Source organism: Miniopterus natalensis, chromosome 18, assembly GCF_054644295.1.
Source record: "Miniopterus natalensis isolate mMinNat1 chromosome 18, mMinNat1.hap1, whole genome shotgun sequence".
Classification (NCBI taxonomy): domain Eukaryota; kingdom Metazoa; phylum Chordata; class Mammalia; order Chiroptera; family Miniopteridae; genus Miniopterus; species Miniopterus natalensis.
The window spans coordinates 23,274,041-23,530,878 of NC_142098.1; the positions used below are offsets into that span (position 1 = coordinate 23,274,041).

General features: G+C 43.4%; 4 protein-coding genes across 7 annotated transcripts; 3 read left to right on the forward strand and 1 right to left on the reverse strand.

Moving 5' to 3' along the window:
- Positions 1–208: 208 nt before the first annotated feature.
- On the reverse strand, positions 209–88,951 carry ZNRF1 (zinc and ring finger 1). Of its 4 annotated transcripts, none has more exons than XM_087827357.1 (5): positions 88,092–88,951; positions 15,124–15,219; positions 6,350–6,455; positions 4,593–4,684; positions 209–1,853 (listed from the first exon to the last, which is right to left on the reverse strand). In XM_087827357.1, the coding sequence occupies exons 1-4, from the start codon at positions 88,513–88,515 to the stop codon at positions 4,627–4,629; spliced, it is 684 nt and encodes a 227-aa protein (XP_087683483.1). In that variant the 5' UTR covers positions 88,516–88,951; the 3' UTR covers positions 209–1,853; positions 4,593–4,626. The 4 variants fall into 4 exon arrangements, with proteins under 4 accessions (XP_087683483.1, XP_016052048.1, XP_016052056.1 ...); XM_016196562.2 differs by lacking the exon at positions 209–1,853 and adding an exon at positions 2,408–3,396 and having other exon boundaries at positions 88,092–88,948; XM_016196570.2 differs by lacking the exon at positions 209–1,853 and adding an exon at positions 3,407–3,902.
- A 9,189-nt stretch (positions 88,952–98,140) lies between these two features.
- WDR59 (WD repeat domain 59) lies at positions 98,141–154,944 on the forward strand. The gene is made up of 26 exons (XM_016196545.2): positions 98,141–98,222; positions 101,673–101,722; positions 106,742–106,877; positions 107,924–108,009; positions 109,088–109,168; positions 112,023–112,060; positions 114,633–114,721; positions 116,845–116,961; positions 120,427–120,504; positions 121,654–121,810; positions 124,038–124,117; positions 125,396–125,528; positions 125,661–125,785; positions 127,324–127,488; positions 129,439–129,534; positions 129,682–129,838; positions 130,313–130,382; positions 133,983–134,136; positions 143,048–143,181; positions 144,322–144,403; positions 147,457–147,569; positions 148,848–148,998; positions 149,095–149,167; positions 150,363–150,489; positions 150,645–150,787; positions 154,424–154,944. Exons 1-26 carry the CDS (start codon positions 98,169–98,171, stop codon positions 154,657–154,659), a joined length of 2,925 nt encoding a protein of 974 aa, XP_016052031.2. The 5' UTR covers positions 98,141–98,168; the 3' UTR covers positions 154,660–154,944.
- Positions 154,945–187,986: 33,042 nt separating this feature from the next.
- Positions 187,987–226,981, forward strand: FA2H (fatty acid 2-hydroxylase). The gene is made up of 7 exons (XM_087827137.1): positions 187,987–188,256; positions 211,863–211,955; positions 219,517–219,659; positions 220,265–220,371; positions 223,665–223,837; positions 225,243–225,495; positions 226,694–226,981. Exons 1-7 carry the CDS (start codon positions 187,987–187,989, stop codon positions 226,771–226,773), a joined length of 1,119 nt encoding a protein of 372 aa, XP_087683263.1. The 3' UTR covers positions 226,774–226,981.
- Positions 226,982–235,364: 8,383 nt separating this feature from the next.
- Positions 235,365–252,853, forward strand: MLKL (mixed lineage kinase domain like pseudokinase). Its single transcript, XM_087827135.1, has 11 exons — positions 235,365–235,622; positions 237,322–237,787; positions 241,719–241,817; positions 242,679–242,862; positions 245,484–245,581; positions 246,648–246,783; positions 248,159–248,240; positions 250,338–250,489; positions 250,698–250,747; positions 251,006–251,146; positions 252,058–252,853. The coding sequence occupies exons 2-11, from the start codon at positions 237,334–237,336 to the stop codon at positions 252,099–252,101; spliced, it is 1,440 nt and encodes a 479-aa protein (XP_087683261.1). The 5' UTR covers positions 235,365–235,622; positions 237,322–237,333; the 3' UTR covers positions 252,102–252,853.
- Positions 252,854–256,838: the final 3,985 nt, after the last annotated feature.

The window sequence follows — 256,838 nt, forward strand, 5'->3', positions numbered from 1 at the left end:
GGTCCCAGGAGCCTATTGTATGGGCCCAACTCCCTCATCCGCTGGCTCCTTAGGAAACAGGCTTGGCCAGCCACATAGGGGCACCCTCCTCCTCACTTCACGCTCTCTCTCAAGCCATCAGAGTTCCTTCCCTGCCTTCACCCCTCAACCCCCCTTACCTCTTCCCCTCAGCTGTTCAGGCCCTGGGCAGAGGCGGCTGTCTGTGACTCCTTGGTTCCAGGAACCCTTCCTCTGTGTTAACACTGGGTTGAGCCTGGACTTTGCTCCTCTGACTTTTCTGTCCCCTGGCTGCCTTGGATGGGAGCAGTAGCTGTGCCAAGGGGCGGTGTGGGGCAAGTCTCATTGGCTCCCTCCCCAAACCACCCCATACAGGTCAGCCTCATGAATTCCACAGAGGGATGGCTCACTAGACCCCACCTCCCAGGGCGCGTTCAGTAGGAGCAGGTTTCTCCCCTACAGGACAGGGCTTGTCTCTAATATGCCTCCCACTGCCTGGCAACTAGTAGGTGCTCAGCAAATAGCTATTTCCCCACAATTTTTTATTAGGAAAAATTCCAAACATACAGAAGAGTTGAAAGAACAAGTGTACTGTTCACTGACACATCAGTCACTGAAGATTCAAAGCCGAATATTTTTGTCTTATTTGCTGTATTTTGGAGAAACCGATTTGGAATTTGCGTATTTCTTATCATCACTCACCTACATAATTCACCACCTGTCTCCTAAGAATAAAGACATTCTCCTAAAAACCTCAACAACATTAAATGCTACTAGACGATTTTATACTTGGGAGGTACTCCTGTCCAGACAGTCCCCCAGAGTAAGTGGAACATACTTCCCAGCTCCTGCCCATCCCCTCCCCTCTGAGAGCTTGTCTGGATGAAAGATGACAGATACCAGGTTCCACCTGGGAAGCCCAGACACCCGTCCTACCCCCACCCAGGAGCTGGCAATCCAGGTGTGAATTCAAAGGACACAGTAGTCAGCAGAGGGCTGAAGTGTGCCAGGTGGGAGTGAAAGTTGCTGGGAGTTGGGAGGGGGGTTAGCATCAGTTCCAGGAGCCTGAATAGCACCTGGTGTGGGTTCCAGCCCTACCCCACCTGGCTCATGACCACTCAGCTCACCCAGGATGCTGCCAAGGCCACCAGGCCTAAACAACTGAGGTGGGCATACAGTCCTCTGCCTGCAGGCCCAGGGGTCAGGCAAGGAGATCTCCTTCAAGGCCAGCTTTGCTGGAGGAATTAAATATAGAACAGGGAGACACAGTTGCCAGGCAGAGCAGGCAGTGCTGTGAATAGAACAATGCTCTTTGCAGTGATGAAGCTACGAGAGAGCCTGCTATGCATGTGCCAGGGGCTTCTGGGCAGACTCTGACCTTCATGGTGACCTTTGAGTTGCATGACTTTGCCCCACTCCACATGCGAGAAAACTGAAGTTTAGACGAATGAAGTCACTTCCCCAAAATCATTCTGCCAAGTGGAGCCACATGCAGATAATTTCGAGCCCACGTTCTGGCTACCATGGTGATCGCTGGTCCTGGGGTCTCTGCTTCAGGATGGTCTGACTCCAAGGCCCAGGCTGACCCACATACTCTTCAAGTATTTCTCTGAACATACTGAGTGTGCCTCTACCTTAGCTCACGTGTGCCCACGGGCTTGCAACACCCTTGCAGAGTAGGTGCTTCAGGAAGCGTCTGACAGAAGGCGGCTACAGAGCCAGGGCCTGGCGGGGTTGGAGCCCAAGAGGGACAGCACACGGAGGCCTGAGAAGGGCAGAGAAGGTGTGGAGTCATCTCCCTCCAGAGCTGTCCTTCGCAGGCTCTACAGGAGGCTCTGGTATGCTGCTCTGGGAGCCTGTCTGGCACAGGGAAAGAGGTCAGGTGTGCAGTGCTACCCACTGCCCTGAGCTTCCCGCCCAGCCTGAGTCGTGCCAACTCTTGTGAACCCTGAGTGGCTCTGAGCTGGCTTAGCCTCAAACAGGGCCTGTCTCTGGGCCTCAATGAAGCATGCCCATGAGTCAGCACTGAGATATGGACTGAGCAACAGGCAGGCAGGACATAGGGTGAGGAGCAGGGGGCGGAGCGCTGGGCCAGCACCTGAAAGACTCCACATCCTTGCAGCTTCCAGTGGCTGCGAGATCTTTGCCCCTGCAGATCTTGCAGAAGAGTTTTGTCACAACCGCTCCAAAGGTGATGGCAGATTGATTCCATGATGCTTGAGAGGGTTAGTGGACCTGTAGGTCTGGGGTCTGACCTGCCATGCTCCCTCTACCCAGGCATGACCGCTCTGAGAACCCCATCACACTTGCAGTCCCAAGTAGTACCATGAAGGAAGGCTAAGGACGTAGGGGGAGTGAGAGACAGGGTGTACAACGCTTATTTCCTGACTGTGTTACAGCACCATTAAAATAAAGTCACACAATGCATCTTTTATTAGACATTATTTTAATACCATATCAAAACATCTTGACTAATGAAGAAAGCTTTCCCCCAACTTTGAACATTTTTTAAAACATTTTATAAGGGTTTTATTTTTTTGTATTTTAATATATAAATACAGAAACCTATCTTGCATGGGCTGATGCCATGTGTGAACATCGATGGCTAAAATGTTCTCAAACAGAGTGCCTGAAAACGGGTAGCTGTACATATTCCTTTAATAAGTCTTTTGTTTAAGTTTTCTGGAAAAAAATCCACAAGGGTCTAAGAAGAATGTTCAGGCATTTTTGCAGGACACTTGTGATTGTTAAATCCTCTGAACTGACCAGAACCAGGAGGGAAGGAGGGAGACGAATTGGGAATGGAGGGGAAGAAGATCTTCCATGGGTTGTTGGTTTTGGCAATAAAGTCAAGATCTCAGGGTCCCAAGGGGAGAAAAGTGCAAAACTAAGCCAGGAAAATGGACAAAGAAAACCAAGGCAGAGTGGTTGGTGATGGAGAGGGCCGAACTGATGGGGCGCCGGGCATAGGAGGACTGTGCTCCCACGCCATCAGAACACGAACCTGGCTCTGTTCGTTTCTGTCACTGAGTGGGTTCTAGCTGGGCAGCAGACAGCGATCTGTAAACATCACGGGCGAAAACACCAGTCGACACTAGACTTTTTTTTATGATTTTTTTTTTTTTTTTTGTAAACACTTTAGAGACAGACCCACAATGCCTTTCAAAGGTGAAAAAGAAAATGCCCTTTCCCTCCTGGGATGAGGGGTGAGGGAAAGGAGGGCGGTTGATTCTTTCTTCTCTCAAACTCGTGGCTCATCCAATTTGGTGTTCTCAGGGAGAAAGGGAGAACCATTCTCTGGAAGTCAGTGCGGAGGGGGTGCCCTGTTCCCACTGGTGTCCCCAGCTCAGCTCTGCCCCAGTGTCCGAAGCCTCCTCTCAGGAACAGGGCTGGCTGTCCCTGTGTGGACCACAATACGTAAGTCGTGCTCCTGTCGGGCTGTAGCTAGCCACACGTATCCGGCTGAGGCCCAGCTGGGCGCCTGTGGTTCCAGTTCGGGCCCGAGAAGGCAAACATCATGCCGGGAATTTGGACTCACTCCAGCGCCAGGCTCCACTCCCTCTGCCTCACTCTCACCCTCACTGTTTCTTCTCCCCATGTCCTCAGTTCTTGAGGTGAAGGTAAAAAGAGCAAATGTCCCTGATTTGTCTGCCATCATCAGCTGTTTTGGAAGTTTACTTGGAATAAATAAAACAAACCTAACAAGAACAGAAAAAAACAAAAAAACAAGAGAGAGAGAACAGAGACCCCAAAACCTTTGGATGTGAGAGGAGGTGGAGTCAGGGTTTTGGTTTCCCTAGGGGTTTTGTCTGTTTCCCAGGAAAAAGGAAGTGCGAGCCCAGAACTTGGAAGGGACAGGTAAGATGGGGGACAGGAGAGGATGATCAGCAGTAAGGCAGGGTGCCCTGGGGAAGAAATGGAGAGGTCAGGCCGAAAGTTCTATTGAGGGATGTGTGAGCACATTTTGGGGAGGAAGACAGTTGGCTGGCCTGCTGTGGAACCAAGGACCTGTGCTGTGGGGTGGGCGGCTGGATCTGGCCTGGGGGGGTCTCAGCTCCATCCAGCAGCAGGTGTGAGGGAGGTGGCCTGAGGCAGGGAGGCCCAGCAGTGGAATGATTGCTGCTGAGTACTGCAGGAGACAATGGACCACCCCACAGGCTGTCTAGTTTAATAAGTGTGACGTCCACATGGGGACGAGGAGTGAGGACCTGCCCTAGCTGCTCAGCAAGCACAAGGCAGGTGCAAGCCCAGAGTCCTGAGCTTGTACGGCTCCTCCCACCTGGCACATTCCAAGGGGCTCTTCCTGAACCTTCTTCAGGGAGATTCACTCTAAAAGTCTGGAATAAACTGGTCTTTCCCCAAAGAATCAACTGTACTGAGCATGTTTTTCTTCAAAACCATGCAAGTTTGCATCTTTTTAGCCTTCCCAGAATACCCCCTCACCCCCCACCATACCACTACTAACTGATAAGGTGCTCCCTTCTCCCTCTGCTCCCCTCCTGGGGGTGTGTAAAGGCAACTCAGCTCCCACCGACAGGCCCCAGAGTGACCTGATCCCAAGCCTTGAGCCCAGAGCACCCCCAACCACCGCTCACCTTTGAGAGGAGTCAGCAAGAGAGCCCAGCAGGGTCAGTCCGCAGGGTGTTCTGGACAAGATCTGTTCACTTCAAACCACGAGTCTATGCAGCTGAGGCAGGAGGCGGCAAGGGGAGACATGTTACCGCTGACCAGGCTGCTCCTTAGGGGGCTCACTCCAAGGGTCAGGTTTCTGAGCAGGGGTTTCCTAAATCTCTTCTGCGAGGACCCCAGGGGAAAACAAGTGTGTCCCCAGATACCCACTTTCTGAAGCAAGGAGGAGGCAGAACACCAAAACTGATCTTGGTTCAGCCTGGGTGGCCAACCTGGCATGGTGCGTACAGGATTGGGGTGGATCTGGATGCTGGAAGGGTGGTATGTGGCCTTGAGAAGGATTAAGACCGTACTTGCATGGAGCCTAGGACGGTGGCAACAGCTACTATGAGTAGGGGTAGAGTGCAGGGCAGCTAGCCAGCTTTCCCTCAGGCTTGAAGGACAGGAAGTGGGAACCAAGACACAGAAGGCTGGCCATTACTCTGAGCTCTCAAAGAGCTCTCCCCTGGGTCAAAGGAGCAGCTTTGACGCTCCCTCCCGAGGGGGTGTCTTCTCAGGAGACCCCAACCTACCTGGTTGGGTTGGCTGTGGTTAGTTGCCAACATTTAGCCCTTCCCAGAGAAGGACAGCCCTCTGCCTTAGTGACACTGCTAAGGAGAACGAGACAGGAGGCTGACAGTGAAACCCTGGTCTCCAGTGTTCACAGAAAGGACTGTCTGAATCAAAGAGGGAACAGAGATTGCCCCAGGAGAGCTTTCTGATTTGTAAACCAACATCTGGGTATTTTCAAAGACAGAATCCAGACAGGTAATTTGTATAATTCTCCCCAGAGCCAAAGATTTCCTTCTTCTGGTTCTGGTTGGTTCCTGGCCAGGAAACTGGAGCATTCTGTACAGGGCCTGGACCAAGACCCCCTCCTCCAGGCCAACCTTGAGCCTACCCTGCATCAGCCACATCTGTGCCCCGGGCACCACGATTGCCCTGTGGCCAGTGGCCCTGTGAGTCAGGCTTTGGAAAAGCCCATGTGTCAGGAAGAAGCTCTGAGGCTCAAGGAGCCAAGAGCAGGTGGTGGCCCCAGGCAGCACAGAGCGTTCTCCTGTCTTGGGTAGGGAGGTGTCTTCTTTCCAGTTGGAAACAAGAATGAGGCTCATGCTGGAGCCTGAGGACCAATCTCAGCCCTGCTAATTATAGCAGCTTTCAGCACCATGGCCCCAAAGGTAGTGGCTATTCCTGACTGCTTGGCCCTCTGGGGAGAAGGGGGGATGGAGGGGCAGTAAGCACACCCCTCCATGCTGCCTCTCTCGCACAGATGGGGGGCCTCACTCCATGGAGTAGAGGGGCCACAGAGGAACAAAAGGCTTGGGGGAATGGATAAAGAATCAACCTTCCAAAGAAGGGAATCTTTGGCTCTGTGGGATCCTAAGCACCTCCAACCTGTGGAGCTCCACAGGTGTTCCCATTGTCCCCCACCATCCAGGCAGGCTGTCAACCCAGAGCAAAACCTCTGGCAATGTGATTGGCCCTGTACTCAGCTGGCCTCTGCCTCAACCTCATTCACATTGCCCTGCGGGGGGGGGGGGGGGGGGGGGGGGGGGGGGGAATTCTCTGGTAACCAAAGGGAATAGAATGGCTAATGATGCCCTTCTCTCCCCTGCCTGTAGCAGAGGAAGGAGCCCTCTGGGATCTGATATGTGGCTGAGTTGGCCCTGTTGTCCTCTCGTACCTTTTGTGATAAATGCACAGGCAGGGCAGCCTGGCTATCGTGTCCCCCTGAAGCAGCTCCTCCAGGCAGATCACACACTCACCAGCGTCTTTAGTCAGCACGTCATCTGCAAAGGGAAACGGAAGAGTGAGAGAGGGTCAGTCACCAGCAGGCAAGTGGCACAAAGCAGGCATGGATCTAGAACAGGTTGGGACAGCTTGGGTCACCAAACGTGTACAAGGAACTGTGGGGGACACAGAAGCCCAAAATGAACCTGGACCTGAAGGCCCTCTCTGCAGAGATAAGACATGCATATCACATGTTAATTATGTGAAGACAAAATGAAATTAATCACCAAATAAGTGGTCCAGGGTTAGGGTTAGGAGGCTTGGAGAGGGATAGATGTGTAGAAGAAGCAGAATGGGGCAAACTATTTCCCTAAATAGGCTTTTCCCCTAAACATACACATAGACCAAGTGTACTGATTCTGGTTTGAAAAAATATGGGGATGACGAGAGCAGTATAGTAATATGAGGCAAAAATGAACGGAAAAAATAGGTACTTTCACAAATACTTGTACATGCACATCCATAGCAGCACTATTCACCAGAGCCAAAAGGTGGAAACAAATGCCCACCAACTAATGAACAAACAAAATGTGATATATCCATGCAGTGAAATATTACTCAGCCATGAAAAGGAATGAAGAACCAAGGCATGCTACACTGTGGATGACTCAAAAATATTATGCTAAGTGAAAGAAGCCTGACACAAAAAGTCACCTATTATATGATTCCATTACATGAAATGTCCAGAATAGGCAAATTCATAGAGACAAAAAGTAGATCAGGGATCAAGGGCAGGAGGAAATAGGGGAGTGACTGTTTAATAGTAAGGGGTTTTCTTTTTTTCTTTTTCATGGTAAGAACACTTAACATGAGATCTACCTTCCTAACAAAATTTTAAGTGTACAGTAGTCTTAACAACAGGTACAATGAACTTACTCATCTTGCATAACTGAAACTTTATACCCATTGAGTAGCAACTCCCATTTCCCTCTCCCCCCAGGTTCTGGCCACCATCATTCCATTCATTCCCTGGTTCTATGAGGTTGACTATCTTAAATATCACATATAAGTAGAATCATGAGAAGGGTTTTCTTTTGGGGTGATGAAAATGTTTGTAATTAGATAGATATGGTGGCTGTACAACACTGTGAATGTTCTAAATGCTACTAAATTGTAAAATTCAATTTTTTAAAAAAGAAAAAAGCCTCCCACCCCCACACAAAAAAGAATGAATAGAAGGAAGCCCCTGCGCACCATGGGCCCCAACAAAGCCATGACCAGAAAAGCTGAGCAGAGCGGGAAGAGCACCACAGCCAAGTCAGCAGTCCTTTACTCAATTTCTAGGACATTCTGGGCACTGGTGATTCAGTGAATAAGCCACGAACTCAGGATGCAACAAGATCATAGTCTAGCAGGAGAGACCGAACAAGAAAATGGAAATGAACAGAACAGAAATTTCTAGGAAGTCTTATGATGCACCTAGGCCCAGGTATGAGAAGTATGAAAAAATACCTAATTGGTTGGAGTAGGGACTGTTCAGGGAAGGATAGTCCAGGCAAAGGGAACAATATTGGCGCACCTGGGAACTGCAGGTTTGCTATGGCAGGTGCAAGCTCCTGGGGCCATGGCAGGGGTGGAGGGGAGTGAGACCAAACTTGTGTCCTGCTGTGGTACATGGGTTTTATCTGGTTCACTGAGAAGCCCTGGAGGCCAACTCTGATCACATCTGGTGTCCAGAAACTACTGGAGGAGTGACTGAAAGAACCCAGATAGGGAGCCCATACTGGAGGCCAACACAGCAATACAGAGGGGGTGAACTCAAGGCCTGCACTAGCAATGGGGGCAGGAAGGGAGGAACGGTGCGCTCACAAGGGAAGCAAGGAAAATGGCGGACACTTGTCATTAAGAGAGGGAACCCAAGAGGAGGACAGGCATGGGAAGGCATGTTAATGGGAATTTCTAGGAGCCCGGTCAAGTCTACATCTGGGTGGTTTTTTGTTTGTTTGTTTGTTCTTAGTTGATCTTAGAGAGAGGGAGAGAGAAAATAACACACACTGATGTGAGACAGAAACAGAGATCGGTTGCCTCCCATACCCACCCCAACCAGGGATCGAACCCATCACCTCTTGGTGTACGGGACAATGCTCCATACAAGTGATAGAAGAAGTGTGGGTGACAGGTTGTAGATGTGACATAAAGAGACTGTGTGGGGAGAAAGTTTAGACTATAATCCAAAGAAGGCGGAATAGGAATCTAGGTCAACCTTAATACCTGAAAGGACAGTGAAAGAGGTGAAATAAGCAAAGGTTACCCAGAAGTTCTCAAAGCCACAAGGGAAAAACCTCAAGTAGGTTTATAAGCGTGAAAAAAGGAGAGCTTAAAACAGGATCACTTCTCCACTGCTAAGATTTTAATTGTTCGTGAACACCCCATGATATGTACTGAGATTTCGATTTCATGTGTGTGTGTGTGTTCATCTGAGCCTCACAATCTTAGGAGCTAGGCAGGGCACATGGTATTGCTCTCAGTTAACAAAGATACTGAAGCCAGAAGTCAGACATCTTGCCTAAGTCAGAGGGCTCATGAATGGTCGTGCAGGCCTGGGACCCTCTAATTGGTACCCTCCTCCACTGCTATTTCTCTGTGCCCTTTGATTACTTGGGTGGAAAGAGAAACATCTGGGACCCATAAAATGAGGATTCTTCATGGCCTAGAAGGCTAGGGTGACTCAAAGCCTCTTACCAGGAAGCCCAAGGAAAAAACCCAAGATAAAACCAACTCAATACGTCAGTTCCTGTGTACATGAGCTGGGAGAAAAGTCACTCTCAGCTTCTTGGCCACCAGACAATCTGTGGCCATTTTCTCTGTCTGTAAATCCAAAGGCTGCCTGAGGGCTCCTGGGATGGAGTTTGGAACTTGACTGTGTGGGGAAGCAAGCAGTGCTCACACCCAGCACAGTACCCAGGGAGCAGCTTCTCCTCGGTACTATGGAGAAGGGAGGAACATGCCCAAGTGGGCTGAGTAAAGCTTCCTGTCCCAATCCCTGAGGCCCTGGAAATCAGCAGCCCCTAGATGTCTCTGGGAGCCTCGCAGGGAAGAGGAAATGACTGAAGCTGAAGCTTGGCTATCTACTGGTTCCTACAAGACTTCCACACTCTCAGATGGGAGCCTGCTGCCCACTGTGGGAGGACTTCACAGCACAAAGCCAAGAACACTAGGCCTGGCACAAGTTGCAGATGAACTCAAATACCCCTTGGTATCCCCAGGTCCCCAGAGGAGGGGGTTCAACCAATGCTGGTTGATGAGAACACAGGAACAAAGCTGTGCTTTCTACCTTTCTCTTACTGCCTCCCAAGTCCCTTCCAAGCACCCTGATATCCTGTGCAAGGCCAATGTCACTGCTCAACGGGGAGTCTGAAAGTGTGTTTGGCCAGGCTGGGGGTGGTGAAAATGGTGTCAATGCCTGTCCCTCCAATAAGACCAGGAACAAACCACAGCGGTAGGCAAAGTTCTCTAGAGCCAAAACAAGACCCCCAGAACTGCTGGTGGCAAGGAGGGGGTGGGGAAGCCCAAACAGCTCTGGATACATTTCTGCTAGCAGCAAAGAGGGAAGGCTGATGTTCTGCAGTTCACAGAGAGCAGCTGAGTATGGGACTGTGCATAATACGTTTCCACTTGTGCCTGATGGCAAGCAAGGTCCTGGTGGGAAAGGAGGTGGAAGCCAAAGGGAGAACCCCCTGCAAATGATGCAGAGACACAGGCTCCACCCCCTGGCCTCATTTCTAGTCTAGGTGTGGAACAGCCTGGTGTTGCAGCCTCTCAGCACCCACAGAACTGCTGGCCAGTCTCCTGGGGAGACAGGAAGGGGAAGTGCCACCAACGCCAAGACTTGTCAGCTCCATTCCTGAGGAATCTCTGGGCAAAGGGGAGACTTTTAGCAGAGAGAGTTCCCCTACAAGCATCCCCACCCCAACACCTCAGGACTGTGAGGTAGGATCCAATTGTTTTGGAGAGGTGGTCTGCAATGATGATAGCCCAGAGGAGTGAGCCACTAAAGCTCAGGCCAGAGGGCTTGATTTACAGAGGCTCCCCACAGTGACCCCACTCAGTCACCTCCTTCGGCCTCCTTCCCTTCCACACACTCCTCATTTACCCAGCAGCCTGACCTGCCAATCAGCAGCTGCTATAGCATCTAACAACAGCTCCTGGCAGTGCCTCACTGAGCTAAGAAAACCCTCGGCCAGGAACTGGCTCCCCCAGACCCCAAAAAAGGCATTTCCATCCCAAATACAGGGTTTCAGAAGAGACACAGGCTAAATAAGCACCACTTACTCAGGTTTACTGGCTCAGCTAGGGGTAAACTAGCAGCAGGCATTCCTGCTTTTAGGGGAACCAGATTCCCTTTCCTCTAAACCATGTGTGACACCAGCATTTCAAGAACCCTGAAGTTGGGGACAATGACCTTTGGCAGATAGGAGGGGAGGGCAGTCAGGACCCTGAAGAAGCAGGGCATGGGTTCTGCCCACCCAAAGAAAGCTGAAGAGAGCCCTGGCCTGTGTGGCTCGGTTGGTTCAGCATCATCCTGTACACTAGAAGGTTGCTGGTTCGATTCTGGTCAGGGCACATACCCAGGTTGCAGGCTCGATCCCCACTAGGGGGTGAGCAGGAGGCAACTGATTGTTTCTCTTTCACATCGATGTTTCTCCCTCTCTCTCCCTTCCTCTCTAAAATCAAGAAAAACATATTTTAAATAAATAAATAAATAAATAAATAAATAAATAAATAAATAAATAAATAAGGCAAGCAAGCTGAGGAGAATCTTTCTGAAGCTGCTCTGATAACCACTAAGCTCTCTTAATACCACTGGCAAAGGAACTTGCCATACACCAGAATTTTCCAGGGCCAAGAACCCCTGGCTGGTCCTGGAAACAGGGTGTCCTATACTTTCAACGGCAGTCAGTCATCTGTCTTCCCTCCACCCATATACAACTCTCTTTTGTTCATTACAAAATCAGGTCCCCCATCTCGAGGCTAACTCTGCTCGCTGAACAATTTGTTGGTCCAAATTTGAGGGCATATTCTAGAGGGAGAGTTCCCCTAGTCTCGGGACCACACACAGATGTTGGAAAGGGAGAGAAATTAAAAGTCCCATTCGAGCTGACCACATTTACCCACAGAAATGGGTCCCTCCAGCTCCTTCCTATCTCCTAGGAGTCCTGGGTTCGGAGCCTCCCTGGAAGAGGAGAGCGAAGGATGTAACGTTCAGTGCTCTGGGGTTTGGCACCCTCTCTGCCCCTCCAGCAGGGGTTAGTGCCTGCCCCGAGAGCACAGGTTACTGGTCTTCGCATTTCTCTAGAGCACTGGGCAAACCAGTTGAACTAGTCTAGCCTTTACTAAAAGTGTTTTGCTTTTTTTTAAATCTGGCAGGCCGCTACTGGAGGCCTTCCAACCCCCAGCTCAGGCCAACCCTCATAATAAGAAAAATACTATTTTCTATCTGCTTCATTTAGGAGGTTTCTACTATTTTTCCTTTGGTGGTTAACTAAATTTCATCTTATATAACCACTGTAAATTTTCTAAAAAATTCCCCAACTGGTGCCAGCAATTACAAAAAATGTGTGTGTGTTTGTAGATAGAAAACCTCCAGGGCAGTGACCAGGAGTTCCAATGAATCTTCCTAAGAAAACAGCAATCTTTCTCAATGTACTAGGAAAGCCTCGTCTTGCCCCCTTTCCAGAAAGATTCTGAGAGCTCTATACTTCACAGACTCTTTAAGTCTCCTCACATTTTTTTTTTTTAATTAGAAAAGATAAAGTGAAGCCAGGAGGTTGGGATGTTAAGAAATCATGGGTAAGATACGTTACTGGCAAAACCAAAATAAATACCTAGAGGTCCTGACTGGGGGATTTGGCCTATGGGCCCTGAAAGTTGTGTTTTGTCTGAACAAAAACAGGACTTAGACCAGCCCTGAAGACTCCCACTCCATATACAAACCCCAGGTGGCTAACACCTTCTTACCAGGAAGGTCTAGGTATCTTCAGAAAAGAAAAGCAATACAAGGAGTCCAGCCACAAGGCCTCATTTTCACACTAACAGTGCACACAGAGGGGCCAGACCACTGTTTCTGAAGCACCTTCATCACCTTATGACAAATTCCATGGAGAGGACCCATGCAGCATGCCCTCTCTTTGCCTCTGGTGGTAAAGGACTGGCTTTTGCAAAGGAGATCCTTCAGTTTAAGGCCTCTAGTTTAGCCCAGCTGGGTGTGGCTCAGCAATTGAGCATCAATCGATGATCCAGAAGATCGTGGTTCGATTCCCACTCAGGGCACATGCCCAGGTTGTGGGCTTAGCCCCCAGTGCGGGGCGTACAGGAGGCAGCCGATCAATGACTCTCTCATCACTGATGTTTCCATCTCTCTCTCCCTCTCCCTTCTCTCTGAAATCAATAAAGACATATTTTTTTAAAAAAGAATATAAAGCCTCTAGTTTACATGCATGCACTTGCACGTGCAGACACACACACACCCCTGAGGAGGTGGCTTTTTGATTAAAGGAAGAGGGGAAAAACAGGAACAGTATGAGAACAGCCTCGGTGATGTCTCAGGCTGGTCGGCCAACCTCCTCGTCCTCTAAGGGGACTGTGACTCTGAGTGTGGCCTCTGCGGGTGACCTGTGCTTAGACTACTGGGCTGCCAAGCTGCTCTCCTATGGAGGTGAACGGAAAGGAGGAGCCTTCCCTATGGCTGCGGGCAGGGAGGAGATGTTATGGGCAGCACCAGGCACTTCTCCGGGCTAGAGCCTGAGCCCCCCTCCCCATTCTCCAAATGGGGCCAGGGGGTACTCCGCTCTTAGATGGCCCCAAGAGCACTCTGTCTTCCACAGCTGCCTTTGCAAAGTTCTCCCTGATGACACGAAGAGCCCAGTCCTCCCAGGTGAGCCCATTCTAAGGCTGCTTTGTGTTCTTGTGATACAGGCGGTATCTACAGAGATCTCTCCCTAGTAACCCACGGGACAAAAAGCAGTCTTCATGAGGGCTCTGCGCAATGTGGAAAATAAGTGAACACAGTTTCTGAGGCCATGGCTGGGGAGAAGACTTCTCTCCATCCGTGGTCCCAGGCAGAGAGGAGGAACAGAACAAAGCGGAGCTGGAGTCGCCTCCAAGGGATGCTCAATGACCAAGTCTACCGGGAAGCCCAGAGCACATGTGACAACAGATTCAGACCCTGCAGCTGTCAGTTCCCAGGGACAGGGAGAGGGTGTTTGCTGGGGAGAACAGGGGCTTCCTGGATACCAGGAGAATATGAAGGGGAGAGAAACTCAGGGAATACAGACAGGGTCACAACCTTCCCTGTGGCTGGTCCTCCAACCTGAGCAAAGGTTACCAGACTGCAAAGGTTACCAGATGGCATGCACGCATCCAGAGTCTTTTGGCTGAGTAAGTAAACGAGGTGAGAGACTAGGGGGATGTGTTTTCAGGAGAAGTGAGTGGATCAGATTCATTAGGTTCATTTCACAGGAAAAAACTGGAATCAGCATATGGGGGTCTGAGGAGGCAGGAGCCCAAGGAAAGGTCTGTAAAGAGTCTACTCAGGAAACTTTCACCATCAGCATGGGAACAAAGCAATCCAGGCTCTCTGAGATATCACAGAACTCTTTTCCTAAGCACCGCTGTGATTTTAATCCTAGAAGGTGAGCCCAGTGCCTGGGTTGGGGCACGCCCCACTCAGATCCAGTGCCTGTTCTTGTAGAAGACAGTTCTCAGATGAACATGGTTTGAAGACCAGACTAAGCACATAAGAATGGAAACCCAGAGAGGTGCCAGCAGCACAGAGCATGCAGCACTAAGATGAAAAGAAACCCAAGGGTGGTCTCGCCTCTTTCAGGGCTGTTGTAACTTCCTGAGCACTGACTCTATGCTGAAGGGTTTTACATGTAATATTTTACTTTATCCTGATGAAAATCTTATGAACCAGGTACTGATGTCCCCATTTTATGGACCAGAAAACCAAGGCTCTGCTAAACTGAGCAACATGTCTAGGATAATACAGTCAGTAAGTGGTAGAGGCAGGCTTTGAACTCAGATCAGCCAGGCTCCAAATCCTTACCCACAGCATACCAGGCAGATGTTGACACTCACTTTGTCCACTGAGCTGCCATATTAGGGGGATTTGGGTTTCATAAAATCCCTGGCCCAGTTTCCTACGTGTGTATTCACTGCTCAGTTCTGAGGCAGCTTCCATGGCAGGAAGCAGCATGGCTTTAGTGGAGCGACCAGGTGGTAGCTCAGTGTTTTTATTCCCTAAGGGTATCCACATGTTATGCTATCCTGCCGTGAAGTCAGAGCTTAAGCACTCCATGCAAACCACTGGCACAAACTCCCCGTCCTCCAAGGAGAGGTGGCTCACTCTCTGGGCCCTCTGCTGTCAGGTGTGAGAACAGATAGAAACTGTATCACCAACCAGAGGTCCAAGGAACCAAGGGGTCAGAAGAAAGGGCACAGGGACTGAGTGACCCAACAGACTTTCTGGAACCATGGACCTGACCCATGGGCCTTCTTCCCTTGTCCCTTTGCTCTTCCTCCCCGACTGGCACAGCAAGACTTCCTGAACTGGCAGGCTTCCCATCACCACTCAGGAATTCCTGCCAGAAGGTGGGTGGAAATGCTGCCCAGAACCATGTGAGGTTGGGAAGACCCTCACTCAGAGGCTCCTGGCCAAGTCCTTACCATTGTAAGAGAGGCGAGGTTTGCTCAGACACATTATAAAGTGCATTTCCATCTCATCGGAAGCCACAGACTTGGAGCAAATGGGGCACTTGAAACCTGAAAAACAGAAAAACAGGATGAAATGTTTTCTCCAAACCAAATATATCCGTTATAAATGTGGATACTCTTAAATGACATGGCCACGTGGGGCCAGGATGAACATGGAGATTTCAAATCTAGATACATCCTAGACTTGATTTCTCCGTCATTAAACCACCTCAACTTTTGTTATTTTATTACAGCCTCCAACTCCCATTTTTTCACTACCGCTCTCCCAGTCATATGCCTCTCGTTGAAGTTTATCAAAAGTCACTGACAGCTCATTTGAGTTTTACTTTCTTTTAGACCCTTTCCCAAGGTCGTCTAAGGAGCAGTGGGAACAGGCAGATATCAAATCAGGGCAACTAAATAACCTGTCTTTGAACAACAACGTGTTGAACACCCTTCCACCTCACAGCCCTCAAACTACTTGATTGGGTGCCTTGTAGGAGGAATTCCTACTGTCATCAGCATCTCCATCCCTCACTCCGAGCACCTTTGCCTCCCTGTGGCTAGGGCAGCTGTCCTCTGAGTGCGCAAGCAGTGGGATGGCCCTCCAGAGCATTCCCAAATGCCACACGTGCCTTGGCCATATGCCACTGAGAGTAACAGCTGTTTCACAACACCAGGCGAACACAGGGTTCTATTCCCAAGTGTGGGCTGCTTATATACCCAAGGGGTTTCATCAGGATTGTATCAGTATTGGAGATTTCAGTTGAGAATCTTCTGAGCTGAACTCTACTAAGCAAACATAGTCTCTTGAATTATTTATTATTATTATTTAAATATATTTTATTGATTTTAGAGAGAGAGGAAGGGAGAGGGAAAGAAATAGAAACACTGATGACAGAGAAACATTGATTGGCTGCCTCCTGCACACCCTCTACTGGGCATGTGCCCTGACTGGGAATCAAACTGGTGACCTCTTGGTGCATGGGACAATGCTCAAACCAACTGAGCCACACTGGCTGGCTTGATTTATTTTTTATAAAGTATTTTTTTATAGATAAACACAGATCAGCCATTTCCAATTTCCCCCATTTTACTTTTATTGAAATTATTTTCAAATGGATTCTTTTCCATTCTACCCAAAAGATCCAATACTATTAAAAAGTTATTGTTGTGAAGATTTGGCTCTTCTGTTAATTTTCAGTAAAAATGTCCCATGCAGTTTTATTGGATGCTGGTAATATTTATCAGCAACATTTCTTATGAAACAGAAGGCTGGGGCTTGTGCTGACTGTTAGCTGCTCCAAGACAGGAGAATTCCACACCTTCACTACTCTTTCCTCTCTACGTGGCCTCAATCAAGCAACCTTGGATCTGCCCTCATGCCTGTGCTCTGCAAACAAACCTATACTTATATCAAATAACATTCCACAGAATGACCAGCCATTAGAAGATTGTCTCATTTTCTTCAGAGATTGGTTCACTTTATTTTTTCACTCAAAATACCATAGTTTTGCAACAACTTAAGTAACTAAAGGATACTTCTACTTTAAACTTGCTAAGTCAGCGTTCTGTCTGCAGGCTGAGGGCCAGGGCTGTGGGCAGACTAGGATGAATGTGACCATGTCCTGACAAAGTCACTGGGAGGTGTTAAAGTGATTTGTTACTAATAAAAAGCCTTACACCTCACACATTCTTCACTTTCCTGATAACTTAGAACAGATTCATAGTTATCGCCATAGTAGCAGCAGCCAGTTCCTGAATCCCAATGTGATTCCTTGAGTGCAAGAGAGGAGGCCGAGTTACAGCTAAGGTTCAGGGAAGTAGCCACCCAACAAGAAGGTCTACAAAGAAATGTCACTGAACATTTATTTCCTCGGAGAAAACAAGTTGAGACTCCAAGCTTTAGACCGGTCCCTCATTGTACAGATAAAGAGGCCCCAGTGAGACCATCAGGTCAAACTGAGGGAGCAGGGCTGAGACTACCATCAGATTTCTTAGCTCCCAACCTGGGAAAGTTGTTTCCAGGTGTGATACTGTGATTCATAATAAGAAATATATATTTGGTCTTTGTCCCATTTTTGGCACAGTGTTCCTAAACTCCTTGGAATTTCCTAACATCCTAAGCCCAGTAATATTTGTTTTTTTGTCATTTGTTCCTTAAATAGCTCCAGAGCCATAAGGTGAAAGGAGTGTCTATTAGTTGTAACAAGCCCCTTTCAATCACATCAGAGTTTATGTAAATGAGGCAACTTTTGGAATGTCCCTTGGTAAACTAAGGCTAGGGCTGGCTACCAGGGGAACCCACAGATGATCAGAGGGTTGGAACTTTGAGTCCCACCCCACAACCTCTAGGGAGGGGAGAGGGACTAGAGATTGAGTTCAGCCACCAATGGCCAATGATTTAATCAATCATGTCCATGTAATGAAGGCTCCATAAAATCGGAAAGGAAAGGGTTCAGAGAGCTTTCCAGGATGGTGAACATGGAGAGATTTGGGGAGAGGGGTGCCCCTGAAGAGGGCATGAAAGCTCCGGGCCCTTTCCCCATACTTTGTCCTATGTATCTCTTCCACCTGGCTGTTCCTCAGTTGTATCCTTTTAAAATAAATTGGTGGTCTACTAAGGAAATGTTTCTCTGAGTTCTGTAAGCTGCTCTAACAAATTAAATGAAACCAAGAAGGGGATTGTGGGAACCTCTGATTAACAGCCAGTTGGTCAGAAGCACAGATGACAACCTGGACTTGTAATTGGTGTCTGACGTGGGGGAGGAAGTCTTGTGGGACCGAGCCCTTAACCTGTGGGATCTGATACTATCTCCAGATAGGTGGTTTCAGAATTGAGTTAATTGCTAGGTGGTGCTGGGAAAACATACCTCAGGACAGGGTTTTAAGAAAGAAGTGAATTGAGAGGAAGTACCACTGTAGTAGGAAGAGACCTACATTCCAGCAAAAAGCAGGGTTAGTGCCACTTGGATCACTACCTCTGGACTGGGGTGGGGGTGGCGGGTGGGGAGGAAGAGGGTAAGGCTCAAGACATAACTCAAAGTCTGTTACATAAGTGGGAAGTGCCAAGATGACCTAGGTTTTCCAGCCTGAAGATCTTGTCAATAATCTACCGTCATTGGACCTCAGTTTCCTCTTCTGAAAAATAGAGTCATTTACCTTACTTTTGCTAGAAGCAAATGAGATAAGAAACCTGAAAGTGTGCTAAAAAGCAGCTAATCAAATGTATGTGGTATCCCCATCATCACACATGGTAGCAACTTGACAAGAAGGAACAGGAGGGCTGGAAGAAGGACCTGGGGGCCAAGAGATGGGGTGATAGAGCATAGGGTACACAGGCCACCACCATGCACAGTGTGCTAGAGGGTGGCTAGTTTGCTTGTCAGTCCTATCTGTTTTCTTTGAACTTCCAGAGCACTTTGTATGGCACTTTCCTACAGCCTATGTGGAACCAAGGTCCCTGTTTAACCTCTATAGCATCCACTCTTACACATATATAATAGGTCCCATTTACTGAATCATTACTGTGGGCAGCCACTGGGCTTTATATGTCTTCTCGTTTACAGAGTATAAGGTGGATACTAACATTAACTCTATTTTGCAGAAGAGGAAATCAAGGTGAGTCACTTGCCCAAGGTAACCAGCCAGAGAGCCAGAGCTGGCACACAACACCCAGGAAGTCTGACCACCCACAGTGCACCTCACTCACAGAGCTGTGTGACTAGTAGGGCAGAAGTTATACAGCAGAAACAACCTAAATGCTACAGACACAAGTATTACTAAATTTCAAATCTCCCACACTGTCCCAATTTCTCCTGGGTAATTCCATAAACTGAAACAATGAATAAAATTTTGGGGGGAATTCTGTTAATATGGAAAGACAGAGTTGTGCTTTTCCGCTTGGCACATGAGCCTACAGCACTTAAGACACTCAGTTTGCAAATTACCTTTTAAATGGGAATTAAAAGGCAAAAGGTAAGAGAAATAGCAAAATATGGATAACTAAAGGGAAAAAAACTACTGTCTCTTCCACCTTCTTTTCTGAAAGGTCACCAGTGATCAAGATGGATTCTACCACTCTACTGTCACAATCTTTTCTCGTGATTGCTCTGTCACGATTCAGCACCAACAGCCCTACGGAATGATAAATACTGTGATCTTAAACAGCTCTCTAAAGGTTAATATATCTAGGAAATTATGATACCATTTTCAAAAAAAGTCCAAATCAAATTAAAATTAGTCCTGCAAACAAAGGTAAACCAAAGGTCTGCAAAGTCATGCAACCGACTTGATTTTGTTAAATTTCGTAAGAATGTCATCAGCACTCAGGAAGCAGGTATAAGAGATGCCTGATTTTCCCTCATGAGAAAGTGACAGGTGGATTCTCCAGGAGACCCCCTAACTGCATCTGAGACGAGGCCCTGTCGTCACCCTAGAAGCCAGGTGAACAGACAGTAAGTACACCCAGCTGCCTTCCTCTCTTCCATCTAATTGACTTTCAGAGGCAGTGCCCTGTACCTGTTGTATCTTTACTATTTGCCATTGACAAAGTGAAGGGAGTGAACCAAGAGACCAGCTCAAGGTTATACAGTCAGAAGAGGCGAGGACAGTTTGATCAGCCAGAACCCAGCTGCTTCCTGTCTTTCAACAGTGTCCTGTTTAAGTGGGGAAATCCTTAGTAGGACCAGAGACCAGGGAACAGAGCTCCTGAGATGACAAGCCTACACTTGCTACCTAGTGGTCTTGAACCCTTTTTACTGCCAGGTCAAAGGGTAAGCCCGCTAGTAGGGTAGGTAAACCAACAGTGACCCCAGGAACCTGCACACGATTGTGTCCATCAAGCATCTTCCTGGGCTGGATTAACTGGGCCCCTCGAACTTCACCCAGGCCCTTCTATTTGACAGGGCAGCGGCAACTGGCTCAAGTTACAACTCTCCCAATACTCTTCAACATTTATCTTGCAATACAAATTAAAGTCTTTGTGCTCTGGGACCATATACTTCTCATTTTGCAAAAGTGCAACCTTCTCCTTTAAGACCTGATTTCTTGGGACCTGTGCTCTGAACGTTGCCCCAGTTCCTTCCCTGACCCACCCTTCTATGCTGAGGCGCTATTTTAACGCTGCCCCAGTTCTTCGTGTCTCTGGGATCACCTAAACAGAGAAGAATCAAAAGAAGCAACAGGGGAATATAAAGTCATGCCATCCAGGCAGGACCTTCTGTCTCGGGGAGAAGGGGTGATGTGGACTCCTCACCTAGGGGCTCAGAGAGCACTACCCCCAAACAACGTGACCCTAGTGTCCAGTTCCGAGTTTGCAGCCTGGATCTGTCCTCACATCCGGGTGGTGCTTAATGTCTGTAAAATGAGACATGACTAAATGAATTTGATTCAGTGACATTTATTGCCAATGTAGAGCAAGAACTAACACCAAAAGACTTTCTTTTACTGCAGAGATGTGTCCCAAAGAGCAGAAGCTGCAGGTATCACATTCTCCTCCCCCACCTTTCTCTCTCAAAAAAATAACTGGAAACCACTTCAGTCTATGATTTGCTGAGGTGTGGGTTGGTCTCTCCTGGAGAACATTCTGGAGATGAAGGCTCAGGAGTTCTGACTCTTTCAACACTGTTTTCCTGGAGTCGGCCTCCAGACTTTTGCTCTAGGACCTGGGGCTCACCTGTTTCCCAGGAACCAAGAAAATGCTCATAAGCAAACATCAGAAGAGAGCCACATCGACAATTAAAAGCAATTTAATATGTGTGTGTGTGTGTGTGTGTTGTGAATTAACTTTATGTATCAACTTGACTGGGTCATGAGGTGCCTGGGCACATTTATTTGGTTAAACGTTATTTCTGGGTTTGTTTGTGTGGGTGTTTCTTTAAGAGATTAATATTTGAATTGGAAGACTGAGTAAAGCATATCGGGGAGACCACACAATGAGAAGGGCCTCATCCAATCCATTTTAGACTTGAATAGAATAAAAAGGTGGAGAAATGAAGATTTTGGGCTTGCTACCTATTTGAGCTGGGACATTTCTCCTACCCTCAGACTGAGACTTCCACCATCAGTTCTCCTGGTTCTCAAGCCTTCAGACTCAGATTGGAACTAAAGGCAATGGGCTCTCTTGGGTTTTCTGGCAGATTATAAGACTTCTCAGCTTCCTTGATTGCATAAGCCAATTCCTTATAATAAATAATAAATATATCTCTCTCTACACACACACACACACACACACACACTGATTCTGTTTCTCTGGGGAAACCGAATACATCTGTTTATTAAAATGCCAAATAATAAAAATTTAAAAGACAACATCAAAAGTTAGTAAGAATGTGGAGAAACTGGAACTTTCACTTTGCTGGAGGGAGTACAAAATGACACAGTCACTTTGGGAAAAGATGTAGTAGTTCCTTATAAAACGAAACATACACCTAGCCTAACCCCAAGCACTTCCTCATCTAAATATTTATTCCAAAGAAATGAAAACATATGTCTACAAATAGATATGTAAAAGAATGTCCATCACAGCTTTATTCATAACAAGCAAAAACTGGAACAACCCAACTGTCCGTCAACAGAATGGGTAAACAAACTGTGGTGTAACCATGGAATGCAACAGAATACTACTCAGCAATAAAAAGCAGCAAAATACTGATATATGTAACCTCAACATCAATGAATATTAAGAACATGCTGATGAAGGACACAAAAGAGCATCTATTATGATTCCGATTATATGAAGTTCTATAACAGGGAAATCTAATCTAAGGTGGAAAATATCAGAACAGTGGCTGTCTCTACGAGGCAGGAGCTGGGGCAGAGATAGACTACAAAAGGGATGAGAGAAATTTCTGGGGTGATAAAAATGTTCTATATCACAAAGAGGATTTGGGTTCATTTGTCAAAATTCAGTGAACGTACGATCAAGATTTGAGATTTCCATATTTGTAAATTGTACCTCAACCAGAGAAAAAAAAAAAGTGTAAATAAATACTGAACTGTAGTTAATGGCAAACATAATGAAGCACTTAGAGGGAAGAGTACTGATGTCTGCATTAAAAATGAAATGCATCAAAAATAAGATTTATAAGTTAAACTTCTTTCAACTTTTTTGTATGCTTGAAATTTTCATAATAAAACACTGGAAAGTGTCAGGCAGTGAGATTTGTATGTGTGTTAAGATAGCTAGTGGTCGGGGAAGGTCCCTCTGAAGGAGTGACAGGTAAGCAGACACCTTGGTGTGCTAGAACAGCAAGGGCCCAGTCACTAGGCACAGTAAGTAAAATTACTAAGGTAGCGGGCAACAGTGGGCTCTCTGACTCTGTCTATACTCAGATACTTTTCTTTTATTCTGGCAGCTGAACTGAGTTAATTAACACATCCATCACCTCAGTCACCCTTTTTTGGTTAGGGAGTGAGAACACTTAACCTCTCAGTAAATTTCTTTTCTTTTTCAAATATGTTTTTTATTGATTTCAGAGGGAGAGAAAGAGAGAGAGAGAGAGAGGGAGGGAGGGAGGGGAGAGAAACATCAACATTGATTGGCTGCCTCCTGCATGCCACCTGCTGGAGATAGAGCCCACAACCTGGGCATGTGCCCTGACTGGGAATCGAACCTCGATCTTCTCTGTGTCCTAGGTCGATACTCAACCACTGAGCCACGCCTGGCTGTGCCCTAAAACATTTTTCTCTTCATCGTTAAAGTTCAGTAATTTTACCAGAATACGCTTAGATGTGTCTTAGTTATTTCCCCTAGTGGTAAGCCATGAGTGCTATTCACCAAATATTTCCAGCTTTCCTCCTTTTGGCTATGTAATAGAAATGCATTAAAGGTGGGTTTGTAATTTGCATTGGCCAGTGAAATGTGAGCAGAAGCAATATGTGTACTTCCAAGTGGACACTAAGCACTAGTTCATAATTCACAACATTACTTGAACTGCTGCAGTGAGATGAACCCTCTATCATCTTGGGTTCTGAATAACAACAATGAGCAGAGCCCCCCACTCTTGACCTGCATTGGACAGTGCAGCATGGGGGAAAAATAAAATTGTTGAGTTAAACTACTGAACTTATAGGATGGTTTTATTATTGTATTACAACCTAGTTCTACTAGCCTGTCCTGACTGATACACCCTTCCTCTGCCTTTTTCTCCTTCTTGTATTCTTGCCACTTATATGTCAAATGTCTTGGTTCCATCTTCCCAGTTTCTAATCTTCTCCTCTATAATTTTTACCTTAGCATTTTCTCAGGAGCTCAGCCTTTCTGACTCCCTCTGAGCCCTGCCTGTCTGTACCCCTGCTTGGCATTGGAAGAGATCAAAGAGATAAGACATGCATTCCAGCTACTACCTTCCCAGAATCCTCTCTGCCTGGATATTCATATTCTGATCTTTAAATATACTTACTTATTTATATCAGCCACAATCCACATACTTGTCATTTGCAATGCCGATGCATTCTATAGTGCTTAGCTGTTTTCTTCTGTGGATTATAAAGATTCTCTCAGTAGTGATCTCCATTCTCTACTCTCAGCACGGTATATTCCACCCCCAACATATTTTTACTGTTTCTGGATTCCAGACTGACTGGTTTAGAAGAAAGAAAATCATATTAAGAGTCAGAAGCAACAGGATCTCCCAATCACTAGCCAGGTGGCATTGTACAAGCTACTTAGCAATATTTTCATAGTCCCTGCCTACTCCCTACTGTCAGTATTGTTCTAAAGCCCAACTAAAGACAATGTGGGAGTGTTCTGTGAAGAGCAAAGCATGTGAAATGTGGGGTGGCCATTTTACTGGGGTGGCCATGTTACCAGGGTAAGTGCAAGTTTATTTGCATCCAGTACAACTCAAATACACTGGGTTTTGTTGGTAAAATTGTCCATTTGAGGAAATGCACAAATTCTTCAGGCAAATAAGTAAAAAATGAGCTGACCCTACATGACGTATTTTGTGCACTCTACGATGTCAACAATTTTAAGAGGCACCATTATGAACTTCCGAGAGAGAAAAAAGATGTCCTGATATGACATATCCTGGTTTTAGAGTTGTTAAATTATGAAATGTGGCCTTAGAATCAATGAACATATATAAAGTACATATATGGATATTAAAAAATAGAGACTGAGTCCCAATCATGAACAGTCATTTACTAAAAACAAGAACAGGCTCAATGAAGATATCTACAGTGGGAACAAAAGGGAAGAACTGCAGGGGGTATACATGGATGTGGCCTATGACATCCAACCCATCCTGCTGCTACAGCAAGTGGAGGCTGCAATCCTGGCAGGTGGAGCCCAACAACAGCATTCCAGCCAAATGAAAAATGGCAAAACATTTGCCAGGAAGAGAAACTACAGCTATTAAATGGTCCTGTTTCCTCTGACCTTCTAACCCATTTCTTCCAGAGAAAGGACCTGAAAGGACTGTTTAGGAAGGCGATGATGGGAAGGGTGTGTGTGTAGGGATATGATAGTCTGATGACCCAAGCCTGAATAGGTACAAATACGAAAAAAAAGATGAAAGCCTCAGATGTGATTAAGTCCCCAACTACTGGCCAGGAAAGATGAACGTCAAATTATAACCCTGTTACCTAGCTACCATGCTTAGGCAAGTTTAGGGGCATTTGATCATGACTCAAAAAGTATGGATGGAGTCTCCAGAGGAACATCTGGCTTTTACTTTAGAGATGTCTTATTTAAAGGATGGACCATCTGTTCAAAAGGAAGACTGTCTAGCATCCAAATGGTCAAGCCAGAATTTATTTAAACTCTTAGATATTAGGGATTACCTATAAGCTAAACAATAGGTCTGGCCAGGAAATGCCTCGTTACTTGGCTGAATACCATGCTTTCCTCTCAATGGCTGTCCCACATTCCAATATCCAACAAAGTGCACACATATGCCTTTTGGACCCAATACTTATAGCAGCTTCTGGAATGGGCTTTCCGCTATTTGGACAATGCCAAAGAACGCTCTTAGGAAAAGGCAAAATTCCCTAGCTTTTTTTCTTCTCACAAACTCAACAGCAAGCAGTGGGGCCAAGGACCGCCTCCCATAAAAAAGTCAAAAGGACAATAAAATCTGGTTCTTAGGTTAAAAAGGAAGTAATCACCTCCCAGAGGATTTGTGGACTGCCTCCACATTAGCAACAGAAGGAAGCCTCACTTCTTTCAATTCCAGAGGGGCATGCAGTCTGAGCAGGACACCAGCCATGCAGGTCTAGTCTCACCCTACAGGTGCCCTCAGCAGACTTTCCTAGAGAAACAGGACTGCTTGGAACCACCCTGTTGCTGGCCTGTTCCTCCCATGGATATATAATCTTTCCCAAGTCCTAGAATCTTTACTGATATACTTAAAAATTCCAACCTTGTCCTGGCTGGTGTGGCTCATTTAGATGGAGTGTCATCCTGGGCACCAGAAGGTCACAGGTTTGATTCCTGGTCAGGGCACATACCTAGGTTGTGGGTTCAATCCCCGGTCGGGGCATGTACGGAGATTGATGTATCTCTCTCACATCAATGCTTCTCTCTCTTTCTCTCTTAAATCTATTTTAAAAAATTCCAGCCTTTAACTGACTTTGCTTTTTTCATCTTGTGCATGCACTCACACCCGGTGAGTGCTTGGAGGGGGGGTTGGAGGAGAAAAGGAGAGTTAGGGAGGGAAAAGGACAAGAAGGAAAGTTTCCTGTAAAATCTATACAGGACCAACAGTTTACTTCTAAATAAACTTTTTAGGCATTGTCCACCCAGCGTCCATATGGTTGATAGGGATTTTTCATTGACAAGAAGGAAAATACTTGAATATATGGCCAGTTCATGTTCAGCCAGTATCTGACTCATCAGGAAAAGGGACATGACACTCAAATCTAAGTGACTGCTCATATTAAAAAACACCATTTGCCTGGCACTGTGGAACTTGCATCTACTGATGCTGACAGCCCCGGCCTTCATGTCACTGTCACTGGAGGTCTGCAAGAAGCCTCCAACTGCTCAGGATGCACAACACATACTGCTATATTCACGTCATAAAAACTACCAGCTCCGGCTTGGGCCCTGGCATGCAGCAACACGGCAGGCTGAGTTTGGCTATTTGACATAATGAATGAGGGCTGGCTTCTTGCCTGAGCCTAGCCCTGGCCCCCTCTGAGCAGGGCATGCTCTGCTCAGCTGTACCTCCAACACAGAAGTAGGTGGAGGCGAAACTCAGAGACATGGTCCTGTAAGCCACACTGTGCTTTGAAATGGCATCTGAAGAGGAAGAAATTGAATGGGGTCGTTGAGAGCTCAACAGCAGTGGAATGATCAGTTCTATCAAAGGGAACAACTGTCAGTGTGTTGAGAAGGCCTTCATGCTTCAGGACTTGCTTTTCTGATAATCCACAGCTGAGTACCATACAGAAAGAGACAGAAAAACCCCAGAGAGCTATGAGGTACTGACTAATGAGTTTAAAAAGGATTTCCCAGAGACCCTCCAGGCACAAGCTTGAGCAAAAGAAGTCAATAATTCTAAGCTCCCTGAAAGAGTGAATGACCCCTACCAAGACACATAGAGCATGCTACTATACTGGTTTTCTTCATTTCTGGTTCAGATTATTTCGAGTCTGGTAGGCACAAATGGGAGAAAAAGAAGTGAGGAAGCAAGAGGAAGAGACTCTAACCAGGTAGCAGGAACATGGATGGTAATACTTCATAAATCTTTATTCTAGATAATGGTTCCAAGGTTAAGAAACCAGCAATCTCCTAATGATAGATAAGAATCTCCCCTGGCCGGTGTGGCTCAGCGGTTGAGCATCGACCTAGGATCCAGGAGATCGTGGTTCGATTCCTGGTCAGGGGACATGCCCGGGTTTCGGGCTCGATCCCCAATGACTCATCATTGATCTTTCTTTCTCTCTTTCTCTTTTTCTTCTCTCTTCTTTCTCTCTTCTTTCTCTCTTTTTCTCTCTCTCTCTCTCTTTCCCTCCCTCCCTCCCTCCCTCCCTCCCTCCCTCCCTCCCTCCCTCCCTCCCTCACCTAAATCAATAAAGATATATTTAAAAAAAAGAAGAAGAAGAACCTTTAAGGAAAAAAAAAAAAGAAGTAATCTGGCTAGCTGTTGGCTGGCAAGCAAAACTGTGTAATATGATATAACATTAAAATCAAGTGTATAACAGTGGGCAACATGTTAAGCCAGTGATCAGTCTCTGTACTGGACCTCATAAACATAAGTGTGTAAGAAATGGGAAGGCCACATAAACCTGGAATTCCTTCTTCACTTTACTATTTTACCTCGACAACTATTTTTACATAGATTTTGACATTCCCCCATTTCAAGCCAGCACATCAACTTTCCAGAATACTGGCATCAGAAACCTAAATATTCACAAATATTATTTATTGAAATCCATGGATGATAGATAACTTAAAAACAAGCAGCCAAACAGAATGAAACAGCATGAATTTTGATTCAGAATTCAGTATTCAAGTCACAAGATTATATGGTCCAAGGACAAGTCACCTAATCTTCCTGAGCTCTGAGCTCCCATTTTCTGATCTGTAAACCAAGAATAATTTTACCAAACTAGCCACTAAATGAGAACGTGTATCTAAATAGCTACACAAATATGTGGTAGGCAGAATAATGGTATCCTAAAGTTGTCCACATCCTAAGCCCTATAACCTGTGGATGTTAGTTTATATGGCAGAAAAATAAAAAATAAAAAGGCTCTGCAGATGTGACAAATTGAGAATTTTAAAATGGGAGATTATCTAGGTGGACCCAATATAATAACAAGGAAAGATAGAAACAAAGTCAAGGAAGCAAATGTCAGAGAGAGATTTGAAGATGCTACACTGCTGGCTTTGAAGATAGAAGAAGGAGACATGAGCCAAGGAAAGCGGGCAGCCTATAGAAGCTGGAAAAGGCAAGGGAATGGGTTCTCCTCTAGAACCTCCAGAAGAAATGCAGTCCTGCCAACATGTTGATTTTAGCTCAGTCAGACCATTTCGGACTTTTTACTTCCAAAAATGTAATAGAAAAAAACTGTATTGTCAAATTTATGATTAATTTGTTATAGCAGCAATAGGAAAGCAATACAATATGTTATAGAAGACGTGATTATTTTCCTAAAGAACTAAATTTTAAACGAGGGAAGTAGTTGGGGTTCCCTGGCTCTACTAAAAATTACTGAAGCTTGGCATCCTCTCTTGGGACACCAGTGAAAATTGTACAGCTAGTTGCCACACTCAAGTAGGATAAGCAACCTTACAAGTGTCTGTCTGTCCATTTTTATTTTAGCTAATGAATGGTGAAGAAACATGGCAAAACATTAAATATAATTTCTTCCCTCAAGGAACCAATGATCTAGTAGGCTTAAGATAAGAGAGAAGACAAGATCACAGAGCTCTCATTACAGTCACTATTATGATAGCCTTAAGTAACTGTCTAGTGAATGTATCTGACATGCAGCTTCTTTTTAAAAAAATTTTTAAATTGATTTTTTAGAGAGAGAGGAAGGGAGAGGGAGAGAAAAAGAGAAACAATGATGTGATGTGAAAGAACATCTATTGGCTGCCTCCTGCATGCCCCCTACTGGGAATGGAGCCCACAACCTGAGCATGTACCCTGACCACGAATCCAACCAGAAACTTTTTGGTGCACAGGGTGATGCCAACCAACTGAGCCACACTGGCCGGGGCTGACATGCAGCTTTTTAACCTGGACACTGCTGGAATAGATGTCAGAGAATCCACCAATCTCCTGAAATAATACGCCAGGTTCTATGGTAGGTATGTTTTTCTGGAGACAATCCATATATCTAGACTGTCAAAAGGGTTTGGGTTTATAACCCAAAAGTTCAGAAGCATTTGTATAAAGATTAGAAGACTTCTGGTCAAGATGGCGGGGCAGAACACTGCAAGAAGGTGGCTGTCTACAAGCCAAGAGAGCCCTCACCAGGAACTGACACTGCCAGACCTTGATCTGGGACTTCTGGCCTTCAGAACCATGAGAAAATAAATTTCTATTGTTTAAGCCAAAAAAAAAAAAAATTATAGATAGGAGAATAAAGCATGTTATAATTGATGTTTTAAGAACAATCCAAACATTTGAGACTTACTTTTAGTATAGAGAAGAGGGAACTCCAAGGGAAAAAGAACACTAGGCCCTCCAGGGCTCTAACACACCATCAGGGTCATTTAATGTTTGCTAAACCACTCCAGGGGGTCATTTACAACAAGTTCCATTAAACACATTTTCCTCCTCTAATGAGTCAGCATAGGTGCCCTATTCCCTTTATACAACACTCTCAATCCCACCCACACCTTCAGCAACTGTTCCATTTACAATAAAAAGCACCCTGCAAAGAGTTGTCTGCAATGGCCTTCTTCACCTCTTCTTCCATTCCCTCTTGAACTACTCCAATCCCCCAAATTACCCTTTCCAAGGTTATCAATGGCCTCCACATAGTGGTATCCTGAAGTCAATTCTCCAACAGCCAGCAGCATTTGAGAAAGGTGACCTTCCTACTCCTCTACCTGGCCCCCTCTCATTACTGCACTTGCTTTTTGGTCCCCACAATGCCCCTCTCTCTCACATCTGCTAGTTCTCTCTCACTTCCTTAAACAACCTAACTAAAACAGCCACCACTTTCAATCCACCCCCGCCACAGCCCAAGTTATTTTCTTCTCAGCTCTCATCACCACTGCACCTGCTGTCTGTCACCCCTGTTACAATATAAGCTCGTTGAAGGCAGAGCCTTTTTCTTTTACTGCTGTGTCCCCAGAGCATGGCATATGACAGGCTCTTGTAAATATCTGTTGGATGAATAAATTCCACACTTTGTGGAATTGTGTGGAAATGCCCAGCTGTACAACTGAAGAGATAACAAATTAAGGGTCTGTTAGACTGTCATTTGAGTCCATTCCCAGCAGAGGCTACCTTCTACCACTTAAGGCTCCAGCAACAGCCATACAACAGCGAGGGTTAAGTAGGATGGTACAGTGTGTGAGACAGAATGTCAGTTAAAAACCCACTGTGGTCATGCTGCTTCCTGCCGACCCATGGTTCTGATGAGGGGTGCAGATAATAATCACATGTGCACATGAATGTGCAGACTGCAGGCACCCCTGCCACCAGCAATGTGGTGTGTAGCAGATTCGAAGGAACCTGCTTCAGTTAACACCTGGGCAGGCCTTGAAAGTCCTAGGGGCAGGAAAAAAGGTCAGCCCTGCCTCCATGCTCAACTAACAAGAGCAGGCAAGTCAGGGCCTCTCTACCTATCCCTCCCCATCCTGCCCCAATGGAAGTACCTGGAGGTGGTAGAAGAACAGTACTGGGTGACCTGGGCTTCCTACCCCAGGCACGGGCTGCCTAGGGACCCAGTAGCTATTGTCTGGGCAGTGGGAACTTCTGAATGCTTCAGCAGTCTGATAAATATATTTCCTTTATTAAAAAAACTCAAACTCCATCTTCTTATTATGGAAATTTTCAAACAAACTAAAAAGTTTAATGAGCCCCCAGTTATTCATCATCCAGCTTCAACAATGATGAACTTAGTGTTGATTCTGTCTCATTTTCTCCTGGGGTGTCCATGTCTTGGTTTTCCTGGACAATCTTGGTTTAAGCTTGTTGTTCTGGTATAATTAATAGCACCTTCTTTCAGTCTCAAACATGCCTGGGATTGGACCATAAATTATATGGTCACCTGATCTTTACCCTCACCCACTCCCCACTGTGCCTGGATTATTTTTGAAGCAAATTCCAGATATAAATCCATTCATAAATATTTCATGATGTGATACCAAAGATTTTAGTACAGCTCAACACCCTTTAGACACCAACTCATGAAGTTCTGTGTTCCACCCTCCCAACACTCACTTGGAGCTTTCATGTCTTGTAAGTGGGGAGCCAAGGGGGAGGAGTCGGAATGGCCCCCAGGCAGACTCTGTGCTAGCTGCTTGCATGCAGGCCCTCTATACCCACCCTGTGGACCAATGATGTGACCCCAGCTCATGGATGGGTCGACCCCAGCTCATGGATGGGTCTGGCACACATGCAGAGTAGCTCAAGGTGTGATTATGCCAACCTGCCTGACTGCATTGTTCGGTCTCCTTCCACTATACACGCTGCCTCCACACAGGAGGTCTAGAACCAGTCATGGACAACAGGGCACCAGACCAGATTTCTGCAGCTGCAACTCATCTTATATGTGGACATAGAAGGAGCAGTTAGAGTTTGAACAATTCAACTCAAATTTCAAGGAGAATAAAACCCCGACTTCGGCCTCTGCTTGCTGGATGGTACCACTGTGAGATTCCAGAGCCAGGCTAAAAGCTGGGGCAATTTAAACAATCTACCTTTTTTCTAGGAGAAAAAAGGGAGAGAAATGAAAACAATCACTCTTCTGAGTCCTCAGAAGAAATGATTCTAGAAAGTTCACTGGTCTATGATCCAGCAAGCTCACTTCTGGGTATGTTTCCCAGAGAAATTCTCCCACAGGCCAATCAGAAGGCAGCACAGGATCAAGCAGGGAAGCAGTGAGCTGCAGGCAGCCCAGATGATGAGTGGGAAATAGGTACAGACCACGTAGAGTATGTATACTGTGAAGCAGGCTGCAGCAGGCAGCAGCAATAGACTAACCATACACACAGATATGAACACAGTGCCGAGCTAAAAGAATAAAAGGGTCTGTGGCACAAAGCCATTTAGTTAAGTGAAAAATATGCACAAGATTTACTAAAGTCCAAATCCAAAAACAATAATAAAAACTCCACATGTTCACACAGGCAACAATTCATAACACACCAATAAGAGAACACATGTCAAGCACATTCGTGTGGTTGGCTATGGAGAACAGGAATAAAAAGGAACAACATAAGTCAATGTACGAACAAATAAAACCACAAGAACAGCCTTGCGCAGGCCAATGATAAAACGGCACACTTTGAGAATCAGTATTAACTCAACCCTCCACACCAGAGCAAGGTCTGAAAAGAAAAAAGAGAAAAAGCTTACTTTCGGCGCTGGCCAGGTAGCTAAGTTAGAGCATTGTCCCAATACGTCAAGGTTGTGGGTCCAATCCCCAGTCAGGGCCCATACAAGAGTCAGCCAATGAATGCATAAATAAGTGGAACAGCAAATCAATGTCTCTCTCTCAAATCAATAAAAATTAAAATAAGATGATTTAATTTTTTTTAAAGTTTACTTTTAATAAAAGCAAAGCAAATATTTAATCTTGTGAGGCCAGAAACCTAGCCTCAACTTTTTAAATGCTTTCTTTCACCCAACCAGCTAACTGGTTGACAAATGGTCCAGGACTGGGGAGGGAGAGAGTACGGGGACTGAAAGAGGATGCCTCCCTCCTTGCTGTTGACACATGGGAAGGGTATGATGAGTGGCAATATCAGGGCGTCATCACTGGACCAACACAGTCACTGCAACACAGAGGTGAAGGCAGGTGGAGGGGCTCGCATCCACTGGAACACCTTCCTCACAGTATAGGCCTGGAACTACTGATCCTAGAAGCCCCCGTTTCTAGCTGGGTGACTCATGTCACAGCTCTGCTTACACTTCTTACCTACAGGAGGGAGCTTGATGGGACAGTCTAAACCTAAAATTGTTCCTTGCTCTAATACTTGGTGCTTGCCTGTGTGTGTGCGTGTCCTACAATATTGCTAATCCTATGTATCAAACTGTGTTGATGCTCAATTTTGTGCATGTCACTGTCTCTAGTGGGTGGACACTGAAGGCTGAATCTATTTTCTCCATTTTACTGAGGGTTACTAAGTGCCAGGCACTGATCAGCATACAAGGCAGAAAGAGCTCTTTCATGGAGCGTCAACTCTGGTGGGGGATACATACAAGCCCACAGGCACAGCACTACCTCATAAGCACTATTATGATAGGGACAGAACAAGGTGCCAAATGGAACTGGGGGAAGAGTCATCACTGAGATGTTGGGGCTGGGGCTGAGGCAGCAGTGATGTCAGGAGAGGCTTCCTGTAAGAAGGGATGACTATACTGAGGCAAAAGGATAAGCAAAAGCCAGCCAGGCCTCTAAGGTGGAGAGGAAGGAAAGGGAAAAGAGGGTTCCAAGTAGAGGGGACAGCATGTGCAAGGGCTTTGAAGTGAAGAGAGATCGTTCTTTTAAAAAACTAAAAGGAGTATCAGTGTGGCTGCACCAGAACGGTAAACATCTATCACAAGTTGAATGGTGCAGCAGACTGCATTTTCCAAAAAATGGCCTTAGGACTAGTCCCAGTCTCATAGGTCTTTCCAGAACCTTGTGGCTCTTCAAGTGCTTGCCTGTTTTCCCTCCCCTTGAACCTGGGTGGGCTTGAGACTGTTCTGATCTATCAAGTACAGCATCCTCTGAAAAGATACAGCTGCTGCCTAGCTCACTCTCAGGTCCTCGCCCCTGGAACCGAGCAGTGAGGAAGCCCCCAGGTCACATGGAGAAACCACACACGTCAGCATTCTGGCTGATGGCTGTAGATGAGGTCTTGGCCGAGAGTCATACAGGTGAGTGAAAGGCCATCAAAAGACACAGTGCCCAGCCTTCCAGTTTCCAGCTGAGGTCCAAATATCATGAAGCAGAGACGAGCTGCTCTAGTTGTGCCCTATGCAAATACTCGACCCACAGATAATAAACAGTTGTTTTATGCCTCTTAGTTTTGGGGTATTTTGTTTTGCAGCTCTAGTACAAGAACAAATGGCTACATAAAATATAGTGTTTTTACATATTGAAAAACTATTACAGCAAAGTCAAAAGGAAGGTCTACAATTATACCTAACGATATGGACACCTCTCACAACCATACTGTTGAGTAAAGGAAACACACACAGGAGCATATACTATAAGATTCTACCTACCTAAAGTACAAAAATAGACAAGCTATGATGTTACAAGTCAGGACAGCTATTACCTGCTATAGGGGCAGTGACTGGAAAGGGGCATGGGGGCACACTGAGGATCTGGTAGCATCATCCTAGAAACACTGTAAAACTATTCAGAAATTCTGAGATGGGCTACATTTTAGAAATACCACTCTGGGCACAGTGCAGTAAATGGATTGGGGTGGTTTGAAAGCTTGCAGAGCAGTTAGGAGGATGTTGCAACAGGCCAAAGATGGTGTGAATGGGGAGAAGCAGGCCTAAGCCAGGCTACCCCACTGCCCTGCCAACCCCTGGCAAACATAAAAGTCCCCTATCTTACTGGGACCTCTGGACTGGCTGTCCAATGGCCCATCTGACAGACTCAGAATCCAGAAGGGACATCTGGAAGGCCCAGCTCTGAACAATTATTATCTTGATTACTGAGTTTTTTTGACATCCCCTTATACTTTGTGCCCAACCCTGGCAGGAGAGTATATGGATTTAAAGATCTATGAAGTGTTCATTCTCTTGGATTTGTTATCTTAGAGGTCAGAGGAATGGGTGCAGAAGAAGTAAACAATGAGGTTCAAGTTTCTGGCTTCAGAAAGTGGGTAAACAGTGGTTTTTCATGGACATGTGAAGTCCTAGAAGGAGGATGGGTTACAGAAAGCGGGCAGGGGTAAACATAATGGTTCCGTTTTGGACATGTCAAGTGTGAGGAAACTGACAGACAAGCAGATGAAAATATCTGGTGTATCCGGTGTTAAGGAGCTGAGGCCGAGAGGAAAGATCTGCACTGGAGGTAAGAATTAGGCTAGAAATAGGGTGGGTAGGGAGAAATTAATCAAAGAATTTATGTGCATATATGCATAACCCATGGACACAGATAATAGTGTGGTGAAGGCCTGGGGTAGGGGGGTGGGGGGGTAGAAGGGGTCAATGGGGGGAAAAGGGGACATCTGTAATACTTTGAACAATAAAGATAAATTAAAACAAACAAAAGCCATGGAAACAGGTAAGCCCACTCCAGAAGAATACATAAGGATCCAAGTCTGGGCCCAGAGGGGAAAAAACATTTAAGGAACCACGAAACATGGCAGTTACTGATAAGTAAAAGGGAGCAGCTAAGAATAATATTTACTGCACATATCCCTGGGACCCAGAACAAAAAAACAAATGAAGTTCCCAAACTATAGATATCTATTTGCAAAGCAACTTCTTGCCTTCCTTCTTTCCTTTTGTTCTTTTTTTCTTTTCTGTAAAGACAATAGTATAAACTTAACTCAGATCTGAGTTAAGAGCAGCAGAAAGAACCATTTTTCTCACTTTCTTCTGCCCCATTGGTTCTCCTCAGGCATCAGCTTGATTCCATCCATTTGCTGAATGAAACTGGGGAGGAGGAAATAAACCCTCAAGTTTGCGAGTGAGACAGCTCCGGGTCTCTTTTACAGGAGAGGAAAAAGGCTTAGACAAGCAAGGAAACACAGGGCGAAAAGGGAAGTCAAATTTTAAACATGGTTTAAGGAGATTACATTTCATGCCCTAGAGGGAGGGAGGATACTTTGCTGCACAGGCTCCAGAAGCAACCTTGGCCTCACTCAGGGCAGCAGCTGGTGTTGGAGGCGCTCACACAAACGTGGGGCACTCCTCCTACAGCAGTCACACTCTACAACTAGGTCACTGGGGCTTTAACTTTTAACTTTTTGGCCTGATAAATGTTTGAGCTTGGGTTTAATAGGCAAAACCAATCAACTAGACAATCCGTGAAAAAGGAACAGTGGGTATGGATTAGAACCCAACTAGGCCTCCTGAGAAAGGGATTTTTCACGTTGAGTGCAGCTGCTCTGCACACAGACTGAGACCCCCCCTCCCCCCACATCCCCAGGCCTGGTAGTGGTACCTTCTTTCCACTGCTGGGGATGGCATAATACTTGGGCTTTTTCCCAATCACTTCAGCACATTACAAAATGTTCCCCACTTCTGACTGCTATCTTCCTGTAGCTCAAGGCTCTCAAGTGTACTTGAGGAACCCCAGTGCCTGGACCTAAACTTTGAGGCCTTTTTTATATGATACTCCCTCCTCCAGTGTAGAAATAATTTTCTTTTTTGAACATATTTCTAGACTAAAATATTTCTTTTTACAGCTACACTATTTTGAAATCTGCTTTTTTTTTTTCCATTTTAAAATACATTTTCTTTCCATGAAATAATGTAGTATCCCTCATCCCTTTTAAGAAGCACTTATGTAGTATCCTATTGTATGGAGACAGAATTTATTTAGCTAATGTCATACAGATAGACATTTAGGTTGTTTCCAGTTTTTTAATATTAGAAGCTACAATGCATCTTGGCAACACTTGGGCATTGTCCAGTTTCACCTCTAATTTCACAAAGTTATACTGTTTAGTTAAGGTGCAGATACTTTACAATAACTACTACTACAAAAGGGTGCAAGGGAAAAGTAAAAGTCCTATGAAGTACACAGATATCTCCTTTTCTAGATCTACCCTTTCCTGGATTCCAGGTTTTCTTTTTTCTTGGTTTACTTCCTCATTAGGAGTGAACATACCCTCCAGCAGCTTTCTAGAAAAGGGTACATTTTTTGAGACCTTACATTTGAGACCCTGCAAATGACTTTACCCTCACGTGGGGGGCAAGGATGGGGGGGTGGGCTGGATGGATGGTGGTTTCACTGCAACAGTGAGATTCAGGTTGCCCACCCTTTGTTTTTATCCTCTGGTTGCAAGGGCTGGTCTATTCACTTTCTTTTGTCTGTTCCTTTCATCCCCAGGGTCATTCCAGTGTCCTTCCTGCAGACCTTTTCCTCCAGAAGCAACCATTTAAATGTACTTGATATGTATCCTCTGGATTATAGGTGTGCTTGCAAAACACGGATTGTCATTTTGGCTATGTGACCTTTTTGCTCTTTACTGGATCATCCCTGTTGGCAAACAAACATGCTGATATTTCTCCAGTTTTGGGAAAATGCCTTTTCTTGACTCTGCTTTCTGACAGTTGTCTCCCCATTTCTTTGCATCGTTTTGCATCAAAACTCCTCCAAAAGGTTGTCTATACTCACTAATGCCTCTTCCCTTTCACTCTAACCCTTCTTCAACCAGACTTTAGCCTTGACCATTCCATCAAAACTGCTCAGCAAGGGCACCACTGGCCCCCATGCTGCTAAACTGAACAGTCGACTTTTGGTCCTCACCTACCTAACCTCACTCAGGAGCACAGATCAGGTCGTCACTCCCTCCTCTTTGACTTACTTTCTTCACTTGGCTTATATACTGTACTCTTGGTTTTCCTCTTGTGCCACTGGTTGCTCCTCAGTCTCCTTTTCTGTTTCCTCCTCTTCCTCCCAAGCACTCAATAATAGTCTGCGCCTTAAGGCTCAGGCCCAACCCTCTACTATTCTTTCAACATCCTCTCCCTTCTGAGTCTCCAGGCTTTAAATACCACTTATGTGTGTGTCTCTGCCTTATTTGTGCTTTAAAAAGTCCTTTCCTGCTCTTGTGACACAAAGATATTCTGCATTTTTTCCTAGCTGTTTATAACCCCTTATCTGCAAACCTTGGGGCCAGAGGAATTTGGAATTCAGATTGTTCCAGATTTAAGGAAGGTGATGTCATGTAATACCCCTATTAATGTATAGGACAGCACCACATAATTATACACATTAATAGTTTTGAAGTGACCCACCAAAGGAATAATTGATTGGGCAAGAATCATACTGGATAGTAAAACCATTAGATTTTACCATTAGAATGCTAAAATCATTTGGTTTTTGGAGAACTGAATATTTGCAAGTCACCAATGATTCACCCTGTAAGTAACTTGCTAACTACCAAGCGGAACAAAGTACTTTTACAAGGGAAAGATCTGGCAGTCACCACCTTAACCAAATCATCAAACTTAACAGAACAGTGGGAAAACCTTGACATTCATTACATGTCTCCTTACATGACACAATCTGAAGCATGTAGCAACACCTGTATTCCTGCCAAAAATGTTTAAACTGAAACTAATCAAGCCTTTAGACCTAGCTTTCAGTTTCTACAGAAATACAAGAGATAGTATAGATAAACAAGTTAAATGACACCATGAGGAAACAATCAGACAAATCCAGAATGAGGAACATTCTATAAGTCAATTGGTCCTGGTCTTTAAGTCATGTCACATACATGCACTTACACAAACATACATACACAGAGTTCTGGATCAAGAAAAATGAAAGAAACATACCAAGCAAATGCAGTGTATGAACCTTGACTAGATCTTAGTTCAATAAAGCCATCTAAAAGTACATAATTTTGGTCTAAGACCAAGTACTCCTCAAATTAGAAGCATTCTAAGGTCTGAGGAGAGAGGGAACTGGGTTAAGACCAGGCAGAGGATGTAGCAGTTCCCCCCAACATGCCATAGCAAGAGGGGAAACCAATGATTCCCTGTCCCACGTCCTGAGAGAGTTTTGTTTCTACCAGTTAATGGAACTTATTATAGTCTGCCTTGCATAATATTTTTTGTGTGTGTGTTTGCAACTCCCATACTAGATTGTTTCTGAGGACACATCTAATTTTCTCTTCTTTCTAAATGTTGACTTTGCTACTTCAAATGCATTTAAGAATAAAAGTTGTTTTTTAAAATCCAATTAGAATTCTGAATGAGACTGCATTTGTGGCAGACTGTATTTTCCAAAGATAGCTTCACCAATATATGTCTCATCCTACATGCTCTTTTTACAATGTGATATTAACATTCCTCTATCAACAGATGGGGTCTGTGTTCCCCTTCCTTCTACCTAGAGTGACCTTCACACCAGCCTCAACTGATGGTGTGCAAAGGTAACAATCGGTAACTTCCAAAGCTGGTTCCAAAAAGGCAATTTAGCTTTCTATCTGGTTCTCTCTTGGGACAAGGGCCGTGGGAGCCCTGGAACAAGATGTAAGAAGTCCAGCTACAACCTTGAAGGCATCATGCTGAAAAGATCATGCAGAAGCTTGCACATAGGTAGAGATAGCCAAGGAGCCCCAGCCTCCAACTGTTTGAGTCTTCCTAGACCAGGCGCCGGGCATGTGAGTGAAAAAACCTTTGAGATGGTCCCATCCACAGCCCACTGCAACCTCATGAGAGGCCATAAGCCAAAAATGCCTAAGCAAGCTGCTCCCAAATTACTGGCTCACAAAAAAATTGTGAGAGAGAATGATTACTGCTTTTTTAAGCTATTAAGTTTTGGGGTAATTTGTTACTCCACTGTCACTAGAATAGCACTGAATTTATAAATCAATGTGAAAGGAAGATTATCATCTTTATAAGATTACATCTCATGCAAGAACACAGAATGTCTTTCTATTTATTTGGATTTCCCATAGAGGTTCTACATATTTTTGTTTCAGTTAAATACCAGAAACTTTATGGTTTCCTCTGCTATTACTTCTTATATTTCTAGTTGATTACTGCTGGCATAGGGAAATACAAATTGATTTGATAGACTCATCTTGTACCTGATTATATCACGTGACAATAAAAAGTGTTATCTCTTCCCTCACAGTTCTCATATTTAATTTCTTTTTCTTTCCTTAACCTGTTGATCATAACATCTACTACCTAGTTTCTTTGGTTGAATATAATACTATAGGTTTTTATTATTTAACTTGTCAAATTAAAAAAGTTCCTTTTATCATTATTTTACTCAGAATTTAAAACATTAAATGGTACTAAACTTATCAAATTCTTTTACTGTATCAAATGAGATCACATTTTGCCTCCTTTTGGTCTATTAATACAATAGGTTTTCTGATGTTGAACCATCTTTATATTTTGGGGGAAATTAGCACTTGTTTGAGATATTTATGTTCGTGTCCGGCCAGGCTTGGCTCAGCGGTTGAGCATCGACCTAGGATACAGGCGATCGGGGTTCGATTCCCGGTCAGGGCATATGCCCAGGTGTGGGCTCGATCAATGACTCTCTCATCACTGATGTTTCTATCTCTCTCTCTCCCTCTCCTTTCCTCTCTCTGAAATCAATAAAGATGTATTTTAAAAAAAAAAAAAAAAAGATATTTATGTTCTCAATCACTATTGAATTGTCAGCTAATATTTTTATTGGAATCTTGGTAACAGAGGTGCCAGGGAGCTTTTTCATTTATGACCAAATGGTATTAATATGTCTTTTCTGTGTAGTAGTTCAGTTTATTCAAAGAAAGATCCTCCAGTCTTGTCTCTACTCCTGGAATTGAACAGGAAAGGAAGTTTGGAGCCTCGCAGTACAGTCTAGACACCTGTGTGACCCTTCCATGTCTGGTTTGGCACCTAACTCCCACCTTCCCTTCCTCGGTGATTGGCTAAATCCATAAACTCCTGCTCAGTTTCTCTAGAGACAACACAGGGACGCAGCCTATCCCTCACGTAAGATAAAGTGAGCAACGCCCTCTGATCCCCGATGAAAAGCAGCCTCATCAGTCTGAATTAAATGAACCATACATTCCTGCATGACCAGGTCTGAACCAGTACAGTACACCAGCTGCTGGAGTTCCCCATCGCCCTTCACAGGGGCCTCTGAAAGGCACAGGACAGGCACATGTGCCAGGAAGGAAGGACACACAACAAGCCAAGGGTAGGGTCTGGGCAGTTGGTCCTTCTCAAAAGCCCCTTTGGCACTCACCAGCGCAAAACACAGGGGTGCTAAGTACTGCAGGAATCTCCAAGAACAGTCAGAACAAGTCCCAATCCTCTTGCCACAGCAGCTCTGAGTCTGCTGCTCACTGAGCTTTTCCATCCGCCCAGGGTGACAGTGGGAGTGGACAGAGTAGCCTGTATTTCCAGAACCACTCCTATGCACCAGGCATGGGTTCTGGGTGCCTTATTTGCATTGTTGCATTTAATTCCTTGAAATGATGCTGGGCACCGTTATTATTTCTACTTTACAGATGAGGAAATCAAGGCACAGGAAAGTTAAGTTCAGACAGTCATTAGTGACTTGGAGCTGCAATCCCAACCCAGGCAGACTGACCTCAGGACAATATGAAGAACCAGACGGAGAAGAGGGACGGGGAGGGAGGGAGGGAGGAATAAAGCAAGCTGGCCCAAACTGGAACTTGTTCCTCCTTTTCAATTAAGTGCAGAGCAACTGAGTTTTCGTTTAAAATCAGGCCCTTATCTCAAAGGTTAGCTAATGTGAGACTCAAGGTAGAAGAGAAATTTTCCAGGATAATGTTCCTATACTTCTTTGGGTGATCTAGAAATACACAGGAAAAACTATAAGAATAAAAGGACTGGATCCCTGTATTTTAATAAAAATCACAAGCTGGGAGACAACCTCCACTCCTTCTCTAGTTCCACTCGGCATGATAGAGGCAGACACGCAGGGGGGTGACAGCCTACTCAAAAGAAAGCCACTTGCCCCATCTTTACTCCTTTATTACAGAGACTGCTTTGTGCCTGGGTACTCTCCCTCCTCATTCTGATAGGAATGGGTCCTTCCCTTAATCATCTGAGCCGAGATGGGGATACTGACAACGAGCTCATGAGCAATCACTTCTCTGTCAGCAGCAGAACTTCAGAGCTCCCAGTGACTTCACAAACTTCATTGCTGACTCTCACAACCACCAGCACATTACCGTCACTCATTCATCAATTCAAATCCTTTCAAAAATAGACTGAGATCTTTGGGCTAAAATTTAAAACATACAAATGAAATGCTACCATCTATTTTTTTTCCTCCGAAGCTGCACAACATAAACACCTGTCCAAGGCAAATGCTGAACCAGCAAAGGGGAAGGGGGGGGGGGTGTGAGAGATGAAAGGGGAAAGGGTAAAATTAAACCAGGTGGAGTGGCTATCCATACCCACCCCAATCTAGGCCGAAATCTACTCCTGGCCTCTAGGGATGTGAACACCCATCCCTACACCAAGCTGGTGGCATCTTTCCCAACCTCCCTGAAGGCACTCCTTGCATATGATCTAGCTCCAAGTGTCCAGCCTGGGGCCGGTGTGGTGAGGTGGGGTGGAAAAGGGGCTAAGCAGGGAGCTAAAAATATGTGTGTTCTCATCAGGGATCTATCTCTAACCACTGGTGTGACTGGACAAATCTCAGTGTTTCTGAGTCTCTGTTTTTTCACCTCTAAGATTGGTTTAGGCCACTAAGATTCCTTCAAATTCTAAGGCTTACAGATTTAAAATTGGCCATTACTGTGGTATTTCTCCCCTACTGAGGGTCCCCTCCAGTTCAGGGAGGGCCTTGGGTTCTTCTGCCCCTGAAGAAAGGCAGTGCTATTCCCAGGTGAACCAAAGGAATTGGAGACGCCCCCAGTCTTCACAAGTGGCAAATATTCTAAAATATTTTCAGAACTGATGATACTCCTATTGTTTTTTAAAGAGCCTCTATTAGAAAAGGCATGGGAAGGCCTTGGCCAGGTAGCTCTCAGTTGGTTAGAACATCGTCAGGATATGCCAAGGTTGCGTGTTTGATCCCAGGTCAGGGCACATACAAGAATCAACCAATAAATGCATAAATAAGTAGAACAAATTAATCTCTCTCTCTTTTCCTTTCTCTCTCAATTGATAAATAATATTTTTTTAAAAAGAAAACGCATGGGGATACTTGCTATTCATACACTCACTGTTAAACTTCACAAGATTCCTCCTTGTTCCTCCTCTAATGCCTCCCCTTGGACCACTTGTGCAGTATCCTACCCCCAAACCCCACATGAAGCTGCTATTACCTACAGTGGCCTGAAGGAGAGAGACTGAGTTTAAATATTGAGAAGCACAGCAGTAACATTCACCTTGTCACGAGTACCAAGAGGAGACGGATATGGGAACAGCCCAGATCCTGATGATCCTGCTACCCATGTACTGCTCTGATCATAGATGGTAAAGTGAACACAGATGTATGTGGCCAAAGCTACTATGAAAAGGTAAAGACATTCCATATTTGCACCCTTTTTAATTTAGCTCTTTTAATTTACTCTAATAAATAATTCATTTCACTTCAGCAACTCTCAATGCTAGCAAAACATCAAAGCATTGACCTTGAGCCTCTGTAGGCAGAAACATCTCCAGCTTCAGATAAGCCTTCAAATAGTCCGCAAGATGTTCTAGGAAGAGAACTATTTCCCAAGTGACTATGAAAAATGCACGTTCTGAAGAGACCTGGGGTGTCCCTAACCTCCTGGGGTTGGTCCTAGTAGAGCTTCCACAATAGGACAACTACAAGGCATTGCCTTTTTTTTAGATGCTCTTAAACAAATAAGGTTCTAAGCATGTTATTATAAATGAGATATAACAGGTATGTCAAAGCAAGTTCTTTAAACTGTCTTGATTCTTTTGAAGTTGCTGAACAGCCATTTGCTTAGATCCTTCTAAGCAGCCTAACAGCAGGAACTGATACACTGTCAAGTCAAAGTGTAACCTAATTTTAAGTTTCTTTCACAGATTAACTTGAGGGAAATACAATATAAACCAGCCTTTTCCACTGTCTCAGCAGTCAGGAGCTCAGGAACGGGAACCTCTCACAGTATTACTACGCTTGGGCCAATTTTCATTAAAAGGCCTCAGCCAGGTCAGAAGCTGTTACAAAGCTGATTCCTCAGATTGATACTTTAAACCAAGCTGGTGACAAGATGATTAATTCTGCTAAGAAACCTGGTGGAGTGGAAGTTATACTGGAGTACAGGGATCAATTGAGAAGTCTTATTCTTTTCATATCCTCGCTGCTCGGTCACTTCTGACTAAGCCATCACAAAACCTGCCAGAAAGAACATCACAGCTTCATTGCAGGGTTTGACTCCATTGTGTCCCTTGAAGGGAAGTCACCACTGGGCAGCCTTACTGAGATCTCTTGCCTCATTTTCTTGGCCTTGTCCTCATGCAATTAAGAAACTTCAGTACCCTCACAGTATAGAGGAGAAATAAAGAATGATCTTTGAAGTCTTCCCCCAAATCAAGGATGTAGCCAAAATTAAAATCCAGGTTTCTAGACTTTTAATCTCTCCTTTGAGGCTGGTGTGCTTGAGTGGATTTCATGTTCCTGATGCTCAAATGTGTAGATAGGACTTATTTCTCCACTCCTGCCACAGGCAAGGTCGGACCACCCTAATTCAGGAAATAGTCCCATCACCTTGGTTTAGCCATGGCCAGTCCAAGTGTTTCTGTGTTTTCTACAATTGAGAGAGGATCTTTTCTACAATTGAGAGAGATAGCCTGACTGTACCAAATAATCAAACCAGGACGTCTTGTCATATAGCCCAGCCCAAACTCTATCTACTCCTCAGATTCTGTAAGTGCAAAGGAGTGAAGGTAGAAATGAGGGGTAGGGAAGATAAAGGAATATAAACACTGTGATTTCCAAGGGTCCAATGAACAAAGCCAGACTGGAGGAGAGAGGTCAAATCTATCAGCCTAAGACCTTTAGTCCACTTTTTTAATTGATTGATACAACTTCCAATCATTATAAGTAGAGTGAAAAACTCAAACTTTTGCTCCAAATACTTCTCTGCTCGCATCTAGAAATAGAAGGACCAAATAAGACCTAAGAATACACTTTAAGAGATGAGTCTTCTGATGGCAGAAGGTGGGTTCCTAGGCTACCCAAGCCATTTCACCACAAACAAAACGAAAAGACTAGTTTTCTCTGATACCCTCACAATATCAGAGATTTATTAGGCTTGATCTTGATTTATTATGCTGCTCTTTTTTAAATTCCATGGCATCTGATGCCAAGCCTGCAATAGGGAAGGGTAACTAACTGAGTCTATAGTGAGTCCTCTTGTTTAATCTGGACAGTTCTGATAGCAGGCTTTTCCGGTAGCAGGTAGATCTGGGACATTTTGAGAGCTTCCTTCACAGCTCCTAAATGCTATGCAGCTGGAGATCAAGGCCAGCAACTAGTCATTTATATTCAAATATGAAAAGCCTAGCAGGTAGCAGCCCCCGAGATGACGGGAAACAGCTCAGAATCAGAACAAGAAAAAAACCAGTGTGGTTGAAAACTCTCAACTAAGGTGTGCAAGAAGCCCAGTGCATCTTCTGCGTGATGAGACTTTGTTTATTTAAAGGCGAAAAGGAAAGGGGCCATATAGAACAACTCTCCTGGACCCAACCAGCCAAAGCTGCACCCAAAGCAAGTGTTAGTGCTACTAGCTACTGCTATCTAACCTCGTATCAACTTACCAAACTCAATCCAAACACTTCTTTCAAAGCAATGTGATGAGATTTGCTGCTTACTTTCTGCCTCAGTGCACCATGAAGGGCTGGGATCCCCACTGTCCAGCAGGGATCCAATTCCCCTTCAAGTTGTCCTATCTTGAACCATTTCTCTCAATTCTTTTTCAAGGCCTTGGCTACTTTTCTTCCTTTAGGTTTGCTGCCTGTAGTGGTGGTGGGCCAGCAGGTATGGGAAGCTACCCTAGATGTAACTGTTACCGTTACTGAAAAGTCAAAAAAGGAAGAAGCTGAATACCACTGATGAGAAGAGCCCACCTAATAGGACAGTCCCAGGCTCTCCTCAGAGAAAGAGAAGGGGAGGATGAAGTACCAAGAGTCTTCATGGGACACGAGGGGCAGAATACAGGCTGTCCTCTCTCTGCTTCATTTGCTGAGGGATTTACAATGTTCCCTACCCTCTCCACACACAGCTCTCTGCTAAAATGGCAGCTCCCAAGGCAGACAGAACCAACCCCACTGACTTCCTTGCAAAGCAACTACTGCTGACGATCCAGAGGCCAGGGCTGATGAATGCCTTGGTTTCATCCAAGGCATTATGAAGTTTTCATTTTCTCCTATAAAGTTATTTTCAATCCGTATCCTAAGACTTCTCTGCCTTTGGAAGTAGAACTGGGAGGTTCCAAAGTGAGAGAGGCCCAGAGAGAGCACACAGAAGGACAGAAGGAATCTGTTCATTCGGCTGCCCTGAACCAGCCGACCTCTGGCTATGCCGAAGGCTCTGGAGCCTCCGGACTGGAGGAATTTGTCTTCTGCAAGTCCTTCTCAATCCCAGCCCAAATTAAATCTTTTTTTGTTTTAAATTGCCAGGTTTTGATCAAACCTGGTGATTCTTGCTGAGCAAACAAGAAAACAAAACTCCGTGGCCATCTCTCTTTGTACTGGAATAACCTCACTGAAGTCTGTTTAGATCAGAACTCTGTTTGGCATGAATAAGCACAAAACAAGTATCTGAGTTACATGGGAGTCAAAGGAGCAGGGAACTGGAGGAGGGGGCTGAAAGGGTGGTGGTTTCCAAAGACCTGGAGCCAACGTGTTCTGAATGAGGAAAACCCCCAGGAGGTTGGGAACAAATCAGACAGAAAGGATGGTCCAAGGGCATCTGAGAGGATGCTCACTTGCCCTTCAAAGATTCAACACTTTACATACTCAGTGGAGTGTCATTCTAAGAAGCACAGACATGCCTGCTGGGAAATTTTACCTCTGAGCAAATGGAAGGACATCAATTGATCTCAAAGAAATAAACCAGGAGACACTGTCTCACTTGCACTTTGGTGAACTCTAAATATGAAAGACGTCCATGCATTGCAATCCTGTTTACCTTATTTTTCTGGCAATAAAATGGCCAAACCCAGAGAACTCCTGAGTTTTTTGGTTCCTTCTCAAGGGGACTGATTCCCACAATGGGTGGTAGAACCTAGTGGTTTGAGAAGTCTCTTCCATGAGATAATTCCACAATGATTTTTTTCTCCCACACACTACTTACGAATATCTTTAAGTCTTGTATAAGCATACAGTTCCCATTCCTGTTAAAGAGTGCCAATGCCAGATTTATTCTCTCTCTTGTTTTCAAATCCTCACCAGAGGATATGTTTATTGATTTTTAGAGAGAGAGGAAGGGAGAGAGAAAGAAAACATTGATTGGTTGCCTCCCGTATGTGCCCTGACCAATCCCCACAACCTTTTTGGTGTTTGGGACTATGCTCCAACCAACTGAGCCATGCAGGTGGCTGGGGCCAGATTTATTCTTTAACCAAGAAAGGTAAACACCAACATCAGACAGAATCCCATACGTAACTTTCAAACCTGTTCTGGTTATGACCACTAGAACTGTCACTGAAAATGATGAAATCTTCCACCCAATACCCAATTTGCAGGGTCCACAGGCCAACGTGCCTGATGGAAATGTGAAAACAGCCCCTGGGATCTATGGAAGGAGATAGATTCTTTCACAGTCAACTTTCTTAAGCCCTGGTCTCTGAAGAGGAAGATTCCAGCTCATGGAATCCTTACATTTCAAACCATATATATATATGTATATATATGGTTTAGAAGTGGTATATATATATATATATATATATATATATATATATATATATCACTTCTAAAGTGACATGGGGAGAGGGATCTGTAGAAATAACCATCAGCTATTAATAACTAAAATGACTGCTGTCTTCAGAATATTCTCCAAGAGCAAATAGTACCAATTACATATAAATTATAAACTACCAGCTCAGCAAACGAATGGATCTAAACTCTGAACAGCTGAGGGACAGCTTTGGGTCACCAGATAGCAAATGTCATTGTTGAGGAAACACTGGAGCAGAAATATTACTTGTTTTCTTTGAAGCTTATGATGCAAGAGACACTCTCTTGGTCCTTCAAGGATATACCCAGTTAAGACGTGAGGCTTACTGTCGCAGGGAAAGCTCATTTCACTTGGAAAGGCAGCAATTTCCCTCACAAGACTATAGATTTAGGCTGGTTTTTCTCCTGTAAAATCAAAGTCCTTTGTCTTTAAGCTCACTTGAAGAGGTCAACATTCTCATGCCTTTTTCCCTCCAGATGGCAGCTGGTGTGTCTACAATACCTGTGGCTTTGTGGGGAGAGAAAAAGACCTCTCCCCCAGAGTGACCAGTGGTGCTCAACATCAAGCCTGCAGTCTTTACAAGAAGACCCCACTGTCTGAGGACAGAGCATGGCCTGTTCCTGGTCCAACAGCATAGACAGTGCTGGGGACCAAGTTCTTCCCAATAAGAGACACCCAGGACCTTAAACCAGCCTACCCAGTTCTGTAAAAGAAAAGTGAAATTCTCAATCACAGGTGAGGGACTGGAAAAGAGGAGTGTGCATGAAGGGAGGGGTGGTTCTCAATTCCAGTTAACTAGGGCTGCCACTTTATTTAAACCAGAGAAACGGTTCCTTTAGAAAACGCTAAAATGGGAGCAAGGGGAAAAGTCCAAATGAGGTTCCCACACTTCTCAATTCTCTTTCTGCATCAGTGCAGCATGGGACGATGCCTGGCCCTGCTTGTTGGGGAGAGTAGCCCCTGCTCTACAAATGAACATGGACCCACCCACTCTGCCTGTTACAAAGGCCGTCTTTCTGCATTTGCCCTGGGAAGCAGATAAGATCGCAGTAACAGGTTCATCCAGACACCCTGCTCCATTAATTAAGGCTTGAAAACAAGAGAGCTACATAGGAGAACAGGCCAGGAAGAGAGTCAGACCCTCTTGTTTGGACTTGACTGTATGAAAGGCCAGGTGTGAGAGACAAGGAGGGGTTGAGATTGTTCAACTGATGGGATCAGTGAAAACCATCTCCACGGAACAGTCTCACGCTCCACATGAATAGGTAAGGTCAATCCCCCAGTGGAATTAACATCAGGAGAGAAATCACTGTGATACAGTAATGCCATCCCAGAACTCAGATGGAAGAGAGATGGTCAGGGAAGCACAGAGCATTAGTAAAAGTGACTGGTAAATTATTAAATGGCTTCTTAAAGTAAAAAGCAATGGTTGTAGATCCTTAATCAGATATGCTTGACTCAGGGACCAGAGTGAAGACTGAAAACCCAGCATGAGACCTGAGAAGCTCACAATGATCTCCTCTGTGCCTGCTTCGACCTCTGGTCCCCCCGAAACACACACACACACACACACACACACACACACACACACCCACACACCCCCCACACACACACACCCCCCCCCCGTCACTCTTCCCTCTTGCCCAGCCCTGTAGGGAAATCTATCCAGGATCTGAGACTAGAGACTCTGAGCCTGGCTTGACTCTGGACTCACAGAGGTCAACAAGGCAGCAGAACAACCAGGGTATCAGGAAAGCCAAGGGGTATCAACTTCTCCCAGCAAGGCCACCCCATACCATGTCTGGACGTCCAGACCAGACCCCTGATAGTACCCCACTCTCACAACAACAATTGCTGGGTTTTATTTCCCTTCTCCAAACCAGGAGCCACATTTCTGGATCAACATGGTTAGCAAGGCCCTTCATTCTGGAAGACAAAAAGCACATGTAAAAACGCTATGCTGTTGAAAACACACACTGCAGGCCGATCACTTTCTACATATGCTCCTGCCATTTCCACAGGAACCACAAAACCAGAGGAAACTAAGGGGCCTTGCTGGGGGCAGGGAGAGAGCACAGAGCGAACTGTCAACAAGGAGGGAAGAAAGGAAGAGATACAGTTAAATCAACCAAAAGCAAAGTTTTGACCTGGGCTTGGGAAAACAATGGCCACCAAAGAGAATACAAGGGAAGAACTTGGGCCACTAGGATGAGCCAAACAAGACAGTGGACACTACAGCAGATGTGACCTGAACAGGGAACACAGAACCAACAAGATATACCCTAAAGGTTCTTTTGTGAAGTCTAGATTTTCTTGAAAATGTGATGTGTCATATGAAATACAAACTGAAAAGACATAATATAAGCTAATGAGGAAAACTATTTACATGAGCCAAGTCTGCTTATTTAACATGTGAATCATGTTTTGCAGCATGAGGCACACCTACGATGGGAATTACAGCTGCAAAAAGAAAACCTTCAGGCTCGCAAGGAGCGCCTGGGCACTGCAGTTTTCACCTTTCCAGCTGAAGTCCTCAAGTTAGAGAATACAATTCCTTCCTGACCCTCTGTTTCTATCTTATATGTATATATAATTGGTGTTTAATGTTCATTCTAACCACCCACCTCAACTAATTTTATAAGGTAGGGTGGGGAGTGATATAAAATTCCCTAGATTTCCTCTGGGGCCTATAGAGCTTCTGGAAGCCATTCAGCCTACCTAGGGCAGGACTTTAAGAAAGAGTCTATTTCTTCAGAAGGTTCCTCCTTCACTTCCAGTATGGGCGCTTCATGGAGTTAAACCACAAGACGTCTAGCCTTGGGAATACACACATCACATTCCCAATGGCAGCAAACAAAAATGTTTCTTGCATCAGCAGGTTCAGATTCTCCCCATTTTCACATGGGTCACCAGATCTGTTTTAATTCTGTAAGAATGTGCTGCAAAGGAGCAGAATCACAGAGGAGATCATACAGAGATTAAAACTGCATTTGATCAAATGCATCAAAACAATAAGATGGGTTGACGGAGAGACTGCATTGATGAACAGTTTGTGATAAAGCAAATATAGGAAAGTGTTGATTCTAGAGTCTTGGTGGTGGTTACATGGATGTTCACTGCACAATTTTCTCAATTTTACTGTCTCTGGCACACCCGTCTACTTGAGGATGGAGGTGGCTTTGCAAGAGTATAGATGTTACTCACACCCCTGAGGCAGAAAACCTGGCCTCACCTTCAACAAGTCTGCTGGGCTGAAGGAGGCATTTTAAATCACCAAGGGTTCTTTACAAGGGTATGCATCAGAATCAGCCTTGTCAAATTAGGGACCCTTCAGATGGGTACTAGACTTATCAAAGTGATCACTTTGTGAGGTATATAAACGTCTAATCACTATGTTGTACACCTGAAATTAATATAATATTGTATGTCAATTATAATTGAAAAATAAATTTTAAAAAGATTAGGGATCTTTTACAAACAACTCATGTTTGGGCCCCACTATAAGTCTAATGACCCATAATCTAGGTTAGTAGAGTGATGTAATTTTTCTCTTCTTTTTTATCTTTTTTTAAATTAAAAAAACTTTTTATTGATTTTAGAGAGAAGGAGTGGAGAGAGAGAAACATTGATTTATTGTTCCACTTATCTATGCATTTATTGGTTGCTTCTTATGTGCCCTGACAAGGGACCAAATGTGCAACCTTGGCATATTGGGATGATGCTCTAACCAAGTGAGCTACCCTACCAAGGCCTCTTTTTTAATACACTTATTGAGGTGACACTGGTTAACAGGATCATATAGGTTTCAAGTGTACATCTCTACGACACATGATCTGTATATTGCAGATTCTATCTTGATTACAGGTGTGAGTTACACTTGTGTAATGCACTTGTCAAAAGCCAGTGAACATATACTTAAAATGTGTGCACTTCACTGTGTGTAAATTTTACATCAAGAGAAACTGTAAAGAAATATATACACCAGTTAATGGTATTTATATTGAAATATTTAAAGTATACAGATGTCTACAATTTACTTTGAAATGAGTTAGAAAATAACATTGATGAGTGGATGGGTGAATAAATATGTGATGATAAAACAAGTATAGTAAATAAGATGTATTTGGGGAGGGTAGTGGTAGAAGTGGTGGTATAGCTGTCCCAGCAGACAAGTGTTTATAAAAGTTCCTCAGGTGGGTTAAACAAACTGGTCCATCTACACCATGGAATACAAATTAAAAAAAAAAAAAAAGGAATGAACTATAAACATGTATAACTTGGAAAGAGAATTATGCTAAGTGAAAAAAGCCAACCATATGATTCCATTTGTATAGCACTAATAAAATAACAACATTATGGAGAATAGATCAGTGGTTGCTAGTAAAGAGGAAGATGAGTGTGACTATAAAGGGAAACACTAGGGATCTCTGTGGTGATGGACACTCTGCATCTTAATTGCAGTGATGGCTACTCCAGCCTACACACGTGATAAACTGCATAAACTACACATACAAATGGGTGCATGTCAAACCAGTGAAATCTGAATAAGGTCTGTGGATTGTACCAAAGGTACCAATCTCGATTTCCATATTTCGGTCTTGTACCATAGTTATGTTATATGTATCATTGGCGGAATTTGCGTGAAGGTACATGGAATCACTCTCATTTTTACAATCTTCTGTGAATCTATAATTAATTCAAAGTAAAAGGTCAAACACAAGTTCCTCAGATGATGCCAAAACACTTCCCTAGTTAAGAACTACTAATCTAGTCTAACCACTTATTGTAGGGGGGAAACAAAGTCCATAGAGGTTTCCCAATCACAAAAACCTTAATTTTCCAATTCCAAAACTAAAGAAAGTTAATCAAGTACCAAAAATGTTCATTAATATTTCTCAGCCATTTATGCCCAAAGACTTCATCCCTTCCTTCTTTGGAATAGCAATCTTAGCGTTACATGAAATACTAGGCCTCATATCATCCAAATAGGTAATTTCTGGCAGGATTGGGAAGGGTAGATCAAGTGGGCCAAAAGAAAAAAAGCAACAGGTGATTTCTAGAGTTACACTGGGGCAGCCACAAATTTTTGAACTGAAAATTATAGGTAAGCTTTTTAAAAACTGAGTGTTTCATACCCATCATACCCAAGCCTGGGTTTGTCAAAATGGGGTTCTCTCAGCTTTGAGAGCTCCCAAACCATTATTTGCTAGTAAATTTCATAAGCATGAGGGAACATGCTCTAGACACAGCTGTTTCCATCTGTGTTGTTGAAAATAAGATCCTATCTAAAAAAAGAAAATGTTAAAAAGTCATAAATCCCTTCAAACTACAACCTCAGTGGGGAAGTGAAACACTATTCTTTTCATCTTTGAAAATGTAATAACTTTGCTCCAACTTGATCATATTGAAAAGGAAACCATTATGACATATTTCAATGTTGATATACTGATTCCCTGAAGACCTGAAAGATTAAGAAAAACAAGGAACTCAGTGGCTTCTACAACTTCACTTCACTATCCTCCCTACTGCTTTCCACCACTCCATCTCTTCTCTAACCCCCGATCATTAAAAAACACACAATAATTTGTAATATCTTTGTAATCAGGATGACTAACAATTTGGGAAGCTAAGATTCCAAGACTTGTTAAGTTGTATGAAAGATAACTTTAGTCATTTGTTGGAAGTTCACGGAAGGCCAAATCTAAGCCTTGAAAAATTATTTGATGTGCCCAGCCTCAATTCCAAAAATGAAAATCAGGGGAACTTCCAGTTACAGTAACGTGACAGCCTAGATAACCAGAAAACCCTACTGCTACAAACATGTGATACTATTAGAGAACAAAAGAAAGAACTGGAAATCCCCTAGTGCCAGAAACTGAGATAGAACTGGAAAAAAAAAGAAAGTGAGGGTACAGAAAAAGGCTTGTGTGCCTGTGCTATATATAGAGGAAAGAAAAGCTTCTCCTGAGATTTGTAACCATGGGCCTGCACCTCCTATGCCATGCTTGGGATGAGCTTGTAGTCAAAAATTACAAAACACGGGGAAACGATCCACTACAGGCAGGAATCTGAAAACAGTACAGTCTTACCAAATCCTGTAAAATAGGTATATTTAAAGATTAAAGACATATGCCTCGCCAGTGTGGCTCAGTGGTTGAGCGTCAACCCATCAGGTTCAATTCCTGATCAGGGCACATGCCAGGATTGCTGGCTCCATCTTCAGAAAGGGGCATGCAGGAGATAGCCAATTGATGTTTTTCTCTCACTGATGTTTCTGTCTCTCTGTCCCCTTCCCTTCCTCTCTCTCTAAAATCAATAAAAACATTTTTTTTTTTAAAAAGGTTAAAGACATAAAAGGATTCAAAATTCCAAAGAATAAGATACTATGGAAGGAAGGAGAAGAGGGGGAGGGATGGAGGGAAGGAAAGAGGGAAGGAGGAAAGGAAGGGAGGGAGGAAGGAAAAGGTAAACAAGAAAAAGGACATTTCCAGCACAACTGGAAATCTGAATGAGGGCATAACACTACATAATATTAATTGGTAAATGTAATGATGTATACACTTACTTTTGGGGGGGAGGAATTTTGGCAAACTGTTTTTATTTTTTTATTAAAAAATTTTAGCGTTGACATTATTGCTACAACTTACTTTTAAGTGGTTCAAAAAATATGAGAGAGGGAAAGGGAAGTTTGAATATGGCAAGATATTAACTGGATGAATCAAGGTGAGGGGTATGCATAGGTGTTTGTTACCCTCTTCTTTCAGGTTTTCTATAGGATCGAAAATTTTCAAAATAACGAGGAAAAAGACATCTTGTACATTTATAAACATAAAAACCTGCATGTGTATCAAGACAAGTAAATATGGCAGTGAGTGTTTGTGTGTGTGTGTGTGTGTGTGTGTGTGTTAAAAAAGAAGAAATGAAAGAATTGGAAGCACTTAATAATTTAATATGGTATCAATCCAAGTAAATTTTAGCAATAAGGAAGTCTCCAGGACATCATCTGATGAAGTCTGTTGGTTTATTTCAGGGGATCTTGGTTCCACACCACTTAAAGCAGGTAAAACTTACGAATTTGTGTTTGGATCATCCAACACTCAGATTTGGATCACTTAAGGAAATGTAACTGCCAACTTCACCAAAAGACCTAAAAATAATACTTTCACTATATATTCTACAGCCATAAATCCTGAATGCTAAATTAGCATAAGTCTTCTTATATTGTTATCAAAGTAATTTTTAGGACCAAAAAACTATAAAAGGGGATAAAAAATAATTCCTCTATGATTAAAAAGAGCTCATGGGATGGATAAAGCAAAGCAGAACCTAGGAGGAATTTAAAAATGCATGTAATAGAAAAGGCAATTTATACAGACAGGAAGTAGACTGCTTAGCACTGGGAGACTTGGGGGGAAGTGGGAGCTATCTCGAGGTTGTGGAGGTTTTTTTTAGGGTAATGAGAATGTTCTAAATTTGACAGTGGTGATGGCTGTACAACCCTGAATATACTAAAAACAAAACACTGAATTGTGCACTTTAAATGGGTGAATTGTATATGAATCGTATCTCAATAATGTTATGAAAAATGCATGTAAGATAATGAAAAACCATTAGTGTTCAACTCAAAAACCTAGGAAAGAGCCATAGCGCACATACAAAGACTGGAAGGGAGAACAGCTGGGCCAAAAAAGGTTCCTCACAGCAACCAGCAAAATAGGACTGTGGTGATTAGGCAGAAAAAAATGTTAATTAAAAGAATGGTGGCAGAGTAACATGAACTAGAAGCTAAGCTTCTAGGGACAAGGCCCAAAACCACAAAACTGGACTGATCAGGAGCCTTCCTTGAGAAAAATGTCACCATCACACCACCCCTGATGCCATTTACTTGCCAGAACTTGACCCAGTCAACAGGCAGCATCCACCGCTCAAGTTGCTCTTTCCAAATTAGCATTTGGACAGAGCCCAGGTCAACACTCTGGACCCTACAGTGAGGAAGGCCAGGTATTTAAATTTCCTGAGCTCTGACTTGAGAAAGCAGGGCTCATGGGGTTAGAAAGTCTGCAATATTCATTCCTAACAGCAAACTAGGTACAGAAAGGAACTTTCTTAACTCAGTGAAAACTGTCTACAAACCCATGGCAACAATCATTTTCAGTGGTGAGACTAAGAACATTCTCTTTAAAACCCCTCTATGGTCAGGAACAAATCAAGGATGGTTACCATCAATGCTTTAATTCAGTGGTGAGTTAAACAGCTGAGCCAGTATAGTGTTATGAGCTGAACTGTATGCCCCAAAAGTCCTATGTTGAAATCTTAACCCCCAGTAACCCAGAAGGTGACTATATTTGGAGATAGGGTCCCTAAAGAGGTAATTAAAGTTAAATGAGATCATCAGGGTGAGCCCTAATCCAATGATTAGTGTCCCTATAATGGGCTGGATCTGCATTTTAAAAGCATACTTGAATTAAAAACAAAACAAAATAACAAACTGCAAAGAGATATGTTATGTTTTCCTTTTTAACATATACACAAAATCATGGATATTCATGTAAGTAATACAACAAGCACAGATAAATCCACAGGAATGATTTTTAAAAAATGAACATTTCATCTTGATGATAGGCACATATGTTTGCCATATTATTTTCTGTATTGTTCTGTATATTTGAAATACTTCATTTTTTGTAAAAATGAAAACCTCTTTGAGGTCTAGATAAATGCAAACATTAAATTCTAAGGGGCTCAAAATGTTGTTTTTTAATATGTTTTTATCTGATTTTAGAGAGAGAGGAAGGGAGAGGTAAAGAGAGATAGAAACATCAATGAGAGAGAAACATCAACATTGATCAACTGCCTCCTCCCTACTAGGGATGGAGCCTGCAACTCAGGCCTGTGCCCTGACCAGGAACCGGTGACCTCTTGGTTTATGGGTCTCTGCTCAACCACTGAGCCATGCTGACCAGGCTAGATAGTGCCCCTTTTTCATGGCTTTTGTGACCTCCTATAATCTGAAAGGCGTCAGGGATAAATATACCACACTCTCCACCTGGGAATACTCAGTGAGATCATTAAAGAGAAGATTCAGCTGAGTCAAAAGAGCAAAGCAGGCTTACAGACACCAGATGCAATATGTTTCAAGTTCAAAGTCAAGTTAAGACCCTAACAGGATCGCCTGGACAGAGCCAGTGATTGAAAATGTCACGGAATCTTTACTGCCGGGTTAAAAAGCAATCTAAGATTCAGTAAAATTTGCATGGGCCCCACCTATGCTTATTAGCAGTTACCTTCATCCATCTCCTCTCTATTCCTAGGATAATGACTCTAACTTCAATTTCCCATTCTTTTCCTAAGGGGGGAAAAACAACAGTCAATATAATACCTAATAAAAAACCATAATGCAAAAAAAGGGCAGGTAGAGTTCATGCATTTAATTTTAGGTCAGTTACCAGGTTTTTCTTGAGCCCTGGCCAGGGTTATTATTATTATTTTTTAATATGTCTTTATTGATTTCAGAGAGAGGAAGGAAGACGGAGAGAGAGAGAGTTGAAACATCAGTGATGAGAGAGTTGTCACTGATCGGCTCCCTCCTGCATGCCCCCGACTGGGGATCAAGGCCGCAACCTGGGCATGTGCCCTAACCAGGAATCGAACCACAAATTCCTGGATCCTAGGTAGATGCTCAACTGCCGAGTCATGCCTGGCCGGGCAAGGCCAGGGTTATTCTGGTATTGGCATGGGGAATCTGGTTTGCATGGGTGTGGGTTAGATTAAAAACAAACAAAGAACAGGAACACACCCCTAACCTGATCTATGAGGCCACCAGATAAGTAACGCCCATTGATCCAACCAAGACACCTACAGGAGATTTCTGCTAACGACAGGGTTCCACAGTACAGAAAGGGACAGGAGAGGCAGCTAACAGAATCATTATTTCAATCCTCTGCCACCTCCTTTCTGGTGGAAGTATTACACAATGTTGGAGAAAAGAATCCCACTTTCAAGAAGTCCATGGGTGACAGAACCATGCTAAGCTCCCCTTGGGGAATAATATATTAAATAACAGGTGAGGTGCTCAAAATATTATGTTACTCCATTTAAGTACATCACTCTGGTTCATTTGTTATATATACACAACACTTTTCCCCAAGGGAAAAACAGAATGCCCATCAAACAACTTAATTAAAAATATACCCAAGAGTCTTGTAAAATCAGTAGCAGCAAAGTGTGTCAACAGGAAGAGGAGGTCTGAAAGTCAGGCACTCTTTTCTCTCCTATACTCAGCAAGGCTGATAGCTAAACCACTGCAAGAGGTTTGAAAGGATTAAATTCTGAAAGTCATGATTGTGGTTTTAAAATATGAAGCAAAAGTAGCCCTGATTCATAGCAGTTTCCTTGGGAAAACAAGCAGTCCATCCAACCCTAAGATCCTCCTGATCTCTTATATGCTGCCTTCTATAGCTATTTGTGTACTTATACTACATCTCTTTCACCAGACTGTAAGCTCCATGAGGTTAAGAACCATGTTTTATCCATATCTGCACATCTATTAGGACCTAAAATGATACCCTGCATACAGTCAGACACTCAATAAATATTAGTTGGGTTTAAGTGAGTCCAGCACAAAAAGGCCTGGTGAAGTGGAAGGTAAGAACTACACAGTTTGGAAGAAGCCCAATCAAAAGACATGCACATTTAAAACATGAAAAGATGAACAGCCAACCTTTGCAAGAAAGAGATAAAATGTTCCTCTAAGTAAAACTGAGGAAGGGAAGCACCAGAGTTTCCTCTCGCAAGCTTCTGAAAAGATAAAAGCATATCTGGTTTGTGAGTGATAATGTGTTAAAGGCTTAGGCAAGAGCAAGTGAAAAAATCTGATAAAAGCAATCAACCACGAAGCTGCCTCGGTGATGAGGGAACCAGACTTGTCCAGGCTGCTTCAAAACTCACTGGTATAAGGGTGGCTTTAAAATAGGAAGGATCAAAAAGAGAGAGAAGATAAACGCATCATCCTCAACTCATTCTTTACTGCAGATGCTTCTCACTCCTGTTAAGTATTTATGGTGTGCCAACTACCCGGGTGAAGGGAAACAGCCCAGTCCATTGCTGCTCTGGAGCTGGCCTGGGCCTGCTAAAAGCCCAGCTGTTAAAAGCCTAGCTGTTAAAAGCAACATGGCTAACCTGGAGAAATGCCAATACATCAAGTGTCTGTCAGGAACCCTTTATTATAGCCTCTCAAAGAGCAGTGAGTCAGTTCAGTTCCTCTCCGAGAAGTCACAAATACTCCTGATTTAAAAACTTCGGGATTCAAAAAGGGGTAACAGTTTTGTAGAAATCAACAAGCTAATCCTAAAATTTTGAGGGAAATACAAAGGACCTAGTATAGCCAAAACAATTTTGAAAAAGAATCAAGCCCTGGCTGGGTAGCTTAGTTGGTTAGAGCATCGCCCCCACATGCCAACGTTTCAGGTTCGATCCCCGTCAGGGCACATACAAGAAACAACCAATGAATATAATACATAAATAAATGGAACAACAAATCGATGTCTGTCTGTTTCAATTTCTCTCCCTCCCTCCCTCTAAAATCAATCAATAAATAAAAGTTGAAATTAAAAAAAAAGAACCAACACTACCAGATTTCTACACTGAATATAAAGGTATAAGTAAGCAAGATAATGATAAACATATACATTAATGGAACTAAATTGAATCCAGAAATAATCCTTTACATTTATGGCTAGTTGATTTTGCCAAGAAAATTCAGTGGAAAAGGATGGTCTTTTCAACAAATGGAGCTAAGCCAACTAAATGTATATGTGTAAAAAAAATTAAAATAAAAGGAACTTACCTATCTCACACCATACCCCAAAATTAACTCAAAATGAAACACAGACATATGTTAAGAGCTAAAACTATAAAATTTCTAAATAAAAACATAGGAGAAAATCTTTGTGACTTTGGATTGGCATAGATATTTTTGTGTATATTACACCAAAAGCATGATAAAACAAAAACACTGATAAATTGGATTTAATCAAAATTTAAAATGTTTGCTCTTCAAAAGACATCATATAAGAAAATGAAAAGACAAGCCACACATTGGGAGAAAATATTTGCAAATCACATACCTGATAAAAGACTTGGATCCAGAATACATAAGGAACACTTACAACTCAGTAGGATGACAACAAATAAAAAAACAAATGGGCAAAGATTTGAATAGACATTTCACCAAAGATAAGATGTGAATTGCTAATAATAATAAGTACATGAAAAAAGGTTAAACATCAATCATTAGGAAAATGCAAATTAAAATCGCAATGAGATACCACTACATACTTACTAGAATGGCTATAATTAATGAAACTAACAAAGCCAGGTGTTGTGAGGATGACAGAATTGGAACTCTTACACATTACTGAAATATACAATCACTTTGGAAATGCTTATCAATTTCTTAAAAGGTTAAACATGATCTACCATATAGAAACACATATATCCACATAAAAACTTGTACGTGAGAGTTCACAGCAGCATTCATAATTGCCTCAAACTGAAAACAATCCAAATGTCTATCACCTGGTGAATGGATAGAACAAATATGATAAATTCATACAATGAGATATTATTTAGCAAAAAAAGGGAACAAGCTCAACCTGGATGAACCTAAGTGAAGAAAGTCAAATGCAAAGGATTACATATTCTGTATTCACTTGTACGAAATTTCTAGAAAATGCAAATCTAGAGATAGATAAGGGTTGTCTGGGACTGACAGTGGGAACAGGCACTGACATAATGAAACTTTGGGGTGTGTGAAAATGTTATAAAATTGGATTTTAGTGATAGTTGCACAACTCTGTATGTTTACTAAAAATCACTAAATTATACACTTACAACAGATAAAATTTATGGCATGTTAATTATATTTCAGCTTAAAACAACCACCACCAGTCACCCCCATTATCTGGAGGGTCTGTAACTGCAGGTTGCTATACACAGTGAGAATCTTTTGGGGATACTTTCTAGTAGAAATAGTTTTCAGGCAGAAAACTAAGAAATGGATTTCTCTCTGACAGTGTTTTTCCAATTTTAGCACATGTACGAATCACTTGAAAAAACTACTAAAGCACAGACACCCCAGACATCCTCCAACCCCAGATATGAATTCAGTAGGCCTGGGATGGGGTTCATTAATTTGTACTTCTGAAAAGCTCCAGGAACACTCAGCAAAAATGCAGATTCCAAAGTCCCACCAGAGATCTATTACACTGAAACTTTAGGAAAGGAGGACCTGGGAATCTATACTTCATACAGGTACAGGGAGAATCTTATGATCCATCTCATGGTTTAGCACTCCATGAGCTATAATACTCTCGTATACCATTAACTCCAATGATTTTATAAGTAGTTTCAAGAGTAAAATTTGTGTGCTCTTGTACTGACAATGACAAAATAAATGTCCTATATTTTAAATGGTTCAAAGTCAGGAGGTTCTGCTTTAGGCCTTTCCAAGTAAAAGCAAATTTTCAGAGAAGTAAATGATATTTATTCAGGGTATTTTAAATATGCTTTCACATTTTAAAAAATGTTTTCTCCTTTAAAAATGTTTAGGCCACTTTTCAAGTTGAATCTAATTTTAAATCTGTTCAAGTGCAAGATCACGTTTTTCTAAATTCTTAGCAAGATGTGTAATTGTCTGATCTATAGGATCACAATTCTGACAAGGCACTGGATGACACTCAGCAGCAGCACCATTTTTTTTTTTTTTTTATGGAGAGGAAAGGAGAGGGAGAGTGATGGAAACATCAATGATGAGAGAGTCAATGATCGCTGCCTCCTGCACTGCCCCTAATGGGGATTGAGCCCACAAGCCCAGCATGTGCCCTGACCAGAAATTGAACCATGATCTCCTGGATCATAGGTCGATGCTCAACCACTGAGTCACGCCAGCCTGGAAGCAGCACCATTTTTAATGGTTCAATTCAATGATTTCCCATACACCTACTGGAGTCTAATGTTGTGCTATTACAGAAGACACAGTTAGACACACAAGGCCTAGTTCTTACCAGGAATTCACGATACTTTTACCATTATACAAACAATAGTATTCAACATCAGTGTATGCAGGAGTAGGCAGGGAAAATTTTTCTAGAAGCAGGACTGTGTCCTAGAAAAAAATGTAACAGCACTTAAATTATTTTCAATTTCTCTTATCAACAGGGCTCAAAGAAGAGGGAGTGGTCTCCCACACTGGAATGCCATGTTAGATGAGCCAGAAAGAGCCAGACTGAGGACCTCAATGTGAACATGCTTGGAAGAGTGCACATAGGACTTCCCTAAGAGCACCTCAGTTTCACCAGATTCTGACTGAAGTAGCCTGGGGTGGGGCCCAAGCTCTCCAGAGAAAGGATTCTGTGATAGAGTATGTATCTAAAGATAGTTGCAACTATTGTTCAGCCCACAGGCTCCTCTGCAATGGCCCTGCCCCTGCCCTTATCACAGGGCAGCCTGGATTTTTGTTTTGATCCACAGAGTGTGGAGGAAGTGACAGCATGTAACTTCTGAGGCTGGTCCCTGAGAGAATGGCAGCTCTGTTTTTACTGCTTGGAATGCAGATGCCATGTAATGAAAGCTGCAAGAGGAGAGAGAACCACGTGGAGAAGGAGAGGTCCCTGCCTCCTAGCCATGCCCATCAGGTGCCAGATGTGTGAGTGAAGCCATCTCAGATGTTCCACCTCCGATTGCTGACAACAATAACCCCATGAGATGTCCTAGTTGAGGTCACACAGAGAACTGCCCAGCTGAGCCCTGCGTAAATTCTTGAATCATAGAATTATGAGCAAATATATTACTGACTATGGTCTTAAGCCACTAAGTTTTGAAGTAGGTTTTATGACTTAACAACAGACAACAAAAATAGGTTTCAAGTTTGCTCTTGAACATTCTTCTAGGTAAATGATATGCAGATTATAGTCAACATGTATGTACATCGTCTCTACACCTCAAGCATGGGAGGAGCCTGAAATTTAACTACCAGAAGGAAGAAAGTAAGTGTTCACAAGCCAGACTAAATCCACTTCCTTATTATAGGCTTTTCCAGATCTGCTGGCAAATGTTTTGTTGCTTTCCAAATTTTATATAAATATAAAGCAAGTTATATGCCCGGCCGGTGTGGCTCAGTGGTTGACTGTCAACCCATGCACCAAGAGGTCGCTGGTTTGAATCCTGGACAGGGCACATGCCCAGGCTGCAGGCTCGATTCTAGGTAAGGGATGTACAGAAGGCAGTTGATTGATGTTTCTCTCTCTTCCTTCTCCCTCTCCCTTCCTCTCTCTCTAAAAATCAATAAAAACATATATTTAAAAAAATGTTTTTAAAAAACAAGTTATATGAATGTTTTATGTCTTCTAAAGGCCAAATGAGGCACAGGACTTCCGTTATACACCAACCTATCACTGTGGTTCCACCCTTTAGTTTGCTGAAACAGGAGGAGCAAAAGATTCTGAAGATGTAGGTTTCAATAGTATCATCCATTCTGCTCTTCCTTCTATAAAGCAGCACTTCTTATCAATTTTATAATAGGAACAAGAGTTTAAACTCGATCACATCTAAAATGCCACCCGTCACAAAACCTGCAAAAGACGATGCTGGAGTCAAGCAGATTGAAATTCTGTCTCTGTCATTTCCCATCTAATAGATGGGAAACCTGGCACTGAACAAGCATTCAAGAAATGTCAAGTTCATGTTTCCTGTCTCTTCCCTCCCAAATCAATGCAACTGAACCTATAAAGTATTGCATAGCCCAAGGACTTTCTTCAATGTACTCTAGGCAAACACCATGAAGAAACTGAATTACATATAGCTGTTCATAGTGCTCAGGGGAATTAAACGTACACCTATATCACCCAGGTGCACTGGACAAACATACTCATCCAAGTACCACACAGGTATCAACATCCCTTTTAAGTGTTTAAAATTTCAACATCTGGGAGAGAAAATGAATAAAGTTGCTCCTATATTTCTGGACAGGTTGTCTAAAGATCTTTGAATGAGACAGCAAATAACTTCGCTGCCAGAGAACAAGCTGTGCTAATCTAGAGATGGATTCTTAAAAGAACTGCAGAGATGATTTCTTAGCCCAAAAGCAGCTATAATCTCAACTCACAACTGAGCTGGCTAGTGAACACTGGAGCACTGGGAAGTAACATGCCCTTGAGTCTACTGCTTGAGAGAGAAGGAAGCTTTGGTTGAAACAAGGCAAAGAGTCTTCGTATTCAAAGGGATGCTGGCAGATACAGCAGCTTAGTTCTGCTAGGGTTTAGGAGACTGAAAATTCCCAGGGTGATTCTTCTTGATTCTTACATAAGGTAGTAAGCTGAATCTTCCATTCTAACAGGCATTAAACTGATAATGGTAGCCTTCTACCAATTATAGCTCAGTCTTCACCTATTTCTGTTATCCTGAAATTCCCCTTGCTGTTTTAGTCACTTGAACCACAGAACCAGAAAAACGAGATTATATGTGCTTTTCAGGTCTCAGCTTCATATGATTTGCTCAAGATCTTACAATGCCTGCTGTATGAACTGTAAAATCTGAATGCTATTATTTAGGGCCTTCTCATTCACCATCCTCTCAGGTCAGTGGTTGAACTTGGGGCAGTGATAAAGGACTTAGAAATCTTCTGCTAAAGGCAAATAAATGAAAGAATACTGTTGCAAGGTTCTTACCCTGTACATGAAATGATATAATACTAACTGAAGGTACACTGTTAAAGTTAAAGATGTATATTGTAAAACCTAGAACAAACACTAAAAAAATTAAGTCAAAGAGGTAAAAAGCTAATAAGCCCATAATGGAGATAAAATGAAATAAATAAATAAAATTCTCTTGCCCAGCCGGTGTGGCTCAGTGGTTGAGCTGGCCCACCCACCAAGGGGTCTGGTTCGATGCCTGGTCAGGACACGTGCCCCGGTTGTGGGCTTGATCCCCACTGGGGGGCGTGCAGGAGGCAGCCTATTGATATTGTTGTTTCTCATAGAACTTTCTATCTCTCCATCACCCTTCCTCTCTCTCTGAAATCAATGAAAGTATATATAAAATTTTTTTAAAGTTCAAATAAGGTCAGGAAAAGAGAACAAGAAGAAAAAAAGAGCGCCCAGCCGGGCGTGGCTCAGCGGTTGAGCACCAACCTAGGATCCAGGCGATCGGGGTTCGATTCCCGGTCAGGGCACATGCCCGGGTTGCGGGCTCGATCAATGACTCTCTCATCATTGATGTTTCTATCTCTCTCTCTCCCTCGCCTTTCCTCTCTCTGAAATCAATAAAGATATATTAAATAAATAAATAAATAAATAAATAAATAGCAAAGAGACAGAAAACAAATAAGCAAGATGGTCAACTTAAAACTCAGTCACATTAACAAATGAATTAAATACAAACATTCCAGTTAAAAGCATATGCAAAGTTATATGCTTTCTCTAAGTAACCAACTTTTTTTTTTTTTTTAAATATATCTTTATTGATCTCAGAGAGAGGAAGGGAGAGGGGGAGAGAGAGAGAGAGAAACATCAGTGATGAGAATCACTGACCGGCTGCCTCCTGCACGCTCCCCACTGGGGATCGAGCCCGAAACCCAGGCATGTGCCCTGACTGGGAATCAAACCCTGACTGCCTGGATCCTAGACATCGATGCTCAAGCGCTGAGCCACACCTGGCAGGGCTAAGTAACCCGCTTTAAATAGGAAGACACAGATAGGTTAAAAGTAAAAGGATAGAAAAAGATAACCATGCAAACACTAATCAGAAGAAAACTGGAGTGGCCATAACTTATTGCTAAAGATTTTAACATTGTCTCTGTGATCAATAAAAGTAGAAGACAGAAAATTGGTATAGCTCTAGAAAACTTAAAAAACACTACCACCCGGCCAGGCGTGGCTCACAGTTGGGCATCGACCTAGGATCCAGGCAATCGGGGTTTGATTCCCGGTCAGGGCACATGCCCGGGTTGTGGGCTCGATGCCCAGTCGGGGGCATGCGGGAGGCAGCCAATCAATGACTCTCTCATCATTGATGTTTCTCTCTCTCTCCCTACTCTACCATCAACAGATATGATATCAACAAAAGCACAGGCAACAAAAGTAAAAACAGATAAATTCAACCACATCAAAATTAAAAACTTCTGTGGATCAAAGGATACAACAGGATGACAAGGCAACCCTATGGGACAGGAGAAAATATTTGCAAATCATATTTCTGATAAGGGATTAATATCCAGCATATATAAAGAACTTCTACAACTCAACAACAATGACAAATACAAATAACCCAATTTAAAAATGGACAAAGGAGACCTGGTCGGGTGGCTCAGTTGGTTGGAGTATTGTCTCACACACCAAAAGGTTGTGGGTTCGATTCCTGGTCAGGGCACACACCTAGGTTTTGGGTTCCAACCCTGGAAGGAGTGCATCCAAGGCAACCGATCGATTTTCTCTCTCACATTGATGTTTCCCTCCCTCCCTCCTTCCCTCCCTCTCCTTCTCTCTCTCTCTCTCTCCCTCCCTCCCTCTTTCTCTTGCATATCCTCAGATGAGGATTTAATTTAAAAAAATAGACAAAGGACTTGAATATACATTTCTCCAAAGAAGATATATAAACAGCCGACAAGCACATGAAAAGATGCTCAACATCACTAATCATTAGGGAAGTACAAGGATAGCACCTCACACCTGTTAGGATGTCTAGTATTCAAAAGAAAAGAGATAACAAATGCTGGTAAGGATGTAAAGAAAAGGGAACCCTTGTACACTGTCGGTAGGCATGTAAACTGGTACAGCAACTATGGAAAACACTATGGCAGTTCCTAAAAAAATTAAAAACAGAATCACCATATGATCCAGCAAAGCACTTCTGGATATATATACAAAAGAATAAAAGCAAGTGCTTGAAGAAACAGTTATACACTCATGTTCACAGCAGCATTATTTGCAATGGCCAAAAGATGGAAGCAACCCAAGTGTCTGTTGGATAAACAAAATGTGGTATATATACATGTAACAGAGTATTAATCAGACTTAAAAAGGAAAGAAACTCAGGCACTTGCTACAGAATGGATGAACCACGGATGAACCTTGAGGATATTATGCCAAGTGAAATATACAAAAAGACAAATATCATAAGATTTTAATGAGGTAGGGAGCAAGAGTAGTCAAACTAATAGAAACAGAAAGTAGAAGGGTGGTTGCCAAAGGCTGGGGGGGCGAGAAATGGGAAGTTGTTTAATGGGTATGAGTTTTAGTTTTGCAAGATGAAAAAGTTCTGGAGATTGATCACAGGACAGTGTGAATATGGTAAGTTTTGTTATGTGAACTTTATCACAATTAATTTAAAATAATTTTTAAAAAAGCAAACATGAAATACTGTACTTAGAGGTAAATGTTTTAAAATGTGCAGGGCCTTTATTATAAAACTATAAAACACTGCTTAGAGAGCTTATTAAAATTCACTTAAATAAATGCAGAGAAATACCACTTTTGTGGGTTGCAAGTTGCAATATTAAGTTAACTCTCCCCAAATTTATTCATAAATTTCAGTCAATCCCAATCAAAATTCTTGCAGATTTTTTTCTAGAAATTTACAAGCAGATTCTAAAATGCATATGGAAATTCAAAAGATTGAAAATACCCTAAACAATTATTAAAGAGAGTAAGGTAGAGGATTTGCAGTGTTTGATTTCAAGACTTACTGTAATATCAAAGTGATCATGAGTGTGGTATAGGAATAAGGACAGGCATACAGAGCAGAATAGACTACAGTCCAGGAGTAGACTCACACATATACGATTAACAGGGTTTCTATAAAGGTTCCATTGTAATTCAATAGGGGAAAGACAGTCTTTTCAACATTTGCTGCTAAAACAACTAGGAGGGGAAATGAACTTTGAAAGTGTAAAACTTGTACATTAAAAGCTACAAAACAAAGCTGAAAGAAATTAAAGAAAATCTAAATAAATGTAAACACACCTTGCTTGCCCTAGCCGGTTTGGCTCAGTGGTTAGAGCATCAGCCAGCGGACTGAAGAGTCCTGGGTTTGATTCCGGCTAAGGGCATGTGCCTCGGTTGCAGGCTCAATCCCCAACCCAGTCGGAGCCAGAGACAACCAACTGATGTGTCTTTCACATCAATGTGTCTCTCTTTTTCTCCCCCTTCCACTCTCTTTGAAAAACAATCAAAAAAATATCCTAGGGTAACGGAAAACAAAAAATAAAAGAGTGAGGCCAGTGAATATGCTGGGTGTTTCCTCCAGCCCAGGAATACACCCACAGGGTAGGCAGTCTTGGAGTTAACCGGAGCTGTGGTTTAGCCAAGCAAGGGTGACAAAGCAAAAGAGGAGTAGGAGGAATGACAGGGTATTACATGAGGCAGTGATTATAATGACTGACTTTGGAATTTAAGTTATTTAAGGAGAAAAGTAAGGGCATGAGGAGGTGAGAGACAGGGAGAAGGAAACAGGATCAATGGAGTGTAGTCCCGTTGCAATAAAAGATTGTTGAAAGGATTGATGTTACGATAAAGAGCAAAAAATGCAGTCATGGGTGGCACCTCTTATGGTTGAAATGGTAAGAAAATGTGTCTTTATTTTGCCACTACAAAGAATGCTATAGGCTCCTAACTGGTAGGAAAGACATAGGGCTGAAAGATTCCCACAATTTAATTTTTGAAGGCCAAACTGATTACAATTTAATAACAACAGAGATACTATTTATTACAGCCACATTACTTTCTAGCTGTGGAATGTTGGGCAAATTTCCGAACAGCTAGGGCTCAGTTTGCTCATCTGTAAAATGGAAATGATAACAGTAACCACCTCACAGGATGAGAATCAAAAGAGTTAATATATGAGAAGCATTTACAACTGTGTCTGGAACTTAGTAAGCAATAAATAAATGCCTGTTATTAGTAATACTGATACTATAGACTACTGTTTAAGATTGTGCATGTTTCTTATTTTTAAAAGATGCAATAATGAACAAAAACAGACTGTTAGAAAAGCAACAGTCTCAACAGGGAAGAGTTCAAAGACCAGTATTAAGCCTGGCAGAGGTTCAAGGATTACAGAATTTTTCCAAGTCCTTTTGCCACTCTGCTCCTGTTTCTCCACTTTCTGGGGGCATGGGAGAAATGACACGTGCCATCCAGAAGGGCTGTGAGCTCACAGAAACTCTATTAACATCAACCTTGTGGTTGGGTAATGGGTTCAAGTTCATCCTAAACTCTATTTCCAGCTTCAGTGCCGGCACCTTCACTTCCTGCCCACAGTTGGTCTCAGACAGTTATACAAAATAACATCTTTAAAAAACACCTTGAGAAAATGCTTTTTCTTATTCAGGAATATTTCACATGTTCATTTAGGAAGAGGCTAGACTTCTTTTACACTTCCTGTAAGAGCTTGCTTATTGGTAGTTTTATTACTCCACAGGTCACTGGAGGAGAGAAGAGAATCAGACATTGCCTGCCAGTCACCTGACAGCTACTCAGATTATAGGGTTGTAGGAACTGAACCTGTGAGAGACTCCCCCGTGAGATACAGTCTCAGACAAGCATCTAGGTCCCAGTGGATTGATGGCTGCAGGCCCCACCAGCACACTGCCTGTTTGAGTTTCTGTTTGCATCACCCCTAGGAAGCAAAGGCCCCCGGGCTAAGTACAGAGCCATGATTAGCTAGCTGCCTCTTACGGACCCCTAGAAATGTCTCCATGCCCGCCCCCTCCCCAGGCATTTTCTTTTAGAGTGGTTCAGATTGTGGATCTAAGACAAAAATTTCTTAGGCTCTAAGTCTAGCTATGGCAGAAGCAATCATCCCACCAGAAAGAAAAATGGGAAGGAGCAATGAACTCTGAACAGGTTAGACATTTGGATTGCTTTCAGAAATGAAAACAGGGAGAGACCAAGGGATCTTATGAATCCTTCTGACTGGTGTAATTCATTTACCAAATGTCCTCTGCAGTTGAGGCTGAGCTCTGGGCTCTATCTAGTGTTGATCATTTAATTACTCTATGAGAACAAACTAAATTTATAGGAGGGGACTTTGTGATCCTTCCCTGTGGTATTCTTACAACTTACAGAAGTTTTTAGAAAATTTTTTTTATTGTTGATTGATTGATTTTAGAGACAGAGAGTGTGTGTGGGGGGGAGAAACATTGACTTGTTCCACTTATCCATGCACTCACTGATCAAATCCTGCGTGTGTTCTGACAAGGGATCGAACCCCCAATCTTGGGGAATTGGACTACAACGCTCTAACCAACTGAGCTACTCGGCCAGGGCTACTGAGAAGTTTTGAGCAAATAGTAAATATGGTCTCTGTGGCAAAGAGATAAACGAGTAAAAAGTATTTCTGGGCAAACTTCGTGAACAACTTATTGTTATTGTATCAGTACTTCTTCACCTAAACAAGCACAATGGCTGGGTATGGGGTAGAGGGGAGTGATTTGCTGTGAATAAGTACACTTCCAAGAACAGTAAGTTTCTGGAAATTACAACAGAGACAAAAATAAAAATAAAAAATCCACACAAACACATGGAATGACACAGAATAACAAACAGAAGTTGTGAAATGATACAAGCATAATGTGTATTCTGCAGTTTCCTACATATCCATTCATTCACAGGTGCAAAAATCTGGAGAAATATACACCAAAGGGATCATGGGAAACTTTTGCTTTCTACATTCGTGTTTGAAATCTTTATAATGAATATTCTAATCATTTTTGTGATGAGGAAAAAACACACCCATGTTTCCAGATTTGCTTAAAAAACAAAACCCTGCTGACTGAGAAACCACAAAGGTCTGCTAATGTGTGGTTCTGCAGAGGACCTATTTAATTATCCCTTCCAATCCCCTCACCTGCTGGAAAGTTTTGTTTTTTGTGTTTTTACAACTTCTTCCTTTTCCTTCAACAGATGATGCCTCTGAATTCTTCCTAAACTAGTCTTCTTACAAGCCGTGTTTTTCTTTACGGTTAATTTCTTCCAGAAAGTCAACTCCAAGCTATCTTTGCCAACCCTACAAAAATCACCAGAATGAACTAAGCATCAAACCCTTTTCCAATACAAATTACCTTTATGCCAAACATTACCATCCTTTTTCATGTGTATCTCCATTGAACAGCTTTTATTTAGGAAACTACCCTGTATGGGCCTTAAATATTCAAAATGGGCTTTTAAAATTTTTTCTCAAACACGTTTGGGTCATAATGGCTACCCTGCCGTTAACAAGAACAAAGTCCCTTCTCTGAGCAGCCAACTCCAAGCCTCAAATCCATTACAAAGGACAGTAAACTGGTCTAGTCTCACATGCCAATTCCAGCTAGTTAGTCTGGACTGTGGGCACCAGAAGCACTGTGTTAAGAAGGATTAAGTTTTAGTAGTGTCTGCCATGGGCAAAGAACAGGGTCAGGGTCAGCGGCTCTTCCCTCTCTGCATGGCTTGTGGGGGCAGGGATGGTGTGACCCAAATTGTTCCTATTCTCAGTCTATCTGGAGTCCAGTCACTGTGAAATGTTGCTATACTTGAAGAAGGTGTGTGTGTAGGCGGGGGTGGTGGTGGTGGTGGTGCTATAAGTTGTGGGGAGAAGGAAGAAGGCATCTCTTTTCTTCCCTTGAGGATCTTTTAACTGTTCTACAGCAACTCAAAGGAGAATGAGATGGCAATTTAAGGGGGTGGATTAAGATGATTTCATTACAAGGAATTTCCAGCCTGAGTCAAATTTCAAGTAATAAGATCTTGGGCTGGTTTTCTCCAGTCACCTCACAAACCCATCCTTTCTGTTCTCAGTTTAGTCACAACTGCATAAAATCAACATACCCATGCAATAATTTTTCTTCATGTTCCTGAAAGTTTATTCAACTTCGGAGGTTCATTCGCCTTTCTACTTGCTTCCCCTTTTCCTATGGCACCAAATTCTAGGTAATATAAATAGGCTTTGATTCACCATTTCATCGCATAAATCATTCTTAGAATGCAATGCCCTCTCTGAATTCTTCCTACACATAGATGGTGCAAAGTGGCAGTAACTCTAACAAGAGCCTTCTAAATTCAGGGTATCAGCAAAATCACTTTATCCATTTTCTGGAACTACACGTTTATCAATTCTCTATGTATTGTTAAGAAAACTGTGGAAGAGTTCAGAACAACACTGTCCAATAGAACTTTCTGCAATGATGGGAATGTTCTATATCTGTGCTGTCCAAGAATAGTAGTCACTAGCAATTTGTGGCTTTTAAGCACTTGAAATGTGGCTAGTGTGACTCAGAAACTAATTTTTAAATTTTAATTAACTGTAATTTAAATATCCACATGTGGCTAGTGGCTACTGTGTTAGTGCTGTCTAGAAGAGAATAAACCCAGTCTCTTAAGAAATTGGAAAGCTCTAAAGGTTTATCTTGTAACTTCCCTATGCATATCCTAAGTACAGAGGAAGAGTTAAGCTTCTGTTGCTATAGAAACGGATTTCTGCCACAGCTGTGAGCTCCCAAGAGGTACAGTGCTGAAAGGTTTCCCTACATGACTCAGGAGCTGCTCTTCCTCTGGGAGTAGAGAACAAAATGATAGGCTTCCAGCTTCCTGCCTCCCTGTCCATAGTGTTTGTTTGCTCAAAAGTGATTAATGCCAGTGATACAGCTTCATAGGATTTCTGAACAGGAGGAAAAAGAAACTAACTAGCCAACCCCATTTACTTGCCCAAAGAGGAAAACTAGAACCATGGAAACAAGATGATTTACTCATTTTTGTTTGTTTGTTATTATACAATTGAGGGCAATAAGTAAACAACCACCAAATTATTCCAAGGAATTTAAAATGTAGTTCAATGAAATTTAAAATCCAATGGATGGCTAAAAAGCAGGTGAAGAAAGAATCAGTGTACTGAAAGGTGGAGATAATAAATTACCCAGCATGTAGCATACAGAGATAAAGAACTGGGAAATACAAAAGAGTTTAAGAAACATGAAGGATAGAATAAAGAAACATGAAGGACAGAATAATCTTTAAGGATTTCCAAAAGGAAAGATGGGAGAGAATAAAAGGCAAAATTTGACGAGATGAGTGGCTGTGAATTTCTCAGCTGCTTTGAAAGACATGAAATCTCAGATTCACGGACAAATAGCAAGCAGGATAAATAAAAATAAATCAAACCCTGAACACATGACAGTAATTTTGCGGAACACAAACAAAGAGAAGATAAAAAAGCAGCTAGGAGAAAAAAACATAACTCTAAGAGATGAGAAGTAGACTTCTCAATTGAAATGTTAGAAGCCAGAAGATAATGGAACAGAATAACATCATTCCATTACTGAGAAAAAAAAAATGATAACTGCCAGGCCAGATTTTTATATCCAGCTAAATTATCATTCAACAGGCATGGTAAATTTAAAAACACTTTTAGCCCAGCCAGAGTGGCTCAGTGGTTGACAGTTGACCCATGAACCAAGAGGTCACCGGTTTGATTCCCAGTCAGGGCACATGCCTGGGTTTCAGGCTCAATCCCCAGTGGGGGGTGTGCAGGAGGCATCCAATCGATGTTTCTCTCTCTCCCCCTCTCCCTTCCTTTCTATCTAAAAATCAATAAAAACATATTTTTAAAACATCTCTCCCTAAAATCAATTTAAAAAAATAAACATAAGAGTCCATCTCAAGAAGTTAGAGAAACACAAAGCCGGGCCAAGGAAAGTAGAAGGGAAGATAAAATACAGTTAAGAGCAGAAAACAATGGAATAGTGGGGGTGGGGAGGCAATTGACAAATTCAGAAGTTGGCCCTTTGAAAATAAATTAATAAAGCTCTGGCAAGAGTAATCAAGAAAAAAAAGAAAACACAAAAGTAATATTAGAAATGAAAAAGGGGATATAGTATAGAAACAGGAATAACGATTGCCTTAAAAGACATGCCTTATCAAAACTGACACAATACAAAATCTACACAGACCAATAACACTGAAGAACTTGAATCATTAGATAAAAACCTACTTACAAAAAAAGTCCCAGGCCCAGATAATTTTACAAGAGAATTTTATGTGCAAGTTCTACCAAGCATTCAAAGTACAGATATTTCTTTTGTCTCTCTTTCCTCCAGATTCACTTTCCTCTCTGCTCTATGCTCCATGAGGCTATTAAGTCTGGACATGGTGGTTCCCTTGCCTCCTAACCTTCTTCTGGACTTGGCCAATGGGAAGCACCAGAAGTAGACTGAAGGACAAGATGACAGAGAGGTTAGGGTGCTTATTACCTGGTTGTCTCTGTGCCTTGCTATGGAATGGCAACAGTATCATTCTTCTATGTAAGTCCATAGTTCTGTGGGATATCTCCCAGGGCTACAGTTCTCATCAGGTTTGATAATGGCTCCCTCCCTGTGCACTCCAGATCTAGAAGCCGTAACAGCTTCCCACTGTGGCCAGTATTTGGATGCTTCAGGCATCCACTGTGTAGTTCCTTTAATCCTGCCACTCTTCAGTTAAGTTTCATTCAATTACCTCTCTGAGTGTGCTATCAGTTTGCACCAGAACTCTAGTATGCCTTTATACAAACTCTTCCAAAAAAGAATAAACATACAGCTCTGGCTATGTGAGTGAAATCTCATTACATATGCAGAAATCCCAAGTAGAATATTAACATATTAAATCTTGCAATGTATAAAGTATCACAACCAAGTAGGGTTTACTTCAACAATATAAGGACACTAACATTACAAAATCTGTTAATATAATTCACTTCATTAACAAATGAAAGGAGAAAGATCATCTGAACAAATGCAAGGGAAAATTTTGATAAAATAGACATTTGTGGTACTTAATTTAACAAATTAAGAATAAAAAATACCTACCAAAAACACAACATTTCCAATGCAAGAAGCACTCCCTTTAATAGGAGGAAAACAAGGATGCCCATGATTATAGACTCAAATAGATATTTTACTGAAGGAAGTAGCCAGCAATTCTCAAATAAGAAAGAGAAGTGAAACATAAGAGGGTTAGAAAAAGAAAAACCATTATTTGCAGACATGATTCTCTTGGATTTTCTCTGTAGATGTTCCCATGAAAACTATTAGACCTACAAGAATCCAACAAGTCTGTTCAAGAAAACTCAAACAATTATAAAAAAAATTAAAGCCACTCTTAACAGTAATAACCAAAAAACTATAAGGTACCTAGTGATAAATCTAACAAAAGGGATTCAAAATCTTTAAAAAATTATAAATCTTTCTCCAGAGACATTCAATAATAAAAGGGGCTACATTTACTGATCACTTACTATCTCCTAGGCACCGTTTTGAGTGATGTGGATATGCCAATAAACTCATTTCATTCCTACAGTAGTCCCATATGATATATATATATAATTATTATTATCCCCTCTTGGGAGGTAAGGAAACTAAGGCACAAGGTTAAGTCACTTGCCCAAGGTTCCAAAACTAAAAATCAACAACAGTGGGATTCAAATCTAATTCAGTCTGGCTCTCAGTGTGCAACCTTAACCACTACCCCACACTGCCTCTCCTAAGAGTGGGGTGCCCCATTCTTCCAATGAAGGCACCTCTGGCTCAGCCAAGTCACACCTCCATTCTCATGTCATAAACTCTCCAGCCTAGAGCTGTGAGAAGACCCTCAACTTAAGGGCAAGAAGCTTCTCTTTCTACAGATGGGATCAAAATGCAAACACTGGGAGCAGGGGTTGGGACTTGATCTATTTTGCTTCACATAAGGATACAGGACAACTCTGATGAAAGCAGATCTCAGTACTAGGCCCAACCACTTCTTCAACCACCACGTCAATTTTAAGATCATGTCTTTTCCCACTCCCAGGAGCAGGTCAATGTAGATTCTCAGACTTTAAAAGTTTCAGTTCTTAAAACCTTAAGCTGCTTTGCAGAGTTAAGAACTTAATGGACATTCAACTCTATGTCTTTCAAATTTAAGGGGTCTGGGTGATGATGAATATGCAATATTTAATTTATTTGTACAAATTTTGCAACTTTTCTGTGAGTCTGAAATTACTTTGAAGTTTTTAAAAACATAAAAAAATGCTATTCTTGTATCTGTAAATCCACTCCCATCAGGTTCATGGGTGGATTCAATTTTAAAGTTGGTGACTGATAAATTCAATGTAATTACAATAAATATCCTAACAGGGTTTTCCCCAGAAAAGTTGACAAAGCTGTTTCTAAAATTTATCTGGAAGCAAAATGTGCCCAAAGTAGCTAACCAGTTTTTGTTGTTTTTTTATTGTTGTTGTCTATAACATACAGAACTGCTTATTCTGCTGTTTACAACACAAAGACATAGGGAAATGTTATTGTTTGTGCAATATAGTAGGGGGGAAAAACTGAAACTGCCCATTAGGGTCGGATTGCCAGCTGTCATTAAGAATACCAGCTATAAACAGAGCAGTTCCTGGTACTTTACTTCATTTTGTTGATTCTATCTGGGATTCAGTATTTGTCCCCTAGAAAGCTTCATTTAGACAACAGAGCTTTGAAAAAGAATAAATAACAAGATGAAAGAATTTGCCCTTCCACACAGCAAGACAAAACTACAGTAATTAAGAAAGCATTAGCATAAGGATAGACAAATTGACCAATGGAACAGAACAAAAAGCCCAGGAACAAATCCATGCCTGGAAGGAAACTTGATATATGATAGAGGTGGCTTGCAAATCAGTAGAAAGAAAGACCCTACTTATCATTCCTCACTTGTTGCTGGGAGATCTGGTTAATCATATGGAAAAAGGAAAATATATCCCATCTTACAGTTTAATTCCATACTGATTAAGAACTTAAATATGAAAGGCAAAATTTAAAGACTTTTAGAATGAAATAAGATTATATCTTTATAACCTCAGGAAAAGAAGATCTTCCTTAAGACACAAAATACACAAACCATAAGAGAAAATACTGGAATAATCAATTACATTAAAATTGTTTACCATAAGAAATCACAAAGAGAGTAAAGAGATAATCCACAAACTGGGAGAAATACATCTGCATTACATATGACAAAGAATCATTATTATCCAGCCCTGGCCAGATAGCTCAGTTGGTTATGGTGTAGTTCCTATATGCGAAGGTTGCAGGTTCCATCTCCAGTCAAGGCACATACAAGCAACCAATGAATGCATAAATAAGTGGAACAACAAACTGATGTTTCTCTCTCTCTCTCCCCCCCCTCCCTTTCTCTCTTAAATCAATTTAAAATTTTAATTAATTAAAAAAAAAGATTATACCAAAACAAAACACAAATTCATATAAACTAGTACAAAAAGGATGAACCATCCAACATAAACATGAGTAAGACATGAACAAACATTTCTTAGAAGAGGAAACATGATGATTAAATATACAATATTAATATATTAATTTATGCAAATATATATCACCAAATATATAAATAACATCATAATGAAATACCATTTCACACCAACCAGAGCTTGACAAAAATTAAACTATGACAATATCAAATTTTGGCAAGGGCATGAAACAGGCAAAAATATGCTATTTGGGGAGTGTAAATTGGTACAAGCAAGTTGGAGATCTATTGGGCAACATTTAATTAAGAGTTGAAGCTATATACCAATGACCCAGCTATTTCCTGACTAAGGATGGATGTACCCTAGAAATACTCTTATTCAAGTATATAAGGAAATAGAAAAACATTCTCAAAGCAATTGAAAATAACTTTAATATCCATTGACAGGATAATGGATCCATAAATGGTGATATTTGTGGTCTGTTCATATAATAGAGTACAGCAGTAAAAATTAATGTGGTAGAACAATAAGTACTACAATGGATTTATAGATCTCAAATCCTTTTTGAGAAATATACATACATGGATATAAAAGGATGGAGACATCATGATAAAGTTTATATAAATTAAATGAATACTGTTTTGGATAGTAACATGTAGTAAAGTGTTAACATATACAGGATGATAAACCGGAGAGCCAGGGCAGTGGTAACTTTTGGGGAGGGAAGAAGAAAGATGGGAATTAGGGAGGGTACATACAATTACACCTGTAATGTTTTATTTATTAATCTGGTTGGTAGGTAAAGTATATTATTCTCTTTTGAATACCTGAAATAGCTCATTTTTTAAAAAGATTCCAAGAGACTAGAGCTCCTATTCAGAGTCACACCACTATTTGACTTCCTGAAATGTGCACGTGAAATCAAATTTGAAATAGCACAAATCCCTGTGACTTTTTCGTTTGTCCATCACAGCACTGAAACTTTAGAGTTCAACTCATAAAAGTGAACGGACAGGAAGAGGAAGGGTCAGGCTCCAGCCTGGATCCCATGACAGGACGTACCCAGAGGCCCCTCACGGAAAAGAGAGGCAGGGAAGTAATTCCTGCTTTTTTATAAAAGTGATAATCACTTTTTCCTTAAGTGTTTTGAACTCCTTAGGCAAGACACTTTGTAATTATACCATTGGTTGAAAATGTTAAGCCTTTACTATGTAACATAAGAAAATCAGTCCTCTCAGAACAGAGGTTTCTATTGCTTTTTCCTTGTTTAAAAGAGTTGGTTAAAGTCACCTTTGAAGGATGTCTGTATAATCCTACAGGCCTCATACCTCAAGGCCCAGAACCCCCCACCCAGTTTTGTGCTCGTGCCTTCTTCTCTCATTAGTTATTGCTGGCTCTTAGGCATCAAACGCCAACTTCCTGTTCCCCTTTACTGAACTCTGGAGACTTGGAACTGGTAAGAGGCTTTGAAGAAAAGTACAAAGCCAGGAAAACATGGAATGGAGACAGCTATGACTCTCTGAAGGAAAGCAAATCTTCACACAGTTGTAATAACCTTTCAGACTTTTCTCTGTAGCTTACATAAGACCATGGTTCAGATATGAGGACGGAAGAACTGTAAGTCACTGAAGCTGGCAACAGTCAAAACTCAGGCTTGGGAGGGCAGAAAGGTTGAGGACAGGCATTTTGGGTTTTGATATCATAATCCTGGCCTGTTCTAAACTCTTAATACCTTTAGCATTTCCTTTTCACCATCCTACAAAGAAAGTGACTGGGTGATTTTCACTTTGGGTGTCACTGTAAGTGCTTTATTAGACCTAAAATCTTTTTTTTTTAATCCTACCCATTGAAGGATATTTTTTCCACTGCGTTTGGAAGGAAGAGAGAGAAACATCAATGTGAGAGAAACACATCGATTGGTTGCCTCCCGCACAAGCCCAGGAGCCTGCAACCAAGGTACGTGCCCCTGGCTGGAACTGAACCCCGGACCCTTCAGTCCATGGGCCTACAGTCTAACCACTGAGCCAAACTGGCTAGGGCTAGACCTAAAATCTTGAGACCACAGATGACCTTGAATGAATCCTGTCTGTAAAGAGGTCCCATGACCAGTGCCAAGCACCAGGCCACTATTTCACAATGTAAAAAAGAAGGCACTCATGACTCTTAAATTCTCATCATTAGCTCCACAGTCATCCCTTAATCCAGAAATAAGATGCTTTTCCTGCAAATGGCCTCAGGCCCTCTGACCCAAGGCCTCAGTCTCATTATCCTATATACTACAATGGTGTTTTAATGAACCCAGTTTGAATGTTGAAACTCCAATCTCATTGGTCATGCTATGGTCACAATTCACTGAGCACTGGCCTCCTCATTCTATTCTGCTGTCCCACACTTTGAATTCAAGGCTCACAGTCAGCATGGAAAGCACCAGAGTTCTGAAATGGCAGCCTCTGATTATGTTCCACCAAGGGATTTATCATCCACAACCTACTCAAATCCCTCCCCCAACAGCTACCAAAAATTCCCCTGGTGAGAAATGCTATTATGAGAAGGAGTGCCTGCTTTGTGACTCACACTGTTTCATTAAAAAGATTTTTTTTCAAACAGATTTTCAGTAGAAGAATCCAAAGGTTTTCCAAAGCCACAGCAAACACAGAACAGCTCATAATACTATTTCTCAAAGGTCTGCTACTTCATAGGAGATACCCTATACCTCAAAATACTAGAGATATTTAGAGACTATCCCTTTATGTGGCATTTGGCCTCTGAGCTGAGAGGATGTAGGAAATGGATCAATTAAATAGCCAACATGACTAGGCTCGTCAGACATTAGCTAGTGTACAAGCCAGCCCTCATCACAGGTCTTAGATTTCCCATAGTTCTCAAGGGCTACTGGCTGCAATGGTATGAATGGTTCAGCCATATCTACCAGGACTAAGGAAATCCATTAACATGTGGTATACATGGGTATTTGGTGATGCTCATTAAAGTGATGGGCAGTGTTATAAAAAAGTTTCTTTGGCCCAGGCGGAGTGGCACATTTGGTTGAATGTCGTCCTGTGTACCGAAAGGTTGCTGGTTCAATTCCCGGCCAGAGCATATGCCTGGGTTGCGAGTTCAGTCCCCGTTGGGGTGCATTAGGAAAGCAACCAATCAATGTTTCTCTCTCACATAGAAATTTCTCTCTCTCTCTCCCTTCCTCTCTCTAAGCATGTCCTCATGTGAGAATTAAAAAAAAAAAAAAGTTTCTCTGAAAAGCTGACTTAGATGGTATCATACCTTAGAGGGCATTAAAAGTATAAATGATCTAAACAGTACAAAACAATATTACAGAAAGCTAATTTGTATTTATGGTAGATGAAGTACTTCATTGGTTTAGGTTGGACTCCCTCAAATCTTCTTAGGATTCCCAAAGTACTTGGGCAGGCCTCAGGACAAAATAATCTTAATAGCGCTCCCTAAGGAAAAACAACTTCTGCCCAGCCGGGCTTGGCTAAGTGGCTGAACGTTGACCTAGGATCCAGGTGATCGGGGTTCGATTCCCGGTCAGGGCACATGCCCAGGTTGTGGGCTAGCCGATCAGTGCCTCTCATCATTGATGTTTCTATCTCTGTCTCTCCCTCTCCTTTCCTCTCTCTAAAATCAATAAAGATATATTAAAAACAAAAAAAAGGGAAAAACAACTTCTTAGCAGAAAAGGAAGAGAAAAAAGAAGGTTATCTGAGATGGAAACAAATAAAAATACCTCCAAAGAGCTGAGAAATGTGGGCAAAATGACCAAGCCATCTAGGGTCTAGTGTATTGGGTTCTCCTCTTCCATCTGTCCCAGATCATCTTGGTGACTCCAGATCTGCTTCTCCTACCTGCTAACAAATCAACTTTGACCTTAAAAGATACTGTACTGTAGTAGAAGTGACTAATTTCAGAACCCTTTGTAAAGCATGGCTTATTATACCTTGTTAAGGGCTAAAGGTACTACCAACAAGAAAGTTGGAGCCATGTTATGACAAGCTTAATTCTGCAAGATCAAGATGACTGCATATTCCTAAATGTAAGGTGAGGCTTCTCCAAAAATTATCCTTTAGAAATCAAGGTATCACCTTACAGCCGAAGTCTGCATAAAGTCTCTCAACATGGAGCATTCTTTTAAATTCTTTAGTTTGAACAAAAAAATATTCAACTATAACACAGATTTAATAATTACTCCAGGAGGAATGACATTTTAGTCACTAGGTCTGCTATCATAAACAAGGCTTTAAAAATTACTTAAAACAGCACTAAAATGTCAATGTTGTGGAGCTCAGAGGCACACACTTAGAAGACCAACGAGGAAAACTGTTCCTTATGTTTCTTTATGGGTTTTTGTGACTTGGGATAAATTTTACAGAGACAGATTTAAAAAATGGTGGATCATGCTTCTAGAAAGCAGTGTTCAATGACGAGAAAGAAAAGTGGCTCTAGGGATGAAAAAGATCCTGAAGTCAAAGATATACAAGAAGAGTTAGAAAAATAGTTTTTCTTTTGATATTCTCATTGAGAAGAAAAAGGACCACCTGTATTGGGGCATATGAGGGATTCCTTAGTAGGCACTAGACTGGAACCATAAAGAAAAGATCACCTGCCCCAGCTCTTATGAGGGATTCCTTAGTAGGCACTAGACTGGAACCATAAAGAAAAGATTACCTGCCCCAGCTCTGAACTAGGGTTTAGGAAAGAATGAATAGTGTGTGCGATGCGTACAGAGGAATATCATCCATGTAGCTGCCTCATGAACAAAACCCTGAATGTTTGTTTATTCTACCAAGACACTGGTGAAGAAGGTAAAATCTTCCACAAGCTGCAAAATTCAGACTCTCTCTTAAGGAGCAAGGAAGCAAAGATTCTTAGGAATGTGGACCTGAAGGGCTTCTAGGGAAAGTCACCTCACAGGGTGATCTGAACACAGTATAAATTCCTAACTGGGAAGGTCTTAGTGAGTAGTCAGGCTCCAGGCATATAACTTGTTTAGTAAAAGGCTTATCTTTGCCTTAAGCAAGCCCTACCCATTGTTTCTGTGAGTCTGGGTTAATACACTTTTGAAATGCCTCTTTTCAGACCCCTCCTTCTTAAACTACCCTCAAGAGACCACAGAATTTTATCCTGTAATCTGATCCCCACCCCACCTTGCTTTCTCCCACTTTCAGGTAATCTTCCTTAAGGTTCCCTCAATTCCAAATGCATAGAAGTTGCAACCTGTTATTTTTTGGAAGCATTTATCTCAGTCTGTGGAGATGTTGCTTCCAGGTGTATCTTCTGTTTGGCTCGAATAAATTTTATAAAAATTCTCTACAGGTTTGGATGCTCTTACATCGACAGAAAGAACAAAGTCATGTTAATCACCCTTTTCAAAAATACTTATTCCCAGCACCTAGCACAGGTCCTAGAAGACTGGAGGCACTCAATAAGTACTAGTTGAATAAATGAATGTCTTAGCTCAATAGATCTCCACACACATACACAACAAGTCTCATACTTTTGGGTAAGTAAGAGGTGTTTTGTCCATTTAAAGTCTGGATTCATCCTAAATTCTTGACTTGTATAGCTGCTGGCTGGGGATATATAAGAGGATAAAACTCAGTAAGCTCCTCTGTAGCACAAGTAGCTAAAGGCAGCAGCTGTGCCTTAGAAGAAAAATCAGGGGGAAGACAAGCACAGAAGGAAAGGGGACATTGCCACAATTAACTTGTTTGGAGCAACTTCAATTCTCAGGACTAAGGCAGATTGGCTTAGGCCTATCTGTAGGACCAAAATGCTTAGTTCCATGTAAGAGAAAACCATAAAATAATGAACAATGCTCTTGCCGGGTGAATCTACCCTATGGGAGCAAATGAGATTTGTATGGATCCTGCTTTGGTAAGATCTGCCTGGTTTAGCAATATTGAAAATAATGCTAATGAATGCACCCAAAAGAATCACAGTTCTTTCTGTGTGGGGAGAGAAAAGCTATATCCATGGTAGAGTTGAAGTTCAGATATGGATGGTCCTACACTGATTCTTGGGTCTCTTCTTAACTGTACTGAATTCTGGGAGTGAGGTCCAGTCAACTGCATTGTGAACGAGCCCCCTACAGAATATTGGGAAGGGTCAAGTTGAAAATCCTTTGAGCCATTTACAGAAAAGAGCTCTTGTTTGTATCTGCCTCATTATAGATCCAAGAGTACATTAGAAATTCTTACCATGCTTCCTCTAGCTTGTTTACAGGGACCCAGAGAATTCCCCTTTCCTCTTTATTCCCAAGAGAGGAAGGTGGTGCTCTCCATTCTAACAACTCTGGGGAGATGTCAAGGTAAATAGTCTCATCAGTCTAGAAACTACCCCAGCTGCTGCTTTAAGATTAAACTTGGTTCTTTACTTGCTTCCTACTTCAGGGTTGGTCTTCAAGTTATTTATTTATACCCACAACTCACCCCTTTATCAATATCAGGAACTCAATTACTAGATTCAAAAATAAACATGTGTCCTGTGAGAACATAAGATTCAGAAGTTAAAACTGCTGTATCATCCTGGCTGGGTGTCTCAGTTGGTTGGAGTGTCATCCCATATACCAAGAGGTTGCAGGATTGATTCCTGATCAGGGCACATATCTAGGATATCTAAGTTGCGTGTTTTATCCCAGTTAGGGCGAGTACAGGAGGCAACCAATCAACGTTTCTTTCTCTCTCTTCCTCTCACTCTAAAATCAAAAATATATCCTGAGGTGAAGGATTAAAAAACAACAACTACTGGACCTATGAAGTACCTTCTCATACTCAAGCCAGTACCCACAGTAATCACTAGAAACCATTTGATTCAGACTAGACCATGATAAAGAAACAGATGGAAATTTACACTCATCCATCATTCTAAAGACTGGGATTAGGATTATGGTTTGGGGTTAACTTCAAGATTCTAATACCACAACCTCAGCGACCCACTGTCATTAAAACACCCCTACTTAAGGCTTAGTAGAAATAGGACCCATTTAAGTTACCACCACTTCCCTATGAAGTTTTTTCCAATTTTGAAACTGTCACCAGATAAGTTTAGTTTTAGAATTAGTTTTACCAAAACGTTAGCGCTCAATAAGCTTGGGATGAATATCACATTTGTAAAATATAAAGCATGTTTCTTTTCCCAAAGGAATTAGTGTGTCATTTCTTTGGTTAAGAATGGCCTGGCTCAGAGTATTCTTTGTGACATATTTGGGGTGTGTCTTTGTTTAGTAGCAAAATGTACACATTCCATAAAGCAAACACTTTAAGAGGGAAATCTGTTTCTTACAACACCTTTCAAACCCCAATGAGTAAGAGTTCGCTGTGACCTTCAAGAAATTATCTTCTCCTCGAGGGAACTTCATTTATTTTATAGAAAATAAGCCCTCATGGTTAATAGAGAACCAAAAACTCTGCATTTAAAAAAGTCTTAAGAATGGAACTTTTTTGCAGGGCAGGGGACCCATCATGCTCTTTGGAGACCACAGAATGCTTTTCCTTCTCCAGAAACCATGTAAAGGATCACTGCCTCTAGCACACCTATGGTGAGGCACAAAAAGGCTTTCTGATCCACTCCAATGCAGTAAGAATAAAGAAAATTAAATCACTTGGGAACCCTAGAGTGGCAGCAATATAGAAGCCATGAGATATCCTGCTAGCATGCTTAAAGACTTATAGTCATGTTCTATCAGCCCCCAGTGATGGCTTGGTGACAACAGAGAACAGCTTAGATTTTTCTGAATATGCCTGTGTATATATATATACATATGACTAACAAGTTGGAGTGAAACCCTCAATGACCAGCCATCTTGTAGTAGGACCCAGAAAACAGACAACCTCTTCCTTCCAACATGGTGGACTGTCTATGATTTCCCCACCCCCACAACTAGAAATCCATATTCTGAGATAAAAAGGACACTATTAGGAGTTAAACACCTTACAGCAAAACTTACATTTTAATGTGGAGAGGAATGGGCTCTCTAACTCCAATCCTATAAAGCAGTTCTTCTCAATGGCATTCATTGTTATGAATGGTCGACCAATGCAGGTACAATTTCAGTAGAGAGTACTAGCTTCCATTTTGGGAAAACAGTTCACACAGTCCTAAATCACAATGCCCTGCAAACTCTAAGATGAAAGAAGACCAAGAACTCTAGAAGTGCCCCTAAAGGAACACCACTTCCATTTGTATGTTATTTGGCTTTTCTAAACACTATCTCAGGAGACCCAACAAGGTAAGCAAGATAAATATTATCCCCATCTTACAGGTGAAGAAATGATGACTCTGAGGCTAAATGATTCACTTGCCCAAGGCCACAAGTAGGCAGTTAACTAGTAGCCCAATCAGGAGATGAGTGCAGTCCTCTGACTCACAGGCCAGTGCAATTTCCAGGACCCTGACAGCTTCCTTGTTTTCGAAGGAGAGGCAGTAGAGTATAACGGTTAAGAGCCCAGGTCTGACTCTAGCAGGACCTGCATTCCAATCCCAGCTCCACCACCTATTAGCCAGCTGACTTGTGTAGGTTCCTTAACCTCCCCCTAAACCTCAGTTTCCTCACCTGTAAAATGTGAATAAAAAGTCTTATCTCATAGAGTTATAGTGATGATTAAATGAGATGATAGACACAAGGCACACTCAACAAGTATTTGTGCCAAGCACACACAATACAAGAGTTACAATAGTGATCTAGAGGAACAGTTCTGCTCTTATGGAGCTTAAAATTTAGTCGATCTAAACAGAAAAAGTAAACAGATAAATGAAACACTTATAAAGCATAAGTGCTATTAAGTAAGGTAACAGGTGAGTGACTGGAGAGATTAACAGGAGGGAGTGGATTTTTAAGGGTGGTCTCTGAAGAGAAATTTAAGTTGAACCTTAAGGGGTCAAGGGATCAGAAGAGCTATCCACGTAGAGAATGAAAGGAAAAGCATTCCAGGCATAGGGAATAGGGCGTGAGAGGGTCATAGCCCAAGAAAGTGTAAGAACCAAGAGAAGACAAATGTGACTACTGTGAATCCTCACAGGATTTGGGAAACAACCTTACAAGGCTGGCTGCCAAGGATCACACATCTATTTTAAAAATAACAAAGATGAGGTTCAAGAGAGGAAATGTGTCTCACCCAAGGTCACAGCTATTCAGAGGAGCTGGGACCCCAGGATTCTACCTCCTGATACAGCGTCTATTTGAAGAAGCCTCCTGCACACTGAACTCCCCCACTCATTTCACTGACAAGTATTTTCTGTGCCCAAGAAGAGGTCCAAAGCACCTTGAAAACATGAGCAAGAACATCACATCAACCTGCAGGCATCTAGTCAACTGTGCACCGAAATCCTTACCTTTATGCTTTTATGACACAAGAGCAAAAACTGCTCAGACCTTACTCAAAGGCTCCAAAACAGAAATGGGTTTCTCTTATAACAATGAGCAAGAGAGGAAAAGGGATGTCCTGGAAGGAAGATCCCTTGACCTGTTCCAGAAAGGGAGCTAGAACCACCACTGCAGAAGAGCTGAAATATGAAGGTTCATCTCAAACTGCACAGGAAAAAACTATTTTATTTGAATAAAAGAACGAATTCTGAAAGCAGTGGTTCTCCATCAGGGTGGTACCGCCATGCCCCTACCAAGAGCATTTAGAAATTCCTAAGAGCTTTTTGTGGGCAGGGCCAGGTATGCTCAATGTCTTGAAAAAGGATAGGATGGTCCTATGAAGAAAGCTATTACCCAAAATGTTAATTGTAGCCCCCAACACTTGCTTTAATATGAATCCCTTAAGGGATTAATATGCTGTATTAATTTCCTGTATTTTCATGGTTCAGTTGTTCTTCCTACTCTCACCAAAGTGGGTGAAAAAAAAATTAAGATTTCACAGCTAAGGAATCTGAAATTTTGGAATCCAACTCACAACTCTAGCATGAAACCTGGTGGTGGAATACGGAAAAAGAAGTTTCTAGTAAAAGACAAGAAATTTTAGCAAACAGGGAACTCCTTCCCCAGACAGGAGTTCATTACATTTTACACGACACAAAACTGTGTGTTTACAATACACAAAATTCTGTGATTTTAGAGAAACTTCTTATAGTGCTTTTCACTTTAAAATTAGATACTAATGACAGTTGTTTTAAAAACTTAACCACATGATCTCACAAATACAGCTGACACTTTCTGGACCAAGTTTTATAAGAAAGATTATTAATTTCAAGGTGTCTAAAGCCAATCAAATGTCTAAAAGAGCCAAAGGCAGTCAGTCATGCCTTGCATCTCATTCAAGACCAAGTGTGATGAAAGTCAGAGAAGCTTCAACAATATCCAGAGGACTGTTCAGGTAATAAAATACCATCCTCCCAATTCAAAAGCGACTTCCAAGTGTTACCTGTAATCAGTCACTATCCCTTCCTCTCAAAAAAAATTTTCACAAATTAAAGTTTATAGAGTTGAAAAAGAACCCAGACTATTTCCAAAAATAAAGGCCAATTAGTAAATAGCGGCTGGACACCCCTTTTGACCAGTTTTCTAGAAGCCTAATCTGGCTTCTCAGGTTAGCAGAGCAGACAGCCCTGTTTTCCTCCAGAAGCTCCTGCCAGTCAGAGCCTGGGAAATCCTCCTCTAGCTTTTCGCTGGGTTATCACTAGAAGTTCACAATGTGAATCCACCCAGATTCTTTGAATCCTCCTCTTCCCCTGTCATGTACCAACAGCCTGGCAATAAAATCCCACCTCTCCGTTACAAAAAGATGCAGATTACCTGGGAGACCAAGCACTTAGCATGGAGGGGAAGAAAAAAAGATGGAGGGATGTGAGAGTCACTGAGCCAAGCCTACTGCATGCAGCACGGAGGACCAGAGCCCTAATCCTGCAAAGCTGGGAGGGAGGCTCCCTGGCTGGTCCTCCATTCAGCAGGCCACACCTGTCTATGCCAGCAGCCTGCTATCTGCTCCATTTTAAACAATCCAAACAGACCTCCAGCAGGGTGGCAAAAATTGAGCACCCCTCTCTCCCACTAGAGTGAGAGCCCTAATCCAACCACCACTTGTCCCTGATTTCTTTTCACACTCTTTGTCTGGGAGACACCGCTTGGTCAAATTGATCTCTGTCTGGTAAGGGTGAGGTAGGCACAATACTGCAGTTACAGAAAGAAAGCACCAAGGATGACTGCTATAAGCCAGGCCAGATCTCTTCTCTGAGGACGGTGATGCCAATAAGTGGTATTTAAAAAGGCAGGTTTCACTCTGCCCATCCACAAGTGGACCAACGCCTGAAATCCTAAAACGCCAGGCTCCATAACCTCGCAGAAAGCCTCTTTTCTAGAGGGTCGGTATCCAATTTGTCCCTTGGCTTCGGGAACCAAGGGGACAACAGACAGATCCAGGTCGTGAACTCTATGTGCAAACCTTCGCACGCGCGCCAAGGTTTGGGGCGCCCCAGCACGCCCTCCTTTGCACTCCACCCCCCGAGGCCTCCACCATCCGCGGACTCACCACTGTGCGAGCTGAACCACCTGGGTGCGATGTGCAGAGGTAGAGCATCCGCCAGCGAGGCTCGGGAGCCTAGGTACAGCATCCCGTCTCTATGGTGACCGCCGCCTGTCTCCTGGTAACCATTGCCTTGGGCATAGGTGGATTCGGAAGCGGACCCTCCGCCGCCTGGAGCCCTCTCTGAGTCGCCGGTCCCACGGGAGGCGGGGGTGTAGAGGCCAAAGGGCACCCCTCCGGCCGTGCTGGGGTCCATGCCCATGCCCGCCACCGAGCTGACTGAGCGGCTGCGCAGCCCCATGGCCCCACCGCCCGCCCGGTAGTGCCCAAAGTGGGGCGCCCCTCCTGGCGGGGGCACGGCGCTGTCATCAGTGGAGACCCCCGGGAAGGGGCCCCGGGACCGGGCCGCCGTGCTCTGCTTGCCCCCCATGCTCGCCCGGGCCCCGATGGGGCGGGAACCTGGAGGCCGAGGCCCTCCCCCACTTCTCAGCAGCGGAGGGAGGGTTGGGCGAGCATAAAGGGGAAGGGAGTCAAAAAGGAGATCGGGAGGGAAAAAAGGGGAAAAAAAGAAAAAGAAAAAGAAAAAACAAAACCCTCGGGGCGGAAAAGGCAGGCGGGCGGGGATTCCAAACTAAGAATTTAAAACGATCCAAGCCAAGCGCATGTTTCCCCTCAAGGTCCAAGGAGGCGCAGTCCGGCGCGGGCTCGGCACGCCACAGGCCGCCCCCGGGCTCCCGAAAGCCGGGGGAGCCGCAGGGAAGGAGGGAGGGAGGCGGCGGGCGGGCGCGGGGAGGCGCCGGAGGAGGCCGCCAACCGGACCGGAGGAGGCGGAGGAGGGCTGGGGGCGCCGGGCGCGTCCCCCGCCTCAGGACGCCGCGACCATGGACGGTGGCCCGGGCCCCTCCAGGCCTCGGGCGGGCTGCGGCGCTGGGCGGCCAAGCGGAGCTCGGGAAGCCGCGGTCGCGTCGCGTCGCGTCGCGCTCTCGCTCAAGCTGCTGCCGGCCCCGCCAGCCGCGCCGCCTCGCTGAGTCCCGGGCTGCGCTCGCCGGCACTCCTCGCCGCCGTGGAGACAATGGAGAGCGGCAGAGCGCAGGCGCGGCCCGCGCCCCCTCCTCCCCGCCCCCCCCGCCGGCTTAACCCTTTCACGGCCCCCGCGGCGCTCGGCCGCTGACGCCCCGGAGGCCCCCCCCCTGCCTCCCGGCCCCCGCGGGCGGGCCGGTGACCGGAGTGGCCTGAAGCGCCAGGTGTCAGAAACAGAAGCGTGGGGTCTTTTCAAAGAAAGCGCTAAGTCCCTGAAAGTGGCTAATTATTCGAGGAAACCACCTATGGGGGAGGGGCGGCGATGGTTCAAGGGGGTGGGAGGGGAGCCTGAGGAAGAGCAAAGATTACTGAAGACGCCTGCCTGGCTCCGAGGGTCACTGGTCAAGCTCACCTCCCGGCTCAAATTTGCCCCCACAGCACCCTCTGGTGGACGCTCTGTCGGTTCTTTAGGAGGTTCTCCATCCAAGGACCCCTAAGATCAGGACATTTAGCGTTTGGGGCATTTTTAGCAGCGCACTGGGGGACTGTCCATCAGAACTTATTTTGGGCTTAAACAAATGAGTAGATACCTTAGCTAAAATGCGATCCTGAAAACCATTAGTTATGTGATAAAAGGTGAAAAGATATAGACAGGGGAATATAATGCAGCTAGGACTAGTGATTTTAGAAACTTCGTCGTCCGGTGTCCTGAGGGGTCTTTTGTTTACCTTTTATCCTGGCATGTATCACAGGGCCTGGGGCACAATGGGTATTCAATAAATATTTGTTGATGAAGTCTGCGTTTTCAGTATATCCCTTTCACGTTTTCTTGTTCATTCATTCATTCGTTCACTAATTTCCAAGTACTGAGTGCTGTCTATGAGCATCACCTGGTCTAGCTGACTTCCAAGTGAATTGGACAAAAAAGGGGTGCTGTGATGAATCTAACTGAAAGTAACCTCACAGGGTGATTTGACCATAAATTCCTAACTGGACAGGTCATCATGGGTAGTCACATCCCAGGTATGTAACTTCTTTAGTAAAAGTTTTATCTTTCCATTAAGCAAGCCCTGTCCATTTGTTTCTGTGCATCTAGTTTAACACACCTTTGATATGCCTCTTTTTCAGATCCCTTGAAGGAAAGTGTAACCATCCTCAAGGGAGCACATAATCTTAACTATCCTGTACATTGCTTTCTCCTACCTTCATGTAATCTTTCTCATATTTCCCCCTTAAGTCCAAGTGTATAAAAGAAACTGCAAAACCGTCACTCTCCAGAGCATTTGAGATGTTGTTTCCTGGTAATTGTCATCAGTTTGGCTCACATAAACTCTTATAAAAATTCTCTAAAGGCTTGGATGTTTCTTGGGTGTACAGAAATAGTAAAAGAAAACCAAAAAAAAGAAGCACTGGTCTGTCATAGGTATTGATTGTCCCAGTGTGACTAGCTTAGAAAGAAACAGGAGGAAAGCTATTTGCAAGCATGGAGTGCTTGAGAGTGAGCAAAAAGCCCTGCAGAAGGAAGTCAAGAGTTTCTGTAGCAGAGCCCTGGCGGTGGGGCTCAGTAGGTTGGAGAGTTGTCCCATGCACCAAGGGGTCATGGGTTTGATCCCCAGTCAGGGCACATAACACAGGTTGCAGGTTCAATCCCCCAGGTCGGGGCACGTGCAGGAGGTAACCTATTGATGTTTTTTTTCTCTCTCTCCCTCTTCCTCTCTCTCTAAAATCAGTAAAAAACAAACATATCCTCAGGTGAGGATCAAAAAAAAAGTTCTGTAGGAGAAATGAACGTAAGGAAAAAACGAAATGTTCCAATACCCAAGAAATTATCTTAAGTGCCTAAATGAGAAATTTGTGCATACCTAAGATCCTAACGAGTGATCTGAAGAAAAATGTGAAAGTTTAAATTTAACCCAATTTCCTCCCTGAAGAAAGATTACCTAGCAGAAAAGGGGTGGTTCAGTAGCGTGCAGGAAAAAGAATACCAGATCCCCTGACAGATCTCTATTGGGGAGATAAAGGCTTTCTTGTTTTTCTTCAAATCACTCATTAGGATCTTAGGTGTGCACAAATTTCTCATTTAGACACTCAAAGGTAATTTCTTGGGTATTGGAACATGTTGTTTTTTTCCTATATTCCTACAATCAGTAAGTATTGTAACCATCTAACTAGTTTTTTATTTACCTATTCATTCAACACTTTTTAGACAAAATATGAATAATAAGTACCAGGCTCTACACTGAGTTCTGGGATACCAAGTGGTGAGCCAGACAGATGGAGGAGTCCTTGTTCTTACAGAGCTTCAGAAGAACTACTGCACATCCTTTAGGATGGCTAAATCAAAGAGGACAAGAACACGTGTTGGTGAGATGTACAGAAATCGGAGCTCTCATACCTTCCTGATGAATGGAAAATGGTACACCTGCTGTGGAAAATAGCCTGGCGGTTTCTCTAAAAAGATGAAACATAGGGTTATCTTATGACCCAGCAATACCACTCTTAGTATCTTTCCAAAAGAAATGAAAACATATGTCCACAGAAAAACTTGTACATGGGTGTTCATAGCAGCGTTATCCAAAATAGCTAAAAAGAGGAAACAACCCAAATGACCACCTGCTGATGAAGAAATACAGCAAATATGGTATATCTATATAATGGACTATTACTCAGCCAAAAAAAAGAAAGAAAAGTGCTGATACATGCTATAATATGGATGAACCCTGAAAACATTATACTAAGTAAAATAAGCCAGTCACAAAAGACCTCATGTTGTATGATTCCAGTTCCATGAAATGTCCAGAATAGGCAAATCCATTGAGATAAGAAGGTTAATGGTTGCAGGGGCCTGGGGGAAGGGGAGAATGGAGAATGGCTGCTAAAACAGTAGCTTTATTTTTGGAGTGGTGAAAATGTTCTGGAATTAAATAATAGTGATGGCTCTCAACCCTTGTGAATATACTAAAAAACATTGAATTACACACTTAAAAGGGTGAATTTTATGATATGTGAAGTACAGTGTAACACACACACATACACATGAAGTATTGAAGCAGGCTTGTTAGGGCTACTCCTGGGAAGCCTTGGGAAACCCATGCCTTCCTCTCTGTCTCCATAAGCCAGAGGGTGTGGGAGGCTTCTTATGACTTTGGAGGGAGAACCCAGCACCTCCTCTGGGGGTAGGCAAGTATCTCCCAGTAAGAAACTCCCTCCCAAACATCTCAGGGCTCTTTACTATTTTTTTTATTTTTATTTTTTACATTTTTGTTGTTTTGCTTAAAAAGAGAAAACTTAAACAGGGAAACCAGGGTAATGGGCAACCAACGCACCTAGCAAGGAGCCTGAACATGCGGGCACGTCCACAAATCTTTGTTGACTGATGGAGAGAAATTGCTAGTGGGGCTCAAGGCAGGGTTCCAATATTCCCAGATGCAGACAGATGGAGGGGTGAGCTAACCGCACATTCTGCAGAAGAGGAAATAGAACTCTAGAAAGATAAAGGGTCCTGTTCAAATTTGCAAGGCTAGTTGCTGATAAGAGACAGCCCAAGCCCTGGATTTCTATTTGGCCACATAGCCTGCCTTCCTAGCAAGTGGCCTTCTGAAAAGACATTGTTTGGTGATAAGGGCCCTGTGTTCTGGTTAGCAAGTTCATGTCTACTTGACAAGGGAAGGGACTCCCAACAGTCCCCTGTCTCTGATTCAAACAGGATACTCATATGTGGATCTCAGAGGTACACAGCAATGAAGCAGCAGCCAGAGAACTCTGGACTTAGTTCCAGAGTTCCCAGTCCCCACTCTCCCTCTCTCCCTCCCTGCCTGCCTCCCTTCCTTCCTTCATTTCCTTTCCTCACCTGGGGACATATATATACATATATTAACTTTAGAGAGAGGGTAAGGGAGAGAAATATTGATGTGAGAGAGAAACATCAATTGGTTGCCTCCCCACAGGCCCCAACCCTGGGAACAAATCCACAACCTGGGTATGTGCCCTGACCCGGAATCGAACTGGTGACCTTTCAGAGCATGTGATGACACTCAACCAACTGAACCACACCAGCCAGGACTCACCTGGGATATTTTTAACTGATTTTAGAGAGAGAGGAAGGGAGAGAGAGAGAAACATTGATGTTCGAGAGAAACATCTATCAGTTGCCTCTCATAAGTTCCCTGACTGGGGATTGAACCTGCAAGCTAGGTATGTGCACTGATTGGAAATTAAACCAAAAACCTTTTGGTGTATGGGATGACACGCAATCAACTGAGCCAGAGTCCCCACTCTTTCATGATGACAGTGTGGATGGGAGATGGAAAGGAATGGCCCTAGAAAGCGATTTGAAAGGGGCTCATACCCTGGCAGGTTTGGCTCAGTGGTTAGAGCACTGGCCCAAGGACTGAAGGGTTCCGGGTTTAATTCCGACAAAGGGCATGTATCTAGGTTGCAGGCTCAATCTGGGAGGCAACCAATCGATGTGTCTCTCTCTCTCTCCCTTCCACTCTCTCTGAAAAGCAATGGAAAAAATATCCTCGAGTGAGGATTAAAAAAAAGAAAGAAAGGTGCTTATGCTTCCTCTCTCAAAAATTCTACCAGGCTCTTTTCATATTTAAGACAGAAAACATTGAGAGAATGCAGAGCACCAAGAATTTGAAATCCAAAGTACTTTCTGTGCCTATGAACCATAACAAGCAGATTTTGAGAACTAGACAAATATGAACTAAAGAGATGGGAGTGGGGAAAGGTTGCATAAATGCTTAGGTAAGGACAATCCTACTGGTTTTGGTGGGAAACAGATTACTAAACTATATATACAGACAGACAGAGAGCTTTGGAATATATCTATATCTACATCTATATCTACAAAATAAAACAAATGCCTAAGCAGGGTCCTTCCTAACTAGCCCTTTCCAAGTTTTCTAGCTGTACGTCTTGCCACAACCTGCCATATACCCTGACTATTTGCTAATCACTCATTTAGTGGATATTTATTGAGCACTCGGGACATTGCAGACAATAGGTAAATAAACAAGTAAGAATATGGTGTGTTAATGAATTCATATTGAGGCCGATAAAGGGACTCTATGGAAAGTAACCTCACAGAGTGATCTGATCATAAATTCATAACTGGGCAAGTTATGATGGATAGTCACACCTCAGGCATATGACTATTTATTTATTTTTATTGATTTCAGAGCTAGAGCAAGAGTGAGAGCGAGAGGGAGAGAGACCAGAGAGAGACATCCATGTTAGAGAGAAACATTGATCCGTAGACACCCCGGCCTAGGATCAAAGGGATCAAACCCAAAACTTGGGTATGTGCCTAGACCAGAATCGAACCTGACACCTTTCAACATGAGGGACTACCCTCCAAACATCTGAGTCACACTGGTCCAGGCAGGCATATAACTTTTTTAGTAAAAGGTTTACTTTTGCCTTAAGCAAGCCCTGCCCATTGTTTTTGGGCACCTAGGTTAACACATCTTTGAAATAGCGTTAACCACCCTCAAGAAAGCACACACTGCACTCTTGTTAACTATCCTATAATACAATCCCTGTCTTGCTTTCTCCCACCTTTATGTAATCCTTCTTACCTTCCCTCCTTTATCTCAAATGCATAAAAAATAAACTGCCAAACTGTCATTCTCCTGAACATTTGAGATCTTGCTTCCTGGCAGCTGTCATCAGTTTGGCTTAATAAAGTCTTATAGAAATTCTTTACAGGTTTGGATGTTTCTTATGTCAACATATTCCTATGTGATGGCACGAGCATGCATAGAAAGTATTCTCTTTTTTTAAAATTTATCTTTAGTGTTGGAAGTATTACAGATGTCAGATGTCCCCCCTTTTTCCCCATTGCCTACTTCCACCAACCCCTGCTTCCCCCCTAGAAAGTATGCTTTTTAGAAAAAATATGTTTTTATTGATTTCAGAGAGAGGAAAGGAGAGGGAGAGAGTTAGAAACATCAATGGTGAGAGAGAATCATCGATAGGCTGCCTCTCGCATGGCCCCTACTGGGGATTGAGCCCACAATCCAGGCATGTGCCCTGGCCAGAATTGAACCTTGACCTTATGGTTCTTGGGTCGATGCTCAACCACTGAGCCACACTGGCTGGGCCCTAGAAAGCATTCTTTATCTTTCCTTCTCTATGCCCTTGAACCTGGTTTGCAGTTTTCCCCCTTCCTGGCTCTTGGAGCTGAGGCCCTTTTCTCCAGAGCAGTCTTTGGCCTTTTGTGATGGAGAACTGGGAGGAAACTGGGAGGTAGGAAGACAGGCCAAAACGGGAGGGTGGAGGCCAGGGCTAGAGGAGTTTTCTAAGGGTTGCAGTTTGTGAGAATAAATGATAGGTGGATGGGAAAGAAAGCCAAGGGATTTTAAGGGAATGATTGCTGATTCTGTATTCCCTTCTGGGTATAAAGAATTACAAGCAAAGACTGTGAATAGTTTTAAAAATTACTTTTTGGTTTCACAGAAAGCATCCTTTTGACCTAAACAGCACCCCGAGGGCATGACTTTATATGCTTTTCACATTCATTCATTGGGTAAATATTCAAGGAGTGCCTTGTATATGCAGTCACCATGAAGGGCTGAACAAGACAGACCTTGTCCCTGTCCTCCCAAAGCTTAAAAATATGAAATAAACAAAGAAATATTGAATTACAAGTTGTGATGTATTTTGAAGGAAAGAAAGGGAAGCACAGTGCCATGAGTATTAATTGTAGAACTGCTTTATGTCTTTGGAATGTATCCATACTCCAAGGGCTTTTTTCATACTTTTAATGCTGAAGTACTTCTTTTGATAGTATACTCTATTAAAATACTAATATTGTGCTGATAAGCTTAAATGTTACCTTCTTCAGGATGCTATGTCAGGTCCCCCATTTAGTCTGTCCTCTCCTGTCACACTGCTTGCAAGTCTTTTAAAATTTATTTTTATTGATTTTTAGAGAGAGAGGAAGGGAGAAGGGAGAGAGAGAAAAGTATTGATGCAAGAGAGAAACACTGATTAGCTGCCTCCTGCAGGACCCACCACCGGGGACCGAACCCGAAACCTTTTGGTGCACATGATGAAGCCCAACCAACTGAGCCACACTGGCCAGGGCTGCTTTCAAGTCCTTTATAAAACCAAATTCATTCTGCCAAATGCATACCTGTTGTACAGTGACCAATTATCCAAGTTTGTCTGGACCGAAGGGTTTCCTGGGATGAGTTGGCCACCCTAACTGTTGATAAGTCTGTCTTTCCCATTACATCCAACACTCCAGGAAATAAGAGAAGACTTTTTATCTCTATTCACACAAGCAGTTGCACATAGAAACAATGATAATATTAACAACAATAATAGTTCACACTTGAGTATTGTCTACATTTCAAGCCCTGTGCTTAACTCCGTACAACCACCAAATAAATGAAGGTCATTTCCCCTTTCTATAAAAAAATTGAAGCTAAGTCAGTTAAGCCAAATTTTGAGAAGATGGGATAAAATAAGAGAACCTAATCACCACTTGTCATGCTAATCACAGCAGTTCTCAAACCTTTTTTTTAAAAAAATATATCTTTATTGATTTCAGAGAGAGGAAGGGAGAGGGAGAGAGAGAGGCAGAAACATCAATGATAAGAGAGTCGTCATTGATCGGCTGCCTCTTGCACGCTCTTAACTGGGGATCGATCAAGCCCGCAACCCGGGCATGTGCCCTGACTGGGAATCGAACCAAGATCTCCTGGATCATATAGGTTGATGCTCAACCGCTGAGCCATGCCTGGCCGGGTGGTTCTCAAACTTTTTGATCTCAGGATCCTTTTACACTCTTAAGAATTATTAAAGATCTCCCCCCATCCCCACCAAACTTTTACGTGGGCTATATCTACTGATAATAATTATTAGAAATCAAAACTGGGAATTTAAAACATAGTCATTATTTTACTTTACATTAACATTAATGATACTTTTTTTTTTTAAATTCTCACCCAAGTATATTTTTTCCATTGCTTTTCAGAGAGAGTTGAAGGGAGAGAGAGAGAAACATTGATGTGGGAGAGACACATAAGTTGGTTGCCTCCTGCATGGGGCTGACCAGGGCTGGGGATCAAGCCTGCAACCAAGGTATGTGCCCTTGGCTAGAATCGAACCCAGGACCCTTCAGTCTGAGGGATGACACTCTAACCACTGAGCCAAACTGGCTAGGACAATAATACATTTTGTAAATGAAAAATAACTATATTTTCCAAAACAAAAACATTTCAGTGGGAAAAGTGGCAAATCTCTTTAATGTCTAGCTTAATAAAAAAAACCGCTGGAGAAGCAGTTGAGTTTGGCTTCAAGTCATCAGTTTGGCTCAAGTAAACTTTTATAAACGTTGAAAACAAAACAAAACACTCAAATTCCTTGATTCTCACATCTGCTTCTCCCTTTCAGTCTGTTACAATATATATCATGCAGCCTCTGGAAAACTCTGCTGTACACTGGTGAGAGAAAGAAAGTGAAAAAAGGCAAATAACATCTTAGTATGATTATCAAAATTGTTTTGCCTTTGGAAATCCCTGGGATCCCTGAACACTTTGGCAGGTGCTGCTGTACCGTATGAAACAATAAATTGTGCATTCAATGACTTGATGGCACACCTCAGGGGAAGAGGTAACCTATAGTTGGAACGAATGTTGAGTTTTGGTTTGTAGACATCCCTGGCCTTACCGGCGAGGAAACAGGGAGGACAACAAGCCACTCACCTCGGCGAGACGTTCTGTGAGCTCTACCTGGGTTACCCACGCTCTACTTGACCTTGGAACTACAACTCCCAGCAGATCTTGCGGCAGGGAGCGTGTGTCACTTAAGCCGAGTGACGGAAGTGGAGGGGGCGTGCTTGCTCCTGTAGGAGCGGTGCCACAATTGGGGGAACCCGGAAGGGAGGCGGAGCCAGTGTTTGGGTCAGCCAATGGTTTGCAGTCAAGCGGAGGGGGGCGTGGCGTGGCAGGGTTCGCTCCGGGGCTGCGTGGGGCTCGCTCAGCCCGGGTACGCGAGTTTGTGAGGTGGAAACGCGTGGTCCTGGGACCGGGGCGACCAGGGCGGGAGATGGCGGCACGATGGAGCAGCGAGAACGTGGTAGTGGAGTTCCGCGACTCCCAGGTGAGCCGGGGGCCAAATGGAGCCTTCTGGGCATGCGCCCTCCCGGTTCCCCTCCCCCACGCTGCCGGGTCTGTCTCTGGGGCGGCGGGGCCGCCCCCTCCGGCCGGTGGTGGGGAGATGAACTAGGGAACAACCGGAGCTGTCAGACCCGAGGGTGTGAGGGGGCGGTTAGGGCAGGCACGAACAGGGTTCCGGGGTTACCCCCGGGGGTACGGAGAGTGGGGTCTGCCTTGGGACCCCGCGGCGCAGAGATTGCGCGCGAGTGAGGGATGAGGAGAGGCTTCCCAGGGCCAGGACGGTGGGCGAGAGGGTGCTTACTTCTCGAGGCCGGGGGCCGCGCTTAGTGACTTTGGGCCACTCTCCCAGCTCTGCCTCACAGGACTTTGGGGTGGAGTTGGTTTAAAAACACACAGAAGAACTTGAACGCAAAGTGCCTGTATCAGCGCCTAAGCTTTTAAGTGGTTGCTGATGCTAGAATTGTGGAAAATCCCAGATAGTGAGTTCATAGGAGTGTGCCCTGCACTTCTTGCCTGGGTTCGAATCCCAGCTCAGTCCCTCGCCTGTCATCACCCTCTGCGCATTAGTTTTCTCACCTGTGAGAAAGTGTGAATCGTACCTACCTAATAGAGTTGGCGTGAGAATTTGGAGGCCATACATTTAGAAAGTGTAAATACATTTGCAGTGACAGGCACATGGTAAGCCTCAAAGAGTGTTAGCACTTAGTAGGGATTTTTACCATTTTTTCTATTTCCTGTCTTCTATATGCCAGGTCGTGCTGTCATTTGTCTGCATTTTCTTTTTCTAATTCATGAAAGAGCCAGGCAACATAAGTAGATGTTATCCCCTTTTTCCCAGCGGGGAAGCTGATCCTGGTTTGGCTGATCCCCTGACTTGACCAAGGCCTTTCATTATGTGGCAACAGGCAGCTGTCCCCAGGACTCTTACTGGCGTTCATTACATTACCCTACTTCCTACTGTGTGAGCCTATCACACAGTTGCTCCTCAATAAATATCATAACCACCCACCCCTTCCCCAGCACCTAGGACAGTGTCTGAGTGATTCTCTTTTTACTCAGCAGATATTTCTAGAATACCTTTTGTGTGCCAGGCTTTCATTCATTCATTTATTCAACAAGGATTTATTGAGCTCTTGTGGCCAGGTGCACACTGTGCCTGGCACTGTGTTGATACTCAGGTGATTTATTCTGAAGGGAAAATGGATTACAACAAGGGGTTGATGTGGTTTCTTCTTTCTAAAACCTCATCTGGTTTTTGCCATAAAGACAGTGTGTGGAGGAGCCACCCACCCATTTGTTCTGTAGTGCTCTCTGATGCATAGTTCCCATGGAGAGTCTGAGTAGCATCATTCTGATTAAAGGATCCTGAAACACTTTGCACTGTGAGCATGGTGTCTCTGGGAGGCCTGCTTTCCCAAGGGAGGTGCCAGACTCCTAGGGAAAAAGAACCATATTCCTGTTATCCATATTGTTAATTGCTTACACTGGGGACTAAGAAAAAAATCATGTATGGTACCTCTGAGCCTGCTAATATGGAAGCTGCTAATCTGTAAACCCTTTAATTCTCATAGAAACCTAGGCAGTTTCACTCAGAAATATAATTGAAGAGACCTGCAGAGAGGGTGCTGACACATATGTTAGGATGCTATGAAATGGTATCAAATAATTAAACTGAAACAGCAGTTGTCAAAGTAAGAGGACAGAATGAATTGGGTAATTTAACTGCCTTGTGGGAGCTTCTGTTCTTCTTTCCAATTTTTCTATTCAATTGGAAGGGTACATCTTAGCATGACTTAGCATGGTTTTATGGTTGAATCTGGTGCTAATTAGGAGGGGTAGGGACCCATTTTATTAACTATTTCATTAATATAGAAACAAAAAGTTGAAATTCTTAATATTGTCTTTCTGAAAAGAAAGGCCAAACAATAAACTTTTCAAAACACCCCACATCTTTTAAAAATCATTTAAAAAAAATTAAAGCTTTTAGGTTTTATACTGAAAACCCTCAGCCTGAAAGGTGAAGCTCTTTAACAGCTTATACAAGCATCATCCACTTTATAAAATAATGCCTTGAGCTGTTACTATCACCAGTTAATAGTGAAGAACCTGTGCTGCTTGGCAACTACTCTGAAGTCGTCGCTGGAATCAATGAGTGTTAACACTGTAATCTTGTAGGGCCACACTGTCCAGTAGAATTTACTGTGATGATGGAAATGTGGCCATTGAACACTTGAAGTGAGGCTAGTGTAACCGAGATACTGTATTTTTTATTAAGTTTTAATTAATTGCTATTTAAATAACCACTTGTGTCTATTGGCTATAGTATTGGAAAGTGTAGTGGAGATTGGAATAGTTTCCACTCAGAGAGGTAAGGCAGCGGAATGTGCAGTTAACAAGTCTCTAACTCAATAGTGTCAACAATAAAAATAAATTTAAAAAAATACTACAGGGTATGACTATTGTGATGGTGATAGGAATTTAGGACTCATAACAGCTGTCTGCTGAATGTCTCTACTCCAGCATCTGTGAGATAGCTCAAACTCAGTATGTCCAAAGTAGCTGATCATACTCTGGGACTTCTCTCCCAGCACCCCAGCTTTTTTTCCCCGATCATACTCTAGGACTTCTCTCCCAGCACCCCAGCTTTTTTTCCCCTTCCAATATGTCTTCCACATAGCAGTATTAAAAATCCAGGTTTAATGAGGTATAATTAATGTACAGTAAAATTTACCCCTTTTTGTGTACAATTTGTTGAGTTTTGGCAAATGTATGTAGTCCTGTAGCTATCACTACAATGAAACTACAGAACATTTTTGTTACTCTAAAAACTTCTTCGTGCCCCTGTGTAGCCAGTGGCTTCAGCAGGGGTGGTGTTTGAATGTTACATTGTCATTCAGCTTAGAGGAGTTCATGCCCCTAGCAAAGGCACTGGTGGTGTCTTTGTGTGTGTGTGTGTGTGTGTGTGTGTGTGTGTGTGTGTGTGTGTGTGTGTGTGTGTGTGTGTGTGAGAGAGAGAGAGAGAGAGAGAGAGAGAGAGAGAGAGAGAGAGAGAGAAAGAGAGAAAGAGAGAAAGAGAGAGAGAATGAATGATGTTGTTGTCCTAGGTCAGGTTTTGCTTGCTCCATCCTAGTCAGATTCTTCAAGAGCTCCAGGACTTCTGTCTCCTCAATTTAGAATATGCCAGCTTGTGTGTGTAGTCCTGGTGTTGCAGGGAACAGATAGCAACCGCCCTGTTGTGGAAGGTAAATGTGAGATTTGGATGAGCACCAGAAGGGAATAAAAGTACCCAATGTAGAGAACTAATGATTCCTGCCAGCTGGGGACTGCCTTCGCCGTGGGAAGAGGAAAACCCCACAGTGACTGATGACCTGTCTGTCTTCTTCAACCTGAGACAGCTTTGCTAGCAGAACTAAATCTGTTTTCTCTCTCGCAGGCAACTGCAATGTCTGTGGATTGTCTGGGCCAGCATGCAGTGCTCTCTGGGTAAGTAAGCTTGCTGTTTGTCTGCCCTGACTTCTGGGAACAAATAGCAAATTAAGAGGTTTCTGGGAAACTTGAAAATACTCTTATACTTAAAGGTTATAGTCATAGGGTTTAGTTCTGCTATCCTAGAGACCTCAGGGGGACTTCTAGGGATTATTTGCAGTTATTTTTGTCTCTGCCCTAAGAGGTAAGCAATAAAATTCCTTTAAATTTTAGTGACTTGTAGTTTGGTCTTAAACTTGCAATTTTCTGTTTACTGCCAGACTCTTCAGAAGGATGCCAGCTGGTATAGTTTAACAGGTAGTTACTAGGATTTAGGGGATCCCGGTTCTCTTTTGGCAATGCCATTAATTATGAGCCCTTGGACATTTCAGTTGCCTCCCTGGACTCGGTTTTCTCATGAAGAAGTTTAATTTCACCATGAATAAATTGAACTACCTAATTTCTGTAGTGTCTTCTGGCTCAGAAAGTTTAAGACTGGTAATTAAGGGCCATCTCTGAATTTGCTAATCACCCTAACATTGTGCCAGTGTGGTAACATTTAATGGACAGATCCCCCTTTTCCTTTTTATTTTTTTAAATCCTCACCCGAAGATATTTTTTCCCATTGATTTTTAGAGAGAGTGGAAGGGAGGGAGGGAGAGGGAGAGAGACAGAGAGAGAGAAACATGAATTTGGGAGACATACATCACATTAATCTGTTGCTTCCTGCATACACGCCAACTGGGGCACAGGAACTAAACTGCAACCCAGGTACAGTCCCTTGAATGGGAATCTAGCCCACAACCCTTCCGTGCGAGGGCTGCTGCTCTGCCACTCAACCACACTGGCCAGGGCTCCCCTTCCCTCTCATGTTGCTCTAGATTAAACTCCTACCTCTCAAATTCAGCTGTATTTTCATTTAACTTAGTTGTTTATGAATCCATTTATAAACTAATGAAGTATTTTCTGTTAACCTCATTTTATTTTGAAATCATGTTTTAATTTACCTTTAATAAAGCACATAGCAAACATTAAAATAATTCAAAAGGATATTCAATGGAAAGTAAGTTTCCTTCCTCCCTCTGACTCCACTGCCCAGAGACAATTATCAATACCATTTTCTTGTGTCACCCTGATGCATAAGTAAGGAAAAACTGCTGTGTTTCTTTTCTGTCCCCTTCCTACTCACTTTTTTTTTTAAAGAGCTTTATTGAGATATAATTCACTTACCATACAATTCACCCATTTAAAGTTTAGTATGTATAAGGTATCCCAAAAAATGTATAAATACACTTTGAATAATTATAAAGGTAGTGTTTATTAAAATACATTACATTTTCAAAATTGAGCTACCAGCTGTTAAAGTATTATACATTTTTGGGAATACCCTGTATTATTAATTTTCTACTTAGTTTTTAAACTTTTGTTTTTGGTTAATCCTTGCCCTAGGATATTTTTTTTATTGATTTTTAGGTAAAGTGGAAGGGAGAGGGAGGGGGGAAGAGAGAGAGAAACACTGATACGAGAGAGACACATCAATTGGTTGCCTCCTGCACGCACCCCAACTGGGACCGGGTTCGAGCCTACAACCTAGGTATGCTCCCTTCACCAGGAATCAGGCCTACCCCCCTGTGGTGCTCAGGCTGACGCTCTAACCACTGAGCAACACCTGCCAGGGCTAATAGCCTCCAGATGACATGATATTGTACATATTTCCAAATAGTATACATATACTGCTATATCTTGATTCATCCATTGTAAACATTACAAATTGACTTATTACAATAGAAGATGACGACTTAGCACACTTTTACTTTACTCTGTGAGTCCCTTATATATATATGCCCTTCCCCGCTATATAACAGTTGTTGGATTGAATTGGTGTTTAGGGTTCTTTTTCTGAATTATTGTTGAGAGATCTTAGGTCATTCTGATTCTGGACTGTGTATGTGACCTGTTCTTTCTCTTTGGAAGCTTTCAAATCCTATCTGTGTTTCTAGTGTTTATCTCTAGTGTGTGTGGAATTTTCACTGTGATTACTTTCATGTGTGTCTTTTCTCATTCACGTGTGGGCACTTACAGGGCCCCCCCTTTTTTATGTTATTGTTTTTTTAAACAAATGGAAGCATAACATACACTTGACATCATGCCGCTGTATTCACAACCTATAAAATACTCTCAGGTGCCCTGAATATCTGTCTCTCAAATGTTAAACTTCTCAACATTTACTATAAAGTGTGGATATTGTTGTTTGTAGCATTCAGGAAGAGAATGGGGTTAGGTAAATGGAAATTATGTAAATGGAATTATGCAGGTGTTCCTGTTGTGGTGTGTTCTTAGATACGTATACATATCGCACCATGACCTCCTGCTTCGTGGGTCCATGCTCAACCACTGAACTACACCAGCTGGGCCATTTCATTGTCTTATAGTGAACTTTTAAATATGTGTAGCACAGTGTATACTTAAGTGAACAGCTCAAGTAAATTTTTAAATATACACACCCATATGTGATCACCTTTCCAATTAAGATGCAGAATAATTTTTAGCACCTTGGATGGCCTTTTCAGTCTGGAAATTTGTATCTTTTAGTTTGAAGAAATTTTCCTGCATTATGTCTTTGATAATTTCCCTGCTTCTATTTCCTCTTCTCATTCTTTCTGGAGCTACTGTTAGTCATGTTGAATATCCTGTATGGATTCCCTTTTGGTCTATTTGTCCTTTTTTTTTAATAATTTTTTTTTTTTTCCAATTAACACTGACATACAATATTATGGTCTTTTTGTCATTTTATTTCACATTCTGGGACTTTTCAACTTTCACTTCGAGCTCTTCTATCAGATTTCTCTATTTCAACTATTATTTTAATTTCCCAGAGCTCTTTCTTGGTTTCTATTCTTTATGTTGTCTTCTTTTACCTCTCTGAGAATGTTAATTCTAGATTTTTTTCTTTCCTCTCCACTACACCTTTCTTTCCTCTCCACTATCCCTTTCTTTCTTTGGATCGTGTTGGCCTCTGTTTTTCAGGTTTCCTCTGGTGACTGATGCTCCTCGGCTTTCTGTTAATATTAGAGAGTGTTGGAATCTCTGTTCACATGGGTGGTGGTAGAGTTCACTATAGGGAGATCAGGTGGGAACCAGGCCCTTTTGTTGGAGGGTGCCCCCAATGTCATTATCTCCAAGGTTTTATTTGTTTGTTTGCTTTTTCTTGGGCTGATCATTTCCTCCTGAGAAGAATCCTCCTGCCACTAGTCACTGAAGACTAAAGGCTAAGCATTATGAGTGCTGAGTAGGGGGAGAGGCCTGAGGATCTCACATGGCACTTCACATCCTGTTCTGAGCACAGCCCCTTACTCTTTGCCGTGTCTCTTGTCCCAGGCCTAGACTTCTCTGAAGTAACTTCTCTAAAGCACATCACCTACTCTCTACCTGGGAGAAGGAGCGGTGGAGATGCTGGCTTTGTGGGGTGCTCTTAAACTACTCTCCTCAGTGTTCTTTCAAGCAGTTCTGCCTGTTTGGTTTGGTTTTGTTCTGCTTTTGGTTCTCCAGCCCTCTCTCTTTCCCTTTCCTGCAGCCTGAAGTCTCCAACTCCTGAGTAGTCCTGCCAGTGTGAATCAGCTTTTTTCTCATGCACTTCTCTGCAGGCACTTGGGCATTAATTAGCTTTCTTTACTCTAGATCAATTTTCAGTTGTCCATCAATTTTTCGTTTCCTCTCTCGTTTTCTTTGTCTTTGTGGGTTTCTGTTTTTTATGTTCTTACTCTTATTTTAGTAGGTCTTTAAAGGGGAACGAAGATAAACATGCATATTCAATCAGGCATGTTTTTCCTGAAGTACCCACTTTCTGTTCTGTATTTGCTCTGGAATGCCTCTCAAGTCCCCTGTTGAAACCCCTTCCCCCCCATATGTTTAGCTCTTAGCCTTTTCCTGTTTTTTGTTCTGATGGCAAGATGCCAGCCAGCCAGAGGTTCTAGATCTTTGTTCTGCAGCAACTTTTTAGAAGTCTCGGAAGTTGTGTGAATTTGTGTCTTACCTATGCATTCCTTCTTCTCCCTTAACCATCCCTCCTAGGGTGTTTGCTAGGGTTTTCCATGCCATTTAAAAAATATATACGTTTTTATTGATTTTTAGAGAGAAAGGAAGGGAGAAGGAGAGAGAGAGAGACATCAATGTGAGAAAGAAACATTGATCATCTGCCTCCTGCACTCTCCCTACTGGGGATCGAGCCTGCAACCCAGGCATGTGCCCTGACCAGGAATTGAACTGTCAATCCTTTGGTGCACAGAATGATGCCCAGCCAACTGAGTCACGCCGGCCAGGGCTTCTATGCCATTTCCTGTGTTTTATGAGTAGGGACTACTAATTATTAATCTTTTTCTTCATTTTTGAGCCCACCTATCGTCATTGATACCTAGGGGCTTGTAGTGCTCTCTAACAATGAATTGATAGCTGATGGCTGCTGAGATGTTAATTCACATACCAAGGATTTTTCATTTTAAAAAAAGAAAATAAGTGAACACAGGACATCCCTGTTTTCATTTCCTTTATATTGATTGGTACCTTGAACATTATTGGCATTTAATATGTTATTTTCATTATTATTTTTTGTTATTATTTTCCTCCTGATAGACTTCATTTAGTTCCCTTTTCAGGTAGTCGACTTGCAAGGAATTTTGAGATTTTCTACAGGATATCTGGAGTAATGTAGAAGTAGTGACTGTCCTAGCTGGGGGATTGGGAAAGGCTGGGAGAGAGGGGCAGGGCTGGAGCTGGGTGTGATGGGAAGAGGTCAGACTTTCATGGATGTGGTAGGGAAGACAATCTCCAGAGGTAGATTCACAGGAATGTGGCTCCTGCTTATCTAACAGCCACCTCAGGTACTCTTGTCACTTGCATGCCTTTCAAAGTAGATAAAGGGTCAAATATATCTGGCGTGTTTTTGAGCACTGCTTACAAATCATATGTAGTTCTAAATGTGCTTTTCTGTCTCAGTGCTAATGCTGTTACAGTGTCATCATGCTGATGTTGTTCTCCTAGCCGCCGGTTCCTATACATCGTTAATCTAGATGCCCCTTTCGAAGGTCACCGAAAGATCTCTCGCCAGAGCAAATGGGACATTGGAGCTGTGCAGTGGAATCCTCATGACAGCTTTGCCCACTACTTTGCAGCTTCGGTGAGTTTAAGGAGTATAGGAAAAGGCTTTTAAACTTGTGATCTGGGGCTGAAAGGTGTATGTCCTATGTTGATTTTTTTTTTTTTTGAGCCTGAGTTAATTAAGCCTCAGTTGCTTCATCTAGATGAGACATGGGTGATGATACTCAGTGTATAGTGTGGTGAGAAAGAGCGGAAGACAGGTTCGTTAAGGTGCCTAGATCATAGACTGACAATAGCAGACCCTTTGGAAATGTCAGGGAATATTAGAAGATGAGGGGAATTTCTTTTTACTCCTAGTCCCATTGGAAGCTATTTTGAATCCTAATCTTTTCACAGGACTTTCACTGATTTAGAATTGGAATCAGGCATTTCAGGATAAAAACCTCAAAATGTGACACATCTGTCTGACTCTGAGCTGAGATGAAATTTAGTCATATATATATCAGTTCAGACATTATTATTATTTTCAGTTCAGAAATTATTAAACTGCTTGTTAATTAGTATCTTTTATTCACTGTCAGTTTGTTTCATATACTCATGATAGTTAAGGAGCCTTTGCTGGTTTGTTGTGTTTTTAAGCAAAATATAGTTTGATCAAAGCTTTTTTTCCTTCTTTTTTCCTATTGTAGTATTTCCTTGCCCATTTTCTCTGTGTCCTTCTGCTTAAGTCTTTAAGAAATTTGATAAAGGCCTATTTTAAGGAGTCTTGTGTAATTTTGTCTTCTAGGACAACCTTTTGATGGTGTTTTTGTTCTTTTTCTTCTGCATCTGTGTTTTTAAAGTGTGGTAGATTGATTCTAGGCACTTGATAATGAGAAGAGTTAGCTAAAAAAATTCTGGCGTGCCAGCAGCTGGAGAGAGATGGGTATGTGACCTTCAGAATGGGGAGGAGGTTCTTCTAGTGGTCTGGGACCATCTCCATTACCCATAACTCACATGCTCAACCTGTAGGATCTTTGCCATGCAAGTTGGTTTCTATATGGCTTCCCTTTCTTGGGCTTAAGCAGATTGGGATGAGAGCATATATTCTGATGTACTACTTGCTGCCTTCTTTCCCGTTTTTAGAGTAACCAACGGGTCGACCTCTATAAGTGGAAAGATGGCAGTGGGGAAGTTGGCACAACCTTACAAGGCCATACTCGTGTAATCAGGTAGGCACAAGCCTTCCACAGCTCCTTGGGCTGTCTTGCTTTGCCATAGTCCTTTGGGGAGCGAAATGGAAACACCCACCTCCTCCCACAGCTTGACTCTCTGTGTTGCGTTGGCCCTGGGTAGCTGTTAGGTCGTTAGCTTGTACCGAGGTGATGGCTTTCACAGCGAAGAACAACTGGCATTTAGGAACCAGCATCCATATAGTATTAACTTTGATCCCAGAAAATACTTAGACAGGTACAGAGTAAGGATTAGAGCTGATTTTTGCCACAGAAGGGAGAAGTTATGTTAGCAGAATCCCTTAGGTTACAGTCAGCAGTGCCCAGGAGTAGAGACATCAGGGAGCAGCCTTTTGCTCTTTTTCCTGCAGTTGTGAGTCACCACATAGAGCTCCTGCATCACAGTCCATTATCTAGACATGAAGTTGCCTTCCACTCATGGCCTTCTAGTTGACTTCTGGAGTGTTCCTTGATCCACCCTTTCTGGGTGGGGAAAACGTATTCTGGGAGGTAGCAAGCAGGGAGTGCAGGAGTGGTGAAGTGGACTTAGGAAGTAATGGAAAAGACTAGACCCCTGACTGTGCTAACTGTTCATGTAGTAACTGCCTTTCTAGGCATGAAGGAACGAGTAGGGGGACCAGAGGCCTGCTGGCAACGTGGCAGTTTGCCACTGCTTTAAGAGATGTTGGTTTTACTGAACATACCTGTGGTTGAGACTGATTTAGAAAATGAAAAGCCAAAAATTTTCCTTGTTTTGCCTGTACCATTTGTGCCTGCATGTGTATGTGCATGCATGCGTGTGTGTGTGTTTTAAGTTGAAACACTCCATTTATTTTTTGGGAACACCTATAATATAGCTGGAGATGATAGGGGAAAAGGACCCGAAAGTTTCTTTCAGAACTCAGTTAAGTCTTGTTCATTCCCAAAGAACTTTGGAGATTCCCAGCCTAAACCATTTTAAGAGGCCCATTATTAATAGTGACTTTCTGAAGCCACTAGGGAATAAATCTGCTAGTGCATTGGAACCAGACTTTGAATTATTTTCTCTTCATTGTTCTGTTTATTTCTGTGTTCCCAGTGACTTGGACTGGGCAGTGTTTGAACCAGATCTCCTCGTTACCAGCTCTGTGGACACCTACATCTACATTTGGGATATCAAGTAAGAATAACCAAAAGGCATAACCACATGGTTGTGGGACAATTTGGAACCTTCATTTTAGAGATCAAGTATCTTAGTTTGGTTCCCTGAATGCAGACCCTGAGACAAGGATACTTGGCAGATATATTATTTAGGAGGTGAAATAAATGCTGTAGGGGATGGAGAAGAGACAGGGTGGGGAAGGCCACAAATAGGGGGTGTATTATCCATCTGTGTACTGCTATGAACAGGTGAGGCTTAGTCTTACTGGGGACTGCTAGGTGCTAGTGTAAAACTCCCTCCTCAGAGGTGTCCCACCCTGAGGGCTAACAAAATGGGGGTGCTGTTAACTGTCAGTCATTGATTGTTTCCAGGGGCCTTAATTCTCTGGCACTTTAGTCCTGTCACAACGAGTTGCAAAGTGGGCTTCAGCAGCTAGGGAGATTTTTTTGGGGCAAAGAACACAGGTGCTAGCATTTGGAAGTTAGGTGAGGTTTACTCAAGTGGCAAGTGATGGTGGGGGAATTTTGATTGGCACAGACACACATCTGCTACTGCAGGCAATGCAACGAGGCACCTCTGCTCAGCTCTTTATTTGCTCTTTGTGACGCTTCAGTTCCCCATATGTAAGGGGGGCTGAGAGCCACTTGGTAGGATTACTCTTCATGGGGTAAAGAGCACTCATCCTAGGGCCTGGCACCTTGTAAGTTCTTTTTTTCTTTCTTTTTTAAAAAAATTGATTTTTTAGAGAGAGGAGGGATGAGAGAGAGCGAGTGAGAGAAACATTAATGGGTTGCTTCCCACACATGCTCCAACCAGGGGTCACACCCTCAACTGACTGTGTATGTGTCCTAGAGGCATAACCACATGGTTGTGGGACAATTTGGAACCTTCATTTTAGAGGCAGGAATCAAACCTGCCTTGATATATGGGATGATGCTCCAACCAATTGAGCCACACCATCCAGGGTGCCTTGTAAGTTCTTAATCAACGTCTCTTTCCCTCTCCCTTTGTAGAGCAAAGTTCCCTTTACCGTCACAGTTCGAGGTGACTAACGAGAGGGTATAGTCTTTAGAGTCCCCCAGACGGGATACTTTTTCCCCTCACTAGGCTGCTATGCTCCAAATGGCAGTGACTTTGTGATATTTTACACTGAAAGGTGGACTATAGTAGAAGGCAAGCCAAGTATTGAGGTATGACAGATCTGACAGGCCAGTGAAAGAGATTCATGGAGAGTAAGAGTGTGTACAGCTGACATCACCTGCACTCCCTGCAGGTTAGCACCTCAGAGGTGATTAGTCTAAAGGCATCACCAGAGAGAGGAAAGGAACATGAAATCCAGGAAAATGAAAGAGAGAGCTCTTTTTTCTTTTTAAATTGAATTTATTGGGTGATACTGGTTCATAAAACCATACAGGTTTCAAGTGTACAACTCAAAATATCGTCTGCAGACTGCATTGTGCACCCATTGCCCAAAGCAGTCTCTTTCCCCATTTATACCCCTTTGCCCACCTCCACCTACCTGCATTCCCCTTTCCCTCTGGCTATCACCACACTGTTGTCTGTGTCTGTATGATGTATATATATTTTTTTTGCTTAATCCCTTCACCTTCTTTCATCCTCCCCCGCAACCCATCTCCCCTCTGATAGCTGTCAGTATCCATGTATCCATGTATCCATGCCTCTGTTTCTATTTTGTTCATCAGTTTATTTTGTTCGTTAGATTCCACATATAAGTGGGATCATAGAAACAAAACCCCCAGAGAGCTCTGGGGCAAGGTTAGAGTATTCCTCATTTACATGAAACAGTTGTTTCCTAACTTAAAGATTAAAAGACACTGAACTGAGATTCCTTTTAAGGTTTTCTAAATAGTAAGTATAAGCTGCAGATTTGCTTTGTCTGGCCCTCCCAGCCCTAGGGTGCTGCTCAGTTCTGTAATTTTACCATTTGTAGTAAGAGCCTCTCCGAGAATCTCCTGTTGTACCCAGGAGTAGGTTGTTTTTTTTTAAAATTGTGGTTATAAAACAAAACAAAATTTACCATCTTCACCATTTTTAAGTGTCCAATCAGTACTGTTAAGTATATTCACATTGTTGTGCAACGGATCTCCAGAACTTTTTCATTGTGCAAAGCTAAAACTTTGTACTCATTCTCAGCTTCCCGTTTCTCCCTCTCCCTAGTCCCTGGCAACCACCATTCTGCTTTCTGTCTCTATGAATTTGATTACTCTAGGGACCTCATGTAAGTGGAATCATGCAATATTTGTCCTTTTGTGACTGACTTATTTGACTTAGCATAATGTCCTCAAGGTTCATCCATGTTGCAGCATGTGATAGGATTTCATTCCTTTTTAAGGTCTAATAATATTCCATTGTGTATATATAACACATTTTGTTTATCCACTCCTCAGTCGATGGACACTTGGGTTGCTTCCCCCTCTTGGCTATTGTGAACATCCAGAGTAATTTTTTACCCCACCTTTGAAATACTGTTGGGAAGGTTCTTGCAGAGTTACTCCTCCATGACTCTCCCCTTGTTCCATTAGGAGAATTGACACCCGGAAGGTATTCTTTTGGCTTTCTCTGCTCCTACATCGGGGTCACCGAGGCCATGCTGAATCATGTAATTCATTTTCTGTGGATACAGCTGCATGATTTGAAATTCAGACTTGGCCTCAATTGCAGTGGCTGACAAAGTTCATCTGCCTGGAAGGAGACAAGCTTCTCTTTATGTTCTTTTTAAGGCCCTCACATTCCCACTGAACTCCAAGTACTTACTGAAAGGAAAGTGAAGAAAAATGTGCAGAGGGTGAAAAGCACCAGGTAGATGGTAGCATCTGAATTGCGTGTTTGATTTCTGACTTTTATATTTCAGAGACACAAGGAAGCCTACCATTGCACTGTCTGCTGTAGGTGAGTGTATACTCCCCTGGCTTGTCTTTACACTATTTCTTCTATTTTTTCTCTCACACTGACTGCTCCAAGCCTCATGTTTCATCATGGCGAGTTGGAATTTTAAGTCCCATATTGCAAGGGGCTTGCTTCAGGCTGCTCTTAGAAGTTAGAGTCAGGACCGTTGAGTTGTGGTCAGGTACTTATGTCAGAATGCAAGGATAGGAGCCAAATTGATTTATTTTTAAACTTTTTATTGTGGAAAATTTCAAATGTGTATAAAAATAAAAGAAAATGAAGTACCTTTTGTTCGTCATCCAGTAACAACAGTTGTCAAAATACTGCCAGTCTTATTTCATCTTTACCTCTACCCACTGTACCACCCCCTAGTGTATCCTCTTTGGGATTATTTTGAAGCAAATCCCAGGTATCCTATCATTTCATCAACAAATATTTCAGTATGTATTATTTATAAGAGAAGAATCCTTTAAAAAAACATAATTATAATACTGTCAACCTACCTAAAAATATTAACAATAGCTCTTTATTATCATACGTTTAAGCAGTATTCAAATTTCCTCAATTCTCTCTTTCTCTCTAAATAATTATTTGAATCAGAATCCAAGTAAAGTCCATACTTGCAAGAGGTTGATACATTTGTCATCTTTTTTAATCAGTAGGGTTCTTCTCCTTTTCAGTTTGTTTTTCTTTTTCTGCATTTTATTTATTGAAGAAACCAGGTTGTTTGTCTTGTGGTTTCCCCACAATCTAGATGATGCTGATTGTGTCCCTATGGTGTAATTTAATACGGAGGCACTGAGTCTTTGAAATTATTTTCTGATCTGTTTTCATTGCTCAGTTGGAATGGACTATGGTTAGGATTCTGCACTGGGGCTGTTAGGGTGTGTTCCCACTAGTTCATAAGAGTCGAACTTGGGTGTAGAACTGGTAAGCCTTCTCTCATTGTTGTACCTAAGTGAGGTTTCTCAGTGGTGGTAAAGCTGCCCTGGGAAAAAAGAGACACCTGAGAGGCTTGTAGACCTTTATTAGCTGCCCATTTAACATTCCCTGAGAGGTACAGCCTTGGCTACTGCTGCTCCCCATGTCTGTGGTGCTGCCCAACTCTCTGGGCACACATTGTTTATATCTTCAGGGTAAGGAGTCAGTGAGAACATGACTGTGTGTGCTCCATAGTGTTTTCTATGTCTGGGAACTCTTAAAGTCTGGAACCTCTGCTTTACCCTGATGTCATGATCTTAGTAGAGCAGTTTGAATTAGGGGGTGCCCAGAATCTCTGGGAGGCTTCCTGGTCCGATGCATCTCCCACTGGGAAAAGTATTTTCTTGAAACTTTTCAAGTAACTGGCATGAGGAGATGGAGCAGACTCTTCTTACTCCTTCTCTAGCTGATACACTTTCTTGCAAAAAAACCCCCAAAACTGGGTCTACTAAGTAATATACTCCCTTTATTCCCTTTCTTTATTTTAAGGGGTGTCCCCCACTTGCTCTTAGATGACTTAAGTTGCCCTGTGTCTCAAGGAAAAACAAACAAACAAACACCCTCCCCAAAACCAAGCAAGGATGAATCCTGGGCCTTAACTCTATTTCCTGTTAGATTCTAAGTCCTTGCTTTATGTATCACGCTCTCCAGACTTCTTGGATCAGGTTGCTCTCCAAAGCCTTGGATCTTCTATGGTGTCCCCAATAAGAAACTCCCACCCAAAAGGAGAGGTGTCCAAGCAGAAATATTGTGTTATCTGAGCAAGAACAAGAAGAGGTGGGAAGGAGGGCCATTGTTTGGTTCTGGTTTAACTTAAATTATTCTTAAGGGTCAGCTATAATTGCTGCTATGGCCCAGTTTCCCTCATTTCTCATCCTCTTCTGCCGTCTTACACTGTGCCTCCTCTCTTAAGTTGTCATTGTTATTCTTTGTATTTCCAGAATGGGAAAGAACAGAGTCCACACAGTGCCTGGGTATTCCCTTTCCCTGCCTCTATGCAGGGCCAGTGGCCATGTCTAACTACTGATGGGGAAATGGAGGGGGGTGCACATAACCCTCTGAGGGCAGAATTGGGCAACACCAGGGCTTATTTTTCATCAGAGCTTCAGCTGTGGGCTTTGTTTTTCCAAGACTGTCCCTCTTAAAAAAAAAAAAAAAAAAAGCAGGCATTGAGGTGAGGCTCTTTGGGTTGAGGGTGCAATCCTGGTCATTGGAGGTGATGAAAAGCCAGGTTGTATGATGAATCAGTTACCAACCAGCAGGGCCACATACAGATTCTGCTCTTTAAGAAACTACATTCCCTGCTGATGCTGCTTAGAGGTAACCCACAGATACTTTTTTTTTTTCCCCGGATACTTTTCTTAAGTGAAGTTATTTCCTCAATTAGGTGATTGATCCTGTGCTCCTGTGTTATTTAATTCATTTATTTTTTGGCTTTATTTTTCTTATGGTGGAGTTGGTGCAGTTATAGAAACTTGAAGGATTCTGTGCTTATTTCAACCAGAACTCATTATCCTGCTCCCCTGCATGTGCTGCCCTCTGGTTCTGAAGGTGTTGATGGCAGCAGCTTTCTTCCCCTGATTTTTCTTTGCAGCGGGTGCTTCACAGGTCAAATGGAATAAAAAAAATGCTAATTGCCTTGCCACCAGTCATGACGGGGATGTACGGATATGGGACAAGCGGGTGAGTAATCTCTCTTTTCCCCCTAGTTGTACTTTAATCCCTCCCAGAGGGTAAGAAGAGGATGTTGTGATTAGCAAGGCTTGTCTTGAGAGTCTCGGATGCCCTGTGCAGCATGGTAAATTGCCATTTTCAGATCACAGTACCAAATGACATTTGCCTCCTGATCAAACTGGTGTTGAAGGAAGTTAAGGAAGGTGAGGCATTATGATCAGTGATTAAGAAAATGAACTTGGACTCTGAAGTTAGAATCCTATTTTGCTCCCACCTAAGAATGCTATCAGGTGAGCCACTAAACTTCTCCAAGCCTCCATTTCCTTATCTTTAAAGTAAAAATGGTAATAATAGTACAATAATAGTGAGTGTAGCATTGAGATCAAGCCTGGGGGACCTGACACTATTCTAGGATGGTCAGCTGCCCCAGATTGCAAAGTGAAAACTAGTTGTTCTAGGATATATACCATCCTGAATATCTCTGGTACAAATCACTAAGGTACAGGCTACTCAGTTGTACAAATCCTCTCTAAGAGGCCTAGCTATCTCATCAGCCCCAAATGAGCCTGTAGAGCATATATTCTCCCTGCAGCAGCTTCTGTAACTGACAAGCATGAAAGAGGTGCAGGATCCTAGACTGCTATTGTGATGGAAAGTATGTTAGACGTTTGATATGTTGACATCAGGGACAATAACGATGCAGGAAAAGGGCCTCCCCCATATCTAACTGCCAGATGATTGGGTAATAATGCATAGAGCATTTGGCTTCTGTAAGATCTGGGGTCTAAATACCACTTCTTGCTTTGTGAAATCCTAGGTTGCAGATCCTCAGGCTTTGTGGGGAGCACCTACTTTGAGCTTTCCTGAAACTTGTTCAAGGGGCTGTCCCAACTTGGGTGTTGACTGGAAAGTCTCAGTTTTTGCTTTTGGCTGCCCTGCTTCCTTCCTCTCATAGCGGCAAATTAGGTCTTGCAGTTGCAGAGCAGAGAGGGAAGTGAAGCAGAGATTGGGGGTCTGCTGGATTAGGTACCAGGATCTGCTGGGGAAGCGATGTGCTGGCTGAAGCTTTCCTCCTTAGGTAGCTCTTAGGTTAGAAGGTGATTTTATAAACAGAGGGTGGACAGGCACATCTTCTATATGTTAGTATTTTTCTCTGTCCCTTTCGTCCAGTCTGGTAATAGCCATTCTTCCACTCTCTTCTTTTCTTTTTTCAAATGTTTTTATTGATTTTTTTTTTTTAGAGAGAGAGACATTGATTGGTTGCCCCCCATACCACCCTGTGACTGGGGATTAAACCCGCAACCTAGGTATATGCCCTGACTGGGAATCAAACCCGCAACCTTATGGTGTATGGGACAGTGCTCCAACCAACTGAGCCCCTGGCCAGGGCTCTAAGTATAACTTTTAATGGCTGCATCATACTGTATCAGAAAGCTAGCTATACTAGAATTCATTTAAAATTTTTAATCATGCCCCACTTACTGTTTGAATTGTTTCTCGTTTTCTGGTGTTCCATGTAACACCAGGATGAACAGCTTTTGTAGCTAAAGCTTTTTGTGAATTTGGAATATTCCCTTGAGAAAGGAAAATTTTAAGTCTCTTGACAAAATTTGTCAAATTTCCTCCCCCAAAAAGGTTGTGGTATTTTATATGTGCATTAGCAGTGATAAATGCAGACTCACTGCATTGAGTATTATTTACAGATCTTTTCTAATTTGATAGCTTAAAAAAATCTTTTAATGTATTTTTCTGAGGTTTCCTTTTGAGCTTGTTCATATGTTTATCAATAGTGTATTGTTTCTTTCTTTTTTTTTTTTTTTGGAGGAAAGGAGAGGGATAGAGAAACATCAGTGATGAGAGAGCCATTGATCGGCTACTCCCTGCACACACACAACTGGGGATTGAGTCCTCAACCCGGGCATGTGCCCTGACTGGAAATTGAACCGCAGTCTCCTGGGTCCTAGGTTGATGCTCAACTTCTGAGCCAGGCCGGGCGCAAAGTGGTTTTTTAAAAATAGAGACAGTATCTGTAGCATTTTTGTATCCCCACTCAGCACCCAGCAGACCGTTACGTGGTAGACACTCAATAAGTTTTTTCTAAATTGACAACACTCGGTGCTGATCCTTTGCAGAAACCCAGTACAGCAGTGGAATATCTAGCAGCCCACCTCTCCAAAATCCACGGCCTGGACTGGCACCCAGACAGTGAGCACATTCTTGCTACCTCCAGTCAAGACAATTCCGTCAAGGTGAGTGGTACCTCACTGAGGAAGTTGTGGAGCTGTGTTTGGGAGGCAGCACTTTCTTCTGAAGGAAAGCTACAGTATATTCGCATAGTGTATGTGGTTCAGGGGTACATGTGCTTCTTTGGGAGCTGAGCAAGTAAACCTGGTTATGTAGACCAGCAGGAGTGATGTAGTAGCATATATCTGATATGGCTCCTGGACTTTGTTCCTTTCCCCTTGTGAGAGGAAGTCAGAAACAAAAGCATTTAGAAAGGAAAAGAAGTTTACTTGAAAAGAAGTTGCCAGGGAGTCAGAAGGACTGGCTCAGCAAAGAAAAAGCACAACATATATAAGTAAAGGAGAAAAGCCCACAGAATTGTTAAGGTTACCAAGTTTACCATTAGCCTATCTAGGGTGGAAGAGCAGCAATTTTCTCACATGAGTATTACACCTGCAAAATTATGACATCTTCAGACATCAGCATTGCAGAAGTCAGGAATAGAGTTGTTTTATTAGAAATTCTCTAACTTACAGGAAATGCTCAAGGTTTTATGTGTTTCAGCAACCCTATTATTTTGGGTTTATCTCAGAGTGTAGTGTTTCTTGTTTGTTTTTCTTCTCTGACTGTGGGATGTGATGTGCCCCCTTATTCGAAAGGATACAGGGCAGAGTCAGCCGTGCTCTACAGTTTCTCCTTGTGGTCAGGTCTCTGCCCAGAAGGACAGAGATTTGACCACAGAAATTTGCTTAGCAATTTTGTGATTCAGCATCATCAATTTAATGCTTTGTTTTATTTACACAGGCATGTATGTCTTTTTAGTTTGGTTAGCAAAACTAGAATCACATACCAAGGCTTAAAAGTTAACTTCTGTCTTGAGGTTTATAAATCTCCTAGGGTTGTGCCAGAAGTGGTTTTCTTGTTTGTTTGGGATTTGGAGTCTTGTTCCCCATACCACACCCTGATCAGTTCCAAGTTCAGGAACAAGAAACCAACCAATTCACCTCTGCCTCTTTCTTTAAGGTCCCCAAGTTTGTCAGTGTTCATTGACATCTTTACTACCTGTGAGGCTGGGGTTCCATAGGCAATAAAGCAGGAAACAGGCACGTTCCACATGTGAAACACATGTTCCTTACTCGTAGGTTTAGCTTTTGAATTAAATGAGATTTTTGGCACTTTATTTATTCCTCTATATTCTGGTAAGAAGGAATACAGTTTTTATTGAATGTATATAAATAACATAATTGTATAAAGTGAAGTAATTTAGAGGCACGTTGCATACTATTTAATCATTGTTTTTAGTAATTTGTAGGTAAGGATGAATATGTGATTTCCCCCTCTACGTAATCATTTTTCTACGTTTACCTGACAATTCATTAGCTAATAATTTGTAGAAATTTTATTCTATTTTTAGTTTCTGAATTCTACAGGGTCAACTGGAACAAGATATTATTGAATGAGCATTTCACTTCAGTTTGTAAATTGTTAACTATAAAACTGTTGAATTGAAGGTTAGAGCTAGATCCAGAAGAAAGGAAAGAATTTTTTTAAAGGATTTTTCTTATATGGCCATTAAAAATAGAACATTAAGCCCTGGCCAGAGTTGCCCAGTGGTTAGAGCATCAGCCTGTGCACCGAAGGGTCTCAGGTTCAATTCCTGGTCAAGGGCACGTACCTGGGCCTCAGGTTCAATCCCTGGCCCCAGTCAGGGCTCTTGTGGGAGGCAACCAGTTGATGTGTCTCTCTCACATCAATGTTTCTCTCTCCCTCCCTCCTTCCCTCCCTTCTACTCTCTCTAAAAAACAATGGAAAAAATATCCTTGGGTGAGGATTTAAGTAAAAAAAAAGAACATTAACCACAATGAAATTTTTCCCCCCGATCTTGGTTTAAGCAGTCTAGTTCATGAAATTGCCTTCTTTTAGACTAAGAGCCCTGGAAATCTAGGCACGGTCCCTTGGGTACATTCTGACAGATGTGTGTCTGCCCATGGGTCAAGGTCAGCCTTATTGAGAATCCTGTACCCCTGATTCTGTTCAAGAACCTGGTTTTTGGGACAGGATCTGGGTGGAGGGGGGCCAACGGGGGGAAAAAAGGAGACATCTGTAATACTTTCAACAATAAAGATTTTAAAAAGATAACCTGGTTCTTTTTATTTTTAAAAACCCCACACAACTGGTTCTTTTTATTTATTTAAAATTTAAAAAAAAAAAAAAAAGGATTTCAGAGAGAGAGAGAAACATTGATCAACTGCCTCCTGTATGTCCCATCCTGGGGATTGAGCCCACAATTGAGGCATGTGCCCTGACTGGGAATCGAATTGGCAACCTCCTGGTGCATGGGAGGATGCTCAACCAACTGAGCTACACCAGCCGGGCTGGTTCGTTCTTTCTTGATTGAGGCCTTTCTTATAGTTCTTCTGAAAACTTCCTTTCTGATCTGTAGCTTATAGCAGGGGCCTTTTGGTAGTGGTAAGAGAAAAGCAGAAATCACCTGTGGATGGGAGGACGGCATGGCTGATTAATTTATTATAATAACCGACTCTACCAGATAAAACATAGTGAAGACCTCATATAACATGTCATCATTTCATAAGACTTCATCACTGATTGCCTTGAGAATAAGAATGTATTATGGACGGTAAGGACTTTGTCACATCTTCGGGATCCACTCCAGATCTCCACTTTTAAAGAAACTGTCAGTCTGTTTTCCAGAATGGCTTCTTTCTCTGTTTTTGAAAATAATTTCTTAATACCCTTATAGTTCAGAGTTTCACTCTTGGTCTTCCTGCCTTTGGTGCTCTGCTATTTTCTGCTTTCATGACAAGTGCTGAACTCTTAAGTGTGTTTGTCTCTCCATTGAAAGTATAGGTATCATCTCTGAGGTTCAGTTTGTATCTGGCTCACCTTTGTGTAACTGCAACTTCAAGTTCCACATCTTCCATGTAGGCGTGGGTGAATGAGTGTGTACGTGAGTGGGTTGGTGCTTATCCAGATAGTCGCAAAGCCACATTTTCCCTGTGTGACCTTGGGCAAGTAATTTAGCTTCTCCGTTTACAAAAGAGATTGATAATGCCCATTATTTGGTTGTTGTAAAAATTAAATGGGGTAAAAAACTTCAAGCTCTAAACATTTGTCTGAAATGCAATAAGTAGTCAGTACCTTTCAGCTATTGTTATTAAATTACTTGTTGTAAAAGTGATAAAGGGTGAAAACATATCATTCTTAATTTTCAGCTAGGAATCTTGTTTAATTGGCAGGCTGACAGTGATCTGCCCCAAGTGTGGAAGTCCAAAAATTCTCCTGTAATGTTTATAAATGTGAAAGCAAGGTTTTCTTTGTGTCTCTGTTACAGTACTGTGGCCTTGGGGGCTGACTGAAATGCACTATTGAAATGTATCTTCAGAGGACAAAACAATGAGTTCAAAGGCTGTTTGTATTTCAGTAGTTGAGTTTTTTAATGCCATTTATTTCACAAATTATCTTTCTTTCAGTTCTGGGATTACCGCCAGCCTCGGAAATACCTCAATATTCTCCCTTGCCAGGTGCCTGTGTGGAAGGCCAGATACACTGTGAGTGTGACACTGTTCTTATGCTCGGAAACTTCCATCTTGGTGTTCCAGACTCTAGGGCCCAAGGGCCAATTCTTATTTTCTTTTTTTTTAAGATTTTTTTAAAATTGATTTTTAGAGAGAGAAAAAGAGGAACATCAATGTGAGGGCGAGGCATTGATCAGCTGCCTCCTGCTCACCCCCTACTGGGGATTGAGCCCGCAACCTGGGCATATGCCCTGACCGGAAATCGAACCCGTTGTCTTTAGGTGTACGGGACGATAGTTCAACCACTGAGAGCCACACTGGCCAGAGCTCTTATTTTCTTTATGAGGCAGTTTTCTTTTTCTGTCTTGATATAGGGACGGGACAAAGGTGGTCATGATGGCATAAAAGATGTTATCTACTTAAGGATTTGCCCTTGGAATGTTGGATAAGAATCTGTGCTAGAATTGCTAACCATAGCTAGACTGGGAAGCTAGGTAGTGGGAAGGTAGTCACTGGTGGCAGGGGAATAGGGTGAGATGGAAGCAGAGAGTTGAGAGGCTTGTGGTCAATGGACTGTGGTGGAAAGGACCGTGGCTTTTTGGGCCCAGCAATGCCACTTAATTTCCCCCTCAGCCTTATTGAGCTGTAATTAAGATATGACACTGGCCAGGCTGAAAGGGTTTTTTTTTTTAATAGCTGTAGTATTTGGGGCAGTGAGAAGGTTATACTTCATGTGGATGGTATGCCCATGGTGCATTTACACAAGACAGGAATTATGCTTGCCTCTCTGGGCTTTTCTCCAGTGTGCCTTTCATGCTTACTCTGGGAAAGCACTCAATAACTCATAGAGGGAGCTCAGGGAGAGTAGCTAGGATGTGAAACAGTATGTTCCCATGTGCAACAGAGCCATTTGCTTGTTATAGAATATTTTTTAAGTTCTTCAAGTAGTTGGCATAGCTTTGTTTTGTTTTTTACTTGCTATGGTCCCCCTTCCAGAAGCAAATAAAAAGTAAAAGAAGAGTAAGTGTGATGGTCAACTTATGGTATTTGTAAAATTTTTCCCCAGAGGGGTTGAGACTTTCCATCATCTAATTTATTTTAGGAAAGAATTCTAATGCTGTTACTGAAGACTCAGCTAATTATCCCTGGAATCATCACCTGCTTTTCCCTTTCTTGCCATAGCCGTTCAGCAATGGATTAGTGACTGTGATGGTGCCCCAGCTACGAAGGGAGAACAGTCTTCTCTTGTGGAATGTCTTTGACTTGAACACCCCAGTCCATACCTTTGTGGGGCACGATGACGTAGTGCTGGAGTTCCAGTGGAGGAAGCAGAAGGAAGGTGAGTGGGAGAGAAGACCACCTCCTGATTTTCCTTTGAGCCCTGTTCAACAGCAGCTCGGTCAGGGTTGGCTGTGTGATCCACGAGAAGGACACAGAAACAGGGCTGGGCTCTAGGAATGAGAGAGTCAGGGGTCCACCACCTTTAATTGTAGATACGTAAAGGGGTGTATAGGCTGTGATTTTTCTCCTAAGTTTCCTCCTCTTCTATGTTCAGTGTAGTCTCTCTCGTATGTGGAAGAGATCTATAGGAAACTGATAGACTTGCTGTTGGATCATTTCTAGGGCTGAAAACTCTGGGGTCACTATCCTTAGAAGCTTCTGGCAGTTGCTTCTTGCCACTGTTGATGAGGGAGACCCAGGGTCATCACTGCTCACCACATATTACCAGTCTCATCACAAACACGTAGTGGTATTTTACCTCCCATCCCCTTGAAGATAAGTTTGGCCAAATGACATGCTTTGAACATGAAACATGATGCAGTCTCTTCTGGGTTGAAGTATTATCAGCCAGTGTGCAATTACACACTCTCATTGCCTCTGCCATGGCAGTTGGTGAGACTCCAGATGGAGCTGTTCCGGTCAGGAGTGAGGATGAGGTAGAGATATAGAGTGAGCATGAAATCCTTGCTTTAATCTACTGAGATTTGGGATTGTTAGTGCAGCTTAATCAGCCAGCCATCACTAAATACAGGATCAGAATTACAATGGGAGTCAGGAAGTCCTTGGCCTCAGTTTCTCCACCAACTCACCGTGCAAATTTAGTTGCAGCCTCTCTTTTCTTGAGATCATCCTGCCATGCTCTCTAAATGTTGTACCGAACAGAAGTATATTTCTTGGTCTTTTCATATCACAGAAGGAAAGCCAAGTAGTGGAGTATGTGACTTGTCAAGAGCTCAGGAAAGGTCTCTGGTAGACCTGGGATCAATCAGAGTATTCATCTTCTTGCCCCCAGCTTGTTTTTGAAAGGACTCTTAATTTTCCCATTTTTATTTCCATAATCTCTCTTGCTTCTAGAAACATGAGGCTGCTTGGTCTTTATACCATTAATTTTCATGCATGACTATGGCTTTCAACTTATTCTCTTGCATTTTGCCATAGTGAACAGGTGATGTAATTTCCCCACAAAGGCCTAAGGGACAAATAGAGGAGCTGAGTTTAGAAAGGACTTAGGTATAACTTTTCTTCAAAGTCAGGGGTGTTAAAAGAAGCCAGATGGGGAGTCAGAAAATTGTTGATGTGAACATGAGTCTCGATGGTGAGACTCATAACAGGCAGTAGTTCAGAATAACTTCTGTCTTGTTCAGTTTGCACAGGGATGTATTAAAACACTGATTGAAGGCAGTGACAGGGAAGGAACTTTAGTCCCTCACTCACCTGATTAGCTTGGGTAGATCAGGTTTTCTGTTCCCTCAGTTTCCTCATCTGTAAAATGAGGGAATTGGTGAAATTACTTCCAAATTCTTTGCTCTCTGAAGATGCCATGAAGGAGATTCTAGATACTACATAATTACCCGAAAATGTCCTGATCTTCCATAAAGCTCTTTCATAAAGCACCCTGAGCCTTTCAGAATAATTTCCCTTTGACCCTACCAAATATGTGAAAATATAATTCAGTCAATTCAGAACATTAAAGATTTATTATTCATTTTATAAAGAGATGCATGCATCTCGTTATCAAAAAATTATTTTAAACAGTAAGATGTCATGATGCATTTAAAACAATTCATTTTACAAAAATTGTATGCATCCCCAGCTCCTCTGGAGCATATAAAAGAAGAGCATTTGTGGAGGTGAAAGTTTAATGTGGCATTAAACCCCAGCACCGCTCTTTACCTGCTAATTTGCTAGTTATTCCACTTCATTTAAATTTTTGCTCAAATGTGACTTCCTCAGGGAGTCCTGTCTTAAAAATAGCTTCCCCATCAGTCTCTGTCCTCTAATCCTGTGGTTTTTTTTAAAATAACACTATCACTACCAGACATTTTATTATATATTTATTTGTTTGTCTATTTCCACCACTGGAATGTGAGATCCATAAAGACAGAGATAATGGTATTCATGCTATAGTCCTAGTGGCTAGAATAGTGCCTGGCATATAGATGTTCAACAAACATGTGTTGAATGGATGGATGAATGAATGAATGAATGAATCTCCATTGCAACCTGTAGCAAAATTGATGTTGAATCCAGAAAAATTTCCAGGATTTTTATTTGGTGATTTCTAGGGTCCAAGGACTACCAACTGGTTACATGGTCACGGGATCAGACCTTGAGAATGTGGCGGGTAGATTCTCAGATGCAGAGGGTATGTATTCATTGCTGTTGTGGAGGAATGTAACCGGATACACTAGAAATTTAAAAAAATACAAAATTTGGTATTTGTGGAAGTTAGAGGTTACATGATAGATACTTAATACATACTTACTGGTTGGCCAAGTGACTTGTGTATGCCACAGTGAGGTTTGAGGTCTTCAAGAGCCAACTTCAGTGTTCAGCACTTAAAGGCTGAAATACCTCTGAATGTCTTTTTTTCTCCTATCCTGGCATAGGAGGGTATGGGTAGCATACTGAGCAAATGACCTGTGGTCTTCATTCCTTTCTCTTCTAAACGGGCCAGGAAGTTTACCCTTGCACTCTGTAGTGTTCAGAGCCCTCTACGTCCATCAATGACACCTGTTCTATGGAGCCTTTTCAAATGTTTGCTCCATGAATGATATCTGTTTCTTCTTCTTTTTTTAAAATTTATCTTTATTGTTGAAAGTTTCACAGATGTCCCCCGATAATCTCTCTCTTATGAACCACAGTGGTAGCTGGTATGAGCTGTTTTGCTCTGCCTCATCTCATCTCAGGGTTCTGTCTTCTCATTTGGTGGCTACATTTCTTAAAGGCAGGAACTGTGTCTCACTTGTATTGCCTCCCCCACAGCACTCTGTACAGAGTCGATAGAAAATGCTGCGTGAAATTTGCAGTACTGCCTAGTACGAAGTCATTCTTGAACATTTTTGTCAATTATCACCACCTTATTGCCTTTCAAATCTATTTTCTCCAAAAAGCACCATTTGCACTAAATGCTTTGAAGGTTATGATATTTTGGGGGCTAGCCGAATAACTCCAACAAGGCTTAGAATTTAAAATAATGTTTTCTGAGGCTTGCATAAACTATGAACAGGACGAAAAAATTCCAGGGTAGAATAATAGAGCCTGTTCTTTTGTGTATTTAACCAGAGAGAGTTGGTGATGGATAAAACCCATTTTGATTATATCAGTTTTTGGCTGACATCTCTGTCCTTTGTGATTCCCTTTTAAAAATAAATTGATTTAGAGAGAGGAAGGGAGAGGGCAAGAGAGAGAGAAACACTGATCAGCTGCCTCCTGCATGTCCCCTACTGGGGATCAAGCCTGCAACCTGGGCATGTGCCCTGACAGGGAATCGAAATGGCAACCTTTTGGTACAAGGGGCAACACCCAACGAAATGAGCCACACTGGAAGGGCTGTGATTCCCATTTTTAGGTCAGAACTCTAACCAAACACGACCATTTCCACTGACTTCTGTAGACCTAGATCTTCTGCCCTTTGTTGCAGCTTTGTGCAAATGACATATTAGATGGTGTTGATGAGTTCATCGAGAGCATTTCTCTTCTGCCGGAACCGGAGAAGATTCTTCACACTCAAGACACAGATCACCAGCACAATTCAAGCCATGGAGAGGAAGAAGGTAACTGCTCAAACTGGTGTTTTAGGTGAGGTGCCCTCTGCGAAATTCAGAGTTGTAGAAGATACCATAGAACTGCTCTCTAACTCAATTTCAAAGATGTTTGCCAACAATCGAACCTCTCTCTCTTGCTAGTCTTGAAGGAAGATCCCCCAAGTAATCTCCTGGAAGAGAAGAAATCAGATCAACCAGGACTGCCTCAGACTCTGCAGCAGGAGTTCTCCCTGATCAACGTGCAGATCCGGAACGTCAACGTGGAGGTGCTCTGAGTTTCATGAATTATCTCTCATGCTTGTGGATGACAGTTGGTGGGAGAGGGCACTATTTCAGCTATGATTTTGGTTAGCAAATATCTTTGCTGCTCTAACAGATAAGGCTCTCTACTTACTTTTCTACTTATTAGGTTTTCTAAAGAAATTGATGTTTTACAAATACAGGTTTTTTCCTAATCATATTACCTTCTCATAAGATGAACTAAGGGATAAACTGATGCTCATGTGTCTTAAAATCTTAGGTGCTCCAACACATTCTTTTACTGTATGTGAAGATACTTAGATCTGGGAAGGCTTAGTGATTTGGCTAAAGTTACTGGTGAAATTAATGGGAGAGCTGAGTTTGGAAGCCAAACCTGACTCTCCAGGACTTTTTGTGCTTTGCTGTACAATCTTCCCTTAAAGCTGGTCATGTCCTTGGTGATTTAGAGTCATAGTAAGGTGACCAAACCTCTTTGTTCACTTCCCACATGAAGAAGTTTACTATTTTCCTTTTGGGCAGATATTGAAATTCTTTGCTTCAGAGAATTGAGTCTCTCTCTATAAAGGAATTTGAAAACTTGATTAGTTTTTCTTTTGCCTAGATTCAGTAACAGTAGGCATGGATATGTGCACTTACATAATTATCTCATTCGGCCTTTAAAACAACTCTGCAGTATGTGCTTTTATCCCCACTTTTTCAGTGAGGAAATGGAGACACTAAGAGATGAAATGACTTGTCTGAGGTCAGCAGCTATTTGGTGGAAGAGATAATATTTGGATCCAAGTCTCCAGATTTTCCATGTGTGTGGCCCTTTTCACTGTTTCAGGTGTCTTCTCTAGTTGGCAGCACAGGAAATCAAAAGAGATAAAGGATTCTTAGATTAATTGGTTATCTGTATCAACTCTGTGTATACACCTTTGTCCCAGTTGAGAACAGTGTAGATACCTGGTGATCTAGTTTAAGAAGGCAATCTTGATTCTCTTCCCAGGAATACTTTTTAAAAATTATTGAGATATAATTCACATACCATAATTTACCCTTTTAAAGTGTGTAATTTAGTGGTTCTTAATATGTTCACAAAGTTGTGCAGTTACCACCGCTGTCTAATTCCAGAGCATTTTCATCATCCCAAAAGAAACCCTATATCCACTCACAGTTATTCCCCTTCTTCCTCTCTCCCCACTCCTGGCAACCACTGATCTGTCCATTTCTATGGGTTTCGCAAGGAGTACTTTTTAAATTGCATTAGGTATTTGACTGCTTCATGCTTTATTTTCCTTTCTCAAAGTAAATGTAGGTTTCAGCCTACCTCACAACTTTAGGATGAAGCTTTTTTTAAGTCAGAATACTTTGAAATTATTAAATTGGTGCTAAAATTAATGAGTTGTCCAAAACTTCCAAATTAATTTGTTTTTAGAGATTATACCTTCATCTTTGGAGATTTCAGGAACTAGGAGCATTCAGTTAGTTGATTTAAATCTATTTGCATCTAAAGACCCTTTCTGGTTTGTCTCCAAAGCAGTTGTTGTTTTGTCCCTTGCAGATGGATGCAGCAGATAGGAGCTGCACAGTGTCTGTGCACTGTAGCAACCATCGTGTCAAGATGCTGGTGAAATTCCCTGCGCAGTACCCAAACAATGCTGCCCCTTCCTTTCAGTTTGTCAACCCCACAACCATCACATCCACGATGAAAGCTAAGCTGCTAAAGGTAGGATCTGTGTTCACATATTCTCCTTGCTGTTTGTAGAGTGCTCTGCTCCTGAGCATGAGTGTTTGAGTTGAGTAGTCAAGTTAAATGAAAACACCAGTAGATAAGATTTGGGAGTCATCTGTCCTGATGCACTGCAGTGTTAACACTTGCTATTCATTTTGTGTAGAAAACATTAGAGCAGTGGTTCTTGACTATTTTGGGTCATGGACACCCTTTGAAAGTCTGATGAAAATGATGGACCCTTCCCAGGAAAATCTGCACAAATGTTGCATATAATTTCAGGAATATTGCCTCTGAATAATATGTAATTCTATAACTGTATATAATCTGGTCAGGTATCTCATTAAAACTATGTATTAATCCCAGGTTAAAAACCTTACAGTACAATTTCATTTATCTGGAAACAATAAGCAAGGTGTATTCTGAAGATAAAAGATATTTTGTCATTAGAAAAAAAATGTGTAAGATCATTAAAAAAAATCCATTCCATAAAAAGGAACAGTGCCATCCTTAAGTGAGGCGGCTGGCTTCACAGGTGAGTGTGTGAAAGGATGTCAGTGCCTGAGTGGAGGTGGGACAGCCTGGCATCTGGTCTTTACTCCTGCAGGTGCAGAAACTCAGTTGTCAGTTCATGCAGAGCAAATCTGGCAGAATTCCCATGAGAAAGCTCCATGAGCTGGGGATGACAGACCTTTTGTAGTATGAACAGCATCACATATGAAGTAACTGAGATGTCCTAACAAAACCAAGTTGACCTGAATGCTCTTCACTTTTTGCCTAGTTTGTTTCATATGCATTTAATCTATCTTCTTGGAGTATGATATGTAATCAAATAATTTTCATTTTATTTTTAATTAGTTTATAGTCAATATTATTTTTAGTTTCAGGCATATAGCATAGTGGTTACACTTTACAAAATGATCACCCCACCTGGCACCATATCTAGTTATGTAATCAAGAAATTTTTCAAGTGTTGTAAGGATCTCTGAAATGCTAATTACTCAGATTTTGTGGTATTTAACATTTTGTTCTTGAAATTTGAATATTTCATTGTCTTGTTTGGACATGCAAAAAAGACTTCTTTTGGTATAAAAGGATAGGATTAGGAAGTGTCTTTAAAGGATGAATTCAGTGCTATCCAATAGAAATATAATGCATGCCACATGTAATTTTAAACTAACATTAAAAGTAGGAGGTAAATTAACTTCAATATTTTTATTTAATCCAGTATACCCAAAGTATTATCAAAGCAACATGTAGTCAATATGAAAATAAAAATTATTGAGGTAGTTTACATTCTTTTTTCTCTCTGTACTAAGTCTTCAACATTTTGTATGAATTTTATACATTCGGTATGATTTTACAGTTACAGCACATCTCAGTTTAGATAGCCACACTCCATGTTCTCGGTATCCCCATGTGGGTAATGACTTACATATTGGACAGTGCAGGTCCAATTTACATTATGTGTATGTGTATGTCAGTTTATATGTACCACATGTGCCTTAAAATGATGGGATTTATATTTCTAAAGAACAACAACAATAAAAGGATACATTGTAACTTTCACTAAAGTGAAATCTGTTTCCCCTGGCTTATTATATGTACCACTCAGAGCAATATTCAGGTCAGCCCAGGGTGGATAAGGTAGAAGGTGATGAAAGGAGCAGAATTCACTGTAAGTAAAGAATATTGTTTCCATTACTAGAAACGTGCCCTTTCATAACCAGTGTGTGCCCACCTAAGGAAAGGACTTCTCAAAGTGGGCTCAGAAATTAATCTCTCTGAGCCTCTAGAGAAGGTAGAAAGTAGGATATTGAGTGGGAAGCCTCAGGCACAGCCATGCTCCAGTCTTCCTGCATCCTCATTGCTTCTGACTGCTTTGAAGAAGAAAAGCGAATCAGGAGAAAGAATGTTGCTATGGACTGTGTTTCTTGCCTTTTCCAGATCCTGAAAGACACTTCCCTGCAAAAAGTGAAACGCAACCAGAGTTGTTTGGAGCCCTGCCTCCGCCAGCTCGTCTCCTGTCTTGAGTCTTTTGTGGTAAGATTCTTATACCAACTTATGCTTTGGTGTTTCTCTTCTGCCCTTAACTCCTGGGCACCCTGATTTTGTAATAATGTATATTTATTTTTCAATTCAGCTTTGAGACAGGTTGTGGTTTTTAGTCTGTTGATTTTTAAATTTCAGAATCAAGAAGACAGTGCTTCCAGCAACCCCTTTGCACTCCCAAACTCCGTGACACCACCCTTGCCCACATTTGCCCGGGTAACCACTGCCTACGGGTCATACCAGGATGCCAATATTCCCTTTCCTAGGACCTCGGGGGCCAGGTTCTGCGGAGCAGGTTGGTCTCTTTTTGATTCTCTGATTCTGGATTTTGAGGGAGAGCAATTTTTCTTTTGTTTTTATTTCCTGAGAACTCAAAAGACATCTGTAGTAGTGTAATATGGTCTGATGCCAGATTGGCATCTGTGGACATATCCTATGAACATTCACCAGAATTATAGTCTTGGGAGTGTGAATTTGAGTCTTACTCAGAGTCCTGATTTTCAACAGGGGACATGTCCCCTAGCTGGGTAATATAAAGTACCTGTGAAGACTTTTTCCAAACGACATACATCCTGTCTCTCCTGGATCCTGGAGATTCTGACCTTTGTTCTTGTTAAGTATGCTGCAGTCATGAGCCTTTGCACCTCACGGAAATGTGTCCTGTCCTTCAGGTATATTGAGATAGACAAAAGATTGACCAATGCTGCCTTAGGATTTCCCACGCCCAGCTCATTGACCTTGATGTGCACCTGTGATTCTCCTTTGTCAGGGTATCTGGTGTATTTCACAAGGCCTATGACGATGCATCGAGCAGTGTCTCCGACAGAACCTACTCCAAGGTGAGTCTGGGAAAAACAGATGTAAGCTACATTCATGAAGTGGGCAGACGTCTGGGAATGACCACTGAGTTTGTCTCTGGACAATTTATTTTAGCTTCAGTAAATATCTGTAGTTTTATGACCTTAGGACAGTGCTGGATTCTCCTCAGCAATAGCTTAGGGATGATAATGGCACCTACCTCCTTTACTTACTATGAACATTAAGTGAGTTAGTCCCTATAAAGCATTCAGAACACTGCCTGACACAGAGAGAGTGCTCCAGCTATGTTTCTTATTATTACCACTTTTTTTAAAAAAAGTTTTTATTAACAGTTTCATTGAGATAAAATTCACATAGTATACAGTTGACCCATTTAACGTGTATAATTGAATGGTTTTTAATCATCACTACAGTCAAATTCTAGAACATTTTCATTATCCCAAAAAAGAAACTTCATATCCCTTAGGTGTCACCCCTCCCCCCAAGACCCCTATTCTTCCAGCCCTGGACAAACTCTAATCTACTTTCTGTCTATAAATGTGCCTATTCTGGATATTTCATATAAATGAAGTCATATAATATGTGTTCCTTTGTTACTGGCTTCTTTCATTTGGTGTAATGTTTTAAGGATCATACATATTGTAGCATGTATCAGTACTTTATTTCTTTTTATTGCCAAATTTTATTTATACACACACACATATATACACATACACATATATACCACATTTTATTTATTCATTCATTAGTCAGTGGGCATTTGGGTTATTTCTACTTTTTGGCTGTTATGAATAATGCTGCTATGAACATTTGTATATAAGCTTTTGTGTGGACATATATTTTCATTTTCCTGGGTATTACCTAGGAGCAGAATGGCTGGATCATATTGTAAAGTGTTTTTTCTTAATTAATAAACCTTATCATTTAGAGCAATTTTAGATTCATAGCAAAATTGAGTGGCGAGTATAGAGAGTTCCCATATACCCCTGCCCCCCACTCACACAATGTCCCTCATACTACTGGTTTTTAAAAACTTAAATATTATAAGTTTTATAGCATAGACTTCTGGTTCTGCAGTGTGACCATGATAACTTCTAAACCCTCCTGCTACAAACATCTGGATGTATCGGTGTAATATATTAACATACTTATGAATAAGTAGCTGAGCTGACAAGAAAGGAGATTGGACCAAGTGTGTGAGCAGGCGCTCCTGCTGTCCTGGGAGTTTGCCAGTCTCTGCAGTAACACCGGCAGATGAGACATTGGCCCCACAAGAACTAGGAGTTAAGTGCTAGAGACCCCTTACATTATACTGGATTCCTTATTTGACAAGTTCGACTAGAAAACAATCACCTGCTCTCAAAGGAGAACAAGAATATCTATATCTGAACTTTGGATCAATGGGGAAAATGTTCCTATTAGAATGTTTTTCATACTAACAGTATTTTATTGAGTTATAGTTTACAGCACACAAATGTGAAATGTATACTTTGATGACCAGTGCCCAAATCAAGATACAGAGCATTGATTGCCCTCACCACAAAAGTTCCCTGGTCCCTTTACTCAGAGGAAACCGCTTCTCTGACTTCCATCATTGTAGCTGAGTCTTGCCTATGCTTGAACTTCATCTAAATAGACTCATGCAGCATGAGCTATTTTATGTCTGGCTTATGTTACTCAATGTTTTTGAAGTTGATCCTCATTGTTGCATGTATCCATAGGTTCATTGTATGAAAACAATACAGTTTTTTTTGTTCATACTCTTAATAATGAACATTTGGATTATTTCCAGTTTGGGGCTATTTTATGTAGATCTACAAATACAAGTCTTTTTATGGACCTGTGTATTAATTTCTCTACCCAAGGAGTCAAATCTCTGGGTCATAGGATAGGTGTATGTTTAATTTTATTAGACTTGCCAAAAAGTCTATTCCCAGTAGTTGTACCATTTTACACTTTACCAGCAATGTTTCAGAGTTCTGGTTGCTCCACATCCTCTCCAAAATTTGGTCTTTTCAATTGTTTTAACTGTAGCCATTGTGGTAGGTGTGTAGTATTATCTCATTGTGGCATTAATTTGCACAACCTTGGTGAGGACTAATGATGTTGAGCTACTTTGTGTGCTAATTGACCATTTGGTATCTTTTGTGGTGTGCCTGTTCAAGTATTTTGCCCATTTTTTTGGACTGTTTCTTATTTATTTGTGGTAGTTTTTTCATTTTGGTTACAAATTCTTTGCTGGGTGTATGTATTGATTTTCTTCTAATCTGTGGCTTGTCTTTTGCCCTCCTTGGTGATTTTTGATAAACAGCATTTTTAAATTTTGATGACGTCCAGTTCATCACTTTTTAAATTTTATGGTTAGTGCTTTTGTGTCCTGTCTTAAAAAAATATTTGCCTACCGCAAGGTCATGAAACTATTCTTCTGTGTTTTCTTTCAAAAGTTTGTAGTTTAAAATTCCTTATTAAAAGTCTATAATCAATCTCAAATTAATTTTTGTGTATGATGTGAGGTAGGAGTCAAAGTCTATATATATATTTTTCCAGTAAAGATATATCATTGTTCCAGCACCTTTTATGGAAAAGATTTTTCTTTTCTCATTCTACGTTGATACCTTTGTTGAAAGTCAGTTGATCATATGTTTGTGGACTTATTCTTTTTTTCTTAAATCTACTGGTCTTTCCTTATGCCAACACTACACTCTTAATGTTGCTTTATATAGTAAGTCTTCCAATCTGCTAGTGTAAGTCCTCCAAGTTTATTATTCTTTTTCAGGATTGTGTTGGCTATTTGTCTTTTACATTTTTGTAAAAGATGCAATCAGCTTATTTGTTTTTGTGATGAAGCTCAAATTTTGATTGGTATTGTGTTGACTCTGTAGATCAATTTGGAGGGAATTGGTATCTTAACAGTACAGAATCTTCCAGTCCACTAGCATGGTATACTCTCTGTTGTTTTGGGTCTTTAATTTCATTCAGCTATATTTTGTATTTCCTTTATTTTTTATTTTTTTATTTTTTTACCATTTATCCCCCTACACCCTCCTCTACCTCACCCACCCACCTACCCCCTGCAATCACCACACCATTGTCCATGTCCATGAGTTCTTTCTTTTTTTTCCTTTTTGCTCAATCCCTCCAGCCCGTCCCAGCTCCCCCCAGGGCAGTCAGCCTGCTCTCTTATCTATGAATCTATCTCTAATATTTTGTATTTTCAATGCACACTGTTTTCATTAAATTTGTTTCTAAGTAGTTGATATGTTTTGCTGCTATTGTAAATGAAATTTTAAAAATGTTTATTTTCCAAATATTTGTTTCTAATATATAGGAATACAGTAAATTTCAGTAGATTGAACTTGTAAATTCACTTATTAGTTTTAGTAAGTTGTAGATTCCTTTGAATTTTTTATGTATATAATCCTGGGAACATTCTCTGCTTCTGCAGATAAAGTATTTTTCAGTTCTAAAAGTTCTATTTGGTTCTCTTTTTGGGGTTTCCATTTTCCCCTCCCATTTTATCCACCCTTTCCTCTTGGTTTCATCAAGTGCTAAGAATGGCACTACTTACAAATATGGAAAGATTGAAGCCAGTATGGATAATGCTGCATTTTCAACCACAGATCTCTCTCGGCATTGTCTGCTTATCATACTGGCTTGATTGCGCCAATGAAGATCCGCACAGAGGCTCCTGGGAACCTTCGTTTATACAGTGGGAGCCCCACTCGCAGTGAGAAAGAGCAGGTCTCCATCAGCTCCTTCTACTACAAGGAGCGGGTAAGCAGCAGAGCCACAGCCTCTTACTCTTATCTCTTCCCTGGATTTTTGTTCTTTGTCTCTCTGCCTGCCACACACAGCAGCTAAATTAGTAATCCCCTGTAGTCTTTCAACCTTTCATAATTAGTTTGTTAAAGAAACACTGTTGTTTTGTGCTTTTCCATTGGTTTTTAACTACTGTAAATTGTATGTGGGAGGATCTCCCCATTTAACCCTATTCTTGTAATCCCCATTCATTAAATTGATCTTTCTTTCAGATAAAATAATTGAGCTTTAGGTCTTCCTTGGTATTCTGATGTTCGTCAACAAATTAAGGGGTATTTCTGAAGGCTTGGGATCTTGCTATATTTGGAATTTCATATCTGTGAGAAGTTTAAAACCTCTTTGATCTCGAAGAGGTTTTATAGTTTTCCTAAATCTACACTGAAGTACCCATTTGAATGGACCAGTTTATATAAAAATCACCTGAACCTGTCCTTATGTTCCTGGGTTCTTAAGGAACTCATCGTCTCTAAAGTAGATATTAAACTGTCAGAAGCCTTTAAAGATGACAATGTAGAGAATGTAGAGCGTAGGAAGGACTCAGAACTCTTGTCAGATTGAGAGTCTGGCTTAAACCGGCTTTTAACTGACATGCTGTTTTAAACAGAGTTACCACTGAGCTACTCACAAACTCAGTCCTTTGGGATTCTTTGTTGTTGTCCTACAGTAATTAGGAAATGATGGATTGACTATAATTTTAAAATTTTAATTGAATTATTTTAAATAATTCTAGCAAGTGTTTTGATTGCAGTATACTATCTAACCTTCTTGGTTCTCAATGACAGTTGGCCATCTCTGACTTTGTTGTCTGAAGTGAGTAGCAGGAACTGATGCTTGAGACAGGACTAGACTTGGGCAAAACCATTCAGTTGAATAGGAACAATGATTTTTTGTTGTTGTCTCTCTAGTCAACCTTCTGTAGTCACCTTCTTTACATCTGTGCTGGAATGAATCCCACTCCTCCGGCTATCACAGACCTTCTTGGAACACCATATCTTCCCAGATATTTTCATTTAAAAAAATGTGTGTGTTTGTTTTTTTTAACACAAGCTAGCTGGTAACCGGTTAGGTGATTTGCTAAACTGGTTGGAACTAAGGCATTTAATTGACATGCATGCTAGCCAGACTAACTCATGGTTGGATAAATGTGCGAATTTTCTTTAGCGTCAGTGCCCAGTTAAGGAGATCTTTTAGTCACAGATACAGTTCTGAATTTCCTTCGAATCATGTTATATGCTACTCATGCTTAGATCTGGATTGGGCAGAATGCATGGACTAGCACTTTTGACTCTGTGACAGTGTGTAAAGGCCACGTCGAGTCAAAATAACAATAACTCCAGTTCCAAGTTGGGACCTCTCCTAAAGAAGCATTTGTAATGCCTGCACTCATGTGTTTGATGGTCTGGCCCCTTTTACTACAAACACCATAATTATAAAGAGGTATCAAAGGAAGGATTGTGATGTTTCATTTTGGGGTGGTTTCCACTGTGCTGCTTCTCTATAGAAAATGGGCTATGATTGTCCCCGAGGATGACATAGGAAGTGGTCTTTAGGTTATATTTTAGATAGTGAGCAAGTAAAATGGGGGAGACACTTTTATTATAATTTTACATGAAACTTTTACATTGCTATGTAACCTATACACAGAAAATTTCACAAATCGTAAGCATCTAATTCAGTGAATTAACAATCATACCAGTCAGGAAATAGAAAATTACAAGAACCCGGAAGCTCTGGGGAAGGTACATTTCAATGGATGACATATAGCAATTATTAGGTTAAACCGTATGAAATTGGTGATATTTGACCGTTTTGACCTTAAAGAAAAGTTTCAGGTGGTTCAACCTAATAAAATGTTAAAATGAGCAAGTCAGTTATTTTGTGATGAATCTGAAATAAATTCATCTCTCTTTGAAGCTTGTTCATGTCCATCCCATTTACATGGGGCAAAGAGGGCGGATTAAAGAAATGAGATACAGCCATGATATTGTATACAGGCCGTCTTATCTTCCTTAAGGCAATACGGTTTTGTGCCTTAAGGAGTATTTTCTGATTCTCAGGTGTCTAGTTTCATGGGTCAAAAAATAGCATTTTCATTACTTTGGTTCTGGAAACGATTCCAGTTTACTAAATTTCTCTGCTTTTATTTTCAGCCCAGCTCTTTCTCCCACATGTTTCTATTCTCTTTTAGATCTCTAAATGAGTAAGAATAAAGGAAATGAATACAACTGCATTAAAGTATAGTAATGAAGGGATTACAGCATATTTTGGCAATTACAAAAAACATAGAGCTATTGGGGATTACTTTCCTTTTCTCTTGTTTTTGTGTTTCTAACCTGCCCTACTTAGGTCATGTTATATTCAGCCAAATGTTCTCCAGATGAAATTCCAAGATTGCTCCTAAAAAATAAAAAATCAGACACCTTTTATAGGAAATTAGAAAACAGAGAAATGCTAACATTCTTTGGTAACTGGGCCAACTATTAATAGTTGATGAAATATTACTTATTTAAGGATAAATCGGAAGGCCCAGAACTTCAGAGAAACATTAGATTCTACCCTAGAAACATTTAAAAAATTTTGCAACATCCCACATTTGCTTCAGTTCTCATTATGAAAATCGCTCTAATGTAAATAGCTGGGGAGGTCTTGAAGTTTCTAGAATAATTTTTGATTTCCATAAACCGTGTCTACGCTCCCAGTTTTACACTGATGTTCATGTTATTGAGAATGCCCTTAAGAGTGTAAGTCCTCAGCCTTAGCTTCCTTTTCCCCTGCATTTCTCTGGGCTCTCCTTTCCCCATGGCATCACTCTAAAAATAGTCCTGCAGTCCCAAGGTCAAGATTTCCAATTTCTCCAATGCCTTTAGCCACACACCAAAAAAATGTATTGAGTCTATGGAAGAACTTCTTCCTTTTTAGGAATGAGAATCTTTTCGCACATACACATGCCTCCGAAAGGGCAAGCAGAGTCCTCCGCTATTTCTCTACTTGCCCTGTGATCCTAATCCTCATTAGAGAACCACAGACCTTGATCACAGTTCCTTTGTTGGAGCTGTGTGGATGTCAGCTTCCTACTATCTTTAAATGTGTTTTAGGCTGAAGAACAATGACATTGGAGCTGGATTTGGAGTGTGATGGGTTGGGCGGGAGGTAAGGCAATCCACCTAGTGATATATTTAGGTTCAGATTTTGTCATCATTTCAATCCCGATTTTGTAGTATATTATGGTACCTTTTAATCCATCAGATGTGTGGGAAGTTTTCATTTTATTCTATATTTTTCCCTTTTAATTTTCTTGGTGTTTTTCTTCCCTCCTCCTGGGTGTAACGTTTTCACGCACAGATGTCTCCTCGCTCTGCCCGGCGACGTTGGTCCATACAAGCAATTAACGACTTCCCGGTACTGTGCGCTGTGCAAATGCTCTCCTTGACTAATCTTGTCTCTGCCCAAAGGCCCAAGAATAAAATGCCACCTGCCTGGCTTTGAGGAACCTGAAATGACAGTCTGGCTGGATTTCAGGACCAGCAACAGTAAATTTTCATTCTTGGGAGTCAGGCGCCAAGGACTGCCTCCTCATTCCCTGACAGTTGCAAATGGGTGAATACCGATACCATTAAGGGTTGTGAATGGACTTCTTTGAAAATGAAGCTCAATGCTGGATTTCTTGGAAAGAACTTCGAATGTAAGCCTTTAGCTCACCTGATTACATTTGGAGTGTTTGTATAATTTCATAGAGCTTTCGAAAGCCTACCTTTGGCATTGGGGAAGCAGAGGAAGATATAAGAGGCTTCCAAAAACAAACATTTTGTCTATTTTTATTGTCTTGGTCTAATTTAAAGAGGGAAGTGCCCACCTGCTTCACTGACGTGACACATAAGCTAGTTTTTATCCTTTGGGAATTTCCTGGAACAAATTTTTTTCCTTACCGTCAGTATTTTGCATTGACAGTAAAGCCTGCACTATGGACATCCTCTCTTCCTTTTCTTTCTTTCTTACTCCTATTGGCCATCTCCCCTCTTCTGTCTTCCTCTCCCGCCCCCTTTATGTGTTTGTAGTGCCATGGTGACCTCGGGCTGTGCAAGGCAGCCTTGAGGCTTTAGCATAAATTTCATTTGGTGTAAACAAATATTTAGGGGACTAGTTCTATAGCCCTTTCATATAAAAACCATTTGGAATCAGGAGCCCTGATTATCAAGTACCCCTGCTGCCAACAACTTGCAGGTAGAGCCACCAGAGTGGCCACCTTTCCTCAAAAGGTCTGTCCCAGCCAACTTGACTGATAAATTTCCACTGGTTTTTCCAGCAGTCCCCCTCCTGCTGCTATTTAAATAGGAACTCGTGTGGACTCTGCCCACTCTGCTGATTATGCAGTGTTGATGGGGTTGCTGCGAAGCAGTTGGTGGCTTATTCTTGGGCTGTTTTTACATTTTACCCATTTATTGGCATCTATGTTGCCTCCTAGTGTAGCAGTAACACTGGTGGTACAGTCGCAAGCTGGCTCTTGGTTGTCATTCAGTGCTATTTGAACCAGTGCCTCCCTTCCTCTCCCTCGCACTCAGCTCCTTCCCTGTCCGCCCTCTTTCCCGTAATTCCATGAACACCTTGGTATGTTCAGAGGAGCATCCTGGTGCTCATTATGTGATAATTTGTCTGTCTTGCTTTGTCTCTCTCTCCCCCCTCAATCCCTGCTTATAATCTGTGGGGAAGGGGCATTTTCTCTTGATGGGGCATTGAGAAGACCTAAGAGAAGTGCAGAGTCCTTTGCCTCCAAGAAGTGCAGAGTCCTTTGCACTGATTTTACAGTGCAGAAAAGTATCCATGTTTTAGCCTGTCAGAGTGGGACTGGAGCAATGCAGGAGGTTTAGAGGGCATTTGGGCCATAGTGCCCCCCCCCCTCGCCTGGAAAGACCTGCCACATTCAGACTGGGGTGTCATTGTTCTTTGCCTTTCTTCACCTGACAGTTGCACAGATAAGAGAAACTCCTAAAATAGCCTTAAGATATGAAGGGAAAAGGAAGTCTTGGGGAAGTGTGGATGGAATACGAATCCTTTTTATTGCCAAAGAGAAACACCCTGAAAAATTGTCCATGCTTGCTAGGGAGCAGCAAGAATTTGAGATTTAGCATGTCTTCATTTAGGCAGCCGTCTTTTATCTGAATCGCCAAGAAATTGGCCACGAGACAGGACCACTAAGTGACCCTTGTAGGACATAGGGGAGATATTTCATATGCTAAAACCACAAACCAACAAATTTAAACAAACTGTTTTGTGACCGCTTAAAGATTTTTGATTATGTTTTGTAGCATTCCTTGCTGGATTAAATGAATGAATACTGCTTCCCATAATTGCTTTTATAGTTTGATTCTTGGTGGCGGTTATAATTAGGTGGTCCTGTGTTGGGGAAGCTTCTCCTATTATAGGCTGACAGGAAACTTATAGAAGTTCCATAAAACATCACCTATACACCAAACTATCAAACAGAGAAGCACCTAGAAGCCTGGTGTCTCAAGAAATTGACAAGAAATTCCCGGGAAATATAAACTGTGATTTCCATAATTCAGTGGAGGATAATTATAGATAGTTGTTCAAGACCACTACCTTCACATTGTCATCAAGTACTTACTGACACTGGTTTGTTTCTACTGATCTCTGGAACCCAAGACTGCAAATTGGGGAAGAATCCTAAGACAGCTCATTGGACTCTGAGTCTTCTCTATGAAGGCCCCTAATCCTAACAAATGCATAATGGTAATTAAACAGCGTGAGGTGCAGGCCCTTGAACCTGGCCTGAAACGTAGCACCTGGCTCTGAGTGTGGTGTGCCCAATGTGAAGCCATGTAGCTGCAGAAGCTACTGGCCTCTGCCGATCTGCAGCACACTGCCCTGGCATAGTGGGACAGTTAAGTGCTTGGCAGAGAAGCGACTTTAGAAGTGAGGAAGTATAGAGGATGGTATTCTGGCTATGCCTCATTAGAATCAGATGCTGATCTCCTATATACAGAAATGGATCCATTTAAAAATGGCCCAAACTATTTTCATATTAACGGTAGCTTAGTCAGGACTTAATTTTTTTTCTTTTTAATCTAAAATCATGCTCTCTAAAACAGATGAACAAATATGGGCTCAGCAGCCTGACAGGCCTGTTTTCAAATCTCAGCTCTTATGAGTGTGGCCTCGAGTGATAGAGGCAAAACCCCTTTGTGAGAGAGCTGTAGTGAGGCTCACGCTCACAGAGTGAGTAGTCTGTAGCAGGAACTAAAATGAATAATGACAGGCTAGCCTTGAAATCCTGTCAGGTGTCTGTACACTTGGATTTGTGTCCAGGACATCTCTCATTTTCCACATACGGGCTCCTATGTGGCCATTTGTAGGTGAGGCTCTGGGAAAATAATTACTCATGATCTTCCATGTTCATTACCCACATCCCTCTGTGCAAGTATCTTTGACATTCTAAAATGATCATTTTTAGAAATAATTTAAGTGTGCTAGGAAAAGCACTTTTAAATGAGCTAGTCTATTTGCATATGAACCACTTTTGGCACATGGGTCTTAATATTTTCGTTGGGTTTGCTTAAAAAGCCAGGGAATTGTGGTGGTTCTCACTGTGGTCTGAAAGCTATAGACCCCATCCTTCGTGAGCCTCCATTTATCTCCCCTGTTTAGTTAAACAGAGCTAGTTCATTGCTCAATTATTCAAGTGCTTCTCATTCCTCTTTGTAATAAGGAACCAGAGGGACTGCCTGGAACAGTGTTTTAGAAGCCTTCTAACCAACCCAAAGACCGAATTAGTTGGGTTATACTCCCTGGCCAAATCTTTTTAGCCTCCCTCCCTCCCTCCCTCCCTCCCTCCCTCCCTCCCTCCCTCCCTTCCTTCCTTCCACCTAAATCTTATGTGAGATGACCAATTATGTGGGACCTGTGGGTTTATCCTTTCCTAGAATTTTTAAACTCCTGGAAACCTGGATGAAAATTGCAATGAAATGAGTGTTGTACTTATACCCTCCCTGTTCTAGTTAACCACATTTGTGCTGTTCCTGACTCTGCCAAATTACCCTCCCTGTTAAAACCAGTCATATCATAATACCAGTGCACACATGGCGACATCGCCTTGTGTTGGTTAACACTGCCTGGCTCCAGTCCATTCTGACAGGTTGTTTGTTCTTTAGCACACATACTCCCCTTGTACACACGTCAGGATATTTGTGGCTAAAAGGATAGCATTTTTTGTGAGTACGCATATAATTCTAGTTTAGAAAGCCAGGGCTAGCAGAGAAGTGAAGGGCTACCCCACAATAATAGTTAAGCTCCCTCGTGTGTTGCAGAAAAATGTCTTGTGTATGGATAAATAGTAAATAGTAACTGAACTGCTTCTTAAGAGCAAATGGATTAAGGTCCAGATTGATAATGTAGCATATGTATTTATCAATTATGATAAGCAGTTCAAATTTCCAGCTAAATTTCTTCATTTACCTTCCATGAACTAAGTCCAGGTGTCCTGGATTTAGTAGATTCCATAACACTTATTAATCCTATAGGAAGTTACATGCATTGGGCTACTTTGGGGGATTAGATGGGCCATCAGGGGTCAGAGATGTCTGAATATAGACCTTGACTAATTTACAGAAGAGTGATTATATAAAAATCACTTGTGGAAAGTGAATCTGTGGGTAATATAAAAATGATCTAAGCTAAATTTATGAAGGCTTATATACATTCATAAAAATTTTAGATTTTAAAATTACACTTTTTTAGTTTATAGAGTTTGCACTCTCCTTTTCATTGTACCCTTATTAACCTTGTGAGATTGAACAACCAAGCTCATCCTGAGCCACATGTTATCAGTAAATGAAGAAAGAGTGACATGAGACTAAATTCACAGCAAATACGTAATTTGCCCAGGGACACCTTGAACCAGTACATATGGCATAAAGACCAATAAACATTGGTTTTCTGACTCCAAATTGCAGACCTTTTCACTAGTTCCTTTTGTATCCTTTGTTAACAAATATGTCTCCTTTCTCCTGACTTGAGTCACTTTGGTGACCGCCTTTTTAATTTTTGGCAGTATAATAAAATAGAATATCACTCCCTTGGCTGGTTGTCATTTTGGAGATACTAGATGGTGCTGCTCTCTAATAATTTCTAAGATAGTTCTCATTTCCCACATACAGGCTCCGACATAGCCATTTGTAGGTAAGGCTCTGGGGAAATAAGATAGTTTGCTCATGATCTTCTATGTCCATTACTCATATCCCTCTGCTCAAGTATTTTTGACATTCTAAAATGATCACTTTTCAAAATAGTTCAAGTCTGCTAGGAAAAACAGGGTAATTCTCCTTGAGCTGCTAAGTTTTTCTGTCTGCTTACCATAGATTAAAGTTTGCAGAGCTCACACTTGTGAGATTGAACTATGTCTGGATTAAATTCTCAACAAATCCTGTTAAAACTCATTTAGAAGGAAAAAAACTTTGATTAGTTGCAAACAAGAACTTTGAACGTAGGCCTGAACCCAGCCTTAAAAGTTGCTCTTCTCCCACATTTTTGTGGTCTTTACTAACTTACTTGCCTGCTGTTCTTTTTCTTCTTTATTTTTGAAATTCTGGCTTCACGGTGTCTGTTTTTGAGCACCTGCAGAATGTATACTATTCTGCAGGAGGTGCTTGTTTTCCTGTTAGGAATTTGGACCAGGAGCTCAATGCCCTTTGTTACCCTTTTATTTCCTACAGATGCTGACTCATATTATTGTGGGCATGATGTAATGCAAAGTCCCTGCAAATTACCACTGACCCAACTATGGTGTACTCTGCAACTATAGGTTTCCTATTCAGCAAAATCCCCATTAGTTACATCTTGTCATCTCCCCCAGAAATCAAGGAGATGGAAAAGCAAGCGCGAGGGATCGGACTCTGGCAACCGACCAATCAAGGCTGCTGGGAAAGTTATTATCCAGGATATTGCCTGCCTCCTTCCTGTTCACAAGTCCTTGGGGGAGCTGTACATGTAAGTTCAAAATTTCAGGTATGCCATGCCTATCATTTACTCATGATTATCAAAAGTGGGTTTTTTTTTTAAGTATGGGAACCCTTTCTTCAAAAGCAGTTTTAGGAGAAGTCCAGTATATTAACTTTCTATTGTGCATAACAAATTACCACAAACTTAGTGGCTTAAAACAACATGCATGTATTATCTCACAGTTTCCTTGGGTCAGGAGTTTGGGCATGGCTTAGCTGGGTCCTTGCTCAGATCTCACAAGGCTGAACTCAGGTTGTTGACCAGACAGTGTGCTTATCTAATGCTCAGGGTCCTCTTCCTGGCTCATTCAGGTTGTTAGCAGAATTCAATTTTTTGCAGCCATTGAGCTAGGTGAATTTCATCTTGTTTGAGGCCAGCAAGAGTGTCTCACTGTCTCTTTACCTTTTTTCTAAGGTGTTGCTTGATTAGGTCAGGTTCACTCAGGATAATCTCCCTTTTGACAAATTCAGAGTCGACTGATTAATAATAACCCAATTATGGAAGTGATATCCCATCAGTATTCACTGGTCTTGCCCCCATTTAAAGTGAGGGACTTATAAAAGGTACTTAAGCAAGGGGCAGAAATTTTGGGAACAGTCTCAGCATTCTGCCTCCCATACCCAATCAGGAAAAGAGATAAAACAGAGCCACTTTGGTTAAAGGAAGTTGGGGGATGAGTGACAACCTATGATTCCCCTTCTTCCTGAACCTGAACACATAACAAAAGTATTTATTTTGTAGTATATACACAGCATACTAAGCATACTACTCTCTGTGTTAGAAACTACAGTGTTGTATGTATCTCAATCCATTTTTATTCAACCCTCAAGCCTGGGGAACTTCACAGAAAAGCAGGTTCGCAAATTGGCTTTTGAGTCTGGCCTCCTCTCCTGTCTTCCAAGAGGTGAGCAATTTCACCTTCCCCAGGCCTGAACCCACAGCATAACATCAACTGCTAGTTAAGCATTCTCTCCATGTTACGTGCAAAGGGATCTTTAGGCCAATGCAAAGAAAATATTTCGAGTGACAACCAAAGAGGCAGTTTTTAGTCTTGTTTGTTAAACCAGGAGTTAGTTGACTTAGGAAGTTAGACTAGAGATAAACTTTTTAATTCTTTTTAAATTTCAGATTAAATGTAAATGATATTCAAGAAACGTGTCAGAAGAATGCCACTTCTGCCTTGCTTGTTGGAAGGAAGGATCTTGTCCAGGTATTATCCAACCCTTTTGCTGGAGATCTGATTTTTCTTTCTGAACAGGTTGTTTTCACTTTGTAGTTGTGGTTTAGTGACATTTCAAGGTGTGTCTCATATTTTTGCAGTTCCTCTCCCATTTTCTTTGCCAAACTGCAGGGCTAGAGCAGCTTTCTAAATCTCTTCGATGCTTTTCTTACTAGTGCTTAGTTGAGAGGATCCTAAAGCATTTACTAAGTATTTTTTATTGCATTTCTTTTCTATTTTAGTACCATGGTGATGGTTATATACCTAAATTTGGGTATCTGTATCTACCATTTATACTCTCAATTCTGTTTTCTTTTTACTTTAAAAAATGCTTCATTTCATAACAGGTTTACAAAAACATCCCTTTAGAATAGGTATGTTCAGTTATAAAATATGATGTGATCTTACAAAAATTTAAATTTTCATTTTTACAGGAACACAGTGTATTAAAGCAAACTGCTCCTTTATTGTTTTTTAACAGCTTTATTGAGATATAGCCCATATACCATGCAATTCACCTATTTAAAATGAACCATCCATTGGCTTTTAGTATAGTCACAGGGTTTTATAACCATCACCACAAAAACATTTTCATTACCCTAGCTCTCAATCCCTTCTTCCTCCACCCAGCCCTAGGCAACCACTAATCTACTCTCTGTCGCACCTTTATTTTTTAGTGTGAGGATTAGATTGAGCAATGGAAACTACTAGCTGTTATCCTGTCCACTTAGTTTTTTCCCTTATAACCTTCCAGATGACCTGAGCTAAGGCCTTCTTTTGATTTCTATTTGTAAAAAATCCCTAGGATTTCTATTTGTCTTCTAATAAATACTGTCAGGTTTTTGCCCAGACCCTGTTAGGTGAAATTTAAAGTCATGAATATAAGGACCCAGCCACCTAAAGTTCTGTGTACACTAAGAAGCCAAATAAAGTAGTAGAAATATTGTGGAATGTATAACAGGATGCATAGGTCCAACTCAGCACTCTAGTGGTGTAATCCCGGGCAAATTATTTTAGACTCTCTCAGCTTCTGTATACAGGGGGCAAAGTAGGTTTACAGTTGTTCATATGGAAACTATTACAATAATTAATTAATAATAATAGAAGAATAAACTGTGTTTCACATACCCATAACTGTAAACCTGCTTTTGCCCTACCCTGTATTTGTGAAATGGGAACCATAAGAATAATTACCTCATAGGGTTGGGGAGAAGATTGGTAAATGCAATGCTAAGGCAGACCCAATGTTCATGTTCTGAAAAACATTCTCTGAGAAAAAATTACTTCCTAAAATGTTCTTTTATTAAGTTGATTAGGAGATTCAGGCCAGTCTGGTGAAGTGGAAAGACCCATTCCTTGAGTTTAGACAGACCTGAGTTTAAGTCTGGACTCTGTCACCCTTTTGTCATGTGATCCTGGGCAGCTACCTCATCCTTTTGAACCTCAGTTTCCTTGACTATAAAATAAGCACAATACTTCTAAGGTCCTTATGAGAGCTAAATAAAGTTACACATGTAAAATTCCCTTACCTACATCATCTGATAGATGGTAACTACCCAACACACGGTATAATCACTGCTGCCATTGTTGCAGTGATCATCGTCATTTGTGCCATGTTACTGTTTAAGGGGACAGAAATGACATCAATGCAGATGCTTGAAAAAATTTTTATATTCTTCATGCACATGTTGAAGATGATGTGCCTACTGTTGTGCAAAGAGTTGCAGAAATAAGCCTAAGTGTCAACTATTTCTGTTGAAGCTGTTAGGAAATGTATATTATGAGTGAGGAAATAACATGCCTAAGTTGTGAGTCAGGGTAGTAAACATCCTATCCTGACCCTTTCAGCAAGCATGCAGGTGGGTGAGGTGAACATAACCTCAGGTTTCTCATTCAAACCATTGTGCATTATGCAACTAGGTTGGTGCCGCATAATTTAATGGATTTTTTACATACGTGATGTGTTTCTCTGCCTGTTTTTCAGTATTTTTATTTGCTCATTCTTTTTTCTTAGATTATAAATTCCTTGGTTTAAAGTCTGTACTTCCTCTTTTCCAGTTTCTCACAGAGTCTGTATATTGTTTTCTAGTTAGTGGGCATACAATGATGTGTTGCTACTAAGAAAGATTTCCCAAAAGTAGTATTCCATTTTTAAACGTGTGGAGGGGAGTGGGCTCTGTTGATGGCACAATGTATTTAGCTTGTGCTAAATCTTGGGTTTAATAGACACTTAGTGGACATTAGTTTCTGCTTGATCACTCCAAGCCCCCTGAGATTTCAAGTTGGATGGAGATATTCCTCAGATTTGGTGTCAAAAAAAGAAAGCCAAGTCTATTTTGTTGTGGCCTATTTTCTGTAGTTTCAGAGAGTATATGGAAACTTTTGTAAGGGAAACAACAGTTTTTCATTACTTGCTAAAGAAGGTCATATCTTAAATGTGATACAGAATGCTCTTTTTCTCTCTGCCAGTTCACTAATGAAGCAGCAGAGTCCTGGCTGGTCTGGGTCAGTTGGCTGGGCGTCATCCTGTGCACCAAGAGGTTGCCAGTTTCATTCCTGGTCAGGGCACATGATGAATTACGGGTTTGATCTCCAGTAGGGGGCATGCAGCAGGCATCTGACCGATATTTCACTCTCACATTTATGTTTTTCTCTCTCTTTGTCCCTTTCTCTCTAAAAAGAAATTTAAAAATATTTTAAAAACAAAATCTTAAAAAAAAAAAAAAAGCAGCAGAAAAAGTTATGAGTTAGTGGTTAAACAGACAACCTATTGAAGTTATTGTATGGTGTCATTTCTCTGAAGTTTGATTAATGAAAGTTTATTAGGCTAGTGTTTCTCAAATGTTATAGTACCCTAAGAATCTTGTTAAAATACTATTTCTCATTCAGTAGGTCTAGAGTGGGGCCTAAAATTCTGTGTTTCAATAAGCTCTCAGCTTTGTGGTTCTCAGAGAAGCAAGGGCAGGATGTATGAGGTGGGGTTCTTTCATGCTTCCTATTCCTGTCCTCACCTCAGTCTGAGTGTTTCTTTTTTATTTGTCCAGGTTTGGTCACTGGCTACAGTAGCTACAGATCTTTGCCTTGGTCCGAAGTCTGATCCAGATTTGGAAACCCCTTGGGCTCGGCATCCATTTGGGCGACAGCTGCTGGAGTCACTGTAGGTTTTGAGAGCTGAAAGTGAGGAAAAGTGATGTAAATTTTAGGTCTGTCAACACTTTCAAGGTTATCATCTAAGAGTAAGGTGCAGAGGCCCAAGGAATGAGAGGTGGCAGTGAGAGGTACCCTTTTTGCGCTACAATAATTCTGTGCCAACTAATTTTTTATAGCAGAAGGAACTATACAACATTTGTCATCTGTAGCAAGGATTTGAGACTCATGTGTCCTTTTTATGCTTTGGCTTAAAAGTCACATCAGTCTGAACACAGGAGTTGGAGCTCTTGAGATGATAAATTTCTTGGGTGCTATAGAGCTTTGCCCCCGACAGCAGATTAGAGAATTGCGTGTTGGCTTTTCTGGTGCTTTCACCGTATTAGTTTGTGAGAACACTGAACTTTTATTTGATTTATTGCACTGAAATATGGCACACTGGAAATATTATGTGCAAAATGGTTTTCTACCAGGTAAGCCCCTTGGATCTCTGTAACAGTGAGGCCTAGTTCCTGAGAGAGAAGGAGAAAAGGTCTGCTTTTTTCAGGGGAAGGTTTGCTTTACGTACTGGTTGAGGCCAGACCTGGGACAACATGTGCTCACACTTCAGTTGCCTCGTAGTAACGCAGGGATGATAATGCTTTTTCTACACACTTCATGTAAGGCTCACATAAGATAATGAGTGTGAGAACACCTTAAAAAATATTAGTCATTGCTCGGTAGGAAAGTATCAACATTATTTCATCGCAAAGGCCAAGTCCCTGCAGTCCCTACGTCACATTCTAGCACAGTGGTCCTAAACGCAGCAAAGGGGATATGAGGACGGAAAAGGTGAAACTGTTCCTTGTTTGTCCTTATTTAATAGCTCGTTTTCCTAATTCCACTTCCCAAGTCTATTGCCTCCACCATACTGTGGGAGTAGAGTATTCTCTGAGCACCTTCACATAGTTTTAGGTTATATGAAAAAAATATAGAGGAACCCCCCAGAAAGCAGCATGATTGTGCCCTGGAGTTGGGAGAGAGCATGTGTGTCTTCACTAAGATGCTAGTTTAGTCTGTGTAGTTCTTGGAGAAGCTATGTTCAAGTCTGAGCCCATGCTTGATGCCAACCAGAAGCTTTCAAATTAGTTTTCTAGGTCATCTGTAGTACCTGACAGGGGGTTCTGAGGAAGAATTGAGCATCCTCTCTTCCCTATTCCTATGGCAACAACCTGCCATGATTGTGATAGCATCCTTCCTCCATCTCTTCTCTTGACTAGTTTTCTCTCCTCTCACCTTTTTTCTCCAGGTTGGCTCATTACTGCCAGCTCCGGGACGTCCAGACACTGGCTATGCTGTGCAGTGTGTTTGAAGCCCAGTCCCGGCCTCAGGGACTACCAAACCCTTTGGGACCTTTTCCCAGTCGTTCATCTAACCTGGTGGTGTCCCATAGTCGATACGTAAGCTTGTGATTTTCTGGTTTGTGTCTGACTTTTCCTAAAAGGTAAAGTTTCATGGGGAATGGTATTCTGATGCTGCTCCTGTTTGTTCTGCAGCCCAGTTTTACCTCCTCTGGTTCCTGCTCAAGCATGTCAGACCCAGGGCTCAACACTGGTAGCTGGACCATAGGTTGGTATGGAACTGACTTAGCCCACGCTGGATGTTTAGTTCTCTAAAAGCTGTGTGTGAATTGCGAAAAATATGTAATTTTTAGTTGAATAGTCTCCGTATTTTTCTTTGTTTCTCATTTTCTTTAAATTTAGTATGATGGTGATACTGTAGTCAGCAAGGCCTGGACTTTCATGTTTGAACAGGCCAATTTCTGGAAGGGCTGTGTGCCTTTCTGGGTTGCTTTATATCCCATGACCTTGAGAAACTGACAGTGAGACTTCCCAGTGTTTACCTCCAAAACTTAAGCCTGTCTTTCCTCCGTCACACCCCTTCCATGGTCATCTGCCGTTTCTTGTTATGTATCATTTTTAATGCAGAGAAATACACTGAGCCTGATTCCAGCTGGCCGTAAAGATCTATTTAGTGTGTATTTGTGTTTTCTGGATTTTTAAAAAAAATTATCTTTATTGTTGAAAGTACTACAAATGTCCCCCTTTTGTTCCCATTGACCCCCTGCATCCCTCCCCCCAGGCCTTCACCACACTATTCTCTGTGTCCATGGGTTATGCATATATGCATATAAGTTTTTAGGTTAATCTCTTCTCACCCACCCCTGCCTTCCCTCTGATATTTGTCACTCTGTTCTGTGTTTCTATATCTCTGGTGTTTTCTGGATTTTTAAAATTTCTTTTTAAAGATGATCTTAATATTCTTGATTATAAAAGTAATACATGCACAGCGAAGAAAAAACATAGCAGAAAGTATTAGAGAAGAAAATAGTAATCTTGGTTGCCCACCTAGAAATAACATCTGTTAATATTCCAGAACATTTTCTTCCAACCTTTGTGTATGTGGGGTGTAGATGGGGTCGTTCTGTATATGTGACTTTGTGTTCTGCTTCTAATTTCATCATGAGCATTTTCTCATGTCATTTAAAAAATCTTTAAAAATAATGACTACCTAATATGCTACTATATCACTATTACCATAATTTTCTTAATCATCATGTGTGTACTTATCAGGCTACTAATAAATACCTAGAGAGAACAGTAAGGCTAGGAAAGAGTTCTGTTTAGCTATATTTCTCAGGATCTTCAACTTAGCTTCTTTTTCTTCTGGGGAAAAATTGGACACACACTGCTTTGTGAGAGTTTTTAGATATTTCCATGCCTTCTCTGATTCTCATCTTCCCTTCCTGTTCAATTTTCTTTAGCCGGGAGAGAGATGGAACATATATCTTCACCTTGGGGAGAGTCCTCACCAGAAGAAATCCGCTTTGGGAGTCTGACCTACAGTGATCCTCGTGAGCGAGAACGTGACCAGCATGATAAAAATAAAAGGTAACGACCTTCCCAGGTGAGAGCTGTACTTTCATAGTGCTTAGGTTCTCCCAGATCAGGACTCTTGCATTAAGAAAGGTACGTAAAGTGCCGTTTGGTATTAAGCTTGTTTTTTCTTGAAGGAACTGACAGGAAACCTTTTGGATTTTATCCAGGCTCCTGGATCCCGCCAATACCCAGCAGTTTGATGACTTTAAGAAATGCTATGGAGAAATCCTCTATCGCTGGGGTCTGAGAGAGAAGCGAGCCGAAGTGCTGAAGTTTGTGTCCTGTCCCCCAGATCCTCACAAAGGGATCGGTAAATATGCATGTTTTTCTTTTCCTGTCATTATCTGAAAGTTTCTATAATTTAATTTGTCCATAAGACTTGGAATGAAGTTTTAGTTTCTCGTTTGTAAGTAGAAATTTCTGAACCATTTTGAGTCTATGTTAAGCTTCTGAAAACCTTTACATTTCATGGAGAGTAATTTTTATTATAATAGAAGTAGTTTTCTATATAATACTGAGGTATTGATTGTAATTCGGAATATTTATTCATTTATTCAACTAATAGCTATCAAACTTTTTTTAGCACAGTGCTAACACATTTCTTTGCATGGAACTCACAGACTAACGGGGCAGAAAAGTTAAGTAATTAAAAATTGTGATCAATATTTAACAGCAAACAGAAAGGATGTTGAGGCAGGGGGAGAGAGAGAGATTTAGAAGCTGTGCCGAGGTGTATTGTGAAGGCCTCTCTGAGGAGCTGAGGGCTGAAGGATAAGGAGCTGTCTGTGCAGAGGGCAGCAAGAAGAGCATCGTGCAGAGGGAGCAGGCCTGTGGGAGAAATTACTTGTTATTTTGAACAAGTGAAGGAAGCCCAGTGTGGTTAGAACACAATGATTGAAAAGATTGGTAAAAGTTAAAATTAGATAGGATAATTCGATTATAATTATCTATATTATATTTATATATAAAATAAACTAGTAGGATATTTAGGAACTTGTAAGTAAAGAATTTGGATTGTATTCTAAATCCAATAGTAAGCACCCAGCTGGCGTGGCTCAGCAGTTGAGCATCGACCTATGATCCAGGAGATCGCAGTTCAATTTTTGGTCAGGGCACATGCCCGGGTTTCTGGCTCCATCCCCAGTAGGGGGCGTGTGGGAGGCAGCCGATCAATGACTCTCATCATTGATGTTTCCATCTCTCTGTCCCTCTCCCTTCCTCTTTCTGAAACCAATAAATATATATTTTAAATAAAAAAATAAAAAATCCAGTGGCCAGCTTAAAAGGGCATTAAGAAGTAAGTTATGCCCCGACCGAGTGGCACAGTTGGTTGGAGCATCATCCTGTACACAATAAAAGGGTTGTGGGTTCAGTTCCTAGTTAGGGCACATACCTAGGTTGTGGGTTTGATTCCCCAGTCTGGGCATGAATGGGAGGCAACCGATCGATATTTCCCTCTCTCTCTCCCCCTTGCTTTCTCTCTAAAATCAATAATCATATACTCATGTGAGGATTTAAAAAAAAGAAGAAGAAGTATGTTACTTGCACTGGCTTCCATTTTAAGTGGATCACCTTGTCTGTTACATGAAGAAAGGATTGGAGGAGCAGAGGCAGAGGTAGAGGGAGGAAGGCTGTTTGAAGACTGAGTTGTGAAAGAGAAACCAATGGCCCAGTCTAGGGGTGATATCAGTGGCAGTGGGGAGAGATGGATGGACTAAAAGTATATGTTAGAGGTAGACTCATTATGACTTACAAACAAACTGGATGTGGGATTGAGGAATAGAAACAAAATTTGCATGATTCCTATGTGTGAGATATCAGACTATAGCAGTCATGTAGGCAGTCAGATGTGAGTCTGGAGCTCAAAGGAGGGAGGGACTGGAACTAGAATTAGGGCTTTGGGAATCTTCAGCATATAAATGGTATTTAAGCTGTGAGAATGGGTGTATTTACCGGGGAGCTAGTGGGTGGGGAGGAAGAGTACGGGGGAGCAAGTTAGAGAGCCCTCCCACTCTGAGCCTTGAGAGGAAACTAGTACATGGAGCTTGAGTCTTGGAGGAAGAACCAGAAACAGGGACTTAGAATGAGACACCAGTAGCAAGACTGTGTGATATGAAAGAAGCTAAGAGGAGAGATGTTTTTTAAAGGGTAGAATGGAAGACTGCCAAAGAGAGTGGACTGAACACACATTGATTTCTTCTCTCCTTAAAGTGTCTATATAGAGCTTTTCTGAAAAGGCATAACCATGCAAGGAGAAGTAATGTTGGCAATAAAATCTGGGACCTGGGAGTTGGTTAGGTTAGTGGTGGCTGATTTTATAGGGCCTGAGAAAGCTGAACCCCAAACTGGCAGGCAGAAAAACAATAAGATCCATAGCAGAACCTCCAAATGGCACAGGAATTAGTGGCACCCAGTAACTCTGGAAGTGGCACGAAAGTGAGATTAAAAACTAGAGTATTGTTTTGTTGTTGCTTTTTGTTAATCCTCACCCAAGGATATTTTTTCCATTGATTTTAGAGAGAGTGGAAAGCGGGGGAGAGAAACATCGATATGAGAGAGACACATGTATTGGTTGCCTCCCTCATACACCCTGACTGGGGTCATGGATTGAACCTGCAACCCAGGTATGTGCCCTTGACCTGGAATCAAACCCGAGACCCTTCGGTTATGTGGGCCAGCACTCTAACCACTGAGCTACACAGGCCAAGGCTGGTGTATTGTTTGATCGCCTTTCCCTGCTGCCAGTTTGCAGAACAGGTGCCTACCCTTCCTCTACCCCAGCAGAAAACTGCAAGTTCATTCTCCAGAGAAGGTAAACGCATTTCTAGATTGAAAGTGCCTACCAAGCACTTAGCAAAATGAATGAAGATGTAGGATAAAGAGAAGACCCCAGGAGCCTCCAGAGAGAGAAAACAGGTTACATACAAGGGACACTTCTCAGGAGCATGAACTAGATACTGGAAACTAGATGACAACGCAGCAGTACCTTCAGAAGTCTCAAGAAAGTGGTTTCTAACCTAGGATTCTGTACCCAAGTTACCAGTCAGGTGTGGAAGTGAACGTTCATCCTACCTAAGGAGGAGAAGCAGATTCAATCCAGGAAACCAGGGAGTTGGAATGACAGTGAAGAGAGATGGTCGTATTTGTGTGTGTACAGACTGTCAGCAGATGGCAGCTGAGAAAAGAGGAAAGGCTGGTGAAGCTAGACGGCATTAGCCTCAAAAGGAAAGGTGACAGTATGGAGGCAGTGATGGGACACAGTGCCCACCTCCTCCTGCCCTGCTCCTCTGAGTAGATAGAGCACATGGGACAGTTTGTCCTGGAGGTGGCACTTGGAAGGCCAGGCAGGGAGGAGGAAGGATTCCCAGAGCATCAGGGGATGATGGCAGTGAACACAGGCCACCTGGACTCAGCATAGTGACTGAGGCAGACTGGGATGGGTGGATGGTGGGATTAGCCCTCAGGGTCTCTTCCAGGAGGCTGGGGACCAGTCATAGCAGAATGGTCCTGACATCTTCCCCAACAGTGGGGTGGCACTACAGTGTCCTGACCTGCTTCTTGGTCATCAGCAGTTCAGTTCTTTCAGCACACGTTTGTTAATCACCTGTGTGTCAGGCCCCTGCTGCTGTTGGGGCGGGAAGAGGAATGAGACCTCCAGGCTGCAGACACTGGGAGTTTGACCAGGACTTGTGAGAGCCAGGCGACTGCGCCCCCTCTGCCTGCACCCTGCCACTGCAGTGACAGCAGCTCCTCTTTATAACACTTACTGCGATTGTAAAAGAAGGGGTTCTGCTGTTTAAAAAAAGAAAATTGAAAATCACTGGTCTGATAGGATCCCACAGAGTCCTAAGATGTAGTCATCTTCCTTAGCTCACAGTGCCCAGTTTGCTTTTGCAGAACTGAACTCATGATGTCTCTTGTTTTGGCCATCTCCAACCATTTCCAGAGTTCGGCGTGTACTGCAGCCACTGCCGGAGTGAGGTCCGAGGCACGCAGTGTACCACCTGCAAGGGCTTCACGTTCCAGTGTGCAATCTGCCACGTGGCAGTTCGAGGCTCATCCAATTTCTGCCTGACCTGCGGGCATGGTGGACACACCAGCCACATGATGGAGTGGTTTCGGACCCAGGAGGTGTGTCCCACTGGGTGTGGGTGTCACTGCCTACTTGAAAGCACTTTCTGAACTTACAGACCATGGGAATTGTCGGAAATCCCAGAGGACCCCATAAGTGCAGGGGACAAGCTCTCTGTCAGGAGACAGGCTACAGAACCCATTCCTAACTGGACGGGGGTATGTTCCCCTCACAGACAGTGCAGCACCAGCTGTGGGAGCCTGGCTTTCTTCGGTTTGGCTGCTGGTGGCATTGCTGGAGATGGATGAAGGCAGCCATGCAGAACTGTGAAGCCAAGTGGAAGTTTTCTTGGAGAAAAGCAGCTGCCTCTAGAACCGTGTTGACTTTTAAGGTGTTAACCTTAAACCACTGAACAGCATCCTTTCTGATGCCATTACAGAGACCAAGGTCAGATGCAAAGGACAGTCTCCTGAGCCAAAGGACAGTGGACAGTAATTTAGTTGACAAGTGGGCCTATGACATAAGTTGGTACATTTCATGAACTGATAGATAGTGGTTTAAAATATACTTAAATTATAAATATATAATGCACTTATATATTTATAAGTGCATCTTAAGGGTTCTTAAGATGTATTTTTTTTTGTTCATTATTTCTCTTCCAGTTGTTCTCCCATGGCTAATAAAATCCTAGTAATTGTTTTAAAAAAAGAGAAAGAGGGAGATGAACAATGATTTAGTGAGTCTTTATTTTTACCCGACTTCTAATTGAAGTTAACTCTTGGATATGAACAAAGTCAGTGCTCAGATTTTCAAAGGAAATGCTGATGTACTTTTGTCATCTGACAGGAGAAAATAGAATTTGACATTTAAGGTTCTTCCCCACCCCAAGAGTCTTTTAATAATTTCTTTCAGCAAAAGGAGAATGAGACGGCATCGCAGTGTTGATGTCAGTCTTTGTTGCCACGGCGCAGGGTGCCTGAGTTCTGGTAAGTTCCTCTACTCTTCACTTGGGCTCCTTCACGAGCCTCGCCCCATGTTTATCTGTGTTCCCACTGGTTATAACTCAGATATCCAACAGTTCTTCAGAATCATTTTCAATGCCTTGTATTTTGTATGTGCCAGAAAAAAAAACCTTTCAGATATTGCTAATGAAACATATTTGTCTCTTAGAATCTTACCATTTCAAATTGATTAACTTCAGAAATATATAGCTACATGTGTCACAGTGCATTATACATCATTGTGTTTTAAACTATAGGTCAGCACTCATTAATAGATTTTGAAATCAATTTAGTGGATAAAAACCAGCATTAAAAAAAATGAAATAGAGCCCTGACTCGTGTGGCTTAGTTGGTTGGGTGTCGTCCCGGGCACCAAAAGGTTGATGGTTTGATTCCTGGTCAGGGCACCTGCCTGAGTTGCGACCTTGATCCTCAGTAGGGGACATGCAAGAGGCAGCTGATTGATGTTTCTCTCTCTCTCCCCACCTCTCCCTTCCTCTCTCTCTGAAAAAAAAAATTAAAAATATTTTAAAAAAATGAAATAGAGTAGAAGAAAAATTATCAGAATTTACCATATGTAGTTAGGGTAAATATTGTTTTGTGTAACTTGTTTATAAGTGTATATGCACACACTTGCACACATGTGTAGTGGGTCACAGTATAAATTCATTTCTTACTGAGGCTTGTGGTCAGACATTTTCAAAACACTGTTTTGGATGATATTTATACTTTGTCCCTTGTGTTTCTGGATGCAAAACAACGTAACTTTAGAAAAGCCTAGGTCCTTTTCAGTGAGAGCAGAACTTTAACCCTGGGCTCTGATCTGAGGTCATATGCCCACATCTGCGTAGAGTGAACTGAGTAATGAGGTACAATAGGCCCATTGGGAGGCTGAGAAAGGACACAGCCAAGGAAATCTGAATTTGTTCACTCTTTGCCTATCACTTGTTTGTGTTGACAGTTGTGTTGACGCCCTGCTATCATGGCGACCACAGAGTAATTTGACTTATTTCCCTGAGGTAAAGGATCAGTTGAGTTCCTCAGTGACATCACACTGTTCGGAGACAACAACCTTTTCCTATTCCCCACTGTTAAAGCTGATGTAAAAGTCTGTCTGTCTGTCCCCATCAAGAATTAGATATGTTTATTGTCTTAGCTGATTGTTACTGGAACCTTGTCTTCTAAACTGAAAAACCTTAATAATGGGTATTAAGAATTTTAGAGCTTAAAACATTTTATATAATGTCTTCTTTCAATATATATATTGCTCCAGGGAATCTGAGCTTTATAAGTCAGATCTCCTCAGGCTTTTGTTATCTACTTACTGCATAATGGATTTTCCCCACAGATACAGAGCACCAATTTCAATTTTTAAAAAGTCACTAGTAACCCTGGCCAGTGTGGCTCAGTTGGTTCATCCCATGCACTGCAAGGCTGCTGCTTCGATTCCTGGTCAGGGCACATGCCTGGGTTGCGGGCTTAATCCCCGGTACGGGGGTTGTGCAAGAGGCAGCTGATCAGTATTTTGCTGTCACATTGATGTTTCTCTCTCTCTCTCTCTTTCCCTCTCCCTTCCTCTCTTTCTAAAAATCAATAATAATAAAAAAAAAAATCTTTAAAAAATAATCACTAACAAAAGTGTTTAAATGAATCACATCAGCTCTGGCTGGTGTGGCTCAGTGGATAGAGCATTGGCCCACAGACCGAAGGTCTCGGGTTCAATTTCCAGTCAAGGGCATGTACCTGGGTTGCAGGTTCTGTCCCTGGCCCCAATACGGGCGCTTTCGGGAGACAACCAGTTGATGTGTCTCTCTCACATTGATGTTTCTCTCTCTCCTTCTGTCCCTCCTTCCCACTCTCTAAAAATCAATAGAAAAAATATCCTTGGGTAAGGATTAACAACACCACTAACAACAAAAATAAATAAATAAATAACATCAGTCATTACCAAAGACCATATCTTTCACCAGGGTTTCCTTATATTTGCTTGATGATATATAACATAAAGGATAGGTGAGGTTCTGTGTCTGGTCTATTTTAATTTTTACTCTTTTACCCTCTGTTAAGTAGGAAAATCCCAAACTCATTATTTCTTCCTCCTGTGCAAAGAAGGGCTGACAGGGTGGACGTGATGACGGAGACTGCATCCACAACCAATTGCAAACTCACTTGAAACAAAAATATAGAAAATTTCAGCAAAGAAATAGAAGTTATAAAAAAAATAACCAAATGGAAATTATAGAACTGAAAATAACAAATTTTAAAAACTTATTGAAGTCAAGAGTAGAGTGGAAATGACAGAATAGAATCAATGAAACTGAGGATAGAATTTGCCCAATCAGAACAAAGAAAAAGTTACTGGGGAACAAAAGAGATCAGAGCCTTAGGGACAATGACAAAAGAGGGGCTGACAAAAGTATTCAAAGAAATAATGGCCAGAAACTCCTCATATTTAGTGAAAAGCATAAACCTACCAAATCATCCAGTTGAGATCTGTTTGTTGTTCTAAATGTTTAAGTTTATTAATTTGTCCAAATAGGATAAACCCAAAGAAGTTTATGTCAAGACACATCATAATTAAACTTCTGAAAACTAAAGACAAAAAAATCTTGAAAGCACCCTCAAATGACAATGAATTTCTCAATGGAGGCTTGAAAGAAGTGGACATTTTTTTTAAAAGTTGAAAGAATGCCCGGCCGGGCGTGGCTCAGCAGTTAAGCGTCGACCTAGGATCCAGGCTATCAGGGTTTGATTCCCGGTCAGGGCACATGCCCCGGTTGTGGGCTGCAGCTGATCAATGACTCTCTCATCATTGATGTTTCTGTCTCTCTCCCTCCCCCTCCTTTCCTCTCTCTGAAATCAATAAAGATATATTTAAAAAAAAAAAAGTTGAAAGAAAAGGACTGTCAACCTAGAATTATATATCTGGCAAAATTACCCTTCAGGGATGAAGGGAATTTTGTCAGTAGCAGACTTACCCTAAAAGAATGGCTAAAGAAAGTTCTTAAACAGATATGAATGATAAGAGAAGGGATGTTGGAGCATCAGGATGAAAGTAAACAACGGAAAGGGCAGAAATATGGGTACATATAATAACCTCATGAGTTATATAAATCATATTTAATGATTGAAACAAATTATAACGCTATATGGTATTCAAAAAATGACATTTAAAAGTGGGGAAGTAAAGAGACCTAAATGAAAGGAAGATTTCCACACTTCACTCAAAGGGGTAAACCATTAATACCAGTAGACTGGTAAGTCATATGTATATTGTAATTCCCAGAACCACCACTAGGAAAACTATAAATGTAAGATGGTACAGCCACCGTGGAAAAAGAGTATCGTATTCCTAAAAAAACCTAAATTAGAATTGCCATCTAATTCTGTATAGAATTATCAGCAATTTCACTGCTGGGTATATGCCCAAAAGAGTTGAAAGCAGAGTCCCAAAGAGAGATTTTTATACTCATGTTCACAGCAGCTTTATTCATAATAGCTAAAATGTGGAAGCAACCCAGTGTCCATCAATGGATGGATAGATAAGCCAAATATGGTATATTTATACAATGGAATATTATTCAGCCTTAAAAAGGAGGAAAATTCTACAATATGCTAGCTACAACATGGATGAATCTGGAGGACATTATGCCAAATGAAATGAACCACAGTCATAAAAAGACAAATACTATATGATTCCACTTACATGAGGTTCTTAGAATAGTCAAAATAATAGAAACAGAAAGTGGGATGGCTGTTGCCTGAGGCTGGGAGGAAGAGAGAATGCGAAGTTATTAATGGATATAGTTTCAGTTTTGCAAGATAAAGAATTATGTAGATTGACGATGATGGTTGCATAACAACATGAGTGTACTTAATACCACCAACTGTACACTTAAAAATGGTTAAGAGAGTAAATTTTACGTAATCTGTGTTTTGCCACAATAAAAAACTTGGAAAGGAAAAAAATAATGTAAATAAATCAAGATGAAATTCTAAACTATCTTCAAGCAGGAAGGCAAGATGAGAAACAGAAGAAACAAACAAAACAAATACTAAAATGGCAGATTTGTGATAGCCCCAAACTATAATTGGCCCAGATGTCATTCAACAAGTGAATGGTTAAGTAAACTCTAGAGCTAGGGATACACATAACCACCTGGATGACTTGTGGGAATTATGCTGATTGAAAAAAGGAAGCCCCAAAAGGTTATGTTCTGTATGCTTTTCATTATATAACACTTTTAAAAAATATATATTTTAATACATCTTTATTGATTTCACAGAGAGGAAGGGAGAGGGAGAGAGAGAGAGAAACATCAATAAGAGTCATTGATCGACTGCCTCCTGCAGCCCCCTACTGGGGATCAAGCCCACAACCCGGGCATGTGCCCTGACTGGGAATCGAACCACCATCTCCTGGATCCTAGGTTGACGCTAACCACTGAGCCACTCTGGCTGGGCTATATGACACTCTTGAAATGACAAATATAAAGCTGGAGAACAGATCAGTGTCTGTCAGGGAGATGGGGAGGGGTGGGTGGGAGGTATGGTTATACAAGGGCAACAAAAGATTCTAATTTTAAACACCTTGCTGACCAAAGTAGCCGGCCACACGGACAAGTTCTGGCTTGAAATAGCCTGTCAGCAAGGTGTTAATTTAGAGAGAATCTTTGATGGGGAGCACCTCCAAGACTGTCTCTGTTTATTCTTTTCCTAATGGAGATCAGAAATGAAAGAAAGGGTGTCTAAAATAGTTGGGTTGTTTTTTCCCATCAGGAGAATGTCCCAGAAATGAATGTGCTTGATGGCTTTAGAAGGCCTGGACCAATCTGTATCTTAAAGGAATAAAACTTTTCCTTCTGTAAACATTTTGGACACATTTGATACAACAGGTCTTAAACATTTGTGCAGTACAAATAGAGGATATACTCTTCCTTGTTTTCCTCTCGAAAGGCTTTGATAGAGTTGGAAATCCTGAAATAGAGATGGCCAAAGGAGCTCAAAGTGGAATTTCTAGAGCACAGAGCCTCCTGAACATTTATGTCTGTAAAACTGACAAGTTGTTTTCACTAGGTGGCAGCAGAGATCTAGAGTTGGTGAATCTGATCGGATTTTTCAGTCTGAAATTAGGTTGAAGATGAAGGTTAATCCAGACTATTCTATACCTGTTTCTCTAGTTGTGAAATGAAAGATCTGCTTGCTTGTAATTCGCCTTAGATTCATCGATCCAGTGACTGAACAAACATGTACCATCAGAAAAGCAAAGCCCCTTGAAATCCTGCATCTCGCTTTCTTAAGAATGAACATTCCTCACACATCCTTGCTAAAATCTGAGCTTTTATCATGAATTTTAAATTGCATTTTAAAATGAGAAACTTAGTTAAAATACAGTTGTTAATAAGGAAGATGGATGTGGTCACATCAAATCTAGGAGCCTGGTCAGTAAGGTGGTTCAGAGGAGTCTACCAATATTTATTCTAGAAGCAAGTGAGAAAGACAGAGGCTGAACTAAGGAGAAAATAAAAATGTTAAGCTAGCTGTGGCCGGTGTGGTTCAGTTGGTTGAGCGTCATCCCATGCACCGAGAGGTTGCCAGTTCTATTCCCAGTCAGGGCATATGCCTGGGTTTCAGACTCAATCTCCGGTATGGGGGTGTGCGGGAGGCAGCTGATTGATGTTTCTCTGTCTCTCTCCCTCTCCCTTCTTCCCTCTCTAAAAATCAGTAAAAACTTTTTTTTTAAAGAAAAAATGGGCAAGGAAAGTCTGGAAAAGCGTCACAGCTAAGAGGAGGCCAAGCCATACCTAGATGTAATTTAGCATCCTAAATGGGATCCTGGAACAGGAGAAGTACAGTAGGAACAATTAAGGAGATCTGAATAAATCATGTACTTCAGTTAATAATAATATGTCTCTACTGGTTCATTAATTGTGACAAATAGAATGTGAGGCGTTAATTATACAAAGGGAAACTGCGTGTGGAGTATGTGGGAACTGTCTGTACCCTCTTTGTAATTTTTCTGTAAGTCTAAAACTCTTCTAGCCAAGCTGGTTTGGCTCAGTGGTTAAAGCATCGGCCTGAGGACTGAAGGGTTCCGGGGTCAATTCCAGCCAAGCGCATGTGCCTTGATTGCAGGCTTGATCCCTGGCCCTCTCCCCTCCCCAGGCGAGAGGCATCCAATTGATGTGTCTCTCTCACATCTATGTTTCCCTCTCTTTCTCTTCCTCTCTCTCTCCCCCTTCCACTGTCTCTGAAAAGTAATGGAAAAAATATCCTCTGCTGAGGATAAAAGTAAATAAATAAAACTCTTCTAAAATAAAAAAGTGATTTAAATGTATTTCAGTAAGGGATTTAAAATTTCTCTTAGTAAAGACAACCCTAGTACACTGCTGGTGGAAATACAGACTGGTGCAGCCACCATGGCACACAGTATTCAGTTTCTTCAAAAAATTAAAAATGGACCTGCCATTTGACCCAGTGATTCCACTTCCAGGAATATATCCTAAGAATCCTGAAACACCAATCACAAAGAACTTATGCACCCCTATGTTCATAGCAGCACAATTTATAATAGCTAAGATCTGGAAACAGCCCAAGTGTCCATCAGTAAGTGAGTGGATAAAAGTGCTGTGGGACATGTACACCATGGAATACTATGCAGCTATAAAGAAGAAGGATCTCTTACCCTTTGGGACAGCATGGGTGGATGGACCTGGAGAATATTGTGCTAAACGAAATAAGCCAGTCAGAGACAAGTATCACATGATCTCACTCATATGTGGAATATAATGAACAAAATAAGTTGATGAACAAAGTAGATCCAAAGACATAGAACCATGGAACAGACAGGGATCTCAGAGGGAAGGCTAGGGTAGGGGAGTGGGTGGGGGGAGATTAATCAAAGAACTTACGTGCATATATGGATAAGCCATGGACACAGACAATAGTACAGGGAAGGCCTGGGGGTGGGGCGGATGTGGGGTGGAGGGGATCATTGTGGGGGGAAAGGGGCATCTGTAATACTTTCAGCAGTAAAGATAAATTTTAAAATAAAACTAAAAAAATAAAGGACAGCATAGGAAATATAGTCAATAATATTGTAGTAAAGTGCCATGTGGGTACTTAAACTATCAAGGAGACCACTTTGTAAAGTATGTGATTGTTTAACCACTATGCTATTTCAATCAAACAATGAACAACTTTTTTTAAGAGTAAGTGTGCTTCATGCAATGTTTGGTCATCTTGTATTTTTATTTTCTAAATTTGGCAACCATAATCTAGAGACTTGATCACATTCAGGTTTGGTTTTGGGTAAGAATACATTCAATGTAGTGTTGTATATGTACATCAGGAGACACATAATGTCTGGTGGTTTCTTTTTTTGTAATGTGAAGAATGATCTATGAGTTCAGTTTTTGTCAGCCGGATGCATCTATTGTTCAGCTTTTCACCTGATGGTTTTGGCAGGTGAGGGTCATTGCCCAGAATTATTACATTATCAGGGTTGGCAGAAAGATGCTATTCCAAGTCTACTATTCTTTCTGCATTCATTAGCCGGTATTTTTCTATAAAGAACTTACTCTTTACAGTTTTTGTAGGAAAGTTAAGCTCTTAAGTCTGAATATTGCCAGCACCTAAGAGAGAGCCTTACAAATCTAACAATAAAATCATGCTAGGGATTTAGATAACTTATAAATCTAAAAACTTCAAAATGTACATTTAGTAAGAAAAAAACCTTAAAGCATTTCTACATGTTAAAAATCAAACTTCTACATTTACAAAATCAGACTCTTCTGCATTTGAATGTTGACTGTACACTTAATTAGTTAAATCTTCCTAAGGATTACAATTAAAATTATATGTTAAATTCTCTAGTATATCAGATTGACGTGTTTCATTCAAACCACTGAAAACTGGATACAGCCTCCAAAAAGCAGTACAGTGATGACACACCTTTTCACGTCAGGGTTGGCACAGTTTATATCAAGACTTTATTTCCTCATCATCTCTCTGTTTATTATTTATGCCTTTCTAGATCATTCTTCATTTATCCATTTAAGGGGAGCTGAGTAAGCATCTCACGCTTGTTACTGCACCCGAGCGTGATTCAAGGCCACAGGCCAAGAAGGGCAGCCGTGGGAGCCTGGGACCACCTCATCGCCAGTGGACAAGCTTGGGCCTGTCTTGGTGTCTGGCTCTCAACTCCACACCTCTGAACTGGAGTTCATTATAAATTTCTTGACCCGGCGCATTATACATTTTGGTCATTCAGATTTCATCCTTGCCTAGCTTTACATTCTGATTTAGGAAGATGGAATTTGGTACCTGTTCTCTTACCCCCAGATTGGGTCCTGTTAGCTCATTGAATTCTGCACTCTGTGTTTCGTTTCTGTGTGCACCCCATCAGCCCCCATTCCAGAGGCATTGGTTAACAAATCGAACTTAGAACTCCAAATAAAATGTGAGCAGTGTTCCCTGGTCAAGTTTCTCATTGCCTTTTTTTTTTTTTTTCCAATTACAGTTGGCATTGAATATTATTTTATGTTAGTTTCTGGTGTACAGCATAGTGACTAGACATTTATATAACTTATGAAGTAATACCCCCAATAATTCTAGTACCCACCTGGCGCCATACATAATTATTACAATGTTATGTTCCCTGTGCTGTACTTTTTATCCCTGTGACTGTTTTGTAACTACCAATTTGTACTTCTTAATCCCTTCACCTTTGTCACCCAGCCTCAAAGTTTCTCATTCTTACTGATATTTTTCAGGTAAAGAACTAGCCAATGAGAAATTAAGCAACTATCTGTCATGATAAGTTTTCAGTTGAAAAGCCAGGACTCTAATTCAGGGCTGCTTCTCCACCCTATTACTAGGTCAGAATTAGGCAATATGTGACTGGGACGCTGGTGTTTGGTGTACATCTTAGTTGTCTCAGGTGGATGTCCTGTCCACTCTAACTTCCTACCTTATCTTCGATTGCTTCACATCTATGGGTGAGGGATCACTGGGCAGGGGGGGAAAAAAAAGAGCTCACGTACACAAATACTGTGATGCAACAAATTGATTGTGACACCTGCATACCTTGAACACAAAAGTATCTTCACAGTCATTCTTCACTTGGTGTACAAAATGCTAATATCTGCTGACTTGTTGGAATGGGCCTTGGGGTTTGAGGGTAAATGTATTGTTTAAAGTAACCTGTATTATTTCCTTTACTATTAAGCAACATATTTCCAATCTAAACGTGGAGATTACTATGGCCTCTCAGCTCAGTAAGCCCATTTCTATTGTTGATTTGTCTTTGTCTTATAGAAACGTTTGCAGTTTCTATTACATTTGAAATAATCTATTCTGCAAACTTCTAAATGAAACAATTTATATAATTGCCTAATTCTACATATGTGGTAGCTTTAAAAATTCTATATACATCTTTAAAAACAGAATGCAAACTAGAATCTAAGTTATGACATTCTAGCGTGAGGCATTATTATTTTCATAGGTCTGACTATAAAAACATGACTATCTTTTTTATTATAATAGCTTCCCCCCACCCCTGTAGACTCTGGTGATCTTTTAAGACTTTGTCATTAGGAACATTCTGTGGTTCTGTGGGATCTTGGGAGTGTAGTTGGAAATATCCCAAAGAAGTAAGTCAGCCATGCCTCGCTCAGCTCATAAAGTGCAGAGGCCACAGCATCTGATCTAACCTTTTCAAGTGATAGTTACACATCTCAATCCTACAGGGGTTTTGCAAACTCTCAGAGGTTCCCGTGGCTGGTTAGCTCTGCCAAGTTGGACAACAAGAGCTGAGCTAATAAAATCAAAACAGGAAGTAAAATTTCATTTTCTAGTTATTTGTAAAAGCATCATTGTAGGCAGCTTATAGTATAAAATCTCACTGCGGAAGGTTGAATAGTGGCCCCCCACAGATGTGTACATCCTAATTCCAGGAACCCGTGAATATATTATCTTACATGGTGTCTTAGTCTGTCCTGGCTGCTGTAACAAAATTCCATAGACTAGGTGGCCTATAAACAACAGAAATTTGTTTTTCACAGTTCTGGAGACTGGGAAGTCCAAGATCAAGGTGCTGGCAGATTCAGAGAACTTGCTTCCTGGTTCATAGAAAGTTGGCTTCTTGCTGTGTCCCCACATGGTGAAAGGAGTGACGGAGCTCTTTTATAAGAACTCCTAATTCATGAGGGCTCCACTCTCATCACCTAATTGCTTCCCATCTCCTAATACCATCACATTGGGCATTAGGCTTCAACATATGAATTGGGGGGGTGGGGGGACACAAACATTCAGCCTATAGCATATGGTAAAAGATATTTTGCAGATGTTACTAAATTAAGGATCTTGAGATGGGGAGGTTAACCTGGATTAACGAGGGTGGGCCCAGTGTCATCACAGGAGTCCTTATAAGAGGGAGGCAGGAGGGTCAGAAGCAGAGGAGAGACATAAGGATGGAATCAGGTGCTGGGGTAATGTGCTTTGAAGATGGAGGAAGGGGCCACAAGCTAAGAAATAGGGGCGGCCTCTAGAAGTTGGGCAAGGCAAGGATACAGGTTCTTCCTTAGAGGCTCCAGCATAAACATAGTTCTGCCAAAACATTGATTTTAGCCCAAAAGACCCATTTTTGGCTTCTGACTTCCAGAGTTATAAGATAACAAACTTGTAGAGTGTTAAGCAAACACACATACACACATACATACACATACATACATACACACACACACACACACACACACGCATATATACATAAAAAGAATTGTTGTAGGTTCTTCCCCTGGCCCAGAAAAATGCAGATTGAGGCAGAAACAACTGATCAAAAGAGTCCTGAGCTGCACATAGGGTGAACGTCCTGCTTGGCTGCAGCCTGGCCAGCTCTTAGAAGGAGAAATTAATGACCAAGGACGTGTGAAGCAGGCAAACTTTCAGAAGTTAGAACTGTAGCCAGGACTGCTGGTCATGCAGACAAGCAGTTGATATTGATAAGGCAAAAGTCACAGTTGCTGCCTTAGGAAAATTGTGACTGTATAGCTCAAGGTTTACTTTTTTGTGGGTAGGATAAGCCTTCATTAATTCTTTCTGTTACACTCTTTATCACTCCTTTTAACTCTCCAGAGCTTTTAAAATTAATACTCTAGGTTTAAATAAATCTATTATGAGAGACCATAAAATAAATGAATTGATAATAAGTGAATATAATTAAGAAAAAATCCTGAACTATTACTTCTCTACATGGAAGCAAACAACTGTCAAGGGGTAATATGTGTCAACCAATTTGTTAGACTCTACTAGTTCTAGCTAGAAATGCTTTTCAAAAAGAATAATTAGGGAAAGAGTCTTTGTAGGAAAACACTCTTTTAAAAAAAATATATCTATTGATTTCAGGGAGAGGGAAAGAGAGAGAGAGAGAAACATCAATGATGAGAGTCATTGATCGGCCGCTTCCTGCATGCCCCCTGCTGGGGATCGAGCCCACAACCCGGGGATGTGCCCTGACCAGGACTCGAACTTCCATCTCCTGGATCCTAGGTCGATGCTCAACCACTGAGCCACGCCCGACAGGGCCACTCTCTTCTTTTAGACTATGCAAGTTCTAAAGCTCTCATGGAAGGAGGCTTGGTGGACCGATGTTTGAGCAGCTAATGAATATCTAGGTTCTAAGTGGGTGCATTTACTGGGTGCTTATTGTTGGTGATTAACAACATTGTTAGCATTATTAATTGTGTAATTGCTATTAATGGGTAATTAAGGCATTATGAATAAGGTAAATATTGTCATTAAGAGGAAATTGGTCCTTAACTATGTCTCTCCTTTCCTCTGACTTATTCTAAGGGGTAAATATTTGGTTGCTTTTTTTTCATTGCATGACTCTACCACCAAATTTTGCAAGGATGCTCATACTTGTTTAATGGAAAAATAAATATTAATGATGGAAAAGGCCCACTTTTGTCCCCTCTATGTCCTCAGGTCTGGCATAACCCCAGGCATGTGGTGAGTGCTTTAACAAACATTGGCTGAACAAAAAAAAAAAATGTAGAGCAAAGTGTAAAGAATTATCCACAGGAAAGAAAATTAAAGTAGGAAATCTGTTTAGAATCAGTTTTCTGCTTTTTGAAACTAAACCGGAGGCTGGATGCTGAAAGTTTCAAGGAATCACATTAGCAGTAATAAACCAAAACCCATTGGTTCTTGCCCCTAAGTATTTCTAAGAGCTTCCAGGGGTGGGGCCCATCCTACCTGTGTGTGTGCATGCAAAATCCAGTTGGCCCCCAGGAGGTATCCACTTGGTGGACTCTGGAGATGGGCGCAGACCACCTTACTTCCATTCATCAGTCCCCCAGTCCCCTATTTCAGAGCTGTGCTTGGCAAAGCCAGTTGCTCCTCATGTCCTGCTGCTGTTCCCACCAGTTCCCACCAGGGTTCTAGTGATGTCCCCAAACCCTAGAGAGGCCAAGGCTACCTCTCGGTCTAAGGCAGAGTAGGGGTGTGTGTTTTCCTGCTCTCTGGTAGAGAGGGTCTGAGCTGCTAGTGCACTGTCTCAAATAGCCCTGCTTACACCAGCCAGATGGATCATTCCCTGCCCTAGGATGCAGGCGTGGGTCTTGGATTGGGACAGGGGTGCGCTGAGGGTGAGGTGGCTCGGAGTGCTGGGGGTGACTCAGTTCTGTGGCTAAGGCTTTGTTTTTTGGTCGAGCATGCAGTTCTGCTTCTCCTTCCACCAAGAGATAGCCTCTCCCATAATCTTGTTAGCCCTTCATGCAAACAGCTACTTGGTGTTCTGGCTGTCAGCTCTTCTTTTCCTGTAATGTTGCCAAGATGTACCTAGATATAGCTGAATCTCAGTGGTGGACAGAATTTAGACTCAAGCTTATAAAATTGCTAAACCTTCTGAGAATCTGATGCAAGTATTATGACCTGTCTCCACCCCACCCAGTTCCTTTTTCTATGAATTAAATGAAGGACTGAGGGGAAAAGATGGGAAGATGATTGCAGTTTATGGCTCTGCTTTAGGCAAGGTCATTTATCTGCTTCCAAAGACAAAGTTCGAATAAATCCATTTTCTGGAAAGATGTGAGTAGATAGAGCCCTTAGGTCTGGGTTTTGTGTGAGTGAACGTGATCTTTGCAGCCAATTCTGGTAGCTCTCCCATGGCCCTCTGTTATAATAATTATTGCTAACATTTTGGGGAGTGTTACTGTGTATCAGGCACTATACTAACTGCTTTGCATACTTTATTTAATATCAATTCTCCAAAGAGATTACTGTTATTAACCTCTTTACAAGTGAGGCTAGTAGAAACAAGATTTAACTCCAGTTCATCTGACTCCAGAGCTTGTGCTTGGAACCTTGGCATTGTACTTTTTCTGTTTGTTTGTTTGTTTGTTTGTTTATTTAATTTCCTCACCGAGGATATTTTTTCCATCGCTTTTCAGAGAGAGGGGAGTGGGAGAGAGAGAGAGAGAAACATCAACGTGACAGAGACACATCAATTGGTTGCCTCCTGCATGCACCCCAACCAGGGCCAGGGATCGAGCCTGCAACTGAGGTATGTGCCCTTGGCCATAATTGAACCCAGGACCCTTCAGTCCACAGGCCAACGCTCTAACCACTGAGCCAAACCGGCTAGGCCTGTACTTTTTCTTGATCATGTTTCTGGTATTGTGTTTATTATTCTGCTTTGGGTTTGACCTATTTATTGTGTGCTTCCTTCAGGACTAGGCACTTCTAAAGGACAATTCAGTGCCTTACTTGCTGAAATGTGTAGCTGTTTTTGGCTTCCAAGGTCCCTCCTATTTTTGAACTCTCTCCTCCTCCTGCCATTGTATTAGTTTACTTCCCCCATGGAAGCATAAAAGTTCAAGAAAGACTCTTTCCCTGTCTTGAGCCACCTGGGCATGGACATAGGACCTAGCTCGGCCAATTACTTTTCCCACCCGAGGCAGGCACAGAATATCAGCTCGCAACACAAAGACGATGAGATGGTTAGGCCTTTTTCATGGTGATGGTGGTGTCCAGCGGTGGCTCATGGTAGGAGTGGTAGGAGCATCCTGATCAAGTGGTTTCTAATAAAAAGTGATGATTCTCTTCCTGCTCACTCGTTGTCCACAGCTACCCTATTTTCTGTCCATTTTCCAAGCTCAGTTCTCCTGCCTCCCATCTACTTCTTCCAGAATATTCTCTTTTTGTGTAGAGTGTTTCTCCTGCTTGCAACCAAGAATCATGACTAACACGGTCATCTTTGAATACCTAAAAGAATGGGGTGGTGCATTAGTAAATGTTTGTTGAATGAATGAATGAAATCTCGAAAGCGGTCAATATACCTTATGGAAGGATGGAATAAAAGTGAGAAGCCGGGTAAGAATGAATATAAGAATCATGGAAAGTGAGATGGGGAGGAATATTTCCCATTTGAATTTTTCTCCTTTTAACTTTCCATATGCTATTCTTGTTGTCAGGTAGAGGATCTGACAAAGACAAGGCATGGAACATGTAGTATCATTCTTAAAAGTGCAGTTAGAAAAGAAAAATCCCTTTTCTTAAGTCTGAGGTGGAAGCCTTCGACTTTCTCTGAAGCGTTCTATAAATTCCACTATGAATCTCTTCAACAACTGCTTTTCAAACATAGTAACCCCGACCCCCTCCAGGTCTCCAGTTACTCAGCTCACACGGTGACATGCTTGCAGGAACTTGCCTTGTTCCTGTTTCCTACAACGCTGATGAAGAGCAAGGATTAATGTGGCTTCACCATTCATGAGTCACACCAAGACACTAGAAAAGGATTTGAAAGGATTTGGTTCAGGCAGTCATCAAGAAGTATTTTATACAGGAAGTATTTATCTATAAAATTAAGCCTCATTAATGAGCACTATGGTACTCCAGAAGGCATCCAAGTAGACATTTGACTTCGTGCCAAATATAAATGAATAAATTGAGCAGCGTGAGCAAGAATGCAGGAAAATTGTTGGAAATTTGCATAGAAAAATGTTCACCTGTGTGGCAACACATCAAAACAGTTAAGCAAGCATTATTCTTAGGCATTAAAAGAAATTGTTCTTTCCCTGAATAATTTTTTGATGGCCTAAACCTAAGCTGGACTTTCTTAGTTTGGTTCGATACTGAACAGAGATTTTCTTTAATGCCTAGAACCAATAAGTCTTTGCCAAAGGGCCATGTGTGCCTGTAGGGGGCTTGCTTTCAATACATAGCCAGGCAGTTGATAACTCTATCTTAGCCTTCAGTGACTGCTTGGGCAGAGCTTCAAGGTCAGCCAGAGGTGAGAATTTAGGGCTTTATCATCTCATTCTTGAGCATGCACACAACACAACACATGTATGGCTTTCTAAAGGCCAAATCATGTAGTAGAGCTCATCACAGCTCTATGAAAATCTCATAACCCAGCTTTTCCTTTTAAGCTCTTTTTAAAATAAAGCAGATGGTTTGCCCCAGTTGTTATTCACCACCTCAAGCAAGGAAATTAAACAATTGTCTCTAAATGTTTTTGACAAATGCCCCTGAGGAAAACTTTTTTTTTTTCAATGTGCGAGCTCCAAGTCAGGTGAAATAAAGACAACCTTGCAGGTGGTCTTTAAGGGAACCATCATACAGATCAAATCGTGAGAATTCTCTGGGAAGGAGGTTTTGAAGGAGCTCCAACACCAGCCCCCCTGCTGGCTGCCAGACTACTGGATTTCCCCATGATTTCAGGCTATTGGTTTTCAAGGTTACTGTGGAAGTGGAAAGAGATGGTTAGCACTAGGACAAGTTAAAATGACACAATGCTTGCCAAGACTTGGCCACTTTTCTTGAATAAATATTCCCTGGATTGCTGCAGGATTTTGGCTAATTCATAGAATTCTGAAAATTTTTGCCAGTTTTCTAATTGTGTTACTGAGGAGAGAATTATTGGAGGTTCTGTAGATTCATGAGCCTACCCTAAAGATATTGAATCAACATCTCAGAAGATAGAAGCAAAAATGTGCATTTTTAAAATAAGCATCTCAAAGTGATTCTTACCAAACCCTAAAATTTGAGAAACCACTACTTCAAATCATCACTTGGTCACCACATTTTAAAATCAGCCATACTGAGCAGGCAAAACAGTGGAATTTAGATGACACCAGAAATTTTAAGGATTTCAGAACCTGCAACCAAGGGTCATATCACTCTTTTCTTGCCTTCTCCTCACCCAAAGACAATAGAAAACCTCCCTAATCTTAGGGATCCCATGTCCAATAATATAGAAGTTGCCACAGGAGCTTAATGCTCTTGTTTTCTATAAAATAGCTGTTTTTGCAATGCCCTGCGTGCTACTGGAGAATATTGAAGGTGATGTGGTTTAAAGGATTTTAGCCTTTGTGAGAACCATTTAAATCACATTGCAAAACATGGATAGAAGTAAAAGCAGCCATTTCCTGCTCTGATCTCTTCTTGAAAATTAACAACCTGTATAACTAGAATCATAAATCAAATTAATAGGGACGTAAATTATGGTCTTTTACTTCTGAACTAAAGGCGAATAGATAGATGCAATCGAACTCACACCCTATTTCTTAATAATACATTAAGCATTCGATATTATGGTGGTGAGGATACAGTTGGCCAAAATGAATGCATATTTAGAGCTCAGTCTTTACCAGTTCAACCTGGAGAATATACAGATAGATATATTTTTCAAAAAGACTCATAATAAGAACCTACTTTACAAGATGAGTGTGGGGACTTGGGGCGACCATGTGGGAGCTTTTCATGAGTCCAGCTTCTGCCTAAGGCTTCCTGGCCTGGCTCCTTTGCTCAGTAGCTGTGCAGCTTTGGGCTAGTTTGTTAACATTTCTAATCCTCAGGTCCCTCGTGTAGAAAGTGAGCATAACAGTGGCGTGTCATCACAGGGCTGCTGTGAAGATTCATGCAGTAATCCAAGTGAAGCTCTTAGTATAATGCTTGTCATGGCAGAAGTATGAAGCATGCAGTACAAGCTGATTATAGTTGTTCTTATTAAGGTGATACGGACAGAAAGTACTCAGCTTAGTGGCTACTGTGAAGCAGATGCCCTAAACCTGTGTAGCACAATATGGTAGCTACTGGCCACATGTGGCTACTGAGCACTAGAAATGTAGCTGGTTCAAATTAAGATGTGCTGAGAGCCCTGGCTGGTGTGGATCAGTTGGTTGGTGCATTGTCCAGTACACTGAAAGGTCGCGGGTTTGATTTCCAGTCAGGGCTCATACTTAGGTTGCAGGTTTGGTTCCCAGTTGGGGCGCATATCAGAGGCAACAAATCCATGTTTCTCTGTCTCTCTCCCTTCCTCTGTCTCTTAAGAAAAAAAAGATGTGCTGAGTATAAAACACATACTGTATTTCAAAGGGGTAAGATATCACATTAAAGGTTTCTATAGAATGGGTATATTGGGTTAAATAAAATATATTATTAATTTTACCCATTTCTTTTTATCTTTTTAAATGGAGCTTGTAGAAAATTTAAGTTTCCATAGGTGGCTTGTGTTAGTGGCTTCCACATAATTTCCTGTAAAACATGCTTCATTCGGTTTACATTTAACCAGTTTATTGAATACCTACTCTGAACCAGGCTATTTGGAGAGGAATGTGCCAACTACCATGGGAGTACACACAGAGGAGAGCCGTGTCCAAGGCATCAGGGAGGCTTCCTGGAGGAGGTGGCATCTGAGCTGGTGCTCCCTCTCTCCAGCCATCAACAAGAGAGTCAAGGGCTCTGACTTGTTGTGGGCCTTATTCCTTTCAGAACCTTTGTCCACATTTTAAAACATGGAAGACATCATTATATATCTCTACCCTATGAAAACTTGACAGCCAGACAAGTCTTGACTTTCTAGTAAAGTATCAAATCAAAGTAAGGGATATGTTGATATCTGAACCTTAATCTTAGTATTTGGCCTCAGTTAGAGGGAGGGCCAACTTCATGGATGTGTGACTTGTGTCATTGCACAGGGCCTTGTACTTGTTTAATGTTCTGCTATCCCCATCTTGAAATTCCTAATAATTTTTTAACATGGGGCCCTGCATTTTGCATTGGGGCCCAGTGCAAAATGAAAATGTAAATTTGGGGTAAAGTGATCTTCTCTGATAGGAAACCTACAGAAACCTTGGGGGATGGACATGGAAAGAACCCACTAAAAGGAAATGGTTCTTGATGGGAGCCCAGGGACATACCAAGAGAAGTCACAGCATGAAGATCCAGTTAGTACTTTGCAGCAATGAATAAAGTGCCCTCTAAACTCTGAGCTACTGCTTGGAACAGGAAGACACTGGCAGAGTGCAGCCCCCTACAGCTGGATTACTGCTGGACACATGAGATTCTCTGGTCCAGGCTCAGCCAGGGCTGTCCCCACCATTCCAAGATGGTAGCATAATTTCTTCTTTATATCCAGCTGCTTCTTCAACAAGTCTCTGTGGGCCAGGCAGGAGTGGGCACAAGGGACAGGGCACAAGGAACCGGGAGCTCATCAGGGACCCTCCACATTCACTTCTTGGCCAATGGCTGCTTGGGAATCTAATAGATATCTCGAATTAACATGTCAGGAAATAAATTCTAGACCTATCCCTCCATTTCTCATGACTTCTGCTGCCACCACCTTGGTCAAAGCCACCATACTCCTTGCTTGGATCGTTGCCGGCGTCTCCTGACTGATCTTCCTTCTCCCACCTCTCCTCCTCTCAGTCTGCTTTCAACACAGCAGCCAGGTGATCTTGCTAAAGTGACTATAATTTACCATCCTCTTTGAGTGCAAAAAAGGAATGCTAATAATAATTATATTGGACAGCAGTGCTGGTCCCGGCAAACTAGAATGTGTGATCTCCTTGGTTACACCGGAAGTCAGGTTGTATTCCTTTGCCCAAAACCCTCTGCTCGGTCCACATTTCCCACAGCATAAAAGCTACGCTATGGGAAATGGCCTCCGGTTACCTCTCTGACCTTGTTTCCTTCTGTCCTTGCTCACCCTGTGCTCTGTCTGCTTCAGCTGTATGGCTTCCTTCTGGGAGCACGCCAGGTGTATTGCCACCTCTGTACTTTCTGAAACACTCTTTCCTCTGCCACTCTCCTGGCTCAGTTCCTCCCTTTTCCAGGTGTTGGCTCAAATGTCACTTTCTGGGAAGATCTACCGTGAGCACCTGAGAATTTCAACCCTACTCCCACAGAAACCAGACTCCCCATCATGGCTATCTGGTGACTTAGAGAGGCTCTGGCGTGTCCCCTGGCCTGCTTTGAGGAGGTCCCTCTTACCATGCCCCTCCCAGTTTGTCCTCTGGGCTCAAACAGGGAAATGGATATGGAAGATGGACCTTTGGCTCTGCCCTGATGAGTGGTAAGATGCTGGGCCCTTCCTTCCTCCTGTGTCTCAAAGTCTGCAAACCAAATGGGTGCACCTAGATGATATTTTAGGCTCCTGCCAATCTCTACTTTTTTCTAGGAATGACTCCTACGTCCCCGGTGGCCTGGGCTATGCCTTTGTCCAGCGGTGCTCATTGCCAGTTTCTTGGGGTCATGGCTGAGGAATCACTGAGCGCTGAAGCTGGGGCAGAACAGGAACCTGTCTACAAGTGCTGGCATGGAGGAGCTGAAGCTACCCTCTGTGGGATTTAAGGAGAATTCCTGGAGTCATTAAACATGTATGAGAAAACAATTAAGTCTTTGTTCTTACTAAATATGCTAAGTCATATTTAGGATTTTTTTCAGTGATGGATATAGGCAACAAATAAACCATGGTGGTGTTAACAATACCAATAGAAACTGAAGGCGTTTCCATGTCAGGTTACAGTCATTGCAGAGAGCTAGAGAAGTCACTTGTGCCCATCACTTTTTTCAAATTACTAGACCTTGTTATTTATTCCTATGTATTTTATTCCTATGAAAACGTCATTCAGAAAAGAGCACCACAACTTCACCAGGCTTCTAACAGCGTCCATGCACAAAAAAGCTAAAGGATTCCTGGTAAGGGTCATGTGCATTTCCTGGTGTTCTGGAACTTGATTTTTGAAGGGGAATGGGACTGACTTCCTCGTGCCTGGCGCCTGGCCGTGTGTAGGGCCCTCAGGCAGGGCTGTGACAGGGGAAATCGAGTGGCCTGGTCCAGGATGTGAGGCGGCCACCTGCGCTCCAGCCCACGATTGTCCCACTGGGAGCGTGAGTCCACCACCCAGTGGGGAAGGGCGGTGAGCTCAGGCGCTGTGCTCGGGTCCACCTCAGCCCCGAGCTCGGGTCCACCTCAGCCCCGAGGCCATCCAGCGCCCCGACCCCGCCTCCGCACCAGGGACCCCAAAGGCTGATGATTTCCCCCAACTCCCATCTAAATTTCTTCCCCTGCACCTCTCCCCAGGCGCCAGGGTGCGTGACACCCCGTGATGTGGCTCTGTTTAGATGATGCTGGGATACAGCCCAAGGTCACTGGGCAGAGAGAGAGTTACCTTTAGTTCTAATCAGGACCATGTGCAGACAGCCTTCCTGTCCCAGGAGGCTTATCACAGGGGTGGTGACACCCACCTGGGACATATGCAGGGGCCTTGCTTTTTTATCTCTAAGCACAATCAGAACTACCCTCATGAATTTTGCCATCCCATCATTTAAATATGCAGTATCTTTCTGAGAGAATTTGAGATCTTGCTTCCCAGCAATTGTCAGTTTGGTTCAAATAAACTCTTACAAAAATTCAAAAAAAAAACATGCAGTAACTTTCTTTAATGGACCCACTTTTTAAAAAATAGAAATAAATACATATGAAAAGAAAACTTTGCATCACTATCACCAAAGGAAAGCCCAGTACCCCTTGTAAGAAATAAAAATACAACAAAAACAAAACAGTTACATTGCTGTCAATAAATTCTAGTTAGGCTTTGGTTCACTGACAAAGGCTCTAATCTCCAGCAAGGTGTTGAAGATTTAGTAAGTAGCATTAGACAGAGGCAGATGGATGGGGGGTGGGGAATTGACAAGGAGGTGACTTGCTTACTGTGGCATTCAGTATTATTGCAGTAAGATCATCCTGCCGTTTGGGGAGCACTGAAGGAGGAAGGCAGAGTGGATGGTGGCATCTCAGCATTCAGCAGCAGTGCCCAGAGGGACTGGCTGTGCAGACCAGATCCTGGGTTAGGTGCTCTCAGTGCTAGAGGGATGGGTTATTCGTAGGCTGAATGGTTGATGGGCATTCTGGAGAGCTTCTCCTTTCCCCCATGTGGACCCACAGTCCACGTCCTGGGCTGAAGCTGGGAGGCCACTTGCTGTGTTCCCTGGATGTGTGGTTGGGCTCAGAGAAGCTACAAAGATGGGTGTGGTAGCAGACAGGAGGGGCCTTGCTGCAAGTTCACTGCATGGCCAATATCCTTCCTCAGCAGGCCTCTGCCCTGGGTTTGTGTCAGGATTCGGCCCTCAGGACTACACATTGCTCCATTCAAGACTTATCCGTGGGCCCTGCTGGTGTGACTCAGTTGGCTGAGTATCATCCTATGAACCAGGAGGTCACAGTTTGATTCCAGGTCAGGGCACATGCCCAGGTTGCAGACTTGATCCCCGGTAGGGGGCATGCAGGAGGCAGCCAATCTCTCATTGATGTTTCTCCCTTCTTCTCTCTGAAATCAATAAAAACATATTTTTAAAAAATACCCATAGGGTTTCCGAAGGAGAGGAAAAAGTTGAATATGGATCTTTTTTGTTTGTTTTTGTTATTGTTGTTGTTTCATTAATCCTCACGCGAGGGTATTTTTTCCATTGATTTTTAGAGAGTGGAAGGGGGGGAGAGAGAGAGAAACATCGATGTGAGAGAAACACATCGATTGGTTGCCCTCCAGATGTGCCCCAACAGGGTCAGAAATTGAACCTGTGACCCTTCGATGCTCTAACCACTGGGCAACACAGGCCAGGGATGAACATGGACCTTGCAGAGCTGGGATGGACTAAGGTACTGAATGAGAATGTGAGTGTGTGTAGAACGGCAGAACCCTCAGCTAACGTGGCTTCTAGCACCATAAGGCACGTCCCTAGGATGACTCCAGTGTGCCTTCCCCACCCCTCTACCCCCCCACCCCTAAAATGCCTGCCCGAGAAAGCTTGGGCCTGCCAGGAAATTTTCCTGTTTGTCCTAGGCCCTCCTTTACCACCCTTTCTTAGAGCATTTACTAAAAATGGCTTACAGCTGTGACTTCTTCCCCTGTCCCTTTAAGATGTATATGTACCTCCTACAACTCAGGGCCGTCTTTCCCAAGGACCAGAAAGCCATTCCTATTAGGAAGGATGGGGCCTCTGTCTCCCAGTCTCCGAGGGAGGTTAGAATCCTAACTTTCATAATTCCCAGCCAGCAGACCCAGCTGGCCTAATCAGCATTGACACTGACCAACCCTTTGTCATTTTTGACTTGAGTCCCCACTCTCTCCCCCTCCCTTTAAAATGCCAAGTCACATCTGCACAAATCAGAAAGGAGCTCAGTTCTTTTCCCTACTGTCAGTCGTTACTGAGTAAAATCTGTTTTTACTGCTTTAACTAATGTCCAGCTTTATTTGTTTATTTTCAGTACTGTGTATACCTGTGTAGACAGATATTTATGTCTATGTCCCTACTGTGTGCTGTGGATTCTGGGTAAAATGTGTGGACAGAGCTCCAGAAAGCTATCCTGAACCCTAGAAATACATCTCAAAATCTGTGTTTCCTGATAGTCCATCAGAATAATCTCTTTGTAGGCAAGGAAATGTATATTCTATATCCAAATTAATTTAATAACATTCCTAGAGCTCCTATTGTGGGTCAGGCACTGGAAAGGGCTACTCTATGCATAGATTTTATGCATAAAATGAGGGCTTGCCTCTGGCCAAAATAACCATTGTACATGTATGTAAACATAGCATTATGTTTGATTAGGTCAGTGTAGTACCTAGACGTGGGACTTCACCAGCAAACATCAATCTGGCTCCAGGCAGCTGTAGAGATGATCACCCAGCCAGCTGGCCTATTGTCTACAGCACCAGTGCTAACTTACCCCTCTTTTTTGGCCCCAAGTTCCATCATTACTTGGGGCCTTGCCTCATACTTTATTGAGAAAGTAAAGAAGTCAGACAATGATTCTATGTCTGTACTGTCAAAACATCTGCTTACATCTGTGCCAGACTCTCTCTGCCATGGATGAGTCATCCTTACTCTTATGACAGGCCATACCCTCCATTTGTATAAAACAATATGTATATCATTGTTTTGTTGGACCTGTGACATATAGAAACGTAATATATGTGACAATAACAGTACAAAGGAGGTTGATAGAGCCAAAGTTGTATTGGAGAAAGGAAACGATAGCAGATGGTAATAGGCACACACAGGAACAAATAAAGAGAACTGGAAATGGTAAATAAGGTTAATATAGCTCCATAAATATATACTTTCCTTGCTTTGTTTGGCTTCTTTAATAGACAAAGTTATATAAAGTATTAATTATAACAATGTATTATTGGGTTTGAAATGCATATAGATGTAATCAGTATAACAGTAATAGCACAAACAATAGGAAGAGTGACTAGAACTACTATACAGGAGTAACATTTTAACATCTTGCTGTAATTAAGTTAATATAAATCTGAAGTAGATTCTGATAAGTTAAAATGTATAAGGTAAGCCCTTGAACAGCCACTAAGAAAGAATGCAGATAAATATAGTGAAAAAATGATTAAAGGAAATAAAATGTTACACTAGAAAACATTCACTTAATGCAAAAGAAAGAAGTAAAGAAAATATAGAGAAACAGCCCTGGCTGGGTGGGTCAGATGGTCGGAGCATCGTCGCATACACTAAAAGGCCGCAGGTTCAATTCCCGGTCCGGGCACATACCTAGGCTGAAGGCTCAATCTCGAGCATACGGGAGGCAACCAGTCGATGTTTCTCTCTCACATTGATGATGTTTCTTCCTCTCTCTCTTCCCTTCCTCTCTCTCTAAAAATCAATTTAAAAAACCATATCCTTGAGTGAGGATTAAAAATAAATAAATAACCCAGTGATTCCACTCCTAGGAATGTACCCTAAGAATCCTGAAACATTCATCAGAAAGGATATGTGTACCCCGATGTTCATAGCAGCGCAGTTTACAATAGCTAAGATCTGGAAACAGCCCAAGTGCCCATCAGTAGATGAGTGGATGAAAAAGCTGTGGGACATTTACACCATGGAATACTACGCAGCTGTAAAGAAGAAGAATCTCGTACCCTTTGGGACAGTATGGGTGGACCTAGAGAATATTATGCTAAGCGAAATAAGCCAGGCAGCGAAAGACAAATATCACATGATCTCGCTTATACGTGGAATCTAAAGAACTTAATAAACTGATGAACAGAATAGATTCGATGACATGGAAGCACAGATGAGACTGACGATTGTCAGAGGGATGGAGGAGGGTGGGTGGGTGGAGGGGGAGAGAGTAACCAAAGAATTTATATGCATATATACACAACCCAAGGACACGGACAATGGTGGGGAGAGGGACTGGGGAGGGGGAAGGGAAGGGGTGGAACGGGTCACTGGGGAGAAAAAGGGACATCTGTAATATTTTAAACAAAAATAATTAAAAATAAATAAATAAATAAATAAATATAAGATTAAAACAAAAATGCCATGAAACATATGGACAACATAAAGTAAAACAGCATTTAATTTCAATAATATCAAGAATAACGCTAAATGTGAATGGATTAAGCAATTCCATGAATAGGCATGTATGGTTAAACTGGATTCAGAAAACAAAAATTCAACTATATTCTGTCTATGAGAGACACAATTTATACTCAAAAAATACAAGAAGATTGAAAGTAAAAGGATGGAAAAATATGTATCATGCAAACAGCAATCAAAGAAAGCTGGAGTGGCTATACTAATATCAGATAAAATAGATTTTAAAAAGAAAATGCTTACCAGAGATAAAGAAGGATATTTTGTAATATAAATGGATAAATCTATCAAGAAGATATAAAAATTATAAGTATGTATGCACCTAATACCAGAGCCCTGAAAATAAATAAAGCAAAAACTGGAAAAATTGAAGGAGAAATAGACAGTTCAACAATAATAGCTGGAGCCTTCAGTATTCCACTTTCAATAATAGATAGAACAACTAGGCAGATCAGCAAGAAAACGGAAGACTTGAGCAACATTATAAACCAACTAGGCTTAACAGATATATTTAGAACACTCAACGTAGTGGAGGTTTGAGCTGGATCCTGAAATATAGACAAACTATCAACTCATGGAAAGGGAATAGCTGCCAACCCCAAAGAGGGCACCACCACAAATGAGCAAGAAAAAGTGGGGTGTTATTAAGGGTAATGAAGTCACTCTGCTCTTCTGCTAAGTGGACAAGAGTTGGAGACACAGTGGAAAGGTAGATGGAGATAAATGGCAAGGACATTAACTGCTGGGAGGAGGGTGGGTTGTCATCAACAAGCCTTAGGAAAGATGTCTACTTGTGTAATATCCCTACCTCAGAGGTAGTGGGATAAAGGAAATATGCTAATGAGGGGGGAAACAAGGTGCCATCAAAGAGGCTGGCAAAGAATTAGGAGCGTGGATGTCAGGGAAGGGACCAGAATCCGCAAGGAGGTTATGTTCAACAGCCAAAGTGAGAATGGAACGAGAACTGCCATCATTAAGATGCCAGTGGACATACTCACATCAATGCCCTGGGGCCAACTGAGGTCTGCAGCAAGTGAGCAGAGAGGCCCCCACCTCTCTACAAGGCCCCAAGACTCCATGGCTCTGGCTTCCCTTGCTCCTTTCCACCTTTGATCTAGGGGGTGAGCATGGGAACATGGAGGTGGGTGGTATGGATGGTGCTATCATCTGGTGGACAGGGAGGAGAACTCCAGCCTCACACACCAACTGTGTCCCAGCAAGTGTGCAGATGTCCCAACGGATCGGATGGGGACCTTGGACCTCCAACCAAATACCCTGGGATTGTTAGAGTAATTTATACCGATCCCAGCCTTCTACCCACTTCCTGGGGGCCTTTTCTATTAAGTTTCACTAAGCTATCGTTTCTTAATGTATATATTCCCTCTGCTCTCTGCACTCGAAATCACAGCAGTTTGGAAAGGATTTTTTGTTTTGTTTTGTTTTTCAGTGAGTTGCTTCATAAATACTCTCCAGCTTCACATGTTCTTTTTCCTCTGTGGCGGCATATGGATGGTATCTTCTCTTTCCTTGGTGTTCCCACTCGAGAGCTTGGGCACTTGGCCAAGATGAAGGCAATGGCACCCTCTGCACTGCAATTTGGTCTAGCATGGAGCACTGAGGATTTTCTGTCACTCTAATCACTCATGCCCATCCCACCTGTCGAGATGCACCGCACCCAGCAGATTTGTTCAGATGTTATTCCACTCACCTGTGAATAGCTCAGGCCCAGTGGTAGCAAAGGCAAATTATGATTCAGAATCCCAAATAAACTATTGTCCTCGTACATAATTGGCCCTTTTGCCCTGACTGCTTTATCTGATATGGCCAAGCGTGGACTTCTAAATTCAGTTGTGAGCAGCTGGTCTCCAACAGACCCGGCACTGGGCACTGCGTGATAAGCTGGCACTGAGGGAGGGCTGGGGCCAGGGAGGGAAAAACACCTGTCTTTCCATCCATGAGGCCAAAACAGGTGAACCTGCCCATAACTATATCCATCATTCTGACCATAACTAAAATATTTCACCAATAGCAACTCCCACTACACACATGCATGGGGCCAGTCAACTCATGAGATGCTTTTTAATGTGTTTTCATTTGGGTTACACAACAGCCCTTGAGACAGCCAGGCCAGAATTTTTTTTTAAATCCCTATTTTACACAGAAAGAAGCCAAGTATTCATAGCAGCACTACTCACAATAGTCAAAAGATGGAAACAACCCAAATGTCTGTTAACTGACGAAGGAATAAAGAAAATGTGCCATATCCATACAGTGGAATATTATTCAGCCTTCAAAAGGAATAAGATACTGATACATCCTACAACATGGAGGAACCCCACAAATTATGTTAAATAAAAGAAAGCAGACACAAAAGGTCACATATATGACTCCATTTATATGAAATATTGAGAACCCATAAAGACAGAGAGCAGATTACTGGTTACCAGGGGCCGGAGTGGGGGTCAGAAGAATGGGGAGTGACAGCTAATGGGTATGGAGTTTTCTTTTGGGGTGATGAAAACATTTTGGTAGGAGTGATGGTTGCACAACATTGTGAATGTACTAAATGCCACTGAATTGTATATGTCAAAATGATTAAAATGATACATTTTATATTAACAGAACAAAACAAACTTATATATTCAACAGAATGGTAGTTACCAAAGGGGTGGGGGAAGGGCTAATTGGGTAAAGGGGGTGAAATATACGGTAGTGGAAGGAAACTAGACTCATAGTGGTGAGCACCCAGTAGAGTATACAGATACAGAATTAGAATGTACACCTGAAATTTATGTTACCAGCCAATGTTACCTCAGTAAAAAGAAACAACTAGACCCTGCAGGACATTTATTCTTTTTAAATATTGAACCATGTGAATGCATTACTTATTCATATTACTTGTTTAATAATTAAACAAAAAAAAAATCTTGAGGAAAAAAGAAAAGAAATTGGTGTTCACTAGCTTAAGAAACTTGCTAAAGTCACCAGGATCAATGTTACGACCCACAGAAGATTCAGGGCTTCTGACTCAAAAACCAAGATTCTTCCTCTGGTAACCACAAATCTGATCTCTTTTTCCGTGAGTTTGTTTTTTTCTTAGATTCCACATATAAGTGAGATCAAGCAGCCAAGAAACAAAAAACCCACACAAGAGTAAACAATAAACCTAGGGTTTGTCCCACAATGAATGAGGTACATATTCAATAACACGAGGAAGAAAAAGATGGGTATTACCTTTAGATTTCCTAACATAGGCAAAATGTTTAGTGTTCAAAAAAGTGCTTAAAATGTATGCATATATGTGTGTTTTTCTGTGTGTGCATGTGTGCTTGAAGGGAATTTGTGTTTATATTTATTGGTATAATTATTAATAAATATTTGTCGATTTTCTACTGCGTGCTAAATGCTGGTGATTCAAACTAACTCAAGAAACATTTCCTATCCTCAAGCACTTCCAGCCATTAGGGAGCGAGGGTAACAGGACAGGGTACCCTATGCTGAGGGCAATGCATGTGTTACAGGCAGTAAAGGAATCAGAGAAGATTCTATGGAGAGGTGGCCCTTGAACCTAGGGGTCAGGCCTGCCAGGCAGAGAGATACAAGGATCTTTCGATCAGAAGGAGAGGGGGGTGAGTTTGAAGAGGTGGTTAGGGTCTGCATCTCAGGTTCAATTTGGGTCGCATCATTTTTGCAAGAGAGCAGCTCTGACAGCTTCTGAACAGGGTGATGACATGTGCTAAATTGAGTTTCAGTTCTTCAGTGGTGTTGAAGACGGGTTGGAAGAAGTGGAGCTTGAAAGAAGAGTGATTGTTAGGCCATTGCACTAGTCTAGGCATGAGGGGAACATCTGAATTAGGGAGTGGGGTTTGATTTCAACAAGTATTTGTTAAGCACCTACTATGTGTCAGAAGCTCTGTTAACCTTACCCGATGTCAAGAGTTATTATAAAGCTATAGTAATAAAAACAATGTTGTATTGGCAAAGGAAGAGACAAGCCCAATCTTTCAAATTTATTTTCACATATTTTATGCTTTTGACATTATTATAAGTGGGATTTAAAATTTTTCATTTTCCTTGACCTGGCTGGTGTGGCTCATTTGGTTGAGCGTCTTCCGGTGCACTGAAGGGTCGCCTGTTCAATTTCCCGTCAGGGCACATAACTCAGGTTGTGGGTTTGATCCTTTCTCACATCGATGTTTCTCTCTCCCTCTCCCTTTCTTTCTCTCTAAAATCAATAGAAAACATTAAAAATAAAGCAAAATAAAATTTTTATTTTCCATTTGTTTGCTGCTAGTAATTAAAACACAACTGACTTTTGTATTTTGACCTTGGATCCTGCAAACTTGCTACTCACTTATTAGGAATAGTTGCTTTGCATATTAGTTGAGGTTTTCTATATAAACAATCATGTCATCGGTACGCAGAGAATATTTAAGCCTTTGTCTCTGCTCTTTATGCTTTTCATTTCTTTTGTTTGCCTTGCATCACTTTTAGGGCCTCTGATAAGTGATGAGAGTGGACATCCTTGCCTTGTTCCCAAACTTAGGGCTAGGAATGTGCATACATCTTTCTTGGGGATGTAAAATAGTATAGTCACTTAGAGGTTCATTTATATTTTCTTGTAAATGGAAACACCACCATACCTTATGATCCAACAACTGCATTCCTAGGTATATAGGTTATAGAAACTCTTACCCATATGGACAAGAATGCTTATAACAGAAAAAACACCTCAGATTCTTATGTAAAGGAAAGTGGGTAAAGAATTTCACATAGTAGAATATGACACTGCAGTGAAAAATTGAAGGACTACAGTGACCCTCAACAACATAGATGAATCTTAAAACACTATTTTTTAAAAAATGTATTGATTTTAGAGACAGGAAGGGGGAGAAAGAGAGAGAAACATCGATTTGTTGTTTCACTTATTTATGTATTCATTGGTCGATTCATTGCCCTGACCAGGGACTGAACTTGCAACCTTGGGGTATTGGGATGATATTCTCAGCAACTGAGCTACCGGGCCAGGGTCTTTAAAACACTATTGAGTAAAACATGCAATCGTCACATAAAGCAAAATACAGTACCATGTGATTTTCATAAAACTCAAAGATAAGCTAATCAAAACAACATATTGCACAGGCATACTCATAGAAATGATAAATATACTAAAAATAAAAGCAAGGGAAGGGGATAAGCCCAAAAATCAGGGTAGTGATTACCTTTGGGGAGGAGGCAGAGTGATGAACGTTTTAGAGTATAGAAGTAGGTGCAAGTTTTTGGTAATGTCCTAGCTCTTGGGTTGGGAGGCAAATTCATTGAGTTAATTATACTATTTTTGCTTTATAACTTATATATACACTTTTGATTACATTAAAAATATTCTTAAAGTTTAAAGAATTAAAAATAGCAAAATAATTGTTAGCACACTATACACACCATTCTGGTCATTTTCCACGTACAATGTCCTGGAGATTATTCCATATCAGTATACATAAATCTATCTCATTCTTTCTAATGGCTACATAGTATTTAACTGTCTGAATACACATTTATTTACTCACTCTTCCCTAATGAGGAATTTTTGGGTTGTTTCTAGTCTATAAACAAGGTTACCATTAATATTATTATGCATACATTTTATACAGTGTGCCTTTAAGATCAAATTTCTAGAAGTGGAATTACCTATGGCAAGAAATGTGTTGTAATCCTGAACAGATGACTAAATTGCTTGTTCAATTTGGGACAAGAGGGGTTTAAGGGGATGGTGAGAAATCCAGGTGGGGATGTCCCAAAGATACTGTCAGCAGGAGGAAGCTGAGGACACCTACGAGTGTGTGTTTGGCTGCTTTTGCACATGCAAGGTATTTGGAACAGAGTAGGTGTGGAAGTGGTATAAGGGTGACCGTATTTGTCACTTGAGAAAAGCAGCATTAGTGACCTAAGGCCTCCAGGCCTGTTGGGCAGCAGGTCCATAGCAGATGCATAAACTCAGCCCAACTTTTGCCTACTACCTGAGGGTGAGCCAGGAGAGGCCTGGAAGAGAGAGAAGAAAGAGGCAACTCTCCTGACTTTGGGCATGTCCATTGTTGGCATGGCCCAAGGCATCTGGGCCAAACTTCCCCACAGTGCTAGCCTAACGTAGATGCTGGGCCCCAGGAGAGCATAAATAGAGGTGGCTCTGAAAATATTCTTTCTTGAAAGAGGCTGAGGCCAGTTGGATGGTGCGGCCTCAGTACCGGGATCCTTTGATTATAGATCATGAGTTCAAGGGAGACCCCAATCGCTGGGCAAGTAACATTGTGTGCAGTTCTCTCTTATAAATAAAACTGGAGAGCACACTGTTTTCCTTTCCATCTAGCATAACCGGCGAGCTTTTCTCCTTTAGGTCCTTATTTCCCCTGTGTAATGGAGACAGGATTCTCTGTTCTCGCTTCAGGGCCCTCCCTGCAGGGCAAGACCAGAGTGAGGCCAGTGAGGCAGTCACTCTGGGTGCAAAACCTAAGGGCGCGCCAAAAAACAAAACAAAACCCTCAGTAATCAAGATAAAGAATATTTTTTAAAATTTAAATTCAAAATTAATGCAAAAAATTCATGATGAACAAAATCCCAAAACTTTATATATTAAAGACAAGACCTCACCCTTCACTTTCACCATCCTTCCTCACTCATCTCGCTAGTCCCGGATCCAACAAAACTTTATTTGCAGAAACCGGTGGCCAGCCTGCAGGCTATGGTTCGCCAATATGATTTTTTTTTAAAGAATTTTTTTATAATATATTTTTTTATTGTGATAAAGTATACATAATATAAAATTTACCATGTTAACCATTTAAAAATTTACAGTTCAGTGGCACTAACATTCATATTGTGCAACGATATGATTTTTAAGATATTACGTTAAAATGTTATGTATTGCCCTGGCCGGTGTGGCTGGGTTGTTTGGAGCTTCCTCCCGTGCGCAGAGGATTGCGGTTGGATTTGCCGTCAGGGCACATAGCTAGGTTGCAGGTTCCATCCGTGGGGGTGCAAACTAATCAATGTTTCTCTCACTTTCTCACCTTTTCTCTCTCCCCTCCCCCTCCCTTCCTCTCTCAAATCAGTAAAAACAAAACAAAAAAAACCCCACATATTCTAGGGTGAAGATTTTTTTTTTTTTTTTTTTAAGTTAGATATTGTAATGACTGAGTTTGGAGGCGTCCTCTGACATTTTGCGCCGGAAGCCAGTGCTCACTCGCCTTGCTCTAGCCCGGATCCTGCCCGCGTCCGCCCCAACCCCTCCTGAAGCCTAAGAATGGAAAACTGCAATTTTCTCCCATAAAGTAGCAGCAGCAGAGTTACTCCAGTGGCTCTCAGGCCACCGAGGATGTCCAGCCAGCCAGCCAGCGGAGACAGAAAGACTTGCTCCGTCCGCATCTGCCTGCCCTCCGCCCTCTTAGCTTTCCTCCCGCGAAGGGACACACCTGGCGGGCGCGCCCTCTACCTGCCCAGGGCCACCTGGCCGGCGACCGGCAGCGCCAGGCCCTCCCCGCTCGGGTCCGCCAGGCTCCCTGCGGGCCAATGGGGACGAGGGCCCCCTCCGGGCTCGGGCAGTGTCCCGCGCCATGGCCAATGGGAGCGCGGCATGCAAATGAGCAGGTGCGGTGGCGGCTGGCCGGTCAAGGCGGCGGCGGCTCAGGGGACGTTAGAGGCGCGCTGGGCGGCCGCCGAAAGGACGCCGGGGCTTCGAGCTGCGAGCGCCCGTCTCCCGCCATGGCCCCCGCTCCGCCCCCCGCCGCCTCCTTCTCGCCCTCCGAGGTCCAGCAGCGCCTGGCGGCCGGCGCTTGCTGGGTCCGCTGCGGGGCCCGCCTCTACGACCTCACCGGCTTCTTGCGGCAGCACCCGGGGGGCGAGCAGCTGCTGCGGGAACGGGCCGGCCAGGATGTTCGCGCCGACCTGGACGGGCCGCCGCACCGGCACTCGGCCAACGCACGCCGCTGGCTCGAGCAGTACTACGTGGGCGAGCTGCAAGGAGACCCTCAGGTACGGCGGGGCCCGGGGTCGCGGCCCCTTCTCCCTCCCCTCCCCTTCCCCCCAACTCTCCGCTCCCCGCAAGCCCGGTTCACCGGCCCTCTGGGAGGACTCAAGGTGACAGCCTGTGCCCTCGCCTCCGCTGCTCCTCGCTTTCCTCCAGCAAGCCGGCCAGGGCCCCCGACCTCCTCACGAGGAGCTTGCCCTTCCGCTCCAGCCTTCCCCCGGACCCTCTCCTACGTGCTGCTTCTCCCGCCGCCCAAGTTACCCGCCTCCTCCCTGTTTGTTCCTCCTGCAGCTTCTACCATCTGACAACTTGGACCACCCTTTCTCAGCCCCTCACCTGCCCAGCCTTTCCTCCGCGTTCCCTTATTGGCCTCCCCCCTTTGCACCTGCTCTTTATCTCTGTTTGAATAGTAGCTTCCAAGCTCATCTGTCTTCCCTTCCCCATCTCACCCTACTCCCGCTCCTAAAGGGCACAGGTCGGATCAGCTAGTCGGGATTTCCTGGAGCTGCCCTAGCCTTGCTCTTCTAGGCGGGTGGAAAGATCAGGGTGGATTATGGCCTCCCACCCCTCAGACCTCCCTTCATCCCTTGTCTTGCCTGCTGGCTTGGGTGTCCAACAGGGTGAAATGGCAGGGCTAAGGCAGTTTTGCTGGGGAAGAAGGGATTAGCACTTTGAGCTGTGTGCTGCTGCACAGGACAGGTTCGTGATGGCAATTTAGCCTGTAAATGAGCCTGGGGCAGGTTTTGTTATCCCCATTTTAGGATGTGGAAACTGAGGCTGCGGGTGGCTCTGTAATTTGTCCAAGGTCAAATAGCTAGGTAGTGGAAAAGCCGAGTGTCTCTGATTCCAAAATCGATGCTGTCTCCATTCCAAGGCTCCTTGGGCATGGAGATAGCTGCTATCCACCGGGCTCCGGGCAGGCCAGGCCAGAGGTCAGGCTGATTGCTTGGGCCTTCCCCAGGCCCGGCTGTAGGACTGGTGACAATTGGGCCATCATGCTTGGACACAAACCAGAAGTTGTTCCTCCTTCTAGCTCTTGCTTTCATGATGGCCCTAGCAAGTGCTTTTAGATCTTTGATGAAAGGACTTGCCTCTCACTGTTCCAGGTGGCTCTTCACAGGGCCATGCTGCCTAATTCTTCAGTCATTTGTTCGTTCACTCAGTCCCTTAAAAGTTGGCAGCACTGAGCTACGCACTGGGGAAGCACCAATGGATAAAACCAATATCAGTCTTTGTGGAGCTAACAGGCTAATGAGGAGGGGGAGGGGATGTACTAATTGCAAAGTAATTATTTAATTATCTGGTGCTATCAGAGAGTGGATCTGGAGGGGAGAGGTTCAAGGAGAGCTTTCTTGAGAAAGTGACATTTACACTGAGAGGTGAAGTATGGTAGGAAAAGCATTCTAGCCAGAGGGAACAGCACATGAGAAGGCTCTGAAGGCTAAGGCCTTGGCACAGTCAAGGGACAGAAATAAAACTAATGTGACCACAGGCTGATGGGCAAGGAGATGGAAGTGGGAGGAGGCCAGAGATCAGCTGGGCCTGCGTTCTCTTAGTCAGGAATTGGAACTTGATTCTTAGAACAAGGAGAAGCCAGGAAAGGGATTCAAGCATGGGTGGGGCATGGTCAGATTTGCATCTTCAGAAGAGCACCCTGACTGCAGTGCCAGAGGAATGGAGGGAGCCCAAGTGAGTGCGAGGGAGGAGACTGCTCCATAGCCCGGGTGGTGCTGTGACTGAGGGAAGAAGGAGATTTAAATTTGGGAGATTTCATAGGTACAGTGCCAGGACTCAGCGTTCTGCAGTGGGAGTCCAATTTAATCTTGGAAGTTGATGTTTGGTGTCAGGTCGTGCTAAAGGGACAGAAGGTTTAGCTATACATATAACTAAAGTGGAGTGGAGCAAACGAGAGGTTGGGACCAGAATACTAGAGACTTCTAGGCTTGTGTTGGCACATGGGAGCCATCCTACATTGTAACTGTGTCCTATAGACAGGGGTGTGGCTTCTCCATCCTGTACCATCGTGAGCATCAGCCCTGGCCAGCTGCCCTGGGTGGCTCCGCCTCCCGGCTCCACTGACCAGCCAGCACTGTGGTTTGACTTTGCTTTGCAACCCTCGGAGGTTGTACTCAGAATACTGAGACCAAATTTGCTTCCTACCCTGCACTTGCCCCGAGTCCCACTGTGGCCATATTGCAGGCATCCTTATACCCAAGCCCCAACCTGAGGGTGTGGGAAGAAAACTAAAAACTAACAACGCACAAACCTGTGGCCCAAATTTGACCAAAGGCCGTACTCATCCGATACTCCAGTTGCCTGTCAGCTTCTGTCTACAGATGTCTGTTCTAAAAACTGGTATAGGGTTGTTTTTAAATTGAAGGAAAGAGGCAATCAGAGGAGAAATGTGGAGTGGGGTATCCTTTCAGAGAGAAGCCCTCTTCTTAAGGCCTGAGTGGAGACAAGACATTTCTGTCTTTCTCTTTAGCTAAGTAAGCCCTTCTAGCAACCTCCTTGCTATCTTCTCCACCTACCTTCTCTCCTCCTGCTGGACCAGGAGGTTAGAGCCCAGCTCCTGTAATGTGAGGACCAGGAGTGGTGTTGATGGAGAATGGGAGTGTCATGAACCTGCTCTGTTGTTTGGGGCTCATTTCTGAATGGTGCCTCTCTAGGGGGTCTTTGGAGGGAAGCCTCCTAGAGCTCTACTATGACATTTCCAGGGAGAAGGCCTGGCCCCGTTGGTTTCACCTGTTCCCTACTTTGCCACACCCCTCTGTGTACACACTTACACACACATTCACACTCACACGAAGGCACACACACAAAACAAGTCAAACTCGTTTGAGCCAGCATACTGTGGGGATGAGAAAAGGTCTGCTATTGCTGTGGCCTTGGACTTGAGGAAGCCAAGTTGCCCACCTTGAGCAAGTGGGAGAGCAATGGTTGAGTAGGGAGCGAGGCCCTCTTCTTGGCCTGGCCCTCAAGGGCCAGTAGGGCCAAGCTCCTCACTCTGAGCTCAGATAAGAGCAACGTTCTTCCAACTGTAGCTCACATTATTGGTGAGACACTAAGTTTATTTATTGAGCTGAAACCAACATTAAAAAAAGAAATAGGAAAGGAAAAACTTTGGGTCCAAACCTTCCAAGGCCAGAAGTACTGTGTTTCCCAGACTTGAGTCATCCCTGAATCACTGTGCCCGTTTCTTCTGAACTGGCATACCAGTTGAACTGTTTCGTTTAATATTTATCACTAACTTGACTCACCTTTTATTTTACCATTTAGTCACTCTAGTCAATAATACCAGTGAAATCACAAATAAATATTGAGCTATTAAAATAAGAAATGCTCACCTTCATGCCCCCCTAAAGTCATCAAGGAGTATATATCACACTCTGGGAAACGTATGGAGCAAAGCTTCTTAACCCTGGTGTTCATGGATCATTTTCTGGAACTGTTGAAAGAGATGAAATTGTGTGTAAAAAGGCATGGTTGTGCATTTTCCTGGTGAGAGAGCTACAGCTTTCATCACAGTCCAACCAGAATTCTTCCCTCACCGGAAACCCGCCACTAGGAGGCTAACACCTGTGAAAGGGCATCTCATACTTCCCGTCTCACACACAGACGTGGAGCTGTCCTCCCATGGCAAACACCTGCCCACGCCCCAGAGAAAGCCCTCTGAGAAGACCCTGGAGGAAGGCAGGCCTCCACTCTCCAGCCACTGCTGTTGGTGTCACGCTGATGCCTGAATGTCTCTGGGTGCCATGTCCGAATCCCACAGGACAGTGGCCAAGAAGTCCCCAGATTCTGCCACATGCATTTCTGCCAGGCTTTGGGATCTGACCATCCAGAGCTTCGGGGCTTGAATAATTAAATGAGGATGGATGATAGGGAGGGGATCTAAGTGCAGGAAGACTTGGGGTTCCCACCCCATCCAAGGCTCCAGAACATCTTGAGCACAGCCCAACTTGGAAAGCTTGCCTGAGCTGAGAATTCAGTTTTTAAAAATGATGCTTGGGAAACTTTCCAAATTGTCCCCCTCCTGTAGAGCACTAAGGATGCGAGAAGCCTGCTAATTGAAGGGGGTTGAGATTTGCTTCACCTATAAGAGGGCTTCCCAACTGAGCCTGCCTAGCCAATCAGCAATCATCATCCTTCGGTACCTGCCAGGGACTTTCAAGCTCTGGCCTGCTGTGGTGCCAGGCAAGTCTTATCTGGAGGATGAGTCTGGGGCCAGTGGGTAGAGTATCCAGGGACCCAGGTCATTGTGGTTCCATGTGACACCAGGGTAAGCACAGGCTTCGGGAGTGTTCCCTGGTGTCACTCCAGAATTCAGTAAAAAAAGGGCCTTCAAGACCCAAATTGGGGGAAGATCAGAAATTAGGACTCTCTAGGAGAAATAAAGGGAAACAAACAAGAGTTCCAGAAATACCTGGGAGTCGTCATCATTGGGAACATTCCCAGGACAAAACCCAAACTGACAGCCAAACAGCATCCACCATCTTCCCTTTCTGTATTTATTTTTCTTATGACGCACACTCATTGTTGGTCCACATGCTGTCTTCGTTCATTCAGAGAGACAGGTAATAAGCACCCTGTTTCCTCTGAAACCTACCACTGTGCTGAAACTGCCCTTGCCATGGTCATTAGGACCTAATGCCAGTGGTCAGTTCTCACCTTGTGTCACCTGGCCTGGCAGCACCTCTTGACATGGTGATCGCTGTCCCCTTCTTGATATACTTTTCCTCACTTGGCTCCTGGATACCCCACCCTTTTGGTTTTCCACCTGTACTAGTTTTCTCTTGCTGCTCAAACAAATTACCACAAACTTAGCGATTTAACCCAAATATACTCTCTTACAATTCTGGAGGTCAGAAGTATAAAGTGAGTTGGCAGGGCATCCTTCCTTCTGGAGGCTCTAGGGTAGAATCTGTGTTCTTGCCTTTTCCTGCTTTGAGAGCCTGCCTGTTTTCCTTGGCTCGTGGCCCCAGCCAGCAATCGCATCACTCGGACCTCTGCTCTCATGTCACTTCTTCTCTGACTCTGTCCTGCCTCCATCTTTCATTCTTTCATTTGCAAGGACCCTTGTGAGTACACTGAGCCCACCTGGACAATCCAGCATAATCTCCCCATCTCAAGGCCCCTTAACTTAATGACATCTGCAAAGTCTCTTTTGCTGTGTAAGGTGACACATATTCCCAAGTTCCAGGGATTGAGACACAGACTTTGGAGGAGGTGCATCATTCCACCCACCTCATGACCTATACCCATGGTCATTACTTCTCAGTCTCCATCGTTAGTTTCTCTTGCCCCTCACTTCCCAGAAAAGTACACAAAGCTTAAATGGAATCACACAGTGTGTACTCTGCTGTACAGCTTCTTTCACTTGCTACTATGTCTGGGAGATTCTGCGTTTCCCTTACTCTTAACAGCAACTGTCTCCATTGCCTTCTCTGTCCTAGGTAACCCACAGGCTATAGACGGGGGGAAGAGGGAATAAATAGAAAAGAGCGAAGCCTATGGATTGGACAGACCACATGCTGATCCTTGTGAGCCTCCTTAGTCTTCCCTCCAGGACATCTCTCCACTCCTACCCTGTTTTAGCCAGAGCACCATTATGCTCATTATTGCAGCAGTCTCCTGGCAGGTCTCTTCCTGCCAGTGCCTCCTGCACCCCATTGCCTGTGAACTTTTCTAAAGAGAACATGGTTATGTTACAGCAGTATTCCTAAGTCTTCAATGGCTCCCTATTGCCACATCCTTTAAGTCAAGTTCAAATGCTGTTTCTTCCACAGATTCTTCTTCCCCATCTAGAACTGGTTTTTCTCCTTTCAAATTCTTATAGCACTTTGCCTGTACCTACAGTCACATAATGTTCTTCCTCATTTACTGTATTTTCACTATGTGTCTTCTCTACTGACATGTAAACTGTCTAAAGACTAGAATTGCCTGATTCATCTGGGTTTCTCTAGGACACACTAGCACACTGGGGCATGCCAACAGCACTAATGTTTGAATAAATGAATTAATGGGCTGCTTGGAAAACTGAGATGCGTGCATAATTGAAAAGGAAAGTAGTAATGTTAGCACCCACAAGATACTTCAAGAATCAAAATGTAAAAAAACCTCTAGTTTCTTCTTTGTTAGCTAAAAGGGTTCGGAGTTGATGGAAAGGATGGGAGGTTGTTAATTGAGTCACTCATTTCTGCCTTTGCCCTCAGTTATTTGCAGCCAGAGAGGGAGAGTTGGCAAAACATCTTCCATGCCAGGCTACTGAAGTTCAGTCTTGCCCATGAGTCCCCTACCAACATAGAAGTGAAGTTAACCATAGAAAATACCAATTGAGAACCCTCATTGCTCTCAGACCTGTGACCAGTCCCCATGTGGCTGTACATGTCTGGATGACATGCACAGGCAGGACCTGGGTTGCCTGGATTTCCAGCTCTGTTTAATCTTTCCTGTGTCTTTTCATGGGAATTTCTCTAAAGTGTGCCGTCTCAGAACAGACCAATTTTTCTAATTGCCACTCATCTAAGATGGGCAATTAGAAGGGCTTCATTAGAAGTCATTCTCCCCACCTGCTCTTGCTTGCCAATGGAAAAAGAGCTTGGTCAGAAAAATAAAGTTGGAGGACAACAAACTTGATGCTAGCAACACTCATAAAGTTTATCATTGAGAAATAGAAACCTCATATGCAGGAATTTTTGTTGTGAAGCATTGCCCCAAAACAATTATCCAAATACTTTGTTTCCTTGCCTTGATAGCATATTGCAAGGTATTTAAGTGGCGGTACCAGATAAGCAAATTTGGGGGAATTTGTTTTAATATATTTGCACTCCAATGCATACAGATTGTCTTTAAGTCCTATTATAGGAAAACTAATAGACAGTAATTCTGTTGATGCAAATTCATGTAACTACACACTTAAAGTGAATCACACAATCTGTGCAAACTTGGTTGATAATTACCTAAGTGAATCAGTTCGTAATTTCTCCTTTAAAAGGAATAGAATTTAAAAGGAGTAGCGTTCTGCCCTAGCTGGTTTGGCTCAGTGGTTAGAGTGTCGGCTGCAGCCTGAAGGGTCCCGGGTTTGATTCTGGCCAAGGTCACATACCTCGGTTTTAGGCAACCAATCGAGGTGTCTCTCACATCGAAGTTCCCTCTCTCTCTCCCTTCCATTCTCTCTGAAAAGCAATGGAAAAAATATCCTCAGGTGAGGAATAAAAGATAAATAAATAAAAGGAGCAGAATTCTAGTTCTCTGCATTCGTCTGTGCCCTGTAGAACTGTTTGGTTGTTTTCCAAATAGAAAAGTTGTTTCATTAATGTTGAATATGTACACAGAACCTTTTTAACTTTGCTTATGATTGTGTGATGCTCAGATTTCCCATTGGAAAATGGGATCCGAGTATTTAAGGATCTCTAGGAATGGCTAGTTTTAGTTTTATATATTCCAAATGTTAATAGACCATAATAACCCACTTACTTGTTAATAAGTAGCCCCTAGCCTAATGCAATAATGAAAGTCTATGAAACTGGCATTATTTATCCGTAAAGATCAAAGAAAGACCTCAGATTTTAAAGTCACTTCAAGGCCCACACTTGGGACTGGCTGCCGTGGAGGAATCAGAAACACCTGCCCTGGCTGATTAAATACAGCACCCACGATCTTGTGTCTGCCCCTGTAAACCAGCGAGAAGGCCCGGCCAACCCGACTTCGTGGTCGCTTTCTCTTGCCTCAGGCAAGACCCTTTGGATGCCACATATAATGACTTGTGCGGGTTGGAGACGGTGTCATAAAAAATTCATTTGTTCCTTGAACCTAAGTAGGAAAGTCCTTGACTCTTAGGATAAAAGGTCACATAAAGTGAATCTGTGCTAAATGAAGACCAAAATGTTACGGAAAATGAGGCAGGGGGTTGGGAGAAAGTAATTGATTGTCTTTAAAAACAAAACTAAAACGTACGCCTTTAGTTTATTTTAACGGGATGGCAAAGTTCAAATTGCAGTTGCACCCCAGTTCATCAATTGAGCAAATGATGAACCAAATGCTGTTGTTTTGTGCACGGGTAGTTTTTCTGATAAAACGGTATGAAAGCACAATGTCACATTCTCAACGTCTCATTGGCCGTTCACAGCATGGTCATAAAGAGGGGCATTTTAGCGAGGGTATTTAAGGGCTAAGGATCTCTCTTGATCCTTTGATAAACAGGTCATTGTCTTTTGAAGGGTCTCATCCTTTGTTGACTGCCCGTATTTCCATGTTAACTCTGCCAGATCCTTGTTTGGCAATAGAGTTGTGAGTAAAACAGTTTTCTATCACTCTCATTGACTTCGTAAAGTTTTCTGTAGTTTTGCATTGATTTTCAGTCTTACTTTACAGTCAGTTTTCATTTTGTTGCATTGATAGCAGCCCCAACCATCACTTTGCCTCAGTGGACTGAGGGGACTTGGGGGGTCAGTGTTTGTGTAAGAATGAGTAGCTGCATGTTAGGGTGAGTTTTGTGGTCCTTTGCAATTTGAATCTTCAGGGACTCAGATCCAAAAACACATGTATAACAATGATCCCTGTACAACTAGTAGTAACACACCTAAGTTTGTATAGCGATTTACATTTTTAAAGTATTTTCCCATAGATTTTTATTTTGAACCCTTAAAGTAGGTGAGGCAGATGTCACTTCTCCCATTTCATAGATGAGAAAACTGTAGCTCTGAGAGATCCTGGAATGTGGGTCTCCAGGTGCCCAGTATTTCCACTGCATACCCGTTAGGGATAAATCTTCGGCATGAGGTTAAACCATGGGGATCTTTTTCTTATTGATTTATAATCACTCTTTATATATAAAGGACATTTTTGTATCCTTTTTTCCATCATATATATTACTGTTTGTCCACTAGCTTTCATTTGTCTTTTGACTTCTTTAATGTTTTCTCTCCATTTAAACCTTTAAAATTTCCATGTAGAAAAAGGTATCAAGTTTTATCATTCTTAAAAAGACCACCTTTACTTTAAGATTTTATACATAAAAACAAAATATTTTAGTATCCTGCCAATAATTTTATGCTTAATATTTTGTTGTTATTTTTGCTTAAATGTTTTACCTACCTATAATTTTTTTGGTATATGGAACAAAATAGAGATGATTTTATGTTTAATTTTTTCCAAATGACCAACTAGTTATCCCAGTAGATGTATGGAATAACCCATTTTCCCCACTGATTTAAAAACACTTTCTCACAGATCAATCATTCACAGATATATTTTAGTCTATTTTTGGACTCTGTTCTTTCTCAATGAAATTACTCATTTTTTATTACGTTTTGGCCATTGGGCTTTTTTCTCCTTCTGTTCCACTGCAGCCAGGATTTTGCTCCCACCTGTTCCATTAAGAGAAAGTAAAGGGCAGGACAGGAGCTGAGTATAATTTCTGGGCCATGTTGCTGGCCTTGGGAAGACACAGTGAGTCTGACTTTCAGGGGCTGAGGCTGCCTGGCACACCCTGACCCTGAGGTCCTATGGCTGGAACATGGAGGAAGCAGCTCAGGAAGCCCACGCAGGCGACAGGCCCCAGCCAGCAAGCTCATGGGAGGGTCCGAAGTGGGTGTCCAAGCGGTCATGGAATGGTAGGGATTTCACTGGGGAATGCAGGGTGGGGAGGGGCGAGGAGGGAGCAGCTGGAAGCAGCCTTGCTGCTGGAACTCAGCATGCCCATGGGTCCTGTGTACCTTTCCTGTACTGTGTCCACAGCCTGCGGTTTGGAGGAGGTGCCTGCAGGTCAGGTTCTCTGCGTGTGTGAACAGCCGGAGGCTAACAGAGCAGGGAAGCAGCCGGTGTTTGCTAACAGGGAACCTGGCACCTCTCTTGCAAAGCCCTGTAAATCTCAAACTTCTTGTTCTTCTGGCCAAGGGAACTGCATACTTACCCCCTCACCTTCCTTTCATCATAACTGAATGAGCAGCTTATTAAAACAGATTCCTGAGGTCTGGTGGGATGATGAAAATGTTCTACATCTTGGCTTGGGCATTGGCTACAAGGAGACATGTAACTGTCAAAACTTATGAAACCACACACTTTAGGACTGGTAATTCACCCCCTCTATCCCCTCTTCTACCTCCCCTCTCCCTGAACCCGGAAGACTGGCAATTTTTATGATATGAAATTATACCCTTTTTTTTTTCAACAGAAGCAAACACATTTAATACATATTAGTAATCACTCTTAAGGATGTGACATCATGACTGCTAGAGTTAGATATTGGTATACACAAGTCTTTAAAGATTTCTTTTAAAAAAATAGTAGAAAGTGAAAGTAAGAATGTGGTATTGGGGATACAAGTATTCAAGGGGAGATTCTTTCAACTTGACTGTATGTTTAAACTTTTTCATAATAAAATGTTGGGAAGAATACCAAGCAGTTGCACTGTGGACATCACTCACAGATATGTTCTCAAAGGATGAGTGGAAAATAAAATAAAGCAAGCGACAGCACGTGAATGGATGTGTGCAGCAAGGCATCACATTTCAAGTGATATTGATTCACTTCCTAGAGCAGCTGTAACCAAGTACCAGGAACTGGGTGGCTTAACACAACAGAAATCTATTCTCTCACAGTTCTAGAGTCTAGAAGTCTGAACTCAAGCTGTCAGTAGGGTTGGTTGCTCCTGGAGGCTCTGAGGGAGAATCTGTTCCTTGCCTCTTTCCTTGCTTCTGGCGTGGCCAGCAATCCTCAGCTTACAGATTCAGCACTTCAGTCTCTGCCTGTGTCTTCAGGAAGGTGCTCTGGAGAACTGTGTTATATTTCAGAAAAATGACTCTAAAACTGACAGAGATTCCAATATTGAAGACGTGAAAAATTTGATGTTTCATTTGAGTAGGGGAAAAACACATGTAACTAAAGTAAAGAATTAATTAGGATAAAGATTTATATATTATAATTATATATGTATAAATAGATTCTTGGGAACCTCCCCAAACCAATAAAATCAGAATCTCTGGAAACAAGACCCCAGAAATGTGTATTTTTAACAAGCACTCTGTGTGAGTCAGCAGCACCAGTGTCTACAGCCCTCTGTTCTAGAAGGCTAAGGGCAGAGGGAAACTGGAGATGGAAAACCAGAAGCACTGAAAGTGGCTCAGTGGGCAGATCTCTCGGGATTTCCAAAGATCAGCATCCCAAACACACAGTGTGGGACTTGGTGCAGAGCAGGTGTGCAGCGGGCATTGAATGGTAGCCAACCCTGTTCCACTGTCCCCCAAGTGAGGAGGAGCCTGGAATCTGCAGCCCTGAGACAGCACTCTGGGTCTAGCTCTGCATCTCATTGGCTGTGTAACCTTGTGTTAATCATTTAACCTTTCCCAGTCTTGGCTTCCTTCATCTCTGCAGGGTTGGTTGGTTGTTTTTTTTTTGGGGGGGGGGGCTGCAATGAGATCACATGAGATTTGCAAAACAGAACGTATAGCTTAAACTGAAACAGGATGACTACAAGCCCCTTCAGCCTCAGCTTTGGCTAAGAAAAGGTCAACTCCTGTTAGGTGATCAGGATGGATGTTTTCAGAACCTGGTTCCTATGTGCTCAGACCCTGTTGGGCAAGACCGTGGAGCTGGACGGCGCTGACATTCCAGTCCCTCAGAGTTGCTCCTTCCACCCGCCTGGGCAGGTGGGGTCTGCATCGACCTGCTGCCCTCATTCCATCTTCACCTGGAAAGGGCAGCCCTGGGACATTCACCCTGGCCAGGGATGGACAGTCTCCAAAGGTGAGGCTGGCAGAGACCCCAGGTGGTGCCAGGGGCTTGCAGGGCTGCCACCATTTCCCCACTGTTCCTTCCTCTATTCAACCACAAGCATAGTGGATGTCTCTTCTGGGAATTAAAACAATCGGTCACTGCCCTCATGGAGCACAGCTGCCAGTGGAGGGAGGGAGACAGATGGGACAACTACAGGTAGTGGCAAGAGCTACTACAGAATATACATATGTATTGTGTGTGTGTGTATAATACATATACATATATATATAGTCCGTGTATATATATTATATATAACAGAATAGATCATCTATTTTAGAACAGGGGACTGTGACAGAGTGGCAGCTGCACTTCTGATGAGGGAGATCAGAGAAGTCTTCATCTAATGGATGAAAAGGAGCTGTCATAAGAAGAACTGGGTTAAAAAACAAACAAACATTCCAGGCAGAGGGAATAGGGAATACTTGTATCCCCAATACCACGTTCTTACTTTCACTTTCTACTATTTTTTTAAAAGAAATCTTTAAAGACTTGTGTATACCAAAGGCTCTGGATATGACATCAGGAATCCAAAAGGAGGCTCTAGTATTGTTGGAGTATTGCGGGTTAGGGGAATGTGGTATGGGATAAAGTGTGGAGGTAAGCAGGAGCCCTGCATGGGTCATTGTAGGGGGGGTTAGATTTTATTTTGAGAATGGGTTGGAGGAATTTAAGTGGAAGACTGACAAAACTAATCTGTTATTTTTTAGTTTGTTCTGGCTGCCATGTGGAGGGTACATTGAAGGGGGTCAAGGGTGGAAGCAGGAAGAGAGCTAAGAAGCCATTCCTGTTGTCCAGGCAGGAGGTAGCCTGGATGGGTGGCCATAGGGATGGAAAGAAGTAGATTAAAATGGAAATGTCTTGGAGGTAGAACCAACTTGCTGATGGATTAGATGTTGGGAGTAAGCGAAAAAGATGTTGATGCCAGGGTTTTGACCTGAGCAACAGGATTGTTTGATTTATGGGAATGATGAATACTGGGTTGGGAGCCCAGGTTCAGAATGGGGCAGATTTCACTGGGGCCACATTAGGTTTGAGGTACCAAGGGAGCTCCCAGGTGGAGATTTCAAATAGTGGTTGAATACATGAGTCCAGAGCTATGCTTTCCAATATGGTAGCCACTAGCCACATGGGGCTATTTAAATTTAATTAAAATGAAATGAAATTAAAATTCAGTCCCTCAGTCACACTAGCCACATTCCAAGTGCCCAGTAGACACACGTGGCTAGTGGCTGCTATGTCGGACAGTGCAGATAAGAACACACCCATCATTGCCCAGAGTTCTGTTGGACAGTGACGGTCTAGAGCTGTGGCCCAGAGTCACAGAGCATTTCTCTCTGGGATAACAGCATCCTAATTGGGTGGCTCTGGTCCAGGAAGCTGGTGTCCCTGTGTCGTTCACGTCATTCACAATGACTCCTTCTTGTCCTCTCTGCTTGACCACACCGGATTATATATTCAGTGATGTCCCTGACCTGTGGCCGTGTCAGAGAGACACTGACCACCCAGAAGGACACTTGCCCTGGGGTTGTTCAAGGACATCATCCCCTGGAGCTGAAGCACCATTATAGTGACAAGAATAAATATGGGGCTTACTGAGGATGAAACGTGGCTATAGGCAATAGCTTACAAGGAGATACCAGTTCTAGGGCTCACTGTAGAGACTTGGGTAGTTTAAGAAATGTGCAATGGCTGAAAGGTTGCTGGTTCGATTCCCAGTCAGGGCACATGCCCAGGTTGCAGGCTCAACCCCCAGTGGTGGTTGTGCAGGAGGCAGCCGATCAAGGTTGTGCTCTCACATCGATGTTTCTATCTCTCTCCCTTCCTCTCTCTCTAAAAATCAATACACTATTTAAAAACAGAAAAGAAATGTGCAATGGGTTTGGAAGTTGTCAGGTTAAATGAGAGTAGAAACGAAGACACAGGCTTAGAGTGCAGCAGCCTTGTCTTCTAGAACTAACCATGCTAATGAGATGAGCCCGCCAAACCAGCAATCGCTATGAACAGAAACATCCTCAACTGCTGATGGGAGAAGATTCCATGTCTTGGCCGGGGAAGACGGAATTGATTGAATCCATATTTCTGAATCAGGACAAAGAATTAGTAGGTGTACAGCAGGTTGTTTTTGTTTGTTATTAGTGTTTTGTTTACAGAACAGTTCCGTGACTTCTATTGTTTTTGACTATATAGCCATTTGCCATTTTGTAAACAATGATGGAACAATTATTTTTCTTTTTAAAATCATTAGACTTAAAAAGGAAAATTTAGGAATGTTGTTTCTGTAATAGTGATATTTGAGGTAATTTGTAAATCAATGCTCTTGTTTTTCCTTTAAAAAAACAGCAAAATACAGTATTTTGAGGGTAATTCTTCCAAATTAGAGTGTCCCACAATAGATCTAAAACTTGTTTTATTATGGAGGTTGGGGTCAGGGAGGAGATAATATATTTTAGGTGGCTTAAGTATTTTTTCCTGTGGATAGCACATTCCATCAGCCTACCTGTGGTGCCTTGAGGTCTAAATCCTGAGAGCCCACTGTCTAGGAATGTGCCATCAACTCTAAAAAGATCAGGCACTCATTTGCTGCACACTGCAGGAGCTGCTCATCAGAGTTGAAGCTCCGGTCCCATCCCCACCCCTCCTACCACTGTAGTGCCAGGAGAGACTGTGAGGCAGGACCCAGGAGGTAAGCCTCAGAGAGCTCCCCTTGCCCACCAGACCAAGCCCAGGTCACACCCCCAATCCTCGGCTCCCAGCTGGGATTGTCCCCTCAGGCTGCTCCAAATCCCAGAGCAGGCTTTCATTAGGAAAAAAACCATGTGTCCTCTTGGCTGTTGGTGGCTTCCTGGAATGGTGCCCTCATGTGAGGTTAGAGGCTGGAGAGGGAAGGATCTGTGTGGATGCAGACAGTCCATGGCAGGATCTGGTAGAGAGTCAGGTCAACAGTCTGAAACCCTGTGGGCGCACTCTGGCGAGTTTTGAGTGGTAATGTCATATTTTCAACCCACTGGCCCCCTTTTCTGATGTCCTGAATTGCCCACCTCTGCTGGCTTCTGCTTTAGTGATGAGGTTGCCGGTGACGTCATCCAGGGGGCTCATTTCATGAGTAGAGGCAATGCCAATTCCACGGGGAACCGATGTCAGGGACCCAGGAGACTGGGACTGACTGTCTTGTTCCGTCCAGCTCCCTGCATCTCCTGAGCAGGAGAAGTTGGTCACACCTTGAGCATAAGTTTCCTACTCATTTCCTCTTCTTTCTTCTTCCTACTGGTTGCACTGGGCTAGAGGCTGGCAGAGCTAGTCACCTTGCAGCCACTGTGGGCAGGTGAGGAGCGTCTGTGCTTGGGGGGGTTCTGTGGTTTGTCACTAGCCATATATGACTTCTGTCTTTTTGTTTGTTTTGTTTTGCTTTTACGCACAGGGTTTATTTTAAATGTCTTAAGGATAGGATAGGCCACAGGACCTGGCTGGGCCTGGCTTCTGATTTACTAGAAAGGGAAAAAAGCAGCTCCCGCTATCCTCATTTTAGCCCCAAATTTCTGGCTACTGAAAAGAGCCAGCTCTGAGGAGTGTGCTCCCTGGGAGCCTCAGAGGTGGGCTTAACACAGAGGCTTTTCGCCAAGGAAGACTAGGTGCAGCTCTGGCTCCCGCAAGGTCCTCTCCGCCCGCCCCCCACCTGCCCCTTCCACCTGCCCAGGGCCTGTGCTGCCCAGGTGTGCTGGGACACCCCGAGCCCCCACCTTCCTCTGGGGCTCCATGGGCTGGTGGCAGCTGGACACAGGGCCTAGGGCACCATCTCATTTCAGAAAAGGGGTTTTCAGGCCAGACCCGGGCTTCAGCATAAAAGGCCATCTGTCCATCCCTCGGTGCCCAGCCCTGGCTTTCCCGAACAACATTCCTTTATGCTGGCGCCCCCGCCCCCCGCAGCCCCCGCCCCCCAGCACACTGCCTCCTTTCACCGCCTCTGTGGGCGGCTTGTTTGTTTGCCGTGCAGAGTGCAGGCTCTCTGTTGTCCTTCTCTTTTCTCTCCCCCTCGTGTACCCTCCAAGCAAATCCTCTCTGGGCACTGGAGGAAGGCTTGAGTCTAAAGCAGAGTCCACGCCAGGGCTTGGGGCCCCCGGTGGGTCCTCCAGAGGGGGCAGAGGAGGGCACAGGAAGTCTTAGCAAGGATGCACTGGAAGGGGGTTCCTGTCTGGCTCTCCCAGCAATCATTTGAGAGTCCTTGAATTAGGGACTTGGTCCCCCTGTGCCTCAGTTTCCCCGTCTGTGGAACACCTCTTGCCAATCTCTCAGAGAGAACTGTGTTGATATCAATGAGATGTCAGGGTGGTAATGACACTCACCAGGGAGATGGCACGGCTGTCCCAGAAGCCACATGGCTAGGTGGGAGGCTGGTACAAAATAGGCCAAGAGGCTAAGTGCTGCAGTTTGCCTGACCCCGCAGTTCAACCTGCCTCCCACACACAGCACGGGGAAAACTGGAAGAAGGGGAGCAAGGCCACCCAGCTCCTGGACAGGAAACAGTGGGCTAGGGAGGGGGGTACTTGAATGCCCCCCCTTTAGGAGCTGTACCAGTGGGCTGCCACTGGGGGCCTGGTAGGATGGCTGTGTTGATGACCAGATCCCAGTTTCTGACACCCCTTCAGCATCAGAGGAGAGGCAGAATTTGGTCTTTACATCTCCCTGGATGCCTCCCTTGGTTGTTCTCTCTCCTGGGTGAATTCCTTCTCTCTCTGAGGCTGTGTCTTGATCCCAGGGGAGACTGTTAGTTTATATCTTAGGGCTGCCATAATAGAGTGCCCTAAATTGGGTGCTAAGGCAATAGAAATGTGTGTGTCACAGTCTGGAGGCAAGAAGTCTGAGATCAAGGTGTCCACAGGGTTGTTTCCTCTGGGAGCGGTGAGCAAGGATCTGTTGCAGCCTCCCCCTGGCTCCTACTGGCCTCCTGGAAATCTTTTGCGTTTCTTGGCTCGTAGCCGCATCACCCAGTCTCTGCCTTCATCTTCATATGTCCTTCTCTGCGTGTGTCTCTGTGTCCAAATTAACCCTTTTTATAAGGACACCATTCAGATTGGATTAGGGTCCACCCTAATGACCTCATCTTAACTAATTACATCTGCAATGACCCTATCAAAGTAAGTCACGTCATGAGGTGCTAGGATTCAGGATAACAAGGGTCTTGGTACAGCTGACCCGCAGGTCTGGCTCGCCCATGTGGGTGCAGTCTGGGCTTCCATCTTTCTCACTCTGTACCAACATCTCTAGAAAAAGGGTAACTCATGGCTTTGTTTTTTGTTTCTTGGTGTCTCGTGTTTTAAGGAAAATGAATGTGAGCATCTTTCGTTGTGAGATGAATATTCCTACATGTTTATTATGCAAACAAAATGAGTCCATATTAAGTAACACACCCTGCCTGCCTGATTCATTGGCGTCATCTGCCCAATCTCTGAGGACAGAGCAGGAACTTGGGGTGCCCCTGCCAGAGAGAAGCGACTTCTCGTTCCAGGAGGAAGATCCTCAGGGCCCATGGCCTGTTGGTAATGGAGCCTGGATGAGAACTGTGTCCTGAATTGCAGCATCTAGGGCTAGACGCTGACCCTGGATTCTCCCCCTGCCCCCAGTGGCCCTGAGTGAGGACTGCCTCCTTCAGGGACAGGAGTGTTACATAGACTGGCTGGAATCTCAGAGATCTGACAGGGAACAACTCCTGGGTGCTCTAAGTTTGGGCCTGGGGTGCTGAACTCAGTGCGAGAGAGGCAGGTGAGGATGAAACCCAGGAGGAGGGGCAGTGGTGTCAACAGGGCCATCTCCATGAGAGGGCTGACCTGAGAGGATGTAATGCTTCGTGACCAGCCAGGAATTGGCATTGTGCTGGGAGAAGCTAAGGTCGGCATCCTGTTTCTCTGGCTTCTCTCCCTGTGGCTTGTGCTGTGGCGGGGGATGGGGAATGGGGGCGGGGAAGCTAAGGAGGTCAACATGCTTTCCTCGCAGCTCCCACCACATGGCCCAGCAGCTCTACTGATTCTCAGCTCAGAACGGGCAGTGCCTGCTTCCCCAACTTCCTTCTCTCTCCAAGACCACACAGCCTTTGGAAGGTGTCAGCAGCTCTCTTCCTGCCTGTCCTGCCCCCACTTTGGTGGCCTCTCCAGGCCAAGGGCCTCCAGCGGTTAAACAGGCCACCATCTATTCATTAATGATAATTCAGCAAGTATTTGAGTGCTGATGCTGATCTTGTGCCAGCTACTGGGGACCTAACAGTGAGCAAGACAGCCAGAGTCTGTACCCTCATGGAGCTTATGTTCTAGCTTGGGAGACAGTCACAGGGAAATGTGCAAGGAGAGCCAGATGTTTCTAGCGTTACCCTGCTAGACTCAACAGGCTTCCTCCAAACAGCCTTGGGCCTGACCACACAAATGTTCCTAGCCACCCGCCAGCCTTCCTTCCAGGAATGGAGGAGTCAGGAGGCGCCAGGACGAGGGGTGGGTCTTAACCTCCATTCTTGTTGCCCCAGGACAGTCTGATGTCCCTCAGGTGGACCCTCTAAGAAAACTGCCACCTGACACAGGTGGGTTGGACACCCCATCTCCAGCCACACCCATGAATACTTGGGCTGACCATGCCTGTGAAAACTGGTATGTCTGACCACAGAATTACTCCCTTCCCTTACCAAAATACTGAAACTTACTTAACCCGAAGGCATCACCCAGAACAATTTTCAAATACTGGAAAAGAGTACACATCGTCTTCGCTTTCTGATGCTTTTTGGTTTTTAAAGCTCCCTTTGGCTTGCTTCCAGGATCAGGCGAGTCTTTTAAATAATGCATTGTGGAAGTTTCCAAGAAACTTTTTTCCAAAGCCTTTTAATGTTTGAGTAGTACCCTAGTTCCCAGGAATGACCTTTACACACGTCTGATTCATGCATGGTGTTTGCTTGTGGAATTCAAGGGTGAGCCTGGCTCAACTATAAAATAAACACCAGGGCCTGGAAGTCTGGAAAACGTGGCCCAGATCAGTGTGTGGTGTGGCGGCTCCCAGCAGGACTCGGATCCTAGAACACCCCCCGCCCCTCCCCTCCAGGTTCAGATATGAGCAAACCCCCTAGTGGGAATGGGAGACTGTCTTCAGAAGGGTCTTTGTCCTGTCTGCATGTGGAGAAGGTTATTAGACCCTTTGAAAGCTCACAGCTAGACTCGAGAAAAATAGTCAATGAAAGATGCGCCAGAGGACACTTCCTCATACCTGAGGGCATTTCTGCTCCTGGCGGTGCCACCGTGCAGCGCGCACTCTGGCTCTCCTTGAAGTCTCCTCCTGGACTGGAGGTGTGTCCAGTCTTGTGACTAATAACCTGGGCTTCTGCCAGGGAGGGGTGTGGTCCTAGAGAGGCCACCCAAAAAGCACCTTGTTTATATGGTCAGTCTGAGAATTTATTTGCCAAAAGCCCGTCACCCATGACATGGCTGCATGGTGGTTCCAGGGCTTTTAAATTGTGATTCAGCCAGGGCAGCAGGAGGGGGGAGGAAGAGGCAGGAGAAAGTGACCCCTACTTGCCTCTCTTCCTCCCCTTTCCCTCATCCCCTGTGGGCAGCGCACCCCCAGTGGTGCTGGTTCACAGATGCACCAAAATGTTTGTCTGAGAACGCTTACTTTCACATTGCTAATTACAGGAAAGGACACGAAGCAACCTGAGTGCTCATCAGTAGGGGACTGGTTAAATAAATTGTGGTGTGTGCTTGCAGTGAATATTATGCCACATTGGAAAACATGGATGCGGACTGTGTGTGCTGCCATGTGTGCCGAGTGGAAGAACGCACTGACAGACTGTATGGAAAGGGACAGCTGTCTTGAGAGCATCCCTCACTGTTCTGTGCTGGGGATGCCAGCCTGTGAGCTGCTCCCGGAAAGGAGGTAGAAAACCCTGGGGCTCCTCCACGTCCCTCACTTCACCTGGAATATTTCCAGTTGAAGGAAAAAACCTCAAAAGTAGTGTTTCCGATTTCAGCCAACATCTCTCTGCAAAACTGGATTCTTAGTAATTTTTCAAGTAAAACCTTAGAACTGGAACATAGAGAGCGTTTGGTCTACTTCCTGTTACCCATAAATTAGAGAGCCCCACACCAGCCACCTTGAACCAAAAAAACAATGACGTACAGTTCATGCTCATGAAAGGAAATTTTAGAGTGTAATTTTTTTACATTAATATTTTTAAATAGAATCTTTTTTTATTTTTATGTCAATGTAAAGTTGCCAACTGCTCTTCCTTGGGAAGCACTGACTTTTACTCTGAAAGTGTGCATTTCCTACCTACTTGGTATTAAAATGTTCTTTCTCTTATTTTATGCCTCACCTGAGGACATTTTTCATTGATTTTTGGAGAGAGGGAAAGGGGCAGAGAGACGAGAGAGAGAGAGAGAGAGAGAGAGAGAATCCATGTAAGAGAGAAACATTGATCAGTTGCCTCCCTCACATGCTCCAAATGGGGATGGAACTCACAACCTAGGTATGTGCCCTGACCAGGAATCAAACCCATGACCTTTTGGTGTATGGGACGACAGTCCTACCAATTGAGCCACACCAGCCAGGGCAAAACTTCCTTTCATTTATGAAATGCTGATGATGTGTAGTTTAGGAAATATTTTTATTTGGCAAAATAAAATGCTGGCAATCTTGTATCAGTTTAATGTACTTTTAGTTCTGCTCATGTCTATCCTGTGTACTAAGCCAAAGGGCACTGAGAATATATGGCCCAAATTATTGGAATTTTGACCCTTGTTTCTGGGCACTGCCCTGTCCAGCCCAGAGGGATGTTCTAAGAGGGTGTGTTCAGCATCCTGGACCACCACTCTCATCTAAGCAAACGTGCCCACCCATTTGTTTTCTATTCCCAAGAAGCACGTGCCCTGCAGAGCTTCGGGGCTCCGTCCCCAGCAGCCAAGCCCACAGCACTGCAGGAGTTGATGGCTATTTTGCAAAGATCTAGCACTAAAACATGGTCCACTGAGGAAATGTGAATGGAGCACCTCATAGCATCAAGAGCCCCTCCTAGGCACCCTGAGAAAAGGAAGCAGTAGTTTCCTGCCCTATTGGAATCTGTAACACCACTGGATAGACAAGATAGCTACCCAGACACCCAAAGACGACAAGGGCAGGAAATTGTACACAGCAACTGTCACCGTGAGAGACACAGAAAGTATGATTTTCTCAAAGTTGGAAAATGAAGAGATATTTCTGGCTGGAGTGGTTAAGGAAGATGTGCATGGCGGTCGAGAGAATATTCTGGAGTCCAACCTCTCCCTAGCTGTGGGACTGCCCTGTGCCTGGGTCCCCTCATCTGTCAAGCGGGGGTAATAATCTTGCCTACTTCATTCAGTTGTGAAGATTAAAAGGCTAGGCACAGAGTAAGCATCATGAATATTAACCTCTGTCATCATCCCAGACAGGGTAACTGACATTTGAGAAGGAAAATGCAAGGCATGTTTAGAAAATGGAAAATCATCCCTGCTGGCTAGAGGGCAATGTTAGGGTTAATCCAAGGGCTTAACAGGAGAGGAGTTTGGAAATGCAGGGGAAAGACTTGAAAAATAGAGGAGACCGGTAGGGAGCCAGGCTTCCCGTCCCCTGCAAACTCCCCTCGCTGACCCCATTTCTCAGGTTTTCTCCACCTCCCACTGCCCAGTACTTCCCATTCATCACCACTCTGAGCCCCAGTCTTCCTCACACATCTTTTGTGGCCCTCCGGGGGGCCCATATCACTGTCTGGAGCACACATGCTCTCCACACGGTGCCAGCAGCAGCAGCCCGTGAAATAAGCTTCGGGTGGCCCTGTGCTCAGTGAATGAACCATGCGGTATGGCAGCCAAAGGGCCAACGGGAGCTCGGTTCCCGTGACCTGACATGTGGCATCCTGTACAAAGGAGGCGGAGCCCTTCTGGCACTGGCGCCATCACACCTGCTTTGGAAGAGGAACGGGGACCAACCCCTATGCTTAGAGACCCTGTCTTGTCCTAAGAGGATCTTGGGGAAAAGCTCATGGCAGGGGGTGAGGGTACCAGCTGTCTGCAGGTGTGTATAGTCCTGCCAGTGAAAAAGAAAGAGCTTGTACAGTCCTAGAGGGAAGGGACCAGGAGCAATCCCTGCAAACTTGAGGCAGCCAGCTGAGCCAAGGACCCGAGCACCCAGAAAGAAAACAGTCCAGACTGCAGTGAGCGGAAAATGGGCTGCGTAGATGGCGGCTGTGCCCAGGGCCAGAGGCGACCACCCTTTCTTCTGCTTCCAGTGATTGTTTAGGTGGATGTGCCCAAAACAGATCTGTGTCTGCCATGCAGGGATGTCTAAAAAGTGTAACACAGATAAAACCCATTAAAAGATAATATATGTGAGAACCCTTCCCCTGCTTGGGCTGGGCAGGCCCCAAAATGAGCCTTTTGTTTTGTTGAGAGATGATGGAGTTGCAATAAGTGGGGCTGGGTGCACAGAGGATTGGATTACCCTACTTAAGAAAGGGCTTGGGGTGACCAGGAGAAAATAACTATTCAGGAGGGAGGGAGAATCAAGAACTTGGTGGTCAGGGGCTCTCTGTGGTATTTCGAGGGTGGAATAGAATTAGAAGGGGGGATTGTGTTCACACTCTCCCCTGTAAAAAAAAGAAAAGAATTAGGAGGGGCAAGATTATTATATGACATTTATATTGGATACTTAAGGAGTTTCATTGTATGCTATGCTATAAAGTCCACTCTTCTTTGTCCTTAAGAGTCATCAGAGATGCTTTTTTTAAAAACAACAACACATGGTGACACAGACTAAAAATACTGAGATACTCAGACCAAGGCAAGACCATGAAAATGCCTTTATTTAGGTTTTCCCAGAAAATGCCAGCATCACTGTCGCTGTCAGGTTCTCTCGGTTCACTTAGAAGCCAAAATGTAAGAATTATGACAATAGAAACCCCAACTGGCTGCTCAGTCTCCTGGTTCCTGCCAATGGCCAGCTTCCAAGGTATCCTCCATGGCCACCAGCACCATGGTGTCCTTTAGTCACAGGGGCTCAGAGGGCAGGCCCCCCATGACAAGTGGTTCCCCCCACCCTTCCTGCAAGGAAGCATGAGTTTTAGCTACATGCCAGCCTGCCCTCTCCAGCCTCACCCTGTGTGACATCAGGGCCAGCTGGGGCCATGTGACTTGCCTAGTACATTCTATTTCCTTCTGACTTTGCCTCTTTGCTGCTGTGATTTGACCTTGAGCCCATTTGGGCACTCGTCTGCCAGTCTCACCCATGTGTGGCTACTGACCCACACATGGGAGTTCCTGGAGGGACCGTCTCCCTCGCTCTCTGCTACCTCTCGTTCTTGTGGGCACGTGGACCTAGATGGCCCAGCCTGTGACCCACCGGCTCTGTGGAATTACCAGGGAGGGGAGTCATTGGGAGTGGCACAGTGAGTCCGCCTGGTGACTTCCTTTGACTCCCTCTGCATGACACCTGCCAGGGAACAGGAGGGAGGCTGCTGGGGACCTCCTTGCCCAGAGCATTCTCACTGACAGCTCATTTCCCTACAGTCTCTCTGCTGCTCCTTTTCTGTCCCAGATCTTCCTGCCTCTTGTTTTTGCAGAAATTACTTTTTTTCTGCAAAAAAAATGCAGAAAGACTAATACCACACACACATCGTTGTCTGCCTGCATTCGAAATGCTCTCAGTGTCTGTGATCTCGCCCACCTTGCCCCGCCACGGGGCTCACCACTCCTGGCTGCCCCACCGCGGGCGCGGGTGCGGGTGCAGGCGCAGGTGGCTCGGGGCCCTCTGCCCTCGCCCGCTGTAAGTAATCGCCCGCACCTTCTCCCTCCAGGGCGCCATGGAGATCGAGGCTGCAGCCTCTGCGAACACTCAGAACACAGACCCGGCGCTGGAGCCAAAGCTGAAAGTGGTCGACTGGGACAAGGTAACTGGCACAAGATGGGATGGAATGATGACTGGGGCTCCCAGGGCTCAGGAGAGGGTGTGTGGAGCCAAAGGCTGTGATTATTTGTGACGTTTGGTCAGGAAAGATGAGGCCGGGAAGCAGGTGCCCACAGCATACAAGCATGACCAAGGCTGGGATGGGTGCAGGAAAACTGCGCGTGAGGAGGTGTGCGCAGAGCCAGGCCCCAAACACCCAGGAGGTGTGTTCCCACGGACCCCTGAAGCTGAGAAGGACACAGTGCAGGGTCAGCAGGCCCAGACGTGCCCAGGTTGACCAGTGCACAGGCAGAGCTGCCCTGACCAGCAATCGCTTGCAAGGGTCACCTGTGTGGGCACCTGCTGGGACCGGCAGGGGCAGGGCGAACCATCTGCAGTGTTCGTCTGCAGAGCCTAACATCCTCTCTTGGGGGATTAGGCAGACCCCCTTTGTTGGTCAGGGGAGTCCTGAGTAGTCCCAGCTGGAAGTGGAGCGGCTCAGTGTTGGGAGGGTAGGGAGTGGAGAAGCAGCATGACCTGGGGGCCCTGGAGGGAACCAGACGTAGAAGCCATTTCCCTCCAAGCTGGGTCATGGGAAATGTCATTTTGCCATTTCCTCCTGGAAAAGACACAAGTGGGTTATCCATAAGTGTCCACCTGGGCTGCAAGTTCAAGGTTGCATGGAGGGTCAGGTGGGTGGAGATCAACGCCACCTAGATCTGTTCCATCATCACCTGTGCCCCCACCGGAGGGAAAGAGGGGCCTCCCCTCTTCCTCCTCCTCCAGGGCCTGCTCCTGCCTCCTTGCCAGCACATTGAGAGGGCACACCTGACTCACCTTCCCCACCTCTGTCATTCTTTCACACAACCTCTGTCTTCCTCCCATCCGGGCTGAGAGAGAGGGGCAAGGGCTGGCCCAAGAGAGGGTGTGGAGACCCACTCTAGCAAGAAGCTCCCAGCCCCCCCATGGGGATTGGGGGGCTGGGAGCTCCTTTTTAAAAAATTCATCTACCACATGGTCAATCCCAGACCCTTTGGGGGAGTGGAGAGTTTGGGAGCGCCCCCAACTCCCCTTGTCTAATTCTGTTTCTGACCCAGGCCAGGGGCTTGGGTGGATCCATTGGGCCTGGACCTGGAGGAGGTATGGAAAGAGGCCAAGAGGGCTGCAGCTTTTTCTTTGCCAGGGGTCCTGTGCCTGAATGTATTTACATACCCACCCCTGGGGCAGAGGGACTTGCCAAAGTTAACCCTTTGTGTTTTGCATTCAAGGGGACCTCCTCTGGGCCCTGCTGAGGAAGGGAGCTTTGGGCTCCCATGGCCAACCCTCCCCAGCCCTAGGAGCTGGGACAGAGTGGGCCATGCTGGAGTGAGGGGAACTGGAGTGCTGGGGCACAGGGAGAAGGTTCTGAAAAGATAGCAGAAGGGCCAGGAAACCAGCCCAGGGTGTCCCCACCCTGCTTGGGGGTACAGTATGGTCTGATTTTTGGTTTCTGCATGGAAGGTTATTGGAAGTATTTCTAAGTCATCCCTCCAATCACCCAGTCAGGCAGGACTCAGGCTTCCTTGTGGGAGGAGAATCCAGGTTGTAGACCCTCACCCTACACTACCTTACACCTCTCCCTGTTTTCTGGAACCCAGCCAGCCTGGGCACGCCCTTCCCATTTGCCTCACCCCCTCCTTTCACTGCTTCACTGTATCAGTTCCAGAGCCCTCCTCCGGCAGCCTCCTCTGCCCTGCCCACTTTGGGGGCCAGCTTTCTGGAACCAGATGAAACTGGTGTGTTTGAAATTGTTTGCAGAAGTCCTTGCCCAGATCCCTCTGGGCAGCAAAATTAGGGCCAAATTAACATTTCTTTTATTGAGCTCTGACCAAGTGCCAGATGCTGCAGGCCAAGCATTTTAAATTTATGATCCAATTATCTAATTTAATCTTGCCACTACACACAGATATAAGATTATCAGATCCTGATTTAGCAAAGAGGAAGAAGAAGAGTTTAGTCTCTTGCCCAGAGTCACTCTGCTGGTCCCCTTAGCGCAGCCAGCGCTTACCACTGAGCTCCCTCCCCTGCCGGGCACCCCTCCATGCTCCTGGAACCCCCCCACCCTTGAGTCCTGTGACTGGGAGAGGCCATGGTGTAAGGGAGGGAGGAAGCTGAGCAGGTCCCGGGAGGGAGGTGTCTCCAAAGCATTGCTCAGCCTTATTCCCATCCTGCCCCTCAGGCTGAGCCAGACCCCAGCAGAACCCGCTCTAGCTCCACTGGGTGGAGGCCAGTCTCTTCCCTTAAGAGACAGGTAGTATTATCCAGCCAGGTGTGTCACAAAGCAAATGCAGCTGCGAGCTTTCAAAGCCCCCTTGCCACCTACACACACACACACACACACACACTCCTTAGCATTGGGCTGCTCTGAGGGTCGCTAGGGCTGGCCAGATGTTGATGTTGGTCACATGGGTTTAACCTTTTGGAACCCTCAGTTAAGTCACTTCTCAGGAAAATAGCCCTTGGATCTGAACAAAGGCCCTCTTGGCCAGCCCACCACTGGGGAGGCCAACCTCAACCCTGTGGGTGCAGCCCTGGCTCACCTTCCAGCTTTCTGCACCTCCACTCACATCCTGTTGTGTCCCCTTGGGCCTCCTATCTCCCTTTCACCTGCCCCAGAGTAGGGGCCTGGAGGGTCTGGCTGTCCAGAGGGATCCACAGGCACCTCCCCAAGACTGTCCTTGCTGGGCCAGGGTCTCGAGTTTCTCTTTGCTTGCCCCCTTGCCCAGAGACCCTGGCCCTCTTCTGAAGAACTCAGGAGTACTCAGAAAATACCCACCCCACCTTCCTCTTCCTCAGGGAGAAACCAAGTAGGTGGCTGGGCGCGGCCCTCTGAGTCCTGCCAGCACAGTGGATAGGCAGGCTCAAGTTGGGAGAACCGCTGGGCGACCATAGGCAGCTATGTTCTCTTTCCCCCTCAGCAAGAGGGAGGAAGTTATTCCCACCTGGTACGGTGTGGGGTTGTCAGGAGGGTCCGGCATAGCGTACAAAGGGGTATCAGAAAGCGAGCTACCAGTGGAAGACCCATCGGCTTCGCTTTAGGATGGGGGGCAGGCTGGGGGGAGCGGGACAACAACAGAGCTCCTTTGCTGTTCTTCTGTCCCAAGCACACTGGCGTTCTGCAAGGTGCATGGCAATCCTCCCTCTGTTCCCAGGCTTTGACCCCTTTTCCCCCTGCTCCCGGCCACTCTCATCTTCCTGAATCCTCTCAGGGGGAGCCTGAGGCCACCTCCCCAGCTACCCCATCACCTGGGTACAGGAAGGAGGCAGGTGGTCCAGAAGTGCCTCTGTGGACTTGAGTGTAGGATAGGAGCTCCCAGTTAGAGGAGCCACCCCGCAAGGCCACCAAGAGCCCCTCATGGACCCCCACACTAAACACCCCTGCTGGGTCCCTCACAGCCTCTGTGCTGACAGACTCACAGCCATAGGGCCCTGAACCAGCAGATAGGCCTGCTGGCCTTGGGTTAAGATGGACTGAGGTGCAGGTCCCACCTCTAGCATCTACAGCTGAGCGTCAGATCTCAGTCTCCTCATCTGTAAAATGAGGCCATTGCAGGCCCTAGTTCTCAAAAAAGGATAATGGACGTGAGGTCTGAGCCCAGGGACTGTGACCAGGATGCAAGAACAACATGTTCTGAGATTCCTATCGAGCCTTACCCTCACTCTCCTCCCTACCAACCCCCACTTGTTGGAAGCCCATCACAGTCTTCCTGGCTCAGAAAGCTGCCCCAGAGCTGTGAGCTCTGTGGTCTGGGTGGACATTTCTTTAAACAATTGCCATGGCTTGCGAATGTGGTTGTGGGAGGAGCTGCTGGCACAAAGTAGCTGCCCCCTCTCCCTACATTTGCCCTTCTGGAGAGAAGCAGATACCCAGTTTCTGCTCCTGAGCTGGGGCTGCCCCTGGAAAGAGTTCTGTGCCACCTGGTTCCTGTGCTGCCCAGGAGGAGGGAGACCTGGGAAGTGGGGAAAGGGGAGAGCAAAGAAGGCCCCCTCCCCAGCCTGGCAGTATGCATGCCCTTCCACCCACCCTCTGGGCAGCAGGCAGCAGGCTGCCCTTTCCCCCTGCCTGGCCCTGCTGGAGCTGCATTCCTCGCATAGCCCGGAGAGCCCAAGGCCCCCCCTTTCCCATTGGGGCAGGGGCAGAGCTGGGTGGGGGAGGAGGGAGGGGAGGGGGAGGAAATACACACAGTTGGCACTAGGTGCTGTAGCCAAACTCTCCCTGGACTTGCATGTGCATTTTGGGGACCAGCCTGTTGCTTGGGGTGACACCCCTGTGCTATAGCTGTAAATATTCATTGTCTAAGGGAGTTAATTTGAAGTATACAAATGAAAAGCAGGCATAGAATGTCATGTGTAACATGCAAAAGTAGAACATATGAAAACCAGGGTTTTCATTTGAGGAAGATAGTGATACGTTAAGGATGCATATTATCATCCTTAGAGTAACAACTGGGGTGGGGGGACAAAAGGGCACAGTGAACAAAATAGAAGAGATAATATAGAATATTTTTGAAATACATAGTTAATACAAACAAGGCCAAAAAGGAAAAATAGAGGAGACAAACAGAAAACAAATAGCAAGATGATGGGACTACTGCAACATTAAATAAAAATGGACTAAACACTTCAACTAAAAGGCAGAGATTGACTAGATTAAAAAAAAAAAAAAGCAAGACCAACTATGTGCTGTCTACAAGAGATGCACTTTAAATGTAAAGATGTACACCGTTTGAAAGTAAAAGATGGGAAAAGATAGACCATGCAAATGCCAAGCATAAGGAAGCCTGGTGTGGCTTTATTAAGATTCAGCACAAGTAGTATTACCAGGGACCAAGATGGCTATTTCCCAATGCCAAAAGGGCCAATTTATCAAAAAGACATAACTGGGTAACCTTGGGCAAGTTACTCTGCTTCAATTTCCCCATCTGCAAGATGACACTAATAATAGTACTTGGCTCGTTAGGGGCATGGTGAAGTTCAGATGATTACGTGTTTGGAACCATGCCTGCGTGTAACAAATGCTCTGTGAGTGTTGGCTCTCAATGGTGTTGCAATTGGGGCAAAGCCTAAAGCTCTTACCATGACCCTGGCCTAGCTTCTTTTGAGGTGGGGCTCTGTAGACTGTGTAAGATAAGGTGTAAACACAGGGCAATAGCTGGTTCCTCCAGTTTTTTTTTTCCCCCCTGGTGGTGGTGGTGGTGCTGTGTGTGTGTGTGTGTGTGTGTGTGTGTGTGTGTGTGTGTGTGTGTGTGTGTGTGTGTAGAGAGACCTCAGGCAGAGGAATGGAAGGAATGAGAGCGCATGCACCCAGTGAATCCATTTCCTGCTAGACCCAAGGGGAAAAGTCAAGGAGAGGTGGGGACTGGAGGAAGTCAAACAACTAAATGGGGTTTGGATGATTGCCTTATTTAATTGGATATTTAGCTGAATGGGATGCTTCCAGGCTGACCAGAGTCATCTTCCAGTCTGGGAAGCAGGAAGACAGCCAGCACCTGGGGACTGTCAAGTTCGCATAACAGGAAATCACAACCATCTTTGGACCTTTTTCCCTGGTTGCAGGCACAGGGAGACTGCTCAGTGGGCCCTGTTTACCCAGGACTGCTCTGTCCTTGCTCCAAGGCTGTGATGGCTGTGTTAGCTTTGCCTCCAGCAGAGCTGGGAGACCTGCTGGGACTGAGCCAGCTTTGGTGGGGAGGCCTATGCAAGATGAGATTCCAGCCATGGATGCAGGAAGGCAGGTTTCAAAATCACTGTTGACTCTCTCCCAGGCTTGAGTGCTCTTCCTCCATGTATATCTCTTTCTCCTCTCCTTTTCTTTCCTGATACTACCTCCCTTCTCACCAGCAGTAGCTACCTAACTCCCTTGTATTGGAGATTTATTGGCATCCACTATGCGCCAAACACCAGACACATCTTGCCCCCTCTCTTATGGGTGGTGGCACATCAGCTCTACAGATGAGAGAACTGAGGCGCTCCGAGAGGTAAAGGCACTTGCCTAGCATCCCACGGCTGATAAATGGCAGAGCCAGGCTTTGAAGGTGGTCCCTCACTACAACGTCATTGTCCTTTACTGGTTTTGATTTACTGATTTTGGTCCAGATTACTCTTCTTCAGTACATTGACTCATCAGAAATCTTTAAGGGTTTTCCATTGCCTAGAGCTGCGGCTTCCAAACTTTTCAATCTTACACCCCCATAAGTAAAACATTTAGAGCACATTATATTTCCATTTTAATTATTTATAAATTATTTGCATGTACTACTGTATTATGTGCATGTGAAAATATTGAAATACAGTTTAAAAATGATATAACCATATCAAATAGAGTCTCTAATATTCTCTCCATGCCTCTGAGGATCAACCGGTGAGTAGCCCTGGTGTGTGCACACATCCCCACCTTGGAGACAACTGGCCTGGAGGGTGAAGTAGCAGCTCCTGGGCCTGGTGTGGGGTATTCTGTCATCTAAAATCCTCTGCCTCACAGATCAATGTCAAGGTACTAAAGGGGCCACAATCATTGTCAACTCCACATCTCTGCCTACATTCCCTCCCCCACTTTTCCCTCTCCCCCTTACCAAGTCCTCCATGTTGTGTGAGCTCCAACCCAAACCCCAAGTTCTCTGCAAAGCCCTTTTCTTCTACCCTGGACCCAGGCATTTGTAGCAGTCATTCTGCCTTCCAATCTCAGCGTGCCTGTATCCATACTAAACTGTCTCTCCTCGCATGCCTCATCTTGCTGACCACTTTATGCTGGTACCATCATTATTACTTCCATTTCATAGCTGGAGAAACTGAGGCTCAGAGATATCAAGTAATCTGCCCAAGGTCACACAGTAAGTGATAGAGCCAGGATTTGTACCCAGGCCTGACTTCAGAGACTGAACTCTGATTAAGCACTAAGCTATGTGGATCAAAGATGACCTCTCACATTCCTGTTTATTCTTCCCATTGTCTAGTACAGAAATGGATATATGAAATATGAAGCACATTTTTGAATGAATGGCTATTTAAATGGATGAGTGAATGCATTGCCCAGACCAACACCAAGGAGAAAGCGTATGGTAGAGGAGAAAGGACCTATTTCATTCCTAGTACAGAATGTATTGGCTCCTGTACTTAAAGAGTCCTGGACATGACTTCAAGCTTCAGGCATGGCTGAATCTGGGTGCTCAGGTGTCATCACCTGGATTCAGTGATTGGCCACCCTCTGTATTGACTGAGTTCTCAGGCAGGCTCTGCTAGCAACTCCAGGGTCATGCCCTGCCAACAGCAACTCCAGCAGGAAGAGAGGGTGTCTGATGGCTTATTGCACCAGCTTAGGTTATGAGCCTGTCCTGGATCCCATTTCTGTGTCCAGGAGTTGAGATGAGCAGCTTGATCAGTCCTGAATCACTGAAGTGATAGGGTAGGTAGCCCCACACAGACCACATGAGGTAGAGGATGGTGACTGGGATACTATAACTAGGAGACAGAAGAGTGAATGTGTGCAGGTGTGAATATCAAGTGTCCACTGAATTTGTCTTTTGCAGGACCTGGTAGACTGGCAGAAGCCCCTACTGTGGCAGGTAGGCCACTTGGGAGAGAAGTATGATGAGTGGGTCCACCAGCCAGTGAGCAGGCCCATCCGCCTCTTCTACTCAGACTTCATCGAGGCCCTCACCAAGACTGTCTGGTGAGCCCCACGCTGAGCCCATGGTGGGCTGTCCCTCTCTCCTGATGGTATCAGTCAGATACAATAGGGGAAGGGACATTTGGCTGCCCCCATCCCCCAGCCCAGAGCTATATACTATAAACTCTTGGGGACAGTAGAACATGCCATAGGTATAATCCATTCCTATGCATGGTTTGTTCATTGAGTGAGTGACACCCCAACATATAGCCAGAAACCACTCTGAATGCCACCCCTATTCTATTCCAGATTCCTATGAAGGGTTTCCAGCCTCTAATGTCCATGGGAACAATTTTGCCTGCAATTAGCTCCTTTGCCACAAGAGGTCAGCATCTATTCAGCTGCACAGACTAGCCACAGGGACACAGTTCTTTTCTGCCAATAACTCATCTCAGAGACCCGGGCAGATAGACTCATGACCTTTCTTTTGTTTTCCCCTTCCCACCCCACCCCCAGCAGTGTCCCTTTGATCCAAGGTCTCCATATACTTTCTGCACATGCTTTGGTATCATGTCATCCCCCCTCCAGTCAAGATGTATGCCTGGGGAAACTGGACCCCGTTGAGCCCCTGGGCATGTATATCTCTCACCCTGGTGGCCCTCCTGCAGGTACAGCGTCCCCATCATCTGGCTGCCCCTGATGCTGTACCTCAGCTGGTCCTACTACCGAACCCTCGCCCAGGGCAACGTCCGACTCTTCGCTTCCTTTACCACAGGTAATATTGGTTCCTTCCTGATTCGCTCCCATGGCTCCTGGAGGTGGGAGACCTTGATGTTCTTCCTGACAGTGAGAGAACAGAACCCAAAATCATATCACAAACTTTTTAAATGAGACCTATTTGTAGAAATAGTCTTCCAAAGAAAAATATAGTCAGACTCCCTCAACCCCAACCCCAACCCTAAATAGATTACAAAGAAGAAGGGGGGAGCAACATATTAGCAGAAACTAAATGAAACCATTTTGTTAGGAGACATAACAATAAAGAAAGAGGCTTATCACTGACTCTACTACTAGAAAAGGCATGATCTGGGATTGTCAAGAAACTAAATGAAATCATTCACCAGGTGGTACAGCTGAGAGCTAGATTCAGAATGGTCCATGAACACGGCAAAATCAGAACCTGGAAGAGAAAGATCTGGGAGTGTCCTGCAGTGTCTCCTGGGTAAAGGTCCAGGTAGCAGAACCCCTGACTCGGAGAAACAACCCCACTAACCTCTACTGAGCACTTACCTTGTGCCAAGCCTGATGCCTTCCAGGGACCATCTCAGTTAACTCTCCCAACAGCCCCACAGAAAAGGTGCTATCCTAATGCCCTTTTCGAGATGAGGAAATGGAGCCTCAGAGAAGTCAAGCAAGCAATTCAGGGTCATGTGGCTGGGATGTAGATGCCAAGTGCCTCCCAGTTTCAAGGATCAGGGGATAGAGAGAAGGGCTGACATGGGGCAGCTTCCGAAGAGCCTATGGGGCTGAGTCTCAGGGCAGCTGTGAGTTTGGGTGCAGCCACTTCTGTCAGCCTGCCTCCAAGGTTCACTGCCTAGCTTGGGCCTCCAGGTACATACTGTCTGCCCAGGTGGTCTGTTTGTCCTAGCACAGTCTGCCTCAGGAGGCACTGACCCATGACAGGTGGCTCAGATGGAGGCCAGGTCAGGGGGCAGGCAGGAGAGGGGTGCTGGGGTAGCTCAGGTGGGCTTTCCTTTCCCGATCACACAATGTTCCTGCTCTGAACCTTTGGAGCGCCTCCTCTCTGCCAGATACAGGCTCCTTCTCCCCACACTCTGGGGCTTCTCTCCTGCCCGCCTGTCCTGGGAGTGGCAAGGTGAGGACCTGAATGGTTTAGATGAGAGGGACCACAGCCACAGTGATGGGAGCCTCTGTGTCCCCCTCCACACACCTGGCCCAGGATGTGGCGGGGTTGGGGGTTGGTGAACAAGCTGCGGGAAGTTCCCCAGAGCCCAGAACTGCTCCAGGTCACCAAGGGTTAACATGCATGCCCTGCAAGCCAAGGTTACCCTTTTCGGCCCACGCTGAATAGCTCAGGCACAGCACAGGGCTTGTTGCTCAGAAGGCCTGCTCACTGAATCGCCCACTGTCCACCCGGCGCTCCTCTAACAATCAGCAACAGTGGCAGTGCTGCCAGGGCTGGCGGCCGGTGGGGGAAGGGGCTGCGGGAGCTTTGGCCCAGGTCCCTCTGCAGGATTCCTCTAGAGATGCCACTCTGTACCAGCTCCCAGCGGATGTTCCAACAGGGATGATGCTGGGGTGAGGGAGCAAGAGGAGACTTGACCTATAGGAGGGGGCCCTTCTGCGTGGCAGGGAGGGTGATCTGAGGGCTTGGTCAGAAGTGCAGGCCTCTGCAGAGAGCCAAGATGTGCTGTTTAATAAAGGTCCAGTGAAGAGCCTGTGGCCATGATGCTAGCAATGGTGGCATGAGAGATATATCTCCACAGGCCTCCCTCACCTCCCAGCTTGTCAGGCAAGGCAGAGAAAATAAGAGCCTCCGAGCAAGGCAAGGGGAGGCTGAGCAGGTCAGCCTGCGGACTGAAGGGTCCCAGGTTCGATTCTGACCAAGGGCACACACCTCAGTTGTAGGCTTGATCCCCTGGGGGCTGGGGGCATGCAGGAGGCAATCAATCAATGTGTCTTTCTCACAGTAATGTTTCTCTCTCTCTCTCTCCTCCTTCCACTCTCTCTGAAAAAGCAATGGAAAAAATATGCTCGGGTAAGGATTATAAATAAGTAAATAATAAAAAGAACTATAAATTAAAAAAGAAAAAGAAACGAGAGCCCCAGGGACTGCAGGCTGTCATTGATGTGAGGGAGAAATTGCAGGCTGTTGGGTGTTGGGTGTTGGGAACCTCACACTTGATGACAATTACATCTCCAGTCTTCTGGTCTCCAGGCTAATCATCTTCAGTTTTGTGTTTTTTTCAAATCTTCCTCAGATATGCTATGATTTCAAGTCTTGTCCATTGAGATTTCTCTACATGTGTTTTCCTGTCCCTTCTGTTTTCCAGTCCTTGGTTGTTAACATTTTTCATCAATGACTGCCCAGCTTTAATGTCTTAATTGGGATCGTTCCTCCCTCTCCCCCATGCCACTGAGGCAAGCTCACCCTTCTCAGGTGTCTTAGCCATTTGGACTGCTATAGCATAAAACATCAAAGACTGGGTGATTTAAAGGCAACAGAAATCTGTTGCTCCCAGATCTAGGAGCTGGAAGTTCAGATCAGTGCCAGTCTGGTCAGGGAAGGGTGCTCTTCCAAGTCACAGACTTCTTGTGTCCTCACATGGGTGTAAAGGAAAGGGAGCTCTGTGGGATTTACTTACTTACTTATTTATTTATTTATAATCCTCAACCCAGGACATGCTTAGAGAGAGGAAGGGAGAGAGAGGGAAACATTGATGTGAGAGAGAAACATCAGTTGGTTGCCTTCCATACGTGGTATGACCAGGGATCGAACCCACAACCCAGGTATGTGCCCTGCCTGGGAATCACACTGGCAGCCTTTCAATGCACAGTGGATGCTCACCCAGCTGGGCCACCCAGCTAGGCCATGGGCCCTCTTATAAGGGCACTAATCCTATTCATGAGGGCTCTACCCTCCTGAGGTAATCACCTCCCAAAGGCCCCATCTCTTAATACCATCACCTTGGGGGTTAGCTTTCAACATAAGAATTTTGAAGAGACACATTCAGACCATAGCACCCGGCAAAGGTCCATTACTGGCCATAACTGCTCCTCTTAGTCCGCCTAAGGAAACCTCAGGTCTCTGGCCAGCAACCCCATTGTTCCCTGAGAGCACCCCTCCAAGCCCAGCACAGGTCCTCACCACCTCCTTCCCATTTTTGACCCAAGAGCCCCAGCAGTATGGCCCGGCCCCATAGCTGCTGGACAGAGGACGGCAGATCCCAAGGTGATGGGGCAGTAAGATGGACGTCTGGAGCCACCAGGCACTGCTGCCCACTGGGCCATCTGCCCTGACCTTGCCTCTCTCTTGCAACCCTGCAGAGTACTCCGTGGCCATGCCGAAGTCCGTGTTCCCGGGCCTGTTCGTGCTGGGGATGCTCCTCTGGAGCCTAACAGAGTACCTCCTCCACCGCTTCCTGTTCCACATGAAGCCCCCCAGCAACAGCTATTACCTCATCACGCTGCACTTCGTCCTGCACGGCCAGCACCACAAGGTGAGCGGGGGGGCTCCCACCCAGGGCCTTGCAGCTCTGACTGACTCACAGGAGCTGCCGACCTTCACGGGAGTCAGGCTGGGAACAAGAGGAAATCAGGGCATTTGATGTTGCTCAGAGGAAGGACTGGGTCCTAACCTGAAGCGGGCGTGGACAGAGTGAGCATGTGTGTCTGTATGCCATAATTATTGACACCGGGCACTCTGCAGGTACCTTTCATGTGCCATCTTTAATCCTCACAACAACTCATTCATTCATTCAACAAATGCTCACTGAGCCCTCCCTCTGTGCCAGGCACTGTTCTAGACACCATTGAACGAGAGTCAAAAATCACTGCCCTTGTGGAGCTTCTTTCTGAAGGTGGTGCTGTAGTTCTTCCCATTCCACAGAGCAGCAAACTGGGGCTTGGGGAAATTAAGAAACTAAGGAACTCACCCAAGGTCATAACCAGGATCTTGTGCCTCATTCTGTGGATCCCAGAGTCTTTGCTCTCAACCACCCATCACCCTTGGGCTTTTCAAGGGGAATGTGACGGTTCCAGTGGCAGAGACTAGAAGCCAGGTCTGCCCAGAGGAAGCTGCATCCCACTGTTCCTACACTATGCTGTTCTCAGCCTTTCTCAGGATATCCCTCCCTCCCTGCAGGAGCTGGCTTTCCAGCATACTACTGGTCCTGTTGCTCGTGGTCTGAGCAGGGAGAAGCCCTCATCGGCATATGACTCTATGACTACTGCCTGTTTTCTCTCTTTTCTTCCAGTCCAGAGAGGGTCTGTCTCTTCTCAGAATCCTCAGCAAGCAGTCACTAAAATCTTACCTCTTTGCCTTTGGCTTTTAAAGCCCCAGAGCCTAAGGCCTATTTCTCTTGTTGTTTAATGTGATAATACCCCCTTGGAACAAAGAAGGGCCCCTGTTAGGACGGGGTGGGGGGGTATGTTAACACTTTCAGTATCATCCTACCATGTGAATCTGCATAACACCAGTTTGCTGGTGTGTTGCCTTCCCAGACAATGGCAGGTCCTGGTCTAAGTACCCCACCTGGTCACCGGAGTTAGGGCTTCTCTCTAGCACCTAACGAATTCCAGAGCCAAAGTGGCCTCTTGAGCATAAACCCTGAACATCCTGCCCACATCACACCCACCCCTGTGTTCTTGCACAGTGTTCCAGGCCCTATCCTGGCTTGGAAACTGGGAACAGGACAGTCTCTCTAGGGCTTTCTAGCATGGAGGCCTGCCCTCCCCAAAGCCACTGAAAGTGCCAAGCCTACACATGATAAGTCGCTGCCCCCTCCCTGGGATATCTGGGCTGCTTTGCCCCATGCTGGGATGGGTGGGGGTGGGGAATGTCTCTGCTGTGACTTAGGCAGGCCCCCCTGCTGCATTCTGACACCTGAGCCTCTCCACCCACAGGCACCCTTCGATGAGTCCCGCCTGGTCTTCCCCCCTGCGCCAGCTTCTCTGGTGATTGCCTTCTTCTACACAATCTTACAGCTCCTCCTGCCCGAGGCGGTGGGAGGCACGGTGTTTGCAGGGGGCCTTCTGGGCTATGTCCTCTACGACATGACCCATTACTACTTGCACTTCGGCTCGCCTCACAAGGGCTCCTACCTGTACAACATGAAGGCCCACCACGTCAAGCATCACTTTGCACATCAGAAGTCAGGTAAGGATCGGCCAGTACCTCCATTGAGCCCCTACCAAGGGCCATGCACTGTCCTGGGTATTGGGGATACACAGACAGAAGGCAAGCCTGGGGCTCCCATCCTACTCTCTGGTGTGGGGGACTGTGCAGAGACAAACAAGGAAATCAATCAATAGTAAAAGATCATTTCAGACAATGTTAAGTGCCACAAAGAAAATAAAGCAAGATGATGTTAGAGGGACCATATACGTCAGGGGAGGGGTCCAGCTCTGTCTAATAAAATATGCAAGTCACAGATTGATTTTTAAATTTTCTAGTGGCCACATTAGCCAGTAAAAATAAATGGATGGAATTAATTGCAATAGCATATTTTATTAAGCCAAATATAACCAAAATATTATCATGTTAACATATAATCAATGTAAAATATCGTTAATGAGACATTTTACATTCTTTTTCTTATATTAAGAATTCCGCATCCGGTGTATATTTGGCACTTACAGCACATCTCAATTCAGGTGTTAAATTTTCATTGGAAATATTTAATATGCATTTAGAATTTATAAAATTTATATTTAAAAAAGGAAAAGTAGATTCACATACCCAAATTGCTCTGAATATACTTGAAAGATTTCTAGTAACTGAATTGAGTATATACTTTTTAATTGAATTTTAAGTTAATTAAAATTAAATGAAATTAGAAGTTTAGTCCCTCTGTAGCTCTAGCTACATTTCCAGTGCTTAACAGTCATGTGGGCTAGCGGCTACCACGCTGGATGGCAGAGCGCTAGGTAAAGTGGTCCAGGAAGATGTCACTGCAGAGATGTCGTTAGAGCTGAGACCTAAATTAAGAGAAGCCAGCACCTGATGTCTGGGGAGAGAGCATCTCAGGAGCAACAGGTGCAAAGCCTTGAAGCGAGAACGAACTTGGCCTCTTTGAAGAGAAGGAAGAGGCAGGCAGGGGCCAGGCTCTCCCAGGAAGTCCTGCCAGATAAAGAATTTGGGTTTATTCCAATGTATCCTTGGGAAATTGGAAACACAGGTACCCTGCTCTTGACTTCTGCCGTGATGGCCCTGAGAGTTGGGAAGGCCAGCGGGAATAGATGTTAAAATCTTCCCAAGTATTGGCCCTACCCCGGCTCCCTTTCCAAGAAGATTTCTCCACCCCCCCCCCCCCGGACAGCGCCTCACCTTCTCCCCTATTCGTCTCCCTCTCTAGGATTTGGCATCAGCACTAAATTTTGGGATTACGTTTTCCACACTCTTATGCCGGAAGAACCCCACCCGAAGATCCAATGACAACTCCCAGCTCCACTGTGGTCCCTGCCCCACCCCTACCCCATCCAGACCCTGCAAAGAAGGTTTGCTTGGCCAAGCAGGATGGGCTTTGTCCAGCTATTGGGCTTGGTGAAGGGTGCTGGGGAGACCCTAAAGACTGAGACTGGCCCTGAGACTTCCCTCCTGACCCACCAGAGGAGGGCCACATCCACTTGGTGGCCGAATAGCTCTCAGGGACTAGCTCTTCCCTGCAGCATCCTGGCCTTTCCACCAACATCTCTTCCCAGAGTCTTAGCCCACAGGACTGCTTTAGGATCTGGCCAACGTTATCAGCCCCAAGGGGAATGAAGGAAACGGACCCCTGTGACTTCCTGACAGGTGTGTGATCCGCCTGTGTCTTAGCACCTCGGGCTCCCTGGGAGCCAAACCCACAGCAAAGAGTGGGGTCTGCGGGGCCCCTGGCCCTAGTCTTCCCACCTCCCTTTCCTGGTGACGGCTTCCTGGCTCTGACTTTCTCCTGATGAGCGGAGAACACTGAGGTGGGTGGAGGGCTCTTACAAGAAGAGATAGCATGATGCCTCCCGCAGACCATCCCAGATCCCAGGGCAGTGCCTCTGCCCACTGCCGGTCACAAATGCCAGCTGTACCACCAGATGCCTCAGGCTGAGACACATGCCTGGCCCTCACCTGCTTGTGCAGATGGGCTGAGGTTAGCTGGCATTGGCTTCAAGGCTGGCAGGAGCCCAGGCCCCCTTTTTTTTAGGAACCACCAGCTGCTCTAGCCATCTCTTCCCTGCCTCCAGAATCACAAAGCTTTTCTCCGAGGGAGGCTAACGTGGCTTCTCTATGGGTTGGAGCCCCACCCCATTTCCAGCCATTCTTGACCTCCACCTGGCACAGGTGGGCCCCTGTCCCCCTCACTCAGGACCCTTCCAGCCAGTGCCTCCTTAGGCCAAGATGAGGCCTTTATTCGGTGCCTTATCTCCCTCACCATTTGCTCCCTACCCCCCCCACCAGCAGATGAGGTTCCAGCCCCTTCTTCCTCATAACCAAAACCCTCACTGCTCATAAGAGGGTCTTATTTATAAACTATATAAACGCTCGAGTAGCTGCTCAGATTGCCCTTTCTAATCCTATGTGTTGAGCTTATGTAAACCTTTTGTCCTATTTCTGTTCCCTTCTTACCCACAAACCGTTACTACTTGAAACTTTTAAAAAAAACTCGATGAGCATAAAGGCTGAAGAGAAGCAGTGTGAGCGCTCCTGTGATTTGTACTGTTTACTGCGGAGTTATTTAAAGATTTTGGAATAAATATACAAACTACAGTTGTGAAATACAGGTGTAAATAAATTGTATATTTTGAAAAATAAAAACATTTAAAAAGAAACCAACAGAGAGTAGTTGCTCCTTACGGATGCTGACTCGCCAGACTTCACCATGCGGGGTGCGGGATGGGGTGGGCGTCCCCCGGGAGGAGGGTTTATCGCCAGCCCGTTGCGGAGACCTGCTGGGGCACGGTGACAATAAAACCCTGAGCAACTCTCATTTCCTGACTTGGTTTTATTACTGTTTTAAAATTCTCTGCAGACAGCAATCCCCGTTACTGCCTGCACGTGGGGCAAAGGGGTGGGGGGTGGGGGTGTCGCTCCCACCAACCCCCGTGGCACACTGCTGGGGAGACGTTTCCTCTGGAATTTATCAGACCCCAACTGAGATTCCAGCCGAGATTCCAGCCGAGATTCCAGCTGACTTTCCTAACACAGCGGAGGAAGAGTCTAACAGCAAACACCCGCGGGGAGACCTCGAACATCAGGCCAGCTCTCAGTCCAGGCGAAACAGCTTCTCAGGACGTCTTCGCAGCCACCGCACCAGAACCACCTGAGGAATCTGTCAAAGCACAGACCCAAGTCTGCGACACTCAGGGTCTAGTTCGGCAGGCCCGTTGGAGGAGGACTCTGGGTTTGCCTACCTGAGGATGCAGAAGCGGGAGCAGACGGAGAGGCAGACTTGGAAACAGAAGCAACTGTGAACCGATGTTGGCGAGGCTCTGGCAACCTGGAGGGAGCCCCGGGCCTTGCTGCCTCTCCCTGCTCCGGCAGCCGCCTGATGGCTTTGTCCCTGCAGCTCCCAGCCCAAAGATAAGGGCCGCCTGTCTGAGCCACCCATCCCTCAGGCTCCTGGAATCTATCATTGAAGTCAGGCTGTTCAAGCAGCAGAAATCACAAGCCCCATTTCCTACATGGCACTGGAATCCTGATCATGGAGCATCACAACCAAGGGGAAGGAAGAAACAAAAAGCAGCAAAGGAAGAGCCTGACTAGTTGTAAATATGCAAGCACACCGGGGAAAAGTCCAAGCGGAGCAAGTCTGAGCAAAACACTAACTGGGGGGAGAAAACTTATTTTAAAAGATTGAAAAAGAACTAGTAAGAAATGCTAGTCCTAGCCAGTTTGCTCAGTGGTTAGAGCGTCAGCCTGAGGACTGAATGAAGGGTCTCGGGTGCGATTCCAGCCAAGGGCGCATACCTCAGTTGCAGGCTCGATCCCTGGCCCCAGTCGGGGCACATGCAGGAGATGACCAATCGATGTGTCTCTCTCACATAGATGTTTCTCTTTCTCTCTCTCCCTTCTACTCTCTCTGAAAAGCAATGGAAAAAATATCCTTGTGTGAGGATAAAAAAAAAAAAAAAGTTAAAATTTAAGTGAGTTTGTAGCATGACAGTGAGAAAATTTGGGGGGGGGGAATGGTAGGAGACACACACACACTCATAAAACTAAGCCAACCTAAATGAAAAGGTCCACTCAGTGCCCATTGGGTGGATTCCTAGTGAGCCCACATTAACTTTCCAGGGGATTAGGAATTTCCACAAGGCCTGTGGAAGAGAGGAACATAGGAAGTGCCACAAAGCCCTTAATCTCAAGCCAGTTGGCAATCATGGTGCAGTCCTTACTCAGTGACCACCTGGTAGAAACTGAGAATTTTATCATCCAGTGTAGGAGACCCAAGAATCAAAGATTAGATGCTAAAGCAGGCATGGGATATTATCAAAATGCCAACACATCTAGCATGATGGGAAAGCCTGAAACTTATGGCACGTGATTTTGTTTATTTCTGTGGTGGGAGCAGACATCAAGAAAGTTGAATGTTTGCTCAGGCAAAAGCATTTAAATTCTGATCAGTGTAAAGTAAATATGCAGGCTGACTGACTCTCAGTGATCCTAGCAACTTACCTTACCCGACTCTCCTGCAACAACCCAGCTGCCCTGGCAGAGGACAGGCCCGTGGCCATTATACACGTTTATTTCTGGCATTGTACTTCCAGACGTGCTTGCTGTCTTCAGGCATTTCCTGGCTGACCTGAAGAACTGCCCTCTTGACTGACCTTGTTCCACTTCTCCATGGTCTCTGGCCTCCGGTCTCTGCCTTTGAACTTTGTACGATTTCTTATTGGGCCAGCACAACGCCCAACTTGCAACAGGCACCGATAAATGTTAGTCTTGCTTCTATCAGATCTCTGGCAGGTTACATTTTTTGGTCTTTGCTTCTCCACTTGTTCCCTTGCTTCTGCTGCCCTCTGGTGACAGCTTGAGGCTCTGCCCCCTTGTGACTGCTCTCACAGTGACTGTTTCGGAATCAGATGGCTGTGATTGTAAAATTCCGGCACTTTTCCAAACCTTACCTGTTCTCTTGACTCAACTGTTTTGTCTCATCTACTGTTTTTGAGAGGAAGCTGGAGCTGTGTATATGAACTTTCCAATTCTAACTTTCTATAAAGATACGATGGCTGCAAAAAATTGACTGGGTCTTCTTTAAGTTAGGTGATAACAGCACCATGAATAAAATGTATCTATTAAAGATGCTACAGGATAGATGTGAAATTTGGAAAATGCTAGGACTGTCATCTCTACTCCATCTCAGACACCTTATAAGCTTGTAGCAGGAAAAAAAAGAAGAGGCGATATGAAAAAGAAGGAAAAAATTTTTGTTTTGGCAAAAGTATAAAGAAGCAAAACCTGAAAGGGGAACATGGATGCAGGTAGTTTCTTTGGGAGGCAATTGCAGAAATAAGGAGTGTGATATTGGGAAGCATTAGAGAGGGCAAGTGGGGGAGCCACATACAGCTTCTGCAGGGGCATCCTGGGAAGCAGGCAGAGACCTGCCAGACTCGTCCACCCAGAGGACAAGAGGCTGGAACATTTATCCGCCAGCTTCTCCTATCCATTGAAGATTGTCTTCAGGAGTGTCAACTCCATCCTCACTTATGGGCTGTCCTGGCATGCAAGCCAACCAGATTCCTTGACTTTGACAAAGGTCCTGAGGCAAAAGCAGAAAGGTGGATGCGTGCCCTTGACGTGGGACTCAGTCAATACAAGTTGCGTGCGAGCTTGCTAGGACTACACACCAGAACTATAGCTGAAATCAACGCTGAGACAGTGTTCACTCAGAACCTTCCACCACAACTGAGGTTAAGACCAGGGAAGGACAGAAAGGATATGGCAAGGATCATCAGATGTGTCTGCTACAGACCCCACAGTTCTATATCCTCAGCGTAAGACTGAACCAGAAATAAACCCACCTTCCAGATCACTGGAAGGAGCAGAGAAAGGCTCTCTTGAGAATATAGAACCATAGCCCACATGGAGGTCTAAGGCCTGAATTCATGCAAACTGGTTAGTCTGAAACCCCTCATGTCAAAAATTTGGTATAAAATGTCCCTGGCTGATAAAGTCACAAGGCTCTCAGAAGAATCATTTATAAATTTCTATGGAGAAAAGCAACTTCAATCCAGCCCTCAAAAAATTCCCATAGATAAGATTCCAAGGACTGTAAACTTAGAGCAAAAAGAAAACAAAACACAAAGGAAGAAGGTACCACCAGTAAAAGCTGGTGGAAACAACATGCAACAGAAAAGCACCCACGAAGGCATCAGACATTGAACCTATGAGATGTGCTAGGTATCTTCCATTTGCTCTCGGGGTTCACTCTCCATCTTTCCCCATCCCACTCAGCGCCCCGCGAGGCCAGTCTGCGTGAACACTATCCGCATTTTCGTTTGCTCATTGGCTGCCAGTTCTGCAAATACAGCCACTGGCAAGAGATGAGCGGGAGGGAGGAGAGTGAGGCCCAGGTGTTCATTCCCGCAGCTCTTGGATTCCTTTCAGCGTTGTTTTCAGTGTGCAAGTCTTTTCACCTACGTGCGTTAATTCTTGAGTATTTTATTCTTTCTGCTGCTAAATGGAATTGTTTTCTTAATTTCCTTTTGTATTTTTCATTGCTGGTATATAGAAACACTACTGATTTTTGTGTGTTAATCTTGTATCTTGCAACTCTACTGAATTCATTTATTAACTATAATAAAAACTTTTATGGTTTATTGCATTTTCTACATACAAGATTATGTCATCTGTGAAGAGATATTTGAACTTCTTATGCAATTTGGATGTTTTTCTTTCTTTCTTTTTTTTCTTGACTAATTAATAGTTCTGGCTAGAACTTCCTGTAACACGTTGAACAACAGCGGTGACCATGAGCAAGGATCCTTACCTTGTTCTTGATCTTAGGGGAAAGGTTTCAGTCTTTTACCGTTAGGTGTGATGTTAGCCGTGGGTTTTTCATAAACGCCCTTTAACATTTGAAGAACTTCCCTCCTATTCCTGTTTTGCTGCATGTTTTTATCATGAAAAGGTGTTGAATTTTGTCAAATGTTTCTTCTACATCAATTGAAGTGATCAGGTGGGGGTTTTTTTCTTTGTCCTATTAATGTGTTGTATTACATTGTTTTCACATGTTGAACCACCCTTGCATTCCTGGAATAATTCCATTTGGTCATGGTGCAAAATCCTTTAATATGTTTTAGGATTTAGTTTTCTAGTATTTTGTTGAGGACTTTTGCATCTATATTTGTCACTGATACTGGTTTGTAGTTTTCTTTTTTGTGGTGTCTTTGTCTGGCTTTGGTATCAGATTAATGCCGGCCTGATAAAATGGGTTAGGAAGTGTTCTCTTTTTTTCTTTTTGGAAGAGTTCGAGAATGCTTGATGTTAATTCATTTTTAAATGTTTGGTGAAACTCACCACGAAGCAATCTGGCCTGGACTTTTCTTTGTTGGAAGGGTTTTGATTACTGGTTCAACCTCTTTACTGGTTATAGGTCTGTTCAGGTTTTCTGTTTCTTCTCGAGTCAGTTAGGCAATTCGTGTCTAGAAATTTGTTTATTTCATTTAGGTTGGCGTAAAATTGTTCACTGTATTCTCTTATAGTCTTTTTAATTTTTTTTATTGTGGAAAGAATACTTATCCTGAGATCTACCCTCTTGACAAGTTTTTAAATGTACAGTATATTATTGTTGACTGTAAGTACAATGTTGTACAGCAGATCTCAAGAGCTCATTCATCATGCTTGACTTTATGCCCATTGCTTAGTAATTCCCTGTTTTCCCCTCTCCCAAGCTCCTGGCAACCCCCATTCCACTTTTTGATTCTATGAATTTGACTATTCTAGATACCTCATGTAAGTGGAGTCATGCAGTATTTTCTCGATGGGCTTATTTTACTTCGCATAATGTCCTCCAGGTTCATCCATGTTGTTGCATATTGCAGAAGTTCCTTCTTTTTAAAGGCTGAATAGTGTTCCATTATATGTGTAGAACACATTTTCTTTATCAGTTCATCTGTCAGTGGCCATTTAGATGGCTTTCACATCTTAGCTATCTTGAATAGTACTGCAATGAACATGTTTTCCTTCTGCTATTGAGGTCTAGTTCTATTTTATTGTGATCAGAAAAGATACTTGGTATGGTTTTAATCTTCTTAAATTTGTTAAGACTTTGTGACCACACATGTGATCTATCCTGGGCAGAATGGAAGCTGCTTCTCACTCCAGAGCTTCATGCTCCAAATCTCCCCATGGAATCTGGCTGAAGCTAGTCTCCACTATGACCACATCCTTGCTTAGTTTTTATATTTCCCCGTTGTAGCCTTACTCTCTGTCCTGAGAGCCTTCCTTCAACAAATTGCATGTACCTGAATCTCTTTCTCAGACTCTCTTTCTAGGAACCTGACCTGAGATAAGAAGAAAACTGATGATGCAGTGGATAGAGAACAAAAGCAGGGACACATAAACAAGTAAACAAATGCCCTAGGTATCCTCCACAACTGCCTCCCCAATCCAAAAAGTCTTTTAATACAACCCAATTCTGTCCTTTCATAGGAAAATAGTCAGATGAGTAAGTGAATGACATCACTTAGACTTTCTAGCTAGGGACACAGCTAACTTTAATAAAACGTGTCACACTATAACAGAACACACTGCGATAAGGTTAGATGAGAAAGTAATTTCCCCCCCATTTAGGTGTGTCTGCTCCCTCACCAGCTGCTCCAACCCCCCAATATTCTCAAGCACAGAGAAGCAGACACAAGAACCTTCTCTCTGGCTCACAGGGTGCTTTGCTCATCAAATCCTTCCCATTCTGTGTCCTGGTTATAGCACTTCTCTGGGACATTATATTCTTTTCTGAATCCCCAGCTCCAAGTACAGGGCCTGTCACCAGATCCTCAAATAACATAGATTTGTTCAATGTGCTTTTGTTATAACATTGATGCGAGGGTGGGGGGCAAAAAAACACCTCTTTGCAGCCAGGGCCACTGTCTGTGCGGAGTCTGCACCATCTCCCCACGTCTGTATGGGGTTTTTCCAGGGACTCCAGTTTCCTTCCACATCCCAAAGATGTGCACGGAGGTGAACTGGTGTGTCTACACTGTCCCAGTCTGAGTATGGGTGTGAGTGTGAGTGTGCCCTGCAATGAATGGGCCTCCTGTCTGGGTGAGTCTCCCCTTGCACCCTGAGCTTGGAGAGAAGCTTCGGGCACCCAGCCCTGAGCTGGAGAGTAGGCAGGTTAGAAAATAATAATCCTACTTGTTTTTATTAATATTTCTTATATGTATGTAGAGTTCACATTTTTTCCAAAGTTCAATACTGTAAGTGTTTTAAGGGTGTTTGTTTAGAAGTTTAGTGATGTCTTTGTGATCAGAAATATGCTGTAGAAGCTCCACTCTTGCTTATGGCATTTAGCCTCTGGTAAAATTGGCTCCTCTATACGTGGTTTCCCTTAAAGGCGGTTTCCGAGAGCCCATGGGGAGCCGTCACTGAGGACTCCGTTCTCTGTAAATAAGCTACAAGCGAACGGGAAAGGCGGGGAGAGCGCGGAAAGGGCGGGAGGCGAGACGGGGCGGAGGGAGGAGCCTGCGCTCTGAGCTGCGGAAAAAGGGGTTCCAGGGACCCGGGCGCCCCAGCGGTTGGCAACAAGAACCACGTGAAGAACTGCCGGGCGCACGGACTTCCCGGCCACGCGCGGCCCTGGGCGGTGGCCTCTGGAGGGCGGAGGACCTGACAGCCGTCCAATGAGCTGACTGGGGGACCGGTCAGCACAGCCCCCGGACCGGCTCCGCGCCCGGAGGAAACGCCCGCCCCGCGGCGCTGCAGCCCCGTCGAGCCTCGCCTGGGAGCGCAGAGCCCGGCCACCGGGGGGACAGCTGCTCAGGGACTTGGGACCCCGGGCCTCGGTGCACGGACTGCTCAGGGACTTGGGACCCCGGGGCCTCGGTGCGCGGACTGCTCAGGGACTTGGGACCCCGGGGCCTCGGTGCACGGACTGCTCTTGGGCGTAAGGCGACCCCGGGGCCTCGGTGCACGGACTGCTCTTGGGCGTAAGGCGACCCCGGGGCCTCGGTGCACGGACTGCTCTTGGGCGTAAGGCGACCCCGGGGCCTCGGTGCACGGACTGCTCTTGGGCGTAAGGTCCTCTGATTCGCCCGAGCGGGCTTCCTGGGACGGTGCACGCGACAGATTGGACGCCTTCAGGAGGGACAAGGGTGAGTCTGGAGGCCGCGTCGGGGCGCGTCCGCCTTGCGGGGCAGAGGGGCTGCGGGCGGATCCCCGGGCTGGGCGGGGAGACGGGGAAGTGGGGGACCCGCTGTTCGATTTCCTGGAAAGCAGGGCCGAGGCAGCTTCGTTTCCTGCGGCCTGGAGGTGCAGCTGCCTTCTGCCAAAGACGGCGGGGGGGGGGGGGGGGGGGGGGTCGGAGCCCGCTGGGGGTTCCTGTCCACGGAGCCCTAGACAGGCGAACTCCAGGTTGTCTGGGGGGTAAACTGCCTAAGTAGACAATTCCAGGCCTTAGTGGTAAAGCGCTCTTCCTTTTCTGGGATCCATTTTAGGCACAAATGGATAGTGTCTCATCCGAAAAGGGTGCCTGATTTTTTTTTTTTTTTTTTTTTTTTTTTTTTTGAGGAAGAGAAGAAATGGCATTAGATTATTTATGGATTTATGTTGTTAGTACCATTTAAAGATTTTTCACTTTTAAAAATAGTAATTTCTTCCCTCCTTGTTAGCATCTTTACATAGTATAAATAGCACTGCAGTGAACATCTTAGTAGCCATCTATATACATACAAGCTTTTCTACAGCATAAGTTCCTCGAAAATTAACCTTGTTGAGTCCATATATATATATATATATATATATATATATATATTTACATTCCCTTTTATCCTTTTGATATCTTTATCAAAACTTAATAAGCCCTAAGCAATTTTAGTTATTACAATTTTTACTATATTTTCATCTTATGGGTAAGTCCTCTTATTTATTTATTTTTTTAAATCTGGTTATCCCTACTAATTTCCTCTTTGCAGTTAACTTCAGGATCATTTAGTTTCAATACCAAAATATACCATTGGGAGTTTTACTGGAATTGCATTAAATTGGGTTTAAATTTGGGGAGGATTGTCTGGTTCGTCATTTTTAATCTTCCCAGCCAGCAAGATTTTAAATTGAGAGCTTTAACATAAAAATCCAGATTTCTGACTGCTCTTTCAAAACTGGAAGGTCTTCCACCACTGGACCCTTTATCCTTGCCAGGTAACCTTGCCTTCTTTAGACAAGGCCTGAGCTTTCCAACCCACCATCCTATAGCCACCCCTATACTTTGGCAGGATATATTTGTTAGAATAGGCTAAACTGATATCATGAATAAACCCCAAAATATGATAGCTCAAATGCAAAAGAATTTTATTTCTTGTTCACTTAACAGCCTGTGGCAAATGGTCCAGGTCTGTGAGCAGCCCTCCTCCAAGTGATGATTCAGGGATCCAGGATTCTTTCTTCTTGAGACTCCACCTTCCTTCTTGGGGCTTCACCACTCCTAGGGCTGTGTCTTCCTATGCATCCAGCTGATAGTGTGCAGAGGAGACAAACCTGCCTCAGGCCAAAGTAGTACATACCATATCCACTCACACACCATTGGTGAGAACTAGTCACATGGCCACATCAAGCCTCAAGGAAGACTGGGAGATACAGTCCTAGGTGGACTGACGCTTCCCAGCCACAACTCTGTAACCATGGAAGGGCAGAACAGATTTTGAACAGATTTTGGTAAACAGCAGCAAGCCATCTTTACCTTACGCGAAATAGTAAGGAGACCTCTTCAGCCATTTAAATCACAGGCACACTTGAGGTTCCCTTAGCCAGTAGTAAATATGCAGGAGATTCTGGGACTTTAACAAATTCCATCAGTTTCTTCCAGGTATGGATAAATTGGGGGACGTCATCTCCTTAGGCTGGTGTGTGTACAAACAATGTGAAATGGTGCAAGACTGCAAGAAACAGTGCCAGCGTCTGAGGACCCGCATCCACGGCCTGCTGCAGCCTCTGCAAATGCTCCAGGCCCGAGGGGAAGGGAACCTGCCCGCTAAGATCACCACTGCGCTGAACAATTTCCAGGATGTCCTAGAGGAAGCTGAGAAGCAGATAGAGAAGTTTAGCAATAAATCCTATATCCATAAGTCTCTAACATCGGGGAAGGACAAAAGACTCTTTAAAGACGTGAACGAAAGGCTGAACGATGTCCACAAGGAGCTCTCACTGCTGCTTCAGGTGTATCAGTGGGCGCCTGCTTCAAGCATCAGCCAAGAAGTGTCCTGGGAGCAAGAAGATCAGCAGGATGCCGAGGAAGACTGGCGAGTCTTCCGAAGTCTAACTGGTAAGGCTTATTTTGTCAGGGGGCAGTAAGTGGGGACATTTTAGTCTCGTTTTGCTTTACCAAAGGAGCAGGAAGGCTGAAGAAGTTTGAGCAGGTGTTTATTCATGACTCAGAACTCCTAACATCCTTGGGCCCAGATGTGGTGGGGGCTGGTGAAATTTGGGCAAGCCAGAGTGGGGGAGAGGGTGGAAGTGTTGATACTGATGTCTTCTTTGCCTCTCCATTCTCTCTTTGATGTGATACCTGGAATTCCAGAAGCTAATTCCTTCCAGCCTTTGTTTTTCCAGGACCTTCTGTTAACATATAAATTATCCAGAAGAAAGAATTAACTAGTTAACTAAGCAAACGTGAATTGAATACAGTCATGTGCCACTTGATGACAGGGATACATCCTAAGAAATGTGTCATTAGGGGATTTCCTCGATGTGGGTACATCAGAGTGCCCTTACACAAACCTAGATGGTCTAGACTGCTACACACCTGGGCTGTATGACATAGCCTATTGCTCCTAGGCCACAGGCCTGTACAACATGTGACTGTACAAACCAGCACAAGATTAAGTCAAGCACAAGAGGATATGATGCAATCAAGAGACACAGGAAACACAAGATATATGAGGTTGCTGCTGGCATAACATGACATACAGTTGTATAGTAAACTGTTCTTTTTTATATGTTTTTATTGATTTTTTTTTTAGAAAGAGAGGAAGGGAGAGATATAGAGAGATAGAAACATCGATGAGAGACATCATCGATCAACTGCCTCTTACACACCCCCTACTGGGGATCAACCTCGCAACTTCGGGCATGTGCCCTGACCTAGAATCGAACCATGATGCTCAGCCACTGAGCAACACTGGCCAGGCGGTAAACTATTTTTTATCAGTAGAACATTTTTTTTATAATAATAAGAAGTATAGGATAGTAAATACATAAACCAGTAACCTAGTCATTTATTATCAAGTATTATGCGCTATACATAATTATATGTGCTATACTTTTATATGACTGGCAATGCAGTAGATTTGCTTAGACCAGCATCACCACAAACACATAAGCAATGCGTTGTGCTACATCACTAGGTGAAAGGAATTTTTCAGCTCCATCATAATCTTACGGACCACCATCGTATATGTAGTCCATTGTTGATCAAAAGATCATTATGAGGCACATGACTGTACTGTATGCCAGGCACTGTTCTAAGTGTTTGAGATATAGCACAGAGCAAAATAGATAAGATCTCTGCCCTCATGGAACATAAACTCTGCAGATAGAGGGCAAAGTAAGTCATTTTACCTACAAGCAATGGAAGTCATAAGCAGGGTAATGAAATAGAAAGCGACAGTGGGTACTGTTTGAGTGTCCAGGGAAGGCCTCTCTGACTGGGTGGCATTGGACTGGACACCTTGAATAATGAAAAGGAGCAAGCTGTAGGGAGATGAGAGAGAGGAGCATTCCCAGCAGAGAAAACGGGATGCAAAGACCCTGAGATGAGAATAAATGTGGCGAGTGCAAGGAACCAGAAGGCCAGATGACTTTGGTGGGGTAGGCATGGAAGAGAGAAAAGTACAAGATGAATGTGGGGAAGTCGGCCAGAAGATACAGGAGCATGGAAATGCAGGGCCATGAAGGCATGATAAGAAATTTAGGTTTTATTCTAAGAGTCATAGGAAGCCAGTGAAGGGAGGTTCTTAAACATGCGCCTATCATGATTTGACTTGTATTAAAAGAATATCACTTGGGCCTGGCCGGGCATGGCTCAGTGGTTGAGCGTCAGCCTAGGATCCAGGAGACAGCGGTTCAATTCCCAGCCAGGACACATGCCTGGGTTGCAGGATCGATCCCCAGTTGGGGGCATGCAGGAGGCAGTTGATCAATGACAACTCTCTCATCATTGATGTTTCTCTCTCTCTCTCTCTCTCCCTCCCTCTCCTTTCCTTTCTCTGAAAGCAATAAAGATATATTTTTAATATATATGTATATATATTTCACTTGTGCTGATGTGGCAGTGGACTGTAGTGATATGTATTAGTCAGTTGCTACACTAATACTGCATAACAAACCATCCCAAAACTCAGAGGCTTTAAACAATAGTTATTCTCTTGCTCACAGATCTGTGGATCCATCGGAGTCCTCCTAATCTCAGGTGGGCTTGGCTCCAGGCTGCAGATCTAATTTGGGTCTGTTTAACGTGTCTCATTCTGGAGCCACGGCTATTGGAGCAGTGAGTACTTGGAGAATGTTCTTCTTATGGAAGAATTGCAAGAAGGCAAGCCCAATGGTGCCAGCACCTTTCAAGCCTCTACTGTATCCACTAATATTCAAAGCCATTGATATAGCCAAGCCCAACATGAAGGGACAGGGAAGTACAGTGCACCCACTATGGAGCTATGGCCAGGGTGTAGATGTATAATACTACTACATACGAGTGAAGAATTGGGACTGATAATTCAACATACCCCAGGGGGCAAGAGTGGAAATGTGAGCCCAGTTAGGAGACCACTTGGAGACTAGGTAAGAGATGACAGTGGCTTAAACTAGAGTGGCCCTTGAACTACATGGACTTAATGGAGGACAAGGCTTTAAGGGGAGGAAACGGGCTAGGTTGGAGTAGGGGGTGACAGTGGAGCCAGGCCACCCAAAGAAGGAACAGAGCAGGGGGGTGAAGACAAATGTGGCCTCTTTACCCCTTTGCAGATCCTGATGATATGAATTCTGAACTCTTCCCTTTTGTAAGGATTGTGCGTGGAGAGAGAGGAAGTGAGCGGAGGGCAAAAGACATTTGAATAAACCTTCTGGGCACTGGAGCCCAGCAGAATAACTGTTCTGCCATCTTGATGTGGAAGGTGGTCCATCCCCAATCAGGTCTGCAGGAGACACTGAAACAGGACAGGCCAGGTCTGGAGAAGACCTGTGGGAAAACATGGGTCCTTTTCCAGCCCAGCAGGTGTTGCTCGGTAGCTGAGCATTGCCCCATGCACCAAGAGGTCACCGGTTGGATTCCCAGTCAGGGCACATGCCCAGGTTGTGGGCTCAGTCACCAGTAGGGGGAGTGTAGGGCGCAGCCTGTCGATGTTGATTCTCTCCCATCAACGTTTCTCTCTCTCCCTCACCTTTCCTCTCCCTCCAAAGTCAATGAAAATATATTTTTTTAAATGGGTCTTTTTCTGGATGAGGGAAAGTGAGGCATCTGTAATCCCCCAACCAAACAAGGAGAAAGACACTCAGGGAATCTGGCCTGGGGAGGGGTGTGTGAAGAGGCTGACCCAGCTGAAAGGCAGATTGGCCCCCAGTCCTGGGCAAACAGGGATGGTTGGCCACCCTATATAGTGTCTTTATCATTTAAAAAATGTATTTCTGCCCAGCCGGGCGTGGCTCAGTGGTTGAGCGTTGACCTAGGATCCAGGCGATCGGGGTTCGATTCCCAGTCAGGGCACATGCCCGGGTTGTGGGCTTGATCAATGACTCTCTCATCATTGATATTTCTATCTCTCTCTCTCCCTCTCCCTTCCTCTCTCTGAAATCAATAAAGATAAATTTTAAAAATTAAAAAATAAATTAAAAATGTATTTCTGAGTATATAAATAAGGACAGATTAGATTATGCTATGGTTGAAAAAAGCTCAGTGTCTTAAAGAAAGAAAAGTTTACTTCTTATTCAGGTAAAGTCCAGGAGACTCCAAGGTAGCTGTCCTTTCTATGAACTTTCAGTATCATGATACTTTTATGTTGACACTAACTTCCCTGTCATTTCTTTCACTTCATTTCTTGGCCAAAGCAAGTCACACGGCCACGCTTCAAGGCACTTACGGTGTGCTTAGAAGTGGAAAGCTGAATATTTGTGAGCAGTAGTAGTAATTCCTACTCGAATGAATATGATAGGTTTTAATTAGCATTTCTATTTTTGAGTATTTGCTACTCTTTTTCCTGCAGGAAGTGCAATTATCGAAGCTTCAATGGAGCAATTGAAAAATGACGTGGAAAAAATCATGGAGACCAACAGGAAAAAAATCATTGAGACCGTGAGGCACTGTGAGTTACCCTGTGCCCTGCCGCTCTCACTGCCAGAGTCATTTGTTTACTAGGAAATCCAGTTTGCCCCCACTCCCACCACTGCCTGTTTTCTGGGCTGGATGGTTGGAAACAGCCTACAGGTTTAGGGGCGTGCTCATGACTACCCCAGGCTTCTGTCCTTAGAGTAACATTTGAAGGGAACTTCTTGACCAACAAGGTATCTTCTAGCACCGATCCAGTTGCTGACAGCTTCTTCTAGGTAGCATCGAAACTTCCTTTGCTGAATTCCCAGGAACAAATTCAAATCAAATGTAAAATACTCATTCATCACTTATTTGACAAATCTGTATCTGCTTTATGAGCCTTGTACATAGAAGAAAGTAAGATGCAGAGAAATACCCAGCCTTTTGGGAGCTCACAGCCACAGGGCAGAGGAAGGGAGAGGAAAGAGTCATGTGAACACAGCCCAGCAGTGGAGTTACTGAGCTTGAACTATCTATTTAACTATTAGAGCTGGAATGACTAGACAAGATGCTAAATGTTCAAGTGCCAAGTTCAAGTGGCTGTAGGAGTAGGGAGGACTCCAAAATAAGAGAGATGAATTGAGATGGAGGTTTAGGCTGGAGCTACAGACAGGATTTGAAGAGGAGGGAAAGGAAGTGCATGACACATTTTTGTTAACCATCCAGCTGTGTCTGTATTGGTCACTCAGAGGCACTGGAACCTCTCCCCCAGGATGAGTCAATCAGAAGCTTCCACCAAGGCCAGCTTTGGTTCACGGTGTAGGGCTTCCCATTCACACATTTACTGAGACACCCCTTCCCTTAGGACACCTTCCTCAGCTCATTGACTCCTTATTTCTTTCTGTCCTATGGTAAGACTTACAGAGTTTCATGAAGAAAGTCCCAGACTATAAAATCAAGGAGATTGAGAAGGAGGAGCTTTCAGAACCTGATTGGACCCTGCTAAGGGAAAATGAATTCAGCAAAGTTTTTAAAGGAAAATACCACCAATCTCCAGTGGCCATAAAAGTATTCAACAACGTCAACCCCAGAAATATTGGGTAAGTCATTTTGTATAGTTCTCTCATGTATCATTTCACTTCCTCTCTATAACTCTCCCAGGAGAGAGGCATATTGTCCCAATTTCTTAGGTGGGGAACCCGGTCCCCAAAGGGTTAAAAAACTTGCCCTCTACTCTTCAGGAGCAGAGCTGAGACTTAAATTCATGGCTTCCAACCTCAATTCTAGAAATGTCTCTATTTTATTTATATATTTAGTTATTTAAAAAAAAAAATTTGTTGTTAATCCTCACCAGAGGATATTTTTCCATTGGTTTTTAGAGAGAGTGGAAGAGAGGGAGGAGGAGAGGGAAAGAAAGAGAAAGATAGAAATATCAATATGAGAGAGACACATCAATTGGTTGCCTCCTGCACACACTCCGGGTCAGGGATCTAACCTGCAACCCAGGTACATGCCCTTGTCTGGGAATTGAACCCACGACCCTTCGGTGCTCAGGCCGACACTCTGACCACTGAGCCACACTGGCCAGGGCTATTTAAAAATTTTTGTTCCCTTCCATTCCTGTTTCTCAGTTCGCCATCCACTCCACAGACAATAAAGTGTGTTTTGTTCGTATATGTTCTTGCAAAACATATGTTGTTATTATATGCATGTGTGTTTGGTTTTTTAAAAATATATATCTTTATTGATTTCAGAGAGAGGAAAGGAGAGGGATAGAGAGATAGAAACATCAGTGATGAGAGAGTCATTGATCGGCTGCCTCCTGCACGCCCCCAACTGGGGATCGAGCCCACAACCCGGGCATGTGCCCTGACCAGGAATCGAACCCCGATCGCCTGGATCCTGGGTCGACGCTCAACCGCTGAGCCACGCCCAGCCGGGCACGTGTGTGCGTTCTTAATTTTCACAAATGGTAGTGTTATATGTCCTTTGCCTACTTTCACTCAGCATTATGGAGCATGTACTGTATTTATAGCCCTTTCCTTCTGACTGCTGCTTGTGGTGTAGATCCACATTTTACCTGGTTTTCCAATGATGGAACCCAGCCTGTTTCCAACTTCCCCCCACCAAAACTAATGCTGCCAAAAGTATCCCTTTACGGACCTGTATGAGAATTTCTCTGGGCTGTGTTGCCAGGAGAGGCATCAGTGGATTACAGGGCGTGCCTGTGTGAAACTGACTAAGCAACACCAGAGCGCTCCTCAGAGTGGGCTGTATATGCCTGTGCTCCCTCCAGCAATGTGCGGGAGCTCTGTAGTTACAGATCTCCACCAACCCTTGGTAATATCCGGCTTTCTCATTTTTCTCATCCTTATGGTTATAAAGTAACATCTTATAGGTATTTTAACTTGCATTTCTGTTTACTGATGAATTTGAACGTTTATTTATATGACTTTTAGCTATTTGTGTCTCCACTTCCCTATAATGCCCGCTCATATCCTCTGCCCTTCTTTCTGTTTCACTTGCTGTTTTTTGTCTTGTCAATTTGTGGGAGATCCTTGTATATTATGGAAATTGGTCATTTCTAAGCTTTAGATATTGCAAAGGTCTTCTCTCATCACGTTTTCTATACATTAATTTTGTCAGTGGTGTCCCTCGACAGACATCTTAATTTTGATGTTATCAATTCTACCAAAATTTTATATTATTATGTGTTTATGCTCTTGAGGTGCCCTTCCCCACCCCTAGGTATTCTAGATTTCTTATATTAACTTTGCAGTTTTATTTTTCACATTTAGGCTTTAATCCTTCAGGAACCCACCTTTGTATATGATATTATATAGGGCCTAGTTTTATTTTTATCTACACAGTGAATCCATTTTCTCTACACAACCTATCAAATATTCTTCCCCATTGGTTTGTGGTGCCACATTTATTACATGTTAAATTTCTATTTAGACATGGATCTGGCTCTGACCTCTCTATTCTTTTCCACTGGTCAATTTGTCTTTGCACTGATAACACTGTGTTTGTGTGTGTGTGTTTTATTACGACTTTGTAGTAATGCTCAATATCTAGTAAGGTGTCTCCCTCCTCTTGCCTTTCTTTCTTAGGTTGACTAAACTAAATAAATATCACATTCCTCAACATACACATTGAGATTTTGATTAGGATAGTATTTTTTAACAACTTTATTGAAATGTCACTTACATACCATAAGATTCACCCATTTAAAGTGTATGATTTAACAGCTTTTAATAGATTTACAGAGTTGTACAGCCATCACCATAAAGTGATTTTAGAACATTTCCATCATCCCAGAAAGAAACTCTACCCATTAGCAGTCACACCCCATACACTGCCACCCCCGCCACCGCTAGCCCTAGGCACCTACCAATCTACTTTCTGTCTCTGTGGATTTGCCTGTTCTGGATAGTTCACATAAATGGAATGATACAGTATGTGGCCTTTTGTGTCTGGCTCTTTTTACTTAGAGTGATATTTTCAAGGTAAATCTATGTTGTAGCATGTATCATACGTGCTAATTCTGCTGCCAAACATCTAAGGGGTTCCACACTCTGTCACCAGTGACCAAGTTTGTCTCACCCAGGAAATACTGACAATCCTTCATGCCCACTCATACACAGATGGTCCCTACACTAAATGTTCTCAGAGGAACCTTCCAGTCCTGAGATCTTAATTGTCCTTTTTATCCTCATAGAAGAGTGAGACAAACTTTCAAAAATGAGATCATAACTATGAAGAAATTTGATTCTCCTAACATCCTGCGTATATTTGGGATTTGCATTGATGAAGCGGGTAAGGAGTACTTCTGGGGTTGGTCCTTCTTTTGGTGGTCTGTCATATATCTTCTGTGTTATAATGCATTGCATGTTTAAAGAACAGCTGAAAGGATGGAATCTACATGGTGTTGTTATTATTAGTGTTAATTTTTACATCCTAAGATGCAGGTTGCCATCTCCTTTCAAAAACAGAGGGATTGAATTTGGCTTGAGCCCAGGAGCTAGTTTGCACTAATGTAGCCACATCCTCCTCTCCAAGTCCACTGGGGGCTCAAGGGGTCTTGTTCAGGGGCTGGCCTGAGTGATGGATGTATTTTGCTGCGATAAAACGTTATAAAGCTGACTGATCAGAATAAGGAATCTACCCTTGATAATCATTAGTGTAGATCAAACCTAAAAACTCAACCAACCTGCCCCTTTACCAAGAATCTCATGCACCAGGCTCTTCTTAATTTTAATTTTTTAATGTGGCTGCATTTTTCTCTCATAGCATGGTGTCTCCTATGGGTTATGTATTGTTGCTCTTGCCTACAGAGGGGACAGAGCAACTCCTGTCTTATCCCCTCTAGAAGTTTTTCCACAGCTTTTGGTGACTAAAGGAAAACTTCCAGTGATATTTGTTCTCCTTGGTGTTGGTTGAGGTGACTGAGTCATATTTTGTGTGTCGGTTCTTGCATCTCAGGCCCATGACCTGAGACCTCCACTCGGTTCTGAGCTTCCTTCACCAGTGCCTGTGATCTGTGCATCATTGATTCCTTCCACACGTATTTACTAAGCTCTTTATGAGGACTGTGTGAACAAAACAGACCCTGCCATCTGGGGTCTTATACTTGAGTGGGGGAGACATTACTCAGATAACTAAGAGAAATGTATAATTATGACATCCCAAATACCGTGAAGAAGAGGTATGGGAACTCTGTGGGTATTTGACCCACTCAATGAGGTCAAGATGCAAAAACTGTGCAAGATGGGGATAGAGAGTGGGGGAGAAACAGTGCAGAGCTAAGTCTGTCTCTCTAGAGACAGGGGGAGATGGGCTACAAAGTAGGATCTCTGAGTGGGGCTGATATTTTTTCCATTAGTGACTCCACCTCAGTTCTCGATTGTCATGGAGTACTGTGAGCTCGGGACCCTGAGGGAACTGCTGGATCAGAAGAAGGACCTCAAATTGGCTGAGCGCATTGTCCTGGCTGTGGGGGCAGCCAGAGGCTTATACAGGTACCATATGGGTTGAAAGGGTGCCAAGAAGAACAGAATAAGTGTGCCTCCCCTACTGATAATCCCAGAGATGATAAGAGAACAGGCCAGAAGCCCCAGATAGTCTCCCCTTCCTTAAGTTGTTTTATTACTCTGATTATAATACCTTAGACAGGAGGGGGGAAGAACACTTAACCTAGTGAGCACCAGGTCACACAATTGAAAGTCAAATTTCATGTCCACGCTGCTCTTACGGAGTTGGACAGGCCTTGCTCTTAAAGTTGCCAGATTTAGCAAGTAAGAATGCAAGGTGCCCAGTTAAATTTGAGTTTCAGGTAAGCAATAATGATTTTTAATATAAGTATATCCTAAATATTACACAAGACATACTTTTGCTGAAATTTCAAGTACACAGAATTTAAGATAACAATAAGTAATTTGGGGGACATACTTATGCTAAAAAAAATTCATTGATTATCAAAAATTCAAAATCAACTGGGTGTCCTGTATTTTACCTGGCAACTCTCCCTACTCTCACATGCAGATTCTGTGGTTCCTTTTGCCCAAGGGTCCCCAAAGACCGCTTGCATGATTTTTACCATATCCACAATTCTGCCAGTATTATTTACTTAATATTGTTCTTTAAATTAGCTCTCTTTTACAAAAACCTAAAGTAAAAGAAAAGGACACTTTCTATTACTACCATAAATCCAAAACCAGAATCACCTGCCACAAATAGGTGACCATAAGTGAAAACAAAGCGATGCTGTTAAATTCTGCCTGGATGATGCTGCCTGCCAAAAGGTCTATAGTTCAGACCCACATTCCCTTTGCACAAAGGAAATATTAGCAGATATAGAGAGGTAGTAAAGATACCTGACCCCAAACTGAGGCTTTCTCCTTGATGTAGTCAGAGCTTGAAAGAACAAGTTTCTTACTATGGCATACCACTTATCCCATACTTTTGGAAATACTGCCTTAGCTAGTTCTTTTATATGTGTCATAATTAATAATTAATGTTAACCCCCTGCACTAGTAGGTTTTATGAGAAGTAATTTTAGACTGTAGGGAATGCTGTTAGTGCCCCATCCAGGTGGCCTCTGATCCTTTTTAGCAGCTGTGCATACTTATCCCCCATTCAGCATATTTTGCTGTTCACAGCTCCCAGCTGCCTTCCACAGAGGAATATCCATGGGTACTGGAGCCCCTTTGTCCTTATAGAGAGCTAAAAGTGTCCACCTGTCCCTGTCCTCCCCCTTGTCCCATCTACCCATGGATAGCTACGCTTGCGAAAGGCATGGTACTGACCAGCCTCGTTGTCCCAGCAATAACTGTCAAGCCCCCCCGGAAGGTCTGTACAAAGGTCACTAATGCTCCCTGCCTTTGGTCATGTCAGGCTGCACCATTCAGAACCCCCTGAACTCCACAGAAACATCAGCAGCAGGAGCTTCCTGGTAACTAACGGCTACCAAGTGAAGGTGAGCGTGGCTTTCCAGGGAACGCTTTGAGTTCAACCTTTGTGACTGTTTGGTGCTGGGAGAGGGATGCCTGTTTCCCAGAAAGTCTGTGCTTCCTTGTTTCACTGCCTTAACCTTGGAACTGAACTCAACTCTTCCCCTGCCTGGACAGCTTTCTGTGTGCCCACCACAGGACAGACTCGATCCTACCTGCTGCTATGATGCCCGTCTTCCTTCACCACCCACTTAGCAGGGATGGGCTGAGTCATCCCCTCCCCTTTTTATTTTTAAAGAGACTGGGACTAAATGATTTTTAAAAATATGATTTTATTGATTTCAGAGAGAGGAAAGAAGAGGGAGAGAGAGAAACATCGATGAGAAACATTGATCGGCTGCCTCCTGCATGCCCCCTACTAGGGATCAAGCCCATAACCTAAGCATATGCCCTGACTGGGAATTGAACCAGTGACCTCCTGGTGCACGGAATGATGCTCAACCAACTGAGCCACACTGGCTAGGAGGGAGTCATTTCCCTTTAGATGCCTGGACACCACTTCCACATCCCCCCAATACCCACCAGTGGATCTTCTCAGGTCCAAGTAGGCGTTGAGACTCACAAGACTGACACAGGCCACACTTGGCATTTGGAGTCACTTAGAAGGGTACCATGCAGGAAACACAGCTTGACAGCAGGGCACAGTCAATCTTTCTCTCTAGTGAAAGTTCCCACAGCTGTCCCCATAGTCATCCAGGAGATACTCTCTTTGCCCTGCCCCAGGTGAGAGAGAAAGAGGCTCCCCTCAAGTGGGGGTGGGCCCTCTAGCCTTGGAAGCCTCATGACCCACAGAAGTCAATATTGTAACAACTCCTCGGGCATATCTTCAAGTGTCCCCACAAGGGGCATGTCTGTTATAAGAGTCACCACAAAGCCCAGCATCCTATCAGCTCTTTACAGTCCCCATACCCCCTGTTGATAAGCATTTACAATCAGTGATCATTTTTTGTCATCAACAATATTACTTAGGAGCATAGGTGGCAGTCTGCTTTTATCAGGTTCCCAGGGGAATGGAGCTAAAAAGTCAGATTCTCATAAGGAAGAGGAAAGGGTTTAACTCAATGTCCGCAATTCTCAAATGCTAAAAGAGTATTTTCTTTGTCAGCCATAGATGCTTTCTTTCTAACAGCCTTATGAGTGTCAGGGACAGGCCTCAAAAAACAGAAGACAGGTCTTTTCTGCCTTTCAGGTGCGTTTCCTCCTCCCTAGTGTGATCTAAGTGCTCCCAAAGCACCATGTCTACACCCCTCATGGTCCTTATCCTGCCTGACTGTAACATGTGCTTTTCAGCCTTTCCTTTTTGGTATCTAGCATGGTGCCAGATGTCAGAGGACGTCAGTGCTCAGTAATGGAAAGGACTGAGCCCTCTAAGTGTCTTATCCTTTCCTGACCTTGCCCCTAGATTTGCGTATCCAGTCAAGTGTGGGGCTGGCAGCCCTCTGCACACTTATGGTGCTAAGGACAGATGTGCGTGGAGCAAGGAGAACATCCGCTCCCACTAATTGTGTTGTGGCTTCTTCAAGAGCATGGCGTTGGCCATGCAGGGTCAATGGGGGTAACTCTCAGTTATCATGTAAAATCCAAAGGAATAGGCTGACTGTTCTAAAGGGTCAGATAGAACAGAGGGGATGCCCTATGTCATTTTTTTAATCTGCTTCTGAGAGAAAGCAAGCCATGTGGTGGTTCTATGCACCTCTGTCTACCCTTGCTTAGTGGATCTGAGTCCCCAACTGAGAAAGCCCTGTATCTAATACAGTAATACTAGAACAACTGCAACTTACCAGGCCTTATAGGTGCTTTATAACTGTTATCTCAAGTAATCCTCATTGCCCCATTTTATAGAGAAGAAACCTCTGTGTTTCTCTTGGTCACTGCACCGTAATAAATTAAACCCGTAATGCCAGCGAGTAGGGCAGCCACACAGATACAGGACACCAATGGAAATGCATTTCAAAGATAAAAGACTATTCCCTGACAATCATGTGTAGCATCAACCCCCTGCCCACTACCCTCACCCAAGATCATGTTGTTTCCTTCTATATCTAATTCACCTCTCTATCAAGCTTTCAGGATTGGAGTTGAGGGAAACGCAGACTTCCATCAGCAGAACAACTAAGAGACAAAAAACAGAGAGAGTCCGTTCCACAGCATATATCTCACCTCAAATACTGGAAAATGTGTTTGATAGATATGACATAAAAGCTGAAATATACAGGTATGCTCATGTTCTTGCACAGGCTCTAACTCAGATGAACAGGATGGGAAAACCCAAGTCAAACTCCACATCCAGAGACCATCATACCTCTACTCTATTGAGTGGAATTGACTGGCAATCAAAAAATTCACTGGAGTTTCTAGAAATGGCTAAGAGGTGTGTGAAAACAGAAACATTATGATTGTTCAGTTTCTTGGTTTTCTTTCAGCTTTGGAATTGTCCTCTGGGAAATTGTCACTGGGAAGATCCCGTTTGAAGGTAACCAGCATGAAGGTTGGCCCAGATGGTGCTGGGATTGGGTCCCTTTCCAATAGACTAGAAAATCCGCATCAGTGCTGTCCTGGGTGCTTTGTTCTCCAATGTGGGCACTGCCTGGGTTGGTCAATAGAGTTACTGGACGTTCTTGTTTCTTTAATGCTCAAAGTCCCTAGGTCTGATGCCAGCGATCATCATTCAGAGAGATATATGAGTGCCAGAGCAATTTTTAAGCCTCTCATCCTATTGTTTCCATGCCAGGCTGTGATTCTAAGAAGATCTGCCAGCTGGTGGCTGTGGACCGGCACCAGGAGCCACTGGGTGAAGATTGCCCTTCACAGTTGCAGGAGATCATTGATGATTGCCGAGCATATGAGCCCTCCAGGCGGCCTTCTGTTAATGGTAGGGTCCTCTCTGATCTAAAGAATGTGAGCCACATGTGGTGTTTCACATATGTGAAAGATTTCCTTTGTGGTTCACAAGCAAGGGTGATTTTGCCCCTCGGGGGACATTTGGCAATGTCTAGAGATTTTTTTTGTCACAACTCAGGGAAGATGGGTGGGGTAGGTCATACTACTGGCATCTAGTAGATAGATGCTACTCAACATCCTACAATGCACAGGACAGCCCCCTACAACAAAGAATTCTGCAGCCCAAATATCAATAGTACGACTTCAGAAACCCTGTGCTAAGGGATGCTGTTCAGTCTAAAGTGGGTCGGGGTGGTAGATTACTCCTGCCTATATTCTCTCCTCTCCTCCTTTCTCTTCTCTCCTCTCTCTTCCCCCTTCTCTTTTTCTCTCCCCCCTCCTCTCTCTTCCCCCTTCTCTTTTTCTCTCCCCCCTCCCCTCCCCCTCCCTCCTTCCCTCCCTCCCTCCCTCCCTCCCTCCCTCCCTCCCTCCCTCCCTCCCTCCCTCCCTCCCTCCCTTCCTTCCTTCCTTCCTTCCTTCCTTCCTTCCTTCCTTCCTTCCTTCCTTCCTTCCTTCCTTCCTTCCTTCCTTCCTTCCTCTTCTAGGCTCCCTTACAACCCAGGGTCCACCTGGTATTAGAGAATCTAATACCTAAGACTAATTCACACTAAGATATGAGATTACCCCTCCTTCGTATTTGAGAAGCTATTTGTATTTGAGAAGTTGACCAAGTAAGAGGGAACTTCATATCACAAAGGCATGAATGCAGATGGTGGTTAGGCTCCAGCCAGACCAAAGGGAGTGCAATTTCTACACTATTATGCAATGTAGAAACATCTTTGTGTTTGTAGCTTGGCTTTCAGCTCCCTTCTCTTAACTTTCTGTTCATTCATTCATTCACAGAAATCTTAGAGAAACTGTCTGTCTTTTACAATGCTGTGGATTGAAACTGAAACTAAGGAGTCCCTGGACAAGAAGCTGGAAGAGGCGCAAGCAGGGCATCTTTCTCTCTCCTGTCCTTTGGCATGGAGTTATTTATGGGTACAGGGGGGCAGCACTTCTATGTTACAAATAGAAAACAGTTCCAGGCATGCAGAGCATATCCCCCTCCAAATGATATTGTCAAAAATACACCTCTGATAGTAATCGGTAGATGTTTTACAAAAATGTATCTCTCTGTGTATTGACACCTCTTGGCACTGTGACTTAGCGGCTCCTCCCATCGCAAAGTGGAGTCTATACTTGAAATTAATATATAATTGTATGTCAATTATATTTCAATTGAAAAGAAATACTCTCTCCTACAAACTGAAATGTTCATAGATGATGAAATTATATATCTGGGATTTGATTGAAAATAATCCAGGGGGAGGGGGAATAAATACAGATAGAGAAAAAAGTAAAATAAGATTAGCTATGAATTGCTAACTGTTGAATCTGGATGATGAGTACATAGTGGTTCATATGCTCTTCTCTTCTGAATATGCTTAAAACTTTCTACAATAAAATTATTTTTTAAAAGGAAAAAGAAGTGGAGCCTACTTCCCCTCCATTTGAATCTAGGCTGGCATCATGGCAGGCTTTGGCCAATAAAATGTAGAAGTGACAGTGTGCCCATTCCAAACCTAGGCTTTAAAAGGTCTTACAAAATGTCCACTCCCTCTCTTAGAACCCTATCCAGACATGAACTGGGCTAGTGTGCTGGAGGATGAGAGACCACATGGGGCAGAGACAACCTATCCCAGCTGAGGTCATACTTGACTAGCTGGCCCAGTCACATGAGTGAGTCCAGTCAAGACCAGAAGAACCACACAGCTAAGCCAGACCAAACTGCCCATTCACAAAATTATGACCTAAATAAATTATTATCTTAAGCCACTAAGTTTTGGGATGATTTGTTACACAATGGTAGTAACTGAGCAAACACTGTTCAATCCTTCCCCTTGCCCACTGAATGAAGTATAAACTCCCCATTTGGATACCCATGGCCTTATATCTCTGACCCCAACCTTACTTCCAATATGAAGTCCCAGAGTTCTTCTACTAGATATTGCAAACTCTAGTGCCTATAGTGTCTTAGAGGGAACCTACATTCATGTGCTGAGCCTGGAGTGAACTTCAGTGAACAGATGAGCATTGTTAAGGACAGCCTCTGCTCAGCTCCAGCTTTTTTTTTTTTTTGGTCAGGTATGGGATCCCAGTGTTTCCAGAGCTTCCTCTTTTATCAAAAGAAACTGGATATTCAGATTTCTCTGTAAATTGTCCATATTTTTAAAGGTTGACATCTCATTAAAAAGTATTTTAATGCTATATAGGACAAACAAAATATGTTAGTCTAGGAACTCCTAGATTTTTATCTCTGCTGGATTCAAACCCATGTCTCTTGAACGTGGTTGTCTTGTTCTGCATTTTTACATCTTTGCTCATGGTATATGCTTTACATAGCACACACTAACCCTACTTCTGAATAGCCCCCCACCCAGAATTCATCCCAATTCATTCAACAGCAAATGTGCTGGGTGTTGTTCCAATCACTGAGGAGACACAATAAACAAAATACAGTTGGAGCTTATATTCTAATAATCATCTCTGGGTAATAAAATTATGGCTGATTTCCATTCTTTCATACATTTTACTTATTTTTAAAACCTAGAACATGATTTTATAAATGAAAAATGTGGAAGAATAAATATGGACAGGTTGAACATTTAAAATGATTATTTTCTAGAGCTTTTCATTAAGTTTTACTATTTTCATCTTTAAAACCCTTTGTTGTCTTTACTATAGGGCTTACAATGAAAATTCTCCCTTGTAGATTAATTATTCACACTCTGACAGACCTACAGACAAGGGTACATTTACTGTGAAACTAATAAAGCTTAATCTCCAGGGTCACTCACTGCACAGGATATCTTCCAAGGCCCTGTACTTAATTTTCCCCCCACCATTTATGAAAATTTTCAAATACTCAGAAAAATCAGAATTGTACTCTGGACACCTATATACCCACAACCTAAATTCTACAACAAACGATTTATTATATTTAGTTTATTACATACTTATCCACCTACCCATGACTCTCTATCCATTAATCCATCTAGGAATCCTAATTTTTATGCATTTGAAAGAAAATTTTAAACATCAGTATACTTAATTCTAAAACACTTCAGCATTTATATTAAACTTAAGTTTAATATTTGTTTATAGTGGGGTTTGAGGGTGAGCAGTTAACATTTCCATGCTGTGAAATGCACAAATCGTAAATAAATATACCATTCAATGAGTTTTGACAAATGCATGCACATGAATAACCCAAACCCCATCAAGATAATGAACATTATCATCATGCTAGAAAGTTCTATTATGCCCATACAATCAGTCCTTCTCACTCCTGTGCTACAATTCCTTTAATAGCATTTTTGAGGTATGACTGTCACATAATAAACTATACACGTTTAAAGTGTGTAATTTGATAAGTTTTGATGTATATGCCACCACAACCAAGGCAATGAACATACCCATCAACTCCTTTATAATCACTCCCTTCCACTCCTGATTGGTTATTATGGAACAGTTCTGGTTGGACACGGCAGGCCTTAGGAAATCCCTTATAGTTGACTCGGAAGACACAAACAGGGCATAGTGCAGGAAGCTCTTCTTGGTACACAGAGTACATGAGAAAGCCCCTGTCTTCTCATAGCAGCTCAGCTCTTATTATTTATAAAATTTGGGCCCTTGGTTGACCATGGAAGTCCATCTCAGCTGATAAATCCCTTCTTGTGATTCACATCAAATGAATCTTCTTAGGTTCTACAAGCCAATAGGAAGATTGGTATTTAAGTAATCACACATAATGTTGGGAATTTCACCCCTGAAAGGAACACAGTCAACACCTTTCCCTCTAACTATACATAACTTTTGGAAGTTGGAGACAAGGCTATATATTTCTGGCTTTGTTTATTCTCTTTCTCTAAACATGGCCATTAGGTGGACATGAATGAATATACTTTCAGAACCATCTAGAAATATTCTGTATAGTTTTCACTAAGTAGCCCTTTGTGTCGTCCAAATTTCTTTCACCATGGGATATATTACCTATTAATTTTTTCATTTAAAATTGTTTCAAAGAATATTCAAGTCCAGCCGGGCATGGCTCAGCAACTGAGCATAGGTCGACCTAGGATCCAGGAGATCACAGTTCGATTCCCGGTCAGGGCACATGCCGGGGTTTTGGGCTCCATCCCCAGTCAGGGGTGTGCAGGAGGAGGCCGATCAATGACTCTCATCATTGATGTTTCTGTCTCTCTCCCTCTCTCTTCCTCTCTCTGAAATCAATAAAGATATATTAAAAAAAAAAAAAAAGAATGTTCAGTATTTGACAATGTACCTGTGTATCCATTAACATGGAAAGCCACTCAGATATATTTTAAGATTAAAACAGGATCCCATCTATATCCAAATTTAGATAGATGAAGATTTTAAACAAAGTTAATGATGACTTCTCTGGATAGAGACAGTTTTCTTTTTTGCCTCTATAGTTTTCTAATTTAAAAATTTTTTTCTAATTGTTTTGCATTGAACAGGCAGTGCTTATGTAACGGTGAGAATCACTGGAAACGTTTTATACTCTACTCGGTAACATATGGGTTTACAAAAGAAAATTTCTTTCTCCTATTAGCCATGCAAAAGCTCAGTAGCTATAGCAAGAAAAGGGGGGAAAGTACAAATGCTAATGATGGTTTGGGTGAGTTTTGGAGGAGAAAAATATTGAAAAGTCATTCTTTGGATTAGCCGTGATTTTCAATTATTTGTGCTCTCCTCTGCTACCAATTGTTATAGAAATAGATTTGTGTGTGTATTAGAGTCAGGAAGATAAGTTTGATGTGTGTATTAGACTTGAAATAAGTAACTCCATTCTGTGTGACTGAGTGTAACTGCGATGCCCGCGTGCCGTGATAAGAGTCACACTTTGTAGCCCCGGCTTCCAAGCAGGCCCGCGCTCTGTGGGACCCTGATAAGACACACTGAAGACGCACCACACCTTCAACTGAACTGTTAAAAGCAGGAGCTTTTCGGCCACATCCTCGGATGCTTGTCTGCCCTCCAGAGACTTCGTCCCCAGCTCCGGGAAAGCTGCCCCTGCCTTGCTCTGCGCTGCGTATCTCTGCGAGAGCTTCCAGAGGGCTGCAGTGACCGATGCCGTCGCGGCCGCATCCCCAGACCTCGTGCATGTGTCTTTAAGCGGATCCTCCGGGTGGCCTGCTGGTACCGAGAACCGTCGGGAACTGGTAAATAAACCCTGTGGGATTTGCTTTATGTTCGTCTCTGTCTCCCTTCTTGAGACTTGAGTTATTGGCTCGGTCTCATTGAACCAAAGTGTCTCTCGACCCTCACCGTGGTATAGCCACGTATTGGGAGTTAGACCACCTGCGTTTACGTCTCCAGAGAAACTGGGACAGCCAATTCCACTGAAAATTGGCAGCTGAGTAAATAAAATTTTGGCAATGTCTGTGCCAAGGTTTAGATTTTAGCGGGGTTTCATCTTTCAGGGAGACCGCTTGAAAAATATTTGCTGTTAAGTGATATGACGATAGTTTAGCAGCAGGCAATTTATTGCAGTGGTTTGGGACTGAAGAGATCGTGTAAGCAAATTCTTTCTGCACGCGCCCTTCAAACCCAAGAAA

Bases quoted from the DNA above. Each gene is read 5' to 3' on its own strand.
- FA2H (XM_087827137.1), top strand. From the start codon at position 187,987: ATGGCCCCCGCTCCGCCCCCCGCCGCCTCCTTCTCGCCCTCCGAGGTC. The intron at 219,660-220,264 runs GTGAGCCCCACG...GCCCTCCTGCAG, and splicing joins GCCCTCACCAAGACTGTCTG to GTACAGCGTCCCCATCATCT. The intron at 223,838-225,242 runs GTGAGCGGGGGG...CTCCACCCACAG, and splicing joins TGCACGGCCAGCACCACAAG to GCACCCTTCGATGAGTCCCG.
- MLKL (XM_087827135.1), top strand. From the start codon at position 237,334: ATGGATAAATTGGGGGACGTCATCTCCTTAGGCTGGTGTGTGTACAAA. The intron at 250,490-250,697 runs GTATGCTCATGT...GTTTTCTTTCAG, and splicing joins ATAAAAGCTGAAATATACAG to CTTTGGAATTGTCCTCTGGG. The intron at 251,147-252,057 runs GTAGGGTCCTCT...ATTCATTCACAG, and splicing joins CAGGCGGCCTTCTGTTAATG to AAATCTTAGAGAAACTGTCT.
- WDR59 (XM_016196545.2), top strand. From the start codon at position 98,169: ATGGCGGCACGATGGAGCAGCGAGAACGTGGTAGTGGAGTTCCGCGAC. The intron at 116,962-120,426 runs GTGAGTGGTACC...TCTTTCTTTCAG, and splicing joins GTCAAGACAATTCCGTCAAG to TTCTGGGATTACCGCCAGCC. The intron at 129,839-130,312 runs GTTGGTCTCTTT...CTCCTTTGTCAG, and splicing joins GGCCAGGTTCTGCGGAGCAG to GGTATCTGGTGTATTTCACA.
- ZNRF1 (XM_087827357.1), bottom strand. From the start codon at position 88,515: ATGGGGGGCAAGCAGAGCACGGCGGCCCGGTCCCGGGGCCCCTTCCCG. The intron at 15,220-88,091 runs GTGAGTCCGCGG...TCTGTTTTTCAG, and splicing joins GTGGTTCAGCTCGCACAGTG to GTTTCAAGTGCCCCATTTGC. The intron at 6,456-15,123 runs GTAAGGACTTGG...TTCCCTTTGCAG, and splicing joins ACCTCGCCTCTCTTACAATG to ATGACGTGCTGACTAAAGAC.